At 38.3% G+C, this 288,358-nt stretch overlaps 1 protein-coding gene across 1 annotated transcript; it reads right to left on the bottom strand.

The window, feature by feature from the left end:
* Window positions 1-46,907: 46,907 nt before the first annotated feature.
* On the bottom strand, window positions 46,908-231,686 carry LOC124170918. The gene is made up of 6 exons (XM_046549972.1): window positions 231,466-231,686; window positions 76,308-76,443; window positions 65,611-65,753; window positions 63,905-64,133; window positions 50,950-51,064; window positions 46,908-47,612 (listed from the first exon to the last, which is right to left on the bottom strand). Exons 1-6 carry the CDS (start codon window positions 231,512-231,514, stop codon window positions 47,478-47,480), a joined length of 807 nt encoding a protein of 268 aa, XP_046405928.1. The 5' UTR covers window positions 231,515-231,686; the 3' UTR covers window positions 46,908-47,477.
* Window positions 231,687-288,358: the final 56,672 nt, after the last annotated feature.

Here is a 288,358-nt window from a genome sequence, read left to right as displayed (position 1 = left end):
TTTTCATCGCAATACAACCCATACGTGCGGAAAGGCACTTAAATTGTCAAATATGGGATGTCAATGAAAAATTAGAAATACAATGAAAATGTATTTTATTTTGGATATTGTACCGAAATTCATGGACAGAGTGAAAATAAATTGATCTCTTGGATTGGAAGTATTGTTATGGCAATTAAATTCTTTCTAAGGTAATCACATTTCTTCAGAGGCTAGATCTTGCCAGTGTGAGCAAAGTTTTTGCCGTGGGAGGGGAGGGGGTTGAGGGGAGGTCTGTAGTAAGTGCTGCGGGCCGTAGGTACCTCAGCGGTGCTGCGGTGCGGGGTGGCGCCCTGGGGGGGAATTGCATTACGACGGACGATATCTCCTAAACGCTTAGACATAGGTAAAAACAAACAGAAAATTGGCCCTAAAGGGCTTTACTTTTACGTTTTACATAGAAATGGCACTTTTTTGACCTCAAAAATCTCAATTTAGAGTCCTTAGTACTTAGGGCCCTTGGGGCACGGGTTGCCGTTATTTTAAAGTAACCAAATTTTAACACGTGAATATAAACCTCATTTGGATCATTTTGAGACCAGGAAAACATAACTTTTCGCAATTACGAAAAATAAGGGCCGGCCTACTGCTCATGCACGGATTTTGCAGCTATCACTGAGGGCAATAGAACTTCCAGCAAAAGGAAGTTACGCGGCGCAATGCTAAAAAATCAAGAAATCAATGCGTGGTGCATTACGAAATTTCTAGAAGGAAATGCTCGGCGGATTTCTTGTAGAAAATCCTTCATCTTTTTGGTCGCTTGCGAAAGAGCAGCTGTGAAAATCTTCAACTCTAGTTTCGTTATTGGATAAATATTGAGAAATAAGTCACCGATAATATTGAGTGAGTTAGCACGTTTAGCTCCCGTTTCGAAAGTGTATACAAACTCCTGAAGACACAGCAAGGTACGATCTTGATATTCCATTTATTGAGGAACCGTTGTAGAAATCATCATTCAGCATGGTGGGATAAGTAAACAACTACGTTCGATAAAAAGTAGCAAATCTCCAGGTCCGGAGGGAATTCCCCGCGCGTTCTGAAGGAGTTGGCATCGCAGATAGCATCGTTCTCACAATTTGAGATAATACTCAATAAGTCGTCGTCTGAATGAAAGAAACGTGGGACTGAGAGACCGCAAACGTTACTCTGATATTCAAAATGGAAAACAGGCAATACCCTGGAAATTATTTATCAATATATAACGTGTCGTTTTTAGCATTATTTTGACTTTCCTGGACAGTCAAAATTTCTAGCATTTCCTTGGTTATCGGCACGGCTTCGAGAAGGGTATATCTTACGAAAAACAGCTGAAGTTCTTTCTTCACGACATTCTCAAATCAGGCGAATTGATAAAACAAGTTGACACCTTATTCCTTAGATTCTAGATACCATTTTTCATAGTACCTCATAAAATAACTTCTATGCAAAATAAAATAATGCATAAAAACCGTGAATTGGAAAATTAGATTGCACCTTGGATATGATGAGAGCTTATGTTATCCAACGCAGAAATATTTAATTCGTAATCTTAATAAAATACCAAGGAAAGCTGCGCGATTCGTCAAAAATGCTACGAGCGAACAGAGATCGTAACACAGATTTCACTCAAATTACGGTGAGAGTCGCTATAGATTTGAAGGATACGTGTTAGGCTTACAATTAGATTACTTGGGTTATTAAGAACAAATATCTTTTGGAGTGATTGGAGAACATTATCTTAGAACCTGCATGTTTCTAGGTCCGTCAGAAGCAATGAAATAAGAGTATAAATCAAAACAGCAGAACAACTTTATTTTGTTAGCAGAAGGGACTGAAATAGGGATTCGTTTATCCACCGAGCAATTAAGGACATAAATAAATGCTATGGGGTTCGGCTTAGTAGCCCGATATCTTCAACGCTCACCATTTCTTTTTTCATAAAATTCGAAGATGGACGATGCTGGAATTTTTCCATGCTGAAAAATTATTTGCAATTTTCCACGATTATAAACTTTATTACGACCTAGGTTTCAATGATGTAGTAACATCGAAACCTATGTCATAATAAAGGGCATAGCTGAATAAGAGGGTGAAAAGTTCCCCCTCCGGGATTTTTGCCGGACTTGGGTCATAGGATTTGGGATAAAAAAGGACTAACCTCCCTACCCTTATAGCCCGCCAGAGGCAAGTAGCCTGTTCGAGTTACCGGTTCGCAGCTTAAAAAGAAAAACTATCAACCCTTGAGTCACTGAGCCAACATCCGAATTTCTCATCGACGTTAACATACTGCGTAAGTCAAGAACTTGTTCCCATGAAAAACCTGTAAAAGATCGCAGACGCTCCTCTGGAAAATGGAAGTCGCCAAGTTGTGCCATCAAGCGGTGACTAAAACGGCGGGAGATTCAAACATGTCGAATCACTATACCGCACTTCCTCTACATAATAAAAGATGTGGATTTTGAATTCAATCTACTCGGCGCTAGGAAAAAGTGAAATTTTGAATTTTGGACGGCGATTTTGGTGAAGGAATCGCTAACTTCAGTGTGTTCAAGGGTGCTCAAACGGTTCTAAAATCACAATTAACGCGTGAGGGCGCCAGGGTGGGTATGAATTTTCCGTAAAATGCTACTTTCTTTACCACGTTTTGAAGGAGTGGGGGAAGGGGTTTGAGGGTCTGAAATTTATTAAAGTTTGAAATAGCTTACTCGGAGGTTTTCGAGGGTCCTGAAGCCATTTTCGGCACCAGTATCCACCAAATTCTATCCCTTGTGGCTGAAATTACGATCGGTATGAGTTTGAGCGTTAGTGAGAGGACTAAATACGAGCAAGATGGTATATATGGGGGCAAAGGTTTTGGAAAAAACAGCAAAAAATGGCCAAAATAGCATATTTTATTTTTTTGTCGCAGTGTTCACCACCTAAATATTCTTTTTTCATCAAATTAGCCGAAAGGTATTTAAATACTCCTTCGAAACACATTTTTTCTTTGTGGCCGTCTCAAAAATATTTTATGAAAACTAACGATAGAATTTTTCAAATCGACGCCATTTCTCCTTATGCCACTGAAAAGTTGTGAAAAAATGGGCATCTGCTCCATTACGAAAGCCCTCAAATGCCGCAAACTGCATTGAAAAACATGATTTTTTCCCGAGATATTAAAAAACAGTGGAAATGGAATTTTCGAGCTAGCCGGCCCTGGTGGGCCTCTGGCGGGCTGTAAGTGTGGGGAGGTTAGTCCTTTTTGATCCCAAATCCTATGCCCCAAGTCCGTGAAAAATCCCGGAGAGGGAACTTTTCACCCTCTTATTCGGCTATGCCCTTTTATCAATGTGGAAAATTGCAAGCATTTACTTCAATATTTTCTTTTTATGGATGGTGCCCTGACACCCCGTGCCACTCGTCTATTGAGGCGGCTTGCAGAGTATTATGAAGAAATTGATGAATTCAATCATATTATAATTAACCATTCACCTTGTTTCAAGACAGTTATCCACAATGTTTCAATTATACCACATCCATTGGTTGGTTTGAACGGGTGGGAGTAGAGCTCACCCATGGCTAAGACAAATGCGTGTGAACAATACACATTCAGAGTATTTATATTTTATTTCTCACCACCGAAAACTGTACTGCATTACATTAGGTTTTTGTAGCAAGCTAACAATAGACACTCATGATTACCCATGCCCTCCCAAGCAGCAGACGATATCCATTGGATATCTAAATAAGGTTGATATATCCAAAACACGTTGTTATCACACGATGGATATTTTGACAACGCTTAATAGATATCTTAATTGTAACATCCACGACAAGTTGTAAAAATAACGCCACATAAATATCCTATTTGTTACACCTACGACAAGTTGTAAAAATAATGCTACAAAGGCATCCAAGTTGTAATATTCGTGATGTTCTTGATTGACATTAAATGGATATGGTCCATACGCATTAAACTAATAAAAGGAAGGAGAAGACTAAGTGTAAATACAATAAGGGTAACTAAAAAAATTGATTGTGAAAAAAGTTAATGTCTTTTTTATCACCTTTACCATCAATTAAAGAAGTTTCACTTATTTCCTTAAAAATTTTATTCCAAACGATATCCGGGTTTTGAATTCGGTACCTACCCTTCCCATTCCAAGCGCACAACCTACCAGCCTACCCCACTCCCTTAATTATACCTAATGTATCAAATATTTAAGCGGATGAATCAAAGACAGATTCCACTAAGGGGGAGGGAGGGAGCACCCAGGCCCCCCCTGGATACGTGCCTCTGCCTTCGCTTGAGTTACTTCTTTCTCAATAGAATTCAAGTCGCGCGTCTACGATTGATACGAAGGGTGATGTGAGACATAAGTGCCATGGCTGTCGTAGCGGTAAGTAATGGCCGATGCGAAGTATGAGCTCCGGAGTGGAAGACAACTGACGGATGTGTTGCCCCCTTCTAAGGCTTCTTCTCCATCTAGCGGAGGGGGTGGGGGTTGTTACTCACTTTTCCATTTTCAAGCCTCTCCTTCGTATTCCTCGCGCGTTGCCGCACGTCAAATTTAGAAATATTGTGGGAGTTATTGGAGCGTGCGAGACGAGACGAGAGGCAGTGATGTTGCAGTTTAGTGAGTGGCACAAGATAGAGATATGTCCTTAACGCGGTTAATGCCGCTGGTAAATGTTGAATTTATTCGAAGTTGGGTCGTTGTGGAAGGAAATATAGTCTGGGTATACTTCAGTCGTGGATGGGTCGTGTACTTTGTCACATTGCCATTCACCAGTATTCATGGCGCTGCTCAATCCCATAGGGCAGCGGTTTCCAACCTTTTTTCCTCCCGCACCTCTTCATATGTACATAACTAATATAGTACCCCCAAAAATGTAGCGTTCACATTTCATTACATAATTTCACTACTGGTAGGTGACACTTTTAGCTATAAATAATTGTATATGTAGAAAATTTGTTTTAAATACCCCATATAATTTGTATACACATTTCTTGGTTAAGGGATATATAGTTCCTGGCGTCCACCATTACCGATTATTTTCGGCGTACCCCCGACTGGTTCGTTGCGTACCCCCTAGGGGGTACGCGTACCACCGGTTGGGAACCGCTGCCATAGGGTAATAAGTGCCACAGGTAAAAACGATGTACTAACGACTTAATATATCAGCACGGAAACTGTATCTATGCCAGCGACGAGTATGTAACAATGCCTATAGCAAACATATAGTCGTTCAATGTCCATTAGTTGTTTTTATTTTATAAATGTCTGTCAAAACACCAATTGATTCCTCTCGGTAAACTCCTTGAAGCAGAGTGACGTGACTCCTAGTCTTGAGAGATGGAAATATGTAGCCAGTATACTTTGCTCTGGCATCCGTATCGAAATTAAAGTAAATAACATGTACTCGATCATGGTTGCACGAAAGATAGCAATTTGCAGGGGAATTGCCTCATTCTGCCCTGAAAATAGTTCCAAGGCTAAATCCGTACTTGGAACACAGCGATATTTGATGAAGGCTAACTGTAAGAAAAAAGCATGCACTAACCAGAGGAAAGCCTATATAGAGTAAACCGCAAGTGCATACAAGGTGGGAAATTCAAACGGGGGAAAATTCAACCTCCTTCCCCTGGAATCAAACCGGGGTCCCCCTAATTCGTACCGAGTACTCTAATCACGTGCGGAGGATATTTCAATAAAAATATATTTTTCTGTCAGTTCTAAGTTCAAATAACTGTGAACGTTGATAATATGACATTGAAATAAGAGTTTTTAAAATTGTCAGTTTTATATCTTCCGTAACTCTATAACCACAACGCCTACATTAAAAGTCATAACTACCTTTTTGATAAAATAAATTATCTTGCTCAAAGTTGTTTTCTTACATTTTTTCGCTAGAGGTCACGGTTCTCGAGTTATTGAAGCAAAATGTAAGAAAGTCACATTTACGGGGGATTTACATTTCTCATTTAAACCCCTGACCCTCCCTCATTCCCAAGGGATCAGAGTTCTAGCTCGTTGGGCTCGAGGGCTACAGCACTTTGCAAAATTTGCAACGATAAGACACGAAAAAGCATTCATTGCCTAGATTATTACTCTTTCCCTTGATATGGCCCTCCTACTTATTGGATTCTTATTTGGCTCCACGGTGTCCTTTCTTCTCCTTCTCTTCTCCTTCTCTTCTCCTTCTTCTGTACAGCTCTATGCTTTTCATTTTATTGCTCCATCTGACCTACATCCTTCTGGTTTTTCCATGCTCAACCACTATAGGAAATTAATATATCCAATACCTTATTGTACGATTAGATCGTGGAGTGTGTATTCTCTACTAGACATGAGGGACAAAATGTATGGCAGTGCATAGCATTCTTCCCCTCGAACCCTGCCTCATCGATTATGAATTCGACCCTTACTCATGCTTTTTTATTTTGACTGGTCAGTTTATGGCGAATTATTAGCAATTAAAGGCAATGCAGGTTAATCCCGGCCCCAGCTTCGCCGCATGAATGTCAATGTGTTTCGTTTCCATGCGTGGATGGCCCGAAAGTCATATGGAGACGGTTTTACATTGAGGAGTTGACCCTGAAGTTCGTGCTACTGGAGTTAGATAAGGTTGAATATATGCTGATGTCGTCCAGGATGAGGAGACGAGTGATAACAACGGCGTCTTCAGGGCGATGGGAATCTGACGCACCAGTGTGACACTCATGCTGGACGGGAAATAAAACCCAAGCAGCAATAAATATCACAAAAAAATTCAAACAACATTGTCGGCGTTAAAATATGACATCCGTGCGATATCTATATCAATCCAGTTAATGCTGTATGGAAATGTGACGAATACCCAATGGATCCTCCAAACAAAGTTGCAGTGATGTCCAACAGTGGGTATGGAGGTCCACATTACAACGTCACTTAGATAATTTCCAGGGATGCCGACTTACAAAAAAATATTTGGGGGGCCCAAACCCCCGGGAAATTTTATAAGTAGTGAGTTTTTTTAAGCATTTTAGAAGAGTCATATGATCAACATTAGAACCCTGATAACTTGAATCTCGATATCTGGACACTCCGGGGAAAATCAACAAGCCTGACACATTTTTTCTTCACACCCATAACGAATTTTTGAGGGGGCTCGAGCTCCCTCAGGCCCCATGGAGTCGGTGCCACTGATACATTCACGACATCGAATGAGTAATGGATAACGAATGCAATTATGATGGTTTTTAGTAATCCTTAGACGTACAAACAAAATATTTTTGCTCTTCAATTCTATGCCGAAAATATGCCACCTATGGATAGGGTTGACCGGGGAGAGATGCCGAAACTGCGCATCCCCCTTAGTTTCGGCGTTTACTGACGTATTGCGGGCATATACGCAATGCAGGGGCAGAGTAGACGCAAGGGAATAAGTGAGGTCTGGTATTTTACCTTAAAAAATTATCCTCGCCTTGCACTAAATTAGTATCGGACGTTGAACTTCTGTTTTATTTCGATTGTTTGAGATTTGAAACTACAGTAAGTTCTGCTCGGAATGTTTTCAGTCTAGTTACGCCATACTGGCCTTACAGGCCATAGAGCCGCGAGGTGCGGCGTCTTACCCCTAGAAAAAGGGAGAGATGCCGCACTGAACTTCGGCACTTTAATTAAGGCCCTGTAGGCGCCTCAGACACGGCTATCCGACGTTGCCAGAACCTGAACTTTTTTATTATTATGTTTTATCTCACCATTTCGCACATAAGACCACTAGCTTTTAAATCGGATCATTTAAAAAAAAAAATAAGCTCCGGCCTAATGCCGCATTCTCTCATGCCGAATATACGCCGCACGGAATGAAAAATGATTTCATATGAATTATAACAAGTTTTTAGCAACGTTATGACTGTTTTAGTGTGTGTACTAAAACTAGAAATTGTTTTTGTGTTGTGTAGTATTTAATTCTTTGTTCGCATATGTTGAGCATTACTATGCAAAGTTTGTAGGCAACAGCAAGTTTTGACTTGAGCAAGGATGTATTTTAATTAATTGCCCTAATTTATTTTTCAACTTGTGGGATTCTTCTCTGAACATCATGGCACATTATTTTCTTCTCTATGTACAAGTTTTTAATGATTAACTTGCCAAAAAGTTCCTTTTAGGTTCTTGAAAAGCATTCATAAAATACGCAATTAAGTAGTTTGCTACGAAAAATAGCATTTGACTTGACTGGGATTCCCATTTCTCCCCATTTTCGAGATGTTCTTTCCCTGCTGTTTATATTCTAAGACTTGTGCGCGTGATTAACTATTGTCATGTTTATATGGATTCCCCGTAGTCATTCTGTAGTTCATTCCGAAAATATTGAAATGCTCTCTAAGGAACTCCTTGGAATTAATTTGAGATTAAAAATCAGAAATATTTATTTTCCTTTGACGTATTTTTGTAGATATTACGTCCCAGTAAACCATGTTCTTGGATTTCTTACAGAATCCTTATGGTAGCCTTTTTTAATTATGACATTTTCTTTGTTATTTTATTGGGTTATTGTAAAATTTCGGTCGATTATGAGATGGATTTTTGAACAGTTTGTCATGATTAAAATAAAAAATATGAAATGATCGAAAAAACAAAACGAAAAATAAAGTTACTGAAGGGTCATTGTTCTTTAACAATTCCTTGCAAGTATTTAAGATAATCTTACCGAAGTAGAACGATGACTCTTTTCAGGTTCCGCTAGTTGAATGAAAATTACATTGCATAAATCTAGCGCTAACCGTAGAATGGAGATTTTATGGATTGTAAAGACTCGAGGTCGTACGGAAGTTAAATGTTAGATATTATACGTGAATTATAAAAAGGTAATTAGTTTGAACTTAAGGGAGTACCAGAGAGCAAATATGAATGTGATGCACTTCGTTTCTCAACCGTCTTTGGGTCTCACGAAAAATGCCAGCGTGGAAGGCAGAAGAACACCGTCTCGAATAATCAAAGGGCCCGTAATTTTTTATGCAAATTGATGAAGGTGTCTATGGCCGCTAGCATTATAGGAGTGAATACTTCTTTAGACTCTCCTAGTCCATTCTAAATCTGGTAAAAAAGTGAGTTCGCTTTACGTGGGAAAGCCGCGACGCGATCTGAAGAAAAGCCGTCATGTTGAAACTTAGTGTTCTGATTCAACAGCGCACAGCCTATGCAACTCGATAGGACCATGAAACGTTGATCAGATATATGCGATGCTGAGTATTGGCGCGATCTAAAACTGTATTTTTGCATTAAAAACGGGGTAGTTTTTATGGTTTTAAAGGATATCACTGTCTAAAAAATATTCTGTTAAACTCACATAAATATGTTGTAAATATTACTTTTTTAATCAGAAAGCTCAGTTTTGAAGCCCTTTTTTCAAATCCGAGTTTTTATATAGTATTTAATATTTGGCAATCAGAAGTATGGAATAAGGAACCAGTAGTAGAATTAGTAGGGTGTGAAAAAGTTACCCGAAAAGAGTTAATTGCAACAGCTGTTATATTGGTGGATTTAAAGATAACATTTGTTGATAATGGTGTTTCTTATCTTAGTGACAACATTAGATTTCTTGTGGGAGCATTTACAGACGAAAGAGATGCAACTGACAATAGTTTTGAAAGTGAGAGGCACAAAGAAAGAGGATGCTAAGGGAGTAAGCACATCCGGAGTATATTGTGCATATGTATTAGCTTCATTCCGTCGGAGAGAATTGATTTTGATTTACCTCAAATGTACGAGTGAAGATTGTGTGGTCGGGAGATCGACAGAAGCCGAAAACAATTGATAATGAGGTTGGAGATGGCTTACGGAATACTTAATTCTTAAGTATTGTGACTATAATAAGGATGAAACTAAACGACTTTGCTATAAATTAGGGTCTTAATGACTTTTTATGTATTTAGCGTTGGCCTTACTGCTATTGAGCCAAAATTTACAGTGGGGATTTATAAATTTTTCTCCTTCAGAAATAACGGTATAAACTAATCAATCGAGGGAAAATTTTGCCAGCTCATACTGATGCGTTTCCCCCAAATAACTTAATTAGACTCGAACAAAATTTTACTAACATTGAAATGGAATATTTCTTTATCTGCAGAGGAATTTACATTGAAACCCTCTAACGCCTCCTAATTGAGTTATTTCAGGATGGTTATTGCATTTTGACTACTGAGTTAGATATATGTTGAAAGCCAAGTTTGAGAGACTGCAACTTCTTAAAGGGAGTGGACCTGGACCTCAATGCAGAAAATGTATCTTATAGACTCTTTAATCGTAAGCTTAGTCCAAAATGTTAGTCTACTGGGCGTATAAAATCGTATCAGGCTTGGTTTTGTGGTATTCTGCTATATCCATGATAAAAACACAAATGGTAATTTCCACAATATTTAATTCACCACTAAACGACCGACGATGGTTTCGACACTTTGTGTAATTTTCAAGGTAATCCAACCAACTCTCTCTCGGTATATATGCCAAGGCCAAGGTATTCCCCCACCTCTACTGTGCATATAATTAATTTATCAATGAAAATGTTCAATTTTTCCTATATTAACGGAGTTTTCGCGCATTAGCAATTGCTCTTCCGTGAATTTTCGTTGTATCAACGTATGTCTTTTATATTAAAGGTTTTTTTTTTTGGTTTTAGCTTAATGATTACTTATCCGCAAAAATACCTCAAGTTTCTGTAAAAAAATTGCGTTTCACCAGCTTCAAAAAATATCTCGGGATTTATGTGGGAATGTTTTTAACTTAATTACATCATTATAATGAAATTTACCCGAATTTTCTGCTTTGAGAGAAATTAAAGTTCCTTTTTGCGGACATTTCACCCAGTCTTAGCATGTTGGAGGGGGAATGAGGGACTCGCCTGGTAACCATTAGGACCACTAGTGGCGCATAAGAATAAGGCCTGCCATCCCAAAATTCAAGAATCCTAGTCTAAGTAATTTTCTATCTCGTCCAAAAATAACTTTCGCAGGCAATCGCTGTGCAAACAGTCTAGGATCTAATAGCAGAAAGTGGAAAATAATGAGTAATAGTGGAATGCTCCCTCAAAGTATTCAATGCCATCATCGTGAGCGGCCTGTTCCTGAAATTTTGTGAATAGTTTGTAGTACTTTCAGCATGAATTTTTAATTTGTAATCGTCAAAGGTTGAAAATTTGAAGGAGCGGCTGTAAAGAGGTCACCATTAAGTAAGTACACTTCCCGTCTTTTTTTCGCTTTGTTGTTGGAGTAGTTAATTAACGGGTTCAGAAGGTCGCTTAACTTGTGTAGCAGTAGAATTGGATTATTCAAAATCTGGTTGTCCTTTTTCTTTTCTGAGCTATGCTTGGTGAAAATTCGTTTGAAATATTCGGACGCGTGAGGTATTTCCTCCCAGGTTTGCAATCAGGCTAACACGTTGTATTTAGCGGCTGTAGAAGATTTGCGGTGCATGAGTCGATATTTGCTTGCTACGAGTTCACACACACAAGTATCCTGTGTATTTTAGTATGCACAGTAGTGTATGCTGATAAAAATTCACTCATTTCGAAATTACCTTGTCGTAGTTTGTAGCTCATCATATAGATTTTTTTATCGGAATGTGATATTTTCCAATCGGAATATTTTGGGTAGCAATTACAATGCCTATCTTCCCGTAACTGGAGGCGCTATTATTTAGTCAACTCCAGTTGTCGATAGTTGCGTTAGAGTTAGTGATGGGTAAAGTCTGTCCAAAAATTTCTCCGCTCTTGAGGAATCATGAATACTTACACAGGATACTTGGCTTAATGTTATCTCCTAGCAAGAATATATCGTCTCATCCTCCGCATAGCTTCTACATCCGCCAAAAACAACATGTTAGCCTGATCGCAAAGCTGGGATGGAATTTCTTAATTTCCGTACATTCCGAACGAATTTTTACCAAGCATAGGCCAAAAAGGAAAAAGGAAAACAGTATTTTTAAGAATCCAAGTACGTATTTCTGTAACTAGAGGCACAACTATTAAATCGAATCCAATTGCCAGTTGTTGCTGAATTGGAGATAGTGATGGGTAAATTATGTCCAAAAATTTCTCCGCTCTTGAGGAATCGTGAATATTTTCCCCTTTAGTGGTCTACGCGCCAAAATTGCTCGAGAATATTGTCCTCTCTCCAAATTCTTAGTATCTTAGTCAGTTTCCTACTGTTGTTGAGTTAGAGTTAGTGATGGGCTAAGTCAAAATCAGTAAACAAATTCAAGCTGGGTGAGTCTGTCCAAAAAAAATTCCGCTCCCAAGGAATCATGAATACTTTCCCCCAGAGTGGTGCATGCGATAAAATTCCTCGAGAATATTGACCTCTCTCAAAATTCTTAGTACCTCGGAAACCTTTCACCTTCTCCGAAATGAAGTGTCGCAGGCGAATGTACACAGTCTGGCTCACGCCGAGAGCACAGTTGAATGAATGACGTCCGTGGTGGAATTCAAAGCGGTCATATATCATGCACGGTGGTGGGAGGGAGGGTCATTCTTTCGCTGAGTGAGGCTAGCACCCCGGGAGTCTCCTCCCTTCAGAGCGCTCGAGGCGCGTTCACGTTTTGACGCCATTTTGGCATCAAAAACACGCGAATATAGGCGTATTATTAGGGTCGAAGCGGGAAAACCAGCGCGACTACGGCATTTTAGCCAAGGGCTATTGTTTAGAACCGTTTTATACGAAATAGTGTATAATGCTGACACTGCGGATTACAATGAATGAAAGCCATTGAGTAGCAATAACATACTTGCAATGAAGTGAAATTATTCCGGAAAAAAGTAGGAATGCGTAAGACTCGACGTATCCTGAGTTCATGCAGCCCTCATAACACCCATAATGGGACGCATCGGACGTACTCGACCGGCCTTTTTTCCTGGGGTAATACTTATTCAAATTTACGGAATCATATTAAAAATCGATTTCGAATTATACTTTGATATAATGAATAAAGTGAAGCTATCATCTTGAAGTTTTGAGGGCAAATAGTGTAGACCTACGTCTCAAATTGAAAAATTATACCTCAACATTTTCCAGATGCTAAACTTCTATAGTTTAGACGCTGGTAAATATTGAAAAGGGTTTAATCTATATAATCTGAACATTTCAGGAGGATAGCCTAACTTTTCATCAGGTAATGCGCCAAGTAAAAATACGAAATACGTGTGGGAGAGACGTGTGTTATTAAAGTCAGTGCTAGGGATGGCTTCCTCTGGGTGGACTTGCTCTTTTGGATCGTATCTGATCTAGGAGCGAATCCAGCTACGGGTACAGTCCCATATAAATAAGTTTTGCCGCGGATACAAGAACTTACGAGTTGGTATCGAATGCATATAAAATATTTTCATATCAATTCATTTTTACTGAAAGCATGTCGTTTAAGGGTGAATCGCTAGCAATATACAGGGTGTCCCATTTATCTTGACCACCCGAAATAACTTTTTGTCCAGTTGCAAATTACAAAATGTGTCAAGAAAATGTTCATTAGCCGTCAGGGGGACATTAATCAGCATGATTGTCTTCCTTGTAGCTTTGTTATTTACAAAGATATGAACAGGAGGAGTTATAGGAGAGGAAATGCATTGCCGAATAAAAAATATAGGGTGCCATTTAAAGAAGACATACCGCTGTTCATATCTTTGTAAATAACAAAGCTACAAGGAAGAATATCATGCTGATTAATGTCCCCCTGACGGCTAATGAACATTTCCTTGACACATTTTTGAATTTGCATCTGCACAAAAAGTTATTTCGGGTGGTCAAGATAAATGGGACACCCTGTACAAAAGTATTGGAAAAAAATAAAACTTTTATTGCACAAAACCATGCCTAAAATTTCAGGCGATTAATATTTTTGACAGATCGCTGATTATGTTCAAAATTTCGCTACCGATGCAAATTTGTTGCGATAAAACCCATATGATGTATCCGATATGGATATAATCATTCGAGGTTTCCTTTCTCTATATCATACTCATTTGTTTTCATCATGTAAGCAAGTTAATAGCATGAAGATAAGTAAAATTAGAGAAATAAACCTATTTAGTGTGAAAAATATTATTAGTCAATGATGAATGTGATGTTTAAAATAGGTGTGACATATATTCAAATAATAATTTTAGATCACTCGTTTATAGCTGTAATTACTGTCTTGAAACCATCACAAAGTGAAGACTAGGTTTACTCCTCCTGAATGTCAACCTTAAAAATTTTACAGGTACGAAAATATTGAGTTGAAATTTTGAAATTTGAGACATAGTCAAATGTTGACAAGGGACTATCCTACATGCAATGAAAATTTCAAGATAATTTCGAGATGCTTGTCCTTTTTCGCTTATGGCCGGTGAAAATTCATCTGGAATTTTCGGAAACATGAGGAATTTCTTCCCATATTTGCAATCAGGCTAACATGTTGTATTTAGCGGCTGTAGTAGCTATGCGGTGCATGAGCCGATACATGCTTGTTAGGAATTCACATAAAGCCAAGTAACCTAAGCATTTGCGCATGTACAGTAATGTATGCTCATGAATATTCACCCATTTCGAAATTTCCTTGTCATGGGTTGCTGCTCGCTATGTGGATTTGTCCCTCCGAAGGTTTAATTTTCCAATCGAAATATTTTGGGTGGAAATTGCAATGCATATGTTCCTGTAGCTAGAAGCAGTGGCGCAGCGAGGGGGGTTTTGGGGGTTAAAACCCCCCCAGAACTCAGAGAAATGCTTAAGTTTAATCCATTTTACTTAATATTATTGATATTACTAATAGAATAGTGTAAGGATTAACAAAAATATCCCCCAGAAAGCTCACCATTTTGAACCATTTATCTTAAAATTCCGCAATTTATTAATCTCGCACCTACCGCTTATCCTGGTGGGTATTCCACACCCCCACACACCCCGGTATTTGTTGCACCTAAAACCCCCCCCCCCCAGCATTAATTCCTGGCTGCACCCCTGGCTAGAAGCGCTACTTATGTACTACTACGCTAGTTTTAAATGAGGAAATCTTCACTGAGAACGACCAGTGGATCGTGAGTGTTGCGTTCTCTTAAACCTTTTGCTGGTTTGGCCTGTACAAGACCCACGGTCTCAATTTCAATATATACATGGCTGTAGAAATTTCCGTGCGATTAAGCCGAGCACGCTTTTGCACCTGGAGCTCCTTCTCCCCCCCTTCCACTTTGGCCCTTCCTCGTACCCTCATCTCGTCTTGTTGCGTATTCCGCGAGGCGGGTGCGCAATCCATCGCCTGCCCGCGCCTTCTCTCCCATTTGCCCGAAACCCTTTTCGCATCTCCCCAATTCCCTGACCAAGCCAAGGGTACCGTCCGAGGAATTTGTTGGCTCTCGAGGTCAATTGAAGGAATCAAAAATTTAGGTTCCTGAGTGCAGTTGTAATTGGCCGTACTCTGCCCTCCTGGCCCGGTAGATTATGTGAGCGCTGGATAACTCGTTGGTTTATTATTAGCGTTGCTATTCTGGGATATATTTTAGAAGACGTATCACTCCTAATAGACTGGTCATTTTTCGTGGCATATTTATCGTTTTAAACAAAAAAAATATATTGTAATTTTATGGATGTTTAAAGGTGATCTTTGTCAAATTTGACTGTATCTAGAAATTTGAAAATTTTGCCACCGTATTGTCTGAGATGCGAACTATGTGTGCTTGATACGCGGAAAAATGTAGACAACACTGAATTTTACATATATTCTGAATATTTCAAAATGCTAACGCGAGTGTTAAACGAGTAATGTGTCACTAGAGAAGAAGACAGAATTCAACCTGTCAAGAGGGGGGAGTCGAGAGGATAGGTTGAACTGATTCAGGCGTGATATAGTAGAAGTTCGACTTATTGAAATGAATGGTAGTTGCAATTTTCCACAATAATGAATTTCGTTTCATGTTCCCATCCGTAAAATCTTATCACCTGACCGAAGATGGCCGATGTATCCTCCCGGCTAGTCCCCGCCCGGAGATCCGAATGGAGAACTAGTTAACCTTCTGAATATTTTTATGGGGAGAATGCCCTCATGTCTTTTATAAAATAAATAATGGATGGAGAAGCTGCGACTCCTCGGGATAGTAATTTGGTGATTTCCCCTTGCCTTCCACATCGCACTACTACAGCAGTTAAGGCAAATCTTACCACGCTTGCACTGATATGAGTTCCGCTGTACTAACTGCTAAGGTCTAAAAGAGCGCGATACGAAATAAAAGGATTTTGAATGGGAGAGGTAAACAATGGAGGATTGTATTGAGAAATCGTATCACTCCCTCTCGACAGATTGAAATTAAAGGTAGTTGCAATTTTCTACATAATTCATTATTGTGGAAAATTGCAACTACCTTTCATTTCAATCTGTCGAGAGGGAGTGATACGATTTCTCAATACAATCCTCCATTGTTTACCTCTCCCATTCAAAATCCTTTTATTTCGTATCGCGCTCTTTTAGACCTTAGCAGTTAGTACAGCGGAACTCATATCAGTGCAAGCGTGGTAAGATTTGCCTTAACTGCTGTAGTAGTGCGATGTGGAAGGCAAGGGGAAATCACCAAATTACTATCCCGAGGAGTCGCAGCTTCTCCATCCATTATTTATTTTATAAAAGACATGAGGGCATTCTCCCCATAAAAATATTCAGAAGGTTAACTAGTTCTCCATTCGGATCTCCGGGCAGGGACTAGCCGGGAGGATACATCGGCCATCTTCGGTCAGGTGATAAGATTTTACGGATGGGAACATGAAACGTGAGATCACTTTAAACTCTTGGAAGACTGGAAAACCTGAAAGTGGAATTGAGAAGAATGAACCTGGACTTTGCCCGAATCAGCGAAATGAAATGGCCGGAAGAGAGAGACTTTTGGAGTTGAAGCTACAGGATTATACACGCTGGATCTGTAAATGCCAACGTGGAAGTCGGGATAACGATTAGAAAGAACGCCGGAGAGCTGCGTCAAACCAATCTTCGGATGAGTGGTTACCATAACTGGAACAAAGCCTCAGGGATTGAGGATAGTGTGGTTGTTGTAGCTAGAGTTTACCATTCATCCAGATCCTGCCAAATAAGGAGATAGGGTTAGCCTGCTTGGGTGCTGCGTAGAGGGCACTTGGGCTCAAATTTCTCAAGGCGTCGGTCACCTCCTCCGAACACCATGCCAACTTCTTCGAGAACAACAACGAGACATGTAACATCATGGGAACAGTAGGAAAGATTCATCGCTTATCTCCTCCGGCTTCATCTAATTTTATTTTTCTTACAGGTACTGGGTGACATTTACTTGTAATTTATTGTGTTTGTAGATAGGTTTACATTAGCTCTCTCAGTAGGTTTTCGCAGGTTTTTCACGACCCCCTTCTTGTGTGGGCGTTTTCCTGCAGTGGGTTTTTTCCAATAAGGACGACAGCCTATGTCCTTAGGTTTTTCCTACGTTTGCTAACATCTTTGCACACTTGGTAAATGGTAACTTTTTTAACTTATAATTTTATTTGTTGATTGAAAATGGAACTTCTTTGTCTCTTTTATATAATTTCTTCATATAATTTTTTGTAAATTTCATCCCTGCATGTAATTTCGTGAGCAACTTCATTATGTATTTAAATGCATATATCTCATGTTTGACGATGGGTTAGATGGAGTCTACTTTCTAGTTCCAATCTCGCCCAATAAAAACGTTTCATTATTATTATTATTATTACCACGGCTCACAAATTTGACAGGCCACTAATTGTAAGACTCTTTGATTACCATAAAGCTTATTACTACTCAAGTTAAAGAATTCCGGTTTTAAGTGGAATCACGTGCCAAGCTGTGATTGTAATGGGTCCCGTGCCAATAAACGTGGGTAAATGTGGAAATTAATGCATTAAGTACCTACTTTATGAATGCAAAGTATTTTATAAATTTTACGTATTTTATAAATGCTAAATAATCTCGTCTCTTATGTTTTGAAGCGGATGGAAATTTTCTACAAAAGACCGACAGTCTATAAATGTGCTATATAGTACAGCTGGGATTGGGCTTGTGAGGTAACGGATAAAATAATGGTGACATTAATTCCTAAAGTAGAAACTATTTTTTGGACTGCTGCTCGTTCCTAGCTAGCGCTGCAGATTTTTTTACTTTAGCACGAGATAAAAAATAGTGCACGGCCACGTAAATGCAGCGATATAAGCCGCCATACGGAAGAAATGATGCCATGATACCCCCTTTAAAATTGTTAAACTTTCTCATGACGCAATGAATTTCCACCTTATATGCGAATGCAATCACATGTTAGGAGGAAATATCTCGTAGAATAACGTTAATGTGAGGACTGAGAAGGCAAAATGCTGTTGAAGTTAATGCAAAGAATGAGGGGGAAAATCATTTATTAGCAAATAACTATAAAAATTAGAGTACCGATGAATTATCTTAATGGAAGCCACGGTAGCATAAACTGGTATGAGTCACTAAGAATTGGTCTTAATATATCACAGTCATGACGTGTTGGAGGATGCTTGAGATTATTTCTGCATTCATTCTCCTTCTTGACAGGGGGTCATAGATCAACCCTCTGCCGGGCCCAGTGATGTTCAACGTCGGTGACGGACTGGACGTATGTTTTTTGGCTGCTCTGCTGGAATGAAATGGTCATAGAAGCGTCAACGTGTTGTTGCCGTGGCGTCAACCTCGTGATGGCGACCTTACTGAGGTGGGAGGGCGCTGCCCAACGCCTTGGGCGTCACCCGTCGTACGCCGTGAAAGCAGTTGATGGTTTGGCACGCCATTAATCACTATACTATTGTTTCATTTAAAATAATACTTGTGCTTTCCCGGTGCAATAGTGAAAGATTTAAAAAACCTAGAGTTTAGCAACCACTAATGCCTGTAATCTTTAAGCTTATCGCGATAATTTCCATGCTACAGACGGACTCTAAAAAAATCATTACTCCTAGTCCATTCATGATTTTTCATAAATATAGGTGAAGCATGACCTCGACTGCATCCTAATCCTACATTTGCACATTTTGAAATTTTTTTTATCATCATATAATGCATTTGAAATTCAAATTTTTAAGTCAGTACGGAATATAATCTTATAAGCTCTCAGGGTATATACCGTGCTAGTTTCTCCGTGGGGGAGCATGATGATTGTCCGGTGCTATTCTCTTTGGTGGGGGCACGTGACAGCCCAGTGGATAGAGCCTATGTATTGGCTTCCAACCGGACCGCTGTTAATGTAACGGGTTTATGGTAATTTTTAGTCATTGAGGTGATAATTATAGCATGAACATATATGTAACGGTATCTAACTGAATTATGATTATCATAGTAGCAGCTCTCCAGTGATGCTGATTGAATTATGAAAAATATAAAACATCTAGCATTCTAACGGTGAGCCTTTTTCAAACTTGTTATCAGGAGGAGCTTGATTTGAAGTATATAAGGTAGATTGCACGTCTCGTGAGTGTGATTGCTGTTGGGTTTGTTAGCAGTACAAATTTGTGGGTTGCTAAAAATGATGAATATTATTCTCTGTGAGTGTAAACTGGTCTGACATCTTTCATGAAGGTGATGATTATTCCTCCTGTAAACAGAGCGGATTCAGCGATTGGAGGCTTTATGGAATGGATGTAAGAGACGTATAGTGACTCTATTAATAGTAGAGTAGTGCCGAACCTGAAGCAGCTGAGGCTCAAATAACTTATCCCTCGAGCATGTTGCGTCATGAATGGCCGGACCCCAAGAGTGGATGTTATTTCTCTGCTTTCGTATTCCTCTCCTCCCAGCGTGTCTTCCTGTATTCATTAAACCTGGATTCTGGGCGAAGTCGTTCCCCAAGGCTTAGAGCGCTTAGTTTCGGACCTTGGGGATTGGAGACTTAATAACCCGTGATGTTTCTTTCCTCCAACTCAGAGCAGACCTGAGCATTTACCTCCATGTATCAAACAATATGCAAATATTATGGGCAAAGAAACTGCTCGGGTAACTGAGAAATATGAGGAGCGAAGGTCGTGACGAATCCGGATGCTCAGATCACTTCGAGTTATTTGATTCTGAGTGCTTAACCCATTAGTGAATAGCGTCCGATATATCGGACGCGCGTATTTAATTTTTTTCTGGGCTCCAGTTGACTTGTGCTACATTTTGATACTATATTACGTTTAAATGGATGTCTGTCTTCACCGCCCTGCTAATATTTTAGTTGACTCCTTGAATTTATCGACTTGAGAAGCATTAATGTGAGACATGGCATTGAAAGAATTTTCAACCACCCGCACGGGGTAAGTAAATTATTCTTTACTGTAGTATTTTGCTAAATACGTTGATAAATTTTATCTCATTTTTCTTCTAAAGGATGCTTTTTTATTTTCTATATTATCAAGTTTTTCTGTACTTTTTTGAATCTGTAATCAACACTGAAAACTGACCGTCCGATATATCAGACGCAGAGCCCAGGAAGACTATTATTTAAACTATTGATTGTAAACATTTAAAAATTGCAGAGGTAAGTTAAAATGAACCTTATTAGCCAGAATAATTACTTTCTAATTGAAATTCAACAAAAATAACTTTATGCACTAATGGGTTAATACGATAATTTACATAATGTTTCCTCAGTGATAGGTGAAAAAAGCTGGAGTGAAAGTCTCTCTCTGGTACTACATTTTGATAAGTCCATGAAATAGAATGTAGGAAACAGATTATTGTACAAAAATTGCACTTGGTAAGTATTTACTTCATTCTGGCATTTTCTTCCTAACCTTAATATAACTATTGGGTGTGGGAAGTGCTATAAGGCTTCGTATTCAAGAGGCGGAAGGAAGATCTCTTTAACACTTATGATTGTTCTATCTTTACCGTATTCACTCGAACAACTGCATCTACGTTTGAAATGCCCTTCTTTATGATTGTTGGCATTTCTATGATATAGTCACCAGTTATTAGTATTTTAGTAGCAGTTATTTTGAAATGCTACGATGGGAAGGGAGTATAAGTTGCATTATTACCACCTTAAATGGAGTAACAACTATGTAGCGTTCATTTCTCCCACGCAGTTCGGCGCTATCGCTGTCCAGTCTGTCTCTTCATTTTCATTCCTTTAGGAATATTTGGTTGCCTAACTTACTGAAGATAAGCCAATGTATTTCTGAGTAATTTTTTGTAAAGATGAATGCTAATAACTTAAATGGCTTAACATTTTCATTCTAGTCCTATCTAACGCGACTTTAAAGCCGAATACCAGTTGCGCTGGATCTAAATGATAATGGTGGAGAATGTATAATTTAATACATCACATTCAGCATAGTTGGATTGAAGCAGAATTTATTTGAAAGGAAGGATTCAAACAAATTATAATGGAATGACGATTTGGATTCAATGAAAAATCTTGCCTTTTATACTAGATTGATAATGTACCACGGGAAAAAGTCCCTTTCTCCTTACCGCAGGAGTCACCAACAGCTTTTGATGACTCCATTACGTGCATTTTTGCGCCAACGCTAAGGGCTGTACAATTTTTTCCCATGCAGACTCGAAAGTTCTTCGCTTGGATATTGGGGCCCCGCCAAGGAAATACCGTGTTAAGGTTGCCGCACGTATCTTCTCAGTAAGTGGATACATCACCCCAAAGAGAGATTTAGAGGAGAAGAATGCCTGGTGACCTAAATGTTAACAATTATGAAAATGTGAGGGGAATTTGTAGGTTCGTTAGGTATGTCGGAAGTAAGAATTGCACTTCGTAATTGTTCATTGACTTGATTAATATTTTACGACTTGGGTTTCAATGTATAGTGACATGTTCAGGTGATATGATATGAAACCCGAGTTGTAAAAAAATAAATCAATTTAGTGAACTATTGCCAGGTGTAATTCCAATTCGTCATAAAATATAAATAACAAATGGCAATTTCCACAATTCAACAGGTAACTCCGCAACCGATCATGGCTTCAAGAAAATTTTCAAGGTAATTAAGGAAAAATCACCTTGAAAATGACAGGAGTATAAAAACTATGAATGAAGAATAAGTATATAAACCATAGTCGCAGTGGAGTAATGTATTAAAGATTGGGAGATTACCATTCATTGCAACATATTTTATCATGGATATATATCGCATTTCCACCACGTCAAACCTGAAATGATTTCATACGTTCGTAATTTCTATTTCCGATATGAAGGGGTTCTACTTAGATAATTTTGAAGAAATTTACGATAAGTAATTACTTCAAGCCTTCCTTTGCTGCATTTATGGCGGAAGCGTGCTCGCTACACGCATTCATGCTCCTTCACTTCGTCCGCTTGATGGAATATTTGGGATTACCGATATCTTTTTCATAAAAAGCCTTGAAAAAATAATAGCATTTATTATTATTTTTCGATGCAATAATTTATTTGATTGAAGAATTATTTGATGTATTAATATGAAGTAACAGCTTTAAAAACGATATTTCCATCAGAAAAACAAGCGCATTGTTGGTGTTGTTCCCAAATAAGAGTTATTAAGTGTGGTAAAAGTTCTGCATTTATGTGTAGTTACATAAAGATATATTTATTCCTATGTTTGAATGAAAATAATCACACGATTATCATACTTTGGTCTAAATAAAGGCGTAATAGGTATTTAAATAATATTTCCACTGTCTTGATATTTCTACAAACGAGAGGAAAGTATTAATAGAGTAATAGTTGCTGACAATTTTCCATTAATTTTTCAACTTCAATTCACGACCGGTTTCGATAAGTTTTTTAAATCTTTAGGTTCATCATGCTGAAATCGGCCGTGAAGTTAAATTAACATATTTGTGAGAAATGCCAGTAATTTTTTATCATATTAATATATTATAATTCCCCCTGATTTAGCCTGTAACAACTCTCTACATGAGGGATGAAATTTCATGGATGATACGATTTTTCGTATGAGCTATTAAAGGCTAGTGGTTTTTTTTCTATGGAGTACTTTGAATTAATTTTTATATCCCAAAATCTTTTTCTTCTATGCATAAAAGAACGAATGATTCGTATCTAGAGGTCCTCTACTAGGATTCCATCAATTTATTTGAATTTCTTGTACTCCGCGTCTTATTTTGCTCGGATGACATTATGTTTTAAGAATCAGTCCCACGACATGTTGTGATTTATTAACTTTGTGGCTAGTAATATACCTTTCCATTTAAATTATCTAAACTTGATCAAGCATTACTGACATTACTGCTTCACTCAGGGTCTTTTAGTATAGGGGGATTTGCAGGTCACTCTCTAGGAGAGCCTTTGGGTTTCGTATTCCTAATCCCGTTTGCGGGTTTTAGTGTCATCCGCGCGGCGTCACGTTGTACGAAGCCGAAACGAGACAGAGAGGAATTTCCGGGCAATCAAAACTCCTTTCCAGCCGAGGACAAACCTTAGTTTGACCCATTTCTTCTGAGTTGAAAAAAAGGTGGGAGTCCCTAGCTCTCTACGGTAACACGACTCACCTTCTCATGATGGCGTCGGCGCGTCATATCCCGCTCTACCCCCTCCACGGTCCCCTTCCCACCCCCCTCTACTCCTCCGAGCACCTTCCTTGTGTGCTTACATATTACATTAGTGACGATCTCTGCGTGGCCCAGGAAATTCAATTAGACATCTCTCTCCTAGAAATTAAAACCATAATTCCAATTTTTTCCCGTCAAAACGGGCGCGACTGAATTGAGTTTTTATTTACCTCGATTAATCTGTTAGGGAAGTAGGTAATTTCAATTTAATGCAGTCCTTGGCGCAGGTTTTTACTCAGTTCACAACTCGCATTAATATAATGAATTTCTGGCGCACCAGGTTTTTTTTATGGAATCGTAATTGGGAATAAAACCAACCTAAAGTGATGATACCTTGCCAGGGGCTTATGAGATTATTTTCCGTACTCGGTCATAATTTTGAGTTTCAAATGCATTGCATGATGATAAAAAAAATACGTGTAAAATGTACAAATGTAGGATTAGGATACATTCAGGTTCACATTTTACAAGTATTTATATTAAAAATCATGCATTGAGTAGGAATAATGATGTTTTGTGAGCGACCGGCTCTAGCATGGAAATTATCGCGATAAACTTAACATAACAGACAATCGTGATTGATAAATTGAATTTTTTGAAATGATTTTTTCAATAACAAAATTGTTAAAAGTGCACTCAAAATATCTTTTCATCTAAAAGACAAAAAAATACAAAAGCTTGCATAGAACTATGTATTTCACCACTGTTTCTCAAAGAAATTATTTATCTTAATAGCATTTGGTCTCGCGAAATATTCTGATAGAAGAGATAGAAATTAAGTTTAAGAGACTTAAGTTTTTTGTGCATGATCTGAATGCACAGGATTTTATTTTTCCTCTTCTGACTGTATTTCCACCAGGTAGGGGAACAGGGGGCAGAGTAATCAATAGAACAAATAATCGAAATTTAGTTGTAAATCCAATTTCCAAATCCAAATCAAATTTTATTCATTCCAATGACGTTTTTATTCATAGGATAATTAGATTTCTATTTGCCCATTGTAGAACACAAATTTCATAGCTGAGAAATATTTTCTAGTATCTGTAATTATTATTTGAAATCAACCGTGCATTTGTTTCATTGTGCCCCACGTGTGGGGTACACTGAAACGGGTGATGGGGCACAGTGATACACACATTTGTAACATGTCAACATAAATCATTCATCAGGTTTTTAACAAAAATGCATTATAAAAATATTTTTTGGGCATTATGACTTGAAGAACTACTTTCTTAGTGCCGAAATGATATTAGCTAATTAGGATTTATAAGTAAAAACTTGAATTTTTCACTATAGTAGAATAAGAATGTCCACAGCTACCAAATAAATATTGCTCTTCAATAACTTTGAGGGAATGTTTATAGAGTTTTATCCCATATTTTTAGAAGAAAAGTCAATTCCAAATAATGTATGTAGATCCTGAGTCATTTTGTTTGTCCACACTGAACTGGTTTTCGGAGAATCATTTTTATTTGGCTATGCTGCATTGATGCTATGTCTTCAGGTGGTGGCTTTAGAAATGAATTATCCTTTTTTGTGATCCTTTAAAAATTACATATCTTACTACATAGTCTTCTTCAGAGTCTTTTTCTTTGGTTACAACGCCAAAATAATATTTCCTCCTGCCGGAGGTTTCAAATCACACCAAGACATAATCATCTACTTTTGGATCCCTCTCCAGCCTCTCAAACTCATCGGGCTTTAATTATGACATTAGTTCTTCATGCGTTTTTCATCTTTGTCAAAGTCATCCAGAATAATAGCATCGTCGATGCCATTGCTAGAAATCTAAACATGCAGTTTTCTCTTTGCAAAAAATGTCCCCTCAACTTACAATGTTTCCTTTTTGGGCAGTAAATGTTCTTTTCGAGCAGTAAATGTTCTTTTCGAGCTCTCATTTCTGGTGAGATGGTCATAGCAATGATACTTTTGCCCTTTCTGCGCCTACGTCTTTCTTTTTTCCTTTTACTAGCCTTGGGACATGCACGGATATCTTCGAGAGAATATTTGAACACTTGCAAATTTTCCGTAGATGAGGTGGGTTCATTTGCACATGAAGCCTCTGGTTCGGGATTTTTTTCCATCAACAATGGCTCCTGTTCTACCAAAGCTTCAGAAGGACGGTCTGTGACGTAGCTAATCAGGAAGTCTTATTCTGTAAAAAAAAACTCAGATCTTTCTTATTCTGTAAATACATCTCTATCAAAAGGAATAATTCCTGTTTTGCGAAGGTGTCATTGCCTTCTGGTGAGCTATATTCACGCAGCTCGCAACGTTATAAATTAAGAATGTTTGACCAGGGTGTTCTATAAGCCAAATGTCAACAGCAGCATTATAATTTGCCTTAAATGGCTTAAAAATACCAACTAACTTAAAAATACCATTTCCACCTCTTAAAAAAACATTTTTAGCATCAAAGGTCTTAGCAAGGACATGGATATACTTTAACGAGTTAAAATGACTAAAAATATATAAATTTTGCAAAAATACTGCATTTTTAAATTCTATGGGGCAGAGTGAAACGTTTAACTGTGCCCCAATTATTTATGTTTCAATGTGCCCCTCATAGTAGAGTCGCAAAAATCAAGTTTTCACAAAAAAACTAACTGATGAATGCTAATGTCACTCACCTGCGTCTATACTCCAGACAATGTTGTTTTAAAAAATATAGCACATTACTCCGTAAACACAGGTAAAATTTTGCAATACCGATCATTACAAATCGTCGAAAATTTAGTTTCTACCATGAAAAACAAACATTCTGATATACTGTGACTCTATACAATTGTTGCCAGTTTGAAACTAAATCAACAGCAGGTAGTGTACTCACACTTAACTCACTAAAAGCGCCACAGGTCAGATTCAAATCATTTGCGAGAAAACTAGTTTGTTTCACTGTGCCCCATGTTTCACTGTACCCCATGTTCCCCTACTCATAGTAAAATTCGTGTTCAGAAGTGAATGGCTGTGAAATAAGAACGGTTTTTCGCCTGCATGGCAAGAAATCACCTCTTATGCCACATTTATCACAATATTCAAATCAGCAATTTTCTCGTAAGTTCGACGTAATAGAGTCCCTCCATTTTCATGTCCTCATACGATTGAATTTGAAAAATAAATTGTAATACTTATCAATTTTTCGACTAGTTGTCTACTTCTCAAGTTATCTACAACGAAAAAGTAAAGTTCTTAGCCCGATCAGTAACTACTACCGCCCAATAACCATGCCACCACCCTAATAATCCTTTTCCCTCGATTTTCCGGAAGCGAATATACATTCTAGTGAAGGCACGTAATTTTTCGAATTTTCATTCATTACGTATGAGTAAATGAATGGATGTAAACGAAAATTTTCCGCCAAAATCTATTGTTTCATCAATGTATTGGCTTCATTGATCAAATCAAAATTTCAAGTCATATTAAAATTGATTGTTTGGCGATTTTGTGGAACCATGCATTTGAAAAGGAAATATTGCTTATGGCAAATAAATTTCACGCTTAGAATCATTCTAAACGACCATAGTCCATGATTTTAACATGAAATTTAATCATCAACATTTTTGATAATTTCTTCCTTTTTTATTATTACTTATTAAGTCGAAACGACGGTCACTATGATTTAAGTTTCAGCATGGATTAAAATATTCAATTTACATTTCAAGCACCATTTCTTCCCTTTTTGGAATCCTTTCTTGTATTTCCTTTCAGTGATTCCATCGCATATTTATTATATATAAGTTAAAAATATTTTATCTGTTGCTTTTTTTTTACTTTTTGATATATTTCCATACCAATTGTGATAAATACGAGTTTGAATTCGTGGATAGCATTCTTTGATATTGATTAATTTTACGGTATTTTAGTACTCAAAGGTCCGGAAATATCATGGTTGTTATAAAATTTAACTCGGGCCAAAAGAACACACCGCAGCTTTCATAAAAAGAATATTAAAAAATGACCGTCAAGCCCAATTGTTTTCTTTAGCTAAAGATAAGCGATATGCAATTAATGAATACGTTAAATGTTTATATTTATACATTATCCTATATTTCAATTGTATCACTACCGAAATATTTCATTTTATAACAGATATTTTTTCACATACCATCGTATAATTTTACGGTGGATTCAATCACTAATCAGCAGTATTCAATTTTTTATATTGCTTTAAGTTAATTAATATTCTTCAGTGGATGCTTTCTGCTGATTTCGAAAATGAACTTCAAATTTCTGTATAATGCCAGTTTTTTTCACTTATCAGGACATAGCTAAAAGTAAAAAGAAATCATTCTATGCCATTTTACCGCTGTATTTATTACTAGTTAAACCCTAACTAAAGATTCTCATAAATGTTCTGAAAATATTCAAGAACTCATTAGCATAGTTGCAAAACTAAATTAAAAAAAAATTTTTTTCATCTCATCGGAAACTAGACAAGAATGAGGGAATCCTGCCCATCAATTTTACATGCTGTCGTAAAATTGAGCGGACTTTACGATATCTTTCACCAAAATTTAGAAATTTACGCTTATAATCCTATATTTCGCAATATATTTTTTCATAAATCATGGTAGCGTGTACGTTAACAGTAAAATTGATTGAATATGGCATATGCTATAAAGAATGTACCTAAGTACTAAGATAAGAAATAAAAATTCACGTAGATAAAATGACATCGTTTCTTTTAAAATCTCTGTATCGATTTCACCTAATCCTTCTACATTACTTATTTCCATAGAGAGGACATTTATGCATAAATTCAATCTATACTACTTAATGTAATAAATTTTAGGCAATGTATATTAAAGCTTGCGTGGAATTGCAGAGAAAAAATGGCTAATTATCTAATTTTGTCATTTTCTTAGTTAATAAAAAGATAATTTCCTAAAAAAACAACATATTTTTTTTTAATTTCCCTGCTCGGTAAATAACTACAGATTTGTATAAATAACTGTTTAATTTTAAAATAACTGGATGTATTTGAGTCATCGCTTAAAATTCAACTGTGGAATTATTTATAATGGCGGGTTATTTTAATATTTCACTCGTGGGTAAATATTTAACGTTTTATTATTTCTTCTCTCTCGGTTTCCTGTCATCATTTCACCACCATCGTCAGGACTACAGTGTGATGTTGGCCTTAGCTCTCTTTCTGATTTGCATCAATTTCGATCTTCTCCTTCCATATCGTGACCGCCATTGCCTTCACTTCACGTCCTGTAGCCATCTCTTCCATGGTTTAACTCCCTCAAGGGCCCCTTCCATCTTATTGCTAAGAATTAGTAAGGGTTTAATTGCTATTATTTTCACCTGACCAAAGCATGCCAGCCGTAATGCTCAGGAGAGTGATGCCAGAATCATCATTTCCCTATACTTATAAAAGAAACGTATTTAGAACCTACGGTTTCCATCTTTTTGCGTGGGTGTTTAAAGAACTGATTATTTACCATAAACTGCCGCACTCATTATTTTACCGATTTCATCAATATTTTACAGCTATTTCATGTCACTTGGAGTACTAATATTCGTTGTAATACTCGTTTCACTTTGTTCGTAGAGGTAAGCAGAATGAGGTATAGAATAGAGAGGTATGAATAGCGGTTTGTTGCCAGGATAAGATAGCTAATTGAATAGTTTCACGTTTAATAATGAAGTGATGCGGTAAAAGTTCACTAATGTGAATGATCAAAAAAAATCTGAGGAGGAAATCTATGAAGTGGTGAAAACAGTTCCAGGTTACTTAACAGCTCTCCATCCTAGTTGCCACAATATGAAAAAGAAAATACTCTGCCATCATGGTCGTATATCGAGAAATTTTACAGTTGCCGTATTTTTAACACTTCTCATCAGTTTGATTATCGACCGAAAATTTTCTGTGACTATAATCCCATGAAAGAAGGAGCAACGATGACTAGAGATCTTAAATCACTTCGTTTCAGTCTAACATTTCTCAAAATTATCTATATTCTCGCATATTAAGGGAATTTAATGTTTCTTTGCCAACGTGTGAGAGCTCAGGGGAGCCCTTCAAGGATACAACGCACCGGGGCCGGGAACCAAGCCCGTGGCTTATACGCCCAGACACCCGGGGAGGGGAAGGAAGGGAAGGAAAAAGGATAGAGGCGCCGCCGCGATGGGAGCCCGCCGACGCCTCTGGGAAGGGATAGGTACGGAAGGGACGGGACGAGGGAAAAACACCCCAACGCTATAGAAGCGAAGGGGGCCCTACTATTAGCGAAACCAAGCATTAGCAATTAATGTTCTAGCGATCCTAGTGGATTTTCCTATGAGGAAGAAAAATCCATCGATCGAATCGCTAGATTTGTTTCTTTGCCAATTTGAAGGAATTTGGTACGTTAGCTATTACTCTCTTATATTTTTTAAATCACATATATATCTTATTTTTTGTGCCCGATTTCTCGGCCATTAACAGAAATACTCACTTTTGTAATGTTTTAGTGTTTAGAACTTGACACATCTAAATTTTCATTGATTTCGTTGGTTTTATAAATTTCCTTAGTTATTTGGCTAAATGAAGGGGATTTTGGCCTTCACGTAAATTATGAATTTGGTTTTCATATCAACTGTTCACTATGATAATTCGCTAAACTACTTGGATGTGTTCGCAAATAGCATTATGACTTTAACCTTTGGTTTTCTTTTCTATGGCGAAGAACCTTCTCTCTGAAATTATTCAACATAATTTTTATTAATATAATTAATATATTATGTAATAATCCCTCTTAACTTTATCCAAGGCTCTAATGAGAGATGCTATGCATGTTAGTGCCGTCTCCTATTTTTTGTATCATTCAAGGCAAGGAATCGATGTCTTTTCCGAATTGCCTATTTTTTTGCTACTTTTGTTTTTAAAGATTGCAACGGTGTGTTTGGCTAAATTCGACAGTTATCCGCTCCCTATTCAGATTATGAAAGAATAATTTCTCGTCGATTAATTCGTATGCAATTAAAAGCAAGTAAACTATTTAAGGATTCAATAGTGGAAGAATTTCTCTGACATTTACCAGAAAGTTTTTTTTAACCTTGTTTTGAAGTTTATAATTTAGGTGTAAAAATTTAATTAGAATTTTGAATGAAAACTCTTCTAAACGACTTATGAATATTAAAAACATTGTATGTATTGTAGTATCCTGTAAATCAAAACATTAGTATTTAAAATGGATATACCATGGGAGAAGATGGCATTTAACTAATAAGGAAAATGCATTGGAGCAAAGAAATAAATTAGAAAATTTTCTTTGGTATTTCATTTTGAGAGATGAAAGCGAAGTCCATCTCTTTCATTTTAAAAATGGGTTAAAGAGAGAGAGAAAGTAAGAAAATATACTCTCTATAAGGATTTACAAGATGAAAAAAATCAGCGCCGTCTGAGCTAAGCAAATTAAGGGAAACCAGGAAAAAGGTGGGATATGGACCCGATCCTCGAAGTGCGTGAAAGATTTTTTCCGTTAATGTAGCTTGGGCGCTTGATAAAATTTCTAATCTAGGGGCATCCACTGATTTTCTACGTAATCAACAATTCGTATGCAATTAAAAGCAAGTAAACCATCTAAGGATTCAATAGTGGAAGAATTTCTCTGACATTTACCAGAAAGTGAAGTTTATAATTTAGGTGTAAAACTTTAATTAGAATTTTGAATGAAACCTCTTCTAAACTACTTATGAATATTAAAAAACATTATTATATGTATTGTAGTGACCTGAAAATCAACAAATATAGTATGCTGGGACATAACTCGTACATCACGGTTTTTTCACACCTGTTTAAAAACTTATTCGTTCCCTTTCCCTTTCGGTATAACTAGCATTGTTTAACCATAGTTATTCAATGCAAAAATTGATAACCTTAAGTAACCTTAATTCACATCAAAGGCATCATATTTTTCATTATAATATGCATTGAATTCGTTGTTGCAATATGCTACACTTACCATCCATTTCCGTGTTGTGTTTACATAACCTGACATTGCATGATTGCCTGTATATCTGGTTTGATAATCCCGTAAATTTGCCTTTAAAGCATCTTGTGATGCATTTTCCCACTAATTTGGTAAGGAGCCTTAATTTGAATGGTGAGATATACCGAAAACCTAACTCTGATCATCGATACCGAATGTTATCTCAAGATTTTCGTCTTTTGTACATATCTATCACAATAACTTGAGAATTCTATTTGGGCACAGAAAGACTGAGTCAAATTGTTCGGGAAGTTAAAAAGATAATTTCCAGATCATATTGAAATGAATTATGGAGCGATATGCTCTTCACTGCTTGACACATGTGTTGATTTCCATTTTAATGCACGTAAGTGAAATTATTAGGCACTCTGTAAGAACGGCAGCTGGTGGGACAGCTTGATTGTTTTGCTAGTACACTCGAGAAAAATAGTAACGTGGCATAGATAATTATGGAATCACTGCGGCATATGAGACGTTTCTCTATAAAGAGAACTGGAGACGATTACTTGTTTTATAAGCTTTTATAAGTTTTATAAACGGGAGTTTGATAGCTTTGTTTTAAAGTTTATTTATTATAATAATTAGTGGATAATAATAATTAGAGAAATAACAAAAGGAAAGACATGCTTAGATGGAACCGAATCCCGATACAGTGTGAACAGCTCGTTCCTTGAAAGGTCGGATGATAAGCTGTAGACAAGTGCGAAATGCATCGAATGATTCCGGCAACAAATGGAATCCTGGGATTTCCTGATGCACACAATACATTAATTCGCTACGAATTCACAGCCGGATGGGGAGTTAATGAATCAGAGAATGCTATGAGAATAAATCAGAGGATGACTACTATGTCATCGAAACTTCTGGTGGACAAGCACATCCTTGTCTAGCTCCTCCTCTTATCCGTTCCTCTCGCTGCTACGACCCCATTCAATCATGAAAACTTGGCTTTTATATAAATTTTTGATAATTCTTCATTAATTATGAAATACTCCAATTCATTTCAGGATTTCGAAATTCGCATTCCAATCCAGGTTTTCTGAATTGGAAAACAACTACAATACTTTTATTTCGAAAAAAAAACTTTGTTTTTGCTCCTATAACTGATAAAAGGAATATATAATGAACATTTCATGGCTGTAATCCATCAAAAGCCTTTTTTAAGTCCACAAAAGCGATGAATTTAGGTTTTCTCTGCGAGCATCCTATGGGCTAGTATTCATTCCCTAGTGCCCTCGTTATACTTAAATCTGAAATGGTCTTCATCCAAAAACTACTGCTTTCCGTTATCCTGTAGATGATTCTAGCTTGTTGCATCGGCGCATTTGTCGTTGGGCTAATAGTCCTATCATCTTCACCTTTCTCCGCTCTCTTGGTTTTGGGAACAGTAATGACGGTGTTCTCCACGGAGTCCCTTGGTATGTTCTATGTGCGTGTCGCAGTTTGTTTTGTAGATCTGAGAGAATGTCTTTTCCCTTCAATTTCTAATAAGCTCTGCAGAAATATGTTCAATGCCAGTTGCTTTATTCCTTCATGTGTCCTATATTGTGGCATGCTAACAAGGTTATGTCCGTTGCATGGTTCTTCCAGGTGTTCTCTCCATCTCTTCAATTTATCTTCATTTCAATCAAAATATCTCCGTTACTGCTGTTACTGGCAATGTTTCTGGCGCTCTGCTCCTTGAAGTGGTTCCCAACTAACCTATTGGCAGCTCCTATCTTTCCACATGAGAAGTTGTTCTGAACATCTTCGAAGATATTCCTCTAGCTTTTCTCTATTTGCGTCTTATTTCGTTTCTTATTTTATTTTAGTTCAATTGCCATTCTTCAGTTGTGTATTATTTTACTATCTTCTGTCTCCTATGAGTTGTGAGGCGTCATCCGTGATCCATGGATCTTTCTTGACGGTTTTTCTTTTTTCAACAAAACAACGTTTTTAGTAAATCAAAACGAGATTTTAAGGTAATGCACCGGAAAGGATCGTGGAGAATAAACGAAAGCCGACTTCAAAGAAACGACATCAAGACTTCTTTGAAAGGGAAAAACGCAACTGATACGGGGATCCGCGGTAACCTCATCGGTTGAATGACAGATATGGTTAAGATTGTCCTAAAATGGTCCGCCGTGTAATTTGGAGAAAAAAACGCGTGTCCTAAGATTTTAAGATGATAATATGCGAAAGGCGACCAAGATAAGAGCTAATAAGGGATTAATGATTTAGAAACAAAAAATTAAGCATTCTCATGTACTCAGCAAAGTTTTTAGAAATGGTTTGTAGAGCAATATGTCAATCACCCATGTGTGGCTAACATAATGTTTGCCTTGACGGCTTTATTTTTTGCGCAAAATGCGATGGTTCTTCAGGTCTTTATTTAGTTCTTTTTCAACTATGTTCTACTGCTTTAATTTAGCTGAAAATTCTTTCATAGACGCATAAATGTTAAGCGGAAAGCGGCTATTGTTCTTAAACTCTCGCAGGGCGAAGTTTTTTCAAAATTTCAAGGCCATTCTTAATGTTGTAAGGATAAAAACATTATAAAAATACCTCATAACTCTCAAAATGAAGGTCTACCATTAAAATGCTAATTTCTCCTTTTTTATCACAAGAAGAAGAGTACGAAAATCACGTTTTCGTGCATAACTTCAAAAGTATCGTGAATATGGGCTAAATATTTGGCATGGCTCAATGAAAATGAATCTTTCTATTAGGCCAAAAATCTTTGAAATATCTCTCGAGGTCGATTCACCATTTTTATCCTGCCACGTCCGTAAATACCCACATATTCGCATATCTCTGAGAGAGGTTACCAACGGAAGGGAAGACATTACGGCTTGTGAAAGGCTTCTAGGCCTCTTTACTAACCTTAGGTAGAACTTTATTAAACTGTTCCATTTATAGTATCATGTAGTCTGACCGAAAGACATCATATGCGGCGAAACAGGATTCTCATACACTTTCTAGTCAGTATTTAGGGTTTACCATTTTAAAGGCTGACTTTAACCAGATATTATTATAACAGGATATATGGATCAGATTAGTGCAGTGGTTTGAACGATGGCATTTCATATGGAGGGCCTGGTTTCTAATCCAAGAGGGTTCAATTTCTACAAGAAACAGTTTAAAGGAGCCCTCCTTCTTCGGTGCCTAAAGGATAGACCTTTAGTACTGAACTCTATATATCGAATTGGAGGTCAAATAGAGACCCTCATGCTGTCTTTCGTGGAAAGAAGCGTAATACAAGCGGGCACTTCACTACATATTACCAAATAGCCTTCAACTTTAATATTAGTCCAATACTCCATTCACGAGGCTCCGTGGATTACAAGTACATACTTTTATACTCGCTTCACCATACTTATCCTGCCATGTCCATATATGCCCACATATTCGCACATATGTTGAGCGAGGTTACAAATGAAAGTGGGAAAAAGCGTGGTTTATTGGCTTATGAAAGGTTGCTAAGCATCCAAACCTAGGGTTTAACTTAATAAAACTGTCATTTATGGCATCAAAGCAATACCATAGCATACCAAGGAGTATTCAGCACAATAGTATTTAGCCGTGGAAAAATAATGCATTCACAGATTCATTTCAAAAATATGGCCGGAGGGTGGAAGCACCTTATATTTGGGCGCCTTATGGTATTAACATAAAGGCAACAGACGAAGTGAAGTTGCGATAACTTCGACATCTCGTGGGGAACACGCAAAGAATATTTGCGGCATAGCCCTGAAGAAGTTTAGAATTCGTCAAGCGTATTGTGGGAAGCTCTTCGGACGAGAAAGTAAAAGAACGATATCATTTCGCACTCGTTCGACCACACCTTGAATATGCAGCGAGCATATGGGATCCGGTGCATTAAGACTCACTCCGTGGCGTGAATAAAATACGTAGGAAAGCTGCGCGATACGTGAAAAACTACTGCTACGGGCGTACAGTCAGCGTTACCCAAATGCGAAGCAATTTAGGCTGGGAGCCGCTAGACAGTCGGAGGCTGCGCGGTACAGGGGCGCAGATAGGAATTAAGGCTGGGGGGGTTTTGGTGCAACTAATACCGGGGTGTGTGGGAGTATGGAATACCCACCAGGATAAGCGGTAGGTGAGAGATTAATAACTTGCGAAATTTTAAGATAAACGGTTCAAAATGGTGAGTTTTTACTGCTTTCTGAGGGATATTTCATTAATCCTTACACTATTCTATTAGTAATATCAATCCAATTATGTAAAATGGATTAAACTTAAACATTTCTGTGAGCTATGGGGGGGGGGGGGGGTTAACCCCCAAAACCCCTCCTCGCTGCGCCACTGGCGCGGTAGACTTGGATTACTTGAACAATGAAGAATAGATTAATTTAGGAGCGACATGGAAAACTTCATCTTAGAGCCCCACTAAATTTCCAATTCCAATAGGGGCAATAAATTAAGAGAGACATTATGCCGAACGGATGGATATGGGAATTAGTTTTTTCCCTGAATCATAAAGAACTTTAATAAATGATAGTCGTAATATTGTTGGAGTATTTGCTATTTATATGTAGACGGCTGGTGTCCTAACACCCCCTGCCACATGCCTTTATAGGCGGCTGGCAGGGTAGATGTAGATATTTAGTTCGATGGCGGATGACGAAGGTACCAGAACGTATAAGTATTGGTTTGCTGAGAGGGAAATTTAAGGAGGAATTGTGTTGATTTAGACAGAAGCGGCACCGGAAGGAGACGTTTCCTCTCTTTATCGTTGTCGATTTCTGTTTCGAAGATGCTGGAGGCTCGAATGGATTTGAGGACGATAGGGTTACTAATTTTGTTTCGCACGCGAAAAAAGGGTGTTTACTCTATTCATAGGTTATGGGAGGATAGGGCTTAATCAGTTTCCTGGATTGTATCTGATTTATTCTTTACAACTCAGCATATTTCGCTCTTGGCCAAGTGGATTTTCCAACTGCTTTCCAATCTGTGATCTACAGTCATTATGTAAATTTTCATCTCATTCTGCTCTTTGCTTTTGTAAATTTCATCGATAGCAGCCATTGCTACTTTCAAGGGTAGTCTCCAGTGTTGCAATGTGCACCCTCCTCGCTTCTCATTTGAAGTACTTGTTATGTTGCAGTAATTCTTCAAATCAATTACGCACGCTCTTCTTAATTACCATATGAGGAGCGTATTTCATGAACCTCACATTCTTTCTCCTCAATTCCACCTTTTTGACCCCAAACTCCATACATCAATGCTATAACTCAATACAATCCTAAGCTCCTTTGATCAGGGTCTATGATATTTCTCTGGTTAAATATATGATCCGGTCTCTTGTTATAGTTTCACTGCTCTAAAATTCATCAATTAGTATAGCACTGGGAACTAGTACCTCTGTATAAAGAGCAGTCTTACTGCCATACAGATCGCAACACTTTTTTTTTCAATGAATATTAAATACATACATATTGATTTAATGTGACGGTGTAATTTTTATCGGAGAAATGTGTAATTTCATCCCTAATTGAGTGCGGGTTTTTCGTTATAATATGTAGTGATATTTCAGTTGCAATCCATAGATTTGAATCAGTATATTACTTTTCGAATAAAAAAAATGCATCGCGTTGCTACCTCTATGCTATTAATTTTTCCTAAGCTCCTTTGATCAGTGCCCATGATCTGTTTCTTGTTATTTCTGTATTTTAACTGATTTCAAATTAACTATATCTTTCAGAGCTGGGAAACGGCACTTCTGCATAAAGTGCCGGTTTGTCGTGATAATTTGTTTGTAGTTATATTTCAGTTTTGATCCATAGATTTTGATCAGTAGGTTGCTTTTCGAATCAGAAGAATGCATCGCGCTGTTATCTGTATGTTATATATTATTCCTAAGCTCATTTGACTAGGGTCCATGATAAGTTTCCGGTTATTGCTATAGTTTCACTGATCTCAAATTGTTTGTTTGTTGTTGTTATTGGTAGTGATATTTCAGCTATGATTAATAGATTTGAATCAGTAAGTTGATTTTCAAACAAGAAATATCGCATAGCTTATAGTTTATCATCGCATATCGCATATAGTTTAGCATCGCATATCGCATAGTTTATTTATTATGACTACATACTATTTATTATGGCACCAAATGGACGGCTGTTTTTGAGGCTCGCATATTCTCAGCGTGCAATTTCCTTCGCCGTTCTTCAACCTGAGTGGCGGAGAGCGCGTGCTCTCATTTTCTCGCCTCTTTAATTCCGTCCCGTTTCTTCATTCTTTCCCTTTTTACTCATTTCGGGGAAAATCCTTCGGCAAATCCCTTTCCCTGAAATCCTTCAAGTCACTCAGCTGCCCGCGAAATAATTAAATTTCGAGTTTGGCCGTCTTTGCGGCCTGCTATTTAGTCGTACTCTCCTCCCTCCAAACGGTCTCCACCCGCGTATTAAATATAGAAAAGGGACGGAGTTCCTAACCCTCTATTTCTCTCTGCTCTGTTTCTTGAAAATTCAGCGGCATTCGGTCCAGGTGTGAAAATAGTATCCAATCATATAGCATCGACTTAACTTGTCGGATGGCCCAGATGAAAGGTTATAATTTTGCGTTGCAAATGTTTAGGGAATATAAATAATATTTAATGCGGAGGTAGTAATAAGGTGAAATTAATAGAAAAAATTATGCCCGTAAAAGCACAGTGACTTCTCTTTTTTAATAGCAGTATCTATGGTGATTTAATTGCCTGCATCTAAATAACACTTATGCAACTGTGCCTTAGCGGCAGACGTACTCATATCCTAAGATTATTGCGTAAAGTTTGCTTCAAATTAATTGAAGCGCAACGGAGAAAGTAAATCACCTTCACGGAATAATAGACACGAGAAAAATTTATAAGTCAGTGGTTTTGAGGAAAAATTTAAATGATTCATTGCACCCCTGATACTCCATAAAAATAAAGTGGCAACGTTCTGATATATTTTTACTATTTACTCTGAATTTTTGCTTCAAATTAATTGAAGCGCAACAAAGAAAGTAAATCACCTTCACGGAATAATAGACACGAGAAAAATTTATTATTCAGTGGTTTTGAGGAAAAATTTAAATGATTTATTGCACCCCTGATACTCCATAAAAATAAAGTGGCAACGATCTGATATATTTTTACTATCTCTGAATTCCAGCTTCCCGTTGATAAAGTCTTCACGGGAAATCAGCCGGGTAAGGATGGGCATTGCTGCCACCGTTTCAATGGCCTTCTCTGCCATCGTCTTCAGGGTGAATTCGCCCTGATTGAGGAATGATTTGCCCTGAAGACGATGGCAGAGAAGGCCATTGAAACATTAGTAGCAATGTCCATCCTTACCCGGCTGATTTCCCGTGAAGACTTTATCAACAGCATTCGCCGGGAAAGCACCATATCCTTCTTCAGCTTCCCGTGTTCGGCGTCATGGAACAGTCGACGGAGCAAACGGATTATTAGGACTGTGTGGTTGGATTAGCGGTGACGGACCGCCGTTTGGTTCCCAGAAAATCGAAGAAAGTCGACACTGATAAAAAAAATAATAGTAACATTGAGAGGAAGGAGTGGGAAGGAATCTTCACCGTACTATAAGCTGGCTTAGTCACACAATGAAGTTCGGTAGAATAAACATGAGTGAAGAGGGTATCGGCTTAAAAGGTGGTGATGCAAAAAGGAGGGAGAAGGGTTGTAGTCTGCGCGTAGAGGAAATCTTCGTCTAGTGACGATTAAGCGTATAAAATGACTGCGAATCGTATTGAATTAGGAACATGAGATTAATTGGGTGGATTATTATCAGGTGCGGTGTGGTTTTGGCAACACAAAAAATTGGTAACTCGAGAAGTAAGTAGGCAAAGAGAATAGGCCCGTTGCTCTAGTAAGATAGTTTAATTTCCAACCTTGGGACTCAGGTTCGAATCTCATCACCCACTAAAAATTTTCAGATTGATCTTGGAAGACTGCACAAGGGATGTCCAGTAAAGGATTCTATTAACTGGCTGGGAAGTTGAACCATGGTACCGTTGGCGCCTTGAGAGTAGGCTGACACCGGCACCAGGTTTTTATCGCCTCATTCCTCCTTAGTTACTGAACAATTTTATAGTGAAATGGTCTTCTGACGCTGCACAGAGGCCTGGGGGCGATTTTTTCGGTTATGCGCTCGTTTTCGAAGTAATTGAGGTTTAACTAACTTTTGTAACATGAAGGACCATCTTTTGCTCAAGCTTACCTCTCTTAGCGAATTAAAAATGACACATATGCACTTTTCTTGCCAAAATAAGGCTAATTCCGGAAGGTCTTCTAAAAGGGTATGAACTTTTCATTAAAAGGTTAAAGAAAAATAGGTTTGTATGAAAATAAGTTGAGTGATTTCTTACCTGCCTCGGTGTATTTTATAGAGTACACTTCTGCAGTCGGTATAATACCCATCATATGTTTCATCCCAAGACGTAATTTTCCATGAATGAAGATTTGAATAAACAAAACGATTCAAAATCTACCAAAATCCCGCTCTACTTTCATCAGGTTTCGCGCTAAACGTTTCTATGAACGCCGACATTGACCAATCGATGTTGGAATGTCACACTAAGTCCTCCCTATGGATATTTATGGCTAATGTCTCTATGATCCGTCCAGTTCGCTGCATAGCTTGCCTATAAGATAGCCATTGCCGATGTGTTTTCGTGTTTCCGTTCACCATCTGAACTTCCGAGAGAAATCAAGTTTTCCAAAGGCTCCCAATAAAAGGGATTAATTGTCATCCTTTTTGTTCTTACAATACTGGGTAAATACATCAGAAATGAATCACTGACAACAATTTAGGTCACATTAACTTTGCTGCAATTTCATTTATCTAGCGGATACAATCATTACAAGGAGAACAATTTGGAACACTATCGAATAAACAAGATCGGTCTGGTAGTTACATCCAATAAAGCAAAAATAAAAGTTATCGGTACAAATTGATGCTACATTGGGCGTGAAAAAAATGCCGCCAAAAATAAAATACATGAAAATAATAATTAAGGAATAACTCTCAACTATCTTGACAGTAGCTTGGAGGTTAACATGCATACAAAAAAGAAAAGGAAACGATTCTGAATATCATTTTTTGGCGAAATTCTGTCTGTTTCTTAAAGTGGACTTTAGACGAACGAAATTTATCTCCATGATTCGGTGAGATATTTTGCGAAATTTGCTCTAAATACGCTACATAGTAAAATAAATACTATAAATATGATAAATTCAATTTTGGCCTTGTCATCTTTACAATTACTCATTCAAACACAGATACAGTTTGCTCTCTAAAGAAATCAAAAGAGAAGAGACTTATTTTCAGTATTTACACAAATTGTTGAAAATATTTTGAAAAAAACCCGAATTATATTTTTTGATTAAGAAATATTTTGCAGGTTTTTGCAAAAAAATAGTTAAAAATTCAAATGAAAATTTAGACTGAGAAAACTCCATTATCTTAATGATAAATTGTGCTATTTCAATCCAACGTCTACATTATCTCAAATTATCTCACTGATAGACTGAATATGAAAACACTATGCAATTCCCACTGATAGATCATTTTGAAATAGAAATTATTTAAAGCTCTCCGCAAATACTTCAACAGTCTCTTTTCCCCAGAATATTTTTGAGTTATCCAAAGAGCAAATTGTAACCGTAACATAATGAAAAATTGAAAAGATGAATAGGTCAAAAATAGAATTTAACACTTTTTAAGTATATATTTCACTTTTCAAAAGTATTATTTCGAGCCAATGTGCAAAGTATATCACCGAATTGCGAATATTTATTTTCGTACCTCTTCCGTCTTGATTCAAAGGAGCAGACAATACTTTACCTATAAATAGCGTTTGAAGTTCTTTTTTTAAATCTTTTTTATTACTTGAAGCAATCATTAAAGGCAATCATTCATTATATGAAAGTATTTAAATCTTTAGTAGAATTTGTGATGCACAAGTTGTTCGTGGTGGTATTAACGTGGTCATGAGCGGGGACATTGTGAACATAAATGAAACGCTTTCAATGAAATCAATATCCGCTTCCGGAATTATCTTGTCGCGACTGAAAGAGCGGTGAGTTCGTCATTAATTTGTCGATTCGGTGGTGATAGGTCACGGCAGCCTGTGACTGCTTTGAAATAACATAATGTCGAGCGTGAGCTAATAAGTGGCGTAATGCAATTAAAATATTAGCGTTTATTAGAATGTCAAGGGCTTACGTACGGAACAAAGTGAAATAATTGGTGGGGTGGGGAACTACTACACAAGGGAGTGCCATTAATAAATTAGTCTTCTTTCAAAAGATTGTATTTCGTTGGTAAGAGGATCGTGGAATCCATTTTTCTTTTCCATCGATTATCCATCCCTCAGTTTTTACGCAGTGGAATTTCTTTGTCTTTGCTATTTTTAGTTAGAGGATAGAAATGATCCTCCGATCTATTATTATTTTATTAGTTAGGTGACTAATCTGCATGGTTACTAGATTCGATCCTCATTTTTGAACTTCTTGATGACGAAATTGCAGGTTATTTGGGGTAGAAATGATGGACTTCAGTTTTATGAGAGGCTGCAGAAGGGTAAAGTGACACATAGTATGATAATATATGATGAAGTATTCTGTTTTTTAAGTTCTTGGCATTCGTATGGGTGTAATTTCGGTGGACAGGAGGGGCATAATTTATATACAATGGAATTTGAATGGACATAATCCTTAAGAGAAGCATTTTGTTCTCCACATCCCTTACTAACTATAATTTGCTACAGAAGATCACCAAGTTTAATAATTGGGTTTCTGTGAAAGGGGCTAAGTACTTTCAGACAAGCTCTTTCATACAATTAAGAAAGTCTAGGAATATATTATTCGAATATACTCGGTGGAAATAAATGTATCCAGATCGAGAAGTAAACCACGGATCTTTTGGATTGCCGTGGCTTTGTGCAGGGCACTACGCTATCTTAGATTCCTTACTGCTTTTCCGTGCAGCATAAGGCGTTATAAACGTGGAAGTATCGGGAAAATCTTTTGTGATTTAATTATTATGATTTCATAGCCATTAACATGGCGGGCACCAACATAGCTTCAAGGAATAGTCCTTTAAATCACCACTCCTTTCCACTACGTATTTTTATCATCATTCAAGTTCCATCAAATAGACGAGGATCTTTCTTAAAACAGTCAATTATGATTCTGATTACCAATGAAAAATTTCTATCACTGCCTGAGATTTGAATTCAGGCCTCCGCGTCTGGATTAATTCAATTAAGTGCAGCTTTAAGATAATTTGTAAATGTTCATGAAAAATCGAGGGGGGGACGTTTCTCTAAAAGCTCACACAAAGTTGACCCAATTTTATTGTTAACGTCCAAACGTAGACAAAATAAATGTGCCATATAATGAGAAAATTATTTGAGAATTTTCTTGCGAAGTTTCATCTTCCTGGCTGCAAAAATGTATTACAGGTAATTGGTCAGCTTTTTTTTCGATGTCAGCCCACTGTCCCGGGGCTGTGAAGTCCCGATTGGCATGATAAGCCAACGGTACCAATCCAAACCCTTGCTGTAATCCTCGAAATTGAACTCAGTACTCATTCGAGATGGGAATGTTGGGAACTATGTCATCCAATCACGAGGTGCTTGATGCTGCATACCCTTATCCGTGGTCATCTATTAATGTCGGTCGTTTCCGTAGCATGTCCACTTCACCCTCCCCTAACATAACAGCGGCGGATTTGCAGGTAAATTTTGGGGTAGGCGTGACCTGTCGTGCAGGACGACGTATAGTTCTGAGTTGCCAACGCTGCGGAATCTCTGAAACTCACCGTCTTCTTACATATTTGATACATTACGGGTTTGTTTAGGATATAACAGCGGCATAAAAAACACTTTCCTCATTATTTGCATCAGGCAAACGAATGCATGAAATTTACAATCATTTTATTTATATACTCACATTTAGATTTAAGGCTCCCGTTTCTCTTTCGCATTCTTCCGTCAATATCACTCATTATCACATCTTATATGATGATTTTCTCACATACAGTCACAGTATGCTTCTTCTGACGTGAATTTGATGGTCTACCGGGCACGCGTACAACGCGTTTGCAACTCGGAACTCATTCTTTCACGGCGAACTTGTGCGCTTGAAAGCCAGAGTTTTTTTTACATTGCGCGAGAAAACTGGATACCTAGGGGCATGCATATTTGATAAATTTCTAAAATAACCTACAAACATTTATTAGCTTCATGTGGCATAATTATACGCCTTCATGTTGGTTTTCAGTTTAAGAATCATACGGCGTTCAACATGTAGCACGCACCTTATGTACCATTTTTTCTGAGACTCATGGTCCGCTAATATCCGATAAATATATGCTGTGCACTCAGATTAAGGCTTATTTAATTTTCTATTAATTTTTTACAGCAAGTCTAGTCCTAGGGCAGATAATTTTGCGAAAATTCAGTTATGACCATGATCACCGCAGAAAAATGTCAATTGTTCCTAAAATACTGCCAATTTTTAATGGCTGTATCTCGGGAATTTTAACCATATATAGTTCATTTTCCCTTATAGATATACAATAATGTAATCTTTTTCAAATTCAGTGATCCAAACTTTTCACGAAACAGATAGTTTGAGATGAATTTAAAACAAGCCAATCAATGCGTGTAATTGCGAGTTTTTTCCCTTTCCACCCTGGGGTCGCACAAGTCTATCGGAGTTGCAAAATTGAGATCACACATGAATACATGTTACACGGTGTATGCTCACAGAAAAAGATGGGGTTGGCGTCCTTATGCCATTATGGACAGCTTGTGATGTAATTAGCAGGGTTGATACTCAGAGCTGTTTGCAGATTGAGAGACAACCCACCACATGGTAATATGGCATTGAGTGAATTAAGGCAGACCGCAAATATTCGGAAAATACTGAGTCCTACAAGGATCCCACGGATGCGTGGACCAATGTGCTCTTTTGCGCGAATATAACGGGTTCCTGAACCACTAATGTTACTCACGAGAGAACAGGAGCAAAATATTATGACCAATTATAGCGTGATTGTATATTCAACCGATAAGGGATATTGGAGTACCAATTGGCATTGGACCGAAGTGCTTTGCTATTGCTGCGAATATGTTCTCATGCACTTGATGCTTAATAAGTCCGTTTAGAGCATCTGTACGTCACAATGTAAGGAAAAATACTTTTGCTTACTTTGATTCAACTAATTTTCAGTTTTTAATTCGAGACCAGTGGATTTACCTCGGAGAATTTTGTTTAATCCATAATTGTTTTACAGAAAATTCTTAAAATTTAACTAAATTTGGAGCTATAATGGCGATTGCATTGGAAATAATGATATAATTATGCATTTGACAACCAGCTTAGCTTTCTCAATCCCCTCGTCTATAAATCAAGATACCTTAAGCCTTACCTTTCTCTTTTAATATCTATCGATGAACATCGTGTTCATAGAATTTAACGTTGCACAGTATTTTGGAACATTTTTGTACGTGTGTTTTCAAACTATAGAAATGGGGCTAAGAGTATTTTTGACTGCTTGAAAAATCAGTATGTGTGGATTTAGAGAACATAGTTTCCACAGACTCAGGAAATATGCCTATCAGAGGAGTAAATGGCTAATATATGGTCTCGGAAGTGGCTACTTTGGATGAAGTCAACCCACTCTATGAATATATTATTACCAAACTCTCCGTACACTTACTCGTGGACTGACGGGTGTTGGCTTGTATCCAGAGCATGGGCGCTTTGTGTATCTGGTCCTGCTCATTTGTCAGGATTGTATTGTATTGACCCGCTGGCCATATATTCCCCACCGGCTCATTTCACGCGGCGAATAGGCGTGCCGTTTAGTTGACAGAATCATGCGCACTGCCGATCCTAGTCCGACCCGCTTCAATTAAGATCGATCTATCACCGATTAGCAATGTGAAGAACAAAGGATATAAATTAGATCCGACAATTTTGAAAGTGATGGATGCTAATTACTGCTCTTGGTTACTTACCGTACATACCTACCATTTCTGCCGTTAGTTATGCGTGGATGTCGGGTCCAATTAGATTTTTTGTGCGTGTTGAAAGGGAAATAAAATCTGTGGAAGCTATTCAGCTTTTACTTTTTGCATGGAAAGTATGGTTTTGCGTCCTATTAGTTGGGGATAACCCATCACTATCCAGTGAAGAATTTTGTTTATGAGAAGAAAATGAATAATTGGGATCAACAAAAATTAAAATTCTGAGCATATAATGAATTTCGGGAAAAATGCAGAGCGTTGTAATTTCCTGGGCTCGTAAATTTTTTATACTGATGCATTAAACATAATAATGGATGATAATATCGATTTATTTATTTAACTTCCTTAGGAGGAATGAGGTCTTCTGAAAGCTGTTAGTTCAGTTAATTTATGATAAATTTGAAGCTTAAATTATGTTCAGAATATTTCTTCACCATGCCATACGTTGAATCTTGGCCAAGGAAGGCACCGCAGCGCTCTGGTTCACTGATACTCCTCTTAGCACCTGTGAGTGTCCATCAATTTATACTTTGTGTCTTGCTCGTTATCTGTTGCTTTAGTCTCACTTGTCAATAACTTAGGCTTGTGTGTGATTCGCTGCAGTGGTGCAGCGAGGGGAAGTTTTGGGGGATTAAACCCCCCCCCAGAGGTGAGAGAAACTTTTAGGATTAATCAATTTTACTTAATTTGATAAATATACTTATAGAATAGTGTAAGGATTAATAAAATATCCCTCAGAAAGCAATAAAACTCGCCATTTTGAACCATTTATCTTAACAATTTTCTGGGGGAGGGCCCCCGCATCCCCCCGCTTATCCTGGCGGGTATAGCACACAGCTGAGGTCTAGTTGCGCCTAAAACCCCCGTAGTCTTAATTCCTAGCTGCGCCCCTGATTCGCTGAGCTGTCTTCAATTGAGCTGAAAATATTGTTCTATTCATAGAAGTTAGATCTCGCAGGGTTGAGATATGTCCAGGAAACACTCATCATACAAGTGAATGTGCAAGGAGTGCTGCAATAAATCCCAATCATTCCACCCAGAGATTCACCCTTTCAGTAACATATTTTTTCTCCCCGTTGGTATAAATTATATGTTTGCTATTTCAATTAATATAAAAATGTTGACAACGCTGTTGACTCTAAAAACCCCAAATTTTATAAATTTACAGCGTTAGTTTTAAACGAGTAGTACATGATCGAGCGGTAGTCATACCTTCTCTCATGAGAGTGCTCGGTCTGAGGAATGAGATTGTGTGCAGTCATTATTTCCATTCTTTCGTGTGCTCCCCACTTCACGGCGGGAAGAAGTAATTTTGCACTAACTCGGTGAAAACTTGAGGGTGATTAAGGTTGCGAAATGTGTGCATCATCAGTAGTGAAAAAAATATAACATTTATTATAGTAATGGGCATATTCATACACATAACAAAGTTACTAAATAAATTTGAACTTCTCTCTCACAGAGTATAAACATCTTTACATCTTTCATATGGCGACAACTGATGTAGCACGCAGACTCATTACCATCACCTTATAATATTATCCTGAAGCTACTCATCTTAAAACTCATGAAACGTAACTAAAGCAAAGGGAAAGACGATAACTGGGATCTAGCGAATAAACGTCAAAAAGTCTCTAGGCACTTCATAAGTACACGGCCGGGAAACGAAACGAACACTTCCGGCCACAGCGCCAGTCCACTCGGCGGGCGGAAGTGGGGGGAGCCACGCGCCGAGGCTTCAATGACTGCGCCCCTGCTCTAACATGTCCCAACTTGTTCCCTGCACCACTCGGATTCTTTCGTGTCCAGTCAAAAAGTTCCGTGGGAAATAAGGAAAACGGAGGCAGGGGGGAGAGGGGGAGTGATAAACCAGGATGGAGCGAGGCGTGTGGGCCCGCGGGGCCCTTGTGCGTGGCGACGGCGTGTCACTCGCGGGCCGCACTCAGGTGGAGGTGGCGCGCAGGGCGGCCGCCAGTGAGAGCAGCAGCGCGAGGGCCGAGCTCGCCGGCCACGAGGATGAGTTGCCCAGCAGCTCGGCGCAGTTGTCCGAGCCGACGTAGTGATCTTTGCAGTGACTCTGAAGGAAAAATATGCCAATATTATTATTGCTAATAGTAATAATAATTTTTTTTAAATTATCAATAATTTATTATTGTTTATAAACACATTACAATACATTAAAAATACATATCTCAAATTTTAAAATACATATAATACATTAAAAACATTCCCTTTACAAATTCTTAACACGCTTTTCACTATATAACCAACACATATTCTGGCTTATTGGGCAAGAAAAGATAAAAGAGAAAAACCCTGATATTACAAAATTTTAGGATAAAAAAATATTTTTACAATTAGGAGACCTTCTGAGCCAAAACAGGCTCATCAGCAGGTTCTCCATAATTCATTTACAAGAAGTTAAAAACATAATAATAATATAACATAATAATAATAATAATGATAATAATAGTTGATGAAATAAATATCATTGTTGCAACTGCTATTGCAACAGTAAATATTGCTGTTGTTATTGTTAATAACAATTAAATTGTCATTTTCATTTATGGATTCGTTGAAATTGGAGTTATTTTATTTATTTAGAGTGTTAAAGTCTCACTTGTTCGCTGTTATTGAAAATTTATACTGTTATTTCTGCAACTTTTGTCAATTTAACTTGTTCCTGAATTTATTGTTTTTTTTTCATTTATAACAACATTATTTATAGGAGTCCATAGTAGTTGCTGTTGTATCTAACCCTAAAAAATGTCTAAATGTCCTTATTGTTGGTAAATGTTTTTACATTTATTATTTTTAGAAATTGTTTGTTAATACCCATCAATATAATGATAAGTGGCATTGTTGGATGCTTTATACTAGAAATATTGTTTATTTCGGGTTTGTTTATGTAATTGTTGTAACAATTGTTGTTAATGATAGTGATAATAAATTTTGTTTTTTTTTCTCACTTTCTGCAATTGCAATCTTTACTCTAATACTTGTTATTTTCGTGATTGTTACTGTAACTACTGTGATAATTGTTACTATTCATGATTTTAGATTATTATTATTATTAAAAATATCATAATAATAATAATAGTAATAATAAAATTAATACACGCCTTTATTCGGGCAAGGTTGAGACTAAAAAGTCCCCTCTTCTACCTAATCGTATTATTGTACCAATGTATCCACCTTATCGTAGGTGATGGGTCTTCTCTCGACCAATGTTGGTAACTAATCGAGTAAAAGTACTCGGATTACTTATAACGATTAATTTTGCAGTAATTTGCACTTGTGACAATTACTTTTTACGACGCGTAATTTTTATTTGTAGTTTACTCCTTACGGTGAAAGGGTTTCTTCCGTTGCAATCATTACTTGCTCGTAATATACGATTATTTTACTGATTTTACTGATATACCCAGGCCTACAGATAACTTCGAGTCCCTGAGTACCATAATTGGCTTGTTTAGGTTTATCCACCCTTATATTGTAGCCTACTTATGATAGCTGCAAAATATGACATCCCTTGTGTTGTCATGTTATCTTTTGTGTGCATCAATATATACCACCTGTCATACAATCATTGGGAGCCTTTAGAAATAAATAACTACACTAGATTCCTAGCGCTTGAGAATCAGTGAGTCATGATCAGAATTAATTCACAAAAAGAAGTGAGAATTCCAGAAGGCTCTACACCCAACTCCTTCTCTTCATCCTCCTCCACCAATCAAAGGAGGTAAGTATATAATGACGCAAAGCAAAGGCAACAGGTCATTAGTCCTGATGAAGCCCCGAGAAGGGAGAGGAAACGTTGGCATTTTAAAGCTGGTTCTCTCAAATAATAGCACCTGGTAATTATTATTTTGAGTATTAAACTGATTATTATAGATTCAATAATCATGATGATGATGCTAAGGAACGTGGCGGGGCCACCGAAAATCCAGCGTTATTCTTTACGTTTGTCTATGTTCCAGCATGAGTGCTGTTCCTTTTAAACATGGCCTCATCGAGACTTAGAAGGTATTATTATGTTTTAATTATATTTACATATTATAGTTTAAAAGTTGTGATATGCACCATGATGCACTGAATTTGTTGAGGCCTTAACCTTGTATAATTCCCTACGCGTCCAATGCGTCCAATTTTATTTTTTTATAAAGATCGCCGAAAACTTAAAAGGACCGTGAACTCATGCACAGATAATCCGCAACCCGGATAAACCGCAGCCGGATAATCGGGAGTCTGCTGTCTATGCCGAAACTTGAGTCGGATGAAATAAATAAGTGTGGAAAGAAATAGACAAGTACTTTCATTATGTTGAATATCAAAGATTTCCTCCGAATTACGCCGGAAACTGTATCTTTTTAATATTTGAATTGTAGAAAGCAAGTTATGTATTTAATACATTTCATAGGTTACTTTCCTTAACCTATGACATTCATTAGATACACAATATCCGACCCCGGTGGTGGAGTGATGAAGTCCTCGTCTGCTTATCGTGGGGAGATTTTACCACCCGGGGCATGGGTGAATGCATAGTTCTGTCTCGATCCCTTGAAAGTCTTATCACAGGGTTAGTCTATTAGGATTCCAGGGGTGAACGTTCCAACAGCTTCCGCCAGAAGCAAAAACAAAGAAGGAAGAAATATGCGAGCTCACTTTCGCGAGGTATTCGTCAAAGAGACGAAGTATGCGGGCAATGCGAATTGACCTGCCCTTGGACGGCCAATTAATTACTTCGAGACGATGATAAAAGTACTCCAGACCGAGGGATGGCTGAGTTAATCGGTGGGCCGAAAATTGACTCGGCTTTCAAAACGTGAAGTCATCGCCCTGGCAGTGTGAATTGCTGGCATAACTTCGCAACTTTTCCCACCCCATGTTTTAAAATAGGCTTATCTATTACGCACGATTCCCTCACTCTGGCATAAAGAATAAAAAATTACTCGGATTTTTTAATGCTTTGCCAACTTTTAGGAAAATTTAAAATTTACTAAATTGATTTCATTTCAGCGAGAGCTTTATCAAGAATCTATCATATGAATTGAATACAGTGGGTTTGCTTTGTTCTTGGGGTAGGTGCATTGCGAAATCAGGGGAAACCTTGACAAAAAAATTTAAATTTTGAAATATTATCGAATACTTTATTTTGTCCCGTGTCAAAATATTCCGCAAAGGAGTGCTAAGTACGCGGAGCCTAGAAACATTACCTTCAGTGTCTCAGCTTTCAAGGAACATTTCCTGTAAAAACTTAGTTTCAAAGGTAAGTCAAGTCACGTACACAAGCATTTCATTTGGTAAAGAATTTTGAGCGTAGTCCCTCAAAATATTGGGCCTCGTCTGTGACTACTTCCGATAACGTTGGGACTTGAGTAACCCCGTAGTTTTAAGTGCAAGGGAACACTCACCTCAATGAGGGGTAGTGCCATTTTGTCGAGGTATCCTTCCGTGAATTTCGCTGCCTCGCTGTCACACGTGTCCAGAACCGATTCCTTTGAGCACTGTAGATATCCTTGGAAGGAGCTGAAATAAAATTGAAATTATTTACAATGTTTTTAATGTAATGAAAAATACCATCGAAAGGTTTTTAGCGCTGTTGTTGCGCAAAGACAGTTAGATTAACCAATATGTAATACATAGGCGGTGCATCGCGTGAAACAAAAGTTCTTTTTATCATTAAAGAAGAATGGGGTGCATCCAACGTCCAGGAGTCCTAGAAGACCTGGGCCATGTTCAAATGAGGACCTATTTGGGAGTTTGGGACCAAATGCGGGAGTTATTTAATAATTATTAATGAAATTTCGGTCGATTGAACATGTTAAATATCTCCGATATACCAAGTTAATCTTCGATTATTGACAATACTACTCTCAGAATGCTTATTATAATTTGTTCGTCATTTGTTTCTCAAGAGTGATGTCATCTAATTGAAAGGAAAATAGGCGTTAAAGGATCTTAAGTAAATGACACGCACCTTATACCATTTTTTCTGAGACTCATGGTTCGCAAATACCCGACCATTGCTATGCACTCAGATTAAGATTTATTTAATTTTCTATTAATTTTTTTACAGCAAATCTAGTCCTAGGGCAAGTAATTTTGCGAAACTTCAGTTATGACCATGATCACCGCAGAAAAATGTCAATTGTTCCTAAAATACTACCAATTTTTAATGACTGTATCTCGGCCATTTTAAGCATATATAGTTCATTTTCCCTTCTAGCTATAAAATATAATCTTTTTCAAATTCAGTGATCCAAACTTATCTCACGAAACTGACAGTTTGAGATGAATTTGAAACAAACCTATCAATGCGTGAAATTGCGAGTTTTTTCCCTTTGCACCCTGGGGTCGGACAAGTCTATCGGAGTTGAAAATCTGAATTCAATGGCATGAATAAACGGATTGTCTCATTTAATTTCCGACTGGCATATGATAGTTAACAGTACAAAAAATGAAATATAAAATAAATTAGAAGCGTTTTTTTCAGTGAATTGTGAACATTTTCATCAACTACAGTTCTGAAGTGTGAGTGAATATTCCATGCTCGTTAATGTGCTGTTTTCATCGAGTCCCCACCAAACGTTTTGTTAGCGACATGAATCCTTAAAGAGACTGTATCCTCATCTGGTGTTCGATGTTTTGGCGCTTGACGCCGGCTACACCGAAATAATTAATTGGCTCACAGAAGCTTAAGCCTTCGTGGATGGGAACGCGGACCTCGGCTCGGCACGGAGCGTTTTCTGAGTGCAAATAGAAGATGGGCAATTTTGCCAGCATTTAGATATGAGAGAGACAGTGATCAAACGAAAGAAGTAATTGTGCGGGCTGCAGCAAGTTCATTTCATTCCATAAAGAAAATAGACAGTTTAATGCTCTTATAATTTTCATTTGAAGACGGGTAAGGAATCATTCTATTATGTGACGCATTAAAGATTTTTGTAGCGATTATTAGAGGCTTTTAAGTGATGCACATAATTTTATTTAAGATTTTTAATTATTTAAACTAATACACAATGCAACTGAGTATTATGTATCAGTTTATTAGCAGATTATATACCATGGCGTTGGTGGATCCCAAAGTTAAGATGCGAAGGACGACACTCGTTTTCTAAAAGCTCATATCCTTTTCCACTAGCGATACCAAATTAACTGACAAAACCCATTAACTATACATGTATTGATCTATTTGATAGATTGCTGAAATAGGAAGGTGTTAATATCATTCATGGATTTTATAGGTTAAGGCAATAGGTTCAATGAAAATCTTTCTGTTCACCATGCCTTGAAACAGAAATTCATTAAGTTTCAGCGTTTAACAGCGTAAATCAGCGTTTTAACTTCAAGATAAGTTTGATCGGTTTGAATAAAGCTCGCACATGTAAAGTCCACAGCTCTCGGAATTTCTGCTTTGAGGATAGGCGGCTCCGATTCCGCTGACAGTGGGGGGTATACTTCCAGGGCGTAAAGTGTCAATGCATACTTTAACGATGTCCCTTTCCATAATAAAACGTTGGCGCTGGTGCTCCTTAAGTTTGCAGTGCATTCCACGGTTTAGATGAACTCGTGCAGTAATTACGAGTCGTTGTTCACTTCAGAGTTAATACCTAGGAAAACAAAATTGAAGCAAACGGTTTTTCTGTTTTTCAAAATGTCATGTTTGCAAGCAGTTTTTGGCCGTAAAAAGAAGGATTTCACATAGTTACTGCAAATAGTTGCCTTTCAAGTATCTTCGCACAGAAACCGTGTGCGACGTTGTATCTACGAGGGTAAAGCTACAGTATGAAATAAATGTTTAAAATGTTAGGTTTTTCCACTAACATGTCCACGCCGTCAGTGAAAAATAACTTGAAACATGCGTTCGTATATTCTACACCATCTATCAACATTATAAATACTGCAGCATTACGTAGTGATTTCCTATAATAAGGCCTCCTAGATTTGAATCCTGCCTGCAGAATGGATAACCTAACCTCGTCGAAAGAAAAGAAATTCTTCATTGAGGACAATGAGGAGAAAATTTTCTCGCAGTTTTCCGTATATTTCGTCTTTATTCGGTTTTCTATTGAGGAGACCGATATCTTGCGAAAATGGTATAATGAAGGAAGGAATGGAAGAGAAAATCTCGCCATCAGCGTCTGACCGCTTTCAAGAATGGAGACCATGACTGTGTGGGATACACTCCCAGGGCGTAAAGTGTCACAGCAGACCATCAATGTTGTCCTTTTTCATAGCTTATTGTAGGCGATGGTGCTATTAAATTTTTCATTATTTACCAAGGTTTCGAGGAATCAGTGCAGTAATTACGATTCATTGTAGCGATGATATCAAGGAAAACAAAATTAAATCTTACCTTTTTTCTGTTTTTCAAAATGCCATGATTTTATGCAGTTTTTGGCCATAAAAAGAAAAATGTCACATTGTGGCTGCAGACAGTGGTACATTATCCCTGTATAGAAAGAGTGTGCAATGTTGCATTTGTAAGGGTAAAGCTACAGTATGAAATACATGTTTCCAATGTCGAGTTTTTCCACAAACATGTCCGCGCCGTCAAGGAAAAAACTTGAAATATGCGTTCGTATATTTTATACCGTCTAATAATATTATAAATTCTGCAGCATTGCGTAGTGTTTTCCTACAATGAGGCCGCCTAGATTTGAATCCTCCCTGCATAATGGATAGCTTACACCTGCCGTCACATCGTCCTGAACTCTTTAAACTCCTTGATCCTCTTCCCAGCTCTTCTTGCATTTGTTCACGAGGGCAACCTAAAATTGGATATCGCTCACATTTCCTCTGTGGTTGAAATAGTTAATTGAGGATTCGTTTAATTTTAGTCGTTGCTCCATTTTGTGTGCATCGCTGTGAAAATATCGGCCCTAGGCGGATAGAATGTGAACGATAACCGATGCAGCTCAGGATTCCCTATAGCGAAAGCATCAACATTCAAAAGAGCAAGAAGTCAGTTATTCAATCTGAAACGTTTGAAAATGACCGTTTGAAAAATATGACCAATTAGAACGCACCACACCGCACCGTGATGAAAACTTGACCTAATTAGACGCAATGTTAAACCTAAGCTAGAAGTTTTCACCTGAAGACACCGTCTAAAAAACCGGCGAAAAGTTCGTGAAATGTGAATCGATGAGGAGGATATCCCGAAAAATGAGCTTCGTATAACGTTCCGTTCCATGGAAGCATTCATCCATTCCGCAGTCCCTATTCTACGACTTGCTGGGTGTTAAAAGGCGGTAAAATTGCGGAAAAATGGCTTATCATGCTCTATCCTCCGATCAATAATTCTCCGCACTTCAAGGTTTTTTGTAAGACCATTAAATCAGCCGTAGATATAATATACATGGCCGTTGATATAATGGAACATGAGAGTCAGTAGCTCAATGGGACAGGCTCAATGGACAGGCAAAGTATGACGTCAAGACAACCGGTTGCCATGGAGATCGGCATCTGTTTTCCCAAACGATACGAGTTACAGTAGTTTCTGCTGCAAGTAATTTTAACAGTGAATTTATGATTACTACGGTAAATTTAAGCCATCTCACCAAAACTGAAAGTTACTATAGAGTGTCCGCAACTAACCTAATTTTTATTCTGAGCCAGGTGTTAACTGTCCACATATAAAACGCCTTTTACGAGCGGAGTAGACGACATTGGTGTACGTAAGCCACTGCCATTGTCTAATAATTACCCATATTGGCTCGTGTTGACTTGGAAATGAAAATAGGGGCTGCATGTATTATCACTGTGCTTGTAAACAAAATATGAAAACGTAGTGATCTTTTTATGTGACACGAAGTCTACTCACTGGTGTTCTGGAGACGAATTTTAGATCTGTTACACCAAATACTACGTTTATTGGCACAGCGTAATCTCTTCAAATAAAATATTTATGTTATGAATCGTAAATTATGAGTAAATACGTGCAATTTCACTTTCATCCTAATTTTGCCCAAAAACTGAACGTGTGGCAGACCAGGTGTTTTGACAGCCGTGTAGTTCGCTAGTTTCTCGTGGGTTGAGTGGCAAGCACTTAATTTATCTTCTATTGAAAAGCAAAGATAAGAAGCCCCAGATTGGATACTGCAAACACGAAAATCTATTGTTAGATTTATTGAATGATTTTAGAACTTTTTATGTCTCGCTAGATAGCTGAAGATGCAGATACAATATACCTTTGCGATAGTGGCCGCTCTGCGGGAGTTTAATTATTTTAAAGCTAAATTTAGGATTCAATATTGAATGATAATGCGATATGAGTACAGAAATAATTAATTACAAATCCAATGATAAAATTTCAACTAACAATAATGCTATGAAATCCGCGGGCGAGATAAGACAAATGATTAAAGTATCACTCAATGATTGGAAACATGCCGTAAAGATTTGTTCGGAAAATAAAAAGACCACTAGCGATTTGTGACGTCACGACTTTACGAACCCACTGTCAATGAGGTTAAGACAGGTTGGAATAAGATAGAGCAACAAGGTCGGGGTAAGTGACTGTTGACACGTTAAATTGGTTTAGCGATGCACTTCTTAATTTTATGAATTAAATGGACAATTGTGTATCAAGTCTTGCACGAGCACTTTCCTTACGATGCCTTTCACCTCAGAGCAATTGTTTGGCTTGCAGGAAAATATGGGAATTTATGGGAACCAAACCCCAATAAAATGTTACAATTTGAAACAATGGTTATTAAGCAAAATTACAACTACCCGATTGCAATAGTGAGTCGGGACGTTCATTTTCATCAAAACAATGTTTTATTACGGTTGAATCGAAATTATCAGGAAATAAAATTCGCTTGTCGTGTCGTCGTCATTGTTTACGCTAGGTTCTTTTTGCCCATTTGAAAAATATTAGCTTGAAACCTTGTGTCGTCAAGTTTAAAAAAGGTGTTAAATAGTGAACAAATGATGACAGCTCCTCACTTATGTCTACCAAAAGAGAAATTAAACTTTGCTCCTAAGTTCAATCCCGTCACATATTGGTCAGGAATCCTTATTGACAGCTTTCAGCTATTTCTGCGCCCATGATATCTCACCGCCACCAGCGCGATTTTTATCCAGACCGTCATTAGACTCTTCAACAACGATATTTGCCCGCTGCTTTGTCTTGAAAAAAGAAACAAATGGTGCTTCGGCTAGAACGACTCAAACAGACGATATTCTGCAAGTGACAATATCGCTAGGTTGCAGTTTCCTCGCTCCACTGCTTCTTCCAGTCGAGTCGTAGGGATGCGCTAAGTGGGTTCGATGGGCATATTATCAAGGCGAAGAACACTTGGAATATGGAATTGTTGCACAAGTAGCAATGCTCCGAGGTTTTTGATGCACGATAAGGTAAAATTTTTCCCGCTAATGGGAAACTAAGATTGTCCGGGTATAGTTTCATCAAGCACACAAATATAATCATAATTTTCGTTTGAAAGGATACATTTTACATCAACTATAAAATCAGTCAGCCACTTGAAAGATTTTCGTTCGAGATAATTACACAATGCCATTTAACCTATTTCGGTAATTTTTTGTCATGAATTCTACGGTATGGAAGGAGAATATTCCTTCATCGGGCCATTTGTTACAGACATATAGAAAAAAATGGCGAATGAGTGTTGCATGCTGCCAAACGAACGCATAGATTACTTCGGAGGCAGAGTATTAGGTCATCTAATCGAAGAAAAATGGGCATAAAATGCAAATATTTCTAATGTATGACCTCTTTCCGCTTTGAAATATGGCCACTCAGGTCAAGAATGTTATATGAAAAATTTTCTGTCCCTAAATTTTTAATATCCGAGGAAATTAATCTCACAGAGAATATTTACATATTTTGGGAGTCACATTGATGATACTGATGCAGATATTTTCCCGGCGATGCAATTATCTCTGGGAAATCATTGGAAAAACAATGCATCCTAGTGATCATGTTCATGAAATTCAGTCGACTACTACGACCTTTATTCATATTAAACTTAAGTCTCTAACATACGTTAAATATAATTTGTATGAGTTATACATATGTCATGAACATTTGTGGATCCCCAATTGGAAGCGTTTAGCCGGAAAAAACAGCCACAGCGACCTCAGTTTGAATTCATTTGTTTGGAGAGTGACCCCCTGTAGGATGCTCTCCCGACAAAGTCGATGAGTATTTTCGTCTCAAACCTATAATTTACCTGTACTTGTATTTTTGTATGTACCCCATGTTTGAATCGATGGTAACATTGGAAAATCTCAACCGGTAGAAGATCAGAGAAGAATTAACGCATGGCATCGTGTGCATTTTGTATCCAGAGACAATTGATCGCCAAGAATATGACCATAGGTTTAAATATGGTCTCTATAATCTTAGGCATTTTACCGACCAGAGTAGGGACCTGGATAATTTTGGTAATCACTCTGGTCTTTTCCCAAACCTATAGTGAATTTCCATATTAATTTTCAATATAAACGCCGTTGATCGTGATAACCAGGTAAATCTACTCCCGTATTAAATCGTTTTAGGATTGACGTGGTGGAAATGCGATGTATCCATGAAAACAACAAATAGTAATTTCCACACTTTAATGCATAACTCCACTACCGACCATGGTTTCGACACTATCATTTTTAAGGCCTATCTATGCCATTTTCAAGTCACATAGTGTCGAAACTATGGTCGGTAGTGGAATTATACATCAAAGTATTGATATTACCATTTTTTGTTTATGTTTCACCATGGATAAATCTCTTCCCGTTGCCGCGGTGATTGCAAAACTTTCACAATCGCACCAGTTTGTTCACGCTCACTATAAAAGCCAAAGTGAAACAGACCGTCAATGTCGAATTCCGCCGATTAAACTCGCTCCCCTATTCATAGTTTGAGGTGGGCCGTGTTCGCCTCTATTGCCAACGAGTCTAGGCTTCTTCCTCGGACACGGGACGAGCGCGCGCCCGGCCGCCTCCGTTCCGCTGGCGGGAGATTCGCGGTCTCACAAAACCCCTCGCAAGGGGTTGGAGGGGACAGTGGTAGGGGATGCGAAGGCGTGTCTTATCTCCTTATATTGTCACCCTAGTCGCATTCTGCATTCGCCGGCGTATCTCCAGAGGGAAATATGCAAGTCTAATTATTTGAAATTAACACGGAGGTAGCAGTCTCCCCTTTTGTGATCCTGTCTCGGGATATTCTATTAGCGAAAACAAAGGGAATCGGGCGCGGTGGGGCCGCAGCGAGTAATTAAATGAAGGGGTGGGCGGGGGAGGGGAGGGGCCGATAAACGCGGCCGGGGGCGCTAAGGAGGAGTGTGGGGGGGGGGGGGTGGGAATCGGGACGTGTTGAGCTCGGGCGGCTGTGATTGGGTGGCGGAGACGATGGCGGAAAGTGGGGAGTTAGGCGCTCAAGGTGCAGATGTATCGTCTGAATGTTTTTTGCCGGCACTTATTTTTTGAAAGTGTACAGATGAATATTTTATGAAAAGATAATTTTAATCTGCTTGCGTATTTATGTTTGTCATCCATACAAAATTATAGTTTTGATCTAAAAGAGCTGAAGACATCTTTCCCTCTTATACTCTTCTCTCTATTTCGTTCACTTTCTTCTTCACGTTATCCCATCTCCTTCCCCTACTGCCTCTTCGCACTTTCCCCAACTCCAGATAAAAATTGTATAAAATGAATGCTCTACACACCATTTGTGCCTTGAAGATGATGTAATATCGTTGAAACCTAAGTATTAATAAATTTTATAATCGTGAAAAAATGCAAATATTTATTTCAATATTTCAATATATTTTAATCACTATCAATTGAGATATTATTAACAGGCTTTAGGTTAGATGAAGAAAATGGTAAGGTTTTCTCTTCTATTATTCGCCTTCAATCATTTACTAAGATTTTCAAAATGCTGCTTTTGAGACCAATATCTCTCATTCTTATCTGAAGCTCAGCACGATATGATAAGTTGGAAATACGGGATTATATTTATTAATGGGAACTCGTATTAACATAAAATTTTCGCTATTGGATTCTGATGATTTGTAATCATGTAATGCTTTGTAAAGAGAATAACGAGTTATATGTACAAATGGAATTTGAAGTGATGGAATATCGTGGTAACTTGCGGAAATAGAGATCCGGGATGGATGGTGGGAGGATTGGTGCAGGATTCCTGTGCTGATGATTTGGGTTCCAATCCCCGTGGTGGTCAGATTACGTGGAGAAACATGTTCGGGTGCTATCCTGCACTCCGCTGCACCTTCGCTACAGGCTAGTGCGAAGACGTGACGCAGTTTCTCGATATCCTTTCTTCTTACTCTGGCGCCTTTATATTTTTACAGTGAGCGCTTTGAAGAATCTTGGCGTGTAAATTTTTATGTAAGATTGAAGGACAAGGCAGATAACTTTTCTATTCCTCATTGCGTCGTGTAATTTTCTTTCCAGTTTTACAATTTGGCTCTTCATTCACTTTCACCTTATATAGATACAATTGTTATTTTGAATTATTTGCACATTGCGTAGCGTTAAAACTGAAGAATGCCTTGAATAAACCCACTTTTAATATTTAATGTTTTTATAAAATTGAATGCTTGAAGTCGAACGGAAAGCTTGGATAAATTCGACTCTCTCCGTTTAGCACACCGATGAAGGGGCTCAGTTGCCGAATACACCTCCAGAAGTTACACTTAAAATTAATATTTTCTGATGTAGAAGAAGAAATATGTCTTGTACTCCGTATTAGGACTTGAATTGGCCATTCACTATCCGAATTGTGGTCATAAAACGAAGATTGCGTGTCAGAGGTTCGCGCAAGAGTTGGTAATCGGACGTTGGCAATTATTCCTTTTCATGCAGATGTCGTGTGGTGAGATTTTAAGGACATGATCGAATGCGTGCTTGAAATTAAGGTATCGTTGCGAATTTTATGGTGACGAATGCCTTTTGGGAAAATAATTGTCCTCTCAAAATTCTATATCCACCCTTTTGGTAGTGTTATTGAGGAACAAGTACAGATAAATTCTCGGTTTTGATTGTAAAAATCTTTTGTGTAGTAAGAACATCTTATTAAGTATAAGAATAATAGTGCATAGGTAATTCATAACCGGTTTATCTTTTGAGCTTCAATTTGGATGAACCTTGTTGCTTGTTTTTTTATCAAAATACGGCAATATACATAACTTTATTTGGAAAATCAATCTGACTATGCACATTTCCAACTTTATCACTGAAAACTTAGCGATAAACTTCCACTACGTTGCCGATATAATGGAAACATTTTTATAATTTACCAAAAACTGAGACATATCGGGGATAACAAAGTCTTATCTTTGTGAAAATTCATTTTGGTGATCAAAATTACTGTATTATATTTTCAGATTTTAAGTTATCGCCCAGTTGTAATTCTACGTCCGATTCAGCTATTCGGTTAATACCCGTCGGACTGATACTTTCCAGAAAGAATGCCACGGAAATGTTCATATCTTGCTGAGAAAGTCTATTAACCCTAGGACAGAAATTGATTCATACCTTAGTGGAATCGTTGGGGGTTAAATTTCACCATGATTTCCTACAGTGCCCTAATAAGCAAAGCACTGCATGAAACAAATAACATTGGACGCAATCGCGCGCACTAGTGCAAATATGAATACACTAAGGATGAAGTTCGCCTTGAAAAAATATTTGGCTTAGCCGGGATTCGACCCCGAATCTCCCGATTACTGGCCAGGCGTACTAGCTAAATACACCATCATAGCATCTCCTCAGAGCCAACTTCGGGGTGGGTTTTACCAAACAACCCATCCTGAAGTTAACTCAAAGAATATAGTTGACTAGCACGCCGGCGACCGGGAGATCCGGGTTCGAATCCCGGCTAAGCCAAATACTTTTTCAAAGAGGACGTTATCTATTGGTGCATATATCCTTAGAAGCATTGGATTGTTATGAAGTCAATGCATAAAACATCTTGAAATAGAAAAATTAACTTGAAAAAGAAAAAAAAGCAACTTGATTTTGGCATTTTCGATTTAGTCTTTTTGAATAATAGTTTCCTATAGTGAGTTTCGATGGGTGCGGAGACTGTAAAAATTAGATGCCGGAGGTGTAGGGACGTTTTGTTTGCGGTGTGTGTAGCCCGCTGGCGTCCACGTCAATGATCTCTACAACGCTAGAGCGCATTGTATACGCTACAGCGCCATACCCTAAGCATACTATTGTGCCCGCTACTTTTGGCCCAGGAATACATATTAGTAAATTGAAAATTACTGGAAAATTTCCAAAAAAAGTATTTCCAAATGTGTTTGAGAAAAATTGCCAGTTACTTTTAATAGACTAATATGTTAGAATCTCACCAGATTCAGCTAGAAACAACTCTCTTTATTTTGCGTGATAGCTTTCGATTTTAACATGTGACGTGATTAACCAGGCCCGGAACTAGTGCGGGGCATAGGAGCCACGTGCCCTGGGAGGCACATTGCAGGGAGCGACAAAATTTAAAAAGTTTAAAAGAAAAATTTATTTAATTTTTCTTATTAAATTATTTACCAATTGTTATTAAATTATATACTATTAAACATTAATATTAATAAGGATTATTGATAGCACACATACGGCGTGGAATTTAAATCTAACATCTACCGCATCTGAAGAAAAAATAGCTCACGGATGTATCATATTTTGGTGGTAGGGTGAGGGGGAGGGAGGGAGCGCGGGAGGATCAAGGATAGGGGCGGTAAGCTGATCTTTGCCCACCTAACAAAACTCCTACTTCCCGCCCTCTGATTACCTTCTGTTTCAACGAGGAGTGCAATGGTTGGGTAAGGGGTGTTCATTAATTACGTGAGGTGATTTTGGCGATTTTTGGACCCCCCTCATCCCTTAGTGAGATATCATGAGATTTGGCTCGACCCCCTCCAGGGGCGGATCCAGGACTTCTTTCTGGGAGGGGTGCACAAGCAAGGCCGTATCCAGGATTTTGTTCTGGGGGGCACAAGGATACCTCGTAATACAAAAGGAACGCAATGATAATGGGACCGTATTAAAAATCTTGCATATTTTTTAAGGGTCTGGGGGGGAACGTGCCCCCCTGCCCCCCTCTAGATCCGCCTATGACCCCCTCCCCCCTCTAATCTCACGTGAGATTGTTCAAAATGCATATTTTCAGGCTAAATGAGGCGTTTATCTATGCTTCATTGCGTCGGATTTATTAAAAAAAAACAATTTGTTTAATTATATATATTTAAGATTAGTTAAGAATAGTATTAAATATTAGATTGAAGAAGTTCGTAGTCTAGAGTCTCGTTTTACACTGTTTCTTGAGGAAAAAATTACGTGGTTATTGCCAGATCCCCCACGTGAGATTAGGTGAGAATCGGCTTGACCCCCTTCCCCCCTTAAACGCCTCACGTAATTATTTGGATGTCACCATAGTGACTCACCATTGGCATTGGCTACCCAGAGCGGGCCCGCAACGGTTGCACTCGTGAGGGTCGGAAACTAAGTCCAAGACTTTTACGACCCCGCTTCCTCAGGAGGAGAAAGACAGAGGAAGGTTATTGAAACGATGGATCAATGACGTGAAATTGAAATTCGTTTCATAGGCAAAGGTAAAGATCGCTTATTGTAAAAGATGTACAGAGTCATGGCATAAGGGTTTTTCAACTAGGGTTACGGATGTGGGTAAGGTTTAGGGTGCATTTAGGGTATCGATATTAGGGTTCTCTTCGAGGTTCGTATTCCCAGAGATGACTTAACAGAGGATTATTTGTGGCAGCAACTGATTTTTGAAATGTTTGCAGCGCATTTTTCACTTATATTAAGTTGATGGATTGAACTGAGTGGAGAGATGCGTCAAAACAATCCTAGGATTGTTGACCAGTGATGATGATGATGATTAAGTTGAGGGTTGTTGCTAGATCTTTCCGCATGTTCCCGATGTTTACGAAAAAAGCTAAACAAAGCATCGTTGTTTTTAGATGCACGAAAGAATATTCTATAATTAACAATACTCCACAGGCTTTTCCGTAGGTAGTTAAGTGACTCACCAACGTATGAGAGCTCAAGGGAACCCTTAGAGGATACAACGCACCGGGGCCGGGAACCAAGGCAGTGGCTTATACGCCCGATCACCCGGGGAGGGGCTGGAGAGGAAGGGAAAAGGAAAGAGGCGCCGCCGCGATAGGAGCCCGACGACGTCTCTGGGAGAGGAAAGGTGCGGAAGGGACGGGAAGGGGAAAACACTTCAACGCTATAGAAACGAAGAAGGCCTACTGAATAGCGAAACCAAGCATAAGCAATTAATGTTCTAACGATTTTGGAGGATTATTCTATGAGGAAGAATAATCCAACGATCATATCGTTGAAGTGACTCACCAGCAAACCCTTCTCATGTACTCTTGATTTTCTTCAGGGGTCATGGTCCTTTTGGGGATGTCGAATCCGGTCATCATTGCGTCGTCGCCGTGGTCCCCTCCGCCGGAAGCCGCCAACCGTGGGGAGCCACCCACGAGCCCCGCCGTCTGGATCCTCTCCTGGAAGTCCTTTGCGCAGCTTTCGTGGTGCTTTTGGACTTCAGCCACGCAAGGCTGATGCCGGAGGAAGTCTGCAAGGGGAGAATGATTCCGCTTCAACCAATGCACAGCAGCGAAGTGCTCCTGGGCCATGGAGCAACATTTATTTGGAAGATGAATTTGATGATGCGCAATTACAACTTTATCGCTATAAACTTCGTTATACTCCGCCAGATTTTCTTTTTTCCGAAATTTTGCCGACTTTAAGGATGCAGTTTCATAATTTAACAAAAGTTGTGACTTATTGGGATAAAAAAAGCCCTGTTTTTGTGAAAATTGTTTATGTTGGTCAAAATTACTGTATCATGTTTTCTTATTATAAATTTACCGCCCAGTTGCAATGCTAAGTCCTAATAATTGAAGCCGACAAAAATGCCTCGCGCAATGCGCTTATGATAAGTTGCGTCCTTAAAATTGGCATGTCAAGGCAATGGATGGGGAACCCTCTGGTATAATATTTCAGGCATTAATATGGCTCTCCTGCCACGGTATATGTAGGCGTCGTTTACGTATTGCAGGGTTTGAAATGCCTAGTTTACCTCATCTCCAGGAATAATTATGATGCACCAGCGGTTATATCATATTCCTCACCTTTATTTTTTTATAATTTGTTGGAAATTGCAGCAGAATCTTCTCCTGAGTACTGGTGAATAACATATTTCTTGGTGTGATGGCATGGTACCTTTTACTCATTACTTATTCTCATCAAACTCTACAGCAAGGCGAGCTTCACCTGATATTATTTGACACGCCATGGAATCCGAATTTTCCATCACAAAAAATTGAAAGTACTAGCATAGGTATTTAGAATTCCCTTCCATTGTAGCAGTAAAATCCACGCGGTGCATGATTTCAGAGTATTCTATATTAAATATGAACCTGAAATGCAAACAGGACTAAACATTGATTGTAGATTAAAAAAACGCTTTCTTTGCCAAGCTAAAGTGTACAGTATAAGTTATAAAAAGACAAAGATGATAAAGAAAAGGTAGCGTTAGGCTACATTAATATGAGGGCCTATATCCCTCCCTTCCTCATTTTATCCAACTGAACAAGATATCAAAGCACTGCAGGAACAAGTGACTTTGTACGCAGTCACGCGCACGGGTGCAAAGTTAAATACACGATAGGATGAAGTTCGCCATGAAAAAATATTTGACTTAGCCGGGATTCGAACCCGGATCTCCCGAATTTTTTCCCGTACTTTTTCATGGCGAACGTCATCCTTTGAACAAGATATGTTTCTACAGCAGTTATGTGTCCATTATGCACCTACCGCATATGGTGTGATAGTAAAAAAGCTTGAAGATAGTTTGATTTAAATTTATAAAATGTTGACAGCCAACTGAGAAATTGGCTGCTACATTTTACAAAAGTATTAGAATCTCTTTTAGTTCCTACGACAGCTACAGATTACTTTAAATAAAATGAAGTCGTTTAGTCGCGTATGCTGAAGAAAATAACTTCGTCATCACTGTGAAAACTAAATTAAATCCCTCTTAGTCTCACCTCTCTTGTAGGTTTCGTTCGTACAGAGATTTGTGAGTACTGAATGAGTTCCAGAGTAGAGTTTGTGGAAAGAATCTCTTTGCAGCGTCTTCATACATCGTTGAGTGAAGTCATCTATGCATTTCAATCCTTCCATGAGCTGCCTGTGAACGAAAGAGAAAATATTCAGTGTCAAAACATGGTTAAATATTATGCAATAATATACACGTCATATTTTGGTACTGCTTCGGTAATTCTACGGAAGTCCAGGCTTCTTTAGGAATGAACTAATGAGCAGGTATAATACGAATGTGAAATTCATGAATATTAATTTTTTCTGACGTCTAGCTATTAACGATTTCCTTTGAATACTTCAAAGAAACAACAAGACCATTTTCACTAGGGTAAAGTATAACTTATTGGTAAATATTAATTCGCACCTATAAAAACAGACCCTTGTTATTAATTTTGTGGCCCAAAACGGCTGCGGTAAACAACCTTATTGACCTAAACTCCCAAAGGTGCCGTGATACCTTGAGACGAATTTCTGAGTCCCATGCAAATGTATGTATGCCTATTCGTATGAGCATGTAGCTTGATCTAACCAATGTATTTTAAGCTCAGTATTAAGGCACTTAAGATTAAGTTAGAGCACGTGATTAGTTTGCGTAAATATCTTTTAAAATAACTAGGCCGCCGAGCAGTGGCGTAACTCGGACATTGTTATGGGGAGGGATGGGATAGCCTGGGGTGGCGATCCTCTCCCCTCGTTGGGAAAAAAGATTTTTGTAAAATAACATGCCTGGAAATACATTTCACATCACTTTCGCACTAAAACATTAACTTTAAGCAGACGCAGTTATTAAATGTCAAAACTAGACAATAGTTTCAAATATTGTTTTTATTACTCGGAGGCTTTGGGGGTGGGGAACTATCCCCCTCCATAGTTACGCCACTGCTGCCGAAGCTACTGACTGATACAGAATCACAGAGAAGCATGCAACTCGATTATAAGGATTGATTCAAAATCGGAATACTAACCTAACGCCTGTTTCTGATTTGATCGGGAGTCTAAATTTTGCAATATTAAAAATTGAAAATACTCGAATCTTTTGAAACTTTTCAAATCGCAGCATCAAGACGGATAATAATATACATAGGAGCCGCAGGCGCGCTCGAAGTTGCTCTGGTGAACTCTGACTCACCCCGACCGGCGAATTTACAAAGAAAAGTTACATTTTGGCGCATATGTTTGTGTTGTTAGTATAGTGTTTAAGGGAACATTGAAACTTAAATCTGTACATATATGACATTTGCAAAGAATAACAAGATTGTACACCATCAAAATCCAAAAATGCTGATGATCTTGCGTGGATAGATATCACAGATAGATTTAAAGAGCCGCGCTATCTATCAAGAAAAGATCACAGGCATAAAATAGATCCTCCAAAACTGCTTTCAAATTCTGCGAAATATTCTTGGCTGCATCGGAGGATAGGGGATTGGAACGGTCTACCAAAAGTAGTTTTTGACCATTCCCGCATAACCTAAAGACCTTCATGAGAAGATTATATAATATTAACTTGTAAGGATCTTTCTCATTTTTTTATGTTTACTATGTTTATGGTTAAGTTCATATGGTTTTATTGTTTATGCGTTTCTCCATGTACATATTTTTCATTGCAACGACATGTACTTGGGTAAATCGAATCTATGTTACCACCCGACCGAATGGCCGACTTGTTACTTTATTTTTTAATTAAAATATGTAAAGTCAGCTGGGGAAATGTGAATTTTTCGTGCCTAAGATTTAATTTACCAGATTTAAAAGATGCTTTATAATCATAATATGAATTGATGCTTGCATTGGAAACATTTTTTAAGGTTAATCTCGTCCAAACTATCAGTCTGCCTATATCCGTCTTCCAGCATTTTCGTTTTCAGCGAGTTCAACATACCTGTTTCGTTTTGAGTATGAACCATAAGTTTTCCATGAATAGCAGGAAAAATGTAGCGAGTAAATCAGGATCAATGGGAAAAAGGGTTCCAATTAGCAAATAAGAATACCATTTTGTGACGTGTCATGACCATTCCGTGTGGAAATTTGAATCGGTAAAAACGGTAGGTCAGATTTCACAAAATGAGTTCACTTCCACCTTCAAGTTAGTAATGAGATATAAAAAAACAAAGTTGATATTGATAAACTATAATATGTTCACCACGGAGGTGGTGCTTCAATTGCAGTCCGCTGTCATAAAATGATGGCTCAAAAGTCAAAAGCAATTCAAAAGTTTCAAAATTGGCTATTAACTAAGTCTCATCAATAACACTAAAACTGTTTAAAAATATCCATACTTGAGTTAGGTGCGGGTGAGGCCAGACTAATGAGTAGCTCGATGGAAAAAAATTCTGGTACAAACACACATGTGGTAAGTTCTTGCATTCGGTAACATTCCATCAATATCCGTAATAGAGTTCTCCACAGTTATAGTTATCGAGTTAATTTGTGCCGCCCAGACGACCAACCGTGTTAGTCTCCATTAATGCTTCGTGACATTTCTGAAAATTACTGTTTTTAGAACAACACGCAATAGTTGACGTTTCATTTTTCATCGCTACTTCACCGACTGATTCCACCAATTATTCCATAATTATTAAAAATTAATTATCTCATCATCTGAAATACATAACCCGCTTGGAAGAATAGACTATATTTGTTTTTATTTTAATCATGGTATAATTCTGTAATCTGCTACTGCCTCTATCCGTGATTTTTTGCTCGAATAATCAATTAGAAAAACAAAAAATACTTCATGCACTGAATTGTAAAGGCTTTCACGTTGTAGAAATCCATCTTACTGATTTGTGAATGAAAAACTTTGCTGTTTCTACAATTTGGAATTTTATTTTCGAAACTAGTCAGGAAAATAAAGTTCCAAATTGTAGAAACGGCAAAGTTTTTCATTCACAAATCAGAAAAAAATACTTATATATATATATTTCCTTTATTGATAACAAATCAGCGGGCTAATTACTTCCAGCGCACGTCTATGCATAGGCTTAGACCAGTTTCCAAGATTAGTTATAATTCTGTAGAGGGAATGGTAGCCATTTCCAAAGTATTCATACATACCCTGGCCAATTTTAAAGGCTAATGTTGGAAATACCGGGAAATGAATGAGATAATTAGTTATTGCCGCGTTTTGGTGAAATTATTTCATCAGCAGAGTTAATCGAAACAGAATCACTGGCTGCTACGTCAATAGCAACGCATTGATGAGCTCATCAATGCCACAGGCAATGATGTAATTCGCGGAGAAGGATTAATTATTCTTGGCAGTGATGCAAACCCGAATATTCATTTTCTGGCGGGGAGTTTTAGTGAATTTTGGCACCAAGAGCTCGGTAATGAAATAGATTGAATTATTGATTCAACTACATGTAGCTCGGTCCCTTTTACTGCGCTAATAGTCACCGTGTTTGTCGAATGGCGAAAGGAATTTCACGAATGCCCAAAAGTCGGCCACCAACCGCTTCAAGCGACCTATATCTACCTTTAGCCGCTCTCTTCATCAGTCCTACGCTATCTCTTACTCCTAGTTTACTGATGTTACTTTATACCTAACTTCAAGATTAAATTCATCAGTGCAGTATATTCAGAAGTTATTAGCCTCAATATGAAAGAATTAATTTTAACAGCTTGCTTGTATTGTATGCATATTTTTTACTTGATGTTGTTCATTGCGTAATCCCAGATTTTATTCTCAGCGACTACCTATAACCTAAAAATAAGATATGTTTCGTCATTAATACGCGGCAAACAATCACAACAATACGAATTTTAGAGTAGTATGCGGTAAATTTATTGTTCCTCTATTCCGGTATGATGCATCTAGTGGTTACACACCTGTTGAGTTAATAAAAAACTATAAACCGTTTGGTATTAGACTCGACAACTCATTGCAGATTTTTTAGCTGTTCTCTTCCATTTGAAAAATATTTAACATGGGAATCAGCAAGGAAAATAAATCACATAACTGAACGATTTTAAAATTATTCTTACATTGAGGGTTACGGGATATCTGTTCTATTGTAAAATATGTTTTTATCCTCAATATGTTTAAATGTGGAAATCTAATCGTGATGTGACTACGTAGGTTTCCGCAGTGTCGAGGTGCAATGTGTCCATTCTTCCGGTGATACCGCGTCGGTTGTTGGTTTAAGACAACAGTTTCGCTGACACTGCTACCAGCTTCTTCAGGTCGAAGATGCCGGTCCACGATTCTCGTCCTCCTTAAATACGGGCTCAGTCCCGCCAGTCCATAACGAAAATTGGTGACTTACTGCCAACAGCCAATGATAAAATCCAGCAAGACCTTCATGAAGGTGTGTACAAGGTCCCTCTTTCGGGAAAATGTCCATTGGTGAGACTTGTCGTCCACTGAAGGTACGAATACAAGAGCACCGAAGGGCCACGAACAATAGGAAATTCCAGCTGTCGGCCACATCCGAACATGCCTCCCAGTGGGGAAAAGTTTGTTCAATACAAATGCAAAGAATATTCTCAAGTGCAGCATCTTTAGTGCAAAGAATATTCTTCGTGAACGTCCAACTAACAATCGCACCGGCGCACTATTCGAGTTCAAAGTACATTCTCCTGAAGTAGTGCAAAGGATGCTCATAGGATATTCATTTTGCTCTACCATTGCCCGCATCGTGCTGTAAGATGGTTCAAAGTTTATTCATAGGATGTGCATGGAGCTTCATCAGACGTGGTATTTTGGATATTCTTTGGATATGCATCGTGCACTACGCAACGATCTTTATTGAGTATCAACTTGGAGCGATCATAATAATTATTCTACAATTCCAGAATGATATAAAAAAACTATTGAAAGAATTACCACACTCATAATCGTCGTCCGTCATTTATTTATCTCCCACATAATCGGGTCAGACCACAGAGTGCGAATTAGTCTATCGCGTGAACCGAGCGTTTTAGGATTTTGTATTAAAACTTAAGAGCTATATTTAGCAATCACTAATGAGTATTACAGCAAACACTGCAACTGAAGAAAAATGTCAACTGGGTCCCGGTGGACCCCGGGACATGACATTAAATTTGACGAAGCCAGGATAATAGTAAAAGAAGGCAGATATTATCCCAGCCTTATCCGAGAATCAAATGAGATGGCCCGGACGGACAATTTTAATAGAGACGATGGCTACCACTTGGATGCCAATTGGGGGAGACTGATTAAACGGGCCAATGAGAGAGCAGCAGCCACAAATGGCGGGAATGACCCCGTATATCATGGGGAAGAGAATTGTGTTTCAAAACATGATTTTTTTAAAATAAGCAGAAAGGGAAAATTTAGCAGAGAAAGTAAGTATTTTTAGAGTGACAGTCAAGATGAATATTTGACATTTCCTTAGTAGGATATCGGCGCGTTTGATATTATTCTTCCCAGCGCTTATCCAAGGATATAATTGGAACTTTCAGCCATTGCGTTTATTTGACAGGAAATGCTCGTCAAACTGATTTCCATGAGCAGAATCTCTAAAGGGCCATGCTCGCTAAACAGCAGAGAGCATAACCAGTTTGAATTTGTATGTATTTTCATTCATAAACTTAAACACCATTACAATATGCATTCAAAGTTGCTATCTTTGATCCACAGTTTCCTCAGTTCACGTCACCAACGTGTGTTGATTGACGGCATCTCATCCCCTTCTTTACCAGTTAAATCCGGTGTACCTCAGGGAAGTGTCCTCAGTCCCCTCCTGTTCGGACTCTTCATCGATAATATTTCCAATGGCATAAGCCTTCTTGGCCTTGATATTATACTTTACGCGGACGATTGCAAAATTTTCAGAAATGTGGATTGCCCCTCCGACTCAGATTAGCTTCAGTCCGCTCATAATTTAGTCTCCGAGTGGTGTTCTACTTGGCTACTGCGAGTAAACCCCTCAAAATCGGCGCTGATGACATTTGCATTAAAAAACAATCCCCTGAATCATTCATTCAACTTTGCAAACAAATCTATCCCATTTAATATAAGACACGGTCTCAGGCGTTATTTTGTGGAATTGCTTCATTATAGAATAAAATAAAATAAATTTGTTTTATTCAACACTTTATTTTAAATAGCACGAACCGGGTTTCAACATCTAGTGTTATCATAAGGATGATAACACCTGATGTCCTGATAGCCTGATGATAACACTAGATGTTGAAACCCGGGTCGTGCTATTTAAAATAAAGTGTGGAATAAAACAAAGTCATTTTATTTTATTCTACACATCTATCCCTCCTGTCCCTCCAAATCTATCACTGCGACTTAGGAGTGATATTTGATAATAAACTAAAATTTTAGGATCACATTTCGATGATCGTGAGGAGAGCAATGACCATTGTTGGTATGATCTATTGACTAAATGACTTTCACGACCCTACCGCTCTAGCAACAGAATTTTTCGCTTGTATTCTCTCCTTACTGGAGTGCTGCTCATCAGTTTGGTCTACTACCTGCTCCACTACTCTACTCTTGCTCAATCGCCCTGTCAGCTTTTTTCTTGCTGTAGCCCACCACCGGATCCCAAAGCTCGGATATTATGCCCGTGAAGCGATCCTTTCCTCCCTCAGGATTTCTAACATAACTAACCGCCGTGTCTTATCTTATCTGATGTTTCTGCATAGAATCTTTAGCGTTTCTCTCCGGACCAACGAAATTCTCCCTCTTTTCTGTTTTAATGTTCCTCCTCGCCCCTTGCACAATAACTCTCTGCTTCACATTCCACGATTCTGTATTTCCATGTCTCAACGATCTCTTTTCGACCGAATCCCCTGCTTTTTTAACTCCCTGACTTCAAAATTTTTTTCACTGGACCCCTTTTCCTCTACCACTAGTTACAAACCCTTCTTTCAACCACTATTTTCAAATCGTAACTAAAATGCCACCCGATCAATTAACCTTAGTCTAATCCATAATGCCTCTTCTCATGTTCAAACATTTTGTTTTCTGTTTGTTTCCTATTTATTGTGATATGTTTAAGCTGCTATTTGAATCATGGATGGAGAAAAACCAATGTCAAAGTCTTTGTGCTATTATTGGTGGTAAAATAAATAAATTAAACTGTGATAAACGCAAAGTTTGTTTAGCCCCATTCCACCAAGAAAAATGTCTCTTTGCGATTTTGAAGGTAATTAGGTGTTTTGCTCCTCTGGTCATCTGTTATCCTGTGGAAATATTTTGGTGATGCATTCATTATACAGTTTTCTCTGGATGACGGGTGGCCGCTAAGTGGTAACTTGTCAAAATCTTATGGGATCCACTTTCTATCAGCATAAACACGGTTCAAATATTCAGGGAAAGCAATTTTGGACGAAGGACCGTTAAAATAATCATTTCGTTGACTTTCTATTTTTAATTCTCTTACACTTGTAGCTTATTTACAAACAGTGGGCGTCCATATCGAAATTCCGATCTGAACCAGACTCTTTCAACGAGTGGGATTATCTCACCAGCTTCAAAATTAATATAATATATTATCATATGATATAATATAATATGATATAATATAATATACGGATTAGGTTACTGAAACATTAAGCAGAATATTTGTAACAATATGAAGAAAATAATGCGCCGTTTTTCAACAAGAGCTTCTTATGCTTAGAATTGTGGGGTGTATCCATATGGCTACGGTGGGCGGAAATGAGTTTATTTCCTTAATTTTATCATTATTCTGAATAAATATTAATGACGATGAGAGAAAACAAGTACTCCTTTCTCATAAACCTTCATTTCTTCAAGATTTGGATTGTGAGATTGCTTTTTTGTTTCCGTCGCATTGGAAAATAATGATGCATTGATCACGCTCGGTTGAAATTACTCCATCAATTTTGCGAGAACTAACGAGGCCTTGCTTTGTATAATTCTGAGGGCGAGTGAGTTGTCACAACGGGCAAATCACCGCTAAGTTCTCTGCGGCGTTGATGCTTGGCTGCCTCTTAATTCTTTCCACTCGTCACCTTGACTCTGCTATGCCGACAGAAATTTTCCGTGAACAGTCGCTTCATCAACCTGAAGGCGCTGGGTGGCGCTAAGAAACTCTTATCAACTCATACAACAAAAGCGGTGAAAACTCGAATCACTGGAGGGTAAATAACCGCTCCTTATCAATTCAACGAGCTGTGAGGCGAAGCGACGCGCCACCATTGGCGCCTGAACACCTGATTATACAGTGATGATAATTTAGAATTAGACTATGAAAATGAAAAGTTTCGGATATGATCAGCGGATAGAGCACCTAATTTCCGACTGCCAAGGGAGTAGCCAGAGAAAGTTTTTTGAGAAGGATAACTTAATAATTTGGTATGAGGAGGGTGTGGAGGTTGTGTTGAAGAGGGTACGCTAATGCTGGCTACAACCTTGCTGACTGTCCTAGTTCAGATGGAGTTGACGTCTTTTTGATTACTCCTGCAGTAGTCCTGGTAGTGCAACTCTCTGGAAACCAAGTAGAGCTTGTCTCGTTTGACTTGTGTTTTTTAACAAGCTTATATCCCAAAAATAGTTTTATATTTAATCCCACAACCCCAGAATTGCTGGAGCTGTGGTGTTCTAAACAATCAAGATTTGAGTTATATATGAATGACATTACCACCTCTCTTCAGTTTCTTTTCGAACTGTTTAAGGTATCATATCCAGATGGTAATTTCTTTGATGGGCAGGCACTGTTGGTCTGTTAAAATTTTAATATTTGTTCTCCTCTTCAATTTAACAGCATTAATTAATCTTTTGACCATCATTTCCTCGAAGTACATTCTGTTTCACTAAGCTTATTGTTGAGACACAATTTTCCTGATATTTCTGGCTACTCACCATAAGCGAGTTATGGACTTCGATTACCCTGGTAATTCATTAAAACGCTATTGTCAATCACTGGAAATTGACCGGGTGTTGCACATCTACCACCTGCTTTTTGTCTAATATTTTTTGCATTCGCATGTTCACTCTCAAATTTTCAATTCGGCGGTTTACTTTGTTAGTCAAGGGAATAGGAAAGTAGTATGTAATACTCTTGCTCAATTGAATCTTCACTATCCCTACTCACTGAGTCAGTTTGAAACGGTAGCGCGCAGCCATTTACTTACCTATATTGTGTTTAGCGTATCCTTACCCACACTATGCTACAGAAAAGTTTATCTATGGGATATATAAGGGGTTTTAATTCCCTCCATTCTGAATTTAACCCTGAAGAATAGTTGTATACTTCAAGGATGAAGTTCGCTGTGAAAAATAATTTGACTTAGCCGGGATTCGAACCTAAATCGCCCGATTGCCGGTCAGGCGTGCTAGCCAATTACACCACCGAGCCATCTTCTCAGAGAGAACTTGAGGGTGAGTTTTACTGAACAAAATTCACTCGTTTCATGCAGGGCTTTGAAATTCGTCGTCGCATAATAACGACAAAGTAAGGTTTATTTCTCCGACAGTGGCTTAGTAAGGACGACCTCCGCTCCATGTGCCACAGAGTGGAATTGTGACATCAAAACCTTGTTCAGTGAACCCCACCCTTAAGTTCGCTCAGAGGATATGTCTTGGCTGTGTAATTGGTTAGTACACATGACAGGCAGTCAGCCTTGCTGCGTCCAAAGTCACAAGTTACATACACTGCCTAGAAGATAATTTCAAGTTCGTCTACATTTCTTTTCATGCATGAGCATTACAGGTCTCTTCATTTTCTCCATTTCCTTTATTGCCCGGTGAATGAGTGTTGCTAATACCAAATTTCTGATAATGATTCGCGTGAATTGGGAGACTTGAAGCAATGCATTGGTTCAAGTCTCCCAATGGATCATTGAAATGATGGGACTTCATTTGAATGAAATTTGTTGCTTGCTATTTGCTCAAGTACTTAACTAACCCCGTGTCGAAGTAAACTTCCTAGGCATGAATTCTACAGAAACGCAGATGTGAAGAGAATACAAAAACGTGTACGAAGTAGCACATCGAACGGTGCAGGGTTTAGTGTGAAAATTTTCCATTATGCTAATACATAAATAAAACTTGCGAAATTCGTTGAATTTTAATTATGTGGGAAGTAGTTTCCCCATCTATTTGCATTCGCTGAACTTCTTTTCACTCTCAAGATTAAAAATAATGTCAGGAACGCACTCCAATTTTGCCTAAGGAGTGAAGAATTGTGGAGCTTCATTTCAAAAACAGATAAATATTGGGTATAAAAGAAGTGAAATTCAAAGCTCAAAATTTGAGCAATATTTCTCTTCGTTGCCGTTTTTCAAGATAATAAGCGCTCAGATGGTTATCTCTTGGTCTTAACTGGTATCTTAAAATATCAACGAGTTAAATTGTACTCAAACCTTGTCGATGAAGGTCACATTCAATGGTAACCTAGGCTGATTCATATTTTTTCTGGAAACGCTTCTCAAAAATTTAGCGAATGTTCACATATACTTACATGTAATCCTTAGGCTGCATACCTTGAAGATTATAGCTCAGCCATATTTGGCCACGTTATCAAGATTTGGCCTTTCTTGGCCACCTTCGTGCTTTTAAAGAGCAAAAATAATTGAGCAATGAGTTTAGTATTATACCATTATCTTGGATCTTTATTTTACCCCTGGGTTGGATTCGCAATGAATTGTTCCCTAAATGGCAGCATTCCGGTTTAAGATAAATATTAAGACTTACGGGCATAGCTTATCAAGAGCTTTTTGATCGGTGAAGAAGGCCAATTCCTTGTTCTCGGAGAACAATTTCGTCGGGTCCGTGCATTGCATTAATTGCTCCTGCTTACAGCTCTCCGTAAATGCTTCTGGGCATACACCTGAAACGATGAAAAACGAAGGTTATTTTTCGGTCACACAACGGATGATAGGTAGGTATTTATAAGTTGCAATTACTGTACATTGAGAATTATTCTGTATCAAGACATAATATTTATATGTAAACCTTATAAGCTGGAAATTAGATTTATTTGTGAATAAATAAGGTGCGATGACTGTAAGCATATAAATCGTTAGCGTCATTATCACTGATAACCGAGACACTGCGAGGAATATTATTGTACTTGATATATTTTGTCGGTACTGTACATTCTGATTTGTGTAGGCCAGTGGCGTGTCACGATGATTGGTTGATCATTATAGCATCTTGCCTTTGACCATTCAAGTAATTATTGTTGAAGTATTAATACTACCGACACTTCCATAATTCAAGGTTTTACTTAATTTGCTGTACATGGATCAGTATTTAGATTAACAATTATTACATACTGATTAGGAAAAATTGTCCATAATAAATAGTACACGACTTCATGACGTTTAAAATAAAAAAGAGGAATGTTCATGACTAACTTTTATTTAGTTGGTGAAAAATGATTCCAAATGAATTAATTACACAACCCACACTTATACTATTGAATGTAAATCATTGAAACATTCTTGTTATCCTTTCATCTTCTTCATAAGCCAACAATCCTACTATCAGTTTATCATTATTTTGTTCATAATTCAAACGTTGAGATTTATGTATTAACTGCTTAATGCGTTTAGCTTAATAAATTTCCTCATCTTCCCTTTCCGTATATATTCTCTCACTAATTATCAGCTTCTTATTATTCGGTGAATGAAATGCATCATTTCTTTACATATACCTGGATATATCAATTGATGATGTTTATGCTATGTACATTCTTCAATGGAGCAGCATTACTGTCGTATGTCCAAAACTAAAAATCTACCTGATATATCCTCATGATAATTATGATTTGACAAGTTTTGCTTCGTTTTGATGACTTTGGTTTTATACTGTACCAACTATTTTGTTTTGTAATTATTAAATGAGACAGTTTTTCTCATTTTTTTATTGACATTACCATGTATTGTCACATTACGGAGTCCAACTGTGTAAATGTATACTTAATATGTTCTCGAGGATATTATCGTAGGAAAATGAATTTATTATTATTGGTTTGACGCAAGTCTTCACTCCGGTCTCCAGTCTGATAGCTTTTCCATAATGCCGCATTTATCCACTTTTCCATCCCTAATTATCAGTCCTGTGTAATTCATATTCGGGGCCGTTCCTTGCCCTTTTTCCCTTTCCACGTGTAATTCTACAATTTTGAATGTTGTAATCCGTTAGGATAACTAAAACTAAATCTCAGTTGAGGGCGAATACATTTTTCTCTTTGAGAACATTGGCACGTATTAACCGTATGCTTTGCTGCATTTAGTGCCATGAAAGTGATATGCTACAAACATTTAGGCAAATACAGCATGGCTTAAAGTTACTTTTTATCTAGTACTAGAGGCTAAATATCAAATGCAATGGTGGAGGGGTTGCAAGTCCCATTCAAAGTGGGGCTACAGTGCCTCATCCGCCTGACCAATGAACATGGTTTTCATTCATCTGATTGTGAGCACAACATTGGCAAAAATACGATGACACGGAACATGGAAGGAGTCGAAGGAATGCGTACTGGCGGGAATCCTTAAGGAGCATGGCGAATAGTTTTCAGACATTTCTTTGATAACACGTTGCGTATGGATGGTGAGAATTCTCGTCATTTTTTCCCGAACGTTCCGGACGGATGACGAAGATTCTCGTCATTTAGGCGCGTCAACCTAAACAATTTTCAAGCGTACAATACGTATTCGTTAGTACGTTTTGAGTTGTTGTTAGTTATTCATAATGAATTGATGCATCATAACGTTTGATTGGGTAAAGTTATATACTAAACATTAGCTTACCCCGGTACGCAACGTGATAGCAACGGTGTTTTCATCTATTCATCATCACAGACCAAACAGACTGACACACCAAATGCAACTTAAATCACATGCAAAATTGACGGTGAAAAAAATTATTCGCCAGGATTCCAATCTTGGTTACTCGACAATAACTTTTCAACCTTCGTCATCCACACATTTCTTATGCGGCCGGAAGCCGTTGAAGTTTGCGAGCTTCGAATTCGATGGTATGATTCAGAAACTTGACGTAGTGGAGCCGATCAAGATTTGATCCCAAAATACCCGACGTGTCTTTCTCGGATCCGTGCTCGAGAAGAGGATAGTCCTCGTGTTACGGGGTGGATAGTGGGAAGCTAGTGCAAAAACTTGACCAGCAGGTCGCTCGTATTAGAAATTCAACTGAGACGGAGTTCCATGTTTGATTTAGTCACCGCAAGTTTTCGGGCGGGAGGAGGGTGGGGAGGGGGACACGGTGAAGAAACCGTCAGGCTCCATTATTTAAACCAATCGAACCAAGTCTGTTGGTCTGGCGTCGATACAGGGAGCACTCCTCCGAGACAGTCTTTCCCACACTCCATCACTTAAGCAAATCCTGCATGGCCTGACTCCCTCTAGCATCCATCTTCGGAAAAAAACACGGGGATACCATCCATCCTCAGCCTCACCTCAGTCTGCGACATTCAATCCCTTCGGATAAAATCGAAAATAACACCTTTAAATTACGAGGGGGGGAGGGAAATTTATAGACTTCCGCTCATCGGAGCGGGGTAATGTTGGGGTGACTTTCTCACTTTCGGAGACGGCCTACGACCTATCCATATTCCTCTAACGCCGCTATGGGGAGCCTAAAGGCCGTTTTACACGGTACACGGAATTGCGCAATCTGACGTACGTGCGAAGGCGCAATCAAAATTGCGTCGTGTAAAGCGGTGAATTGCTAGAACACATGTGAGAATGCGTGGATGCGAGACGGCAAAATAGCCCCTGTTCTAATTTCGTTCATGCATTCGCGCAATTCCACGCCATTTTAGAAATTAATGCAGCTCTAACCTGCGCAATTCCGTGCCCCATGTAAAACGGCCTTCAGCCATAGCGTGGATTACCGTGGAGTAGAATACCCATGTGTGCCTTTAAAGAGCCTTGCATTTTTAATTCTCGCCCGCTCATTGTCAATCGTACTGTGTTTACTATGAATTTATGTAGGACAGCTTTCAGCATGCCATGCTGAATTATAGCTATTGTTACTATAGTTGCTACCGTGTCAATTGCAAGTGCCATACAATATCTCTCCACATTGGTCCCACAAAGCATATTTGTCATACCTCAACTCTATTAAGCCATTGATTACAACAAGACTACTGTAAAAATTGGATCGATGATTTGAAAATTAACTGGTATGATTTTGAAGCTCTCATTTCTCCTGAAAATAATTCGTATTTTATCGAAGCTTAGGAATCAAAAGTATTTTGATAGCTCTAACTACGGAAACGGATATTAAGCATCATTAGTTTTAAATCTCACTTCCTGATGGTTGATTCTTCGAAAGTAATCAGTTGCATTACTCAAATACCAACTTCTTAAATGACACACTCCATATGAGTAGTTCTTTCCCGGTCCGGGGCGCGGGTTAAGCGGCTTCTGATGCACGAGATCTGGAATCCACGGATTGCCTACAAACCAGATCCCTGAGCATCAGGGAAAATGAACAGAGTTGTTTATGTGGTTTTTATACTCTCTTTTTGCCTGTACTAAAATGTTTTGCCGTGAATATTGGTTGATTGTCGTACTTTCCAAGGATGAGCGTTACATATATTCGTCACCACCTGCGCTTATCCACTCATCCATCACTGATGACTTCTGGCTTCACAGGAATATTACCCTCGCCGACATGAATTATTTAATTTGAAGTGATTCCCGACGACATAATGTAGGAAATGGAACCGAAAAGAGACTTTTATCAGCAGGTTATACCTCTATCCCTACTATTCGCAATCCTCGTGCGTAGGCAGGTAGCCTTGATTTTTATGGGCACTTGATCACCTTCTCCTATTTCGTAACGCTGATTTAACTACATGAGCTAGATTTCACGACATTAAAGCAGAAAAATAACAACCACTGATTTATACAATGTTACTGGATGTTTTGTGGCAGAATTTTACAGTATTTATTGGCAGCTGAAATCCCTAAGAGGGACATTAAATGTTTTCAATTCGTTCGAAAGAATTACGTACCAACTTATATACTTTTTTACCGTTACCATGTGATAAAATCTGATAGTCTCTCGCGATTTCATGGATAGTACTCCCACTTCATCAGAAGGTGTTTCGCTGTCAAGGATGAATCGTACTTGACACATCGGGGGTCTAATTCTTTGAATTACTACGAGGATGAAAGAGTTGGCGACGCCATTATGTCCAGTCCGTATACGTGCCATAAACTTTCCTCTTCCTCGTGCGACTCTCATTGGTCATCATCTTGGGAAGTCAGCTGTTACCTGCTATCAGAAATATCGCTAAATTTTATCCTAATTAACATCCACCCATACAGTAATAACTGAAATTTCTGGCTTTGCATGAACATCACCGTCGCGGAATTGAAGCGCGAAATCTGATATGATAAATTAATGCGCTGAGACATGTGATGCGAGTTTCAGGACATAATTTTCACTGGGCACGAATTCCTGTAGCTATAATGTTACTTACTTGCCTAATGGACAAGACTGAGTCACAAAACTCTACCTTAACTGTGCAAGAATGATGCATGATAGCGGGATAGACGAGAAATCTTATCTCCGGGGGAAAAATGGCTGCCTATCATCTGATTGTATTTTATTTTTACGCATGAATATGTAGATGAGATAAGTGCCCAGTATTCAATTCATGTCTCAGATTTTAAGTCAAGTTATCAGCACGCGTGAGTAATTATCATGCTTAAGGCTCGCACCTAGGCGTAAATGTAATGCAAATTAAAGGACCATATCCATCGCGACCTCTCTCCACTTGGGAACGGTGATGGCGTTCGAAGTTTTTTCTTCATGGAGTTAAATCGTGTTATGCGGTAGGAAAATACTGTCATGTGCGTTATTATAACTACTGGTTGATGGGCTGTGAGATCGGTGATTATTTTTTCTTGTCTGCATCTAAATTATACCCTTCGGCCCCCCTCAAGGTTGTTTCGCACGGGGTGGTTAACCAATAAGGTAAACGACACTCTTAGCCATCACAAAAATCCCTGAAACGTGCAAATGCATGCGGGTGGTAAACTCTTCTACAAAGCATGCATCGATTCAATCAACGCGTTATTCTACGGGAACAATACACTTCTATGTGAAGGTAAAACATATTCCCGATGTTGACAATGAAAGTAATTTCATATATTAGTTTCCATTGATAATTAATTTCATATGCAACTGATTCTCATGATCAAGGACCAGCAGAAGCTTTGAGAGATGACGTAAAGTCAATGAATGCTGACATTACATGGGATTGACGATTTAAAAAATAGATATTAAAGATAATCGCTAAAAAGGCGAAAGATCGCTAGTTGTCCAGAATAAATACTTCCTGTGGAAAATATGTGCCTGAAAATAAATAATGAGGGTCAAGAGCAGTAGAGAAGAGAAGCCTCATGAAAACCTTGATAAGAAGACGGAACAACCTTATAGACCATTTTTTGAGGCATGATGGCCTGATGAAGGCAATCGTCGAGGAACAGGTAGATGACCAGAACGAGAAAGGAAGATCTCGAATGAAATATACGGAACAGGCAATGAAGGATGTGAAAGAGAAGTACGAAGGAGTGAAAAGATTAGCTGATAAGAGAATTAGGTGAATAGCTGCGTAAAACCAATCTTGGGATTGTTGTCCAGTGCAGGGGCGCAGCAAGGAAATAAGGCTGGGGAGGGTTTAAGGGCAATTAATACCGGGGTGTTTGGGGTATGGAATACCCACCAGGATAAACAGTAGGTGCGAGATTAATAAATTGCGGAATTTTAGGATAAACGGTTCAAAATGGTGAGTTTAACGGCTTTCTGAGGGATATTTTATTAATCCTTACACTATTCTATTAGTAATATCAATCCAATTAAGTAAAATGGATTAAACTTAATAATTTCTCTGAGCTCTTGGGGGGGGGGGGGGTTTAACCCCCAAAACCCCCCCTCGCTGCGCCACTGGTCCAGTGACGACAATGATGATGATGATGATGAGGGTGAAGAAGTAGCCCACGCTTAAAAGTACCAGAATTAAGGAAAAACTACCTAAAATGAAATAAAAAAGTAGCAGAGTCTAAGTGGACATTTTTTTAAATTTTAATTTAATACGATACTTCTTAGCCAAATTAATTTTGGCCAAATATTTTTGGAGATAAAACTCAATCAATTAACTTTTGTTAACTTTCCTTTAGCGCCTAACGATTATGTATCACTGAATTGTTGAGGCTCTAGCTCTCAAGAAAATCCCATTTTAAATTTGGAAAAATAACAACTTTTCTTTCCACAACCTAACTTTTAATGCCGGCCTCGGTGGCGGTGGGGTAAAGTCCTCGCCTGCCAAACCGTAGGTCGTCAGTTGGAATCCCGCCTGGGTAGGTGATCCCTATCCAGGGCATGGATATTTGTGTAGTACTTTGTTAATATTGGAAACCCTCGTTGCAAAAGGCCGTCATGTGCTGTTTACGGGGAATTTGATGATAAATAAATAAATACTATCACCGCAAAAAAGGTAGTGCGCTGAACTTTAAGTATTAGCACGAAATCCTGCCGAAGCTCCGTAGAGTCGTGTCATATATCTTTTTACTCATTCATGACAAAAAGAAGAACACAATGGTAATTTCCACACTTTTAATGTCACAACTCAGCAACCGACCATGGTTTCAACACGTAAGTGTCATTTTCAAGTTGAAAAATCCAGTACTCTCTCGGTATATATACCCAGGCCAAGGTAGGAGGTGGGGGCATATGGAATTAGGTGTGGGGGAGTGGGAGGGGAAACGGTTTTGGTGAACAAGTGAGTGAAGGACGAAAACATACATCGAGTGGATCGGAGTGAAGGTCAGGGTTTTGACGTCATGGGGATGCATTTTAACAAAGGAGAGTCAGTACAAAATAAAACACCATTACAAATTCCATCCGGGCTATTGGTTATTTCGAATTTTTCCATAAAGTCTAGTTTAAGCCCTTTGTCAATACAATGTAAAATATGTATGTCAAAATTGCTAAAATGGTTACAGAGGCATAAATGATTAGCGAAACAAGATTTCCCATCATTGTATATAAAACTCCTTCTATGTTCCTTCACTCTGTCTTCGAACCTTCTTCCAGTCTGACCAACATAACAAATTCCACAATCGTCACATTTTAATTTATGTACTCCAATTTTGTCCATTTGATTATATTTGTCCTTAGAATTAAATAAAATCTTGTCAAGTGTCATAGGGTTATAAAATGATACATTGCAATTATTTTTAGGGAAGACATTCTGGAGTTTATAGGAAATGTTTATAATGAAATTTTATACGTTTTATTCAATGTTTATTCGGCTACAACAATGAATCATTAAACATTGTTTAGTTTTTACGGTCGAAGTAGTGAAAAAAGAACACGCGAAAAACTATTGAAACGGCGAAACGGTCGTTTTCTTCATCTCGTTACTGGCAAAATATTTGAATGGCGCATTTCTTTATATTTTTTATAGAGGAAACAACATCTCCGCATTACAAAGAGCTTTTAAAAATCAAACTTTACCGATTCCTTGATTTTTAAAATGGCCGAAAGGAAGATTTCAATTTCCGAGGCGAGGAAGAGACCGTGAATATTGAAGTTAAGTATGCTATATGAAAAATTTATTTCTAAACTTTTCGTGTTAGGAAATGCTTATATTGTTCCTCTTACTTAAAAAAAACCAAAAAGGGGATGAAAGCCCTGCGGCAATGCACTCGACCAAAACTACGACAACCAGTGGCGCCGACTCCATAGGACCTGATTGGTCAGGATCTTTGAAGACCCTTTTCCACGCGCTGGCGAGATTGTAGCCGTCCACCTCCACAAAAAAGGCGGCAAACGGTGTGTATATAAGATGAACAACTTTCTGCATCAACACTGCAGTAGACCTGAGGAAGCCAACTGGAACGTTGGCGAAATATTGTCCTACAAAATGGATAAACGCGGAAGAATACCCGGAAAAAAATCACCAGATATCATCATAATCTCCGCGGAAGCCTACTTGGAAACTTTAGGATCTTCTAAAATGCTTAAAAAACTTAAAACTCACTACTTATAAAATTTTCCAGGGCAAATCCCCGGTTTGGGCCCCCCAATATTTTTTGCAAGTCGGCATCCCTGACGACAACAAACTGTATTATTTTTCAAGACTAGTGGTATAACGCATCACGCGGATGCTTAGGAATCACGCCTGGGGCGCTTCCTAACCAGAAGCTCGATGATCGTCCAGACTCTCCCGCTACTCGTTCGCTAATCGAATGCCGCGAGTGCCCAGGCGGAGGCGTTCCGACTCCCTCCCCTCATTACCCCCCCCACCTATGCGACCACCCCCCACGCCCACCCCTCTTTCTCACCCCACTTGTCACCGCCGCCCACTCCCTCAGACGCTCATTTTGGCTCACGCCCGCAGACGCTGTATTTCGGGACTTGTGCCACCCCCTCGCGCACATCCCCATCGCTCGCTCCCATTGTCGCGGATATTTGCCACCACGAAGAGTGGACGAGATGATTCACAGCGATTGGAACACTTTGAGTCGATGCCGTACTTACTTGTCCATTTTCTGTTTATTGTGCAACCCCTTGGTTACGACGATCTGCCTCATTCTGATCGACTTGTGCCCAGCCTTGGTGGCCGCGACGTGTTTCCAGCTAGATAGGTTAGAGCCGTTCCTTTTCATGTATTCATTCTGTAAAGCCAATCACTTGGAGGAGAATCGTCTTCGTCACAAAAGCTCGCCTTCGTCTGTTCGCATGCATCCAGGGGCGGATCCAGGATTTCTTTCTGGGGGGGGGGGGGGGGCACAAGCAAGGCCGTATCCAAGATTTTGTTCTGGGGGCACAAGGATACCTCGTAATACAAAACGAACACAATGATAACGGGACCGTATTAAAAATCTTGCATACTTTTTTTAGGGTCTGGGGGGGCACGTGCCCCCGTGCCTCCTCCCTAGTTCCGCCTATGCATGCATCTATCCGTCGCACTCAATACTAGCATAAATTTTCTGGGATTCTGAAGAGATTTAACCATGCTGTTCTTTGGTTCGTGGCATTTGATGCATGTTTTGATGTTTTGTAGGAATAGTGAGTTTGTGAAGATCACAGAAAGCATTTATTCCAGAAGGAAGTGAAATTAGAGAAATAGAATAATTAAATTGAGATAGAATTTATGAAGGCCTTGAAGATACATTTTATTTACAACCATTAAACTCAACTGCATTAAAAGATAGGGAATACCTCATATTAATCCCAAGCCAAACGTTTGCTAGTGCTCCGGTGGCAGCAACTTCCAATCGAACTCTAGTAATCGTTCAATCACTAAGAATTCGACCATTTTCCACGATTATTACTGACCACCCATTAAATTTCTGGACGAACAAACGGTTGGTACTCCTCATTTTTATAGGAGCGACACATTAAGATTCATAAGCTTCCTCAAAATTCGCCTAACAACTAAGTCCTTTTGTAAGTCCTTTTAATATCATAACGTTGAGTGCAGTGGCTGCATATAGCTTGAAGCAACCTCAAATGGATAATTTGTTTTCGAGGTCAGCATTGCAATCTGGCTCCAGCGTTTCAAATACTTCATTACTATCAAGGGTTTAATTATGAAGATCTTTATCCACCTGTTGCAATCAATTTTAGTACTTATTTATTGAAATTCTTCATTTCATCAACCATTTCCTCCAATAACCTATGTTTTCGCTTTCACTATTTATATAGCTTGAATGTTTATTCAACTTTTAAAGAAGTCCTGTTATGCCCAAGTTTCGCTGAAGTACAATTAAGGCCATTATTATGAAGTGTGGTTTCACATCGCTGTAATCTCAAGATTGCCACACTACAGCCCTCCACTTCTCTCTTTCCCAAGCTAGTTTCTTCAAATACCCAATAAAATGTAGTAGTCACATAGGATTTGAATCAACCTCTGATGCGCTTCATATGCGAGCTTTAATTTGAAGTGGATCTACCATTGGAAATTCACCGAATCTTGAATGACTCTGAGTAACAATTATCAGTCAGGGTTCGATTGTTGGAAAAAATGAGGTATCAATATGCCACTCTTTTGGTTTAAATTTCAAACGGTTTTAAAGGGTTTGTCTTAAGTTTAAGAAAAGTGAGCAGCGATAACGTTGTTAGTAAAAAACATTTAGATTTTTTGATCTTTCCAAATAATAGCGCTACAACGAGTTTCCAGCTAGAGACGCTGGAGCTGTTCGTTTTTATGCCTTTTTTCTGGACAGCCAATCACTTTGAGGAAAGTCGTCTTCGTCATAGCAGCTCGCCTTCATTTCTGATATTTGCATGTTCGCACGCATCAATCCGTTGCACTCAACACTTATGTACATTTTCCGGAGTTCTGAACTGCTTTTGCCATGTCGTTCCAATAATGTACATGATTTTGCTTCGAAAATCTAACCTAATCTCTAATCGAAAGAGCCGGATTGATTCATCCCATTTTTCTCCCTGAATTTTCACCCGGATTTGAACCCAGAATCCTCCGATCTGTAGCATTCCGTCCAGTTGTCCAACCCGCTTGGCTACGACGCCCTCATCAAAACTACATATTACAGTAAAACCTCTATGTAGTGAACCTCTTTACATCATAAACCTACATACTTCATACCTTCCCTACGTTCCCGTCAGATTTACATGTAAATTTATAGGCAAACGTCTTTGTAGTGTACCTCTTTATCTCATAAAACCTCCACTTATCATAGCAAGGAGACACCCCCGAGATGGCCAAACTACCTCCGCAAATCGTACCGGGAAAACTAGAGACCATTAATGCAGCCACGATTATGTGCATGGAATGACATATTCAGCGATAAATGTTTCACGCTTATTTTTTTCTTATACACCTTTAATATGCTGTCATTTTCACGTTAACCATTAGTTATGGCAATTTTATTCCATATGAGAGCATAACAGTAAATTAGAAAAAAAGGTATACCACTATCCTAATAATTTTAAGTGACAGTTGAATTAAGAGAGCTCACATTGTTTTCTCTCCAATAATGGTAAAAATCACGCGAGAGCGCTCGCTTCCTGTTATTATTAAATAATAAATATATGCTAATAAATAATACTAATGCACGCAAGTTTGTTAAAACACATAAATAAAATGGTTTAAAAGATAGTAATACCTTTCATTTCCAAAGAATATAAAAATGGTGCCTATCACGAAAACCTCTCCATAGTGAACCTCCATACATCAAATTGCCCAAATTTTGGTCCCCACCATTACGATGTTAAAAGGTTTTACTGTATTAAAGTAATTCTGTCGATTAGGAACGTGGCGGCGGGGCAAAGTCCTCACCTGCCTCGCCAAGATGTCGCGGGTTCGAAACCCGCCTGAGTAGGCTTCCCCCATCCAGAGCATGACTGCTCGTGCACGTAAAATGGTTACCTTTTTGAAAACCCTGAATTAATATGCCAATATGTATTCGGTGTCATGGGAATAAATAAATAAACAAAATATATATTATTACAAAGAGGTCTTTTTCAGTCATTTCGTATATGCTCCGTTGATACTGCACCTATAATCATAAATGAGGTATTATTTTAAACGCTGAATCACCAGCTTCTGACGAAAAATACATTTTCAATCTCAAATTTGACTATTTGCCCGTTAATTTGACTTAAAAGCTTCGATTTTTCCATGTCGATTACTCGCTCGAGGTATATCGAATCTACAGAATTTTATAAATTTTAAACTTTGAAAAAAGGTTTAAAAATCTATTGAGTCCATAACAAAACCAAAGAAACGTAAATATAATAAGCAGGCAAAAATATTAAAAATAAAATCTAAGAGGTATGAAGAATATTTAACGTTCTCTAAAAGGCACATCGTGATTAAGGGACTTAAAAAATAGCGTGTATCACGAAAAAAAGTTTCGTGTTGAAAGTATTCAAGAATTATTATCAACGGGAATTTACAACAAAAAATGAAAATAGTACGAAATGCACATAGTGACTGTAAATAGGGGAAGGGTATAAGAGTGTCATGTATAAGAGTGAGAGTTTATTATATTACTGTTTTAAGAATTCCCTGATAGCGTGAAAGTGAGAAATTTTCGCACGGATTACCTAGTTTACCCTATAATTCCGGTCCTGTTTAACTTCTCCCTCCTTTCTTTAATATGAAATGAGACTTATTCCCATTCATTTTGTCCCATGCGAACTATTACAGTCATAATTTAACGAGATGACGGGTTATTTACTTTTAAGCGATGCTATTTCCACACTTATGCAACTGTGTGTGAACAAATTATTACATACTTTTATATCGTGGAGTTTTTAGGGTGATCATGCTTTATATTTGTTAATGAAATTTTTTAAAATATGCAGGATGTAAAAGTAATTTAATATAATAGTTATGAAGAGCGGCATTTGTTTCTACTCAGCGCTAAGTAGTGGCTTGGAAACAGTTCTCATTGCTTCGTATCATATACTTTTACCACGTTTGCTGATTTTTTTAATGTGTGAAGTTCATTATTTATCGCCTACTCGTAAAAAGAATTGCTTAGTATAGATTTTAGTCTGTTTTTTTGTGTGGGTTACCGATCAGTTTTTATCATAATAATTTAAGAGCTTAGATTAAAAAGTTATTTACACTATTCTCTCCCCCTTCGTCACTAACCACACATTCTTCCCTCTCACACAATTTTCAAGCATCCCATTCTTCCCATTGGTAATTACACCATCCAAGCCCTCCGACTCGTCATGGCTTCTAGAAGTTTGCTCTCCTCCCCACCATGTGTAGCACTTCCTCGTTCCTTTCCCTCTACGCCAATCGTCTTACTTCTCCATATCAACATCTCGAACGCCTCCGGTCTCTTCTCTTCCTCCTTCCTCAGCGACTACGTATCCGTGCGGACAGACTCTTCAACAGTATTGTCTTTTCTCTCGCGCCCGGACAACCCTCTCACCATCTCTTTAATATTCACAGTGGATTGCGTTTGAAGGAACCAACGCTCCCTCTCAACAGGTCATACTCTGTGCTATTTGGTTAACATAGGTATTACTTGCGTGAGTCTTGCGCTGTCATCATGAAATTTCAGGATATAGAAAGTAAACCTTTTCTACATTTATTTGTATCTAAATTAATTTAAACATTAGACATAGGATAATACTGGGGATAAATTTTCAAATTTGGCACACAATTAAATTTCCACCTGGATCTACTCTACACAACCGGAATATTTAAATATTAGGTTATGGCTTAATATATATTTTAGTTTTATATGATCCTAATTATGATAAAAAATGCCATTAAATTCTGCTTTTAATTACCAAAAATCGTCCTAAAGACACCGGCTCCAAATCACCAGCCCCTGGTTCCTGTTCCTGGTAATTTAAGTGCGCTAAATTTGAAATTTCTTGGGTTGACTTGCTAATGAGATTTTCACTTGAATGTAATTGATGTTATCGTAAGCAAGATTAACATTCAGGCAACCAAATCGTCTTTAACAATCATAGGCGGATTTAGGGGGGAACGGGGGCACGTGCCGCCCCCAGACGCTCAAAAAAAGACAAGATGTTCAATACGGTTATCATTACGTTCGTTTACGCTTCGTGTATTACGGAGCCTCAATCATTTAATTTAGTATTAATAACTTTCATATTAAAATAAAGAGAATATTTTTTACAGTAATTGTTGTGTGTTGTTTTTAATCTCAAATATGAGGATTACCCTTGCCAGACCCTTGTGCCCTCCCCTGAAAAAATCCTTGATCCGCTCTGGAAAAATAATGCTTATTTATATCGTATCAATGAGGTAAATGCAATACGTCGCGAAAATAGATCGGGAAAGAAGCGCTTCTTATGAGTAACTAGCAAGCCACCCGACTTCGCTTGGGAAGGAGAGTACCCAGAGAAAGGGGAAACTTGGAGTTCATGGTCACATGGTAGGATGTCTAGGTAAAGTACCAAAGCAGGTATGATGATGTAAAATATACGTATCAGCAAACAATGGAAAAAACGATTTTTGTAAACCGCACACAAGATCAGCTTATACCCCCCTCCACAGCATTGATCATTACGTGTCCGTACATGCGTAGACCGAAAACGTCATGTGAACGCATAAACAAAAAAATGGTTTGCACCGAAAGGATTAATAGTTAATTGTAGATTCCTTAGTGTTATACTCTTCGAGTGTGTTTCGCAGTCCACCTGCCCGGCAGGATATCCAACCACAGAAGTTGTAAGACGATACGTAACAAAGGGCAATGAGAAAACAACACGAAGAAGGACATAACCAGAAGTAGCACTATAGGTTTTGGGAGCACGAGATTCACATACATACTAACTTCGGCCATAATGCGTGCAGCCGTATGGAAATGCATAGCGGACAGACGAACAGTTATCCTCATTTATAAATATAGATTTCTCACGGTTTCTTTGCTCTTTCTGCCACTGTTTCCTTGTTCAAACTTTATGGATCCTTCGCCCCGCGTGTGTCATCTGTTCACCTCTCCACTTCCTGTCCCCCCTCCCCTCCTTCCGCATCTCTCTCTTGCTCGCGACCTCGTCGTCACAGCCGGGTGGCGTTCCTTTGGCACGAGAGTCCTATTTAATCACGGGACGCTTCGCCTCCGACGCGCCAGTCGATATCAAAGGGAAGGAAAAATGTTGGATCAGTTTCCCTGCTTTGTGAACAATTAGCGAGGTAATATAAGGGAACAAATATAGACGTCAAGCTATGAAACTCGTGAGCAACTTGTGGCGGGCGCGGCAGTTGGCAAGGGTGATTTGGAGTGCCGACTTACGTCTCCGTGCTCAGGTTTTGGAGCTCTCTGCATGCGAAAACATTCCTCAACCTCGCCAAACATTCCTCAATTCGTGGATCAACTGCTTCATGCTAAATAGGAAGTTAATACGCTTGCGTGTACGCTTGGTGCAGCGGCTAACGTAATTTCTCACAGTGCAGCGGCATAAAAAAATTAATTTATCCTGTAGGAATAGGGTAATATAATACAAGTGAAAGTTTAGTATATCAATTCGTAAATTATCGAGTCGTATCTCGTTTAAAAAGGTGGCATTCCCTGAATCCTAGCTTTTTACTTCTTCCACCTAACAGTTTGCTAGAAGGTAGGTCAAATAATGTAATAGCAATTGGTGACACAGTTTTTAATGATAAGATTTAATCTTTATCACGAAGCGCAGAAGAGCACCTGGATAAGGGCCAATATGGGTTCAGTGAAAGAAAAGCAACAGAAGAAGCAATTTTGGTCCTCAAGCTGGTTGTATACAAGACGATGGAGAAAAAGAAGCTCACGTTCGCTGTATTTTTGGACTTAGAAAAGGCATTTGTCTACATGAATTGAGGATCAACGCTTAGAATCCAGTAAAAATTGGAGTTTTCTATAGTGAAATTTTACATTCCAAAGATACCAAAAAACCAAATAGCGGTGATTAAATCAGGACCCAGCTTTGAAGAAGCAATAGTTAGAAAAGGAGTAAGAGTTGTGCTTTGTCACCCGTAATTTTCAATGTATACATAGAGGAAGCCATTGTGGAAATCTAAGATAAAGGGTGAGGAGTTAATATTCATGGAGAAAAAATGGAGTAGGATAATGAGCAGATATCAGCTGAAAGTAAGCACAGGGGAAACTAAGGTATTATTCATGTATTAGAAGAGAAGAGGACAAGACAAACATTAAAATATGGAAACAAAAACTGGAAGAGGTGAATGAATTCTGTAATGTGGGAAGGGGACAACTAGTGGTGGGAGAAGCAAGAAAAGAATGATGAGCAGAATAACCACAGGGGAAGAGGCTATTCCCCAAAAAGGAAGACCCATTTTCAGCGAGAAATTTAAGCATCGAAGTAAGGAAACAATTTATGAGAACATGATATGCTTCTTTATGGAAGAAAGGCATGGACAATGACAGCAGAGGAGAAAACATGGGTGGAGGAATTCGAAATGTGGTGCCACAGATATGGATCAAATGGATCGACTGAGCAAGAAATGAGGAAATCCTAAGAAGAGCAGGAAAGAAGAGAAGCCTCGTGAAGACCTTGATGAGAAGGCGGAACAACGTTAGCGGCCATTACTTGAGACATGATGGCCTAATGAAGTAATCGTCGATAGAAAAATAGACAGCAGGAATGGTAAAGGAAGACCTCGAACAAAATATATGGAACAGGCAAAGAAGGATGCGAACGAAAAGAAGTACGTAGACGAGAAAAGATGACTAACAGGAGAATAGAGCGGAGAGATGCGTCAAACCAATTTTAGGATTGCTGAGCAGCGATGATGATGACTGTGAATGTATGAGCGCGGAAATACACCGTGTAACCGCCTAATTTATGCATGAACGTAAAATAGAACCTGTTCTAATTTAGTTAATGCCTTCGTACATGTTCCCTTCCGGTCCACCAAATCGTTCATGCATTCACTCATTAGTACGTGTTAATGTATCGCGTCACCTGGCCTTTAGAAACAATCCAATGCATTCATTCTAATTATCAATGCAACTCATAACTGTAAAATACATTGTCGACGGAAACTTAGCGATTTTATCGTATAAAGCGGTTTCTGGGGGTTTACTTCCTCTCGAACTCGACTAAAATTTCCTTAAATAAATAAATTCCTTGAATAGAAGCCTCACTGATCGAATTTAAGGTGATGTATGACACAGTCGAAGCTTGACGACATTCTGTAGATATGCGTGACTGAGAGATTATACATGAAATGGTGGACGCAACCATATGCGTACTCAGCGACGGGCAGGGGGGGCAGCTACCTCCCCTAGAAGCAAAAATTGCAAAAGCCTTTAAGAAAAATCAGTACTGCATTGAAACGAAAGTATTCAACAAATTTTCTTGAAACCCACGAAAAATGATATGTATTAGTATAAGATATGTAACTAAAATAATTTTTTCAAGGAAATTATCTCATAAACTAGTGTCACAACTTGGCTTGCCCCCCCCCTTGATCCTGGGTACGCCCTTGGACGTAACTATCACTTTGTTGGAATAGATCACAAATCAATTTAGAAAAGTTAGTAATTAAAGACACTAAACAAACAAATGTATATGTAAGTCTGAACACCAAGTATCACTTTTTCTGCAAGGGGTGCCGGGTAGATCAGTAGACCAGAGTAAATAGTTTCGAACATTGTTAAAAACAAGATGAATGTATTATGTGTACAGAGCCTTTTTCGAATGAAGGTTAGAAATAGCTCGTGGATTACCTTCGGTGAGACGAGGTGTCGAGCCGTTAGCGCCTCAATTATCGGCCTCATGTCATACCACCGAGCAATCTTCCCCTTCGACAAAAGCTGCGACCGCTTCGTCAGACCGCAAGTGAACCCCCGCATGCTATATCTAAGTCCTTCAGTGGACAGCAAACAAGGAAAAATAGGCGTGCATTCAGCCAATCTTACTATTTGCGCGAAGCAAAGAACGTTACTATAAATGAAATCGGATGATTCAAGGGTGATGGAGTGGAATTTTTCCATATTGATCGTACGTGATGGTGCCGCAACCCCGCGAGAACGATTCAATAATTGTAATAAAAAATAAAGTATGTAACTGGACGTATTATCAAGAATCCACGCAATCCACGTTTGTAGGATATACTTTTAAAAGCTATAGTGATTACACTTCTACTAGCGTGAATATATCAATTGTTTAACTATGAAAAAAGAAAATCATTTATGTGATACGTTTCGATTCTCAAAATCATTTTTGAGTGCAGCACTTATTTTTCGACCTTGAACTGCTTCATGATTTTCCTTCTTAATCCATTAAAGCTCAGTTCCATTTTTATTGGATAGGTTTATTTTAATGATACATAGAATGTTTTAATAGCTTAAATAGCTGAAATACGATACTTAAAGTCTAAATATTGTATGCTGGTTACGTTTTCGTGATTAAGTCGCACTACAATGTACAGATGCTAGCTCATGAATTCCGCCATTTAAGTCTCATTTTCACTAGAGAACTAGCATGTGACGTGAAAGCTTCTGGACAGGGCCTCTCACTCAGTCAGTGCTTCACACCACACGTAGATTAAGATGGCTGTGGCAGAGTTCATCTCATCTTTTTATTTAGGGGTGTCCGAATGCTTCACGCTTTTGAAGGCTAGATCTGAAGCCGTTAAAAAGTAATTAAAGTTTATGATTACAATAGCAAAAATTAAAGTTAATGATTGCAATTAACCTTCAATCGATCTGTCTCTATTTTTTACATTTAATTTCCGATACCAACATATAATTCTTAGTTTTTCTTTTCAACCCAATATTGTTAGTTCGCCTTTCATACAAATAGCGCTAAAGAATGGATTCACCGCGCTAGCTACAATAGAGGTCTGTTATGATCGCAACACAGCAGCTCATGTTCTACGACGCTACTTCAATTTAATGCATGGCAGTGCGTTTATGAATTTCTGTGAAACTTTGCGGTATTTCACAGCCCAAAAAATTATCTAATGTAAGAACTGCACTTGCTTCGACCCTCGGCATCTGATCAACATGTCTAATCACCATGGCTACCAAGGCTATTTAAATCGCCCGCTGCCCACTGCACCGTCGAGATCCGCCGCAGAGCACGTGACCCATCCCTCCTTCACTTCCATGACGTCCGTCCCCTCATTCAAGGTCTGCAGGACACTGGGAATCTTTTTATTCGCGGCGAAACAAAAGCAATATCTTTCCTCGGGAGGGTGATTCCTTTTGTACGCGCCTTAATTAACCGTGTCGGAGTGGCGTCTGCTGCGGCATCGCTGCTGGCTGGCAAAGGCGTCCCCGTGGAAGGAACTGGCGAGGAATGAAAGGGCCGGTGTGGGACGGGGGTGAAGGGTCGCCTATTGGCGGAGGTGTGTGCGGGGAGGCTCGTCAATTAAGAAAAGACGAGAGGAGAGGTGACACTAACCACTCCGCTGTTGGGTCACCCCAATTAGCGCCACTGATTAGTTTGGGCAGGGCATCCTCCTCCCAACGAGGGAACCCGGAGAAAAAGGATGTCGGATCTGATCGGAGGACATTCATCCACACGATAAATCCTGCCATCCCCAGTCGAGGAAGGTAAGTTACGGCGAGGCTGGATTGGGTTTAGTAATGTTTATTTCTGTGGAACTCGCTACTTCGAGCAAGATTAAATTCATCTTGCTGGCGTCCAATTTGGGGAATGAAGAGGATCTCAAGGTGCCCAGCTATCTTGGAACCTCGTGGCTAGCTTACTATTACTTTTTTCGTTCAGAAGTATTTGCTCTGTTGCAATAATGCTCTTATTGCAAATTTATTGCTCTTTAAATGTCTTGTTGTATTGCAAAAATTGGTCAGTGAATTGGTATGTGCAGCCCAAGGAAATAATAGGTTTGTATATCCATAATTTTTTTTATGAAAATACATAAATAATTTACTATCCACAGATATTTTCGTACAATTACCTAGACTCAATTCACAGGGTTAATAATATTTTTCGAAGTAAATGCGTGCAAAAATATTTTTAAAGTTCCAAACCTTATTTTCTATGGTGGCATCAGGAAATATCTTATGTATTCATTCCGAAATCACGTCAATAATAAATAAGCTGACGATCCACTATTTCACTAAGCTTGAATTAGGGAATTTTCCCTTTTACATTTATGAATGCATTTAGGTTTCTTCAATTCATGAAACAATCTATGTCTGATAATGAAATTTGTACCATTCTTCAGAGTATCTGTCATCGTAAAATGCTGAGAAATAAATTTAGAGGAATGGTGCAAAGTTTATTTTTTGTATGGGAAAACTTTTTTCATGTTATTCTTTCTCAAAATTATCCTTTAGAGATAGAAATATTTATTATCCAAATAGATATTATTACAGAGGCGGTTTACATCAAAATGGAGTACGATAAAACTAAATCAATCCTGTTTCGCTATAATGGAAGAAAGCGTTAGTATCAGTCTTTATTGAGCGCACAGAAAAATTAATCTTTCAAATCTGCCAACCATAAAGGCTGTGGTCGACATGGTGGGTGATGGAGGAAAATTGTTGATGAGCTAAAGGGAACACGGGCTAAAGATTGGAGGATTGAGGGTATCCACATTATCTGGTTCAGAGAAAAAATATATTAGGTACACGTGCAGGGGATAGGAGAGAGTAATATGCTTTTCAGATTTGAAATTATTTTCATAATCGTATGCCTCCATGAAACAGTCAATAATATTAATTTTTATATGTATTCTAACCCCACCGAAAGCAGCGATATTTGGCCTTTATATCGTGGTTGTCAATAATACCTAAAAATTATACCCACACGAGCATCCATACCATGGATAGGGGCATCCCAGGCCGGACTCGAACCCGCAACCTTCGGTTTGGCAAGTGAGGACTTGACCCGTCGCCACCAAGGCCGGCGATACAAGAGTATTTCACCTAATTTGGCGCGGCTGCATATATCATAATCCGGGCAGGTTGTCGGGCACACCTTAAATAGTGATTACCCCGTAAATATCCTCTTACGTTTTGTATTTCCCTTTGTCCACGTGATCTAGTCCACCACAATTGTAGGATAATGGTAATTCACATTTCCCCTTAAAAAGAAGGCATCAATTTGAAATCTGCCTGAATTACGGACCAAAACCTGCACCTCTCTCTTTTTTAAGTCTGATGCAATCCAATGACCAAATATGCTTATGGCTTTAACTTTACGACTCCCGCGGCTCACATCGTTGCGGAGCACTCAAGGAGCGGGCAATTTATGCCGCTCTCCAGTCCCAAGCCTTAACCCATTAAAGCACCAACTTTCGCACTCGTCATCGGCTGTCAGTCAATTATTTCGCGCCAGTATCGATCGATCTGTATCCCTGCAGCACACAGACAAGCAACATGCCCATAATCGCGCCTCCAATCAACAGACTACTTGGTCCCCCTTCCCCCTCGTGCTTGCACAGCGGCCACCAAATGCGAGTCCAGTTTCCAACGGTCGTCCCTCCCGCACGCCATGGATTAACCAGGGCGAAGATATCACCGACTCTCACCCACCTGCCAACCCGTTTCATATTGCAATCGTTGCCTTAGCCGGCCACAGGCAGTGCATGCCATTCAAAATGCGCTACCAAATAACTCCCTCCGTTTCGCCGTCAAATTGGTTCCCTAGGGCCGGCTGTACCCAGCATCAATTTCCACAGCATTCTGGATGGTGCTGGATTGTGGAGGCCACTCCAGTTTGGACGATTTTGTCTGTACAGCCTAAATGAAGGTTGATCTCGGTCACCTTTCGGCCATGCCTATTGGAAGCTTTTTATTAATCCCGATGGATTGTAGATTATCTATCAGTGATTTCGTGATTTTTATTTCGACAATGCGGCGGAAAATTTTGTTAATAAGCTAGTGATTAAAAGTATGCAACGCAATTCAATTATACCTTAACTAGCAACGGTGATAACTTTACGGAGTCACCCGCAATGCACACATTTCGGGAAAATTCCTCAGAGAAAAAAAATCATTCACAAATTACACAAAAAAATCATACAAATTACCCAAAAAAATCATACAAATTACACAAAACAATTATACGAAATTCCATGGACGTAAATGACGCCTCAGTACCTAGACCGGCGAAAGCACTCGTCCGGAAATCGAGGAATCTGGATTCGTGTCCCGGTCTTGGCGAAAAAATTTTTCTCTGTGGAATTTTTGCAACAGTATGTAAAGGTTTTTGGTGGCTTATATTTTCAAAAGGCATTTAGTTCAACGAAAATTAAGTTGTCCAAATAAAGTCTTTTCTACCCTGCTAGCCAATGAAAGCTCTCCCAGTGCTACTACCTATTTACTATTTTGAATTTGAAACTTAGCTAATAAAATTTGATATATTTTCACTGTGGAGTTTGCGAGATGAAGCCGCTGAGAGAGGGCACTTCACAAAAAACGCAGGCCATTAGCACGCAATTTAGTGCGTCTAAAAAAAAAAAAAAGCGTTTCACCCACTGACATTTTCGTTGGAAACTGGTGGGATAGATTACGGTGCATAAGTTTTATTTTCTCACTGAAAAACGGGCGTGATTGCAAGAATCGTCGGGTTTTAAGATGGTGATCCAGCGAAGAAATTATTGAAAACTATTCTCTAATGAGTAAATTTTGTAAAGCCTTAGTTCTTTAAAATGGCGTCTGAATGCAAGCCGTAATAAAGCGTTATAGCATGCTCGCCAAGTGTTTTTTCGTTCTGAGGTGATTGAGAGAATGAAAAACATTAACTTTTCTGTACTTTATTCTTTTCAGGCAACATTGAAGTATACAATTTGAACATTGAAATACATATTTATCTGGTTAATTGTATATTACTATTAGCAGCTATCAATAGTTTCTCATGATTTCCACAATCAATCACTCAATCATATTGGTCTGTCAAGGTTTCCATGATATTGAGGCAATGACAGCAGAACCAATCTGTTTTTCATAGCCACTTGTACTGTACTTAGGCGGAGGAATTTAAGAAAATTACTCATCACAGCAGTGTTACTCTTGATGGCAACCTGAATTTGTCATTTTCCTCACCATTTCTATATACTTGTTTGAAATTTTAATTGATAGCTATTTGACGCACACGAAGCTCAAATAAAAAAAAATTGCGATACATACAATTAAAGATTGAACTGATTCATGCATTAAAGTTGCTGATGAACGATTTAACTCAGCTGGTGGATGCCCTGATTTTACAAGCGTTCATGCGGAACAGAATTGGAGTTAAATCTTTTGACGCTGTAAAAAGTTAAAAATTCTAACCCAAATACAACGAAAGACAGTAAGAGACCTCCGGCCCAAATTTCAAAGCATCTGATAAAAAGCGTCAGTGGGAATGGTCCAAAACGTTTGGGTTCCTGATGGTCGACTTCAACTTTGAACGGTTGTTCGGTTTGTTGTGCATGTACTCTGAAAATAGCACGGATCCACAATTCAGGGAGGCCTGAGGCTTGTAAAGAATGCAGAATATCATTGAAACTATTCACTAGAACCCTGTTTTGAACTGCCCACGCATGTCCAGCCACTGAAATTCTGTCTTTTACGACTCTAATTTTACCCCTAATACAAGGTTGTATTTCGTACCAATGATTCACTCCCCAACGCAATTCCGAATCTTCACCCATGAGAGCAATTTTCGATTTATCTTCCCATGATTTCATTAGGACTTTATAGCACACATCCTGGTTCTTTTGTAGCTTAATTTTCCTCGCCAACGTTTGGTATGAAGGGTCGGATGATTTCTTAAAAGAGGAAAAATAAAACATGTAATTATCCTTAGCTATTATTTCATAGTTTTGTGCAAGCAGATCTTCCAAAGTCGACGGCTCTTGAACTGAAGCAGGCTTTATCAACGAGGACTCTAATTTGCTCTGGTAAACTGATGAAATTATGAGGGATAAAAGACCCCACAAAAGTACCAAATATCTTGTCACCCTATTCCGCATAAGACGCGAAGGACCTCGGGTACCCTGCGCCAAAAGTGCACCTGTAACCCACACAATCACGCCATAGCTGTCCCATTGCCCACTTTTAGTCACAACCAAGAGCAAAGCTGCAAATGTCAGCCAAGATCCAGCCAAGCAGATCCAAACTGTGGTTGAAAACGGACCGATCAGCCCAGTTGCGGCTGCTGGTCTACGTAAGTGAACAAAATTTACTGGCTCGAGGCGAGGCACGTCCGTAAAATGAACGTATTTATAACGTCCCTGGGAAACTGACAAAGCTGCTATCGCTATATCGCATTTGTTCGCTGTAACTTGCCTCAGCAGAGTGTCAAACATCCCTTCGCCGGCAATCCAATAATTACTTTCATTCCAACTGGTGAAATCAACGGTTCGGGTGGTGAAGTTTCGTCTTTGGCCTATCAGGCTAAAACCAAGCCCTTCAGTCCCGGTAAGCCACAAGGTGCACAATCTCTCCGTGCCATTTCCCTCCAGCCTCGCCGTTTCCTCTGCTCGCAGGCACCACACGTAGGGTGGCGAATTCACGACGAGTACTCTAAATTGGTGACCATTAAAATCTTTGAAATTATCGCGGAATATGCTTGAAAAGTAATTTGTTTGGTTCTTTTCGTTACCTTGTATGTCTTGCCAAATACCCATATGACGAAGGCTTCCTGTCTGATCCCCACAATAATAGCAAGTATCATGGACTTCAACACCCACTTCGGTTGGTATAATAAACACTGTATTTGTGAACCTAGACAAATAAACCCTCTGTTTCCAGAAAGCTTTGTCCTTTAATGAACTCTCTTTCTGGAAGTATTCTGAGGAAAATACAAACAGAGCTTTATCTTTGTGAGTAGTGCTTCCGGCCTTATCCAAAAAACGGTGAATCTTATAAGGATGCCTCAAAAAAACGATATTTATGCATTCAAATTCTATGGATCGGTGAAAGGAAGCGTCATAACTGGAATAGTCTATTACCATCGTATCAAAAGCATCCCTAGATGAGAACAGTTTAGGGTACATATCATTGTAGTCAATGAAACTCTTCCAAGTCTCCAAGGGTTTCCGGTCGAAATGGAAAATGAATCGCTTATTCCGATGTGAAGCAAATGACATCAATCCCCTCAGAAACTTTTCCAAATTAGTTTGGTTTGCTTTATACTTAGACGTAGATATTTTGTCTCGAACTAATAATGAGTTTGCACCAGCAACTAGAAATAGAGAAAGTATAAAAAAATTGATGTGTACCACGACCATGGCTGATGAGATATGCTTCTCGTCTTTTATCTTGAGGTAGTGGCTTTACTATGGATAGAGAATAAAATATAATCACATCTAATTATAATTCCGCAGAGTAAATGTAATGCCATTGCAGAAATCCAGGAAATAATTTTTCTCGCAAATTATACTCAATAATTAAACTCACCGCGATATTATGAGCTTATACATGAGACTTCTTGCTCTATTGGATGTAGTAGTGAGGGATCACAATCATGATCTCTTGGACAAATTGTAAAGAGGGTATGAAGCTACGTTAAAAATTTCTCTCCTGTAATAAGATAAAAGAAATGAACTCAAAGAATATGACTGCAGGATTCTCTGCAAATAAACGCACAATAAAAAGGTTTTAGTTACAATAATTGCGTTAAAATTTCCTCTTAATTTTATTCTGACCATCCAGTACTCAATATTTTACCCAGATTCATCGTGCAATTACCACATTGTTTCACTTCCCTACTACTACTTAATTAAACGTTGAAAGACCAACTTACCATTTCTATTGAAGCATTTTCCTTAGTGAGAGACCGATTTCCTTAGACTGCTGTATTAATCTGCGTGTCCTCAAACTTCAAGGTACAAATAAGTCTTTCAAAGGATAAGGAATCACATCTATCCACTTCTTGTCAAGAGTTAACTCTGATAAAGACTGAAGGATAAAACAAGAGAAATGAGCAGCTCGCTCAAGGAATGAACGAAGGCTTAGGAGGGATTGAACGGTGAGGATGGCTACAATTAGTGATCCTTACTTCGTGAAATGTCATTTTGGCTGAAGTACCTTCGGTAGCCAACGTATGATTATTCGGCCCTGATTACTGACCACAGCGCATTTCACTCTGGAGGCTATGTGAGACAACAATAGGGGACTCAATGGTGCTCGCTAAAGTATCGACCATTGACTGCCGTCCGCCACATCATTTGGAGGGCTGTCATTTAATTTTCTCCTGGGTGCAAGTGGTGTCACAACGAACCCTCGCTAGTATCTTCGTAGCTGGCTGAAGAGAAGATAGAATTCGACCATTAAATTGCACTTCGGAGGAGGGGAGAAGGGACAAGGGAAAGACGGACACCCGTCATCAGTGGCCACTAATCCCTCGTCACGAATCTCTTCACAAATTGTCGCCCCTCTTTTACTTAAAGCCATTTCTGCCTCTTGAGGAACGCTTGGCCGGGGGTGTTGTCTTTTTTCGCTACGAATTTCTCATTTAAATTACCCCTATCGTCTCAGGCCCAACTTTGTTGAAGATCATCTTATCGTTAATTGAATGAAAAACGACTAGTTACGACGCAGCGGCGTCATCCTAATGTACTATCATAATGTTCCCGAGGATGAGCCCGCTGCGTCGAAACCAGTCGTACTTAAAGGTGACTTTACACTGAGTAACTTGATACATAAACAAGCTACATACAACATGTTTTACGAAAAATTCCCAAATTCGTGTAAAATGTTACACGGATTCGTGACTTTTTCGTAAAACATGTTCTATAAAACTTGTTTTATATAACATGTAACACAGTGTAAACGCACCTTCACAATAAATTGATGGAATGCAACAAAGTTTTTCATTTCATTAACGATTCTCATTCGCTATCGCCTATTGACGCTATCGTCTCTACATTTTCTGTTTATGTAAAGTGATTCATTTCCAACATTTTAATGTGTCTCAAGAATAAAAATTACGCATAAAAATACCGAGGCAAAATTTTAGCAAAATAAATTTTTGAAAATTTTGGCAATAGTAGACAGCATACTACCGGAAAACATTAAGATTATGGGTTGATTTATAAACAAGAAATATGTCATGAAAACGACGTGTGGAGTGGGAGTTTCGGCCTCTTGAATTCCATGTCGCTCATATACCCGCTATTTTCCAACCCATTCCTCCCCTCTTCACCCACACCGACTCACTCCATTCACATTTTCTCTCGCACTCCTCTAATGCCAACTAATACACTCATACCCTGCAAACACGACATCTGAACCACTTGAAAATGATGCAAAGACATCCAAACAAAAACAATTCGCATTTCAAATGGATATGTTTCACCAAACCAGTCCATCACTGTGGTCATAATAGACGTCGAACCACATCCACGAGAATTGACAGCTGTAGGCTTGCTCGATGAGCAATATTCGCCTTCGACATTTGAAAACCAATGGGCATCGATGGAGTCCAATGCGATTACTTGAACTATTTCCTAGCAAATGAATGGAGGGAGATCATAATAAATGGATTTGAATTTTCCATGCTGAAAAATTTAACTAAGTATATGATTTCGTGTTTTATTTCAAACCTACCGTGTATACGGTGGTGAAAATCACATGAATTTTCAAGAGATAATTATCCTGGACTAGGAATCGAACCTCGGACGTTTGGCATACCAAGCCACATAGCAGACCACTACGCTATCAAAGTTTTTTCTGATGATAATTATAGTAAGCATAATATTTTCATAGTTATAAAAGTTTCCTTATAATATCTAACAAAAGCGTGTTACATTTCTCACGGGAAGAAGTTTAATGTACCATTCCGACTATCGGTATATTTGAGAAAGTTTCATAGCAAAGCTGTAATTTTTCTCTATATTTTATAAGCTTAGTTCATTGGGTAAATTCAGAGAATAATGGAACCAATGAGATGAAAATATAGAACGGAAAAATATTTTTGGACTGGTTTTTGTTGATCGGCCGCATGATATCAGGTAGACTTAAGTTTTAAAATAATTTGAACTTGTATCCATATCCTCTGGAATCTATCTGTCACAGGATAAATGGATAATTTTGCTCAAAAATTTTAGGCCAATTAATGTCCGTTATGCTGCGAGTTATCTGGCGAAGGAAAAAAATTCGATAGTACTCCGTATTAACTCATGATTCCACTCAAAATTCCTCCGATTACAAAAGTACCGAGTAGGGATTAGTTTGTGATCTTAAAGCAAACACATTGTTGACTGATGTAAATGAGAACTGAGAAAATTATAAGCAATAGTGAAAATAGTTATGACGCTCTATAAATCATTACGTAAAATGTATCAAAGTTCCGTGCCTCAGCGTCATTATTAAGTTCATTGTTCAAAAATAATGTTGGAATTTACAACATTTTTTGACTTTGAATATTATCGGATGTTGTTACGTTGAATACCTTATTTTAGTTATCGATTGATTATCATTTGCGTCACATCTTACCAGTATCGCAGAATCCATTTGAATTTGTGAAAGTACGAATTAACCTACGGTTAATATCAGAATTTTTTCGCGCTATCATAATTTTTCCTGGATTTGTCAACCTCATTGAATGGGTTGACATTAAATAAGAATGTTTCTTTTTCGGCCTCACGTTGACCATTCCACTCGCAAGATATCAATTGCTTTACAAACACGTATACTATCATTTGGCTTGTGAGCACGCGCGTGAGATACTTGCCGAGAAGCCGCTCACTATGTGTATCATACGCTTCCTCACCATTTCCCGTGACATAAATGGTTGAAAAATACTGATATCAAACGATGGAATAATTATGAGAAAATTGACGCGCAAATGAGTGCGTTGTGAATGCGAGAGTAACTTGGCAAGTCTGTTTCTATCACCACGGCTAGAAAGGAGGTGGAAAGTTGCCATAAGCATTCCATTTTTATCCTCCTTCAACCTTTACATCCTCGGCCTCACGCATAGAAATACGAAGTGACAATAGCCATAGGTAACCTTTTACTAATCAATTATAAGACCAGAAAATTAAGAAGTCGTTCTGTCCTACTCCACAAAGTTTTCGCTATGGGAAATTCCTTTGGAGTATGTTTCGTCGGGCTATAAAATATCACTTAAAGTGGCCAGAACAAAGTTTTTCCTGCCCTTGTTTGGAATACGCTAGAGTTCGGTTCTTTCTTTCCGTTACAATACTTGAACAGTGAACTATCATTCCACGAAATAAGTGTACGGAATACATATATATCGTATACAAGTTCAATTAGAATCGATACAACTTTTGGTTACGTTAATTAAAACGGCTGCTGGTAAAACTTTCATGACACTTGTTCAACACAAGAATTTAAAAAAATAAATTAGTTTAAAAAGTATTAATCATTGCTCCTGAAATAAAAAACGGGCCTAAAAGATGCCGTAATTATAATGTTAACAATAACTTGCAGGTCTACCGTAAATTGTGTACATGCAAGTCCTGTCTTTATTTCCATTGCGTATAATTCATGAGCGTAAACGAAACCTTCACATCAAAACTCGGGCAAGATTGAGGTACTCTGAAATGGAGCAGAAAAATTGGTTCGTTAATAAAAATCGCTTGTAATAATATTACAATAGTCTTGTTGGATGCTTATTAATTGAAAGGTACTTTCAATAAGAGCGAATACTTTTTCCACATTCCATCTTTTTTTCGAAATGAAAAGTGCTAGAAAAATTAATCCGTCCCCATAATAACGTGCCTCGGAATAAATCCTCATCGTTTCAAAGGTATTTCGATTCAAGGCCCGCGGTTCACTTCGTTCATTTTCAACATATCTTTGGCCGCTCAAATTCATCAAGTTCTTGACAGTTTGTTAAGAACCGAATTGAAGCGGGATAATAGCGTCATTTCTTTCCATCCGGTAAACTGAACTCCCCGATCGCCTAGTATGAAACATGCTAATCTTATGCTTACATAGGAGAAGAGTATAAAAGATTTGGATTGTGATTTCGGCGATGCTATCATGTGGCTGATTACCGAAAAATCAACTAACTCAGGAATCGCGGTGGAAGGTGGAAAATGTCACTTTCACTATTGTACGCATCATTGGGATTCATCCGAGATTTTAGGTTCATAAAGCCCTCTTTTAACTTCCATTATCTTCCGCGCAAAGTTGAGAAAGTCAGCAAAAAAGTTTAATTGCAATGCAAATAAAAATAATAAAAAATAAAAGTGAACTCGGATATATAAGCTAAACTGTACCATCTCAATGATTCAAAAATGGTTCATTTCTAGTGTTAGCGATTTCCTGATTTTCATTCTGTCACCATCGTTGATGGGCAAGAGTACGGCGACAGCGATCAACAATTACCTCCCTGGTTTAGACATGACACAATTAAAACGGGCACACACCGGGCACAGGCCCAGCTGCCGGTGTGAAAATTTCCACCTATTCGGCGGAATATGGTTGTGCATCAAAATACGCGAAGGGAACAATTGGCACAAACAATTGTAAGGGCGCCAGTGTTACCTTTTCAGTGTAAGTGAAGGAGAAGATGAACGAAATGCTTCTCAGTGAGCGCGTGCTGTGCACTCTATCTCTAGGAAGAACTAAACCTAACCGACAAATGACACCGGAAAGAGCCCGAATGCAAAGAAACAATTTATTCGGGGTATATTTGTCCCTTGATTTTTTCAATATAATTTTTTAGTATCAAATAGCTTTTTATTTTTTTGTTAATTTTTCCTCTTTTGTATATTTTCTCTCTGCTTTACAATGTCTTTAATTTTTTTCCTTTTGAAATTTTATATTTTTTGTTGTAAAATTTCTTTTCTTTATTTTTAATGCCATCAGTGGCTGAGGGCCAGCTGTGAAGACAATACCACATATACATTTTGAACAATATGAAACTTTTTAAACCAAAGAAGTATGAATGAATTTCGTCCTAACGAATTAAAATTTATTTAAAGATATGTAGCTTTTGAAGCGTTCATTATAAACCGGGTAATCCCATAATTATTCTTTGTGTTGCGTGGAAGGGAACTTTGAAGGCGCAAAGCTTGCGTCTTGATAAGCTCGCGAATACTGCGTACTATGTGAGCGCGTCTTGTTTCTTTCATCGAATGAGTGTGCGTTGGTGAGATCGGCAGCGCTAAGTTTTATTTTGGAATGTTTTTAAGCATTTGATGCTAGTAGGGGGAGTACTGCCGAATCCTTCGCACCCATATGGAAGCCGAGATCGAATGTGGCACTTACACGGAATCATCTTTTCCTATCGTGAAATATGCGACTTGCTATTCAGCATTGAACTAAGCGAAATTTGCGTCTTAATAGGGGCTTTAATGTCTTTATTTACATGCACGGTACAGAGTAACTTGGTGTCAAAGTGTAACCCTAAGAATTTGTGATTAATACCCATTGGTATTTTGGAGGTGTTTAAGGTTAGATAATTGGAGACAGATTTTCTATTTCCCGCGAAAGCAGCTAGCTTGCTTTTGGCAGCGTCGGGTGTTACCTTCGACCAGAGCGTCCTTTTTTCTTGAAGAGAGAGATGGTTTTATACTTTGTGCAGATCGTAATTGTCGTCTCAGCACTGTGCCGTAATTGCAGAGTCATTGGCAAACATGAAAATTTGAGTTTGTGGAGAAGAAGGAAGGTCATTGACATATAGATTGAAGACAATGTAATGCCATATTTATCAATTTAAATAGTGCCCACACAATAATAATCACTCACAGCTGAGTTATTTGTTCTTGATCACTCAACTCATAATTTCTGCATCTCTTGTTTACAAGACAGAGGTAGTTTCGTTAGCATTAGATGGTATGTAGGGGTGGCGATTCTAGAGATGACGCCGGGGTTTTGAAACGCGTCGAAACCGTGTGAAATTTAAATCGACTAGCATTCTTTACGCGTACTGAATAGAAATGGCAATCTGAATTTAATGAAAAATTACGAATAGTATTATACCTACGTATTTGTCAGTACAATGGCGGATAACTGTAACCATGAGAATCGAAAATTTTATTTGATTAAAAATAGACTCAAATATATTCGTTTATAACGTATGACTCCCTTTTTGTCACATTTTCCGGTTCCATAAACAATGTGAGAATCAAGACCTCTGTGTCAGCCGGAAACTCACTTAGTAAGAAGTTGTCTGGTGTTATCAGAGCGGCTTTCGATAATACCTGTCGGGTTCCAAACCGGTCTCGTAGATATCTATGTGACGCTGTATTTTTAAATTTAGCAGGTGGTAACTCGGCTGTCCTCCGAACAACAAACTCCACTCATTAGATACGTCCTGGTTGAGTCTTAGCTATTTTCTGAAAAGTCAGCATGATGGCCAACTACTGGAGATATATTGAACGTTTCTCATCTCTCCGGCCGGAGATTTGAGACTTATTTTTACCGGTCTAATTAGTTCATATACTTTATTTATACTTTAAATCAGCTTTTCCACATCCCATTGTTTTAAAGAGAGTATCGTAGGAGCTTGCAGGCCGTCTCTTAGGCAGCTCTGCGTTCAAGGTAATATCCATTTTTACCTAAATTCATGGTAATACTTATTTATATCCTGAACATGATACTATATTCGAGTATTGAAATGTCGGCCAATGTGGAAATCACCCCCTTATGCATAATTCTAGGTTTTGACATATATCTTCGAATGACAATTATGGAATTCTTATTAGTTGCTTGCTTTTTTGCGTATCACGAAAAAAAATTAATATCGGAGCTGTGGATTAATGTTCTAAAATTGACACCTAGGCGGAGAAATATGCTCAAAGGCTTACCCTCAGTGCCTCAAAGTTTTTAATTCCAAAGTGACTGCAAAGATGCCATTAACCTGTCCTTGGCAGACAAGGGAAAATTGTATTATCTTTGTGCTTCCCACTGAACGTTTTATGCGAATATTATGCTCGAGTGCTTCAAAAGCTCTATTTCGTCCTCAATCTCTCTTAATTGGGGCGGATTCGGCGAAGTTCAATGAAATAGTTGAAAAGTGAGGCGAAGATGGCCTTCTACGAAAAGAAGAATCTTCTCACAGCTGAGAATACAAGCATAGAATTAAGGAAACAATTCTTCAGATGCTACATATGGACTCTCTTCCCCCCCCCTTTTTTGGTATATAACCCACAGCAACGCTACTTGTACTGCTAGTCCTATGAATATTATACAGTGCATCGAAACTAGTCAGGAAAATAAAGTTCCAAATGGTAGAAACAGCAAAGTTTTCATTCGCAAATCAGCTGCATATGGAGTATGTTTCTCTATGGAAGTGAGGCTTGGACATTGACAGCAGCAGAAAAGTCAGGAGTAGGAGCATTCAAAATGTGGCGCTACCGAAGAGTGATGAAGATAAAATAAATTAACCAAGTAAGTAATGAGAAAGTGATGAGAGGAGTGGGAGAAAAGAGAAGTCTTACAAAATCCTTAGAGAAGACGGGGCAGCTTAGTAAGCCACATTATGAGGTGTGATAGCCTGATGAAAACATTCATAGAAAAACAAGTGGAAGGGAAGAAGGGCGAGGAAAGGCCCCGAATGAGCTACATAGGACAGGTTGTAAAGGATTTAAAAGAGATGAAATACTATGAAAAGGGTAGCGGATAGGAGAGACGAATGAAAAGCTGCGTCAAAACAATCTTAGGATTGCTGACTAATTATAATGATTTTAAATGGATTTAAAGTGTGTCCCAAAAAAGGTTGATGGATCCCCTACATTCTGGTGGGCCCAAAAATTCTCTTCATCAAAGTTAAAAACATATCAAATATATATCACAGCATATTTATATACTAGGAATGCAACTAACTTGCATGACAACGAATTTAAGCCAAATCGAAATATTCTTTTAGAGAAACCCGCATTTTCATGGCTATCTCAAACGGGAGATGACCCTAATTCCATTAGCAAAGCAACTAACCTGATTGAAAACTAATTTGGGGCATATTGAAATAATATTTTAAAGAAACGCACATTTTCATGGCTATTTCAAACGAGAGGTTGAGATCTCGTTACCACCCATCGTATCTACATGGTTGTGGGTCACTCAGACGAAACAATTTCGTGTATAACGAAAATATTTTATTGGATTACACAAGGCGACCATAGGCAACCTTCCAATCGCAATATGTCCAAAATCAATCGACATGTCCATTTCCATTAGGAACGCCACTAACTTAAATAACAACAAATTTAAGCCAAATCGAAATATTTTTCTAAAGAAACTCGCTTTTTTCATGGCCATTTCAAATGAAACATAAACTACTTCCATTAGGAATGGAACTAACCAAAATGACAACAAATTTTAGGAAAATTTGCACGTACTTTTAAAGAAACTCGCATTTTCACGGCTATCTCAAATGAGAGATGGTCCTCACTCCGCCGGTTTTAAAGCCGCGCGGAAGGGCGGGAGGAGGACGCCCCTCTGCGGGGGAGGGGCGGTCCGGAGAGGGTCGGGCCGTGGCCCGCGGCGGCGCGTCTATTGACACGGGACATGAGTCATTAGGGTGATAAGGAGGGGGACGGGCGGCAGAACTCTGCGGTCGCGAATGCTGCGCGAAAATAGACCCGTGTGCCGGCGCTTCTTTACATGAATGAGGCGGACGAGATGTAAGGAGGGTCGAGAGAGGGTGACTTTATGGGCGGGCTTCTTACTACTACTGTGGGCACCGCTCGAAGAGTATCGCTTCTGTACCCATGATCACTTAACATTGGCAATTGGCAAAGAAATTAAATTGATAGCAACTAGCAAATAATTCAGGTGTACCGCATTCTTAAGCGCTTAAAGATCATATAATTGAAACTTTATTTTTGAGTTCTACGTCCGCTTTCCGTCCATGTCTCAATCCATGACTTAGCACTTTTCTGCATATTTCAGAAAAGAAATGAGTCATTTACCAAATAAACTAACATGAATGCAATTAACTTCTTCGTCTTGAGGTTGGTGATATTAAATTTACTTAGTTTCCTTAGACATTTCGGTAGATCATTAATGCTAATACAAAGTAGTTTTGGAAATTCCATTCCAAATTATTGCCGACTGCTTGGAATGTAAAATGCACAACCAAAAGCGAGTGTTCTTAAACATTCCTGTTTAAGAGTTTGATCCTAGTTATGAAAGTAAATACTGAGGACGATAGGAAAAAGAAATACTTGAGGCAGCTAAGGCAATCAGTCCCAATGTTTGGATCAAGGCAGCAAAAGGCTAGAGTCCGAAGGGTCAATCCAATGCTCCAATGTTCTTCAAAAAAAACAACTCATTCACTATCAAAAAATGCAACGAAACCATTATAACCCTAAGCTCATATTTTTTCTGAGAAAGTGCTTGAAATTTGTTCAATACTATTTTAGGAAATAACTGCGGACTAGACTGGGGTAAATATATATGCCCTCACCTACAAAGATTGAGGCAATTGAGCAAATCATATATTCTGTATTTATGTGCTGCATTCTCTATATGTACTCCTCACCGGGCATTTCACACGTTCAAAGGTCTCTATAATTCAATGTTCTCTAACCTGTGGAAGCGCATGGGCATGTGTGTTATGCCAACCCGTTTTCATTGACTGGACTCGTGACGAAGAGGAACAAAATAACTTAGTATAAAATTGCTTTTTAATTTTTTTGTTAACATTTCTTCTTTTGTATATTTTCTTTCTGTTTTGCAATGTTTTTCATTTTTTTCCTTTTGAAATTTTACATTTTTTGTTTTAACATTCCTTACCTTTATTTTTAATGCCATCTGTGGCTGAGGGCCAGCTGTGAAGAAGATAACACAGTAAACATTTCGAACAATATGAAATTTTTCAAACCAAAGAAGTATGAATGAATTTCGTCCTACCGAATTAAAATTTATTTAAAGATATGTAGCTTTTAAAGCGTTCATGATAAACCGAGTAATCCCATAATTTTTCTTTGTGTTGCGTGGAAGCATTTTTACACTGATTCACTTTTGGGAGATGGATTTGGCTGCCCCCGCGTCCTGAAGTAGTCGAGCAACCTTGCTTTAAAATTTCCCAGATCAGCACCCATAGTATTGCTCGATGGAATTTTTCTTCCATATTTCCTTGCGTAATGAATCCACGTAATTTTTCTTACATATATTGTCACCAAATATCTGTAAGGATGGTACCGATCATAATGCATACTAGTTCTAAAATAAATTTACAAATATTAAGAAAAAATTTCAAATTTAGTCGTAAATTAAAGAAAACAGTCGTCCTCCATCTTAACCCTCTACTTTTAAGCGTTACAAATTTAAGTTGGCTGCTGCATATTTGTCCGTAAGCCATAATGCATAACAGTTCTAAAATAAATGGATAAATATTAAGAAACAATTTTAAATTCAGTCGTAAATAAAAAAAACAGTCGTCCTCCATCTTAACCCTCTACTTTTAACCGTTGCAAACTTAATTTGGATGCATTTGTCCATATCTCCGTAAGCCATACCATATCTTTGACCTCCCAATTGTTTATTTTCCCTGTATCCATCCTGAATTGCCATAAGTTGCGTGATCTTCCTTGGGATACCTCTCCCTCGACTTTTCCCTCCATTACGTGCCCCACGAGATTGTCGCATCTAATAAGCAGCCTCTTAGACCGGTTGAAATCGCGCGCGGGGCGCTCTGAATAGAAGCCGCGCTCTTGCAGGGGTCGGCCTTGTCGCGGGAGAGACGGGACCCCCTTAACCCTTGACACGGGGCCAGCCCCCGACGGGAGGTCATCAGCTGGGCGGCACTTGCTCCGAGGCGGGTGGGCCGACGGATGCCGGACGAGTGGTCGGCCTGCAGAGAGTGACCGCGAGAGGTCATTCCATGCAGATGGGATGATGGGCCGGGGGTTGGACTTCTCCCACAGCCTCTCAGACGTATTCCAGCTTTTTTTCGTGATTTATTTTATTTGCGCACTCGTATATGCTTCGTATATGACAGTTATACAAAACAAGGCTCTAAGGACTATCACGGGCGCCCCCTGGTTCGTCCGCAATCACTACTTACACGAAAATCTCAAAATTAAAACAATTACACAATGTCTACACGAAATAGCCAAACCTTTTGAACACTCTCGGAACAGAACACACAACACGCTACTAACACCATTGTGGAATTATGATAACAACCCACGCTTTAAATACAACAGACCAAAAAGAGCCATCACACACCCAACACGTTGATACACAATTTACAAAATTAACCACATAATCCATTAACGCTAAATAACATAAACACCAAAACACCAATTACTAGCCGGAGCTGAACATCGAGAAATAACTGTTCACAGCTGCAAAAACAGCGTAGCGTACAGTCGTATATGCTTCGGAGTATGTAGCTCTGTACAGTGTGAAGAAAAATTGTGTCATGAAATTCTAACCCTGGATAGATGATGCCAGTAGGAAAATCACTAATGATGTTTAGGTCGAAAACGCACCATTTTTAAAATACAGAAACATTAAGCCATGGGCTCCGATTGGCCGCAAGTTTGCCCTGTTGTCGGATACCTAGGATAAATCGCGATCTCCATCAGGCAAAGCATTCGAAGTCTAGAGCTGTTTAAAGCCGTTTAACACGGGGCATGTCATTGCGCAATCTGCCGTATGTACGAAGGCGCAATCAAAATTGCGTCGTGTAAAGCGGTGAATTGCTGGAAAAAATGTGAGAATGCGTGGATGCGAGACGGCAAAATAGCCCATTGCTCTAATTCCGAGCTCACATTCTCGCAATTTCAGCAATTTTTTCCGATAGATGTCGCAGTGGTAACCATGAATATTATGAGGATTATTCAAAATATTTTCGTGAACTAAGCAAAAATGCCCTTAATTTCTACTTATAAATATGTATCGGATGTAAAAATGGCAAGTTGTGTGAGAATAAATGTCTAAGTAGCTATATGAAATATTTGGTTAGCTAACTTTGAATGATTGGCCGATGGGGTCTTGAATAATGTCCCGCGATTCTCCAGGGGTAGATAAATAAAAACTAGGAAATATCATTAGAATAACGTTTTTTCGCGGATTGATGTATATGTGTTACATTAAGTATTGAGCTATAGTAAGGTTTGCGACGCATAAGTTTTCTTGTTCTGCCATACCGGTTTAATGAGTGAATGATTCATCGATTCATCTCGAGTGTTCACTCCCTTACATTTGCGAGAGGTATGAGATTCACCATGTACATATGTGTTACAATATTCTAGAGGATTCCATGAATTTAAGAGACGTGAAAAATTTGTAATTTTCGATTATGGTTTCCGTCTCATTCCGATTAGTGTGCGTCACGGAAGAGTATAAATTCTATGTAGTGGCAAAAGCAATCTAAACTAATCGTGGGGTCTTCGTCTCACTTTTCACTGCTTTACCCTACTAATTGTAGGTACGCATATTATCGCGTGCTTAAGTCTCTCAGGATACTCGCATTTGTGTCAGTGCACTTACACGAAACAGACCTGTATGTCAACCTTAAAGTATATAGTTCAATATTGTAATTGATTTAATGACTGTTTGATGTCAACAGCGCTGCGCACTGAATTTTGTTTGTTCTTTGTTTTAACAATTAGCTCGCTACGCGCGCACTCAATAGACGACGAAATTTCGTGAATTAAAGCTTGATTGCGAGAAAAGTTTAAAGCGGTAACACATTCTTCTGCGCAATAATTATTGCGCGCAAGATTGAGAACAGGATGCAGTGCTAACCTGCGCAATGACGTGCTTCGCGTTTAACGGCCTTTAGAGCATCCGAGAAAAGGGAAACTCGCGGGAAACCGGAGCGATTGGTTCAAAGTTTCTGTAGCTAAAAAAATAGTTACTTGGGAATTGAAGAAAAGTAGGTGTTTTGGGATGGCGACGAGAGTTAACGTAATTTGCAAGTAGGGAAGGGTAGAGAAGGAATGGGAAGAGAAAATGGAGTCAATATTAGTTAGATCTTAACGAAGGGACCCAGAGCTTAATGCCTCATCAGAAGGACGGAGTGCAGAAGTGAAGTGCGGGTCTCACAAAAACCATTTAGAAATATTAATTTAATCATTTTTCCTTAAATAATTCAAGCAATTACATATCATAGATAAAAAAGCCAATTCTGGAGCTTTAAGCGACCACAGAGACTGCTTGTTGGAGGTATCACCTTCAGAAATACAAGGGTGCTGCAGAAATACTGTGCATATTGTTGCAAAGGAAAAAATGTCTCCCAGATTAAATTTTGTTACATAAGTAATATACAATAAAGATACACTGAAGAAAAAACAATGGAATTGAAATTAAATTAACAAATTTAAAAAAGGAGTTTCGTTTGAAAATACTTATACGATATATCCCCTATAATACTTTTGTTGCAAAATAGCCAGTTTCACATGCATCAGGAAGATATGTATGTTGTTAGTTTCTTCGATTGTTTTTGGAAAACAGTTTTACATTTTTGGTCCCAGGAAACGAAAGCTTTGTTAAAAAATTAACATTTGGTTTGGGTTATACATATGATGCCTTTGTTCGTAGATAACATAAATCCAAAGCACTTATCCAAAACGTTTGGGTTACCACCACTACGATGGTAGAAATAACCTTAGAACCTTGTAGATGTATAAGGGCCTCAAAGGGGGTATCTGCGCCATATAAGCCACAATTTCGATATATTCAGAAAATTTCATCGGTGTATCACCTTTAGTTACCTTTATTATTGGTACCTTCATTTAGTTACCTTCATTGGTGCATACCTGCAGTTATCTTTAAATGGGATTAACTACAATTTGGCAAGAACGCAAAAAATATTTCTCGAAAAAATCCGTTCATAATGTTTGTGTACATCACATAAGGATTGTTAGGGCGTCGAAAATTTCATTTCTGTATCGCCAGTAGTTTGCTTTTCCGTGGTTCAGTGCAGTTAAAATTTAATGGGGTATAAGCCACAGCAAATTATTACTACCTAAAAATCCTTTAACACGCCTGTTGATCACTCTGGGGATATATTCTGAATATATCTTATCTAAATTACTTATAGTTTACTTTTCCGTGCATTTAATTAGTACTTTAATGGGATGAAATAGATAAAATAATTTTCTCGCATAAATACATCAGTAGTGCCAAAGACGGATTTAGGGAGAGGGAGCACGGGGGAACGTGCCCCCCAAAACGCTTAAAAATACATAAGATTTTTAAAACGGTCCCGTTATCATTACGTTCGTTTTCTTTTGTGTAATCAGCTATCGAGTTAAATGTAGAGGGTACTTGAATAGCCTTTCTTTCGGTCGTAAATTCAGGTATCAAAAGTGATATCTCTAGTAAAATAAAAAAGAAGGATAAAAAAGAAGAAAAATCATTAAGGCGACAGAGAGCATGCTATGCAAAGATGAAAATAATCCGTACTGATTTATCAGCTATTAATCGCGAGTTAAAAATAAACAAATATAAGCCGTTTAAGGAAACAAAAGAAAACTGCCATTATTATATGCGTAACATATAAATAGTTTCTTATAAATAACTTTTATATTCAAATAAATAGTATGTTTAGAAAAGTATTTTTTCATGTTGCTCTTACTCCCATACATGTGAATACCGTTTGCTTGTAAGAACCTTGTGCCCCCACCTCAGAAAAATCCTAGATCCGCCCTTGAGTAGTGCTCTGATAAACAATTAATGGAATGCATTCTAAAAATTTCATATCTTTATCGTTAGTAGTTTTTCCTTGCGTTGATGAGGGAATGAATCAGTTTATGAGGACATCCCGTTTTATTTAAGTGATAACCTTTCAAAATTCACAAATTTTAATAACTGCAGTACAATTAGTTTTAATGCGTATGCTTTCGTATGAGGTAAAACTCTATCTCTTACTTAGGAAAAATATTCATTATTAGGTCTTAATACTTTTCTGTTTACCACCATACCACTTGTTTTTTTTAGCAGGGTGCATTTGGGAGAGTTAAATTCGTTGGCTCTTAACAAGTAAAATTCAACAGTACATTGCCGCAAAAGACTTGGAAAATTTTGGAAAGAGCTGATTTAATTTACATTCTGAAGCTAATAATCTATTTACTAAGAAATTATTCCCGTAATTGTCCACTGATAGGTTGCGGATCCTGAGCATGCCTGAAGTTGCTACTTAACTCACGATTTACAAGGAATATACTAAAAAATTTAATTCTTTTGCAATGGAGATGACCTGGTTGTTTGCATCGCTATAGTTCTTTCATTTTAAGTAGGTATGAACATTAATATTAAGAAATATAAAAAAATGCCGCGCTTGCAAGCGGCGGTAGACCTCTCGAAATGAATATTACGTATGAATGCAATACTTCGTTGCTATAGTACCTTAATTTGTAGATATAAATTAAATGAATTGATGAAATGTCTCCGTAAAAATGAATGATCATCATTTTTGATAACAGATATGATATCAATAGCTATAAATTTGTGAGACGCTTCACTTTTTGATAAGGAAGCAAAATCAAAGTGTTTCGATTTTTCCCAGCATTATCTACATCATTACTCTCCATCGTGTGGAGAAGAACAGTCTTGATATAGAAATGGCAGCTAACTAGCCAAAATCCATGAACAGAGATAGGGATTTTTTATAAAACGCGATCGCTCAAAAATGCTCTATTTATGCTTATTTCACGTTACTGCTAATTTGAGATTTTTGTAACTACCCACGTAATTATTGACTCAATCTTAGAAAAAAATGTCATAGCATGAAATTTTGTATTGGTTTTGCATGCATTTCAACCATTCACCACTGATTATTTCAAGTATAAATTCCCTATATTGCCACATCTTCCTTTTCTATTCTCTTTAATGAGTAAAAAATATAAATCACTTGTTCAAGGCATACCATGAGAATATATAAACTTTCCCTCAAGTCTTAAGCAATTTATTTGAAGCTTCGAAATTATAAACCGAAATGATCAGTTTTCGTGACAAAATTTTCAGTTTTCATTCACCGTGAATATTTCCCTGTTCCAATGAGCCTTCAAACCGGTGAGCCAAGCGACCGTTGGAGGATCGAGAAGCTGATACGGAACCGGAAGACTACGGAGTTGTGCAGTGCGAGAAATCTCAGCTAAGATCAAAGCGTTGGTTGTAGCGAGTAATTTAACAGTTTCCTTTCGCTTGGAGAATGATCTGATTCGCTAATGACTCTTGAAGTAAGTTAAAGAAGTTTTGAGGCCATGGGCTTCCGTTTCCACTTCCTTATGGCACGATTTTGAGGGTTTTGCTCGGCACCATAAAAGAATCCGCGTTATGGCTTTAAACATTATAGTGACAAAGATCTGGTCTACTGACCATGTGTTTGAATTACTAAGAAATTGTGGATTATAATCACCTTGAAAAATAGCTAACCTGTATCATCTTCTTGGATTTGCGTCCAAATAGTATGAGAATATAACTTATCATTTGACTCAGTAGCATGTGTATGCTTCATTAAAAATTTATTCTAACTACTGCAGACTTGTCTAAATGGATATCTCTTTGGGATTTATATCGCTTGGTTTTGGAGCTCACAGTTTCGTTTGCTCTTCTGTCCACGTATTTCGGACTAAGATGTGGGCAGTAGAGTCAGCTAACCCTCTATCACCCAAGAAACACGAATGTGGGAGCAACCCGACAAATGAAGGAATTTTTCGTGAGCCCCACAGAAGCGTTTGATCTGATGCCTCAATTGCCGCTCCACTCACCCCATGATAGGATTTGAAGTTGAAGGACTTATATATACATCCAGTTGACAGGTAACTATGCATGTTGCGGTCTTACGTGTCCATTTAGATCTCAGTCAATGAAATAATATCCATAGTGACACACAAGCATTTTATGACTGTTAATTTTTTATTTGAAGGAACCAAGTTTTAAAAATGAAATTTATGACTATTGAAAAAGACTATTTTATTTTTCTTTTCTTTTAAATTACTAATTTTATTATTGACTCTATCTTTGAAAAAATTCTCATAGCATGAACTCTTGTGGTGGTTTTGCATGACTTTTAACCATTCACCACCGAACATTCAAGTATCAATTCTTTATCTTAACACATTTTCCTCTCTTATTTACTTTTATTAATTAAAAATATTAATGGCCGTTCAAAAGTGAACCGCGTGATTTCGCGGAAACCCGTCAGTTCTTCTGCTGTACCGGCAAATATTCATGGTAATCCATAATAGAACTATACGCTTACCTGTTATCCTCGTCAATGAGCAACGTTCCTTGCTCAATTGACTGAATTGGTCCAAATCATACCATGACCCTGAGAGTTGTTCGCATATCGAGCGAAACTTACTCGCCCTAGCATATGCTTCGCATAGTTCAAAACTTACTGCATCTCCGACAATGGAACGACTTGAAGAATTCCAAATATGTGAAGCGGGTCCTAGCCTTCCGCTTTTTAACTTCAATGACTCAGGCTTCGTCTGAATTGACGCGACTTGTAGACCGAGATGACCTTCAAACTGCGACTAATACATTGAGGCGCCCTAGAAGACCAAGACTAACATCACTAAACAGACGGATCTGGGTCATCAACCTCTTACCCTCCATTGCAGTTCATTTGATTGGCAATTCCCTCCATCCATAGGGAAACACAGAGAACTTGAATATATTCGCTGTTATACGCACCATAAATTCGAAGAAGAACGTAAGGCAGGCTGAGCAGTCATACGGAGTTATTGATTTTAAATTTCAAGTAAGGAATTCGAAAAAATACGAATTCCAAAATGTATTAAATTTAAAATAATTACACTGCTAAACGGATTTAGCGTCATATGCTTATTATTTGAAGCCCATGGGTAAACAAAACATGCGTTTCTGTGACATGTTCCCCATAAAATTGGTGTGCCATGCTGAGGTCTTTTTGCAAAACATTGAATTAATAGCGCTTTTTCCACTGGAAAATGTGGGCGAAGTGTTAGGTAAATAGAACTTTCCTACAACTGTAACGGATCTTTTCGTTTCACTCATGCCTCCACTACAATCGAGAGAGACGGCAATAAATGAAGAGAAAGTTTGTTCTGTTTTTACGCACTTTAAATTCGAAAAGAAAGGAAATATTTAAAAAAATGATCATAATTATAAAAAGGCCACATGTAAATAGTGAATTGAACAGATAATAGTACGGAAAGGTGCCATGTTCGCCTGTAAACTTTGAAAATTCAAAAATATTTTTTATAATTGCCGTCAACCAATGCATCGGAAAAAAGCTGCTCCAGCCAGCTTAAAGGCTTTGTGAACATAATCCTATTTTTCATAGGTAACTCATTCATAGCCCTAGAATATCGGCTTTGAACAAATGAATAGCATGTTCCTATTAAATCTGTCAGCCATAAGGCACACGGCTTTGACTTTATTACTTTTTTATTCTGTAAAAATTAAGCTCATTCATCTACATTGTAAATCAATTAATTCAATAAATTAATCTTCTGACGAAGGGCATGTATATAACTGAATATGACAAGCGGTAATCAAGCCTGTCTTGAGGTGAAAATATAATGTGTTTGTAAATAATCTTATCTGCTCGTTGACAAGAGTAGTGCAGCTCTAATATTTTATATTAATTCCGATCTATAGATTTACAGAAATTCGCAACAGCAGAGCAAAGGACACCAGGATAAAGCCATCAAGACATCACTTGACTTCTTCTACAACATCAACATCATCATCCATAACACGGCAGTCCACGTTTTGCCGGTTTCTCTCAGTCTCGGACGAATTCCGGACTAATAGCCATACCGGAAGAAGAGAGATACATATTTATATAATAATATATTTTCCAATTGCTGCCACAAGCTCTGAAGAGAAAATTTCCTAAACAGGCTTCATGCTGTTTATGTGCCTAAAATTACAGAATACTATGTAAATATCCATTGTACACTGGCAGCAATCCGCACACGCACTGGATTAGGCTACCTTGACATGCCTCCCGTTTTCGAATAATAGTTTATATTTTTAGAGTACTTTGTTTACACTTATGGAGGACTTTTTAATTTGTAAGGTGTTTCGCCATTTTAAAACAATTTAGGTGTTATTTTTTCTTTACTCCTCTAAATATTTATACTAAATGTTATCATAGTTGAAGGCTATTATTCCAGTTTTGATCGTATTAACATTTTTGAAATCAATATTTAGTCATAATCTTCTTTCCATCTCGTTGACGAAAAATGTTTTCGCACTAAAAAATACGGTCACCATATACGCGCTAAACACAGTTGAATAACCTGTATGCTGTTTTTTTTATTTTTTCAACTTCATATTTACATCATGCCGTTATATCTCAAGATATTCTTCCAGAATATGCTTGCAACTCATTTTCTAAACGATCCTTTCAACAGAGGTTAGATTTTATTGGCTACGGAAATAAATAAAAATTTATCTCATTTGTTCCGTATCTGTTTGTTAATGTTACCAGGTGGGTATAATTACGGCCATCATTTCGTTATTCACGGAAAAAATGGTGAAATTTATCAGAAAACCTTTCTATTCTTCCTTTTGAATGAGAAATTGGAATTGGGGGAATCCTTGGAGAAAAAATTATCGAATTTCGGAGCTCAAATAAAAGAGTCGTTTTACGACACCGCGGAATAGAGTAAAGAAGTAAAGTACTGGAAGAAAGAACTAAATGCTCTTGAATTCATTTGTATTATAAATATTTAAATTGGGAGTTAATATTAACACGTTGACATTATGTTTACATGATAACACTGACTTCGTGGACGACTATGTCACACCAATCTCAAGGCTTTAGAACGATGATGAAGATGAATAAATGTTGAATTATGCAGGATATACGCAACAATTGTTCATTGCATATTAAGTTCTGCAAGTGACTCCCGAAGTGAATTGCAGAAATCAGAAATTAACGTGACATCTGCATTAGCAAGCGTATTTTTTGTTACTAAACTAACTTCCGAAATATTTTCCGTTAGTTTCTACTCCAGAGTCAATCCAGCCATGTTATTGTTAAAATTTTAAAGTATTCTTTTGAGAGCGGATTACTCCCACTCAGATGGCCTTTTTGGTTAAGTGCGATTAGATTTACATTCATCCTATCGTTTTGACATTTACAGGGCCTTGTCACCATTTGTCGACATCTCAAATATGAAAACCTTGTATCGATATTTTATAGAGGGCAATGCAATTAAGTTTGAGATACAGACAGATATTTGCTAGGCGCTTCTCACGAATATTACAAAAGAGGATCCTCAAGTCGGCTTCTACATGTTTTTTCACTCCCCGCGCATTTAAATGGGTTTACAAAAGTCGCCACTCGTGTCGCTGACGGACAAATCGATCCGAGTTTCACGGGGAAATAAGGTATTATTAGGGTTATTAAACAAAATTTACACGCATGTTGATGTGATCTATCGAATAAATCACTTTTCCACGTGCTCCTCGCAATATCAAACATTATACTGCAATATATTGAAAAAACGTGGATCGCATTGCACTCATCACCGCGCCGCGGACATTTTTGAAAACAGATTAAAGTGCGACGGAAGGGGCAATAGAAATCACCCTTCAATTGGGCCTCCTCCATGCAGTTTCCTTTGGTCTACTGTAGAAATGCCCGAAATTTTCAAGGTGATAACTCTGAACGAGTTGTATGACACCAACAAGACAAAACACGAGCGGTCTAGAGTGAATTGGGTAGTTTCCTTCATCAAAGAAAACGAAATGCATTGATTGCGATTCCTTACCCACCATTAGTGTATTCATAATATTCAAATTATTTGGCTTTAGAAATCCCAGTTTAGACGAATGGGAATGGTCAATTTTAACCTCAGGTGAAAAAGGCCAGATTGGCGCCCATGCGATTCCACTCCACGTGACGTCACAGGGACCTAGTTTCTATACGAGTAGATAGGAGTTATACATCGTCTGAGGTTACCAATGCATGCATGAGTCACAGAGCTCAGGGAAACTTCTTTTAATAATCACCTATTAAAATTACCTAAGGTCGGAAAGTTTCCTTCGTTTGATAGGGCTTCGTTTAATAATCCTTATTTAAGCCAAGCGCTACCTGCTAACAGGGTACTCAGCTACCTGCTAGCAACCTGCGCCGTATCAGCGCTCAAGCCTCGCCCCAAGGCCACCTCACACGCCGACAGCTGGAACCAGAAATACGTCACACGGACTTTTCCCAGCATTCCTACTTAGCCGTCGCGTTTTCGCGCGCTTTAAAGTTTTCACTTTTCGTTTAATCGCGAAAAATAGATATCGTCATTCGAAAATCTAAGAGCGTGAAATGCGTACTCTAGGAGAAATAATCTTTCGATTTAGGCAATAAAAAATAATAGGAAACCCAGCCATCCTCTTACGTTCACCATTTCAAATCCTGCAGCATTTTTATTCTCATCTTGGATGCCGGACATGAGTACGTTTCCTACCGACAGCACCCCCTTCCAGTTGACATGTGATCCCGTGGCATCTGCTATCTATCCGCCCGCTCGTTTAAGTCTATTCGTTAATGAGTCATTCTTGAGCGACAGAGATCTATTGCGCACTGCCCGCGGATGGAATGGTGAACACACTCAGGGGCTGCTGTGGCTCCGTGAGCTGGATACGGTCCCAGTGCCTAAGAGTCAGACATATCGTGATGAGGTTCATGGAAGCAAAGTGGTGAACTTGATGAGCAAATCAGAGGGCAGATGATGGGTCAGTGATAAACAATTATCGCGGTACCGATGGCAATCATAAGAGCTATTTGTTGTCGCCTCAATCCGCGGGCATTGGATTAGATGGGCCTCGTACCATGAAATAGTGGCTAATAGGGTCTCAATGCTACAATCGAGTAGCTACTCAGTCTCGGCGTGTTATATTGGTCAAGTATCCCTACCATTAAGCAGCGATGGAGAAGAATGAATGTTGAATTTACCGCACTTCAAATGAACCGGACCATAGCATTTTCAATCGAATATTTTGCAATCTAATGTAACCATCATTTCCGATGAAAACATGTTGATTTTGAAAGCGATAGTAAGAGAAAATGATGTGAACACTACGAACTAAGAGGGTACTGTTGGTATTAATTTTCGGTAGTTGATTCGCTATATTTTCCCTTGAGTCATATTTATATACTTATATATATCTGTAGCATTAATAACTTTTCCTAATCATATTCAAATCCTACCCGCCACAAAAGAGTAGTATGTCAGCATTTAGATCAAAAGTGAAAGTTAACCATAAGCCCATCACTTCACTTCGTAGAATTTAATTACATACAAGTTTGAATAATATTCGTTCCCTTCTGCGAAAAGTTTACATTGCATTTGACGCATTTGAAAAACAAATATGAAAACCTGAAGATTCCACAAGATAAAGAGCCGTGATAGTTTTATTTAGCATAGTTGAAGGATACAAATGTAGTGCATGGGTACAATAACAATTTAACTTAGAATGTAATTCAGACAGTGAAACTGAGATGACCTAGCATGAATGATACTTCCTATGCGAAGACTGAACACTCGATGCAATCGAAATCAAATCTCCTTCCGATCATTCTTGCGAAACCCTCGTCTGCGGCCTTGTGTTATTAATCCACTACCGCCAATATCACTCACGCAGATATAAGCGCTGTCCAAGTATCAATTTGGGCAAGAAGGCCTCCGTCAGCGGACTGTGCGTGAATCAAGTTCGAGCGCTCCTCCGACCCAGGGTCGCCTCGTCGCCGCACGGTGCAATTAAGGATGAGACCCGCCACGAATATGTCCACCGAGAGGAAATGAAGGTCGTGGGAGGGGCAGCCCCCGTGTGAGGGGGGGGGGGGTCTCTGAGGCCATATGCAAGGGCGGGAGGACATATGCAAGGGGGTGAGGAGGCCGTTTTTGTGTTTGCAGACGAGGCGGGTGCTCCAGGAGCTTCATTCGCCACCGTGCAAACAGGGACAACGGTGTGTATCCATACCTCTTCCCTCCGAGAAAAGCTACTAAGGCCTGTCGAGGTTCATAGCGGAGGCTGAAGAGCGGGGGCGGGCGCTGAGTCGGGGGCGTGGCGGCGGGGATCGACGGACAAGAGTCGGCCCCAACTTTGATTACCATGCGGGGGAAACCGGCGGAGACGTCGTCAGGGGCTCACGATAAAATTGCAAATCGGTCAGCGGGCGGCTACCTCTCCGGTGTTGTCGGGGGCCTTAAGAAGGCTCGTGGAGACTTGGCTGTCGAGCAGACCCAGGGGGAGCTTCCGTAGTGATGAGGTGCCGGGGGTATTGTGCATTTTTTTCTCGGAAGAAATAATCTAAGAAGCAGTTTTATATTGTTTATGTGTTGGGGAGGTCACGGAATACGACTCATTTTGAAATAAAAAAAATATTTTCGCCATTCATTTAATTTTAAATTTGATTTTTTACGTTCAATTTTTAAATTAGCCTTAGAACCGAAAAACAAAATATTATAAATTAATGGTATTTCCAAAATATTACAAATAGCATCGGCCCCTTCGAAAAAGTTAATCGCACATGGTTTTTTGCACAAAAACTCCCTCTTGAGACGTGATAATGTACAAATTTATTACTACGGCATTCAAAGCGGCGTTTTTCCTAAAGCCACGCAAAAATTAAATGAAAACCAACCCAAGCAATAGGGGCGGTCATCAAACAACTTTTTTCGAAAGTCAAAGTTCGACATATTACAAAATGTAGCCCGACGTACCAAATGAACGGAGAAAAAATTTTGTTCATGTAGGTTGACATCCTACGGTTGCACCAGGGCCCTTTATGTTAAGCTTAGGCAACCCGCAACACATTCCCTCTTTTTACGCTATTTCGGCGATAGATGTCGTGATTTTAATGATTTTTTCAGCCGATTCTGCACCAGTCATGTACGAAATAGTCAAGGTAAGCAACATAGGTCGAATAATAACGTTTATTATACAATCACTGGTATTAAAATGCAAAGAAACATAAAAAACTTTGAAATTTTCTTAACTAATGGTATATATTTTAATTTGGTGTACTCGTATGGGCATGATCGCACTAATCTGACCCTACCGTTTATATACAACAACATTTTTCCCCTCTCCCATCCTAGAGTAAGGATCTCCTCGTCTCCCTACGGCCTATGAACCCTATGAACTAATGTCAACGCACTGCTCAGGCTACATCGTCTACGAAAATGACTCCGTGTTCCAAATTTTGCAGTTCTTCACCCACCATGAGAACAGGTGCCACTCTGGCTCTCTGGGAGACGCAGAACTCGCCGCGTGGAGGGCGCTCCAACTCGAGCTTCTCCCATTACTACCCACCCTTCAAGTCTTATGACGTACCAGTTAAGATGCAATATTTTTTGTATCCAAAATTGGTGGAGATAAATGGTAATTAAACAGATTGGAAGGAAGTGAGCTGCTGAAGGCTATTTAAATACAAATTAAAACAAAGTAACATTTGCCGGTATCCTCTCCTTTTCCTCCATTTCCCCTCTATTCTCCTTTACTATATACATATTCCCTGTACGCTATTGATGAATTGTCTTGTACATGTGGATGGCCTTTCGCAAGGTTTTGTGAGGCAAGGATTTCGTGCCGAAGTGATTTTTTTTAATGGAGAAGCAGCTAAAATAAACAATGAATGTATTGACACGCTCTTCAGTTGAGAGTCATCTCTTTGGCGCTCCTCGACAGATGTTTGGGAGATATCTTCCCACACATGAAGATATTATGAAGTATTACTAATGGGTGAAGATGGAAAAGATGCAAGAAAGATGAGAATTTGATCAATCGGTCCAGGAGATTGCCCATGTTGTCGCCGACAGAGTGGACCAAGTGTAGAACGACGCGTCTGGACCTTTAATGTCGAACCGCGGCATCCTCATGGCAGTTTAGAGATACAACACGAAATGTAAAAAAATTATGAAGAGCATAAAGAAGAAAAATTCCTCTGCTGCCCATCGAGACTTTATTAATTTAAGGAAGATGTTAAAATATTGTTTTATTTTCCTCAATGTGTCTTCCAAAATTGGCCTAGTGTATTTGTAAGCCGAAGACGTAAATTAAAAATGAAGAAGTATCATTCCTTTTAGACCAAAGATCAACCGGAGAACTAGTGATTGGGACCATTGATTGGAAAACCACAAAAAACATAGGAAGAAGGCTACCAAAGAAAAAAAATGATAAAAACGGACGAATCATTTGAAAATAGGGCATCATTTGCCCAGAAAATTGGTTCTAAATTCAAGTCTTAGTGCTCTAAAGTTCAAAATGACTCGCCACCTGTGCTCGGCGACGAATGGCAACCATCCTCCCGCCCATCCTATAATAGCTCTGCGCGCAACATCCTGAAGCTGCCTGTGACCTGCCAATCGGTGAAAAGGCACAACGTAGCCAGCGGTTTGCAGCAACCCTCGTGACTGGAGCGTTTGAAGACGTCGGCCAGGTCACACCTGAAAATGCATCGATGATTGTCGACCGGAAGAAAATTGCGTGACAAAGGAAGAAAGACAGAGAGCTTGCGACTTCAGAGGATATGGAAAAGCTTAGAGATCAACCGAGGATAGCATTGTTCTTTGAGGGAAGAAAAGAGAAGACGAAAATCAGGGAATTGTGCAGCAACAATGAAGTGCGCATCACGACATAACCGAAGAGCATGCAGTCATCCTTGCAGAACCCGGCGGGGTTCATTTGGGACATGCATAAACTGAAACAGGAGAAACAGAATGGCTCGAAAAACTCTATCCTCGAATTAGTTGAAGCTGCTATAATTGACACGTCTTCCATACGGTGCATCGGTTGTGATGGGTCACATTCGAACACCGCGACCGGCTGGAAGGGAGGCGCTATATGTTTTATCGACGTGCGTCTCGGGCGTGCCTTATAGATTTAAGTGCCTTCTGCATTCAGATGAACTTCCTCTTCGACTTAAATTGGAGAAATTTGATCGGCCAACGACGGGACCAAATATCTACATTGGGTCAGTTGGTCGCCAACTAAAGACCTGTGCGCAGCTACCTCTAATGAAATTTCAGACGATTGATCTTGGTCTACCTGATCCTGAACTAAATTCATCTTTCATCAGCAAATACCAAAATTATTCGCTGGACATGGCTCGTGGTATTTCCAGGGGATACATCCCACAAGAGTTGGCTTATCGCGATAATGGGGAAATGAATAACAGCAGATGGGGAATGACGGCCAACAGAGTGATCCGCGTTTACATAGAAACAAGACGACCAACAGTGGCTTTGAATTCAATAACCGAGACTACGATGAAACTCTATATTCCTATGGGGTTCACAATAAAGAAAAATTGGAAGATTACAGAAGCAGAACATATCTGGGAAATGCTTAAGAGAATAAGACAATTTCGTAAAAAGTAGAGTTCTTGAGAAATTCATCCAGAGCAAAGCGTTCTTCGCTCATCCAGAAAACAACCTCATTGGTGAATGATGAAAGGGTCGAAGCGCGAAGAGTAGCCTTCCAAAGGATATTGCAGGCAAGAAAGACCTATTCGCCAGATGAAGGCATCAAGGCTCTTCACATCCCTGACCAGTGTATTTATATCAGTTCATAGGCGGGCCGTAGGGAGATGAGGAGATCCTTACTCTAGGATGAGAGAGGGGAAAAATGTTGTTGTATATAAACAGTAGGGTCAGATTAGTGCGATCATTCCCATACGAGTACACCAAATTAAAATATATACCATTAGTTAAGAAAATTTCAAAGTTTTTTATGTTTCTTTGCATTTTAATACCGGTGATTGTATAATAAACGTTATTATTCGACCTATGTTGCTTACCTCGACTATTTCATACATGACTGGTGCAGAATCGGCTGAAAAAATCATTAAAATCACGACATTTATCGCCGAAACAGCGTAAAAAGAGGGAATGTGTTGCGGGTTGCCTAAGCTTAACATAAACGGCCCTGGTGCAACCGTAGGATGTCAACCTACATGAACAAAATTTTTTCTCTGTTCATTTGGTACGTCGGGCTACATTTTATAATATGTCGAACTTTGACTTTCGAAAAAAGTTGTTTGATGACCGCCCCTACCAAGCAATCTTAATCACATGATTTTTCCGAAACACACCAAGTAGGCCATGGATGGGCGCTGTAGGTTCAATAGTTTTTGCAAAATTATACCCCTTCATCTCGCGAAGGATAAAACCTTGTACAGTCGGCACTTTTTAATATGATCTAATCCCAAATTGAAGTTCGAGACCTTACTTAATAATATATGGTATAGAAAATCAATCTATTAAAGACATTGGTCATAAACGAATAGAATATTTTTTATATTTAACGTTAAAACTTTTCAATTCAGTCGTTTGAGCTTAGAAATTCATTCACAGCAATCCAACTAGCCGCGTTGATCTCGGATGAAAGAATACATTTATAGGACCTACAAGTTATTATTTACGTCGTGAAATTGCAAACATAATCTTGTAAATACTTTTCCAATATTCCTCCCTATTTCAAGGCAGTTAAAGGGTTTAGTGGCGTTGCTAAATAGGAGATTTCCTGGTTTCATAACCGCTCCGTGTGATTTTGAGATGCTAAGGATTAAATTGAATTTTAGGAATCGGAATCAGTAGAAAGTTAACAACAACGATGAGTGAACAGTTTTGAACTGCGGCGGTGATTAGGTGATTAACATAAAATCGTAGAAAGAGATGGGTAAAACAATAAACACACTTTGAAATTGTTACGAATAAGATATTAACCCCTTTTAATAATATATAATAATTTTCTTTTCGACCAAGTCCTTGAACTACTTTACTTCCTTTCGGTTCTTTTCTCCGAGGTACTTCTAACTCGCCCCGAGGGTTCGTCTCATGGTACTCGTCATGGGAATTCTCCTTCGCTTCGATTTTTTTCTTCCTACTCCTCATGTACCTCTCTGACGTCTGGTGCTCCACAGCGACCTTCCTTCTACTACAACTCCTCCGCGCCTTGTGTGTCTCGTTGTGTGGCCATTTGGTCATGAACATCTTCAGCCACAGCTTTAAGGCTTCCGCTCTCATCTATCAGCTTGACCAAAGGGCTTTGTCCTCCAAACCGTGACATGTCACAGCTCACGTGAATACATTAAGTACTTTTTCTTATTTATATTCATGCTAACGAATATTCCAGCCTCAAAAACTACAGCTAAATCTCAACAGGAAATTGATCTTAACTATGGCATTGGTTTCAACAAATTTCTCCCACAATCAAGGGCATGGCAATAATTTTCGTAAACCTGGGTCACTCGAATAAAATTTATTGTGAACGTTATAAGCTTGCTTTTGTGACTATCATTCCAAAATTGAAACCTCAAAAAGACCTATTCCGCCGTCTAATGCCCTCATGTTACACTGCCGCAACGCAATCAGATGCCATGTAGTGGATGATCTGAGCTGCTCAGTGTTCGAGGTGCGCTTAGGGATATTTCTTTAACTGTTGCAGGGTATTAAAGATTCATAATGGGGAAATGATTCACGTGGTAATATTTTTACCTGTTGAAATTTATTGTATGCCCAACTGATTTTGACGCCAACCATCATTCCTTAGAAGTGTTCAATTTAATTTTCAATTGGAAAGTTGTGAAAGAATGGACAACCCAACCATCTCTTTGTCCCGGAAACATCATAAATTTATTCCATCCCCATTTTTCTAGAGGATTGGCGCTACTATAACCATATGTCGAAATGAAAATCAGAAACACTTTGCAAGGTCTAATTTTACTTACTGCAGTTGCACAGCCTTTTTTCAACAAATTTTAGCCATCATATCGTAACTTTTAAATTATTATTTTAATAGGATTCTGTGTCTATACAAAGCATTACAACAGTTGCGAGGTTGCCTAACTCCTGGGCAATTGGCAAATTAAATCAGGATTAGGATGTGATACAGAGTTGGCAGTTAACTGCGAAATATACGTGCCATCATACAAAGCCTGAAGCGGGATCTCTTCAGATTATTTGTGCAGGTCTTACTTTGCCTGTTCATTTCTTAATATAATTCACCAGGTACAGAAATTTTACCCAAAGAAATGGGAGTTTGATTCTGATTGGATGAAGTTTTTCCGCGAGCAAAACTTTAAGCATTAATTTCAAAATCCCACTCATTGAAGTGACTTCAGGGTTTCTAGAAATACAACCTGAATATAGCCTGTGATTGTACATACCTAGCCGAACTACCAATGTGAGTTACTCAAATTAATGTCGACCAGTGGGACAAAGAAGTAAATCTTTAGGGAAAGAGTAAAGTAGCCAAAGCCAGTATGTAGTAGGATAGATATGTAATAAACTTATTTTCGGGTACATAGGTTCAATTTCATTACGATAATTGTAAAAAGTATCATAAGAGGATATAGTGTACACATATTTGCTATAAATAATAGCTCTAGCCCCCAATTTGGTTTTGGCTTACTTAGCTTACGAGAGTGGAAGATTCTTTCGGCCATCGCATAAGTTATACAATAAAGAGCGTGCACCTTGAAATATTTTCTGGAAAGCGGTAAATTCTCTCGATGTGAGCGTAAGAGTGTAACTAAACATCAATGAAGAGGCTACAATCAAGGTGATGTGAGAATGATGAAGGAAAAAATCCTAGTTAGAGCTTTATGCATTGAAAAATAGAAAGAAAATCTATCAAGTAAATGGAAATACAAAGTAAGTAGTATTCGCAAGAGGTCACCCAAATTCACTAAGCGGTCAAAGTACTTATCAGTCTAGTGTGATGAGATGAGATAAACGGAAGTCTGTTGTCACGAGAGAATCCTGCGTAGATTCCACCTGCGTCAAGCTTGCATGCGAAGGATCTCTCGGACGAGGTATATATTTAGAAGTGGCACTTATATGGCAGTGAAGCCTGTGCCACAACTGCTTGCAAGCAACGATAATGGGAAGCAAAGGAAGTGTAGTGCGATGGGGAAATTATTGAGATCGAGCGGGTGACGAGAGTCAACTGCGCAGAAGTTTCGCGGTCAAGTTAAAGAGGGAAGATATTTCTGAAAAGCAGCTCTCTTGGCAGAAAAAAACGAACTATATAGTGCAGATGTATAGGAAAAACGAAGTTCAAACGAGAAGTAACCGTGAAGAAAATTGGCTATACTAAATCCACATGGAATGTAATGGTACTAAAGCAGTAGCCTGACAGCGAAATACAGACAGTCCAAATTCGGATTGAAAAGTTTTACTGGTGATAGCACCCTTTCGGAAGTAGATGCAGGTTATTTTATGTACTCTGAAGTGATAAAAAGCATTTGTACTCCGGCATGCATAACTGGCTTAGGCTACGCTGTTAAAATATACGATGATCCGTACGAAGGTACTATGGAAACTAATATGTTTTCTCTCAAACCTCACTTCGTGAGCGGTGCGCATTACGCGGGAAAACTCCGGAGAAAGATCTAAACACCTATTTAGTACCGACAAAAAGGATCCCCGAATATCCACCAAATGCCTCAATTAATCTAGTTGTCACGTATTCTTCTCCCCTTTCACATTCGAGGGCTCTGCTTCGAGCCCAAGTCAAAACGACGACTTTTTATCTGTGGGACTTAAGGCGCGCTTAGGGGTCGCCGCTGGTCCATCAACGATCTCCTCTGAAATCGCACCTTTCTTATGTTAATGGTAAGAGCAAGATCGTGAAATGACATCGAGTAAACACCGGCAATAGCTGTGGACAAACTTAAAAAATCCTCAGGGGTAAAATATCCTCGCTTGGACCGGGATCCGACGATCGGCCATGTGGAATTTTTGTACCGTGTGTGCACTTACGGGTGACTCCGTAAAGATGTGCTGTTTGTTATTCCGCAGATATTACGTTTTATATCAAAACACATAGATTATTGCTTATTAACCATTGATATAAAACCGAAGTCAAGCCCTACGTTTCTTCATGTGAAGCACGCTAAAAGCTTGTTAAATCATAATTCAACCACAACTGCTCATTGCACATCCTGCTTTTGAGGAGCTCAAGATAAAATAATTAACATCCTGCCAGTGCTGCCTACGGAAATGCACTCCATCGGGAAAAAGTTAGGAGGACGTGTAGGGTAATTATGGCCGCGGGACCAATCAGCTGATCGTGAATATGCCCTGCGGGCACCCTGCGTGACGCATAGGGTCGAGCGCATAGCCGCATTCCCGACTAAAACATGTGTCTCATGGTCAGAAGTTGATAGAACGTAAAAACGAAGTGAAATTTGGTCCGATAGAGCTTTAAAATTAGTTTACCCCCCAAGGAAATGAAATCTATTTTCTATTTGAAAAATATAATCGTTAGTAATGCACACTAAAATATTTTTCATATGGAAAGCTGTAGATAGAAAGTAAAAACGAAATGAATATTGGTCCCATTAGAACTTCAAAAATTCGTTGTACCCCTATTAACCCATTATAACCCAATATTGCTTCTAAGCAACATCAAAAATGTATAAATGATCTGATCTATTCAGGAAATATCTAAACTACGCATTATTTTGTGGTTTTAATTGTAATGACTAATAATTTAGCTACCACGATATTTATGATTGTGTGCAAAATTTTCAAGTTTTCATAATGAAAAATCTTTAAATTTGAATTCTCCCAAAAGCAGCTCTGGGTTAGAAAGGGTTAAATGCACTCGTCTATTTGAAAAATTAATTTTTATTGCAATAAGTGCTCTTGATCAACCTTTTAATGCTTAAAAATCGACCTCATTTCTCTGTCGTATCGCTTTTACTCCCCACAGCACGCATTAAGGGGTTGAAATCGAAAATCCGAGAAAAATAAAAAAGTAAGCCACACCCAAGGGAAGCAATGTTTTCCGTCCTGGTGTCTCCTCTCTCCTTCTCGGCGTAGTAGCACAGTGTTTGTGTCAAACTTAATTTAGCACATTTAACGGCATAATGGGAATAATTTCCGAGGCGAAGGGGAGCTATGGCGTCCGAGAGAACCGTTGGACATTTCTATGGCTGCCGAGGCAGGGTGCAGAGGATGAAATGCAAAGACCGGTCACGCTCACTCCGTTACAGCATCGCTTCTCAACCTTTGACCTGCTCGGTTATTAATTTTCTGGATTGCCCTAGAAAAGTTTTACACTTTCGAGTGACGGACTTTTTTAACGATGCCATTTTTATGAATTTTAATGAAGGGAAAAATTTTCATCCAGTCCACACAATTTCAAATCTGTGCTGTGACGCATTGTATATTTTTAACATAATGATGGGAATTCTTTTTTGAGCCTTAATGGAATTTAGCTCCCTGTCATTGTGCATGAAAGGGGGTCGATATTCACCCCCCTTGCATACTACGGATATCTGGGGGATATGATGTGGGCTTTGAGCTATCTCTTAAATGAACTTCCATTACGAGAAAAATAAGGCGCCATTGACTGCTACATGATATGGTTCCATAATGGCAAAAAGGTAACCAGCATTTTGTTAGTTTCTTCGACTTCGTCAGTGAACAGCAAAGGTTTGGATCTAATTGTAAGGACGAGTTACGGATCTGAAAATGACAACCTTTCTATTTCGCGTTCATCGATGTACCTATATGCTTAGTGAATTCGTAAAATCCATTGCCATTCTTAATTGAGTGTGCTAAAAAATCGGGTTATATTATGCTCACTATTAGCATCGTATCCTTATTTATTCTGCGAAATTAAATTGATTTCTTTTTTTCATCGGTATTAATGTCTATTTTTTTAACTGTACCAATTTGTAAAATGAGTTCAAGTTTCTTCTGTAAGTTCTAAGATGCGAAATAGAAAAATCAACATTTTATATATCTTCTTAAAAAGCAAATACATTTATTTATTTATAATATATTTATCCTCAAGCGAGGAGGTCATATTATTCACGCCGATAAACGAATCGGACGACACCAATTTTAATTTATCTATTGTATTTACAACGTGTTTCAATGTATACGTTAGTCATTGACGCAAAAAATGTGAGGTGCGAACACTTACTTAAATAATATTGATTTGTGAACAGCAGATTCATGCTGCCAAATTTTTCGTCACCCTTAAGGCAACGAGATGTAATGAAACGCAATAGATGGTTGTTATACGAGTTTATTTAGGCATTAAGTTGCGACCACTTCACCAGAAAATGACTGCGTGGAAAATCTTGAAATCTATCTACCATGTACTACCAACCACCGATAAATCAAGCAATAGTGAATGGTCAATACTTATTTATCCATCCCTTGGTGAATCTCATGGTGTACACAAATCACCTAAAAGTTTGAAAATGGTGAATATTGTGTTCTCCTACTAGCTAGAAAAATATTAAAATGTATGTAAGATAACCATCGATTATAAATCCGGCCACCTAAATCTTAAATGCATCAAGATGCGAATCCTATGATGAACGGAAAACAAAATAACCCGATCGATTGTCTACGAGTTTACTTCAGGAAATTCATTGTAAAAAGATAGAAGCAGCAGTAGTAATTCTCCACTCTTACTTATTACATAGACCGGTTTCAACTTTTCAAAGTAAAAAAAACTGAAGAAGAACCTCCAGCTGAACATTCTATCACATTTCAAGTAAAGAACATAGCAACTTTTCTCTACGGAAACGATCACCATCTTGGTCTCATTGAATGCAATAACTCTCCCGGTTAAAAAAATTTGGTCACTTAATATCTGCAATAGGTATCTTCAATCACTTGAGCCAACCACTGTGATGAGAATTTTACTCTTCGAAACTATTTACAGGGCATGGAATGTCGGGAGATAGAGAACAGATATTCGATAAAGAAAACAGCTAATGTGAAAATGATCGATTTTTGTAGTCATCAATTTGTGGATTATTTCCTTCAAAAAGATCGTTACGACATTAATTAAGGGATAAGGTTTGAAATAATGCTTGATTTTCCGCAAGTTCGGCTTTCCAATGGAAAAATACGATGTGACTGCATACGCTGCCTGGCTTTATATGGGTATCTGGGTAGCCTAAAATAAAAATTCGTTGATTATTTTCACGCATCCAAAAGCCATAGAATTCTTCAAACAAAATTTAAATTTTATATATGTAACGCTGAGAGTTCTACCCACCATTAGGTATCAACGAAATGGCCTTACTTACAATGAGTTCTCTTTCACAGATGTTTGTTTCCAAATTCCGACTTAATTTTCGAAAACTGTTTAAACAATAAGGTTTTGGCGGCAATGGTTAGTATTATCTGATTTTGAAGACCCTTTTTTGAGACAGTGGGAACGAAACCCTTAGGACGGGCTCGCTGGATACACTCCTGGAGCAGGGACTATAAGCGATCAGCTTTTTTCCTCTGCCACCAGAAGGGGAAGGACGGGAAGGAACAAGGAAAGGAGGCGCCGCCGCGATGGGAGCCCGACGACGCCCCCAGGGGAAGGACGGGGAAGAAAGGGAGGGGACGAGGAATCCTGCACCGTCACAAGGCGGGCAGGTCCTACCATCAGCGAAACCAAGCTTACGCAATTAATATGCTACCAATTGTAGTAGATTTTCCTATGAGGAAGAAAAATCTATCGATCAAATCGGTAGACCTTTTTTGAGACAGTCATATTAGTCGACAACTGTCTTCGTATAAGAGATATTTAATCCCGAAAAAATCCATTTATCGGCCCACCGTAACGTTGAGCTCCCATCTTATGGTCGGCGGTGTCTCATTGAGAAAACGCATGGTCGTGGCTTACTTATTCTCATTCTTCCAACTACATCTATGAGCGAGAGAAGGGCAGGAACTGCACCCGATTCAGGCTCCATCCCACTTTCAAAGATACCAGCTCTTGGTTTTCCACACTCGGATGCATCAGAATATTAGCATGTCTCCGAGCCCGAGGCCATACGAAACTCTCCTTAGTTGTCATCCTTTGGCGGATGCCCTGAATTCCTTCGCTCTACACGTGGAGTGGAGCATTTCAGTGTATAACTACTTGAGTGTGACACATTAGTCGTGCCAGTGCCCTCAGTTCATTGCTTTAATAATTGCACCGGAAGAGCGTTGAAAGACGTTATTTTCGGGCTATATTTCGACCCGTTCCCGTTATGAACTTTCATTGGATAGAGACAGTTCCTGACCTTGCATACCTAAATAATAAACGCAAAACAATAAAGAATAAAAGAATTATGATACAAAATGTCCACTCTTAGGAGAACTTTTGATTATGGGTCAGGAAAATTCATAAGTCCAACGTGGACCAAGTCATGAAATCTCACCTTTCGACAACAGCCACCAGTTATTGTATAACACTGTAGTTCTCTCCTAAGATTTTCCTACACAATTTCCAACCACAGTAATAAAATTTATACATGTCAATGTGAAATTTCTATATTTCACTGGGCTTGAAAGTGAATTGATGGCCAAAAACAACGACTGTTCCGATCGAATTGTATGCGACACTTACTTCATTATTAATACTCGAACATGGCATGGCCATATTTTACAATATATACCGGGCCTCCGTACTTATTTTTTCATGTATCATGAGTCCCATTTGTCATGTAATGATTAAACCCTTGACGCTCTACTTCGACAAAGCTTAATCGTTTTAACATTTTGAAGGCTTTTTCAGACTTATTTTTATCTTGGATAAGGTCAATTCAAATGATGTTACAATTCAAATTAGCTGACGTACCATTCATTACTTTCTATATAATGTGTTTTGTTTATCCTTTACGCAGAATAAATTACAGCCATATCCGTGACGAAGCTTAATTATTCATTAAAAAATAAAAATAAAATTTTATACCAAAAGTTTTAGCAAATGACGGCAATTTCCATCAGATTGATACCTAACGACGATTACCTGCTTCAACTGCAAATGTTTTTACCTTGTGAGGCGTAGTTGGTGACGAAATCTCAGGGTGTTTTCTCCTCCGGGAGTCAAGAGAGATGATGTTAAGCATTGAAACTGTTAATTAAAGGTTTCATGAATGTTCAGAGATATTCCCTCGTGATTTTCTTTGTCCGAGTGCTTCCACTAAAAATGGTCACTCTGTTGTTGGTACCACTTTTCGTCGAGTAAGAATCGTGCCAATTTGAGAATTTAGATGCATAATTCAAAGGTGACGTGCCGACATAACATTTGCTAGTCCCGAGTACACACGTGAGAACTCGATATTTAGATGCTCTACGTTCCCGTTGGTATTTCAGTAACGCTCTCGCTGTCTCGAGGAATTTTATGTAAATTCACGCACCATCAATGAAAACGAAAGTTTGATAAGTAAAACAACTGTTGAGCTGGAACGCCTGTACCTCACCTAAAGAGGTAATGGATCGAAAATCACGAATGTTGCCCGCGCATCGGTATACGCTTCTTCATGATAAAAACTACAAATGGTAATTCCCACACTTTAATGTAAAAATTCACTACCGACCATGGTTTGGACATTATATGTCATTTGGGAGATATAGGTTTGAATATTAACATTGGTAGTTTTTATCATGGACGTATCGCATTTCCACCAATTTAAGCTTGAAACGATTTTATACATTCGCTTCTTCGTCAATTGTCAGAGCAACTTCAGGGCCTTATTCCAGAACTGGACTAAATAATGAGTCCGTGGTTGTCCTTCTACCTCAGTGGTTCAGATCTTAACTCAAGTAAAGTTTGAATCCGTATTTTAGAAACTAACTTCGACTCAACTCAATAGAACTTGATTAATTGTGGTATAATTTACAAAATAATGCATTTACTCAAACTATTTTAATTCATGATCACTTGCTCATCAGAAATAAGCATGACTGGAGGACAATATCACACGTGGAATTATTTTTACGAGAGAGATTTCATTTTAAAAACGTGAGGCGATGGCGGTGGACATCTTGGAACTAAGCGACTTAATTCGAGTTGTGATTAGCATGGCTCCTCGTAATGACAACGTGGCAATCGAGCCGAGTTTGAGTCGGGATAACGACTTGAGTCACGACCTGGAAAAATCCCCACAGCGTCATTGGCCGGCTCCCTGACCGGCAATCGAGAGATCCCAGCTCGAATTTTTACGGCGAATTTCATCCTCGATGTATATAACTCAGTACTAGAAGTATTACCTTCAGCACTGAAAATTGATTGGTTTTTATAGATTCGTATCTGTACGCCTGTTGCTCGATACAATGACACTGAAGTGTAATTATACAGATAATGCAAAATATAAATTTAATTCTACATGAGATAGGAAGGTGAATGTTTATAAAAGATAATCGGTACATGTAGAGGAGGATGGTTTAATTTCCTTCGATTGGTCTTGATAGTTCTCTTATCTAATTAATTTTAATACTTCCATAGATACTTCTCTTTCCGCCCTGGCCAATACTTAAGAATCTACGTTCTATGTATACTATTTGAAGGAGGCGACCAAGAGTGAAACCATTTGCTCCATGGGGAGGTTGGGAGGGAAGGGGGGGAGATAGGATGGACCCGGTGTCGGCATCACCCTACTCTCAACGAAAGGCCCCAAGGGGACCACTACTCAACGTCCCGTTAGACAGTCAGAGTTCTGTAATTGAAGTGCCCTCCACATAGCACTCGATCAAGGATAAGAGAGTGCTTGAAAAAACTCCGCCACCGTTGGGATTTGAACCAGAGCTCACAGGGTGGGAAGCCAACACTCTAGCTACTACTCAACCCTTTCCCATCTACGTACTTGCTCAAAAAGATAAAATTGTAATGGTCAGGAAATAGTAAGCATCAATTTTTTATCTGATTTTTTTTCGGATGCCATTGAAATCATAAGCTTGATTTATGAGACCTTACTACAACCTCGAACAATGTATTTCTTATACGAAAAAGGTCAATAAGGAAGATTTACGGTTCACACTTGATAGAGCATCGTGAACACCTAATCACTCAATTGGGTTTTACGACTATTTGGTCAATCCAAAATACGCAAAGATAGTGGTCACTTGAAAGAAATCGTAGCTCCTTATATATCTGTGTAGTTCGGAATTCCCCATCGTAAACGTGTATGAAGTTGTAGCAGGGATACATAATTTGCTATTTAGTATTTCGTAACTTATTGCAATCAGGTCAATTCGTGTTGTGCCGCTTTGAAATGCATCGCTTTCTTTAGGAGTCGCTTTCAATTACCCCAGTTTCAATTTCCGCGCAGTCACTCTTTGCACAGATTAATTGTAATTAGTGACGGGAACCGACAACTGGAGCCGCAATTCTTCAATTGGAGACAATTGGAGAATTCCAAAGCAGTTTAAGCCCATCCAAGAAAAGTTTAGAGGCAAACCACTTTCTCTGTACATCTTCAAAGTTACTTAGGCCATCACTTCACAATGAATAAATGTACAATCCATTCATAGAAAAAAATGGAATCTGCTGATTTAGTCGTCAAAGATAAAAATACTTGCTCGAACGAAATCCATGCAGTGTGGATTTGCGCATTTTTGAAATAGCAGCTTCAATTTACGTCTCTTGCCCATTAGCTCCACTTCGTTCGTAGATATATAGCCAAAGATATAGATGCGTCAGAAATTGTTGCTTTCAACAATAACAGACCTAATATTGACGAGTAAATTTATCATTAATGAAAGCATGTTCCACAGCATCTCGCTTTCCGCACTATAGTTCACTCAGACCCATAATCGCAATTCATGCAAAGATTTCGGTAGATGAAAGGAAATCAAGTTACGACGAAAAATGTACCAATTCAAGTAGTCTATTACAATTATCAAACAAAAAAGAAAAATTTGCCACCCGCTGTTTATTAGTTGGTGACATAATTCGAGTTTCGGCTCATTTACTCGTTCAGAGAGAACCGCTCATCGAGAGCAGGAATCGTTCACAAGAGTGAAAACAACAACGAACCCCGCGAGATAGATGCGCGAGGCGAAGGAGTAGCTGAGACGTGGTGACCAGCTCGCCAGGAGTGCGTGACATCATCAACTTATCTGAGAAAGGGTTATAGCGTCAATTTTTTCACCGCAAATAGTCGAGAATTGGCCGACTGACAGAATAAAGGAAAAATACGGACGTTTTTATTACTTCAATAAAATCGAAGGCAATAAGAAAGTTGGCGAAAGAGCTCTTTCATGAGCTCATCCATATTGCTCCAAAAACAACACTCCAAAAACTATGATTAAAAAGTAACAATTCTTATATATTCTACATAAGAATTGTCAATTTTTTTGTTTCTTCGTTTCCAACATTAGTAGTAGAAATCTTGTTTAAAGGGTGCGTTCGTTTAATTGCTTAAACTTATTTTGTTACAAAATTTATTATAATTTCATTTCATGTTAATTTTCCTATTACTGTATTCTAATCGTATTTTGTATGTTTTCAAGATTGTATACATGCACATGGACAAATGTTTCTATGAAGGACTCATAGAAGAGCCACTTTTGTTTAAAAGTTATTATAAAATGTACTGCCGAGCATTGCCTTATTTGTATGTAATGGCAACCCCTAATCAAGACTCGTCTTAAGGGGTGTCTAATTTCACTGTTAATGTATGCATATGTTGTAATATTTTGGGGCAGTGAAATAAATATCTTTATCTTTATATCTGAGGTCATTTTGCACCACGCTTCCAATATTGTTCCAGACTAATTAGGTTAGCGTTTGCGTAATTAATTTGGGATAAAAACGTTTCTGTGAAGGAATATATACGGAATACTAATAATATCAGCGTTACTGTTCCCAATCGCATTGATGCGGGATACGTTTCTCTCGGTGGCATTTTTAATGTTCCGCTTCCTTGTTGCAGAGGTCGCGTCAAGCGGCGGTCCAGGCATGTGAGGAGGTCACCCCCGGAGGCGACTCTTCTGGCTGTGGGCGTGCATGGCGGGTCAAAGTCAAGCGTGCCAGAGTGTGCGAGAGGCGAAAAGGAGGAAGGCAATCAGATATGCAAATGATCGTTTAGGCTGCGTCGCATGGGAGGGGTGAAAGGGTGGGACGGGAGCGAGTTCGGCGAAGATTGGAGTAAGAGGGTGAAAGGATAAATAGCAGGGACTGAGGGGCGGGTTGGGAGGACTTAGGTAAACAGATGGCGGAGTTTGGGGGATTCGCGGAGGGATGTGGGAGGGGGGGGGGGGCGGTGTTGGGTTCAGAGGGAGGGGGAAGAGATAAGGCAAAGATTTAGAGTGAGAAGTGTAAATTGAATAATAATGGCTGAGCGAGATACATAGAATTAAGTGCATACACTCTGTAGAGCCGAATATTTTTCCTCTATGGCTCTGAAACAAATTTAAGCATTCATATATTCGTCGATAAGGTCCTTAGGATCTTCTATATCGAGGTGGTGAAAATAATTCACAACGAGTGCATACCCTCCGTCGTTATAACATTGTTGATGTAGGAACAGAAATCTTGAAGCAAAGTTTCCAATTCCTGGAACCCAAAATACATTGTGCGTAGCCTAAATTTGTAACTGATGCAAAGAAATATAGGTGTTGTACAAGTACAAGATATTGGTTGTTTACCTTTAATGATGTATCTAATTTGATAATATAATGTATGGAATGAGGTAGATCAGTGCAATATCTAATGTCCTAGTTTAGTGCTTCCATATATTCTACATTCATGTGAAAATTCACATTTTTTTGTTCAACTAGTGGATTTCTCTTGTAACCGATACACTTCCAATTGATGCAATTTTGCTCAAATTTGTAGCAGCACATCCAAAACATTCCAAATGTGTCGTTAACCCCAAAACGGATTCTTAATTGGAATGGTGTACCAATGTTCCGAAATACATATGTACCACTAAAATTGTAATTTTGTCTGGAATAAACTTCATTATTATTATTATATAAGACATGCTAATGTTATGAGTACATAGTTCAATCAAATTATGGGGACTGAGTTGACATCATGGAGAGAATGTGCCTCTCCAGAATCTCAGAAGTGGAGGGGGTTATTAAAAGGAATTATATTTCTGTTTGGTCTTGTGATGAGGTTATTCAAGAGGGTTTCTCTCCACCCTTCCAATACCGAATCACACCAGTGAACCAAGAGGCCGGTTGCTTCTTCCTAACACTATACCATAAGAGTAATATCCAAGAGAAAGACCTATGGACAAATACGTAAGTAAAACAAATAAATATAGAGATGGTGTTACTCACTCCAAATACCATAGCATAATCGGAGGTAGGAGGAACGTGTAGAAATATTTCCCGTGAGAATAGAATTGTGAGGAGGATAGAGATGGTTCAATCCTAGAGACTATGTTTCAAGGGAAGCATTTCACTGGAGGGACGAAAAGGAACGAATCCGGCAGCGAGAATAAGAAATTAGAGTTAGCATTAACTATTCAATCGTTTCAACTCACTCTTGTTTTCCCTTTGCAAACATTTGAAGTGTGACTGCAACAGAAGGTATGCCATTTGTACAATTTCATCGTGAGTTTCCTTGCTATATCATATCATAATGTAGAAGAAGATGAATAAATTTTCAAAGTATGTAATTAAGTTTTTGGACATCCTAGTTTTCGGACTGTTGCTTTTTTGCCAGATCTCAAAGTAGATGAAGTTTTTCGCTACCGATGTAAATATTACCAAGAATATCAAGCTGATAGGTATGTCAAGTGTACACATAATCCAGAGAATTTCCCTTACTCAGTTAAAATAAAAGTTCCCAGTGCATAAATCTATTAGTATCATGTTTAGGGACTGTAGTTAAATCATCGATAGCAACTCCAGAAGTTAACAAGAAATGTCATCCATTTCTGGGTGATACAGTATGCTTTAAAGAATGTTTTGGAATGTAAATTTAAACTTACTTTCAACTAACCACAAACACTTACTCACCTGACCGTTTTAAATATATTTCGTATTAAAACCCATAGCGTGAATAAAATAGTTGGTGGATAATTTCTCGAGTGTTTTAATTTACAATGTGTCAGTATTCTACCAGATCCAAGTATAAATACAATCTCTAGATTTCAGTAATTTCCCTGATATTCGAATCACATGAAGTTCAGGCTAATTCATCTGTTCAGAAAATAGTAATTACAGAAGTCAGTATTCCGCATTTACAACGGAATTGAAAACGTAGCATCTGGAAGAGAAGCGAATAAACTCGTTCAGCTTGGTACACTCGCGTCGAGATAACATCTAGTCCGCCCAATGAATGGCACCGCCAAACCCTGTTAGAAAAAGATCCGAGAACCAAGCCCCCACAACTCTCAAATATAACACGGTGTTTACATGATGAGCGTTGTGTTGTGATGCTTTCACTAATGGGAGCGAGTCTGAAGAAATGAGATCGTGGGAAAGATCCGTTTCGGCTTTGCTGGGACAGAGCTCGCTTGAAGGAGCACCCTCCGCGTCTTCCCTTACCTCGGTGGTGGCCTGACAAGCAATGAAAGATATGAAGGGAAAGACGTAGCCACCACGACGGAATAGGGTAGTTTCCTTCATCAAAGAAAACGAAAGACATTGATTGCAATTCGTTACCCAGCATTAGTGTACTCATAACATACGAATTATTTGGTTTTAGAAATCCCAGTTTAGACGAATGCTAATGGTCAATTTTAACTTCATTTGAAAAAGGCAAGATTGGCGCCCATGCGATGCCACTCCACGTGACGTCACAGGGACCTAGATTCTACACGAGTAGGTAGGAGTTTCACATCGTCTGAGATTACCAATGCATACATGAGGCACAGAGCTGAGAGAAACATTTCTTAATAAATACCTATTAAAATTGCCTATGATCGGAAAATTCCCTTCGTTTGATTGGGTATTAATAATCCGTATTTAAGCCAAGTGATACTGCTGGCAGGGTGTTCTACGCTACCACCATGCTCGGCAGCAAGCAGCCTGAATCGTAGCGGCGTACATAGCCTCGCACCCAGGTGACCTCACACAGCAGGAGCCAGACGTTACACGGGCTTTTCCCAGCATTCATACTTAGCCGTTGCGTTTTCGCCGCTTGAAATTTTCAGTTTTCATTTAATTGCGAAAAATAGTTATCGTCATCTATCGTCAAAAATCTAAAAGCGTGAAATGTTTACTCCAGGAGTAATAATATTTCGATATGGGCAATAAAAAAATTGGAAGTGGAAGGATCTCCTCATTACTGTGGAAGCATCTCCTCACCGTTTGGGCACAAATTGAAACTAGTCTTGAGCTGCTTATAATATAGGTTGCATGTACTTGCTCGGCATTTTCTCTCTCTTCCATCGTTTCCACAACTTTAATTCAGCTGATAGGAACGGATGAATTGGTGATAATACTGATATCATTCTCTCGGTTGATAAATGATTTCATGCTAAATTTTGCTGCATCCTGCGGTCGTCTTCAATTTAGTACATATACTAGTTCCTCTAGTTATGAAACACACCTATGAAGGAAATGGAGTTTGCCATTTTGGCGTGCTAATAATGTGACACCTTTTTTCATGTTCTTATTTAGGACTGGTTCTAGTGATTTTTACTTTGTGTTCTATTGAGCAACATCCAAGATGTCAGTGGAGATAGCAGATGGGCTCTTATATTTTTGGGGTGCTTAAATGCTTGTGTCAAGACTAATTTTATCCTGAATAATGATTGCGTTGTATGCACAAACACAAACTTAATATTGATGAAGGTTTCATCCTTTAATCCCTGCAAGTACCGCATACTAATAAACGAAGGGTAACATTATCCACCGAAGAATATTTTCTTTGCTTTTAGAAGGAATTTTACCCATTACTAAGAACTATTTTTCAAAGAGTGTCGTCAATATCTTCTACACAAACCATTATCAGGGTATGACGGTAACGATATTTTGAAAACTACGATTAGCGAAGTGAGTCAATTTTAACCAATCCGTGTACGGCAAATTTTATCACGAATTGATTCATTAATGTTAATATTGAAGCTATCGCAAATTTTACTATGGCGAGTTAAGTTGAAAGGCGATTCTTATATATTTTCATCAATCTTATCTCAATATCATCAATCTTAGTCGGATAAAATACTAAGCGCCAGTAAAATCGGCAGATCATTTTTTTCCGAAAATATAACATCCCTAAGTATGCTGGAGAAGTAGTATCATTTTTCGTTGACAGAGTGGTGAATGGGCGGACTGGATGATTTAGTACGGAGTTTCCACGGCTGGAATAGCGTGCGGCGTCGCGCCCCTGGGCCACTCCTCAGGCACTTAAGTGTCCCTTCGATTAAAGGTCCCTAGCGACACCATGCGTGCAAATCGAGGGATGATTAAGACGATATCTCAGGCACTGGAGACAAAGTGCAACTTTTTCAGACTATGATTCCATCATTATGAGGGTTGAAGATCTTTTGTTGCCACTCCTCTGGCGGGTCGCACAATCCTTGAAACTAAATTTGCCTCTCGACGGGCGATCAACTCACCACCATGCATTCGTCCTCGGCGCTTCTCAGTGTATCATTATGGCCGTTAACGTCCTCACTGCTTTCATAGTCTCATCCCATCATGTCTTTATTTGAGCTATCAAGAGAGCTGCTACAGCTAATATCTTAGTTTGGTGGGACGGCTGTGAGTACACCCTCTGTTATACAGCTTGGGTTGCCGACATTCATTACTGTAAGTCATACGAACAGTTTTATTCCAATGGGGCTAAATTTTTTCTCACTAGCGAATAGATAATTCTAACGAAAACATGAAAGTATTCTTAAAATTCAATGCTTCGAAAATGATACACTGATACAAAAGCATTGGATTCGATGCAAGGGTCCATTGATTTACTGCTTGAAATAATTTTACTCGTAGTATTCGGCTGCAATCTTTTTTTAGCTTGTCCGAGCATTTCATTTCCAGCTTCCATCATTTAGCTCCGACCGCGAAAAATCACCATTCTTCTCTAGTTACCCCTTAGACACACTTAATTGGTAATTACGACCATGAACGATAGTAATTATGCCTATGAGAAAATATAATTGAGAAATTCGTAGGTATTGCCGGTCCATAAATGATGCGTTATTGGGTAATATCAAGTTGGTAAATTACTAATTTTTATACGAATTAGATTTTCAGCATTGGTTACGAAGCGCTTTAAAGTGTCTTCGATCCAAGGTTGTCAGTCACTGAAAGCGCACTTTTGATAATGGAAGTGCATGAGAATGGGAAGTCCCGCACTATTCTATCAATTGTGCAGGTTATTTGAGAAAATGGTAAGGTGTTTTTGGGAATGATGCAAGCCACTTAAAAAAGGACTTACTTAATTCAAACCTTGATAGGACATCAAAGAATACCATTTCTCCCACTTAATAATGCGGAAGTTTATGGCACTAATATTACTTATCATGGCCTTAACTTTGCAATACTCTGATTTATCAGGCTACACAAGCTTCAGCGCCGAGTACTATTTTCAAGCCTCAAGCCTTGAGTTCGCTTGCTTTTACCTGCTTCATGTCTTCAGTATATTAATACTAGGGAACCCTTGAACTATGTCCTGGAATTAGCAGACGACGCTGAAATTAAGGTAAGCTAAGAGTAACACAGTTTATAAGTGATTAATTGAAGTAATATTTTCCATATATTGAGACCCTTCTAAGCCTGTCATTCTCAATAGAAAATGGTTTAATATATTCTCGCTAGGTATTCATTTTCAGTACCAATAAATAATTACTACCTTCAATGAACACCCGTTGAATAATTTTAACCTTGTCAGAGTGGAATTGCTAGATCTTTATCAATTTCTAAATTAGCTATTGAAGGTTATAACCATGGTAACTTTATCGGGGAACTTGGTAAAATAAATAGCTTTTATCGTGAATACAGAATTCGCTTCAGCAATGTGAGGCTATAGTGCTTATTTAGAAACCTTACCTAATGACCACCTCATAACGCTAAAATGGACAATCATGGACTTGGATATATTCTGGATTCTCACTGGCATTTATACCTCACCTGGAAAGAACAAAGAGAAAAAAATAGTATTAGGCATTTTAACTGGAAGATTATTACGGAAAGTGTGAAAAAACGAACAAGTTGGATCGAAAATATGTTCACAAAAATACTTTCGTGAATGTAAATAGGAATTAAAAAAACAGCATCTTTACTTATCACTGGAACCAGAAATATATAACCAAACTCCTCGTTGCTCACAACATTTAAACCGGAATTTGAGGGAGCTATATCGATTCGAGTTCGTCATGGGTGATGCCATAAACATGAAATTTTAAGATCATTAAAAGTATGTAGGGGAGGGTGGTGTACCTAGGGCATAGTGCACCTAGGAACACTTGAAACTACCGGCAAGTGCTGCGATCTAGGGGCTTTAAAGTAAAATATTACGTGAAAGAGGCACTTGAGTGTGGCATAGGTCAATTTGAGTTCATTTGGATTATGTTAACAAAGAAGACGCTAGAAGTTGGTGGTTTGAGGCGTCACTTTGTGGAATTCACTCGTGATGAATGAAAATGAACTTCGTTTTTCCACATAAATATTTATTTTATCACGACCGCGGTTTCGACGCCTTGCATAATCCTCAGGCGAGGAGTAGGTACAATGAAAGATCGTCTTATATACCTGACCATATAAACCAGAAGTAGTGGGGGTATCGTCAGGTATATAAGACGATCTTTCATTGCACTCCTCGCCTGAGGATGACGCAGTGCGTCGAAACCGCGGTCGTGATTAAATAAATAGTTATGTGGAAAAACAAAGTTCATTTTCATTCACCAAGAAGACGCTAGTTTGGAGTTTTTGACGCTGAAAAGTAAAACTTTGTGGTTGCATATCGAAGTCTTTTACCAAAAATTGATCACACCAACAGTGGCTATCGTATCATAGGTGAAATCGACATATACAGGTGATTAGTATTAGCTACTTATTAGGCATTTTAGACGTAATATTAAACAGTAAATTCAGCCGATATTAAAAATGGCTGCCTCTTGTACCAAGGAACACAAGCCTATGATGTACTTAGGAACATGTCACTGTGTTTGTGATTTTTGTAGTCAGGCGTAATTTATGGTCTAATATTCAATAATTTGCTAGTTTGTGTGAAATTCATTACACAATTGGACTTTAAAGAATGCTCTTAATTTAGGAGGGTTTAACCTAAGTTTATTTTTACTTGGAAGGAGTTATATTTTAAAATTGAGTTTTTACCTAAGCTACGTTAATTTTCTTAATAAGACACGATAATATATTTTGAAATATAATAAACAATCAGATTTATTTCACTTTTAAATTACTGTTCCCACCAATATAACTTGTGTTCCTTGGTACAATAGAATGTGTTCCTAGGTATGTACATGAACCTGATGTATCGAGGAAAATGTTTAACCACTTTTAAAAGTTTAAATTAGATACATTAACAGTAAAGGTGCAAGTCTTAAACTTAAAACTTTTGTTAAGTCACCCTAATGGATTGAATTTTTACCATTAGACTGCATCTTCGGTAAATATACTTTGCTTTACATAAAAAATATGAAAAAGTGTTCCGTGGTACAACTCTTCCCTACTTGTCAATATTTGCCGAAGCCTGAAATATAAAAGACGTACATCGGAGAAAAAAAACAAGCTAAAGTTTCAAATTTGAGATGCAGACAAAAGTTGGCAAGAGCATGCTTAAAATACCCTCGAAGAAAAATTATTTTATAAAAAATTTCGAGTTGATTGATATAATTTTAAACGAGTGATACGATTCGAAAAAAACACTGGTTGATTGTTAGTGATTCGCAGCGCCGCCGTCACAGCACCGGCGCTGATGCACATAAAATTTTCAGCAGGTATATTAAGAGGAAACGCTGACGTGAAGCATAAAAATGCTTCAAATTAAAGTTTTTTTCCGTTTCCGAGCATAATTTACTAAAGAGTTTCCCCGAAATAAATTTTGTCACCCAACACTTGCAAATATTGGTCCTTAAACCTCGTTAGGAAACAGCAGAAAAATTTTTTTGGATCAATTTTTATGAAAATATCGCAACAGTTTGGAGTTTGCGAATGCATATTTCAAAAGATGCACTGTGTATTTCATAGTGTATAATTATATTTTAAATGCAGTTTTACATGGTGTTAAATCTGCCTATATAGATCACCAATCGCTGCTTTTAACTTTTCAAACGTCACAAATTCCAGCGAGGCAGTGTGTCGATTAATGAAAATCGTCAGCAGAAGGGTAATATTGCGAATATTATATAAAAATGAGTAATAAAATGGTGTATTTTTTCTTTTTTAGGTGCTGAGCGACCGTTTCATAACTAATAATCGCTCACTGATTGCTGTTGCGCAAAGAGTCCTGCTGCCCGTTGTCGTCAAGAATTGCCGATCAACAGTTGCACCATGCCGTGACCAGAGTTACCAGATTAGGTGCTTTTAAAAAATATGGGTACCTATTGATTCAATTACAATCCAGTAACTATAACAGCTTCTTAAGGCAAATACCGAAAGACGACGTGGCGTCGCTAAAACGTTCCCTAATCTATGTATAGCACATAGTGTACGACAAAGGTATAAACTTATAAGGAAAATATAGTCGCAATATATTCTGCAGAAATAATTTTAAAATGCAATAGGATAGACATCTCCACGAAGTTAAATAATTTTCTTCAGCGAGTAACATTCAAAATTAATGGGGATAATCTACCACAGATTGTTTTCACTGCAAAGAAAGCACCTCTCTTTTAATATTTCATCCAAAAATCTTCCTACACTACGCTTAACGAATCCTAGCTTCTCCATGGCTCTGCCATAAATATTTCATATCAGTGTTCCCTACGATAGGCTTGAAGTTTCTTAACTCCGAGATACTTCACTTCATATACCGCCTTAATATTATAGGATATTACATCACCATGAGGATATTACATCAGGACCGTTGGACGACCATTACAAGATAGGTATCGTCGTGCATTTTCTCAGATTAAGTTCGAGTCCCTACTCTTCACTATGCTACTCATAATGAGCGTATTATCATATTTTCCCGGTCCGGTGACCAGTTTTTTGGTCGTGCGTTTATGCTTCACCAATGAACCTACCGAGTCGTGGCAGTTATGCGTATCACCAACTCGCTTCCAATGCCTGTTCGTCTAAAGAAGTGTTCAGTTGAAGGATGGTTGCAGCCGCGTGGCGACCAACGCCTCATCCGTAGACGTGGTCAGGGCTTCCTCACGAACTCATGTGCTTCCTCCTCGCCTGGCGAACGGAAATTGAAATGCAGCCCTTCTCACTCTAACACCCTTCTCCAACCTCGAAAGCCTTCATGCTTTGTAAATACCGTTGCTACTCTCGCAACGAAGCTCTATACATGATCAAATGTTTTGCATTTACTTTTTGTAACTCCACTTTAAATTACGTCATCATCATCACTGGTCAACGATCCTAAGATTGATTTGACGCAGCTCTCCACTCAGTTCTTAAAGAGTAAAAGCCTCGTCACGCAATTCATTACCACGTACTTTCGTGTGAATGCAGGAATGATTTTGGTGAACCGGAACGAAACATGTACGAATGGATGAACCAAATTAGAATAGATTCTATTTTATGTTAATGCATTCGCAAAAATTAGGCGGTCACACGGTGTATTTCCGTGTTCATAAATTCGCCATTATCACCAACAGTGGTCGAAATTCCTAAGATTGGTTTGACGCAGCTCTCCACTCAGATCTCCGATCAGTTCATCTCTAAACACCTACGTATTTCTCCTCTTTCACAATCTTCTTTACTTCTTCCATACATTTTATTCCAGCTCTTTATTCCTTTTCTTTTCTTGCCATCTACTTGTCCCTCGACGATTGTCATCATCCGGCTATCACGTCTCAAGATATGACCTATAAGGCTGTTTCTAACGATCATATCCTCATCACCATTTTGTAGCACCATATTTTGTAAGACTCTAACCTTGATTGCTCCACGGCTGTCATTGTCCATGCCTCACTTCCATAGAAAAGCAAACTCAAAATGTAAGTGCTAATAAACAGCTTCCTTACTTCTATGTTTAAATTTCACGCTGTAAGTAGATCTTTTTTAGTGGAATGCTCTATTCGCTATGGCTATTCTGCTGATAATTTCTTCCTTACTTCACCCATCGCTAGTGATCCTGCTTCCCAAATAAAAGAATTTATCAAACTTTTTGTTTACCTATTTTTATGTTAGTCCTGACTTATTCTTTCTGCTGCATACTAATATCGTGGTTTTCTTTGTGCTTATTTTCAGCTGACATTTACCCACTACCATACCCATACTAACCGGAATTAATAAAATTAATCACCAACTTGCATCCATTGCAGAGGCTTCATCCGTGAAAGTGGTCTTGGATTCCTCACGAAGTCATGTGCTTCCTCCTCGACTGGCGAGTTAAGAAAATTACTTATAATCAGTAAAATCCGCGAATTTTTTCGTGTGTATTGCTTTACGGAGTAATTCGGTAATATATGCAACTTGCGAACATTCCATAGGGAAAAAATCATTTGCCACGACCAGAATTTCCATTACGAAAACTTCAAAGTGTCCAAATTTGGCTTTTATGTGGCTGGGGTGAATCGATTTCATGGAGTGGACCGAGAGAATTTCAATTAAAATTTTCAAAGGGAGTACAACATTTCGTGCTACCATGTCAGTCCTTCAAATCAGGACTTCAAATTAATCAAAAAGAAAATTTTTACACTTTTTTAACTGAACATTTTATAACTATAGGATTCTGTTCCTGCTAAAGATAAGTAAAAATGCAGAATGGGAACTGGCTCTGGCATAAGGTGTGCCTCAGCAAATTTTCCTCGTTCCCAAGGGCTACTCGTGTTGAAGTCTGGCGGTTGTTTTAGCTAATTCGCCGTTATAATTCCAGCCAATCAGTGAAGACCTCAAATAGCGGTTGGATAAAGTGAAGTGAGGTACCAGAGGAACCCTCATGAAAGAAATATGGCAGCTTATGTTAATATTAGGGGATTGTATCAACATTGTTAAGTTTTCGAGGGCTTATTGAGGATTTGGGAATATTTTGTCATTACTATTATGCATTGAATATAGAGGAAAGAATTTGGAAAACTTCTTACATATGTGTATGACTGATTTTAAATAGTGATTTACATACAACGCGGAAACCGGCCTCTGGAATGAGATCCGAAATATAGGTTGATTAAAATAGTTCGATATATAAGATGGAAAGAAAATTTATGTTATACGATTAACAAAACTTCCCTATTTATTCATTCTATCGCAAGTTTTATATAAGAAAACGAAAATTTTTCCCAAGATGTCATTAGTTAGTGACATCATTTAAGGACTGCTTCTTTTACTCGTTCTGAGACAACATTGAACTGAGGGAAGGATTCGTTCACAATAGTTCGTACAACAAAGAGCCACGCAAGGCATATGCACAAGGATTAGGTGTGGCTGAGAAGCGGGTACTCGCTTGGCATGAGCTCGTGACGCCATCAAATTATCTCCGAAGGGATTGTGGCCGTGATTTTTTCCCCTCGAAGAACTCGAGAAGTAGGCAAAGGATCAAGAAACGGAATCATGCTCGTTTCTTTATTTTTCAAACTTGATCTCATCGGACAGCAAAATAAATTTGGTGAATGAACCTATTATGCGTACGCATTGAAGAGAGTCATTCCACCAATTCCTAGACTGGAATGTGAGTGGCGAATGAACTATGGGTTACAAGAACTAGTCGCAGAAGAAGCAACTCACGGAATAGACGCTTTTGGGTGGTAAGTTGAGAAGTAGTACCCAATCATCCTATGAGCTATAGTGGAGAGTGTACTGGACCGTAAAATGATTTGCTACGGCATGTGTGGTAACGATACTTTTAGCGACTATTGGACGTATGTACGGCCATGTAGAAGGCTAGCAATATCTCTGCATAGAAAATTTGTATCGTCAAAGTATACATTCTCATTCAAACTGGGCCTTCCGAAATATTTTGAAACTTATAGTACCCAGTTCTATCACCTTCCGACCGTTTCCAATTGATAGATGACGTGAAAAAGGAATTGCATTACGAGATTATAAAACCGTGAGAAAGGATAGAAAGGTGCGTTATACCAACTCCGGGGTTGACAACCTACGTTTGTGATAAGGATTATCTACCCTCTTCCTTGTACTTGGTTACAATGGATTCTAGTCGCGAAAAGATTTCCTTTCAGTAACCCATGACAAGAAAAAGACACCATTGGTTTATCAACTCGTGGTGGTAAAAGATATATAGGTTTGTGAGAAATTATTTTCTTTTCTATCCATAGCGAGTAGGCATATTATACATAAGTCCCTTTAGGCCACACGCGACCCCCGAACTATTTAAATGCTCACTTTTCGGCCATAATTATTTCAACACTACCTGAAGATGATGATTACACTTCTGGTGAGAGCGTATTTATTATATTGAGTGAATCATATCTTTATTGAAAAAAATTTTTTGAATTCTGGTATTTGTCAACCATGTAGTTTTGGGAATTCGAAAATGCGGCCTGCTTTACACCATTTTAGACTATTTAAAAATGCGTAATTAATGAATGATAAGTTATGAAATTTTTTACCGAACGCATGGAAAGAAAATATTATAATTTTCCTAATTAGTCGTCGGAAGTTTTCTGGATTTATGGTAGTTGTAATACAAGGCTAGAAAAATTTCTGACACTTATCTTCTTTCTAAGGGATGATTGGAGCATGTTAAAGACCTTATTTTACTTTTTACTCATCACATAATCTTTAAGTCCAAAGAAAATAACTAACATTTGAGGTTTCTCTCAATTTCCAGCCATTACAGGAGAAATTAACTTAATTATCCCTTGAAATAAACTGACATCAACGGATTTATCGACGCATGTATGTTGCTATCCATTGGATCGGAAACCCATTAAAAATGCTAAATTTAGAAGTTGAGGCTTTCCCCCTTCTGGCGACTGGTTAACTTGAGTGGAGATTAAGAGAGATTTAAAGGGTGGAAACTATGAGAGTATATCGCGTTTATACCGCTGCATTATAGACGCGGAAATATTATCGAGGCCATTGTATACTCTACGTAGGCGTATCCCATAAGATCGACGTCTATCCTCGAATGCTAATCGCTAAAATCAATCAATTAACTTACAAATCGCTATAATGTATGAAAAATTGAATACAAAATCGATATTCGTCCGCATTCAATGACTCTCTGCGCTGTGTACCATCGGATAAAGCCGGACAAAATTACAAAATGGCTTCCTTTTGAGTTATAAATTTGAAATTTGGCATGTTAACTAGAAAGCGGTTAAAATTTGTGGAAATTTAACAGATTTTACATGATTCTTACCCGCAACTGAGATACAGAGGCTCAAACATGAGCAAATTTCCATAAAAATGCCCGTCTTCAATTTTCTCTGAAAATCTTCCAAATTTAGTAGACGGTGATGTTAAAAGTGGATTCTTACGGAATTAAAAAACTAAATAAACTGTTATTGTGTTATTTTTTCTTTTAACTTCCGTAGTCTTAACGAATATCTTCGATAAATTCTTGTCATGCAGTTACAAAATGGCGTTTACTGTTTTTCGACAAAAGTTTACATTTAGTAATAGTTTCAAATTAGTTTTCGGCAAAGCCACGTGAAGTTACTTAAATGAGAGCATTATTTGAAAAACTATGGAGTTGCATACGCAGTTTACTTTGAAATAAGCTTACGAATCCGGAAATTAAATTCATTTTTCGATCGCGCGGCAGGGTTCGTCTCCGCGCGACGTGGGCTGGATTCGCCGCGACGCGGTAAAGTTATTGAAACTGTACGGATTTTAACGCTCAGAATTCACCGTTTTTAAGCTGTATTTCACGACACCGTTCCTCAGAAGATCTATGGTGAAGACAACAGAAGATTTTCAGCCGACGTAAGTGCACGCTTCATTGAGGATAATTTAGTTTTCTTTGTATACGATAGGGGACCATGCTTTAAGTAAAAGCGTTCAAACTCGGAAAGAGTGAATTATTTTCCTGAGACTAAAACACAAAGACCTCCCAGTAAGATACCAGCTGAGATTCGTATACCTTCTCTGCCCTCTGATCCCTAACCCCCAGGATTCTAATGCGTAAACGGTCGTTTTATGACACCACGGACCCGGAGCCTTTGACGGTTTTCAACGGGATATTTCCTGTCTATCTAAAAGTTCTACCATACACTTGCTTACATTTCGGCTGGCGGAGTAGAAGCGAAAATTTCTTGCTGAATTCATGTTATTATTAGGATGAAAAACAGGGAACTTAAACCATTAAGTGAAACAAAGTGACGACTTTACAAAAAATTGAATAAGATAAAAAATAATTTTTATCAAAAGGTATAATGTACAATAAAAGATCTCTAATAACATCGTTAGAGTAATAGACTAGTTGGAACGGATGGTAAATTCCAAGGTCACGATAACCAGTTGCCATGAATACAGCCATCTTTTTTTCTAACTAATTCGAATTACAGCAGTTTCTGCCATAACGAATTTTTAAATAGTGAATTAATGATTGAAATAGTACCTTTAAACCATTTCATCCTTCATACAAGTTAATGTAGGTTGCGAGCAACTCGCATAAGATTTATTCTGAGCCTGGTGTAAACTGTCGAAATATAATACGCATTTTTACGACGGCAGTACACGACAGTGGCATACATAAGGCATCTTCAAGGTCTCATGATTATCCAATGGATATCGCGTGCTCACTCTCGGTGCGATATCCCGAGAACCAATGGGCAGAAATGAAAGATATTTGAGGTGATACAATATACATGTCTAACGAGTCGTTGTAAAAAACAGAAAGGTGTTAGAATAATCCGATAGGGACATTATCTTAAGTTATGTCCGAAAAACACCCAAAAAACACAAAATTTCTAAACTTTAAGTGCGATGCGGCACGTTTTTCCGGCATCCGATTGCAAAAATAATTTACACGATTTATTTTCTCACCAAATGGAACAACACTGGGGGGTGTCCCAAAAGAAATTCTAAAAATTTAAAAATAAGGATCACCCTATTATCCATATTGGCACAATCTGACTTGATAAATGAAAATCGGGCCGCATGTATTATTATTATTGCGCTTAAAAAATGGAACACTTAGCGCTTTATTTAAATGACACAAAGACTACGAACCAGTGCTCTCGAGACGAATTTTGCTATGTTGTACCAAGTAATTTGAACATCAGGCCATCTCTATCGCTTCAAATGCACGGATTATGTTTTTTATAACCAATTATGTTTTTTATAACCAAGTAAATTTACTTCCATTCTACTTTTTGTCCAAAAATGTGAACGCGGTTCAGGAAAGGAGTTGTGACAGCCTTGTAGTTCGCCCGTTTCTCGTAGGTGGCACGGCAAACGCTAAATTTATCTTCTGTTTTATAAAGTTAAAAAGCCCAAGAACGGATATTGTAATCACAAAATCTATTATTAGATTCATGAAATAATTTTAGAAAATTTAATATCACTAATTAGCTGAAAGTACCGCTATAACCAAATTACCGTGAGAAAACATGTCACCCCGCGGAAGTGTCATTATTTGAAAGCTAAATTACGGGTTCAATATTATCAAAAAGGGCTAGATGAGTACAGAAATTATTAATTTCAAATCTAATGATACTATTTCTGCAAGCTTTATTGATATGAACGCTGCTGGCAAAATGGAAAAATGACAAAGCTTTCACTTAATACTTTGATAGACCGAAAATATTTGTCCTGAAAAACAAACATAAGACTAGTTATCTGTGATGTCATGACTTTAACCTCAATGCCCTACGTTCACAATATAAGCTGAGAAAAAATTCAATGCATTTGCCCCGCATTTTAACGGAGCGCAATGCTCGATGGTACTCCTCACTATGGCCGAATGCGCATTTATGGCATCACCCTGAGATGGGATATAGCCATTACATTGCATAGAATTCAGTGTCACTTACGCGCCGTAAACTACTGAGGGAAAGGGATTATTATCGATATTTGCGGTTGCTTTTTCATCGCTTGGTTTCATCATTCAGGCACATCATGTAGACTTCACCTAGTCCGCGTTATGATGGCGCTGATAGGTCGAGATAAAATGGACTATGTCAAATTTTGACTAAGTCCGCATGTCAAAGTTTTACTCAAGAATTGTATGGTTTCACGATGGGTGAGAATTATGAACAAATACGGAGCATATGTAACCAGCGTTCCACCAAAAATGCCCGACTGGGTTGACGCGCGCTCACTCTCGGTGCGATATCCCGGGAACCAAAGGGTAGAAATGAAAGATATTTGAGGTGATACACTGCAAATGTCTAACGAGTCGTTGTAGTTGTAAGACAAAAAGTGATAGAATAATCCGAGAGTGACATGATCTCCAGTTATGTCCGAAAAACACTCAAAAACAAAAAAATGTCAAAACTTTAAGCGCGATGCGGCACGTTTTCCCGGTATCTGATTGCAAAAATAATTCGCACGATTTATTTTCTCGCCAAATGGAACAAAAATTGGGGGCTTCCCAAAACAAAATTCGAAAGATTTAAAAATAAGGACCACCCTAATGTCAAAAAGTGGGCATCTGAAAGTAAAGCTCTAAACTGCAATATCCACATTTCCATATATCCATGCCATAGTCATACCATGGCGATCACTACTTCGGCAATGTGGCATGTAAAACATCCATTTTATGTACTTCAATAGTCTCCATTAGAAAGCAATAATTTGTTCCCAGACCACCAAAGTTCCCTAAGGAACGGTCGCTAGGACATTAAGACATTCGCAAGACGTTAGGAATCAAAGGCTGACATACGGCGCTGGGTTTCTTTTGTTTTTTCTCCGCATGAATAAAGACTTAAATAATTGCTAGGCGTAATTTCGTTAAGACGCTTTTACTTGGCACAATATGACGTGTGTATGAAGGCGCAGTCAAAATTGCGTCGTATAAAGCGGTGAAATGCTAGAAAGCATGACCGTGTCCAATACATGAACGTGTGATGGCATTATGTTACGTTCTAATTTCGTTCGCGTATTCGCGCCATTGCACGTCATAATGAGAAATTAATGAAGTCCTAACCTGCGAATTGCGTAAAGCGGCTTTTAAAGCATTTCCTTTCACGCGAAAACGGCTCGTGTCCCGACATCCTCCGCCACACGCCTATTTAGGCTGCTTGGCCATGCACGTCCTCTCCGTACCGCCCCACCACCGATTCAAAGCTAACGAATATGGTTGGTCTTTCGTCAATAAGTTTTCTTTCTTTCACTTTTATAATCAGTAAATAATCTAGCTATATTACTTCGTACGTTTTTTTCGCTGGATGTAGATATTGATGTAATTTTTTTTACAGCGAATTCAATCAAATTTTCTCTTTCCATCATGATTTCATGCATTTGATACGAAAGACCAACATTAATATTCGTGAGCCCTTGACTCGCCGGTGGGGCGGTACGGAGGGGCTATGTATGCCACCCCCCCCGTTTCGCACCCCTCTTACTGAAAAGGCATGCCGTGGGATTTGAACGTATCTCGGTCCATGTCGACAATTCTGCCTGCCCGTCGCCGGCTATGCCTCTCCCCTCCCATGCCATTTCGGAGGCGGATTGAAAGACAATTTAATTACGGATTTCAGTGCATGACGGGGCTCACTCGAACTCGAGTGTATAAAAATAATATATCTTCAAGGTATGCTATATGGAGACAACCCGTCATCATTTGTCGTTTACCTGAATTCGTTACGCCGTGCGACATGCTTTCCGTTGATTGTATCCGAGGCTTATTTTTTCGAAAGCTTTCATCTGCCATACAGCCCTGCTCTAATCTCCACGGAAATTAATTGACACGGAAGTTCCTTGGAGTATAATCGATTGGTTTTCTTTCTTTTGCTTTTGTAACTAGTGAAAAATCTAGCTTTATTACTTCGTACGTTTTTTCACTAGAGAGGCAAGAATTTAGCTTTCAAATAACGGAGCCTAGGAAATATTTTTGATGATACCAATTAGAAATACGTTACTGATCAAGGAGAGGGAATATATTACGGTATCCAATCCCTCAAAATAAAATTGACTTTGGTTGTTCTGAAACGGTCTCACCTATTCAAAACGTGCGCATTGCGTTTCCAGCAGCGATTGCTCATTCCATTATTATTCACGCATACGTTACCGGAAGTTGAACTCATGCATCTAGAAACATTATCTTCCTCTATTAAACTATCAACATTATTAGCCTCTCAAATATACTTACTGCTACATTGTTTAACTTATACTGGCACTGATTGCGGAATAATACTCCAGCGATATGTTTTAACGGTTCGCAAACATCGTCCTCGATATATAACAAAACCAGTAAAGGAAATGGTCACCAAAGAAATGTCCTATGTGAATTTATTTGCGGTGCAAAGCTAACGGTACCACGTTCCCTCTGTGAGTAGTCAACCAATTTCTATTTACAGAAAATATGCATGCAAAAGTAAAAAAAAACTTGCCAGTATAACGTTTGTGGAGTGAAATGCGGAATCTTTTCTATGAAAAATATTAAAACCTAAAATACGATATATAAGTGACAGGATTCAATGTGGGCGTTGCTTTCCACATTTAACCCTTTCTAACCCAGAGGTGCTTCTAGGAGAAATCAAATTTCAAGATTTTCCATTTGAAAAACTTGAACATTTTGCTCTCAATCATAATTACCGTGGCAACTAAATATTTCGTCATTACAATTTACACCACAAAATAATGCGTGGTTTAGATATTTCCAACATGGAGCAGAAAATTTAAACATTTTTGATGTTGCTTAGAAGCAACATTGGGTTATAATGTGTTAAACGAAGTGGGAACTCTACAAGGCTCAGACGAATACTGAGGCAACCATGTTAAATAAAGACGTTCAACGATTCTCATAGGACCGTCTGGAATTGCTTTCACCTTGGCATTTTGAACGACAAAGTGATCCTTGCGGATTGTCGTCACGAGCTGATGCAGCTGAGGTAATTCCAGGAGCGTAAATCCTGCCAGCCATTAATGATGACAATCAATCAGCCGGTCAATCGAATTCCCGCACCCTCCGACCGCACCCTCCCCCGCTCCCTCTCCGCCTCCCGCCTCCACAAACACTCCACCACGCCTTCTCCTTCCCAATCCTGTTGTCGTGTCTCTTCTCTTTTCATAAGGCATCCCCCTCGACCTGCTATTTCCCAACGCGGCCCCGGCAATTGATCCCAAGCATGCTTTCCCCGCTTTATATCGCTCTCCATCTACCCCGTAAAACTCTCCGCCTCACCTTATCTCACCACGGGATGAAGAAGCATCCTTATTAAGGGAGGACACAGCCTGCCTGCACTCAAGAGAAGATGCTCGCGGAATTTGTGGGAAGGTGTGTAGGCATTTTCGGAATGGTATAGTTTACCCCCGCGGCGTGTGACAATGGCGAAAGTGTTGCTTCGATGGGGGGGAGCTGGGATGCTGGGGTTCCAGGGAAATATGCTCCTCATCGCACTACGCCTTCCATATTGACCAATTTAAGGGTGGATGGTGATGAACTGAATATTTGACGGAATTGCGTAACAGGAAACATAATCAAAGATCCACTAATATCGTTCGTTTCACAAATTTTTAATGGTCTGACCAAGGTTTCGACACTGTACACTGTATCATTCTAAAAAGTGAAAAGCTGACGCTAGAAACGCCAGGATTTAGCTTTTGACGGGACCAACTAAAGATTTTCAACGTTACTCATTAGAAATTCACAAGGTTTAATGGCATCACGCAATTTACTACTGCACACACACTACTGCGTAACACATTTGCGAGCTTATTTCTACAGTTTTTCTACCTTCCAAAAAGGTAAAAATAAGCTCGCTAAATGTGTTTTTCACGTCTGAGAATGACATAGTGTATAGCGTCGAAACCTGGGTCAGTTCATCAAATATTTTGTGAAACATGCAATATTTGTGCATCTGTGATTATAGTTCCTATTCCTCAATGAATCGGACGTAGCTAACCAACAGACAAGGGAGCTACATAGAGGAGGCCCAAGTCTGTCTTCTGGTAGCTTGATATATGCTGCCATGTCGTGCGCTTCTAAATCAGTTTTCAAAAATATCCTCAGCGCGGTGATCAGCACAGAGCTATCCATTAATTCGCAACCTTTGCAATATACTCTTAGGACTTTCATGGAAAAGTTATAAATTGAATTGGTTATAAAAATCACGCGTATAAATGTCGGTTAACAGGCCTAATCATAGAATATTGCGCTGCGAAATTCAGATCGCTCTACCGCCATCGACGCGTGTGGCGAACTTTGGTAAACCTATTTACACGCGCGATGCCTGGTAACATATCCAGGCTCACTGAAGAGTCCTACATAGTATTGTAAGTGAAAGTTGTGAACTGCAAGCTCGACCCTGAATTCCCTCTTCTATCACATTCTATTTGTCATTACCAGCCTTAAAGAAGGAGCGAACGTCCACTGAAATACGCAATTTCGAACTTTTCCACACTCGAGCTATCCGCTAGTCTCGAATCCAACTCGCTTGAGTTAACCGATCGAGCGTCTCCCACGCTCTAGCCCAATCTGCCTCGTCGATGGTTGAGTTCGAGCGTGCTTTTTGTCTCATTCTCATCCAGTTCCTTTCCGTTCGCCTGGCTCAAAGTAATCATCATCATCATTAGTCAACAATCGTGAGATTATAAAATCGTTTCCGGCTTAATTTGGTGGAATAATGATATATCCATGATTAAAGCACAAATGGTAATATCCACCCGATTTTCTTCATCACTTAACCGACCATTTATACCTGAACAACCATTTTAGCAATTTTGATATGGACATTTTACATCGTATTGAAAAAGGGCTTAAATTAGGTTTTTTGGAAAAAATTGAAATTGCCAACAGCCTGGATGGACTTTGTAATGATGTTTTATTTTGTACGGACTCATCTTTGTTAAAGTTAAGCTTCCCCATGACGCCAAAACCCTGACCTTCACGCTCCTCTTGTTGTATGTCTTCTGGTTTCGGTCCTCACTCATTTGTTCACCTAAACTGTTGCCCCTCCCACTCCCCTTACTCCAATTCCATATGCTGTATATTCCATATATTACCATTTGTGCTTTGATCATGAATCGTGAGATTAGTTTGACATTGCTCTCCAATCCACTCTCTTATCTTACAGTTAGGCGTTAACTCAACTTTATATTAGTTCTTGTATTCTGTGCTTACTTCCCTATTTTCACGCCTTCTGCTTCTTATTGCGATTTTAAGACCACCGTATTCCCGATTTCGGACATAAGAAACTTGCTGGATTCATCTTTGTACTACTGATGAGAGACCAATTAGACTAAGTGCATAAACCCTTAAGGTGAAGGACTCAGGCGTAGCAGACTGTTAAACATAATGCAGACCTTCGATATTAAAGATTCGGAAGTGATATGAATCGATGCCACTCCAATGGAACGATATCTATCTCAAGACCCATTTTTTCATCAAATATATCATTCATTAGTCCAATTTTCATTCGATATGGGCATAAAGTCATACGGTCGGGTTATCAGGGAGTAAGACTTCATCGAAAGGTTCTTTTTACCCAATCTAATGTATTTCGCTAAGTAGTCAGGGGATCGTTTTCTCATCATTAACGTGCATGGAGCATCACACCTCCGATTTTAACTTGCGGAAGAAAACCTTAAATCCATTGATCAGTAGTGATTTTATTATTTCTCTCGAAAACCCCTCTTTCTATTCGTCTAGGAATATAATGAAAAATCTAGGAAAAGGAGATGAAAAACCTACCATTTGAAAGCAGTTTATGCATTGAATTATAAAGAAATAAAAAATAAAATACGATCCATAGCTAATAAAATGCCGCAATAGTATTCCTTTCGTCTCCCATAACGCACTCCTGCTTCACTACTTTCTGTCGGCTGAATGAATCCTCTCCGACGATCCTATTAGCAACAGGCTACACGGATGTTCAGTAATATGCACCAGTCGCTGCTGTACCGATGTGATGATGGTGGTGATCAGTCACGTAAAGCCCCAGGAATACGCTTGTGAATATGGAACTGTTTAAATGGTTGGCATTTTTTTAAAGCTGCCTCGATTACTTGAAAATATCATAAGCAGCTTTCAAAAATTGTGTTTTGAAACGAAAATATTTTGCCTACTTTTTAATAAATATTAATCTACATAGAACCAAAATTAAATTATTTTATGCGAGAAACTTATAGAGATAATAAAATAGTCGTTAGAAAAAATAGCACTTTGATTTTATGAAAATAATGGGTTAGTTAAACATTCCAAGGTACGGTGGAGAACATTGTTGCGTGAGAGGAACAAAGAGAAATAATGGAGTTTCATTCCCCTTCGAATACATCTTCATGCTTATCTAGAACAATTAATCGCAATTATATATTAATAAGGAAGTAATCATCAATTGTTTGTTGGTTACCTTCATCTTCACTGATTTTTAGGGGAAAGATCTTAGCTCAATTCACTATGAGATTCCTTTATTTTCATTATGGTACAGTCTTCTTTCCAAATATGGTACCTCACTAAAGGCCTTTTAGAGAGGAGGCTCCCTTCAATTTATGAGAAAAGTCGGATAAATTAAGCTATGCTGCGACCTTCTCGGAGATACTTAATATTCCACTATCAATATCCATACCGTAGCCTCGTGACCCAGGACAGGATATTACAGCACAGTTATGAAAAATATAATTTGATGCATTCATCTTCCACGATTATTTTAGAAATGAGTACCTGCTAATCAAAGCTATAAGCTACCTTTGTCTGAATCCCTATCTGTCAATGATGGTGACATCTGGCTCAATTACAAATGCAATTTTTAAAATTTGACTGACCAGGTATATTGGTGCAATTGAGGACTCAAATATTTATCAAAATTGATTATTAATCACTGTTATAAATTAAGGCTGAATCCTCAGAATACTGTTTTGGCTCTACTTATATGATGACCTTATTTTTTCCCTTTTTACTTGAATATACGGCTAAAAGGGTAATATATTTTCAACATTTTCCTTCCCAGTCGATGTTCATGGCTTGAACTTGATACGTTTCAAATCGTCAATGCTCTATCAAACTGACTGCACCATTTCCTTAATAAGTTAATGTCTGACGTAGAAAATAATGTTACACAGATCCTTTTCTCGTGGATTAACGTTCAGCCCGAGCAACCCTTAAAGAAATCAAACGTACATGAGGAAACTAATGAAGTGATTGTACCACTACAATTATTGTTGCGTATCATTTGTTACCAATTTGAAGGATTCCTCACTTTTTGACCGTGTTAATGTATTCTCAACCAGCAATATTATAGCAAGCAAGCCTCCTTAAATTTGCATGAAAATGACTGTGTACTTAAATAAGGGACTGAGGTTGAAATGGAAATATCCGGTGCAAAGTCATCCACCCCACCCACCGTTCCGTGTCCGGGAAGATCGCTAATTGGTTGATTCCGTCGCAACCTTTAGTTGTCCTGGTAATCATTTCAATTGAAAACTTAATTTCCAATCAATTTAACTCTGCAAGGATAAAAGGTATCAGTATTTTAATGAAATGTTTTAAATTTATATCTAAACATTTAAAACACTATGCCTTGCATTTGATATGATTAAAATCGTCAATGCTCTAAACTGACTATGTCATTTCCTTATAAAGCTAATTTTCTGCCGCAGAAAATAATGTTACATGTACGTATTTAGGCCTTATGCATTGTAACTACTTATACTATGCATTATGAAATTGAAGTTGGCTGTTTAAAGTAATCCTCAGGTTTTGGATACTTCGCAAGCCACTTTGAACACTCCGGTTTATATTTACCCTAAGGCATTGAGATCTACAAACGATGTGTCATGACGCGCTTGAGTGTACTTGAATAGAACGAGTCTAAGAATTCCTTTTCAGCCTATGTCCACCAATTTGAGCAATCCAAAATCCTCCCCTCTCTCCTACACCCCTCAAATATCTCCTTCAGTGAAATTATTGGTATTGGAAGCATGGAAAAGGAAACGCTCCCGCGATGAGGAGGATTAGGTCAAATGAAACGCTGTCCGCTCGGAACGTGGGCCGGTTGTGGAAAGAGGACGGACCGTCGATGAAAGGATCTCCTTTCTGCTGTCGGCGACTCCCGAGGTGAGGACGAACTAATGTAGGCGACTCGTGTTCGACATCCACGAAGGTCATCGAATGACCGGTTCAAAGGGGTCATCGATCGGGGGGAGGGGTGCGTGGGAGGGATGGTGGTGGTCAACTGTGGTGAGGGCCGGACGCAAAATGTGGAGGTTTTCCATATACTCCCCAAATTTCACGACATCTTACTACTTCTGAGTGAATACAAAAATATAAACAAAGGTCCTCAAGGTGGTTGGGCAGTAGTATAAAGCTGAGACCAACATTGTAACCATGAGCGTCAAAAGATCTTTCTACAAAGGCGGAAGTTAGAAAATGAAATACTTGTAAATAGGTAAATGAAATACTCGTGCAGGCGTCCACAGACTGTCACCCTAAAACTAAATGAATGCACCGTGGAATAAAGCCCAGAAGACTTGCATTTTATTCATAAATAGGTTCAATTACAATACATACACCCTTTCTTCCCGAGTGTAAAATTTAGACGAAATAAAATTTGCAATAGTAATGAGAATTAAAAATGATATCAGCAAAATAACCCCATCTCATTACGGGACACGAGGTGGTGGACATGAGGTTTGACTGAAAATATTATAGTAGAGATTCCTTGAGCACCAATGTTTCGAAAGTTTCATTTCTTCAGCGTACCACTCAAATAGAAAATCCTTGCTTAAAAATTTCTCTCGCTTTCGCGGAAGATAAGCACAAATTAGATTTTCAGAATAAGAGGTTTCAGACATTAGGCGTAAATGTTGTACATAAACAGGAAGAAACACTGAACACAGAGGGAATGAAGCACACAATCATGTCATGGGCTACGTACTTTCGAAGTCGTAAGAAATGAAATTCTGTTGCAATAAAATTTATTGAATATTCCAATCGACTTTCATGCCATCATGTGGTGGTCACCAGTATAATTATTCCTTGATAATGATTCTTACCCCTTTCATCGATTTTTATGATAAAACTAAGCTTTTTTCAATGTCGCAATTCCACTTTTTTCGAATTTCATTGAATTTGTACACCTACCATAATATTTAATTGGGGAGGGGGCTAGAAACGAGAATGCTTCAAAAGTTATCTTGAGTTATCGGAACACAAAGTTGTTTTAATAAGACTCTTCCTAGATGCATGACAGCAGAGAAATTCTAAGGGGCCTTGCGGCTTTCTAGTCCGTGATGTTTTCGTGGAACGTTTATAATTACACATTTGTTGACAAGATAGAAAACAAGAGGATGGGGCGAATAATTTGAGGGAGATGTGGTACATAAGGGTAAAGTGAGATGCAGTATGACAAGTAATTCTGACTACCTCTTACCGGGGTTGCTGGTGTGTAGAATTTATTATTGGACCATAATTATAAAAAAATACCATGGATATTGAAATGAAGGCAGTACATCATTGAACATAAATGAAATTATCTGAACGATGTGAGCGTGGACTTTCGTAATCATCGTTATGACCTTTATGATAACTTTGGTACTTTCAAAAAGTAGCTACTCATATTTCATTGGTATTTTTAGATGCTCGACGATAGTGAGAAATACTGTATGGCAGCCATCGGCTTGAAAATTAAAATCGCATCTTCAACGGCTAACATTATCGGTGATTTTTCTATCAATGAAATATTACTATTTTGTAAAATGTAATGTGTAGTATTTGTTACGTTGATGTCATTTTGGTTGCACAGTAGCAACCACCGTAAGCTTAAAAAACCATGAGATTGATTATTCAGCATCTATCTGAGAAGAAGTCCGAATGAAGGAAAGTACCTTGGGTCGGCTAAAATAGAGAAGAAACGAGGGGAACTTGAACTGAAGTTCACTGCCACAAAGCTACTGAAACGTCGTCACACTGAAAGGACTCTATGCGGCAGAACTTCCCAGGAAGCTCAACTACATTTGTACACCCTCGCTTCGATGACCTCCCGGAGATGTTTCGATTAATCGAACCATCGAGCCTGGGCACTAGAGCAATGCGATTCCGGGTAAGCGGACGTGATGTAAATGGGGTGCGATAAATATGGCGCCGTAGGATGCTGAGGCGATCTCTGCGAAGGCAGGACGGTGGGATAAAGGGGAGGGTCAAGGAGGGTTGATTGGCATGCGGGCCGCGACTCACCGTTGCTTTTCGGGAAACGCTTTCGAATTCGATAGTGGGGGCTGGGCGCTTTTAAGTCATCCAGCACCCATCGAGCGGAAAAGAAGGATCCGGACCAAGATCGCAGCCCTCCCCACGGGGGTGCGGAGGAAAAGGTCCAATTGTGGGGGACGGCTCGATAGGGGTGTGAACTGTATGTGTGAGGGGGATGGAGAATTCGCCCGTGTCAAAGGCGACCGTTTTTGAGAGGCGCCAGGGTGAGGAAGAGATATTTTTCCCGGCACGTCTTTGTGGACGCGTTTCGTTGACGTTTTACGATGCGTACAATGGTAAGTCGTCGCCGGAAGTGTTGAATGGTACACGTGATTCTCACACCACGACTGCTACTCGCTTAGTTAACGAGGATGGCCTTACAGCGCTGATACCAGTTTACCGTTTTACAGTTTTACCGTTTACAGTTTTTGAGTCCTAAAAATCGAGTTTCCTACATCAAAATCACTAAATTTTCCGGGGAACACCCTTCTGCCCGAGTGTTTTCCATACACCCCGGAAGAAGCCTGAAATCTCCGGTAACTCCCCCCCTCCAAATTTAAAAATCTTGGCTACTCTACTGGCTGATATCACGAATATTAACACATTCGGTGCGGACATTCAGGACACGACTTTACGTCGGACCGGGAATCTTTTTCTTTTGATTACCAACCGTTGCTTTACATAAACAAATTTTACGCCAATATTTTCGCTGAATTTCATTTTTTAACCGTTAATTTTTTAAACATTATCTCCGCCGCCTATCGGCGGCTGCCCGATCGGCGAGATTGTTTTCAAAAATAGATGTTAGCGCATATCTTTCTATTTCCTACTATTTGTTTCGTATAATATTTCGGTAATGTAATGATTATCTATGACCAATTTATTAATATTGACGACAATTTTACCAACAATTTTTCAGGTCATTACCATGCCGCCTATCGGAAGTGAACCGCTCTCCGTGATGTTTCCTATTCTGCTAATGTCGGCAAGCAAGCTCTTTCCTCGCATAGCAGTGTTATTTATTGGTCTCACGATTAGACTAATGCAAGCCAGAGTAGCAAAAACTTTAAACATAAAATTTTATTTAAGTATACTAAAAAAATGTGTATTTCAAAATAATTACACGCTATTTTGTTTCAAAACTTCATCTAAAATATATTTCTTCTTTGAATACAATTCACACTTTTATTATTAATTCAAACATTAATTGGATAAACATTGCAACAATTGTAATTGGAATTTGCAACATATTTACCGATTAATAGTTATGGAACACTCTAAAACAGGGTTCAAGACATAGTCCTGGTTCACCATCACACATCGGGCAGTACGTGACGACGTCTCTTCTTACTCCTGTCGTTGAGCAGTTACGACATCTTTTTCTTTGCGCTCTTGAACCCTTTTCACTTTGTATTTGTACTGGCAAATGGATCTTTTGCTTTCGCTGGATTGGCGCTGGAATTTCTGCCGGCTTGTTTTTGAAAATAAGACTGGCGATTACACTTTCACGAAAATTCTGAAGACTCATGTGTTGGCTACTAAATTTATTATGTAGTATTTGCGAGTTGTTTAGAAGTATTTGAAACATGTGTATCCCTAATTTTAAATACCATCTCAGGCTTCTTCTCTCCACTGGATAATAAGAAATAATCTGGTCCGCCCTATCTATTCCCCCCATAAATTTATTGTATTCGGCTACAACGCTTGGTTTTTTAGAAATTTTACCCCTTCTGTTTGCTACTTCTATCATCTCTCCACAATGCTCCGAGGAAATCATTAAAACTTCTCTTCTATCCTTCCATTTGCATATGAAAATTCCTTCTTTCGTATACTGGCCCACTACTTCTCCTTTTGCCAATTTTTTATTTACAACATTATGAGGGTTGCCTTTCCTAGTGTTTCTGAGAGTTCCCGTGGAATATATTTTCTTTCCCAGCAGTTCTCGCGACAATTTATAGCTGTTATAGAAGTTGTCCATGTACACAGCATGACCAACATTAGTATAATCAGATAGAAGCGAATGTACAACTTTTTCTGAGTGACCAACTCCCCCAACATTTGGATCCTTGGAACCTGTGTAAACCAAGCAATTCAAAACAAGCCCATTTGGTTCCGTTAGCATGTACAATTTAATACCATATTTATGCCTCTTGTTTTTTATGTACTGCCGGAAATATAGTCTTCCCCTCCAAAGTACCATCGATTCATCTAAGCTAAGTTGTTTCTGAGGATAGTACACTTTTTTCATATTGGTCTGGATAAGATTCAAAAGAGGGCGGATTTTGTAGAGTGGATCACTTGGCTTAGGGTGGCCATCAGGAGCGTTACGACCAAAATGTAGGCACCGCAAAATGATCATGAACCTGTCTCTTGGCATGGCCTTTGAAAATGTGGGAAATTCATAAAGCCCATCTTTTCGCCAATAATATTGAATTTTATTTATTCTGATAAGCCCCATATGAAAAAGTAGCCCTAAAAATATTTCAAACTCCCCTCTAGTCAAGTCTTTCCATGGTTTCATTTTAGATTTATCAGCTACTGATTTATTCTGCAATTTTTGGGCATAAATATTTGTTTCAGAAATTATGTGGTTGAAAAATTCATCGTTTGCCAAGAGCATGAAGAATCCTATTGGATCTAAAACATGAGGCCGTATTTTGAGTCCAGAATTTCCAGTAAAAGCAATAGGAGTGATAACTGGCCGTTCAGTTTGCCATCCTGCCGGGGATATGCGTTTACCTGAATCACTTGAGGCCTGACAATCGCCATTTGCACCACTGTCATCCTCGGAGCTCTCGTCGGTTTCCTCATCTTCAGAGGAGACATCAAAATCCGAATCTGTTGCACTTCCATCCGAAATTTCTTCTTCCCTCTCAAAGAACCGAGCGATGTCTTCGTCGGAGATAGACACAGGGTGACGAAGTGCGCTCCTTGTCCGCTTTCTTGATGAATTCGGTTTATTCTCCATGAAGTCTTCTTAGAGTAAAATAAAGAAAAAGGTTAAATTATTTCTCAATATTGCTGTAAACATTGAAATCAAACATTTCAAATAAAGTCGTACATACCAATTGAGCTGGTTCTAAGTTTTATCTAAAGTATACTTGAAGGTATTTTACGTCATTCGAAGCGAATGGTATTTATGAAGCAACTTCTTATTTATCCTGCGGAAAACAACGAGACCATAATCATTATCGGGATAGCAGCAACAAATAGAAATTCATTTTTTATGAATAAATAGTAAATACTATTGTTGAATTCTAAAGATAATCAATAAATAGAATAATTATATTTATTTTTAAAATTGTACTTACCTTATGTATGCTCCGTCTTTCCAGTAATGTCCTGTTTTGTAAGCTTCAAAAATCCTCAAACTGGAGTGTGAAAACAGTGATGAATTAAAAGCGGTCGTAATACGTGTAACCCATTGAAAACGACGAGTAATTATGCGGACGAGATTGCCGTTTCCCCTTTATATATATGCCTTGAATAACAATGTCGCGAAAGCAAAAATAAAATAGGTACATTGTACGAAGCACACAGCCAAAAAGTGTCTCCAAAAGGCAAACTGATGGTTTGCTACATAGGAAGTGTTATCTTGACTTCTTTGAAGATAGCGACTTGCAAGATTGTAAAAATGTAATTGTGGAAACATGATACACGGAAAAAGGGTAAAAAACGCGTCAGGAATACACGGAATCAAATGACATAGTGAATGAAAAATAAGAAGGCTTCATTGTATTTCCGAAGCATGACATTTGAGAACGGGGGGCAGATTTTAGAATGTAGTTCTATGTAAAGACCGGGTAAAATTCAGGAGACAGCTGTGACGAGCGGGCGACAAAAAAATTTCATTTTGGATCACCAGTGTTTCAAGACGCCGAAAGGCGGCGGCCGATCCTTGGGAAAACACGGCACGCCGCCTATCGGCGGGGCCCGACGCGAATGTGTTAAAATCGAGGATCCTCAAGATGGCCACTAAATTTCAGGTCCGACAAAAGCGATAAATTTAGAGAGATATTTTGCCGAACGGATAGATATGGGAATTCGTTTTCCCCCAGGCCATAAAAGACGTTAATAATTCCTAGTCGTAATTTTGTTCGAGCATTTGCTTTTCATATTAAAGGGTCCAAACACTCCCTGCCACACGCCTTTTTGGGTAACTTGCGGGGTAGTATGTAAATGGGTTTACAAAAGTCGCCACTCGCGTCTCTGACAGACCGAGTGATCCGAGTTTCATGGGGAAAGAAGGAAAAATTGGAGGTGTTAACCGAAATTTGTACTCATAATGATTTGATCTATCCAATTCGTTAATTTTCTGTGGTATTACTCGCAATGACAAACATTTTACTGTAAAATATTGGAAATAAGTGGATCGCATTGCACTCATCACTACTCCGCGGACATTTTTGAAAATCGATTGAAATGCGACCTAAGTGGCAACAGAAATCAGCCTACATGGGATGGAATGGGGCCTCCCCTATGCACTCCCCTTGGCTGATACATTGATTGCGATCTCACCATTTTACAGACATGGCGTGGTGGCCCAAGGGGTCAAGCTCACGTTTACTTTTCATCGTTAATATTCACGATTAATTTTGAGTGAATATTTTGCGGCACACGCAACATTCGACAAGTCGTCGCCAGAAGTGTTTAATGCTACATTCGGTCCTGAAACCGTGAGTGTAACTCTTCCAGAGAAACGGGTCATAATTTATCTTATATTTTCTGTACCATGGTATTGGATACGTTTTTTACATCTATTTTGTTGGCTGCCAACATTTTGTTGAAATTTTAGGTCTCATTGTTTCTGAATATTTCTGGAAATTTTGAATTTGAAGCCTCGTCATTTCTGAAAATTTACGTCTCATGGACAGCCCAGGGAGAGTGATGACTAAACAACGAATATATCTTTGTTAGCTCGGAGGCCGAAGCGTAATGTCAAGCCTTTTACAACTTGATATTTTTCCAGGATTACTGTGGACAAATTTCTGTGCTAATTAACGGTGAATAACATGCTTATAAAGAGTTCCCGGCATTGTGGAAAGCTACAAGTAATACTTCAACCAAAAGTTTAACCATGTAGAGACCATTATGCTTCTGCATTTTTAAACCCTTGAAATTGGAAAATCAATATAATGAGAATCCTTCTTCCCACTTTATTTTGTTTATGCAGCTCATACGAACATAATACCTTAGTTACTGTGATTTTCTGAGTATGCCATATTCTCATGTAGTCCCAAAAAACCCATTTTATCTCGCTATAGTATTCCTGTTTACTACTACACAAGTCTTTAGTGTTTATCATACAGATTCATTGATGTCATGTTTCCTTCCTCATGTCATCAGGAGGTTCCTCAATCTAAATGAGATGTTCGCTCTTCCTTCTTTCCCTCGAGTGGCCTTCGGGAAGTCTTTGCGTTGGACAGGTTGGATGTCATGCCAAAAAATTACCTCTCTACGGGGGAGGAAGTAGGATGGTGACAAAAGGAAGGCTGCAAGGATTTCCGATTCTGCGGTTACCTGGCTACTTGCGCAACTCAATTTAAGTGAACAATCAGCATCCTCGGATGTGGTTTGCGGATGTATTTGAAAACGGTTTTTTTCATGCGGTGCTCACGGTGTGTTGCGCGGCATCCTGAATCATGTCTGTGGCCGCTCCTTCGTGCGTAACAAGCGTAACATGGGTGACCACAGAGTACGTCACTGGGTGCTACATGTCAGCTGGACGCCAATGCTAGCGGGCTTCATTCAATTCCATCTTTCCATTGATTTAAGATGACGTGCCTGCCTAACAATTGAATTTTCAATCACAAACAATGACATGTAAAAAACTTTATAATTCCACATAAATTACATAGTGATCAAAAATTCCTGGAGTATTGGTCATATAATGCAAAAAGTTTTTTTTGCCAACGTTTCGGTTAATTTTAAAACCTTCCTCAGGGCTATGAATTAAAAAATGTGAGTACAATTATATAGAATATTGATACATAAATAAAGGTTACAAAACAGTTTTTATACAATAGTATAATAAAAAAATGAGAAGGGAATACACTAGAATTTTGACATACCTATGTTTTGCACATATTTGTTTATTGATAGTAGGTAACTAAGCTATTTCCTAACTTAGTTCCTATTAATGTCTGTTTTTTTATTACAGCTATTAATTGACCTAGGTATGTGAACCATTTCTTTGAATAGTCTTTTTCTTCCTTCTAAACCTCATGATCTAAAATTTCAGCGTTGTCAAAATCGAAAACATAGCCATTTTTTAATGCTATGGCTAGCTCCTCATTTTTTAAATTATATTAATATAAAAAACCGTTAACCTTTATTTATGTATCAATATTTTATATTATTGTACTCTCATTTTTTTATTCATAGCCCTGAGGAAGGTTTTAAAATAAACCGAAACGTTGGCAAAAAACGTTTTGCATTATATGACCTATACTCCAGGAATTTTTGATCATTAATTAAAAGAGGTCAAGGCAAGAGAAAAAAAATTACATACTGTACGGTCTAGGTTTCAACGTGGTACGTCATTATCTGGTCCACCAGATTAAATTATTCGTAGCCGTACAGTATTACATTTATGTGGAATATAAAGTTTTTTTACATTTCATTATGTTCAGTCCTTTCCATGAAGTCACACCCGAGACAACCAATTATTCAATCATACTTATTTGCTGTGTGACACAGCTTCATTCCTCCTTAGCATTGCACTATGAAATACTTTATTTGCTCATTGTGGTCGAAATTTTATAGAGGAGGATTTACAAGAAAGGTGATTATGAAACACAATTCATATTAATGTACTATAAAAAATAAAAACGCTTTCTCTATCTAAAATATCTCATATTTTACTTGATGGTATAATTCTACATGGATTCTGAAAAGGATTTGGTGATTACATTTCAACTTGAGTGCAGCTGTATCTACGAAAGAAATAATTTGATGGAAACCCTGAAAGATGACAGGTTGGTCAACAATTAACTAATGAGCCTTTCTATGAATTCATTGATCGTTCATAGCATGTGATTAGTTAGGTTGTCGAAGAAGGTATCTGATCTCTGAAATTATATCTCTAAAATAATTATTCTCTATTCTATTCCTGAGGCCCAATTAAGATCATAGGTTTGTGGCCAGGTTCAATCGTAAATTGAGACTCAATATTAAGAATCTGCATGTACCGGTAACAGGGTTTTACTCACAAATGAATGCCACAAACGCGAGCACTAAATCTTAGTTATACCTCTCTGTTTCCAGCCAGATTAATGACCGCATGAGTCTAGTGCAAGCAAAGATGCGCAGCAAAAGGGTAGTGAAGCAAAGGGAAGGAGGAGTTAGATAGGTACGCACATCGCTCTGTGGTTGTCCGTTATGGGAACAGGTTTGACCATACGACTGCTGTAATAGGTAACTATCGCGTACTGAGTGGGAGTTGGCGATCAAAATATTGCTCATTTATTATTAAGTACCAACGTAGTTAGATTTCTTACTTCAGTCAAAGTATTCCAGCCAAATAACTAGCTATGCACAAGAGAACCATCACCCTACCTTAAATGTGAATGTTATGTAATGCCTGATACATCATCCGCCAGAGTAGCTCCTTCTTATCACAATAATCTTCAAATTGTAAACCACGTCGTTTCAGTATTAGTAAAATCATTGATGGGTAGCTGGAATAGCCTCGAATACGATCTTAGTTAATCTCTAATAAAGCAATCTCCATACACAGCGATGGTGTTGATACTAGTGGTCTTGAATCGGTTCGTAGCGGGTACTTCATTTGGCGGCGATACGGAACCTCACCGACTTTCCCCGATGAAGTCTCGAACTTAAATGCCAGGGAGGTAGCCGACTTGAGTGACGCACGGATTGCAGAAAACGGATTGACGTTGAATGGCAAGGCTCCACCCGGGCAGCGCGCCATTGCCTCCTCGGTGAATGACGTCGCGAACGAATTGCTCGCTGAGGGACTAGCAGCGCGCATTTGCTTTCTGGCCGCTAAAAATGTAGAGGGACGAGGAGAGAAGTATTGGACTTAATTAAATGAATAACAGGTTTCCCTTTTGTCGATCCCCTCCCAGTTATTTTAGTTAATGGACAAATAAATCCTATAAATCACCACTATTTCCTTTTTGCTATATCCCGTTGATATTTCCACGGAAAAGCATTAAAGTGGAGAAGTAAGAATTTCGTATGTATCGAGAGAATCTATTTATTTCACTGCCATTACAATAGTTAATTTATATTTATCCCAAACTTCTTCTGACAGCGCAAATTAATACTGTTTCAACCAATCACGGTCTCGAATGGGAGCATGTCATATCAGAGACATAACCTGATCTTTACGTTATGACTCGCTTAATTGTCACCATGACCGTCTAAATCAGCATCCCATTTTTGGCCTCGTTACACAGTGAACCCAATACGAAACTTTGAACTCCTTCCACTAGTCTTGAATCGGGTTATTTAAATGTATAGAAATAAGGATTATTTTCTATCCATAGTAGAAATACATTTTCTGCAAGCGATCATCAGCAAAAATTCGAATCCGTTCACGATTTTATCCTTGATTACATTTTAGTTCGCTCTCATCTGTATTACTTTGGTCCATTCCTGCACTATTTTTGTATTTGTTGATTTAAAAGTTTATGGCTGGGAAAATGAAACTGCATCCAACTCCATTCAATTGCTAACTCCGAGGGAACGAATAGTAAAATTATCAGAGAAAGAAATAACCAACTACGTAGTTGTATTGAGGAAAGTTATTTTTCCATTAAAATATTTTATATAAATAGTAGGCTATTAAGGGTAGGCTATTAAGAGGCTATACAGGCTATATAGGCTATTAAGAGGGTATTTCTACACATTTTTTGCCTAAGGAAATTCACTTGCTTTGATCGTCTTTAGCTCGAAAGATCACCGAAGCGACTTTGAGCCAGACGCAAGTTCTTCATTCCTGCGTTCGAAAAGTCAACGCCTTGTTCCCACGCTATGTTACGTTGGCACAATAAGAAGTGACTCAATGAAGTTACGCTCCCCAATCAATGTCCATCATTAAACATTTCCCACTCCTCTCTATTTACCCACAATAACCCATTATAATATTTCGGTCAGAGGCCATTTCACACTTATCATGATTATTTCCCCTTCCTCATACTCAATAGAGGCTACTATGGCGAGAATGTGCCTTAAGAATCGAAGAATCGGAAAACAGCTTATATTTAGCGCCCGACGGTGAAGTCATAGCCGAAACCTATTGTGCATTTTAACATAACTTGTGTAAGACGCAATAGGGTTTTTGGTAGAAAAATCAGTTCGAAACTCTGTAGAAACCACGTCTAGCAACTCCTTACTCGATGTAAATACATATTTTGGGTGTACCATAAAAACGCTTAAGGTGTCATTGAACCTGCTCTAACAATTAAGTCAATATACTTCCCGCGCGAGAACCATGTTTTGATGGCTAATTTTTGCCTTCGACTTTCAATAGTTTATAGAAGGACTCGAGTTAGTAGGATATTCACGCAATGGGGGAGACCGAAAAATAATTTGAAAGTAATTTCGCTAGCGCTCCACACGCATTTGTGTTCGAATCTTACCTTTGAGAAGTAAATACATTAATAATAATTAATGATACATCATGGTATTGGTGAAGCACATATTCCTTAGTTACATCGTAGAATATCCCGGAATTATTATCAGAACCATTATAAATGATCTTATTTTACTCAGCTATTCACTACACATCAAATAATTAATATTAATGAATTAAACAACAAAAAAATAATTTAATGAGATGTGTGGGGAGTAACTCAATATTAAATTTTATCGAATGATTTTAATAAATGTCAACAGTTGAATCCGGAATAAATGTCACTTATGAATGTTAACGCACTCAAACCGCAGCAATTCTCGCCTCAATATTTTTAAATCCGAAAATGTGGAGTCAGAGGATATTCGTTTGCCTGTATCGTTCGATGAACTTAAATTATTCATACCCGGCCGGAATAATTCTCTAGGCCTTTTTTGAACTCCAAGGGCCGCATGCGTTGGATTCACTCCGCCGAAAAGTCGAGGTTTACTTAGCTATTAGGTCAATTAAGGTTGGATAGTTTCCGATCAAACTGATTCATAGTCTGTATCTACAAGTGCCATCCGCGCTTAATCATAACGAATTGACTCTTAAAGTTGTGGAATGCTCTGTGTAAACTCACCTCATGCCGTACTCATAGTAAATATCAAAATTAATAAATAACAGAACCGTCGAGGTGGCTGCGGAATAGGTAAAAGCTGAAAATTAAGCCCATGCTGTTTCCGAAAAATGTCAACACTGTTTTGAAAATTATAGAGACTCAAGCTTTGAAGAACATTGAAGCATCACACACATATAAATATATTTATATCAAATTTACCTAACTTTAATGGGAAAAATATTTTCACTCGAAATAAAAATAGCATTGCTTCAATTCAAACAACTACATAACAAAATCAGCGCATCATCAAACTTATCATAGGTCAGAGGGAGGCGGTAGTTATCCTGTGCATTCCGAGATATCTCTTTTAGTCGTGGTGGAGTGCGCCGAAGCCAAATATCCTATCCTTAAGCCTCGTTTACACATCGATGTTGACTGCAATAGTAGAACCTCTAAAACGAAGACCCCTATTACGAGTCATGATGGAAGAGGTAGAGAAACAAGAAAAAAGGGGGCGAAGGAGAAATATTATCTTCTCTTAATTGTGAAACATATTAATTTTGTAAACCGATTGATCCATCTATAGTGATATGTTGAAAGAACGTTAGTTGTAACTATATCCTTTACTTGCGTAGTTTTATTATCGCTACCCCTTGCGATATATCTATTACTATCGATTCTGCTGCGTTCCAAGTTTAACTTCTTCAATCAATATCGAACACGTTCTCACTCGACTCGTACATTGTTCGCAGTGATTCGTGGTCACTAAGCACAGGCACTAATCGAACATTAAAAGCTGACTGCTTAAGCAGTCCACTTCGATGTGCAAACTAGACTTTACTCACATACGTACTTGATTCACATCTTTTTATACCTGGTAAATGTAACTTTATTCAATTAGTATTTTTTGTTTTTTAAAGCATACTTCTAAGTCTATTTTGTTATAATTTGACTGCTTTTAATTTCAAGAGTAACTTGACAATGCATTCCTCAATATTCAATGTATGACGAGGGGTTAGATAGAAGGTGGGACTTTCTAGTCCCAATCTCATCCAATAAAGACGAATTATTATTATAATTATTATCACCCAGAGAAGCCATTGCGGGTGGTTCCGATGAATCGAAAAAGCCAAGAAGCATTCCCGGTTTCGGTGTGTCGAACCCGGCAGTTCTGGCCGCGCAGGGGAACTGATGAAGGATTGGGGGGTGTGGCGTGGTATATCGAGGCAGCGGGAAGGAGGATTGCGAGGTTATGGCTACGACCTGGGTCCAGATATATGTTCCGACGCCATGGATCTATCGGTTTTGTAAATAGGATGAAATCATCGTAGCGATAGCTACACGAAATTAACCAAATGCATCAAATCTCTGAAAAAAGTTTTATTCCTTCTGTTGAAAGTTAGTTATATGGAAAAGGAACTCCTTGAATTAAAATTAGTACCCCCTAAAAAGGTCAAGTGAAATAAACGATCACTTTAAAAAGGTCAGCAACTCTCTGGGAGGTAAGAGTGCCCTCTTGGATCGAGTGGCCCCGAATTTCCTCTTCTGGGGGTGTCTCCCAAAATTCTCTTACTCTCTCCATATTGCTTTAACTTAGACGTCTTGGTGGGATGCGCCTATTTCTTTTATTAATCCATTAATCCGTCATAATCCATTTTGGGCGAGATTTAAGTCACAATTTTACTACGTCAACATTCGTCAAATTACAGCAGGTAAAATTAACTGAAGATATCAATTATGCGACAACATATGTTGTCAACGATTTAAATTTTTGTTTCTTGAAAGCAAATATTAAATGAATACTTAGGCTTCTACATTATTAACGATTAATTTTGAAGCATTACATTTTGGTGGACAGCCCTTTATTTCATGAACTTTGATGAAGGGGAGCTTCGTGCTCCTGCTAAAATCAACCACGAAGTTATGGATGTAAGTAGTATTTTCTGGAATCGACTGAGACCTTAGGTCATTTGTCCGTTGATGGAAGGGAAGGAGGGGGAGATTGGACATAACCCGGCGTTGGAATTAGCTTGCTATGAGAACTATAGCTTTAAGTACCATCCGACGGACGTAGTACTATACTTGAAATGCTCTCCGCACATCATTACTTCACATAGAATGCATCAAATTTGACAAAACCCACAAGTCACCGTGTTTACAATTTGAGCTCAGGGAAATGGAAATGTAAATGAACAGGAAAATCGAAGCGCCAATGAAAGTTGGAAAAAATAAATATCTCCAGCTGTCCAGCGTTATTATTACGAAGAAGAGGTGAGTGTAGTTGAAGTTCAATTTCTTTATACAAGAGTGAATTATATTTTGTTCCTCTTTTGGAAAGAAGTTGGAAGTGATGATCCCTAACACATTAATGATAGACGACCATTGTGTAATTTGACTGCGATACCATGCCTTCCAAATACGCCATAGCTTGTAACAACTAGCGATCGGTACGTAACTCTGCGAGACGACGGGCATTACTCCTGTAAGCATCATGCCATGGTTGAAATCGCATGTCGGATGGGGTAAGGTAGAACCAAAACAAATGATGGCATTATATTAAGTAGACATCAACTTCATCAGCGGTACTCTATGAATATCATGTTCTTGAAACAATGAGAATGCTAAGAACCTCGATCGCCGCACAAATAGAGGTGAAATACCTTAGGTTCATAACCAACCCACAATCATATTCTTTACGAATAGTCCCGTTGAAATAACCGCCTAATTCTCAAACTATTATGCATGAATTTCTCTAAATTACGATTTTTTAAATAATTACGCAAATCATGAAAACCTATCATCCAAAATATTTCCATCTAAATATAAATCACGTGAGTTATCTAATTTTCAAATTCATCAGAAAACAAATAACCTAGTACCACAGATTTTTGATATTTATAGCTAAGGTGTTTGCATAAACAGTTTCTACATCCCACGCATAGGCACGTAGTCGAAGTTGGACTTAGAGGCTGCGTAAAACATTATATTTGGAATCAAGTTTGAAGGACTTTCCCACGGTCCGTTGACAGTCTATAATCTGTTCTGTTCGCAGTGACGATGCGTCCAAATTGTAGTAGTGGAGGGGTTGATATGCCGCTTGAGAGTGCATTAATCTGTGAATGACACTTGGCTTCCGATGCCTGAGGTTTAGAGTGTTGGCTACCAAAGAAGACTCCGGTCATTCAGAAGTACGACCAAGTGTTGAATTCAATTGCCTAATTTCAACTGGTGTTTTTTGGAGTAGAAAGGTAGCTTGCATAGTTTTATGTCCTTTGGGTGGAAGCAAAGGCTTGTATAGTTTTATGTCCTTTGGTTGGAAGGAAAGAGGTATTTTGACTCAAATGATTTTTAACATGTTCAAAAGCATTGCTCGCAATACACTTTTATTAATGGATATTTAATCAATAACTATTTTGATAAATGCTACAAATTTTCTTTTAAGTTTTTTTGTACATGTTGGAGCGTTTAAGATAGAGAACTTTTGTGCTTCGAACGACACATGGGATCGGAATATGGAACGCGAATATGATATTAATTCATGTCATTATTTTTAGGTTTAAAATAGTTGTACATTATAAAAGCTCGTAATCTAATTCAGCACCGTTATTTAATTGATGAGAATTATTGCACTTTTTTTCCAATGGAATTGAAGTGCATCTTTTAGTTTTGCGCTCAGATGGATAACTTCCCTGATTCTTGAACTTAAAAAAATTATGCCAGATCATTGTAAAATTCAACCTCAAATTTTTTTCCTGTACGATTTCCTATACTTACGTAAATGGTACGTTTTAATTTATATGAACTACGAATAAATTGTTCACGAATATCTAGTATTTACATTAAATTCACGAAATCAAAATATTTCTTTACATTGAAAAATTCATTACTTCTGAGCATTGGCAAATAACTTGGCAAATAAATTTTTCTGTTTAGTTCGTTATCTTCGCGCCTTAAACAGCTCTGTCGTGAAATTAAGCTTTAGATTTTGTATAATAGGTTCTATAATCAGTCGCCTTAATCAATTTGCGGAATTATAGGTACATCGTAATATGCTTAGGAATCTCACTATCGTACAATATCTCATTGCAATACAACTCATTGCCAATGAGATTTGCATTCATGAATCCGTCATAAAATAAAGCTAAAAACCTATTCCATTAACCCAATATCAGCCGGAATTCAACATCTCCAACATATCTACATACATGATAGCTTGCAGAGCATCATAAAGTTCGGACTGAGACTCTGAATGAGCAGAAAAATGCAATAACTACCGTCTCCAATGGTGATTTTAACAATTCCTTCTGCGTTGACTGTGATGAATACCGCGCCAGCTTCGATCAAAAGGTCCTTTTCCATTGAATCCATTTTCATTTCACTTAGGGAGCATGATTTGGTCGCGAGACAATTCGCACGAGAGCGGCATACGAAGCCATTATTTCCTTTTTAATCACGATCTTCCTTTCTTAGAGAGTGAAATAGGGTATTTCGCGACGGGATCATTAGTTAATGAATTACGACATCTATTTTCACGATTTGACTACTGCAAAAGAATACGGTGGAAATTGCGGCGGGATCTTCGCTATGAAAATATGCTCTGATGGTAGCTTGGGGTGAACTAATAGTGCCCCGAGGCCACTTGTTTAGGACATTGAACAAAAGCGGTTGGACTGGCGGGAGTGAGTAGCACACATAAGACAGGCAAGGAAGGGATTCATCACTGGCAAGTTAACGAAAACCACATGGTCCCCAATTGCCCTAGAATGCATTTGGAAGGCGTCAGAGGCGATGATCGTATCAACAGGAAAAGTTAAATAGTTCTCAAAGGCAGTGTACATTGGTATACGTGATTCCAAAAAAAAATTCTTCTCAAGTATAGCTCCCGTAATACCGTGTTTTCTTTATAAATACTCCAAACGATTTATTTGCGAATTAGTACACCTATAATCAAAATAATTTTGCGGATTTCAATATAATCAGTTAGATGAGATTATAACATGAATGACCTAAGAATGATGAATCCACCAATTTCCTAGAAATTTATGTAGACTCATAGGATCATTATTTGGTTGATTTCATATACAGCATGCCTCTCCATAATGACTTACTAAGGCACTCATAAAAAACAATATCAAAAAGGTGTTAAAAGTGGCTTTTGAAAATGACTCTGGGTAGTTCAAGAAAAAAACTTGAGAGCTTAAACGTGAGATACTTATGGTGAACTTTGCCATGAATGAACCATTTGTCTTAAAATGAATTCGAACCGGGATGTCCTAATTGATGGTCAGTTTTGCTGTTAGATCTTAAAGCCATCTTCTTCAAACTCGAATTTTTGCGAAACTGCATGAAACTAGTTGTTGTTTACCTATTTTAGTAACGCACACTGGCGCAACCAGAACCCAGTGACAAATATCTCCAAGTTATATTTCATGCGATAGAAAAGGATATCGCACAAGTAAACCTTTCATATGTATATGCATCACAGAATATTAATTAAACTGTATGTAAAACATTTCAGTTCATAAAATTGAAACTACACGGTTTTTACACTCCCTTTCAATTATTGACCGGGCTATTGTAGGTCTGTGGGACTCTAATCCTAATACATCCCGAGAAGACCACAGGTTGAATTGTTTCCAGTTGATGCATTGCAGCGCGAACTAACAATGAGTCGTGAAAAATACTTTATGGGTTAATTGAAACCTTGTTGAATGGATATTGAGACGTGCCGGCTTAGCCTTGAATGGTAATATTAAAGTGATATCAAAAGAGGTCGTTAGTAATACCCCCAGTCCAGTGCAGCATAAAGCACTTGTTATTGGGGCGTCACCGTGTCTGGCTCACTTCAATAGCATAGCAAGTGCTGTCGATATACATGAGCGACAGCAGTGAGAGGTGCTGCCTGTGTTTATAATATTGTCAACTTTCGTAGCAAATACTTTTATAATAATGGTAAAATAGGATTTCCGAACATATAAAATCGTTTCAGGCTAGATTTTGTGGAAGTTCGCTACATCTACGATGAAAAACACAAATGGTTATTTCCACACTTTTTAATTGAACACTCTACAACTTGTTGTTGTTGTGAGTTGTTGAGTGTTGAATTAAAAAGCGTGAAAATTACCATATGTGTTATTCATCATGGATATAGGATTTTCGTTCTCTGTCGAGAAAATATTTAATATGAATTGGTTTTTTATTGTATCAGTTATAGAAGTTGGAGTATTATTTATTTGTATGTTGTAGGTAGAGAGAGATGGAAATGAGCCTTCAACCATTTACGTAAACGATTTTGCCCCTTTGTATTCTTAATCATTGAGGCAGATGGTTGCAACATAAACCCTAGCCACTGTCGTCCCTCCCTTTATATTTCCACCTGGGGAGCCCATTCATGGAATTTGTTTCAGCTCATCTTTTGGGATTGTGCACGCGCAGCGCAGTTTGTGATGTATTAGACACTAGCGATCCAGGTCGAGCTCCTGATGTCTGCCAATGAACAATTTTTGATGCTGGGGCTAATATTTTACCATAGAAACGCAAATCCTGTTAATATGGATCGAATGAATCAACAGTAAATTACGTGACAGTTGTGGACGAATATCCAGAGCCACCTGGAGACGGTAATAGGGTAGTTTCCTTCATCAAAGAAAACGAAAGACATTGATTGCGATTCGTTACCCACCATTAGTGTATTCATAATATACTAATTATTTGGGATTAGAAATCCCAGTTTAGACGAATGGCAATGGTCAATTTTATTCTCATTTGTGAAAAAGGCCAGATTGGCGCCCATGCGATGCCACTCCACGTGACGTCACAGGGACCTAATTTCTATACGAGTAGATAGGAGTTTTACATCGCCTGAGATTACCAATGCATGCATGAGGCCCAGAGCTCAGGGAAACATGTCTTAATAATCACCTATTAAAACTGCCTAAGGTCGGAAAGTTTCCTTCGTTTGATAAGGTATTAATAATCCTTATTTAAGCCAAGGGCTACCTGCTAGCAGGGTACTCTGCTACCTGCTCGCATCCTGCGTTGTATCAGTGATCTAAGCCTCGCCCCAAGGTCACCTCACTTGCGGCAGCGGGAACTAGAACGACGTCACACGGCGTTTTCCCAGCATTCATACTTAGCCGTCGCGTTTTCGCGCGCTTGAAAAAATTCACTTTTAATTTAATCGGGAAAAATAGATATCGCCATAAAAAATCTACAAGCGTGAAATAGGTACTCTAGGAGTAATAATCTTTCGATTTACGCAATAAAAAAATAATAGGAAACCACCCAATTCTAAAAGCGCCATCACGTGGCAACAAGCCCTTCCAGGTAGTTCGTTTGGCGTGAAGTCATCCGCCCTCTTTTGATATTGCTGCCCATTGCGTGGAACGGGCATAGCAGCAAAAACAAAATTATCCATCGTGCGGAATGGGTGAATGTGCGGGGTATGGCGCTTGGGGTGGGAGAAATATATGGGCAGGAATTTAGGGAACCGCCCCGGTTGGTCTCGAGGCGCTACCCCGGGCTTCCGTGCACACAGCTGGGAAAGTTACCATAAGCTCAAGCTATTACATATTACCTTCCTATATAACTAGTTACCTTCCTAAAAAAAGTAACGGTAAATGCTAAAATAAATAAAAGGTACGCCGAAATTTACTTTATTGGCATGGATGGCACTGATTTATTAAATTATAGTACGTTGCGAAATTTTTGTGCCCATTCCAGTCGATTCCACTTTTGCTGGGTGTTCTCGGCTAGGGCTTATTAACTGCATAATACGGAATATAGTTATCTACCCTTTGGATGTTGCGGAGGCTGTGTTCCAAAATTTGGTCGACATGATCTAAATTTCAAGGAATAACTTTAACGACTTAATATTTAACGTTAGCACTTATAACATATAACGATTGAATAAGCTGGTTTGAATTATTTTTAACGATGTAATGTACTAATAACTCACATTCGGGTGTATGCCGCGTGTCGTAGTGGAGATTGCCCCGACATTTCGCGACCGACTGCTGGTCACTTTTTCAAGGGAATAATGGTCACCATCATTCCCTTGAAAAAGTGACCAGCAGTCGGTCGCGAAACGTCGGGGCAATCTCCACTACGACACGCGGCATACACCCGAATGTGAGTTATTTTTAATCATCATGAGCCGCGAAAGCTTCAATCAAGAGATGTAATGTACTTGTTATTTGTTTTTTAGCCGTGAGCAAGTGAAATACCTACCAACGCTTGGATTGAATCTCTGGAAGATCGAGGGCAACAGGAAGAATTCCAGGAAGAGTATTGCGTTAGGACGGGAAGTGCACAAAAAAAACGTAAAAAATTGTAAACATGTTTTGAATTTAGCTAAGTCATGAATACTGACTAATGATAATGTTGAAAGTTTCTTTTGATTTCATAAGATATTTTTCTCTCTTTGCAAAAAATTAATCTTTGTTTTGTAGGTACACTCTTATCAGTTAAGTTTCAGATGAAAATGGTTATTGTTTATTATTGTTACCCTTTTATGAAACTTCCACTTTCTACTACTAGACTTTTGTACAAAGAATAGAAACGTTAGCGATGAATATGCTACAATGAAGGTTGTTTCAACACACGTTTTAGGCAACCCAGCTCTCTTATTCTCCTATTGTAAACATCCTGCATTTTGTATTGAATTGAAAGGAATAAAATTTACTTGCTTAAATAAACGTCGTTGTGAACTGAAGAGGGAAGTTCCACGTGCAAGGGGGACAGGCTACGGCGTTTCGTAATATATTCCATGGAATTTCGTAATATTCCATGGAAACCTGCATGAACCGATCCCTTCAATAGTAATAATCCCATAGTGGGCATATTGGAAGGCTACTCGGGTTTCCTACTAGGCCAGTGATGATACGCCAGGAAAACACCAGAGAATACCTCAATGGGGCCGTGTCATTTGCACTCCGGCAATTTTGCGAGGCGAGTCCCACTGCGGCTCCCCACGCACCCCTCAATCCTGGCTGACCCAATCGCAACTCCCCTTCTTCGGGTGCAGTGCTTTTTAAGTGGATTGCGATGGCACCTTTTAATTGACCTCACATATCCCAGCTTGCAAGTCAGTAATGATTTCTCTTTAATTGACTCTGCCCTCCTTTTTTCCTTCTTCGATCTGATTCAGGAAGGTGGGCATTTGTGGGGTTGCATTTCCACGCATCTGCTTGAGCATTTCCAGCTGCCTTTAATTGAAGCTGCATGAACGTTTATAACAGAAGGCGCGGGTGAAGTGAGAACAATAATAATAACTTGCGGTGGTTTTCTCCTCTCCTCATGAGAGGTTTATTGACTGAAATTCGTCTAAAATAAGTTCTCGCGGCACTTCCATGGATTCATATTATTCGGATGTTCTTGCAGCATTTCGGCTGCAATCTTAGGGCGAAAGAAATGGGCAGGAATGGCTAAGTCACATTTTTATTTCAATACATCTCTAAGTCCCGGAAATTAAAAACGATTTCGAATCGTTCATACATTTAATCCTGCTCTTATGTGATAAGAAACTTTTTATACATAAAGAAAGCTTGTCACCCAAACAAAACCACTATTATTACTAAAACCGCTAAATATCTTAAAATTAATTAAGTTTAAGGGTAGGGTGAGAATAAATTATTTTTGGCATTGTGACGAAACATTTTCCATTGAAAAAATAAGAATTAAGTTTGGCTGGTTTAGTTTCGCTCGTAACGTCCCGACCTCCAGAAGTAATTTCTCCATTTTTTCCCTCTAGATTACATACATATGCTATGAAAATATTAAACAAAATGCATGTATTTTATAATAATAGAGTAAGAAACAGTAAAGTACTTAACAAATGCACTTTCGAGATGACGTTGACGTGAAGTTATAGATGAATTGACACGGTAACAGCTGGGATACAACATGTCGGCGGAAGTAGACAAGTATATTCAGTAAGTATGAGAAGGATAACTTCAAATATATAGATAAGAGCTCAATGAGGAACTCAAATTATGAATTGCTAAGGCTCTTCAAGCACCAAGTAGGGTTTAAACCGTTTATAATTTGATTTGTTTGGTTACTTTTGGAAAAAGGTCGATTTTCGATCGTGCGATGCTATGGGCTATTCCCTAAAATCGTACCTAAATATTATCGATTTCAATAAAATGCACTAAAAATATGCCAATGACAAATGTCTTTCTTTGCATCATTGTGTATAGTGTTTATAAAAGATCAAGTTGTACTTCTATAAGTCTCTGCTATGAGGTTTAGGTATTAGGTGTTTTGCCGTACAATTGGATTTAAGCATTGGCTACAATGGATTGACCGGATGCGACGGATAGTATATTACAGATATGACTGCATTCTGACCTCAGACATTGGAATCCTCGAGTGGTATTCCATGGAACCACTCCCCTCGCTATCTCTCGCCTGATACCTCTACATCCGCTTGGGGAGTTTAACGAATTCGGCTCCTCGTCCTTGAGGGAGGTCGTTCACCAGCAGAGAGTCCAGTGTGCATGGCAATCGCAAGGTATAATCCATTAATTGTAATTCTACGCTAATACCGTTCGATTACGTGGAAGAGAAAGTTGCGGAGTGGCCATGAGATTCACTGTGAGTGAACCGATGTAATCACCCGCGAATTTAGGTTTTGTTTCCCTTATTCGAGATGCTAATCATTAAATTTGATCTTTCAAAAATTTTGAATTTTTACGGGTCAAGCTAGTCTCACGGAGTAAATGGAGTCTCATCTGGCCATCTGAGACGTATATTCGATAGATGTGAGGGAAAATGATTTTATGAACATAAATCTGCATCTTGTAGCCATTCATAAATAACTTACGGATTGTATTACACATTCGAAACTATAGTGACGTAATCAAGAAGGAGAGGAGTGGGGAGGAAAGGGATTGCCCGTGCTGATTGGGAGCAGTGAGTGACGACCACTACATCCTCCGCACCTTTCTTTCGATGATACTCTGTCGATAACTTAAGCTCAACCCGCTATTAACACCGTTGATTTTATAATCTTCATTTTTCAAACTCTAACAGATGCAATAAAATGGTTTTGTGAAAGAAGCATGATACCAACACTGTTACCATGCAAGATGTATAGGATATGTTAATGTGGAAGCGGTGTTGAGTTAACTCTGGGCAGTCTAATATGGATATAGAAAACGTGAAAAGAGACGTCGATAAGATTTGTCTTTCTTTTCTTGCGGGTAGATAGCTTTTCCTCTCCTGCACTATTCATACTAACACCTCTAACCTCAAGCTTTGTAGCTATAACTACAGATCTGGGGCTGGATTTAGATTTCCCCCAGTTGTAAATATAAACAATGGTATATCATTCAAGTGCACATACAACCTACTAAGATTGTTGAATTGCACATACTCCTACTAAGATGTTGCGCATGGCGCATATACTCCTACATAGCGCACACACTCCTACTAAGAAGGTGAATTCGTATGGCAAACTGGAGAAACAAGACCTGCGAATTCAATCGCAAACGGACCATTACTTCACCATACTGCTCAAATCTTATGCTCGAAAATGTATCCTTCCATGATAATTTTCGAATGATATTTGCATAAGACCCACCAATATGTATAGCTTTATAGCCCCTTGCAGGAGCTGCCTATTATCACTCAAACCGGCAAGGGAGGTACGTGGCAATTCGCGTTTGCAGTCGTGGCCGCTGGCACTGATCACTTTCACTTTCGAGCAAACTTTTTTACGAAAGGAGTTGCCAGTTCTTTTGAGGCGGAACTTAAGTTTCCAAATCTGCCCGATAACTTTCACGGAGCACAGGTTGGACTCGGTTAATTAGCGTGCCCTTGGAGTGTAATCAGTAACACCGATCGCCATTTCAGGTAATTATGCGAACACTCAACAACTGCTCAGTTATTATATCTCCCCTGTGACCAGAAGCCATCCGTGATCTAAAGTAGGACAAATGCTTGTAATGGCAAGGCGACGTGTGCAGAATGGAGAACGCGATCCAAGTCAGAAAGTAAACGAGTTCTCCTCCGTTGAGGTAATCATAACGGCGCAGATATCAAGGCTGTTAGCTTGTCATGAAACTTAGCCCGTGAAATTCCAAACGGCTAAGTTTATAATCAGCTTGGCCCCATAAAAACGAAACATTTTCTATATTTTTTATTCAAAATGAAATATTTCGTTTCAAACAAACCTTGCTTATAAACTTTCGTACTTACACTCAACGTGTATAAAGAAATCAATCTAAGCGTATGACACTTAAGGTAATAACGGGGAGTTACGAAGCTAGGATGATGGGTCGATGCTTCCTTGCATCCAAGATGTTGGGTTCATCGACCATATTCACCGATGGTTTGTACGAGTTGAGCCAGCAGTATAGCTTTACGGTGTCAATTCCCGAGCACCCGTATGTCATAAATTCCGGGGACTTAAAATTTCATTTATTTGCAATTTGTATCGACCGAGATGTGAACTTAAATCCCTGCTAAGTGCTTTAACCCCTTCACAAACAGCCCCTGAGAAGGGTTTCTAGGGTACTCTTTATCTAAGCCGCAAATTTCGATGGCAGGTACTGCATTTGGAGGAGTCGACCGACAGCCGAGGTCATTTTTGCCATGAGGGAAGGTTAGGTAAGGAAGGATCGAGAGAAATCCGGCGTCGGCATCATCCTGCTATAAACGTAAGGCGCCAAGGGGACAACGGCTTAACGTCCCATCCGACGGACGGAGTGTTGCACTTGAAAAGTCCTCCACACATTATTCAAGTAGGGTTCGGACAGTCTCTGAAAAATCTCTGCTACCGCCGGGATTTGAACCCAAACCCCAAGGGGTGGGGAAATTTCGAGATGATTGAAGTTTTCAAAGAGTAATAAGTCGCGAAAAAGGATTGGTTTTGCGGAAATGATGCATCTCCCCCCCCTGCAGTTTTCCTCCCTTCAATGCCCCCTCAAATCTGCCAATTTTTCTTCACATTTTCCCGATTATCACTCCCTCCTTTGCTAGTCTATCGCCAGTTATATACTGAAACCTATCAACACTGCCCATTAGATGAAGACAGAGCATCGACGCGAGGTAACGGGGGGAAATGAAATGAAATTTTGTGAGGGATTACGCCTCTGTCTTCCATTATCGAAGACAATTGATGAAAAATACTTTCATACACATTGACATGATCGCATCTGATACTCTTTACTATTTATTACCAGAAAAATACATGATAAATTTCACCTTTATCCAATTTTTAGAGAGACCGATAAGTCAACTTTTCCCGAAGAGATATCGCGGAACAGCAAATCGAATGATAAGCAAAGATATCGTACCGCCCACTAATTTTATTCAACAGCTTAAAACACGTGTTTCCATTGCCTTGATGATAATTTCAAGGCAATCGAAACACGTGTTGTGAACTGTGAAAAAAAATAAGTGGGCAGTACGATATATTTGCTTATCCTATGTAATCGAGGATATTTTGTCGTCAATCAGGTTGTATTGTTATCTGATATGAGATGTGTGATGTTAAAATTTTTGAAGATCACGCATCTTCCTCGCTCCTAAAGGCTGTTGCATCAGGCTCTCCTCTTCACTGCGGGAGCATTGAAATCTCCAACATTGAAGGGATACACTATCCGGGCTGGAGTCATTGCTGCGAACCCATCATCTTGCAGAACAAATATTCCTTTTCTTACCTAAGAGTGGGTCTTAGGGCACTCAAAGTTTTCTGTATATTCTTAGGAAAGGATAGGATCCTTGAGGTCATGACCATATGGTTCATTTCAACGGCAATATCAGCGTTTTAATGCTTCTCAATTTTTAACTATGCAATACGTGACCCGAGGTAGAAAGATATGCGTGAAACTACAAAAATGTTTCCTTGATATCCCTTTGAAAGCAGTGTGCAATACCGAATTCATAAATATAAAGTTACATCATCGAATGCATGAGAGCATGTTCGAATTTTTTCCCCATGTTTCCACGAAGTTAGTAAAAAATTTTGAAACGTGCGTTCGAATATTTAAGTACATTACAAATTCAATTTTGTTTAGCGCTTTTACATAAAGAGCGTCAATTTTCCAGTGCTCCGTTTTCCATCCAGGTAATTTGCTCCCTTAATGCATTTCATCCGTATTGTTAAAAATGATGCAAGTTATTTTTTTTTCCAGGTCTAATTTTAATATGAAATTATTCTTACGTGGGCTTCCTTTGATTTTGGCCGTTTCATTGAAATTGAGATTCAAAGTCACAGGTTAACCGATCGTTTATTGCACAGAGATATCCAATCAATTTTGTACGAAATGTTATTCATCAGTTGCTCAACACTTTCATTAAGTCCGTAAGAGCAACAATAAAACCCTTGTTTCACTTCTTAATGACCAAAGTATACTTTTTGATAGAAAATGTATTTTTCTGAGTTGCATTCCACCACACATATTTTGAGTAGTGCATTCGAGTAGATTTCGTTGCGGATCATCGTATTAAAATCATAACATTGGTTAAACATAAAATCATATTCAACATTCTGTACTCTAGTTCTTTTTCCATGAGAATGGTTGAAGAATGGTAATCTCGACACCTTCTTGTGATTGATAAATATTCGAAGGAAAAAAATTATTATTTACTTCCTTCTCTACATTTTTTATAGTGTAAAATTTTAATTGGAGAGAAAATCAATATCCGATACAAATACAGACTCCGTGGGACAAGGATTACAAGATGCCTCAAATATAGGCTTTATCTGTTAACCTTTCCATTAAAGATATAGTATCAATATTAATAATTGTTTCCCTCATATCAAGGAAACTTTTTCGCAGTTTTACGGATATCTTTCTACCTTGAGTCACATACAGCGTAATAATGCGAGTGCGAATGCGGTAATTCATTACATTTATCTGTTTTTGATTTGCCTGTTTTATATTGTAAGTTACCAAATGTATTCCTCGAATTTCCTCCGGATCACCTGCAACGATGTTTTGAATGCAGTGATTATTGAAATGTCAACACCGGCCAAAAGGCTAAGGTAGCTGAAACTGCGGGGAATAAAAATGTTTAGTAATTTAATTTTAACGTCATGGAAAATCCAGATTCTTCACTCATGAAAATGTAACTGCTGAGTCACCTATAATTTGAAAATCACCTCAGAGGTATGTGAAACCTTGAGAAAGCCTGTTTTCCTGCAAGCAATTAAAAAGCACAGCCTTCCTCAGAGCCACGCTTGTTTTTCTTCGAGTGACAAGATCTTGTAACATTTAGCGCAATCATTACGCAACTGAATGGCACGAACCATTCAGTGAGTAAAAGCATTCCTCCTTGGTAATTTTGAATCTTTTCTCATTCCTTAATTGGTACAGCTTCATCTCAGAAGAAGGCCCTTCAGGTTAAAAATGCACCACTTACTTTTCCATACATTTATATGCGAGACATACATAAGAATAAACAGCTTGGAAAAAAATGTTTGTAACTGTGAAAATTAAGAAACGACAAATTCCATAGAAATTCAATACAAATAGAAATTTACATTTATTACCCTGGGAAAAATTTCGATAGACGGGAAATCGAACCAAGGACTTTTTATCTTTCCGGGCCACTGCGATGATCACTACGCTATCCAGATTACTAGTTTTTTAAACCTTTTTTTTCATACCATTCAAATACGATTATCTAAAATGTGCAAATTTCACATCTTCTGTAACTCGAAAGCTACGACTCTACAGAAACTATGAAGTAGACGTTTTGATAGTGAATTTTATATAGTTTAATTTCAAATTCTTGCATTGTTTCGCTGTAGGTCACGATTTTCGAGTTATTCACGAAAAACATTAATAAGTCACATATATGGGGGTAGGGGACTGACCCGCTCTCAACTCTAGGAATCTGGGGCTCATGAGGCTTGACCCTAACACTGTTTAATACACGATTTTTCCTCCAAAAACATGCGTTGGCTGGACCAATACCCCTCTTTGTAGTTTAACGTTCGCTCATGTGAATTTAAAGTTTTCAGTATATTTGAAGGATATTTATAATATATATCTGTATCGTATTGAATATATCCGTGCATATATTTCAATTCACTTTTCAGCTACGGTGGCATAGGATAAAAACTAAAACTAACGAAACTTTAGTTTTCGAACATCATTTCACGAAGTTTCTGACCCCAAAAAGAATAGTATCCCGTATTAGCTACAAATATTGGCCCTTGATCTTAGTCTGGGAACAGCATAATTTATTATATGCATGAATATTAAGCGATATCATGGAAAATAAGAGCACATTTTCCGAGTGCTTTACTACTGCTACCGCGGCATATGTGAAAACAAATCTTGAGATACGCGTTTCTATACTCTATGATACTTATTTATGACATAAATAAATCCTTTTTATTCTAAATACAGAAATTATAATACACATAAAGTGCTCATGTTATAAATACAGAACTGAAGTTATAAATACTACATTTATCTTGTAAATACAACATTGCCAGTGCTCTCTTCCGGCGGCGCTTGGCTTCACATTGCGTACACCGCGGCCTCTTATCATCATGGGAAATAATGGAAAAAACTCCCCGCCGTCGCAGACGACAGCTGATACCTCGGTGGAAATGGATTTTCATGACTGGGTGTCGAGACGTCGCTGTGACTAAGAGAGGCAGTGATGTCATTGGATGCGGGGTCGGGGGAGAAGCGTTAATTGGGCAGCGGTTCGGCCATCTCCTTCCGTGTCGGGCGGCACTGAGACACTAAAATCCCGGCGTAAGAGTGGTTCTCGGGTGTACGTTTACCCAACGCCAGCCTCAACTGTTCCCTTCTCACTGCGTCCATGCGATTGCTATCGCTGGAAATGATTCGATCCCTTTTACGAACACGGGTGCACTACCACGGCGGAAAATGTAACAATCTTCAAGTAGTCGTAAGGATTATTCCCATTTATTTGCCAAAAATACTAAGTAAAAGTTTATTTTATTACACGAATACAGAGTATAGAATATAGCAATGAATATTTTCAGTTTTTTTCTCTAGCGCTGAGAATGTGTTAGTGAAAATACTCTAAACAGGCTTTTGATTTATTCCTTACAGTAGATTTATATCCCTGAATGCATACTTCTAACAGAGATACAAGACCGAACCTTGTAGCAGTTACGTTGTATCTTTTGTTTATGATAAAAAAAAAGACAAGATTTCGCTGGAGCATTATTAAAAACTCTTGTTGAAAGTATTTATTTCTTCTACGCCGAAATGAAAATGAAAAATTGGCACAAATATATGTTTAACAGGGAAAAAATTGAAACATTTAAAAGCGTCGACGTCAACGATGAGCTACGCAAGGAGAAATTAGGATAGCAAGCAAAGAGGCTCCTGCAGGGGTAGTTAGACTCCTTCCTTCAATGACCCAAAGCCGCAGTTTCCTTGCGATGGGCTTTCAGACTTCTCGCCAATTAAAACCTTTCCCATAATTTTTTGATACTGCTGCCATCCCTTACTGATTCGTTAACATTCCGCTGCCGTCCAACAGAAAAGTCTGTTTCTTACTTGAAAGATTGATCCGTTGAAATTTTGGAAGGACTGACACGATTTTACTGATACATCAATATAATAACATGGCTTTGGCTCCGCCTAATCCTGATGGGTTTTCAGAGATGAGATTCAAAACTATTCTTTCCTTTTTTAACTTAAACACATTATAGTATTTTTGGGTCGGTGGTAAAATGATGGATCACATTTTCCCATTCTCACCATCTGACGGAAATCGCAAATCCTCTCACGCTGCGATCATACGGCACCTTTCTTTATCCTGAAAGTATTGCCTTTCTATGTCTTACTAATTCCATGCATTAATGGCCCTGACGGCGGACTCTAACGGCCGTATTCATAGTTTCCTTAGTAAGCTACTAACGCCTAAGTAGCGTTCTAAGTAGTAGCATACTAGCAAAGTGGTATTCATAGATCGTTAGTAGGGCTACTAAGCTTAGTATGCTACTATCTTAGTAGCCGGTTCTTAGTCGCCCTCCGGCCTTGTCTAAGAGAGCTAATAAATATGGCGGGCCATTGTGGATGATCGAACTCCGGTATTATTTGTATACTGTGATGGATTTTTTACGTATTTGTGCCAAAATGGAATACGATAATCCGTTCTTCAAGTAAGGCAGGCAACGTACGTAGAGTAGTTGTTGACAGGAATTGAAAGTTTTTTGTAGCTGCGAGGAAGCTACGACTTGCAGTGAACGTGTGCCTCTAGTGTAAGTGAACACAATTTGTGCATTCAGTGCGCCCCTAAGTGAATTGATTGCATATAGACGATGAAGTAAAGATTGAAGCGACAAGTGAAGTGATTTGTGAGTGTATGAGCTTCGACAAAATTATTTATTTCTTTCATACTGGTTTAATCATTTCGATCAAAGGTATCTACTAGCTGTTGCGAAGGGATATGTTTCATATTTGAAGCAATTGTTCTTTAGGGATACAGCAGTCGCTTATAAATTTTAATTCGTTTGTACGCTTATAAATTGTGTTTGATTGTATTACTTATTCTAGTCACTTCATCGTGAGCTTTCGCCAGTGTTTACATTTCGAGCATTTCGTTGCGCTGTTGTTTTTGTTTTGGTTACGGTACGAGTGATCGTGGGTGATAGTGGAGAGCGAGAATGGAAGTTTGTTGATGTTACAATTTCCGGTTTAGAAATTTGTTTAAGCCTTTTCATTTCATTGTCTACGTTATGGTAATGTGAAATAACATCAACTTATTCTAAAACATTAGTGGCGAGTGGGAAGTGAGATGTGAAGATTTCTTTCGAACGTCAACGAGTGCAAATTCTTTTGGTGTGTGCAGAGTGATTGGAAAACTGATTATCATGCTTTACTATAGTTACGTTATAGTGTTTTAAATTAAGGATGAGTCAAGTTTTTCATTGAACCAGTTGATTCGGAATGTACGGATTATAAGTGCCATAAAGACAGCTCGTGAAATGTGAAGTAAAATGTTGTGTGCGTTGTAGTGCTATTTGTGATATGATCAGCAATAAATAAGTAAAACAAGTTACGTTAATTATGCTTTGTTTTTTACATTAACCACCTCTAGTAAACTATATGCCGTATATTTCCGCACGCTGTCAATGTTTGAAATATTTAAATGTAGCGAGGCAGATTGTTGTTTCCTTGACTAACATTTTAGGAGTTGCAAACATACGTTACTAATTGCTCGCGCGTACGTGTTTGTAACGTAATAAATGTGTATCATTCACACATTTACCTTAACGTTATTTTCTTAACGATTCATTTCTGCATAGCAAAATTTTTCGTTTCTACTCCGACGTAAAGGTGTATCTCTGCTTTCCGAATACAAATGAGTTTAATACTGACGAATTTTTCCATACTAATCACGCATACACTAATGGAAACAAATACCGGAATTGCAAAAAAATATGCAATGTATATGGTCAATGAATGCACGGCCGTTTGTAAAGCAATAACTGCATCTTAAACATACAAATGCTTCGGTAGTACTAATAAAATTACCCTTTCCCGATGGTATTGCATAATTGTTGTGTAAAGCAATCAAAAATATGTCTGCGATGCGATATCACATCGAATTATCCATGATGAAGTAAAAATTTCAATACATTTTGCTGAATCAATTTCTTTTGTTCGATAGTTTTACGAATTTTCCGCGCCGCGGAGGAGTCAGATGCAGTGTTGTCAAGCGTAGCCTAGCGGGTTGAACCCAAATCGCTACCGAGTATCGGCTGCCGAGCTGGCTAGTAGCATACTAAGTTAGTAGCTCTGAATAGCTCACTTAATAGAATCCATGAATACCATATCTTAGTAGGCGACTAAAAGGTCTTAGTAGCCGACTAAGTTAGTCGCCCTACTGGCGTGTTTTAGCGGAAATCTATGAATACGGCCGTAAAATTCCTTTTTAAAGCTTTTGTAGCGTCAATTTTACCACGTTTTATTTTACTAGCTTTCTTGCTTGTCCTTCCGGGCAAAATCTTGAAACTTAAATTTCGACCACTTTCTGATTAGCTAGAGCACTAAAATATTCAGGATAGCTCAGAACTGTATGGCAATGCAATATTCTTGCACTTATACCACGATCGGAACAGTATCTCGAGTAAAATACAGAAATAAATATTAAATATGGAGTTTCAAAAATAACCACTAAAATCCAACGGAGGCGCTGCAATAGATCCAATAAAGTATTTGTTTGAAAAGCGTAAAGTACCTGTATATTTTTTCTGTAGTTTACACTTAACAGAAGCCTGCGATTTACCATTCCTTTTATGACTAGATGTAAAAATTTTACATTGCTAAGTGGAATTTTCGACATATCATATTGCTTACATCAGATTTATCTCCTATCGAAAGAAAATGTTATTTTACGAGCACACCACGGTTTTCGTTTTTGATATCCGAAATGCTCTTCTAAAGTTTCTTTTACTTTCTCATCAATCATATTTGAAATTTTCGATAATTAAAGGGGCCGTTGGCAGTTTATATCTTATTTTTAACAAAACATGGTTTTTATAAAACCTTTATTTTTATACTTTAGTATTATTTACACTGAAATTACTAAGTAGGTAATTCAATTAATTTCACAGTTAAAAATGTATACTTTTTTAAAAGGATCAAGTTTTTCATTCCAATAAGTAGGTATATCTAATCAATTAATTTTTCAAGTACCGAAATACATTCTTAACTTTGTGCCATAACACCTAAGTTACATATAAAGTAAATCTTGTTTAATGTACACAGTTTACTGGTGTTAGTGGCATATGTATGCATTGATTTTTCGCACAGTTTCTTCGGAAATCAGTGGAAAAATCGTTCATCCCATCAGTCGTCCAAATATAAACCCATTCGTTTGTCAGTATACAAAAACCCATAATGACGGTTATATTGTTTCGATGATTGGGATATATTCTTGTTTTAGTCCAAGAAATTTTTATGCTTCCCCAATTTCGTTCAGAATACCTTATCTCTACGTGAATTCGTCTTCATTTATCTTATTTTTATTTACATTACTTCTTACACGCTCTCTTCCCGTTCATATTCCTATTGTTTCGTCTTTATGAATTTTCCAACACTTCGATTCTTTTTGCAAATTCTGCCCGGGATTTATGTGATAATAACCCTATTTACTTTTCTAAAAACTCGTGGCTTAAATTTTCTTAGGTTGTGCGGCGGCACCTGCTGTTTTTGGCCGGAAAAACCTTGCCCCGTGACTTCCCTGCGGAAATATCATTCGGCCATCGTGATCATTAAATATGAAGATGGAAGAGATAGCCGAATGTTTTCATATGGCGTGACAATTAAAGAAAATCCTGAGGTGAACTATTCAGTTTGATTCCGCTAGCATTTTAAGGCGTGATCCAAGTCTAAATTGGTAACGCAATTGTCTCTATAATGACGATAAATGAAATTATGGGTACATGTGATACACGTTCAAAATAAACACGACTTTTCCCAGAAGGGGGAAATATAATTAAAATCTATTTCAAAATTCACAAAACTTTGTGAAAATGCTAGCATAAAATTAACTTTAATCATACATTCATGAAGAGCGCATCAACATTAAGAAACAGAAACCAAAAACCTCGTAAAATTTCGTGGCTTATATAGTGTATCCGATTTGAGGATAAATAATTGTAAACACTTCATTCGGTGATGCACGCCTTCAATTTCTTACCTCACAGTTAGAAATATTCCCCAAATGTTACCATAGTGAATGAAAACTACTTGTCATGATCACCTCACCACGAAGTTCTTACGAGATTTCTACTGGCTAAGATACTGTTCGTGCGCGTGGCAAATAACCTCGTGGAAATTTACAATCCTCAATGCTTTGTGAAAATGCAAATATGTGTAAATGCCAACATATAATATACTTAAATCATGCATTCACGATGAAAACATCGAAATTAAGAAACAGAAACCACAACAGTAACAAAAACGTCGTCAAATTTCGTGCCCATTTTAAAGAAATGTCCTTTCGGTATCGAAAATCGAACCGGAACAAAATGTAGCGGTTTTAATTCCAAAAATATATGATGCTGGGGAACTTGAAACATGTGAGACTTTCGAGTGCCGATGAGTGCGCTGAGAATATCCGCAGGTGGCAGGAAATGATTGGAACCATTGTGAGAAGGACGGCCCATCCAGGAAATACAGTTGATCGCGGGAAAATTGAATGAAAGACAGGGGCTGCACGAGGTGGATAGATGAGTGTTTTACAAGCACGATCGAGTTGGGAAAAGGCACTCAATGCGCTTCAAATACTTCCAGAGGACAAGCACCCGAACAAAAGAATAGGGGGAAAAAAGAGTTTATTGAGCGTATTCCATCTTTTATGAACTCACGTATCTAATAATTCCAAGTGGCGTCCAGAAAACTCAGCTGATCTCTAAACTGCATTGTGGCTACGAACTCGATGGCATCTTTATTTATAACGGTGAGTGACGCCAAAACTTGAATCTAAAAATGGAAACATGTCGCGTAATATGAAGGCCGCACACACGCTCTCCATCGTTCAAGTATCCTTGTGTCCTCGATCTTCTTTCGATTTTTTCTACATCAATACTCGCTCAAGCCAAAGGGAATCACACAAAAAACTTATACGCTCCAGAAGAACGCTCACGGGATTTGAATCGTTAGAATGGGACGTTGACCTGACTTTATACATCTTATGTCTAGTTCGCGAAATAAATCACTTAGTGTTCCATAAAAACTTTTATTGCTCCGAAGAAACAATATCTTGATTTAAAAAAAGCACCTTGATAATGACTATATCCTAGTCGAAACCCAGGGTCGAAGCAATAAAAGTTTTTGTAGAACATTGCTAAAAGCCGGTATACACGGTGAATTATCATGCAAATGATCATGCTGAATGATCACGTGATCATTCACAGGATCATGCGAGCAAAATAGAACATGTTCTAATTTTCACTGAATGACCATGCGCTTGAAGGCTCATTCGCGAATTGTTCCGTTATACACGGTGAATGATCATGCGCATGATCATGCTGAATGATCATGCGAATGAAATCATTCGCCGTGTATAACGGCCTATAGATATGCGGTTCAACCGACTTGATACATATTATACATAAAAATTATCCCTGCACATTTTGAAATGTATTGCATATTAATCTCTATCCTTCTGTGCGGACGATGATAAATTTTCATTGTAAATGTGCCGACTGGCTCTCAAAAGTATTTTTATTAAGGCTACAAAATTGAAATGGGTAAAGCCCTTGAGCTGGGTATTAGAGGCTTACGAAAAAAAGATGTTACCTAAATCACATCAAGTCAACTATGGTGAGCATCCTCTTTTGTATATTTGATTACATTGAGGGCTCACTGGGGATGTTTCCACGAGGGCGCGAAGTAATGATTTCGATTGAATTATTCTAAAGGTTCCTCTTAAGAACTCTGCTGAGAAAAAGGCTTCCGAAAAGTATTTAACTATCCCTGAAACCATGCCAATGGATAAAATACTCTCACCTTACGAATGCAGACCTTGAATTCAACAGTCACTGATTTACTCCGTGAGGGCTTCATGCTAAAGAGCAGCTAAATTTATTATTGTATCCTATCACCGGTTATGGATGGATGTAATTTTTTTAAATAGATAAAGTTAGAAAACGTGATCATGAAATTGACGAGCCGTTGACCTATCAGTATTGATTTTGGTATTAGATAGCATTGTTGCAGCTAAGGCATGGCCACCGGTCTATATATGGTAACGGAGGGCAAGAGAACGCACCTAATGGATTATCTGTCATATCTTGTGATTCAATAAATAAAATTCAATAAAGAACCCAAAATTTCGTTACTGGACTCTTTAATTATGGTATACTAGCTACAGAAATTTTGGCAAGTTTAAATAGAATGGTTTTCTTGTCATGTAAAAATAATAAAAAAAGTCATTTGCGTACTCTTAGGCGCCATGGGGTCTAAGAGTACGCCTATTAGTAGGCTAAGAGTACGCACCAGAAATTACTCAACAATGGTTACAAATGAGAGATCCGTTGCCTTCCTATGCCGAGCAGGCTTCATGCCACCATTACTTACAAAGGACCCTGTTGTCATTAAAGGATTTTCCACGTACTGGGCATACCGTTTCTTCGTCTTCCTAATATTTTTCAAGCAGTGGCGCCGACTCCATGGGGCCAGAGGGGGCCCTAGCCCCCTCAAAAATTCGCTATGGGTGTGAGGAAAAAATGTGTCAGGCTTGTCAATTTTCCCCGGAGTGCCCAGATATCGAGATTCGAGTTATCAGGAGTCTAATGTTGATCATAGGACTCTTCTAAAATAAGTTTTCCTGGATATCAGACAATTACTTATACCACTTATTTTTTATCAGAGCGCGACCCGGGTTTCAACGAATTATCATCATCTTCAGGGGCTAATTAGGATTTGTTTACGGGCTAATATCCTTCCTTATAGGTCTCTGTCAAGTACTTAAAGATCACGTTAATTAGTTCAGCATCGCTACCATCTTAATCGTGAAATTAAGTTGAGGTAATCCGCTAGTTGTAAATATACCCTGCGTATGTAAATAGAGGGTGGCTATTCGTAATAGCGGTAAAGTAATCGTGATTTTATACTTTTTTATAAGGACCCCACACGTTCCCTCTCGCTACGTTACTGATGCAGGGGAGAGGCGTCGAAATCAGTTCTCCGAGTTAGTGAACCCACCCGCATGTTCCCGCACCATCAGATCTCGGCATCGCAAGAGTCTGTGACGCTCAGGGGATTTCGTCCCCGTATTGTGTCACCGATGCACTCAATGAGAGGCCGATGCCTCATCGACGAACGCTCCTGTGCAGTGTGTTGACGGCAGGGCGAATCCACTAAAATTGAATACAATGGGACGACGATATCCCCCCGAAGCCAAGAAATCGCATCTCGTCATGTAGAAATGGACCTCTGAGCATCGCCCTTCATTATAATGCATGGGAAATTAATGCGAGTTATATTTTCCTTGATTCATATAATTCTGAACGGGCATCCATGCGTAGATCCAATCGAAGCTGCGAATTCCAAAACATTGCAATTCCATTCAGCAAAGTTTTGAGATAAACAACTTAACATGCGCGTCTTAAAATATACCGAGGCTATCACCTGAAATTTTCCCCATGAATGGTTATTTTGCACGAATCAACATCCAGTTATAGAAAATAAATCGAAGCAACAGCTACATTATCTCAAACGATATCCATACGATTTTCAAAGGTAGGTCCTGTTAAGTGGACTTGTGCTGTTTTAGATATCATGGATTCAGTTACTGAGATTCTTTACGACGGTGAAACTCCACAAAAAGAAATCCAGAAAACGGATCTCATTCAAATTTTTCCAAATCCCTCGTCTACATTAGGCAGGCTCCTCCCCGTGCGTGGCGGCCTGCGATCGTCATTTCATTGTGCCGAGTCGAGTGAGTGACGTGGGAGGCGTGGTGAGAGACCATTGCGCGGGAAAGACTGGAGCGAGCGGCATGGCGCCCGCGAGTTTGTCCTTCGGCTGTTCGCAGTTGAAGGGTTAATATGATGAGGTCAGAAGGACGAGCATCCGATTGCCATTGACGCCATATTCACCGTCCGTGAAACGGTCTCCTAGCCACCGCCTACGCTCTCCACCGTCGGCAGACTTATCAAATCGTGTAAAACCTCGGGGGTGAAAGCTTGCATCAGTCATGGCGAAATTCTTTTTCGCCCAACAGACTACCACTGCAGTGGAGGTTTTATTTTAGTGGCAGAGGGAGGGAGTGACGGGGGATCAGGGGATCAAAACTAATCTTTGCCCCCCTGACAAAACTCCTTGTTCCGGCCCTGGGCTAGCATCACGCCTGTTGTGGGTGATTGTAACTCTAAGATGGATAGAGCCATAACTGTGCGCCTAATGTGTACCATTAATGCATTCTAGGTACTACTATTACTATAAGTATTCTATCTAACGAGTTCAGTGTAAAATGAAGGTGCGAAATGTAAATCAAACCCTTTTTTAAAAAAATAGGCCAAATATCATACAAAGCGATTTTCATGTGGACGGACGCACTATACTTGCGGCAATGGATGTGCTACAGGAATATGCTACATTTTTAGGGTAATCATCAATTTTGAAAACAAAGAATGTCAAAGATGGATTATCTAGCATTAAATAAAGACCCCACTCAATATATTTATTCCAATATTCTTCATTATAAACACATCGCAGGATTTTACCTTTAAACATGTCGCTGATTTTATTGAGTAAGTAAGTGATATGGAAAATAAAAAAATAATACAACAATTAATAAATAATATTTCATTACCTATTAAAACGCCCTGTGTATCCATAACTCCAATATTTGTTAACAGGCAACTTTTCAACGAGTACAGTAGAATAAAATACCGTTTAAATAATTCATAATGTAGGGAATAGATCTTCATCATTATGTATTTTTGATAGGCTTATCGATAGAAATTGTTGCCCATCGTAATTCATTGATAACTCATTACTTTGGTTGCTCTTCAGGCAAAAAAAATTTCTTTCCGATTTAAATGCACTACCTTTTACGGCTTCAGCTGCCACAGCCGTCGGAAAATAGGTGTTATTCCATTTCGAGGAGTGTGAGAGAAATCGCGAAGAAAAGCTGGAAGTGTTGTATGGGGAGAAGGGGAGAAAACCTTGAATGCCACGGGGCAGAGGGAATGCCAAATTGTGGATATCGCAGGCCGAATAATTTTACTGACAATGAGTATAAAATTCATGCTATAAATGCAATAAATTATTTTACAGCGACAAATTCAATTACGCATCCTTAATTAGCTTTCCTTAAAAGTGTACTCTCATGACGGTCTTTCATTAGTAGGTACTTTTGGCCATGAAGTTGGGTTCCCTTCTGAATCACAGGTAGTCTTTGTCCAAAGTTGCCACAAAGGAGACGCAAGCATCGGGGGAGTTATAAAGGTCGTGATTTTCTCGTTATATCTACGGAGTTAAATACGAATTTTACGCCACCAGTGTCTAAGACCCCGCTGATAGTTTTCACCTTTTGTTCCCGGAAAGGAGGTTATGTTTACTCACATTTGAGGAAAAATTAATATGATATAGCTAAAAAGAGTTCTCAAATAGACTGATAAGTAACGTTGAAAAGGATTTTTTAACGTTCGTATTTGTATTTATCAACCGACGACGTATGAAGCGCACATAATGGTCAGTGGTTAACAACCATTAACTCAGTGATGTCAGCAGGGATCAAGTAAAACAACCGGATGAAGGTCACTGTATTGAGTTCAGACTAGTTAAATATCAGATGAGTAAATGAAATACATGAAAACGATGTTATATCAGTATCGCTGAATAAATTCTTCATTCTGCTGGTAGTATGAACGTTTAGTTGTTGGATACGATGGACGGTTAGTAGAAACGTAACATGAATCGTAAAAGAAACAAATGTTTTTAAGCTTTATGCTTTATATCCCATGATCAACATACTCTACCTCAGTCTTATTAATGTGAAGAAGGAATCTCGCTGAAAGCTCCCTTTTTTTTACTGGGATTGGCTTATAAAATACTGAATATTATGTCCTGCACATAAAAAATGTATTCTTTGACACTCTCCCTCAATATTGCACTACATCAGTAGAAACAAAACATAGCGCTTTTCGGAATGCCCCGCTAAAGTGATGAATTTAAATCCTTCTTTTATTCACATTGATTGACTTCATTTACTCAACCGTGCTTTGCATGTAATTTATTCAAGTATTTTTCGACACATAATTCAATATTACTATCTGATATGATAGAGCTGTAGCTAAAATTTCGTTTAATGATTTCATGGAGGCTTAATGGATTTGAGTGTGAGTTTGGGGATCTCTATTAAGATGACTCGAGTACTACTTACGTAATACTCCACAGAAATTATCTTGAATATACTGTAATGTAGTGTACTATAATGTTGAATTCGTTCCGACCGCCGATCTATACCAGGACTAGCGCGAATTAGGTCCATAATGCCAGATTTTCAACTCTTCACAGAATAGCATTCACGGTTTGTGCTCTGGATAATTTTCCTAGCGTGTTCAGCAAAGAATTGTGGTCTACTTATTTTAATCTTTACTCCATCCTGTCCCTGCAATCAAACTACGCTCATCTTATTCCGGAATAAATAAGCCTTCCTTAATGCGATATAGATAACCACTGGCCAAAATAAAATTAAAGAAATTATTAACATCATGGTATTCACCCATATCACAGGAAAGGCTATCAGAATTGTTAAATTTCTTTGTCTTGAAAATTTCCAGCATGTAGAGTAAATATTTCTGATAAAAGAGAGAATTCTCTTAAAAATTTCAAAAATAAAGATTTAGATCTTACAGGCAGCCATCATGATCATTATATGATGATGATTTTGAAATCTAAAGGGTAAAGCTTAAAAACTTTAATTTCCTTCAGAATTAGCATGACGTTTCTACTACTCGTTCACCGTCTCCAATACCCAAAATTTCACATGACCCGCAGCGAGTACCATTTATCAGCGACACCGATGTAATATCCTATGAATGTATTTCATTTAGTTTTACTTATCTATTATTTAGCCAGTCTAAACCCGATACAGTTACCAGCATCCGGTTGTTTTGCATGCTTCCTGCTGACGACGTCATTGAGTTAGCGGTCTGTAACCATAAACAATTATGTGCACTGTATGCGTCGTCGGTAGATAAATTAATAAATTTTATGCAAATGATATCGTAAAAAAATTTCAACGCTACTTATCAATGAGTTTATAAACTCTAGATTTGTTCCAGCTATTTCATGAGATCTAAAAAATCTCGTTCGATACTTTAAATTTTCGAGCTAACAAGTATACCTCTATCAACAAGACCCAAGATCTGTAGAAAGATAATTTTGGCCCTAAATGTAGCCAATCGAATCTCATTCACAGAACATCATTCTTATGAGCTATGGGCAACGATGAACCCGAAGGTGTTGTGTTTACATAAATCAGGGTCAGTCATTCTTATGCTAAGCCGAGCGTCTCGTGACCTCGTGTATCTGACTCTCTTAATCAGTGGTTTCCGAAACGGCATTCCCTGTAAATAAATCCCTGAGCTCGAAAGGACGAGGAAATAGTGCCCGAGCATGCCTCAGAGATGTGTAATTATCGCTGGGAGGCGTTGACGTTTGATGCCGGATGTCCAAATCGCGCTGGCGAGAGAGATATGGAAGGTAAAGCACACACTGGTTTGGGAAGAGCGCTTAAAAATTAATGTTTCTTGTGAGCATGGGTAGGAAAATGTATCTCATTGGGAGATGAAGTGATCAAACCGGTGCGATGGTGCTGCCACGTTTCTCTTCCCGCTCATGGTTCTCAAGTTTGGTAATTTTAATAGAGAGGGAATCGGAATTAAGTGCTTCTCTCGAACCAGCCACTGTTATTGATGAACATCAGAATCACTCCCTTCACAGTTATTCCGTAGTTCAATGCTTATTTCCTAGAGTAGAATGGGCATCAGTTTGGGATCCGTAACGCAAACTATTGCTACAAAATACGTTTTATTATACCTGTCAAGGCTTGTTTTCGGCCCTAGTGTGGGTACTGAACAATCGGAACGTTGGTAATGAAATGCTTTGTTTTTCACCGAAAATAATAGCCATTAAATGGCTTCGGTGAAGACTTGTAACTAGAAGACCTGTAACTTAATTAATGACTTGGGAAGGTGGTAGTTGACTATTAGGATGGTGACGCTAGGTGAGAACAGATTCTCTCAGTTACGAGCAGCCCTATAGTCAACTCTTAAAGCATATCTCTATTGATGGAAAATAGGTTTCGTAAATGAAAATCGAGACTGTAATCAAAGTTAACTGCCCTTATCTTTGGTAAACAGAATTGGCTGCAACAACTTTTGAGTGAAGACATAGCATAAATAGGTCAGGGTTATACTCACTTTTCGGATTACATATTAATATCCTGAACACTCCCTCATTTAAGCCATTTTTTGAGGAAATGTATTTGCTAAAATTCTATTCCAAATAATTATGGGCGGGAATGCCTCGAACTTATGAAATTTTGATATCTTTGGATATTTTTGCAAATATTAGGTAATATCAAAATCTTCAGGCTTCCAATTCGAGGAGTCCAGTTAACTTCCTTCTTTGTGTATGCTAAAAATAAGGTATATTGATATAATATTTTTAGCAGCCTCAGAAAACATAAGCAAAATATGGCTATTTCTTCTAATGGGTTGATGATTGACGATGGTCATACATATGATCAAATATCGAAGCCTTTTCAATTTTGTGTGAAAGCTATTAATAATTAAAATGTCGGGTTGGTACTTACAGCGCTGAAACACTGACCCATGAACAGCTATTCCTGATAGGCTCTATCTTTGATGCATCGATTCGACCACTCCGAAGTTATATACAAGAAAAAAAATGATTTCAACCGATCCAGAAATTCTACAGAGAGATTTGAATTTTAGTGTCGAGGTAGCCCAAAGGTACAGATCCAAGTACATTATGTCCATGATGGATTAAACGGACCTCATCCAATTTTATATCTACTATTTAGCTGATAATGCATTCTCTTTGGGTGTGATACTGCTCTTCTGGTCAGTATATGAGTACGTAGTGTCTTTGATATCGATTAAGGAGGGACTCATAGGTTTCTCCCGATAGGCAGCATCACTGTTTAATAAAGGGGTTTAACCTTGCTGTTACATGTCGTAGGAATGAGTATATTTTCATTGTAAATAGTAATTTAATGCATTTCATTTGTGAAAGGATTTAATTAAATAATTTGTTTAAGTACCATTCATATTAAACTGTGGACTGTTGAGTGGACGATGAATTGTAGTGATATACTGAGGAAATAGAGTTTTAGAGGTACCATTTAAAAAACGGATAAACTCATCGTAAAGCAAATTATGCGTTGACTATTTCGCACCTCCGAAAAAAGGTCTCTTAATTGTGAATGGAGGAAAAACTGAGCCACTATAGTCCCGCGATTAATAATGCAGAGGGCTGAATAATGGATGCCGACATTTAGAACGAACGACACAACTTGGCCCATTGATTTATGGAAAATTCGTTGCGTGCATAAGGTATCGTGGGCGTCAATGTTTATTAACCTTCCTAAAGTTCCAAGTGTTCCCTCAGTTCCACCGGAAAGGGTAAAATTACACGCTTCGCAGTATTACCTTGTCCGTGATCGTTTCTCACCTGTGCACGCAAGGGTTTTGGTAGGACCGAGCTTCAGGCCTCCTGGTACACGAACTGCAGACCCCTGATTTGGATGCCGTTAGGGTAAGTACTTTTGTTTGGTGGACAGATTTGCCCTCAAATTTCGATAGTTGAATACAATCAATTGATTGTGATACTTTTGGTCCATACTGCCGTATGAGCTGCCTCTATTGGCATTATCATTCGTTTGAAATACTATTAGATTTAAATTGCCTTAAAGACCTCAGCCTGCCGTGAGGACGCCTACAGCACAGTAAGTGAATCGCCACCATCAAAATGACAACGAGGACGGAATCCGGAAATCTACCCTACAGAGAAACTCAGCGGCGCGAAAAAACTTACATCAGGAACCACAAGATAAGAATGTGTAATATTTTAAATCCTTCCGCGTTAACGGCGGTGAAATATACATGAATTGCCATGAGAAAAATTTCCCTGGACCGGGAATGGAACTACGGACCTTTGGCTTTCCGGGCCAATGCTCAATTCAAATCGGCACAATTGCCATGGGAATCAAGGAACTAGGATAGCGTAGTGATCTGCGCAGTGGTCCAGAAAGCCAAAGGTCCGTGGTTCGATTTCCGGTCCACGGGAATTTTTTCTCATGGAAGTTCACGCATATAAGATTAGAAGCTCAGGATGTCTCATTAAAATTCATGATCCACAAATTTATGTGTGCCACGCCCCCACCGCGAGAAATCTTGGAAAATCGTGCTTGAAGATTTGTGGGTGAAATGGCGTAAGCGACCGACCAGAGGTAGCATTCTCGGTGAAGGATGGGAAAAGGGCGAGCCAGTGTCAATTTTTCGCCCTTCTCCTAATCCTGGGTACTTAAGGATTGCAATGCCGGAGAGTTTATGCAATCCTAGGATAATGCGATAGCAATTTTCTCAATTCCAGGATTGATGAAAAGTGACATATGATGGTGTTTAGAAATATAATATATCTCCCGCCTATATGTTTTTGAAAAAAAAAACAGAAATCGAATAGTTATCACTTGTAGTTGTGAATTCATCTATTATTAATACCACGTAAACGACAAAACATATTATTTAAAAATTATTCGTCGATCTTGAGTAACGGCGATCCTGTCGTTGAAAGCCAGGCCATGTATTTTTTAATTTTGTTTACGAATCTGCTTTATGTTTTATATTCGGTATTGTATAGGAAAAAAATTCCTCGATGATACTTAATGATCTTACTTATGGTGACCACAAAAAATATCAATTTCTTACAAGGTAAATAAAAGATAAAGCGACCGATTGATACCGATACCGTGGAAATGTGAACTTATATTTACTTCTGATAAACTACAATAAATTCTACACTCTAGAAAAAGAACAGAAGTGAAGAAGAATTAAAAATTTGGAAAACATAACTTGAAATCAAAAATTATATATTATATCTTTTCACTAAATTCTAACTAGAATTTATTGCATAACATACCGCTGAAGAAAAGCACATCCTGCATTCAACTTTAATGCGATAAGAAGCTTGTAACTGGTAGTAAATAAAATGCACATTTCTAGTCTTCATCCATTTAATTAGAATTACCATGTCGATTGTCTGATTCATACGAATCACAACTACGAGATGATTTTTGGGGGAGTTGGGCATGGAATACGTTCCTTTTAAGGCGCCATCTGACTGGGTAGAGGTGAATTCCAATCCTGAAAGTCTTAAATTCATATGTTCTCAAACCAAGAGCTGTCTTGATATACTCGGGGTTGAGGGATTTTTCATTTTTTATTTTATCCTCAATCTGTGACAATCACCACGGCGGTCAACAAACATTAATAAACGCATCGGCACGTCTTTCTCGAGGCATCATGTGTGAAATTAAAGCGATCCATATTTTGAATGACTAATTTGATGAAATTTACGAAATTTAAATAGAAATCCTCAGAAAAATGGTATTTAATCAGCAGAAGGTTGTAAGCTACTGAAATTCGCATTAAATAGTAAAACTTCTTCTGGTTGAAGTTTGATAAATTACATTTCAATGTGTTCTATCAAATAAAATACCAATGTGTTCAGTTTTTCGTGATTTGAATATTTTTTTCGTCAATATTATTCGTAATTTATTGAAATATGAAATGGAATGAAGTTTGCTCCAGAACTCGTCGTCATTCAGTGCTTTATAAATAGTCTCTTAAATAACTTGATAGAGTTGTAATCTATGGCTGAAATCACATGGTCGTTAGAGTGACTGGGCAAAATAAATGAATGAAATTATTCAATTGATAGTTTAAATGATGAATACTTCAGTCTATTTGCCAAGTATTTGGAGCCTTAGAACGGAAGAGGCTCAGAATCATAGTCTTTTACCAAGTCATTGCAAAGAGGATAAACTGAAAAAACATTTTTGCGCTGCTAATGAATACATTTAATTCTGGAGAAGAGAGGGTCAAGTGAAGGAGAAACAAATATCCTGAAGAGAATGTTTAATTCACGTTTTGGGTTATGTCATGCTGGAAGAGCTATTAAATTAACTATCCTCAGCACCCGAGTAAAAAAAATCATGAATTCGCCCAGCGAATGTTCTTTTTAAACGACTTTGATCTTTAGTTTTAATCCCATGACGCAAGTTGCCTCAAGGCACAAACGTGAGCATTATTAGGTCATTACGTAAAAAAAAGTTTCAGGTGTTTTGTCGGCGTATTGTCCGTGCGTAAATAAAAGGCTGGTTGAAATCCCCAAGGCCGTTAGCAAAGGTTCCGAGAAAATACCCGTAATCGAAGGTGGCGTACACAGACTGTAAGTACTTATTGTGAGAGGATTTAATGTGTTTTTGAAAGAAAATTTTCCGGGCAGTATCAAATAGGGGGGTATTAGGTAGCAAGAGGTCATCGAAACTTCAGTCCCTGGCCGGATTGGGATTAAGCACGGGGGTAAAAATGAGAGCAGGTATTAGCTGAGTCTGGAGTAAAAAAAATACATCTGAGTCTGTACTCTAAAATTGAAGTGACAGGGAATCAGTTTTCATAAAGGGATGGGTCAGAGCAAAGGCTAATAATCTACGTGTCAGCAATAGGATGATCTGCCTTGATATAAAGTCACGGATAGAACATGAGGGAATCGGAGTAGGCCTGCGCTACTAGGCTTACATTTAATGAAATGCACGTTGCTACACTCAGCTGAGAAGGCTTGAGAATTCCTATACCGATGAAATGGCAGTAGGGGGATTTCATCTCAAATCAGGCAGAGGGGTGTCAGGTGACCATCACCGATTTCTCTGAAATTTATATATGTGAAAGCAGTATCCTTGTGATGAATAACGATGACTTTATCTCTGCTCAGAACTGAACCGTCATAAAGTTACCGCCCCTTGAACATTGCAGTGTCAGGCCTCAGAGTAAAAAATTAAAAATCACATAAATGCTGATTACTAAGGAACCATGGCCCATAAAGCAGTGATTATTGTTTTATTGTAAAGAGAATTCATTTATGCACATTTTTGCATAACTTGCAAGTCATTTGAAGCAATAATAAACAAATAGGACTTGTTTAAACAATAAAAATTAGCTATTATTTAACAATTTATTACTAAAAAAGGCCACCTTTTATTTTCTTTAAAATTTCTCAACAAGTAGTTTAAATGTTCTGCTTTCAATAAAAAAAATAAAAAAAGGTAGTATTTTTATACTTTTTGTTTTAAGGCATGTCAAAGTTAGGCATGTTTACGACTATTTTACACCAAGATTGCATACCTTCAAGGGGGAAAAAAATGCGGTTTCCTTCTACTTAGCATTCATAACAGTGAAAAGTTCATATCTGAATGATTGGTTACATCTATTGACTGAAAGCAAGTCCAATCTTGTTTACTTCCATGGCATCCAATGTATGCAAACACCCACTGCTACTGGCTGGAAACGGTGAATGAGTCGCAATTTGCACAGAGTATTTTCCAATGGCAGTTCACATAAGTCTTTCTTCTACTTTGGGCCATGTGGAACATTTCGATGGACCATGTGGATGCATAAATGAGACACTAATGTCATTCTCTTCTAAAGACACTGCAGTGATTTTTGAAATCAGGTTTGACCAGGTTTTTCGGAAACACACAATGAAGTCATTCATGGTGAGATTTTGAGTACTGTACGTCATTACATATATCTGAATTTGTAAGTGTCACAGCCTGTTTGATTATGTGGATTACAGAGCGAGCTTTAGTTGTCCCGTGTCTGTTAACTACCAAGACATGAAACTGTTGACGCCATGTACAGGTGCTACTTTCACCTAATTATTTTTTTGTTTAAATTGAGCTTGTTAACATATGTAAAATGCAAGTTTCATACTAGGCAAGAATTTACTAACTTAACGAAAGTGATAAATGTCAAATATGTACTTCATGGTAAAATAATGTCTCAGCAGTTTTTGAAGAAGCGAGAGTGAAATGTCTATGAGTGACCATGTTCAAATTTTATCATTCTTTTCCACAAGTTAATCTAAACAACATAAATTGGTTGCTTTTCCAGTTTCAACCAAACATACGATTGACATATCATGCAGAACTAAAAAAAACCTCGGAATTTGGGGCAATGCTGATGTATACTGCTGGAATCCTCTTCCTCATAGTGCTCAATTTTACATTGTGCTTTCATTTTACTTGGATGATGATAAAGATTGTTCTTGTGTAACTCCTAATCAGCAATATGTGTTCACTGCCATTGAGAATCATTCAGACAAAGCATTCATTCAGAGAAATTCATTGCCGAAGTTTAGGATTGAACCAAGAAAAGTGTTTATCATCACCATATTTGGAAAAAAGAAAGGGAAGCTATTCAAAAAGAGAAGTTGGTAACACTAATTGGTGTGGAGTTGGCTTCATTTCAACTTTTCCGAGAATTGGAGTGTGATTCTTCCAGATTAAGTACAACCGTATGCCTGGCAAAAAGTACAGATATCAATATTAACCTGTGTGGAATATAATAACTAAGGTATGCAGGCACTTCAGATGATTTCTCTCAGGACACTGCACATGCTTTTCTTAGGATGAATCAATAGAAGAACAATAGAGTAAAAAGATATCATATGGAGAAATAAATCATATATTTTAGAAAAGTCAGCCGCTAATTAAAAAAAACATTTCAGATATTTGACTTGGAGAAAAGTCTTAAACAGGAAGAAAGTCATTGGTGGTTGTTCAATGCAACAGGACATGAATAGGGTCCTTCTGATAGAGTTGCAAGAATTGGTCAAAAATTATGACACAAACTGAAACCTGAGATATTTCAATTGTGGCAAGTAAATTCAAACAAGTCCTTTGTACAACATGTGAGTATATCCTTGCCTAATATCAAACTTTTGCATTTTACACATGTTAAACTAGCCAAATAGGGCTCATTCCTTTCATTTTCCTTCATCAAAGAAAACGAAAGGCATTGATTGCGATTGGTTACCCACCTTCATTGTATTCATAATATACAAATTATTTGATTTATAGAAATCCCTGTTTAGACGAATTTTAATGGTCAATTTTAACCTCATTTGAAAAAGGATAGATTGGCACTGATGCGATGCCACTCCACATGACGTCACAGAGACCTAGATGCTATACGAGTGGATATGAGTTTTACATCATCTGAGATTACCAATGTATACATGAGGCACAGAGCTGCGGGAAACATCCCTTAACAATCCCCTCTTAAAATTGCCTTTGGTCGGAGAATTTTCTTTGTTTGATAGGGTATTAATAATCCTTTTTTAAACCAAGCACTACCTGCTAGCAAGGAACTCTACGCTACCGCCATGCTCGGCAGCAAGCAGCCAGAGGTCACACGGTCATAGGAAACCACCCTATGTAGACAAAAAAATTATTGGGTGAAAGGTGCACCTATACATGGTATCAACAGTTTCATGTCTTGGTAGTTAACAGACACGGGACAACTAAAGCTCGCTCTGTAATCCACATAATCAAACAGGCTGTGACACTTACAAATTCAGATATATGTAATGACGTACAGTACTCAAAATCTCACCATGAATGACTTCATTGTGTGTTTCCGAAAAACCTGGTCAAACCTGATTTCAAAAATCACTGCAGTGTCTTTAGAAGAGAATGACATTAGTGTCTCATTTATGCATCCACATGGTCCATCGAAATGTTCCACATGGCCCAAAGTAGAAGAAAGACTTATGTGAACTGCCATTGGAAAATACTCTGTGCAAATTGCGACTCATTCACCGTTTCCAGCCAGTAGCAGTGGGTGTTTGCATACATTGGATGCCATGGAAGTAAACAAGATTGGACTTGCTTTCAGTCAATAGATGTAACCAATCATTCAGATATGAACTTTTCACTGTTATGAATGCTAAGTAGAAGGAAACCGCATTTTTTTCCCCCTTGAAGGTATGCAATCTTGGTGTAAAATAGTCGTAAACATGCCTAACTTTGACATGCCTTAAAACAAAAAGTATAAAAATACTACCTTTTTTTATTTTTTTTATTGAAAGCAGAACATTTAAACTACTTGTTGAGAAATTTTAAAGAAAATAAAAGGTGGCCTTTTTTAGTAATAAATTGTTAAATAATAGCTAATTTTTATTGTTTAAACAAGTCCTATTTGTTTATTATTGCTTCAAATGACTTGCAAGTTATGCAAAAATGTGCATAAATGAATTCTCTTTACAATAAAACAATAATCACTGCTTTATGGGCCATGGTTCCTTAGTAATCAGCATTTATGTGATTTTTAATTTTTTACTCTGAGGCCTGACACTGCAATGTTCAAGGGGCGGTAACTTTATGACGGTTCAGTTCTGAGCAGAGATAAAGTCATCGTTATTCATCACAAGGATACTGCTTTCACATATATAAATTTCAGAGAAATCGGTGATGGTCACCTGACATGATTTTGCACTATCTGCCTGATTTGAGATGAAATGGCCCAGTAGTTCAATATTGGAGTAACTCTTGGCTTCACCATGCTTATGACATAGCTATATATAACGATAATTATGGCCTATTTTATCTGCAACTATTGACTGTATTTCACTCAGAAATAGTAAATTGGGTAGAATTCTAAAATAAAATCTGCTCATTGCTTTCAAAGATACTGATAATCAGGAATTTCTGAACAACAATTCAATTTAAAACTGTTTTTGGCCTTTTGGCACTTATGGCATCGAATGATTAGTATATGCTGTATATCAGGAAGTAAAATTGTGGAATTAATTGGTAACTGAAGGAGAATTAACATTTTCAAATATATACCATTTTTGAACCGTACTGAAAAAAAGAAAACTTCTGCCACTTGAAGCCGATGGCTTTTTCTGCGTCCTAATAATTGAAATAATAGTTTTAAAATCAAACTAATTAAAGCCTATGAAATGTTACAGTACAATTAAGAACACGCGCACTTTCAATAGAGCTGAAAACGTAGCTTTTTTCCTATTTTTGAGTGGCATACATAAAATCATCTTTACGATACCTTTTCTTTCGTTCCTTATAGGACTAGAGAACAATCCTATTTCTGTGCACCAATAGAAAGTATATTACTTGAACTTTCCCAGCGCATAAAGTACAAAAGCGTCAAATAGGCGACATCCGAAATAACTGGTGACAATCGCTTGTCTGGATTTTGGTATTTATTTTTGTCGGTGGCGTGATATATTTATTAGGAATAACGCAGACTATTATCGCTGGCAAAGAGCCCTTGAGGTGAGGTATGAGTGGTTAACTAATGCACGTTAGAGGTGGTGGCGTCAGAGTCAGGTGAGGATCGAAAATAAAGTCACGTGGAGAAGTTTAATCCCGCGATTGTTCACTCGGACACGTTAAGCTCGCCTACTGAGAGAATAGAGAGGGGAAGGAATAGGAAAGGGCATATTATTCTCAATCAACAGGGTTTATCATGTTATTTGGTACATAATGCCGTAAAGAAATGAAAATTATCTGCCTCATAAGAATTCTCTGCTTCTCCCGGGATTCGACTGCGGAACCCTTGGGTTAGAAGCCTATGGCTCTAAACTACAGGCTAATACACTCCCCTTTGACTTCGTAGATTTAATTGCATTTGGGGATTTTAGAGAGAAAGGTTTCCGGACATAAATTCGCACTACTAATTGAATATGCCCGTCATGATACCATCCATACATGATTCTTGTAACAGGAAGGCCTTTCTCGAACTTCAAAAAAAAAAGCAGGCTAAAATAAAGGGCTTAGCCTTTTTATGTAAATTACTGCTCAGTGTTTGTGGAAATTATTATGCTTTTTCCAATGGAATTTAATTTCCTATATATATTGTACACCTTGCATTTGTGAAATTTTAAATAACTATTCGTCAGCTACTAAAATATTTCCATAATCTCTAATATCAGAACCTTTACAAGTAAGTAAAAGTAATTCTTAATCTGTTTAAAAAAGCGAATACGTCCAATACAAGCATATATAAAAATTTCATATGGCCGAGTCGGACATCGAAACGTAGGTGGTTAAGCAGTTCCTGACCTGGTGGCGATCCCGAGAACATTTTACGAAGTCTATTCGCCGGGAAACCACTAAATCTTTCTTCATATATAGCAATCGTTATAATCACAGTGCCAGATTTAACAAATATTAAAGCCGGATAAAAAAGAACTTTTAGCATAATGAAATCACTTAGTCTTATTTCCACACTTTTTATTTCGACCGACCTAGGTTTTAGCACATAATACCATTTCTTTACCTTGAAAATGGCATTATGTGCTGAAACCTAGGACGGTCGAAATAAAAGAGAAAATAAATTAGACGAAGTGATTTCATTAAGTTAAATATTAACAATATGCAAAGAAATATTCGCTGGAAACTGTAACCTCTACACAACATTTTATAAAAATTGTAGAACCTATAGCGAACATGGCCCACATTTTATCCTGCTTGAGTTTTTCTGGAATTTTTGTGCAGTCAATGCAATGACAAAGAGAATAATTTTCAATTTTTCATAAAAAAAAGTTTATTTCTTCATCGTTCACGATTTAGCATGTCAAAAATTGTAGGAATTTTAATCAAACATAAAACCTATTCCCATTAATTAGAACAATGGCATGTAAACCAATTTCTGTTTCCCGGCGACGGTTAATTTTTAAAGTATACAGGAAAACTTTATTTTCAGTTTTCACCCCCCCTGGCTGGTTCTGTTGACGCTGGAAATATTTTCCGAACATCAGGATGAGAGTCTTCCTATATCCTTTTCCACAACATGTTGATGCCATTAAATCGCAACTAAGAATCCTTTCAGTTGTTACTTGTTTAAAGTAAATTCCCAGTCTACCTGCAATTACGAGGCACATCGCTGTTCCACGGCTGTCCTCTTGATGGCGGCGGCGCGTGCTAAATGCATCAGGGGCTCGGCCTGCCGTTGGAGAGCGGTTAGGCGCACGTCGGTTAGGTGGAAGATATTGCGGAGAGGTCGGCCGCGCCGCGCCGGCTGCTGGCTGAGGGCTCTCACTTCAGATCGGACGCACTCGCTGACCAGTGGCCTGCTCACTGACTGATTGCCCTCCGCGGCCGTCGCGCCATCGCCACTGCGGCCGGGATTCGTATCGCGTGCCGACAGTGCTCACTGAATGCGTCGAGACGTGATGCTTACGAGATCATCTTGAACTCGCACAAAAAAATTCTCTGGGGCGTTACGGGAAACAGTTTTTTTTTACCTATCTGATGATTAGACTGATTTTTTAAGTACGCATGTGCCTCCCGTAAGGCGTTGAATTTTTAGCCAATAAAATTACTTAAACCCTTCCAATTCGATTTATTTTCCGAATACCGTGCTCCTTTTCTCTAATTTTTATCTGGTATTTATGGTAGGTAATGAAATGATATTTTGTACTTTATAATATACGTAGAGCCGTGAAATAAAACGTGATAATTAAACATGAAGAACACAGCTATCGCTACTCGAATAAAATCATTTTAATCCTGCCGATGCATCATGTTACATGAAATGTGAATTATTTATGCATACTATGTATGTTTTAACATTTATAAGCCTTCAAAATAATTATATTGTTCCTCTAAATAGTTCTAAAATTATGAAAATCCGATGACGAGATACACTCGTCATTGCGCGGTTTGGCGTCGAAAGTTCATGACGAACTAGACTCGTCATTACTGCGTAAAGGGTTAAATTTGGACTAGGTATGGTATGGTATTTGGAGGAGGCGACCAAAAGCTGTGGTCGTTTGCGCTACGAGGAAATGATTTGGAATGAAGGATAGAGAGAAACTCGGCGTGCTCTTAACCCGGTAACGCCTGAATTAAAAGGTTTCTGAGCTTTTCGTGGTAATCATGCATCGAAATGTCTACGAAATTCTGAGTCATTTGGTGCAAAAATTTATAAAGGAATAATTAAACAATAAAGCCTTTTTATTAACAGTACATAAGGCGTAAGTAAAGAAAATCGAAATGCTTATTCTAAAAATTCCGTTTTTTTGGGCTACTTGATAATTCTCAAATTTCAAACGGCTGAAAATGTCTTAATTACAGCTTTAAAATAGCAAAATTTTCGTAAAATGTCACTAAAAATATTCTTATCAATTTAAAACTATCAAAAATCCTATTAAATTACGGTAAATGACAAAAAAGTTACGTTTAGCACTGCACTACCAGCTGGTACCATTTGGTACCGCTAGGCGTAAACGGGTTCACGAAAGGCGCCAAGGGGGAGCACGCCTCAACGTCCCATCCTACGGGATTGTTGTGATGGGAAAAAGGGATCGGACAGTCTCTGAAAACTCTCTTCCCATTCCGGGGTGGTTCTGCTGAAATAAGTTCACGAAAAATCGTGTCTCCAAACATTTTGGGGGAGAGCAGAGGTTTGAACCACCAGACCCCCCTGCTCGTTACGGCCTCGTTAGCAACGGAAAAACTCCCAATAAAGCCGCTAAAATGGATATTTCTGAGACGTTTTGCTCTTGAGCATTTTGAGTGAAACATGTTCACTCGATAATTAAATATAATATGCAAAGTATTTCATTCCATGAAACGGCCCACCGCGGACTTATCAAATCGAAATGGACTTATCGAAAATCTTTACAAACATATTTTCACTTATGATGTAAGCTCAACAGTTCTACTACCTTTTTCCTAGAATAAAATGCCACGAACATATCAATAGCTATTATGCCAGTTCAGTGGCGTAACTAGGAATATCCCTTGGGGGGAGGATGAGAGGGGATGGGGAAGGGCGACCTCCAACATAATTTTTAGCAAATTTGGGTTTCATTAAAAGGTTACGTTAAAATTTACCATAAGTCAAAACTTGACAATAGTTTTGAATATTATTTTTATTTCTCTGAGGCTTTGGGGGGGGGGGATCTATCCCCCTCACCCCCCAATAGTTACGCAACTGTGCCAGTTCATACTCACACACTGATTCAACCGCCAAAGCTGGTCTGAATGGGTGAGAGCAGAGCTCACACAGGAAAAATCCACAGAGGTACGAATTTCTCACATTCTGGTTAGATGGGGCCAGTTTCTGTGCCACCTTCCCACTTCAAGAATTTATGACAAGGGATATCCGAACGCTTCATCTAGGATTTTAACACGACACTCTAGTTTGAAGAACTGTTCTCAACCAATCTATCTACTAAAAAGTTTAACCTTTTCCATCACTATGAAAAGTGCGGAATTAAAGAGATAAAAAATTGCCAATTAGGAAATTCGCACTACTAATCCCCTTAAATGGTGAACTTGAGACGGAAGTTTGCACATTTTATTTAAAAAATTCCGTTACTGACACTTTTTTCTCATCATGAAGACTCTCATAAAAATTATGCTTTAAACGTACGTCAAGAAGCAATTTTAGTTGCGTATTATTTTAGCATTACGGTCCACTATGGCCACTTTAATTCTGCAGTACTCATCCTGACGTCTTAGCTCATACTTTAATCCTTTCTTAGCATCGAAAAATACAAGCACGCAATGCCTATTAAAATATGTCGCAATTTTAGAAGTCGTCGGAAGTTAGAGTGGTGAAAGTGTCATTATTCATGAAAGCATGACCTTAGTTCTGATCCCTCTGATATAATTTCCTCAAACTATTAATTTTTGTCTCCATTTATAGTTCGGTAATCTTCGATATTATTTCGAGAATCTTACATATCTATCAGTCATTATTTTTCCAAGGGCTATGATCTCTATCGGGTGAGGTTAAGTTCATCGGAGAACTCACCAGGGAGTTAATACCAATTGATTTAATTTCGTTTTTAACCTAACTGAACGATCAGCTTCTTGTATAGTATGTATACTCAGAATGGGTATAAATTGAGACCAAGAGAATTGCTAGTTCAGCGAATTTTTTAGAATAATTGGTTAACCGGGCTCGTGTCTATATAGTTCCTGTAAACATCCTTCAAACATGACTTTCAAATGCATTGATAACAGATAACAGGTAGTATGGAAGGAGGGTTTCTCAGTATTGCTCGTTTATATTTTATATGCCTTGTCTCTCGGTTAGACTAAGTATTTTGCGGGTCGTTTCACGATAATCCCTATCGTCTTGATTTTATTATCCCCCACGGTGCGATGCCTATTTGAGCAAGCACTCTGTTGAACGAACGCACGAAGGGGATAACCGTAGTATCTTATATCCTGAGAGACTTATGAAGGAAGGGAAAGTTATCAGTGTTTGTTTTCCAAAAACAACCTCAAGAGGCTCTGCATTCACTATCTCCTTCGCTTAACCTTGAGGAAGAGTTCGGAAGAATTCCGGAACGTCTGAGGAAAAAGGCATGGCCGAGAAGCGACGAATGCTGGGAAGGTGAAATATTCTGCGCCGGCGGGAACTCACGAAACGCCATAGCCTTCAAGACGAGCGCGTCAAGAGCGTAACATAATCAACACTACTCCTCAAATTGCATTTGTGCTTACATTCTCACGACCACTTACGGCATCAGCTTTCAGCTACGTGGAAGCTGGGATAAGAACTAAATTGAGTGGGTTGAATTTGAAGGGAGAGGATATTGAAGGAATTTACAGCAGCAATCTTTAGACTTGCGTTTACCGTGATCCTCTTTATTCTCTGCCATGGTACCCCATGAATGCAACAGTCGATTATCCCTCACACGGTACCGATTCGCAATGAATTGCCTAAATTCTATGCATGTGGACTTCCCTCACTAATTCCGCATATTCATTGTTACTTACTCAACTAATGAAACTTGGCAGTACAGATATTTACCAACTTATATGAGTATACACGCATTAATATTTATAATTTAAAGATGAATTATACATGCTTTGTATTTTATTATTTTCATGCATTCAAACGACTTTGTGATGAGGATGATAAACGGCAGTCATAATGTTCTGCTTCTCTCAAAAGAGTACAAACTATCCCAAATATTATTAATTTGTAGTAAAACCGGTCCAAAAAGGACTTTTTGTGAGGTATTTTTTTCCGGTTCACCGCAGAGTCATAAAGAAATAAAATATCTTGAACCTTAATGAATGCATTACATACGCACCAAATAGCCTCAGTCTTTTTTAGCTCACTACTTCAAGAAAAATACTTTTACAAAGGGCTTATTACGTTTGCACAAATAGTAACGCTCAAAAATTAACTGTTGAATTTGGTTTTCTAACAATTCACACTGTGTCATACGAAAATCAAGGATGCATCTTTGCAGCTATTACCTGATATTTTTGGGTCAAAAACTGCTTGAAAGCATGTTGAAAAACGGGAAATGAGTTTTTTCCTCGACGTCAGCACAGAAATAAATATTGCATTGTATGAAGCACACAAACCCATCCTCTCCTTAAGACGAATTACAAAATTTAAGCACACAATCGTTATTGATAAGGAACGAAAGGGACGATGGTTAGCAGCGAACTTAAAACCATTATTGTGCAGAAAAGCATCATACATCGGTGGGAATTCCTCAAGTTTTGTTGCATTTGCTACAAACCTAATATTAGGTTTTCAATTGTTGTGAAAGTTTAAATTAAGGAATTATTATGTCACATAGAAAATAGGACCATTTCTGCCTCGTGGAATGAGTCGTAGCATAGTAAACATTATATAATTTACGAAACATCAGGTTTATATCGCCTTACTTCACGTTGAATTACTTTACTTAACACTAAGGAATATATATTAACGTTAAAATGTAGTATATTAATCATTATAATATATCATACGCAATCGTTCCCCGCAATACCTTACTTAACTTTTAATTACATCAAATTAGTTACATACTTATTGCTACATATATTAAATTGCAATAGATTTAGTTATTCTCGGGAAAAATCCAGCTTGATTTTACAAAGTTATGGCGCGCCGTCGCTCGCTATGACCCCGCTAGCATCGCGGCGGAAAATCGCAGGTGGGTCGAGAATCTACGACTGGGTTCCAAGGCCACGGCCCGTGGAGGCTGGCGGAATTTTTCGCGGCGTCCGGCGAGGCGCGCGGAGGCCGTGGGTGCCGCATAATGGACGCGTTGTGACGCTAACCTTTCAAACGATTCTTCGACCGCTCCGAGTGCCCAAAGTGAGAGGCATCCATTATATTGTTATTGTTCGCAGCCGCCTCCGCCATGCCTCTGGACTGAGGCCCCCTGAATGAAAGCATCCATAGTGGCTGAGAAAAAACGCTTCGCTAAATGAATAAATAAACACATGGCTCCTTAGATCCTTCCCATTCAAGCATGTGTCGAATAGTTGTAACTCATGTATACGCTCCATTCCTCGTGTATCTGTCCGTGTGGACTAGCGCCTGGTCCCATAGCGACACAAATTGAATGCAGATTAAAACTTCGACATGCGTCAACTTGTGCCGATGAATGGAGATGCACTCTTAATCATTTTGTGAGGGACGCAAATCATCCTCGTTGTACTTATTCAGTTTTGAAAGGGAATTTAAAACTCGCTTTTGAGTGTTCTACGCTTTCATGCCAAGCGAACGGAAAGGCATTGCTCCCACGTCCTCTGGCGAGTTATCAGGCGACGGGGAAATACCCGACGTGGGAAAGGACTGGATTCCAATTCATTCATTGTCCAAAGGGAAACTCCCGCGGGTCGGCAGTGTTTTCATGTTACTTTGGTGTCTTAGAACCAAGGAAGCGGTAAAATTATGGTGAAATAAGTGACTTTACGAGATCTAGGACTTGGTGTAACTGCTCACGGCTGGAATGTGCAGATTTCCTTGTGAACAAAGATTCCCCTTCAAGGTGTTTATAGCGTCTAAGCATGTATTATTACATGAAATGATTTAATAGAATGTATGAAACATTTTCCAGTGAGGAGCTCTAATTCAGACTCAGGCGTTTTCTATCCTTGAAAGTTCACTGATTCTCAACGTAGCCCGAGGAAAGTGTGCTTTGAATAATAAACTGTGTTTTCGAAAATAAGGAAAATATTCAGCATTCCAACTGTTCCAGTTAAACTGTTCAGCATTGAATCTGCTATTCAACATTCCAGCAATTCAAACAGAAACGTAAAATCTCGCAGATGTTTTGATATTCCTGAAAATTAAATTATTAATGCTCTTACTATGATTCACCTGATTATAATTTTTCCTTTCTCAATTTCTGTTTTTCATTTATTTTCCATTTTCCGCTCATGCACAAATAATATTTCTGCAACTAACTATGCGTCAGAATAGCGCGCTTAGTTTGGTAATTCTTTACGCATTACGCGAAGCGGAATGACTCGAGTATGCGTGCGTGCAAGACGAATCAACCAGGACGCGTATAGGACACGCGGCGTGAATAGGATTACGGAGTTATCGCCATTCCAGTTTATAGGTCTTCAAATTGGATATCGATTTATTTTTCTTTCAATATAATTTCGTTCCTATAAATATTGCGATAACAATGCTCATAACATTTCATCTCGCTCTCTCTTTGAACTCGAAGTACTGGCAACCATGTAATGCATAAAGCTAAAAAATAATACAAAATTTTCTAAAGAACGTCTTCAGTCAACTTCCTTGCCGTAATTTTAATTTAATAGTGGATTTTCGTGTAACAAGAATGTGCAGGTTAGGCTTTGGTTGGTAAAAGAAAAGAAGTTATTGCCAAACAAACTTCGGTTATTACGAGGTATGTGAAGTATTTCGTCGTATCCTCAGTTTGAGTGGCGTCATTTCACAGGGAGAGGAAAATGAGTTTTTTCATTGGCAACCGAAAGGCTCTTCAAATTTAAGAGGCCATTTTTCGTCGGAGAAAAAGACGCAATACCGTATAAGGAGTGAGTGACAACTTCCAGTGTTAAGGCCGGAGCGGGAACGCCAAAACAGAAAAATAAATACCAATGCCTAATGATTCAATAAAAGAAAATCTAGCCTTTGAGGTACAGGGATAACCTAATCGACTCAATTAATAGTAAGTATAATAAAAAGTGCTACTGACTTTAAATTACTTGCAAAAGAAGGCAAAATTGGTGCTTTTAAAATAATAAAAATGGTGGAAAATTGAGTAATTTGTAGCGCCCGAACTACATTTTTGGATTTGATAATCGGAAGCTATAAATTCCCATACTGGGAGGGTAATAATAATAGTTATATAAAAACACATCATACCAGTTTTTATATCTGCCACAGGTGTAGTGCCTCACTCAATGCATTAAGGTATCAAAGATATCAGACTACCGAAAAACTTGTTCCTTACCGTATAAAAAGCAGCAATTTAAAATACATGTTGAATTGTGGGATTTTTTTCAGAATTAAAATGAAATCAACTGATTTTGGCGTGGCTTGGTGGAACAAGGAGATATTTATGGTAGAGCAAAAAAGCCCAGTATAGTTCCACAAACTTTATGGAGCTGTCAACTAGTTTCGACTGCTAGTTAGACATTCTCAAGACAAACAACCTTTTTCTACCGAATAAAAAGATGAGAGTGCTCGGTGTAAACCGTAAATCGCACAAAACCAGCAAAATGAGAGTGTAAACATTATTAAAAAAATAATAATAACAGGAAAATAAATAATGCAACCTCCTTTTTCTCCTCGATTCATCGGATGAGCCTTGGCAAGGGATTACCCCAGTGGCAGAGTTAGGCCCCGCGATTTTCGATTGAGGCGCCAGCATTCCAAAGAACACGTATCTCTCCCACCCCCCTACGCCCCACATTAACTTGCACCCGAGTTAGTCTCGTGCCGGCGCGCTCCACGAGTTTAAGTGCGTGCTTCACGCACCAATAGTACAAATAGTTTCCTCGAAGGCGATTTCTTTCTTTCGAAATGAGGAGTCGGCTCGGGGGCGGGAGTTGAAGAAGTGTGCGAGGTGGGGTTTCGACGTATTCCGCTCCTCTAGGCCCTGGCACCTCAAGACACGGCAACACATAACGCTCCCTCCCCTCACCCTCCGTCCCGGCCATTCGTCTACCTGGGTCCCTTTCCCGACTACCCTTCTCACAAGGGCTCATCCCGGCGGAAAGACCCTCACACCCTCCTGATCAGCCCTTCTTCTGTCCCCCCCTTCCCCTAATTCATGGCGTATTTCTTCCAAATAGAGACAAATCAATCTAGGGCAGCGGTTCTCAATTGTTAGTGTCGGAACGCCTTAGGGATCACGGCCCAATTCAAGATTGAAGATAATAACAAATTCTGTTACGAATCAAAATTTTTGTTTATTTGATAGCGTTTAGTGTGTAAAGGCCTGGATACACGGTGCATTAACACGTACAGGTTAATGTATGAAATCGTGATGCATGAATGTTTTTTGTGGACCGGAAAAGAACATGTACAAATGCATGGAATTAGAACAGGTTCTTTTATCAGTTAATGCGTTCGCACAAATTGGGTGATTACATGGTGGATTTTCGTGTTCATTCATGCGTTAATACATTTAGACATAAACTTGTGCGTGTTAATGTATCGTGTAACCAGGCCTTAAAATTTCATGGTGAACGTCAAAGTGCCATTACTTTTTCCTTCGAATATTCGAACGTTTTTTAAATTTATGACTGTTTTTGAAAATTTTGGAGTTTTACCTAATTTTCTTGCAATCGTTGTTGTTCAAAGTTTTCACCATAAAATCGCAATAATGTGAAATACATTCATGAAAACGATGTTCCACCTGTAGTGATATAAATCCGGAAGATATATCGACTTATTAAGGATGATGATTTCATGACTCTGATTTGCATGGATATTTTTCTCTAAATGTGTTCTTTTGGTTTGCGAATACAATTTATCTATGGTTAGAAGCTTGTGCCTTTTAACGTAAGATGTCTACATTCAGAAGTGTTAAATTACTAGAAGGCCATTTTACCATATAAATGAATACCTATTAAACTGTACCTTAATCGGTGAAGCAGGAATTGCTATCCTTCACCAAGGGTTGACAAAAAACTACCAGCGTTGCCATCATCCGCATTAAAAATTAAGCAATGAACACAAAATATACGATAAAATTAGTCAAATTTTAATGTGTTATGCAGTAGCAATGCAAACTTTAAAACTAAACTCCAATTTTAAACCCGATCCAATTTTTATATCTATTTCAAAATTTTAAACTTATTCCGATGCTGTTAGTTTGTAGCCTTTTTAGGCCTCCGATTAAGACGTCGTTATTTCCCGATTCAAAGAACACCTATCACTCCCCTGACACTAAGATATTTTGAGTTAGATCACGTGTTTAAGTGAAAAAATCATATCTCACGCCTTATTAGTGCCTTACTTATTCATACGTACTTCAGTTTTTGTGCATTAGGTAATAGGTGTTACAGTATTTAAGCGGGACACATGACATTCATCCCTCGCGGCTGAACAAAGCGCGGATTGGGGCTTGCTGGAGGCGGTGCCACGACGACTGCGGGAGTGCGTGCGACCGGTTTTCGGGGCCAATGGGTCGGCCGGTGTTTTGGCGAGGGAGTGCCCGGGACACGGTCGGTTGAGCCCTCCACCGAGGCCACTGTTCCACGAGTGAACTCCTTCGCGGCGTCGGCTGCGAACTGGGGCCAGGGATTCCCACACGGTGACGGCGCATTCCACTAAAAACTAACAATCAACACCCCGGCCGTGCGAACAGCTACAATTCTAGATAAAATCTTGGGGGGTAGATCATTATGAATTTGGTTCTCTCATTCAAAAATAGGGCGCTCAATGAAACTTTCTGGAAAAAACAAGCAAATGGCACCCATTCTACATTTATTTAAGAGGTGGTTTTCCACATTAATAGGGTCAGTTAAAGGGAGAAGTTAACCACCATCCATTTTATGCCTGCATTACATATCTTATAACTCAACAAACTCATCTAATCTCACGGAACAACCTTATAGGCCACATATTGAGACATGATGGCCTGATGAAGACAATCGTCGAGGGACAAGTGGAAGGCAAGAACGGAAATGGAAGACCTTGAACAAAATATTTGGAACAAGTAAAGAAGGATGCGAAAGAGAAGAAATACATAGGTGTGAAAAGATTAGCTGATAGGAGAACTGAGTGGAGAGCTGCGTCAAACCATTCCTAGGATTGTTGACCAGTGATGATGATTACATATCTACATAATGTTCATTCATACAATCTTCTTCTAAAAAAATCCTGCCTTTATTTCTCATGCTTATTATTTGCCTTCTCTCTCCGTATCTTGCGTTACTGTACGTGCCCCGTATCATGGATTTTGGGAATCCCAGGTCCATTAAGGGGGAGTGGTTGGGGTGAGAATTATTACGAGAAAGGTCTTTAAACAACAATCGAAATATTAATTCAAAATTCACTTAAAATACGTTAGCGGTAAATATCAATAAAAAATTTGTTGAAACGCATCTGAAGTCAGGCTCGTTCATAGCTAGAGCGCTGATGTCCACTGAAGGATATAAATGAATGAAGCAATTATCAACTGACTTATATAATATGACCTGAACTCAGAAAAAACTGACGAAAAGAAGTTGAGGTAGAAGTAAACGAAGTGCTTACTAACTTAAAAGTATATATTACACCTGAATTTTAAATACTGTCGGCATAAATATAATGAAATATAGTTTAAATCGCTTCCGTATGTCCTAGAATGAATGTTTACGCTCGATCACCAATATACATTTCAATTTTTGAAATGGGAGAAAAATTGATGACGTTGGAGCTATCAATACTGCAATCATAAGAAAAGTAAGCGTTCTGCAAAATTGAACAAAATAAAAAATACGGAATCACTTTTTACTAGCAATGGTTCAAGTTTAAATCCTTCACTTCGAATGGTAATAATATAGATGAGCAAAATAAAAACGGTTTGAACAAAACTCAATGCTTTTATTATGGGCTAAAAGAGTTAGCACTAATGGGGTGAGAACTATCCCGCAAACTGTTACTCAACAATATCCTCTCTCATTGCGTCTATACACTACCCATTGAATATATCCTAAAGATTTCATGGCTGTATCTTAATTAGTTTCGGCTGAGCGTTGATGAGAGTCGGAATCAGTCAGTCAGGACAAGCTGCTTCATGTTATTGAATACATACGAATAATGGCGGAGTATCACTGCATGCATAGCCATGCCCTCGCGCATGATTCGTTTAACTCATTCAGGCTACTTGGATAAATGTTTCTTTTCTCATCGCGATGAAGGGGGAGGGGGCAGTGGAAGAGAGGGGGCGGGCCCCTTTTGATCTACTGACTGAGTCTAAATTTTGATAACGTATCAAACTGGAGACTTGTTTCACTGCAAGACCCAATTGTACATTCATTTACCGTAATCAACTTCCGGCTAGAACTTAAGTTGTTGTAAAAGGGTGAACATTTTTAAGTTAAATGAAAGTTTATTAAAGTTTTCCTAAAAGCGCGACTTCCACCAACTAGTATTTGGATCCATCACTACAATAATCGTAAGAAAAATAAGCGTTTTTAAAAATTGAACAAAATAATAAAATACGGAATTGATTTATCAGCGCAATTGTTTAAATTTCCATCCTACAATTCGATTGAAAATAATGCAAATTGACTAGTGCAAAACGGTTAACGCCGAATGCTATGTGTTATTTTTGTGGGCGACCCATTGTTTTAAGTAGTGCTGCCTGAAACCATCATCTCATACAATGGTCGCCGACGTATTTAAGTGCGATTGGCCGCATATGATTTTTTGGCGATGGCAAGGGAAAGTTTCGCGTCATCCGCCATGGCTTCCCGCGTTCTACCTGAGCTCCCGCCCAACTGGTCCCGGCGGCGACCTCGGCCGTCGCTGACAGTTTCTCCGGCTCGCATCCACGCATTTTACGGACAACTTTCACCTCATAGCTGCTAAAATAAAGAGTGCGAAGTAATACACTCCGCGTGAATTCAAATGCGTGGAGATTTGAGCCAGAATATTGTATGACAGTGGGCTAAAATGTTTTCTCAAGTTTTTTCGAGCGCCCATCTAAGACACCCGTGCAATGACAGCTCATATAAATTCAGCGTTACATCAAATTATTAGGGAGGCTTCCGCGGTACATACATAAATATCACAGCAGACAGGAATAAAAATAGCGTTGCAAAAGTTTATTGAATAATTCCTAATGCAAACAAATTATGAACTTGACATTTTCAATAGGAGTATCAACAATTCCTATGGTGTTCGTAACGAGCGACCGAATATGTATCAAAAAAACATGCATCTTTTCCCTCAATGCGGCGATATATTACGCAACGTGCCTACTCCAGAAAAAAATTTCACTCCTCAATATCGGTTAACGACGCACACTGATAATTCTAGAGCCATCAAAATCTATAGCCATCACCCATAAAACTTTTTACCACGGCTGAGTCACGATATAGGGAAGTCTAAACGCATGTGAGATATAACCAGAAAATAATTCAACTCGTTAATATCCACTTGTTCATTCCACAATAAATAGTTTTGAAGTCACGCGGTGCCTCAATTGTACTAGAATAAAAAGTTGGCGTTAACGTGCCATGCCCTTCACTGGGTATCCGTATGCTCCACAACATCTCGCGTTCAATTGCTGAACATATCTACGCAATAGGTCTCCCGATCTGGAGCACACGGGATATTACGAAGTATTTCAAAGCGAGGGATGGCGCCAAATACGCCGCACGACGCCCCGTCGAGCGCCCCCGGCTCCGACAGCCGGCTCGCCCGCCGACGACATCCGCCGCTCGGCACACAATTGGTTGGACCACAGTCGTACGATCCCTCCACTCCGCCAAGGACACTTCACGTCGCGTCGCTTCGTCGAGAAAAGGCCGCGCTCGGGAGTAGGCCTTCCCAGACACCCAACCGTGTCAAAAGCTTTTCGGCAGGTCCCTCTGAGTGTGGCTCACCTGTGAGCACGAGGACGAGGACGAGCAGTTGCAGGGAGTGTTGCATCATGGGGCGGCGGGCTCCCCTCGCGTGGCGGACGGGTGTGACGAGGGTGCGCGTGCTCCTGCCTCCTGGGATAAGCGAGCGTTGTCTCCCGCGAAGGCCGGAGGTGAGAACTGGCGGACGGCGCGCGGAGAGCGCGTTCAAAGCGGGCGCGACGCCAGCGCACCTCCCGGGGCATCCGGCGTACTACTGGCGGGCGGGGGAGGGGGATCCCCACGAAGACTTCGTCGCCAGTTCTATCTTTTACCTTCTGTGCCTTGCGTGTGTGAATGCTTGTTTCGTCGTCGCCTGCGAAAACCCGTGTGCGCGCACCCATTTTACCTCGATTTATTTCCTTCAGGATACGCCGGCGCCCATATGAAGGGAATCATTTCAAATAGGTGTATTTCACTAAATAAAAATAGTAGAAACATATGTGCGCACTTTATTGTGCCGTAGTATTATACATCTCTCAATAAAAGAGAAAACATTTTTGCCGCGCTTTGTGCGAATGGATTATTATTGCGATCCTAAAAAGGACCTGAATGATTGTGATCCTGAGGTTGAGGTGAAAAATTTATTCCATATTGAATGAAATATATGACATGGAGCGTCCCCGAGGAACGCTCCCCCCCCCCCCCCGGATATATACCTACTTATGGGTTTGTGTATGTCCATACACCAGGGCTTTCCAGCCCCCATATGATGGTGTCGCATTCCTCTGCATAACTGAATGTGCACCGTTTCTATTGTCATAAACTTTCACAAGAATACAGTGTTGATAGCGTGTCCAACCAGGGACCTGATTTTTTCACTTACAGCTAGCCTTAAAAAATAATATATATCCCTGTAAATGATTAATTCTGTTTTAAATTGTGACTATTTCATCATTTTAGTTTCCAAATTTCTCCAAATGATTCGATGCATCCAAAATAATCTCATTGTTGCAAATTGCACCGTGCACATTCCCTATGAACGGCATATGTCCAGTATCATTACTCAGAAGATTTACTTGGCAAGGTTTTCCGTAGCCTTTGAAATGGCTGCCTCTTCCTCCATGCAAGGAAAAATACCTATCCTATCCTAAAGTATCCTACGGTCAATCGCAAAAACACGCCATATTAATTCTTAATTGATTAGTTGATAGCCTTTTACTTGTTGCCCTAAAATCGATCTCCTGGAATTATTTCTTGTTTCGCAATGAGCGGACGGATACATGTGTGTGTTTAGTAAATATTTACCGCAACACCTAGACTACTGAACTGTGGCAACGCAAACACACAACATTTTATTGGTTGCACTTTGCAGTTACCATGAAAATGGTTTTTCTTGAGTATCCAGCATTTACGACATTTTATTTAATTCTCTGAAATTTTAAGGACATATAATTATTAACGTTGGACGAAAATGTGCTATTATAATTGTCTGAAACAATTGACCTCAAAATGGGGGAAACTGCGCAATCGTTTTGTAGATAGTAGTTTCCTTAAATTCGTTTAATTAAACTCAACTTTTTCAGACAGTTAGAATCGCACATTTTCCTTAATTGTGTTTAAAATAATTTCCCTCTTTTGTCCAACCTTAATTATTTAATATCCTAAAAACTCCATAGTATTGAATAAAATGTCGTAAAGGCTGAATACTCAAGAAAAACCGTTTCCGTAGTAAATTTAAAGTGCATCAAAAAATATGTCGTTGCTCAGTGACTAAAGAGTTATGACCCCGTGTTTATTCGACAAAAAAAGTTTGGAATTGTGTCCCCTACCACCTCCTGAAGTATTGCAGATTCCATCTGAAACACCTAATATATTTTCACACCATAAACTGTTTCTATGGTGAAAATGATTGAGAGAGTTAGAAAAATTTAGCAGCAGACGATAACAGGTATATACGTGGACACTCTCCTATGTATATTACATGTTCGGAACTTAGATTCGGAGCAAATAATGCATAAGCCGCACTGTATCTAAATCACTTGAAATTTTCATTAAATATTATTTATTTTACGCTTATGTGCGAGCGTAAATTAATGTGACTCCGGATTGCGGTTTTGTGTCCACATTCCAAGTAAGAATAACCACGCAAATATCAAACACTTTTTACCGCGTTTAATTTTTCGAAAACTAATTCATATAAAGTCACTATCCTTAACTTAATGTATCAAGAAATTCATCGTCAAGTCATCCCTGCCCCGCATTTCAACCTCAGCTTTCAGGTTCGCTAAAAATGTTGCTCTTAGACTGATGAGTCCTCCAATTTGGCGGTCTCCCTGCGTTATCTTGATGACAGAAGGATTTAAATTGAAAATAGCGGCAACGACTCTAAAGTGTAGTAAACATTGGATCTCCGAAAAACTATGAAGGGGATGTTAGCTCACGCAAAAGAATTAATTCACTGGCGGTTCATAATGTACACAGGGCAGACACAAAAATAACGCAGCACCTTTCCGAACTCCACCCAGGTGCTGGCTGCACATTATTTGTATACAACACAAAACTCATTTTGTTAATGCATTATACGCCAACACCTCCCCTCGGGATTCTCCTCACCATTTGGACATATATGTAAAATGAGATCAGGATATTATGATTCTCCTCTGCCTCATACCATCATAACATAAAAACTTGAATTAATCCTTCTTATATACACAACTTCGTAAACACAGCAAGGTATTTGTGAATCCTTGAAAGGAAAGAAAAAATATAGAACATATCAAAATGCATCTTTGGTACAAAATAATAATTTGAAATAGAAATCTCTTAGCAATCCTTAAGGTTTGACATATTACAAAATTCCTTTGTCTTTGTTCCCGAGAGTGGTTTTGCAAGCATACCAGCGACATTATCATTTGAGCTTACAAACTGGAAGGAATTCTCACCTATTTTTATTATCTACGATATACTTTATACTTGTGTGTTTGCTTCTGCCTTTGATTAAGTTTCCCAGAGACGGTAGATATACTTTAGCTCTACCTTCATAACCTATCATGATATAAATCCTCACTCTCCAAATTTTTCATCCCTCAGGTCTTCTGCTGTCTTTGCCCATGCCTCGCATCCATAGGTACGCAAATGCTCGAAATCCTGCCTCTTAAAATCTCGCCCCTACCATACTTCCAATGTGGTCTTGCACTCCAATGGATATGACGGGTATCTGTTAATGATGTAGCGAGCTACTGCAACTGCCTCTACCCAGAATGATGTCGGTACTCCAGATTCCACTAGCATGCATCGGGAAATATTTTGTAATGATCGATTAAATCGTTCCGAGATACCATTCTGATGGGGTATCCTAGGGACTGACTTGAGGTTAATTACACCCCTGCTGGATACGTATAGTCTAATTGATACTCTCCACCTTGGTAACTTTGGAACTCCTTGATCTGTTTTCTCTTCTATAGTTCCACTCTTGCCTGGTACTTATTGAGTTCTTGAATTACGTCACCATTGTGTTTGATAGGAACCGTTGTGATGTAATTAGGGTATCCGCAAGTGACAGCAAACTTACATCCCCTGAGTGATTGAGGAGAGATGGGCCCCATAACATCGCAGTGCACCCTTTGCAGCAGCTGGGTAGCCTTCTTCCCGTTACCCATCGGGAAGAGATACCGCTTTATCTTCCCAATGATTCAAGTGCTTCAGTCATCCTTCTGCCAGCCTCCCATTTCCTTAATCTCTTTCAGAATAGCAATATTTTTCATAATTTGCATGTTCAGGTATGTTAAACGACTGTATCATGTTTGACAGGAAATTCTGGAAGCCTTCTTGCCCATATTGCTATATTATTTACTGATATCCTGTATAGGAGCTAATGTCTCACACAGTCGACACATAGTAGAGTCGAGCGTCTCTTACTGCCCTGAGAATTGGGTTCTCCTAAGATAGATGTTTGCTATACCGTGGAAGGTCTCTACTTTGCATCCTTTCCCCTCTATTTTTCCTTGCTAAATCAGATGGTCTTTTGGTGCTCGCATGTACTGAATTTCCTTTAGTTCCACATTTTCCCCTTCGCATTGTTACGATATGTTCAGTATCACTCTTCCATTTGCTTCAATTCCTAAAGAGGCTCCGTGACTAAACTCTACTTCCCCTTCCATTGGTTAATGGTGGTAAATTAGTTCTATTCGCGGTTACATGTGATCTGACGACTCTCCCTGGCCGTTAGGTACTTGCCTCTTCGCGCAGAGCGACACGAATTCCCTGCCCACAATGGCTATCGAGTCATTCTTCTGTTCTTCTACTTTTTACCCTTTCATGTTTCCTCTTCCTAGGACAATTCTTTTGAAAAATTAATTTAAGAAATTTCTACTCGAAATCGGCTAAAAACCTATGCGGAGATCTTAGCATCGCATGAGTATGGAAAAAACTAGTGAACACCTAAAACTTTCCGTGACAAAAGCTTGACTTAAGATGCCATATCTGCAGTGGATTACCTGAGAGGCTGACTCTGATTTATTTTTATTTTAAAAATTTATGGTTTCTATTTACTCTATTGGGTTCAAATTTACTAAGTGGGCGCAATTTATACCTCATTTTTCGGAATGCTCGCTTCAACCCGGAATCATACCAATATGGAGTAAAAATTTTACGCGAAAAAAATCATCAATGCGTTTACTATGAATTTTTAGAGAGTTTTGAAAAATGATAAATCTAAAGTATTATGATAAGAGCACAACTACGGTTAGTTTTCTGCGACAGGTTTCCAATATGACAGACTTAATTTTATGGTGTTGGAAACTATCAATGGAGGTATCTGATAGTTTCCGTAAGAAAATATTCAGCATGCACGGATACCTTATGGAAAAATTTTTTAAATAGAGAAATTTAAGACTTTGCTAATGCCCCAAAAATTTGCTCACGAATTTAGACACTTAGGTATGCTGTGCCCTAATAGGATCGTATTATTGAGTTGCTGCTTATATTGTTTGAATAATTTTGACTCTGAGACGAAATAGCTTCATTTTGAAGCATCTAATGAATGAGAACTCAATTAAAAACCGTGACCAAATCATTACAAATTTCATGACAATACAGCCTCAGAAACTGTCAGGTAAAACCCATTAGGGTCAACTAAAATGGAATTTTGGTCCTTTCTGGTTTCATGTTAGGATGATACTATTTTCAAGGGAGAATATGGAATAACGATGTCCAGTATTTGTATCAACATGGCCATGAATGGAGAATATGAGAGGTTGAAGAACTTTTCAATTACACTTCTTATGCTACTGAGCAGAATGCAAAATTAATTGCATGACTGTAATGAAGAGGATCTACCGATTTGATCGATAGATTTTTCTTCCTCATAGGAAAATCTACTAAAATTGGTAGCATATTAATTGCGTAAGCTTGGTTTCGCTAATAGTAGGGCCCGCCCGCCTTGTGACGGTGCGGGACTCCTCGTCCCTTCCCTTCCTTCCCTATCCACACCCAGGAGGCGTCGTCGGGCTCTCATCGCGGCGGCGCCTCCTTCCTTGTTCCTTCCCGTCCTTCCCCTTCTGGGTGCAGAGGAGAAAAGCTCGCGCTTATAGTCCCTGCCCTAGGAGTGTATCCCCGCGAACCCGCCCTAGGGTTTCGTTCCTATTGTAATGAAGAGGATGGGATTCCATGAAGACAGTTATGAGTAAAGCGTATCCAGCATTGTAAAGAATGTCAAGCAGTGTATGGGTCAGCAGATTGTGTTTCCAGCCGCTATCGAATAAAAGAGGATGTTTAACAATTGCAATAGGTCCTGTGGTAGATGTCAATGACTATTGAAGACAATGGATACTGCACCCATAGGGAAATTGAATTCCAAAATACTGATGGGAAGAAAATGTGGCATGGTATTCATAGAAATGAGGCGTTTAATGTTGTGATGGCAGTATTCCTTTGATGCTTCCGATTAGAGACTAAAGAAATGGGCTTGGGAAAGGAGAGAAGCCGGTTTGCTTGCGGGAGAGAGGGTAGCCGCTCTGCGGTTTGCACGCGTAATTAATATCCTCGTAGTTAAGAAAGAGGACCAAACCGAGAGGCGGCTGGTCTTTTTGGATCTATGAATGCCAATCAAAGTTTCCAATAAGGATATTTTGAGCGAATTTTTACGGTTGCTATTTAAATACGCATTAAACAGTATTTATTGGAACCTTAACACTAGTACAACATGCATGCGCAAAGAAAAGAAAAAAATGCGAAGAATTCAAACAGATGAATAGCGATTGCTAAGTTTCGTTGCTCTAGATGGAGCCTACGGCCAACATAATTTTATACGTTGGCACATAAAAGACTTTTTTTTAATATTGAATTATAATTGCGTCGTTATATGAAGAAAGATGATGATAGTAATGAAGTGGTCAGCGCAAAAATTAAAAGAAATGAAATGTTTACGCGTCTCCAGTTTCCTCTCGATGTGGTAGTTCACCACCCCTATCATTGCACTGGGTTTCCCCATTTAATAGTTCATTGTAAATTGATCATGTAACTGTAAAAGGATAGGCACTGTTTTTTAATACAATTCCACCACTTTGTCATTGTGGGAGAACTCATTACTTACTTTTTTGCGTGTGTGCGATTCTTTTCCGAGGATTAGGCTGTGTTAAGGCCAAAAATACGAGTTCCTTTCAAGATGAAAGTGGTATTTATTATTATTATCATCATTTTATGATTACAGTTAGTTATGAAAACGGTTCTATGATATTATTCAGTGTAGTATGAGCAACGAGTTCGGGATTATTTATTCAATAGTGTTTGTCTTCAATTTACGGACCCATTTACGGACCTAAATTCAATCATCATCGATTGCTATCCATTGGTTTCGACCGGGTATGGGAATTTGTTTCCATATTCGATTTTTATTCGGTTTCCAGTAAATATTGCAAAAATAATGATAAAGACTTCATTTGAAAGTGATAATCTGTAACATTAGTTATTACCAATTCCATCTCTCCTGTGTAAAACTGGTTAAACAGTAAAAAAAATTTTCGGTGGCGGCGAGGTAAAGTCCTCGCCTGCCAAACAGGAGGTGACGGGTTCGAGTCCAGCCTAGGTAAGTTACCCCTATCCAGGACATGGTGTTTTGTGTACGTAAAATTGTTAACATGTTAATAAACCCGATCTAAAAGGCCGTATAGAGCCGCTTTAGTTGATATGGAAATTAAAAAAAATAAAAAACACATTAGGTAAAATGGCCCATGCTCTTCAAAGAGATGCCACAATGCTGTACAATGGCTGTATTGATACAAATTTTGATTTTTGGTGAAGGGCTTTATGTAATTAAAACTACTGAAAACTATTACCTTCATGGAAATAACTGGATGTAAAAATGTGCTTCAGGTTGAGAACTTCATAGCTTTAATAAAACAATTGCTCATGAGAAACGTTTCTATGAGTTGATGTCACCAATTTTTGTTTTTTTCCTTTAAAGTCATAAATTAAAAATAAAATTTTATTTTTTAAATATCAAGGCAAGGATTTAAAGCAATTTTGCGGTGTTTCATGGTTTTTAAGTGAGTATATTGAAGATTAAAAAGCGTTTTAATGTTAACGTTTGTAATAAAATAGTGATTTAGGTACGTACAGAGGCTAATTATTTATTTCATGAAGTCACTTTGTTTCTAGTATGTTGCAATGAACTCTTCATTCACTCTCATCATGCGAAGTGAATAAGTTGAAAGTGTTATCTATTTAGACCGATTCACGGTGAAGATAGGAAAGTAGAGCAGCTATGATCTTGTCTATTATTACTACTCGTGCGAGCGAGTGATGACGTCCTAGTCATCGCCTTGGCAATGTGTCTTTCCTACTCATACCACAAGTTAATCATTTTCATCTTGTCTCATAAGAAATCGCTTAATCCGCTTATCTGTCAAACGAGAGGGCCCATAATTTGAGTAAAACGTGCTTGAAGATGACGCAAACTAAAATGTTCATTCTGATTCTCAAATCGAAATAAATAAATAAATTTATATCCCAGTCAAATTGGAAAAGGCAAGTAGACTTATTCTTTAGATCCTTTTAATCGGCTTATTATTAATCTCCTGAATACATAATTTTATTAATAATTGATGTTAATGCGTATTTCAAATGTTTTTACCGGCCTCCAAAAAATTAGCCTATGAGTGCAGATGAAAATTATTCCTTTTCTGTTTCCTTCAAATGGTCATGATGTGAAAGTCGGTGATTTAAATTCTGGTCAACTTGAATGCTAAACGGATAGTCAATACATTTCAACATTGACTTCATGGAATAACAACCTCTTGTTTAGTTCACAGCAAGACGCCACACGAACAGTACCGTGCTTGATTTAAAGTTTTCAATGGCCACGAGTGTATTCCTGCTTATTCTAATTATCTCACTTATATTTTTTCACCTCGATATCTTAAATAAATGTCCAATTTTCTCAAACTGTGCTTTTATTACCCAAAATTACATGGCCTTAACTGGAATTTGTTGAAATGCATTGTTCATACGGCTCCTTTGAGACGTGCAGTCCAAAGCACATTCCAGTATTATAGTTCACCGACAAAATCCTTGAATAAATTCGCGCTCGTATGCGCCTTCTCCGTACCTATATCCCCTCTGGAATGCTTGCAGCTTTCTAATTATCCAAGGATTCATGGAATTTGCTTAAAGCCCGCATCATTGAAGGCAAGCGGTAGTATTTCGCCCCACAACTCTCTCAAGTAAAATGCCAAAAGACATCTTGGCGTGACCCTAGGAACCAAAGGCTATTTATTTGTCAGGGTTAATTTTACTTCCAAGCCACATTTCTATTGATATGTTTAACATATATTTAAATTATTTCACTAGATATACATTTATACCTTAATCTTTGATTTCCGCTTATTTCTCCATCAAATTAGATGGAAGAATATTAGTTTTACATTACTTCACACATGAGAGTGCTGTCAAGTACATAAGTATCAAAGCTTTATTACTCGAACTTGGGTATTACCAAGTTTCAATAGAATTTCATTATCAAGTCGCCTATGCTATACCACCATGCATTCTTCATACTAAAAAGAGTATTTCCGCTGAGTTTGCTGCTCCCTGAAAGAAGGTATTATGTTTTTAGCATCTGAGGAAGATAAGCAATAAGGAAACTTCCTCTAAATTCAGGCCTATCGCAACTTTGTGCTTTAATGATAGTGCGGAAGAGGATTGCTCACTCTTGAGTAAACCATTGTCTATTTACACCGACAAAAATGTTTTCCGTGAATTTCTCCATCCCCACTTTGAACAAATTTTATTCCAAATTTTTAGGAATAACTCACTGAGGGCACAGATGATGAGTTAAAATGTTCACTACTGGTTTTATGCGGCTCTTTCCCCTCTCTTTATTACTATCTGAATTCTCGATCTAGCCAAGGGAATTGAACCTTTGGAATAGATGACTATGAGATTAATATTTGCTCCACTCTGCATAAAATTTCATTATCGAATAATGAAAAAGAAATTAATATTTTGTTATCACTAGTTCTGCTTGTAAATTGTCTAATCTTCAATTCAAGTTAATTTCATAATGGGTTATTTCTATGTATTTAATGTTCTCCTGTTACTTGCTAGCTTCTGTTCCAACTCAACAATTAATAACGTCAGCAATTGATGTGTCTAAATATTATCTCGATAAAATTTCATTTATTTCCAATTAAAAAAGAAAAAATATCACGAGTTAAACTTACTTTATCTTATTGCCCTTACTTGATTTCCCCTAATTCCTATGGAAACACTCATGGGGATTCTATTTTCCCTCTCGTCCTCAATCTGAACCCTACCAAACGGTATGAGTAATGCACGTGTTGAAAACAATTTCTAAATAGTTGACCGAGCCGAGCCTTAAGAAATTACTAATGTTAATGTTGACTCTTATATCACTGCTTCCGAGCTGTAATACTCGCTATCGTCGCCGGATAAAACTTCTTTACCCTCCAATAATTTATTTTTATTTATTTTATTTATATCAACACCACCGTTTACAGTGCCTTTATGCCGGCGTTTTAGATAATAAAAAACAATCAAACTCACAAAAATAGCCAATCCCTGGAAAAGGGCAACTAACAGGCGGGACTCGATCCCGCGACCTTTGGTGTGTCAGGCGAGGACTTTAACCCGCCGCCACTGAGGCCGTAGAGATTTTGATAAATGTGATAGCGAAAAATATTAAGTATTATGAATATTTATATCTATGAGTGTTTATTTCAATAATAAGAGTAATTATTATCAGCATTTTTCTAGCCCGAATCTTTTTTAACCAGAGAGTTCATCTTCACATGGCTAAGCGTGGCGATGCAGACGACTATGACAGCGTTCACCGAAAAAAATGTCATGCTCAAAATCGACTGAGTTCCACAGAAATACACATCTCCGTTGATCTGTCCACGCTCCACGCTAATAGTTATCTAGGAACACCTCTGTGGACCTTTGCTCACTGGCATCTCACGTTAAGCTCATGGCATATTGATCAGTTCTTTATTTTATGCCAGCCTATGAAAAGCGGTAATCAAATATATGCCGGTTTTAGTCCAAAATTGTATGGTGATTTTTTTGTAGTTTCTGTTAAGTATATTTCACTCACGGCCATAATTGTTTCATTTGCTATTACTGATTATTTTCTCTAGACTTACCTAATATTTTATTTATTTTATGGAGTAATATTGAAATGATGGTATTTGTTACTAAAGTACGTTTTACGGCTAGGAAAACTGAAATTTGAGAATCAAACGTTTGTTTAAAATGTAAATTACTTCTCCGCATAATACGGAGAGATCTGCCTGTTGGCAGGTCACCGTCATAAAATAATGACAATTTTGAAAATAAAGCCATAGTTTTTATTGCTAGTACCACATAGAAATCGGCCCGAAATCAATGTTTTGTTAATCGCCGGATTAATAAATCAAGTAGTTGCGATTCTAAAGACATTCACTGATTGAGGATATACCCAGTATGCAAAAAAACCGTAATTTATTTGAAAAACGAAATATTTTGATGGTAAAGATGACTTTTTCGTTGCTTGCGAGGAGCGCAAATGTCTATACAAAGTGCATCAGAAATTTATCCGAAGGTAAGAGAATTAAGTCTGGAGTGATTGAATTGTACGAGTAATTGATTCTTGTCAATATTAAAAATGTGAAATCTTAGTTTTGGGAGTAATTGATGACCACTATTTGACAATCTCTCCGTGGTGTGGCTCAAGATGTACGGTAGCTGACAGATCATGCGCAACAATGGTTGGGAGATTAAAAACTGCCGTACTAGTAGCAGGTGGAGAAATTATGCAAGGCGGTGCGGTGTTTTTATTTTGAGAGACGGTATTTTTTAAATGCTTCAACTGGTTAGCCGATTGCTGTCTTCAAGCTTAAGCTCTGGCATTGAGATCAATATTAATCATGAGTTCATTGCATTTCTTGAACTAGAACTCGAAAGCATATGGTAAATGTCCTGTTCTTTCCCAAGTAAATGGCAAATCGCAGCTGCGTGATTCATGATGAGCTACCTTCGGTGAATGCAGTAACATCCGGAAATTTGTAGTGTGTAACCGTATAGGGTATAGCCACTTAGATAGCAACATTATGTCCTTTTAGGATGAAATTCAGTTAACATGACAAAGAAGAAAAGTTTTAATGGAGAGCATTAAATTGCTCTTCTATAAATATGAAATAGAACTACAAGGAGGTTAAATCACTCATCATCACTGGTCCACAATCCTAAAATTGATTCGACGCAGCCCTCCCCTCAATTATCCTATCATCTAATCTTTTCACACCTACATATTGCTTCTCTTTCACATCCTTCTTTACCTGTTCCATATATTTTGTTCGAGGTTTTTCTTTTCCATTCTTGCCATCTACTACTATCCTTCGACGATTGTCTTCATCAGGCAATCAAGTCTCAAGATACGGCCTACAAGGCTGTTCCGTCTTCTTATGAAGGTTTTCATGAGGCTTCTCTTCTCTCAAGTCATTACCGATGGGTAATTTACAAAGAGTATTATTATGCAATTTTATCCTCTACTGTTTTGAGGCCGAAAATGAAGCGATTGCTTCGTAAGTTGCCTATGCTATTGATGGAACGATTTTCGTGAACTCTGGTGTGCTTTAAGCTGTTTACGTGGAGTGTTGGAAAAGGGGTGTACGAGAAAATGGAGACAAAGACAAAAGGATGGGAAGTGATAAGAAGTGTGAGAGGGTTCACAAACACCTTTTCAGCGAGGAAAAAGTTTGAGGATTTGGAAAAAAGTGGGGACGGGTTAGAAAGGTGGCGCGACCCGCCTTACAGGCGTCTCCACTCCTCCCGTCGTTAAACTCTCACCCCTGAAAGCCCTCTGCTCCGCTATCGGCATTTTCGATCCAACTTGTCAGTCTTACTTGTCACCATACCTACCGGTCAAACAAAGCCCTTCAAAGTTTTTCATTGCCCCTTTGATGTCCCGTGCGAAGGGTCGATGAAAAAGCAGGTGTCCTCGAAGTTCACTCATTTAAATGCGAATAAGGATTCGGGCACTTGGAAGTTTGGAGATGCTGCTGGATAAAGTGAGTGGCTTAAGAGGTTAATAGGTGCATTTCGTTTCGCAATTTTTAACAACTGATATTCAGCAATAACGCATGTTTAAACAATATTGCCATTTTCCAGTATCATTTAAGGATCTGCAGTTTAATTACAGGATTAAACGATTATTCATGTGAATATTTTACATGAACTGCCACCAAATACCAATATTTTGAATGCATGTAGGGACATGGAGGCTTGTTTTCAAATGTTTAAAAAAGAATATTTATAATATTGAACCTTAACTTCAAGCATTTGGAACAAATAATTTGAAAAATAATCTAGCAAGAAGTTGTGGCCTTTTCATGTTCATCGTTCTGACGCCTGCAATTTCTCACTTGCTCTGATATCAACATGACATGAGACTGTCTTTGCTACTCTTCTCTTAAATCAATGACAAATCTATATTACCCCATTAGTAATAATGTTTTTCTGCTTAGTGCTGCATGCTTTTCAGACTTGTCACCTAGGTGATTTGTCGGAGGTAGTGTCAGTACTATAGAAATTCAGCCGTTGGGAGGAAGCGTCGAAGTAATTTCTTTTATTGATTGATTTTCCCGGATAAATGTTAGCTTAGCTCTCTGCCACTACGTGAGCTTTTTGTACTCGGCAGAAATACCATCGCTCGCGAGGTTGCTATTGACATGGCATCTATGACAAGGTGATTGCTCCGTTGAGATAATTGATACAGGATAGATTTCAGGCTGGGGATTTTCAGATTTCAGATGGGAGTGGAACTGTGTTTGGCAGAGGGTCATGCGTTTAGCTTAGTGCTACTGATCCAAGGCCTTAAAGTTCAATATCAGGTGAATCCTTTGGACTTAAACAAACATCCTCGTGACATAAATTACAAGGAAAGTGACATACCCCATCACCTTCACTTTGTGGAATTCAAATATCCGTGGCTTATTGTTAGTCTGTGGTGAGCTCCACCCTTACATATCCAAACGAAATTTCGCGCTTAAAAACTGAGTGATTGAGATATCAGGAAAAAATATGTTTCAGTGGTGGCATTTTAGCTTCTTAGCGAGTCCGGAGAACTGCAGCAGTCCAAGTATGCCTATTCATGAAACGGAAGAGGAAGAACTCCTTGAAGAAACTCGACTTTATTAACCTGTGAATTATTTTTGTTTTTGCATTCCAAATCTCTTTAACTCTTGGCTGCGTTACTTGTATATTTCCTAAGCGCTAAATGAAAACCCTCCACTCCATCCACTAGGGTATGCAATACCCAGACTCAATCCAAGTTCCACGTATCTAGCTACGAATTTCATTAATACAGAAATGTGCATTGACACTTACTAATGAATACAGCGTACGCTTTAATGAAGTAACAAAATTTTTATTTAAAAAATAATGAGGTTTGCTTATGGAAATGAAGCTTCTTGGGCTGTCTACCTATTTTTATCTTGTCTGAACAAACAAAAATTTAAGGTGCTAGTGATTTAAATGCCTTGGTACTTGTGAACATTTCAAAGATAGCGCTTTTCTCGGACGAAGAAGTGACATGAGGAACTTTTCAGTACATTACATGTGCATGCAGTACACATTTATCCAATTTTAACAGGTCTAAAGTGTAATTTGTGATGAAAACCGCAGAATTATGTGAATTTAATTGACGTTGGTTTTTTTGGTTTTCGCAATTGCATCATCGCGCTGTGGTCAGAGGTACACGTTTTTCTGAAAAAATTAAGATATTTTTGAAATTATTAATGGGAAAAGAATGTTAAAGTGATTTTGAAACATTACATTATCATAAACATAGATTATTTTAAAAAATTCTGTTGCTTTATATGAATGGACGCATTTTTTTAAAGGAAGTATTGCGGATGAAATATTTATAGATTTTGAGTCCTTATTCCTTTTAAAACATAGAATAGAGCACTATTTGGTTGTCTTCCGAGGATAAAGCGATTAGAATTGGTTCTTAGTGATATATTTATTTCCGTTTTCTCCGTGATTTGGAAATCCTGCCTCTCAATGAAACTTTTTATTCTGCAGTTCAGCGAAGAATTTTTGTGTAGCGAAGAACTGTCGATTAATTGAGATAAAAATGTCTATCATGGCGTTTCGTGCGATAGAATGGGGAAAAAAATACCGCTAAGCATCTTTGCAATGATGACTAATTTTTCACAAGTGAATCAAAATTTGTTACTATGTAGCCTGGCTACCGAAACACTCTATCTCGACGAGTATTTCTTGTTGATGTGAACCCTTCCAACAGTGTCAATTGCCGACAAAATTAATTTGAACGTCCAGTAAATCTGCCGACGCGATTTCGAAATAGCTAGTACAAAGTTTCGACCGTACGATGAACCGCAAATTATCTTTTCACCAGCAGATCTTGTCTTATTTTTTTGCTAATTGAAAATCAGGTGCATCAAGTTTCACTAGGGTGACGAGCGATTGGGAATATTTCAAAATTTTACGGAAGATACCGTACGAAAATCATAGTTTTCCATTTCACTATGAGTACATAAGCATTTTATAATACCTTCTCTTGTATTAAACAGAAAATAGATTTGTGAGGAAAAACCTCTAAGGATTTTGTAAATACCAAACTTTTCTCTTTGCATCTGTTTCATTTTTGAAGAAAAACTGCAGGACCTCAAAAATACTGAAATGATCATTTACCGAAAAATTAATACCACTTGCTAAAATATGCACATTTTTCGCTTCATCTGTGAAGATTATTGAAGCTTATATCTATGTAATATGTTCATTTATTTCAAAATTTTACTATTATTGACTTCTTGCGTTCAATACAATTTGGCATTGACTATTGACAAGATTCTAAAACATTTCGTGGCAATATAATGACTTTACTGGACATTCAAAACTTCTTTATAATGAATATGATGAATGAAAAGTAAAGAAAACTTTGTAATTCCACATGCATTTATACCTCAAGTACAAAAAACAAAAAAGTATTTGGAATAACAAAGTTTTCTTTACTATTCATTATGTCAAGCAGATTCCATAAAGTCACTCCTAAAACAACTCAGAATATGATGAATTTTTAAACCATCTTAAATTCATTGCATGCGTTATATTATTTATGCATAAATTTATATTTATTTATATAAATTTATCATATAAGAGGAAGCAGAGTAATTTTGAAGCTTTTGGGGTCGAATAACAAACATGGAGGACTGTAAATAATAAAAGTATTGCATATGCTTAAAAGGAAGCTCAATTGCCTTTGTCTCAATAAAAATGCATGCACCAATGGATATAGCAGGTATTTCCCTCTTGAAGTCCTTATTATCAGTTGAAAGCTCAGAAATCCAATGGTGGAGAACACATGTGAGTAATGATAAAATGGCATTTCTAGCCTCCCTTACAAAGTTATGAAAATGACGCAGTTTAATATAATTACGCTAGTAACTGGTCTTTGATAAACTAATGTGGCTCCAGGCTGTTTTTTCATCCATTTTAAGAGGATCCAGATTATGTTCCGCGGCCTATGTACTTCACTCTACATCGGATCTGCAATATCCTCGGAGAAAATTTACAGTGTTCCCCGTTTTTGAGTTTTAAATGATCCTCCACGCTTTTGAAAATACCTGAACACGTTCTTTGGACGATTCATTTTGATGAGGTTTCATGACTTTAGGAGCCTTCTGAAAATGCGAGGAAAATGTAAAGTGCAAAAAACTCACCCTGATGGGTTAATGGCTTTTTACTTGATGGCCATTTGTGTCTCTCTAAGGATTTAGCACAGTTCAAACCTTTATGAACTCAACTTTTATCGCTTGCTTATTTGTGTGTAGAAACGTCTTGGTCCTGTGCGACTTTTCCTCCGCAACGTGTCTCTACACGAGCGATACCTCGGAATACTTAGCTGTCTTTTTGTCTGAATGTAAATTATCGATTATTTAAGTAAAGATTATTATAAATTCGATAATATATTCCATGATGAGGGTAGCAGTGATCAGAGATGGGCAAAATACATGTCAAATGTATTTTAGATACAAAATACAAATTACTTTTAAAATCCGTATTTCAAATACAAAATACAAATTACTTCTAAAAATTGTATTTTCGATACTAAATACAAATGTAATTTCAAAATACTCTATTAAAATATGAAATACATGCCTTCACCGAAGTTCTTAGCTAATAAAAATTTTCAATCAATTCAAATATGAGCTATTTTTAGAATGAGAGGCTCAAACATTCTTACAACGTATTTATAGGAAACTGGCAATTAGACTATTATCCATGGCGAAATGTGTTAAATAAAATGGAGAAAAATGTCTCCTGCACCTTTGGGAGCAGCGTCAGATTCTACAAGTCCCCTCCACAAATTACTCAATGCACAACTTCGTTTCGCAAAATACTGCACACGCGACTACGTTTTGCAAGTACACAAGTGCCTACGGGTGTTACAGAAGTAAATTAAGGGGAAATTTATGGTCCCATAGATGGACGGCTAATACAGGTTCATTCGGGATCCCTGCCATCTCGTCGCGCGCTCTTTCTACTTATGCACAAAAACATTACATGTATTTTGATTTTGAATGTATTTAAAAAATACAAACTACTCTTTAGATGTATTTTCATTACAAAATACAAAATACTCTCAGAAAATGTATTTCCGATACAAATTACAAACCACAAAAGTATCGAAAATATGTATTCCAAATACAAGTATTTTCGATACTGCCCATATCTGGCAGTAATAAACTCTACTTTGAAATGGAATAGAGGTAGTGACAAATAGGCAGAAGTTTTGTGAGACTAAGTTCAGAATGGTTATCCCTTGTATCACACATTGATATTATGTTGCAGTGATATCACATTTTATAATAGTGATAGCGTATATTTAAGTATCTCATTTTTTATGCTTAACCCTATAATGTGTGTGCATACATTGTGACTTACTGCACCCTAAAACTTACATGTGATCATAAATGATATTGAGCTACCTACATTGCCATGAAGCTACCTACTTTGCTTTTCTTTTCATTCATCGTTGCTGAAATGATAATGGTGATAAGTTCACCGATCTCGTAAAAGACCCCACAGGGACTTTAAAACTAAGTTTACGTACATAGATATTCACATTAACAATATATTGTAATCTCTTCCCACATGTTGATCATCAATTATCTATTGTTTTCTTACTTATCTTGCCATTAATTCCTAATTATTTCGTTCTATCAGGAATACATTTTTTTAGTCCTAATTAGTTTATTTTCGTTGAATATCGATATTTTATCCATCATTTTGTAATTTACTTACATTATTTCAAATGTAAAGTGCTATAAAAACTTTTCTCCTTCAAAATACTTTTCATCCATGATAAAAATGGAAATCCCCAGCCCAGTTGCAGTTCTCTCATTTGAGCTCAATTCTCAAAGACTGGAGTCGAGGCTTCATTGGGAGCTCAACTCAAAAAATATATGATAATGTATGGTGAATATACAATGAGGTGTTTTTCGTATTTCCTTTGTTTCAATTAATTTTGCTTAGCACGGTTTGTTTACTTCATGAATTATAAATTGTCATTTGTTTATTTGAAAGTTAACCAAGCCGAGACCGGAATGATGTGATGAGAGATTTTATTCTCGTTGAATGGTGAAGGTCTCGGTCTTTAGTTATCATACCTTGTGACTGCTTCATTATCGTCTAATTGACCCTGCCTTTGAAAGGTACAAAGTGCTGAGTACATGAGAAAGTTCTGGAAAATGGAAGGAGAATTTGAGCTACTCGGAAAAATATTCGTAGATTATTGCGAAACACACTCCTTTATTTTCTACGCTCAAGATACGCGCTCGTTTTGAAAGGTGTGATATCTTTTCAAAAGCGTTATACCTCTCTGCTTTCGTATTTAATCTTTGTTTTTGAATATGGAAAATTCGAGTTGAATTCCTCCAGGTGAAGTTGCTTTCAATTATTTTTCTGTTTACCCGCATTTTTAATTTGTGGAACCCAAAGTAGTAGTGTCCACCCAACCTGGTACCAGCATTACAGTAAGTGAATAAAATGCTGAGATATTAGGCCACCTTTACGTTATTATAACGGTTTTTCAACTTCCAGTCTATCGAAAGCTGATTTGATAAATGAGGGTAGAGTTCATTTTATTTTATATTATTATTATTTTAGTTACTTACAGGCCAATGAGGTATAAGTCTCACACAATTAAGCCAGAAGGGTAATGCCATCTCTTGGGTTACCTGCGATTTCCTCGAAATACTAACTGAGAGAGCATGTCACCGCGAGTATTCGATACTATCAAGGGTGAACAAGGGCCTCTTTCACATTTCAACTCGGGATCATACAGTTTGTGCCCCGGAAAATCACCTTGTATCAAGAGTGATCATATAATTTCCAGTATCTGGCGCATTTTAAACTTTAAGAAAAACTACCATGTTTTTGAAAGAAGGCAAGAAAGAGAGGGAGGGGATGGTTATACGATTTGATTCATTGTAGATATTCTTGTTCGCGGCTTTTAATTAGCACTTTTATCTTCTTCGCTGCCGGACGGTGTGAAAAACTGAAAATATGCAATTACGCAATCTCCTTGACATTTCGTTTCCTCGTCCAGCGCAGTTCCTCACCTTTCCTGATGCTTGGCTTGAGTATACAAATGTCGACTGCGGAGCTATTTCATTTTTCTCGAGAAAATCATTCAGTCATTCACAGAACTTAGCAGATATGCAGAAACTATAAAATTTTAGACTTTTATTGAAAGATCTCTTATCCATTTTTATATTACTTTACCCCGGATCTGGATAGGAAGGGGCCGTGGTCTTAAAAATTAAAGTCTTGACTAATAATTCGTATACGACGCTCTGTAAATGGGTTGCAAAAATTGCGAAATTATTTCGGTTGCTTGTGGCATTGAAATTTGCCTCCATTCATCCTTTTTCCTAGGTAAATTTACTAAAAAATCTCCGATTACAGTTAAAACCTAAGTAGTTTACTTGTAAAGTTCGTTTTCTGTAGAAGTAGTTGGTTGTGGTTACAGGTAAAAATTTTAGCTTACACGTTTTTGGTAATGTTTCATTTACATCAGGTAGGGCTTCAGCCTCGTTGAAGCAACCATGAAACGAATATAACCCTTTTCAAGATCAGTCCCCTTTCCCATCACTGTCTAGGTCTACGGTTTCGGCGATATGAAATATGATTTGGTTTGACGCACAAAATTTAGTTTTTGGTTTGAAAATTTTAATGATAATCGATTCGAAGTAAAAAGAGCGTGTACCATATTATCTTTGTCTCTCATTGCGGATTTAAAGTAGTCATCTGCCTTAATACTCACCACTTATTCCGTGAAAAGGTATTTTTCCGGACCCGTAAAGCTGGAGCATGAACCCGTCTGTCTTTCCAAAAGGCTCGACTTTAATTCCCGAATGTGCGGCGGAATGCTAAGGGGTTTTTCACCCTTTTCATCGCCAAAGCAAAGCTTAACAAACTCGCGGTGCCCCTGCCTTTGTGCCATGATGTGGCCAAATATAAAAGTGCGCTTTAAAAAATAATTGCTCCAGGGAGCATTCCCAACCAGTACGATAAGACGTTAATACAGCACACAATTTTGAGGCTCAGCTAGTAGACAGGAAAAAAAATAGATGTGAGCGTTTCTCAAGAAAGTCATTAAGCTGAAGAAATAAAGAGAAAACAAGGCGATCAAAGATGATCTGGGACTCCATTGAGTTTTATCTACAGACGTAATTGTCGGACGCTTCCTTGCGGAAAGCGCGAAAAAATGAAATGATTGTGCACAATCGCGTCTACGGTTCAGTGTGCTCAAGTTGGCATCCCGTACCGCTCACCTCCTCCCTGCTTAGCGTGGAGATTGGAATGGGTCGGGAAACGATTTACAAATCAAATTTTAGTGGACCCGCCGAACTGTGAAATAGTGTTTCGACTCCGTGTTTTGCTTGCTTATTAAGGCGTGAAATAATTGCAAATTTGATTCAACGCTCCATAGAGTTAGGTACGGATGGGGTTGACTGGGGAAGGTGAGGCTGAAAGCGTCTGCTCCCAAAAAGCCAAATGCCGTTATTTTCAATGCTCCGCTCGCGATCCATGCGAAAATTAACAAATCCCATTTCATATATTTCATTACAGAGCCCTTGCCGGTGTGCAGACGGGCCAAATCGGATTTCTATGAATGAAATGAGCAGCGGACTGGCAGATATGAAAGAGGAATGAGGCAAACAATTTGGTAGGCTTGTCGTCTTGCCTTTTCCAGGACGGTTGCAAGTGAACGACCGATTGAACTCATCTGTTGGGCGTTTATACATTCTAAGGGATAACTGTCTTGTTTCGTTCTGATTGTGTGAACTTAGTTCCAACCCCTTCCTAGTCCATCTCCTTCAATGAGAATATTATTCCATTTGCTTGGAATGAATTAATTTTCACCTCCAAGGGCTGTTTAAATTTAAAAATTTTAGGCCAAAACTCAATTTCAACAAAACAACTCTTACTACCGCAGGGAGGAAGTGAACGAGAAATAAATGATTAGTATTTGATGTCGATCTTTTAAAAGCCAAAAAATTATGTATACATACATAGTTATCAAATCCTTTAGTTATCAAATTATATTATTTCTATGAGCCTTGTCCAAATAGTTGTCCTATTTGGAATATTAAAATGACGCATCATTCTCGCTCGATCGGTCTTTTTTAATGACGTATTTCTCGTTCGAAGCTTACTTTGTCATCCTTAAATTCTCATGGCATTTAAGATAGGCAGGCCATGGTCAATATTTTAGCCCACCTCGAATTTGAAAATAGTAACTCGATATTTTATCAGACGTAATCTTTTTAAATTTGTTGTGAGGAGAAATGCTGACCAGAGAATATAATCAATCTAATAATTCTACCCTAAGAATCGCTAGACGATAGCGTAAGTTAAGAGTATAACTTAAACAAAAAGGCCAAATACCGGTTGAGAGGGGAAAATGGTAAGCCATTTAGCCTCTTAAGCCATTTAGTACACTTGTAAATATGGTGAGAGCCGATGGTAAATTAATTTTCGCTGGTCTAGTCGGTATAAAACAAAGTATGTACGGTATAAGTCGGTAGATAATATAGTCGGTATGAAACTATACATGCTAATTGTCTATTGATGCTGATTAGGAGTATTTTCATTGTCACTATAGTATGCGGTCATGATAATGATTCCATTTGAGGGCCCTTGCCAGGAATATTTATGGCTTCCTCTCAAATATTGTCAGGCATGATAAAATATTCTATAAAAGTCTAGAAAGGCTTTCAACTGCTGGAAGTGAGATTAGTGAAGCTATTCATTGATTCATTCATGCCGGGAAAGCAGCGAATACAGTAGGAAAACACGTATTATTCTTCACGTTAAGCTACAGTATAAGAAACCTGGTAAATGATGCTTTTTGGCACTAAAGCTAGTATTTCATCCTTTAACGGCTCTATATAGCTCATAGACATCGAGCACAATTTCAGATCTTACCTTCACGTGGTCGCAAAATCCAATAAATGGGGTATCATTGTAGGCCACTGTTCACTTAAACTGATCCGTGTTAGGAAAAAAGTAATTCTGATGAACAGACAAGACTTGAGAAGGGTTGATCATATGTATTTTTTTCGTAAGCCGTGAAGTAATGACGACCGCATATTAGGGAGCGTGATCTAGAATCATCATCCCAACTTTGTAACGCTGTTTTTAAAGTCAAACACCTGTTAGTGTCATATGAATTAGCTGCCACTCTTATGGAAAAAGGAATACTATAGCGAACTGAGCAGGAAAAGCGAAGAAGCTTTGCTAGTTAATTCTAAAGGAGCAGAGTTTAGAAGACTACTTCTACAATTTTTACGTAAATAAATCTTACCACTACCGAGACCAATACCACAACTTAGCGGCGTCATTGGAAGTAATGATGTTTCAGTGGAGTGAAAATATTCGAAATTAAATTAATTTTGAAGCATTAAGAGTGAAATTATTTTTTCTCATATTACGTAAAAAAGGTTTTCATGATTTATTGAAGAAATGCATCCAATTACCTCGCACCTTATCTATGGGATATTACTATGGGATATTACTATGGGATAGAACTACGGGCAGGAAGCATGATGCGTAGCAGAAAAACAATGCCCGTAAAAATAAACACGTTGAGAACTTCAGACCGGTGTTTGCACACTTTAACAGACTTGATGAAGCTTCTTACGTATACTGTACTCACTATTTATGCTATTATGAGCCTTCTTGTTTCCAGTAAGTCGTGCGTTAGGGTTAAAACAATATTGGTTTAGAAAATCCTAGCTACTTTTCTTAGTGACGATGAGAGAGCGGGTAATATCGAGCTTCTTCATTCGCAGCGTGGCGGAGCTATCGAGTGGAAGGGTTTTAAACTTGAGATTTCTTTTATCGCGATGGCTTCCATGGTGTTTGACCTCGCTCGGAGGCAGGGGCAATTCAGTCATAAAAGTTTCGAGCATTGTCCATTGGGTTTTTTGCTCCCTTCGGTGCAAAACTTAATGAATTCGAAAAATTACGTTCCCCAATGAATTTGAGTGGACTTGATTCAAAGGATTATCATTGCGTTTTAACGGTGCTGAACTAATGAACTGCATGGAAAACTAAATATACACGTGAAGGAGTTGCGACAGTGGCATACAGTAGAAAGCTTGCGTTTTATTGTGAATTGCATTTTTCCTTTCCTTCAGCTATGGTTTTTCGGTTAAACAATGAGAATGTGCCGACATTTTGCTAATGAGCAAAGCTACTCTGCTTGGAACAATTGGAAACCTTTGATTAAATGATAATCAATCACAGCGCGTAAGCTTCTGGGTTTTCAATTTAGACACCTATGATTCCATGTACCATCAGCCATCTACTTTCATCAATCAGAACAATCTTTGTGTAGAGCATTCGAATACCACATAATAGGGTAGTTTCCTTCATCGAAGAAAACGAAAGGCATTGGTTGCGATTCGTTACCCACCATTAGTGTATTCATAATACACAAATTATTTGGTTTTAGAAATACCGGTTTAGACGAATGGCAAGGGCCAAATTTTATCCTCATTTGAAAAAGGCCAGATTGGCGCCCATGCGATGCTACTCCACGTGACGTCACAGGGACCTAGTTTCTACACGAGAGGATAGGAGTTATACATCGCCTGAGGTTACCAATGCATGCATGAGGCACAGAGCTCAGGGGAACATGTCTTAATAATAACCTATTAAAACTGGCTAAGGTTGGAAAGTTTTCTTCGTTTGATAAGGTATTAATAAACCTTTTTTAAGCCAAGCGCTACCAGATAGCATGGTACTCAGCTACCCTCTAGCATCCTGCGTCGTATCAGCGCTCAGAGCCTCTCCAAGGTCACCTCACAAGGCGGGAGGGGGAATCAGAAATGCGTCACACGGACTTTTTTCCCATCATTCCTACTTACGCGTCGCGTTTTCGCGCGCTTGAAAATTTTCACTTTTCATTTAATCGCGAAAAATAGATATCGTCATTTAAAAATCTAAAAGCGTGAAATACGTACTCCACGAGTAATAATCTTTCGATTTAGGCAATAAAAAAATAATAGGAAACCACCCTATTGAGAGTTCCCGTTCAAGGCAAATGAAATTTTCTTGTGAGGTTCTTCTTTTGGAATTTATAACTTGTACAAAAAAAAATATATGAAGCTCATCCCATTTGTCTTTCTAGTCATTTTCTGAAATAAAAATTGGCTTTCATGTAGAATTTGAGTTTTTCCCGGCGTATAGTCTGAAGGAATAATTTTCGGGCTCCCCATCGGGTGTGGTTATGGGTAACTGGTTTGAACGTTTCACAGGCTGAGCCTATCAACCCGAGAATTATTCCTTCAGTTGTCATTCATAATCGAAAAATAGAAAATCTGAAAGAACAGATTATACCTACCCGTAATCATACCATTGACCTCCATATTCCAAAACATCACACGCCTGATATGAACAAATCATACATAGTAACCGCCTCACGAATATGGAACTCTCTCCCAGCCCAAATAAGAAGCAGTACAAGAATCAATAGGTTTAAACATAGCACATATGGGTTTCTGGAGAATGACTCCTTAGCATCAAGTTGAATTTCTTTTGTTTATATTCATGTTTAGCCTAAATTTTATTATTATTATTATTATTGTTATTTTTATTGATACACATGTGAATAAATGGTCAACTAAATTTAGAATTGTGCTAAATCACAGTGATATCCTAATGTTATGGTTTCTTTATAAAAATGTTTGTTTGACATAATTGTCATGACATATTATTACCTTAAATTCTTGTAATTAGTATTTTATATCTAAGTTCGATTATTTAATTTTTGTTGAAAATATTGTAATTTTTTTCATGCTCTTGGCGATCTGCACTGGTTGCATTTGTCTGTAATTATATTTCTTTACTTTTTACTTCTATTTATTAACCAAGTTGGAAATGTAGAAAGCTGTACGTTTATTTCCTCATGGGCCCCAGTGTCTACGAAATTAAACGACATTATTCTTATTATTATTATTATAATCGTGCCCACCAAGAGCTAGATCCTGTCGGAGATGCGTTTGGTTTTGTGCAATATCCTTGAACGTTGCAGTATGAATTTCTAGTGAAATTCAGGAAAGAAATATCACCGCTTTCGAAACACTCATGTGATGGATTTATGATCGCTATGACGTAGATTTTGCCTTAAATTTTTGCTATTATAGTAATTTTAGCTCCTAAATTGCACTTAGGGGTTGAAGACCTCATTATAATTCTTCCGGCATTGCCATTTAGGATAATCAGGTCAGTTTATCAACATTAATGATTTTTTTCATCCCTTTCAGGGTAATTGTACCTCACGGATATTTTGCTACAAATGTGATTAGAAATGTCTCATTTGTTAATCAAATCCGCGGAATTAAATGCACTTTACTTTTTTAAATAAGGTCAGGGGGTTCTAAAAGTTTTCATTTTCTAATTGTGCTGGTGTTAGGTTTAGGTGAAGGATTATAATTCTCCATTTATCGTGATTGAACTTCATTTGCCTGTTTAAATTACGACCGAATCAATCGATTCTAATTTTTGGTTACCGCTTCCCATTCGTAGCTTTCAACTTTGGCAATTTTTTTACGTTGAAATTAACGAGTTTCTAATTGAAGTGACGTTATTTACTTGGAGCAAAATAATCCAAAACGAAGCTTTGAGGTCCTCGAGTCCTCAATTGACCCGTGTGATGTTCAGACGCTGGGATAATTCTCCGCTGAAATTTGCCTGGGTGAATTCAATCAAGGTGGAAACTATCACCGCTGTAGTGCTCATTATTTTTTGCGATGGAGGAAGATGAACGCTGAATGTATAATTCCAAACCGTCTCTTGTTACTTTACAAACTTTTAATCAGTCTTTTTTCTTTAACAGCTATTTCCATTCAATCGTTTTTGCTTTTCGTCAATGTTCCTATCTTTTCATGTAATCCCCGCCGCGTACGCTTAAAATTGGAAATATGTTTAGTGGTCCATTGAAGTTATTATGAACACAAGTTATTTTAAACTTGCAAGTTAGCAATAATTTTATAGTTTCACTGTAATAATTATTGTATTGCACATTCTCTGAAGCAGAGTACGATAACTGATTTTGAACAGATGAAGTTTGGTGTATTTCTTAATTTCATTTAGAACAGGCATTGAAATTTATTTTTGCCAAAAAACCTGTGTATACCTTCGGTCGATCTATTTAATTAGATCTTAATATTTACAATAATGTTTGTTTGGCGACTTTAGATCATTCTTTGGTAATAAAACGCTGTCAAACAATGTAATTTTGAAATTTCTCTCGGATTTACTTAAAGTTGCTGAATGCATGTCTATGTTAATAACTTATTCGTGATAAGGATAGACTGTTCCTTATTATAACAGTTAATTTCTTTCTAAATTAAACTTTTTTATTTAAACCCTGTTGCGTCTTTAATCACGCCTAGTGCTCTCTTTTTCGGCTATGAAGCTTGTTTTTTTTTGTCATTTCTGAGAATGAATTACTAAATGAAGTGCCTTTCAGTCTGCCGCTCTGATTTAAAATTGAAAAGGGTGCTTCAAAGGGTTTTGAAATTTCGTCTTCTCAAAATTATCGCAACTCAATTTGGAATCTTGTATTCTGCCGCTATATTTAGCGGACCATTTTCCGTGTGAAACTACCTTAACCCATATTTCTCTTCCTTTACCGCTACTAGTGATATTACATACTGTTAATCCAATGAGGTTTCATTTGTTGATTTAAAATATTTGAACTCAAGGACTGGAGATAAATAATGCGCATCATGAATTACGCCAATTATATTAGTGAGGAGTTCAGTCATAAAATCATCTTTTTGGCTTGAATAAAATTATAAAATGAAAAATCATGAATTTAAATCTTGGTAATGAGTTATACTTTGCGCAATAGAGTGCAACGTATTATTTTCGCATTCGATTTTGGAATGAAAGTACTCCTTCTAGAGAGGGTAACGGATTGAAGTATATTTATTGCTCATTCCTTGTAGTAGAGTACCTACAATCGATGTATTTGAATGGGTGAGGTTTGGTGAATTTGTTAATTAAATTTAGAATAGACACTTTATTTTGTTTTTTCCACAAAGCCTATGTAAACTTGAGCTACTTAATTGAGTTGTAATGAGCAACTTAATTGAATCTTAATCTTTCTATTATGCTAAGAATTCCAACCTGCCACTTCTACCTAGCAACACATCTAATCCACAACGATCTAATCATGATCTAATCCACAATGTTTCCCCATCTGACAGATACTTTACCCTGAAAAAGAGACATTTATACTGGCAGTTTGCTCGAGTCATATCAGATATAATTTCATACCTATGCCGTCTTGATGATGTCCGCACTATGCTCGTGAGTCTTTGCATCGGGATAAGCTTTTTGAAGACGACTGAAAGCTATTCCGTAAAGAATAAGCGATGATATTAGACGTTGCGCTTTATTTTTATGGCTAAAATTCAAAATTTCTAGTTACAGGGGATCGTGGTAGCTATTTTGTAATCAAGTATGTATTACCTTATGAGCACTTTGTGAGACATCTTTTCCAAAAGCGTTTCCATATTGGATTTTTTAAAGAATGGAGATAGTAATTAATTTTTATGCTGCTCTATTCGAGCCAAATAATTCTAAATGCATGTTGCTGTAATTGGTAGAATTCCTTTAGTAGCTATTGTATGATGTACAGCCATAACAGCATTAAGCGCTACCGGAAATAATGATTTTTGAGAGTAGATATAGTGTCCGATTATTTTCATATGGATTTTCATTTTTCACATCAGCGTGCATCAATTTAATTAGCTTTCTTTTTGTCGGTCTTTCCTTTCGAATCTCTTTTATTATGAAATCAATGTGGGATGTGACTTTTTGGAAATTAATTGTACCCCGAATGAGTTTTGAAGACAAAAATTATATTTAATTTTTGTTGATGTTAAATAAGCATTTCAGGCAGTAGTCAGTCGTGTCGTTGTAACGATGTAATTTCTCCTTTTGTGATCTTTCTTGTGGGGATCAGCTTTAATGAAAGATATTACCACATAATTCCTCTTCCATTTTGGAATTTAGTTTTCGATACGTTTTTTTTGCAATTGGGTTGTCATTTTGGTGGAATATATCTTTCTAATTGGTTTCCTTTGCCGCTACATGGCTCTAAACAAATTATTTTCCCCTCCTTTTATTGCTCATTAAAAAACATTACTTTTATGGGACTTCTTCCCATTTGTAAAACCAAAAAACGAGGTACCATTGAAATTACTTGTAGTGGAGAGTAGTGAGTTGACAATTTATGTTTTCTTCAATTTTTAACGAAACTGTGGCGCTATTTTAATTTGAGTATAATACATGAATACTGTTATTTTCTATCAAAACTTTGATTTACTCGTAAATAATAAGCGTGCGGAGTAGCCTAAATATTTTTTCTATACCATTTTATCTAAACGCACCTTTTTGTAATTTTTTCTCGAAAAAATATTTTTTTATCACTCACGTTTCCGCTACGCAGGAGTAAATATTTGATCAAAACGTGAAAAATTTCGGATTTCCCATGGAATTTGAAAATATGGCGTCCACAGCGCGTTATTGCATGGCGGGCGGATTACCATCCGGAAATATTTTTTTTTTAATTTTCGCTTAATCTACATCAACTCCGCGTCCCGCTGGGAACTCCTGAACAGGTGTCCCCCGCAACATTGGACGGGACGCGGAGGCACCTTTCAGACTCCGTATAAAGATTGAGAGATTTACCTCATTCCACGCACACCTCTCCATTACATCTCCCTGTCCCACAAAACTTTGTCGTCACACCTCCCGTACGATCCCGGGTCTTCTGCCCGCACATCCTCTCCTCAAACCCGCCGTTCCGCTTCCAACTCCGCACCGCTGTCGGCCGCTTTTTTTCCCCCCGCACGAACCAACGAATTGATCTAATTTCCACGGGCATGCTTTCTATCGCCCTGTAATTCCCGTGTCTCTCTCTCTCTCTCCATCTCACAACTCCTCTTCTTTCAACTTCTTCGAAAACTTTTTTAACCTCTTCCTTTTCATCGAATGTCTTCCATTTTTTTCAGCCTGAACTTCTGCTTCCACGGCTAACAAGTGATTTTCATTATTCTTGTAGAGGATGCGAATGCCAAGGGGGAAAGTTTTGTTGTGGGGAATGCGCCAGGCGAGACAAAAGGATGAGTCCAAGGTTCATTAGGCAAGCGGTGTTCCAACCCCCCCATCCTCCCCACTGGTGTTACCATCTCACCTCAGTACATTCCCCACGACCCCTTTCCTTTCTCCCGAAAAACAGCCCCTTCATCCCCCGCCAACCACTCTAACCCTCCCATTTCGAAGAAATCACTCGAGAAGGGTAAACGCTTTGATTTTCCCCGAAAGAGGTTTTCCCCCTCGCAGTCGGCCCACGTAACGCGAGAACCGCGCGGGACTCGGATATGACCGACCGGCGTGCACTGCGCTGAAGGGGCTTTATTATTATTATGGTATTCCTCCGTTTAAGGCAGGTTTCAATGGAGTACGTAAGAAGTAATCTGGGAGCCACCCCTACCTTCAAGCACTTCCCTCTTCAATACACTATAAGGTCTAGTCCCTTTCATTCTGTCTAAAATTCCTATTCTCTGCTTTCATCTCCCTCGTATACTTAACCTTTTGAGTGCCAACCGAGTTTCTAAGTACTATGCCAAAAGTGCCGAGGTATTTTTGCTGATTTTGTAGTAGGTTAGGGAAAGAAATTAGGTCTCAAAAACAAGTAAAGGTATATGTTCAAAACTTTAGAAAATCTTTATTATATGCGGTTTCACCTATATTATTTGATGAATTTTTGGTAATGTGGTAATATAATTTTTATAATTTGAAGAAAATAGTTGATGTTAAAATGAAATGAATATTGACAATTGTATGATTAGTTAATTATCAGCATCTAAGAGTGACATCTAAGAGCTGTTGCGCTCCCGGCACTTTTCGCGACAGATAGGAGGAGCTCGATAGCGCTCCCTGACACTCTAGGGGTTAACTTTCGACCCTCTAACACTGTCTTTAACGTCCCCTCCCCGCTAAGTACTCGCTCCATCCATACTGTCTGTCTCCTGTGTATTTTATCTAAAAGCTGCCTCTCCTCATCCACCATTGCGTCGCACTACGTCGTTTCTCCTCCTCTCCGTCCACTTCACCATTCTTCGCCACACCCACTCATCGAAAGCCTCCAGTCTTCTCTCGACCTTTTTCCTTAGTGTCCACGTTTTGAATGCGGTTATGAACTAAAATTTATGTCGTAAAATAATTGTGTTTTTGTGTTAGCTTATGGTAAGGGGAGTAATAAAAACTCAAAATGTAGCGTATAAAATAACCCATTTAGTCACTGTTATCCACTAAAAATATGATTATCTGTGGAAAACTCTTCAGCGCCGCGGAACCTTTTTTCATTGGGCAGAAGACTGATGACATCACAGGTCATATCTTGGCAACTTTATCGCTAGAGCCACTGCACACAACCCATGTTTTGTCGGCAAACGCTGTAACACACTGGATTTTTACTGAGTTCACGAGAGATATATATACCTTCAGAATTAATCACGAAAATTTTGTCAAAGGTAATTACTATAATCTACCTGCATAAGACATTTTTACCCTTCACGATTTTTTAAAAAGAGGCAATAGATTCAACGTCTACGAGGTTCGAGGAAGGATAATGAAGATATTAAGTTCGTTCATCATCGGCGAATATGTTATTATTTTGTGCCTTGTACGAGCTGCAAAAATGATTTGTGTTATGCAAAGAGGATTAATACAGATTAATATTTCAATGTAGCCTTATATTGTAATATTAGTTTCCTAAATCACCTACCTACAGATAACTCAGGAGAGCTATAGCGATTGAGCCGTAGGGTATGTGGAAGTGAAACCGGAGGGAAATAACAGCATAGCTGATGCCCCGAGCACTAAATTTGGAGTAATTCCCCCGCATCGATAACATTAGGGAACGATGTTTTACTTATTTTCTGTTGACTTCAAGTTTTGAGCTGGTTTGAGGTAAAATAGGCGTGCTGATTTCAAAGCTGTAGTTATTTTTCTTCAACCACTTCAGTTTTTTCGCCATTCCTTGAGTCATTCTGACCACTATCAGCTAGATTGAGCGTAGATAACAGGAGGCATCGTTGCTCTCCAATTGGCAGATACCTAATCCTAGTGGCGCTGGGTTATTGACGCCGTAGGATACCAGTGACACGTACACTCCTGGAATAGCAGTCTAGTTATTCAGGAAATACCATAGTGAGATATCAGGTGATATACGGGTTGAATACACCATGTTGTTGTAAATTTGCAGGCATTGACAGAAACAGAAATCGGAAACTTATATTAAAGCGGCTATCTAATTTGTATATAACCTTTGCATACATTAAATCATTCTGTATGGATGGTATGAAAGATAAATTTCCTATTAAATTCCTTTATATGCTAATTTTTTGTGACGCATGTATAAAATGAGGGTATCCTGTACCTTAAAAAGTTGACGTGAATGATAAAAACCGAGGTTTTTTCTTATCCAGAGGCCAAAAGTTGATCAAAAACAAGTCACATATCTACGACATCGAAATGGCTGTTCCACAGTGTAATCTTTCGAGGGATGAATGAGACTTTGAAATGACTCTCTGGCTTTGTCCAACGCATGCTCTGCGGGCGCTGTCGTTCATGTGTTCATTAATTACCCCTTTCAGCACTCCCTCGAGGGGCTTAGAGTTGAACGTGCGTTTTCTTCGTCGTAATGAGTCCTGTTTGATGGAAACAAAGGGAGGCGCTTCAACGAAGGCGATTTAACTTGCGATCCCGTAAGCTTTGGATAATTTTATCGCATTCAGGTTGAATACCATACTTGATTGACATTTTTCACTCGGTAAATACGCATTGGTTCATCAAATTCGCATGCATATTAAGCTATTTTATCTATATAATCTAAGTTTTAATCGCATTTCCTTTGGTTAGAATGTTGTTGCATGTACTTGTAAAGTGCGTCTTCCAGTGATACAACTGGCCTAGTTGGAGTCGATGGCTAACAAGCGTAGTGAATGCATCATGTCGCAAATCCTACACATTTAGAAAATTTTCCAAGTGAATTATAAACATCTCGAGTGAATTTTATTGGCGTAATTTTTTTAGAGTGTGAATAAAAACCAAAAATGTCTGCATAGGCCGTTATTACCAGCATTAAGAAAACAAAACAATAGAAATTGTTTCAACTTGTTTTTTGATAGTACAGCTATAAACATAAATGTATTTTATCTTTTTCTCAGCCGTTCATCATCCCAACACCTTTCATGATCATGTGACGCTAATGTTTTAAAGTTGTCTAATTGGATTGGCTACTATTTTACTTAGAATACTCGAGACGAATCAGATTCCAGACTTTTTTTTAATGGGAGTCAGTTGATTTTCCCTTGCATGAATTGCCAATTTTATCTTCTCTATCATTCTGATCAGTCGTGTCGTGGTGCCAGAACGGTCCGGAACGCCGTTCCGACATTGGATAAGAAAAGGCATAATAGTTAAGTAACGCTTTTATTGATTTTGGTGCCTCAAAATTTCTTACATGTACCATCGCAAGCAAAAAAGAATGATTTTAAAATATGCTGACGTAACTTGTAATAAAAAAGACACAAAGAGTAATATTTTACGAGTAAAAAGTGAAGGAATGTGCGTTTTGGCACTGCTAATTTTGCCATGACACCACTGCTTCTAATGGTTTCTTTCATACTTTTGACAACGAGAAACAGTAACAGGAGTTCCTGTTGCTCGAAGAAAAGTATTTTTGTACTAATTCGAACTCCTGATTAATTGTTTTTGCTGCATTTGGAAGTTCCATATTTTCCTCAAAAGATCATACATTTTTACTTTTATTCAGCTCCTATATCCATACTTTGTCTTTGGTGGGACCTTTCCATGGCATTTTATGCGCCCTACCTCCATCATCACTCCAAGAACGAGAAGTTGTTCTCTTATTTAGCCTTCTCACCTGAGATTTTGCCTAATTCCATCCATCGTTCCCTTAATTCCGTGTACCATCACAATAAAGGGAGTGAAAGCTTTGTCAGACTCCTTTCATTCATCTTCCTTGGTCGAAGCACTGTCTCGAGAGCACTACAAACAGTAATTAATATCGGTGAGAAATAATGACCCCACTTAATTCAATACACTCTTCATGCGAATTTAAGGTGAATGAATTTCTGGAAGAAGAACAACTCCCTACAACGTAGCTATATGATTCGGGGTACCCAATTAGAGACTGTTGAATCCGTGAAATATCTAGGAGTTAGACTCAGTAATGATCTATCGTGGAATAAACATATTCGAGAAATAACCGGTCAAGCTAATCGTAAAATGGGTTTTGTTAAAAGAATATTAGGAAAGTGCGACGACAAAGTGAGAGAAATAAGCTACTTTTCCCTCGTTAGACCACATTTGGAATACGCTGCCAGTGTTTGGGACCCTCATGAAAAAGGCTTAATAACAGAGTTAGAACGCGTGCAAAGAAGAGCTGCCAGGTATATGAAAGTTCGTTACGATAGTCTTGTTAGTGTAACTGACCTCTTAGATAAACTCCGATGGGAATCTCTGTCGATTGAAAATTAGACTAAACCTTTTAGAAAAATTCAACAGCAGTCTCTTTTCTGACAAAGTTAACCATATCTTACGGACGCCAATATACTACGGAAGATCAGATCATATAAATAAAATAAGAGAGATAGACTGTAGAACAGGCAGATTCCGAATGTCATTTTATCCACGATCAATAAGAGATTATAACGGCAGCATTAGAACTCGTAAATAGATTGCATGACTTGTAGTGTAGCCTACTAACCTATGTAAAAATTAATGCATGTTTCTTAATTCAATTATTATTATTAACAGCATATAGTAGTATAGTTTGTTAGTATACGGGACGTTTTTTGGACGGTGTGGTGTGCATGTAGGAGTCCAAATGCATGCTGCATGCTGGTGATTGATCACCCCCTGCCAAACACCCTAGAGGTAGCTCGCAGGGTATTACGTAGATTTAGATGTAGATGTAAGGTGACTAATTTGGCTGGAATTACAATTTTTTCTTTTTATTATTTATTTTAAATTCATGTGAATTTAAGGTCATGTAGTCACTCAACAATTGACGAGAGGGGTAGTAAAAACATCCATGAAATCCAAATATAGACTTCCGAGGAATGCCATAATTAAACAACCGTATTTGTTGATGCGTAGTTTTCCGCGGCGTTGTCTAGATGATGTCTCCAAGTTCCTGGGTTTCACCGCGTGGATTTCTTTCTGACGACAGTTTCGCCGGTATTCCAACCGGCGTCTTCAGGTCGATGTCGGGATTCAATTTTTGGTGACTTATATAGTTCATTTTTGGCGCCAATTTTTCATGCTGGATGCTGATTGGTCCACCTTCTTTTCTCTCGTATGACCCTCTTCCACGAGCTGTGGAGATGGTAGCCGTCTTCTCTATTCATGTTTTCCGGTGTCTTGAATATTTCGATAGCCTCCTTTATTAGCCTGGGATAATATCTATTTTCTTTTGCAACAAATGATGCTTCGTCAAACAATATCTGGTGTCCGGGCTCGCTCCAAGCATGCTCCGCAATGGCGGAGAGCTGAAATTGCTTATTTCTTGTGGCTCTTCTGTGTTCCTGGATGCGCACTTTCATTGATCTACACGTCTCTCCTATGTAGTCTTTGCCGCATGAACATGGCACCTTATAGACCCCTTCTTGAATATCGTGCGGCAAAACGTCTTTTGGACCCGGTAGCACATCGCCAGTCTTGGTGGCACAAATAAATCTTGTTACGACGTTGTGCTGTCGTAAAATCCTAGCAATCTTCTCTGAGGTGCCAGACACAAACGGAATTACTGCGTGTGCCCTTGCTTCCGTCTGATCCTCCTTCTCATTGGTGTTGTGATTAGATGTTAAAATGTCTTCGTTTAACTCCTTCTTTCTTCGATGTTCCGCTTCAGCGGCCCTTTTCAGGACCAGTTGTCCACTGTAGCCATTTTGTCTCAGTGTTTTTATGAGTAGATTTTTCTCCGACGATATGGACTCGGCGTCGGAGATATCGTAGGCTCGTCGCATTAGTGAGGAAATCACTGAGTGTTTCTGAGCTGGATGATGATGGGAGGCTGCGTGAAGATAGCGATGAGTGTGCGTCTTCTTCCTAAAGACAGCGTGTCCCAGTTTTCCGTTTTTCTTCTTTTTGACTAGGACGTCCAAAAATGGGAGCTGGTTGTTGTCCTCTACTTCCATCGTAAACTTGATAGCAGGATGTTGGGCGTTTGGATGTCGGAGGTAGTCTTGTAGGCATTTCTCTCCATGCGGCCAAATAACGAAGGTGTCATCCACATATCTTAGCCACAGTTTAGGTTTCTTACTGTAGCTGTCCATGGCTTCCGCTTCAAATTTCTCCATAAATAAATTAGCCACCACTGGTGATAGTGGAGAACCCATGCTCGCCCCCTCCGCTTGTTCGTATATTTGTCCGTTCCAGGTGAAGTAAGTTTTCCTTAGGCAGAACTCCACTAAGTTCGTGGAAGAGGGTCATACGAGAGAAAAGAAGGTGGACCAATCAGCATCCAGCATGAAAAATTGGTGACAAAAATGAACTATATAAGTCACCAAAAATTGAATCCCGACATCGACCTGAAGACGCCGGTTGGAATACCGGAGAAACTGTCGTCACAAAGAAAAATCCACGCGGTGAAACCCAGAAACATGGAGATATCAACCGTATTTGTTATATTACGTACATTTATTTTCTGAGACAACAATTTCACTGTTTTTGGCTAGATTTTCCAGAGCGGTGAAGTAAAGATGGACAATTTTTGGCTAACTTATATACATGACCCGTTGGGGTACACCTGTTATTCAATGCCGATGTAGCGAATTTGAGTGCAAAAGGCGCGGCTATTACTTTGTAAGGGGGTAGTTGTCTTCCCTGTTGAACTTCATCTACATCAGCACACTACACCGTAAGCCGCCTCAATAGACGTGTGGCGCGCGGTGTTCGGACACCAGCTGTTCACAAATAAAAATTAAATGCTCTAATGAAGTTCCGCCAAAATTTAATTCAGTTCGTTTATTGCTCGGGAGAAAACGAATTCCCATACCTATCCCTTCGGCAATTAAAATATCTGTCTTCATGTATCGTTTCTGTCAGACCTGGAAATAGAGGACGGTTCTAATATGATGTTTTAAGTGTCACTCTAAAAGGTAAAGCGCTCAAGTAATCTAAGCCTAGCGCACAGCGACATCTTTACAGCGACAGCGTTACTCAGATGTTAAGTGAATTAGGCTGGGAGCCGCTTGAGACTCGGAGGCTGTGCGCTAGGACTAGATTGCTTGAACAATTGAGAAAGGATATCTTAAACAGCGACACAGAGAACATAATATTAGAGCCACACTATATTTCCAGGTCCGATAGAAGCGACAAATTAAGAGAGATGTTTTGCCGAACGGCTAAATATGGGAATTCGTTTTTCCCCCGAACCATAAAGGACTTTAATAAACGCTAGTCCCGACTTCGTTAGACCACTTCATTTTTTATTAGTAAACGGCTCGTGTCCTAACACCCCCTGCCACACGCCTTTTAGGCGGCTTGCGTGGTATTATGTAGATCTTGTTTATCTACATCTATATAATACCCCGCAAGCCGCCTAAAAGGCGTGTGGCAGGGGGTGATAGGACACCAGCCGTTTACGAGGTGGGGTCTTAACCTCTCCGCCGCTGAAACCGCCGACTTTCCTATCTACTTTCTTTTTTGACGAAAATCTGGAGGGAGTTTACCCTGTGAGATGCGTTTTTCCACTCATATGGCTGTGAAAACGAAAAAAGACTTCTCAACGCCCATTATTCCACGAATTGGAAAACGCAGAAAAATTCATAGCTGCGTGCGTAACAAAGCGATACGTTAATTATAGTGCCACCATGTGCTACTCACATCAGCAGCATGTTTCCATACAGCGACACGTGTGTGAAAAACGCCCGCGTAGCCATAGCCGAGGGGTATGGCATAAATGTTTACAGTTATTCTTTTTAAAAGGCGGCTTTTGCTTCACTTTTTGTCTGTATCAGTTTTATCGAAGCTTTATCACGCTGAAATATGATGATGACAGCGTGTATTCTGTTTTGATTTATTCGTTATTTTAGAAGCGTTAAGTCGTTTGAATTCAGCCCGGTCTCCATTCTGCTCCTAGCAAACTGAGTATGCGGTCAACCTCCTTCTCCCAGCTGTTCCCAAATGTTTCCAATCCACATCAACTGATTTTATTTCCATTTTATGGTAAGCCGGCGTAATCCCGAAAGCTTGCCTTCTGTAAGAAGATAATTAATACCATATTATTTTCTATAGGCATCAAACTCTACGTACCACTTTCTCTCAGCAACCATTAGCTGTCATGCTTTTGAATGAATAATGATGACATCACTAGGTAGTCGTAAACTATTAAATTCATAAAAATACGTTTTAACTCAGTTTTTTCATTTAATACACTGCACTACCGGATATTTCGCTGGATGAAGCCGAAATTACTCGATGATTACAGCTGAAATGGGCATTGATACCCTATATTCGACGCATATCTATAACCATCCAATCATATCTACTTTTCACTTTATTTTGGCTCTCTTTAGCACTTATGCTTTAATAAATCACATGTGAATACATTGATAAGTATAGCCTTCATCTTATTTTTTGGACATACGGTCTTCATGTGGTAAGAGCAGCAAAGGTTTTCCGTTACCTCATGAGACGCGAATTTCTCAGGGGATCGAGTTCTGCATTTCCCTATACTTAGCTATGATATCTCCAGCAAACTGAGAATTGGGATGGTTTCCCGTCGGATTATTTACTATTCCTATAAACATGACATCATCGTTTGAGCGGCTGTTCATCCCAGATCTCTGAGGCGTAGATGCCGCGTGAGCTCATGACGACTATGCCTTCGCCCATATGGTGCAAGGAGGTGGCCAGCTGGCATAGTTTAGGTCAGGTCTTCCCCTAAATGCGCGGCGTTATCAATTTCCGATGGTCCCAGTCGTCGAATACAATACGTGCTGAATACACCTGAAAACATTTCCCAACTGGAAATTTCCGTATCCTCCATTGAAGGTCCTTGTCAAGAAACATAGAAGCCAGGATTACAGTAGAATTTTTCCCCAGACGCAAAATAAATTATGATTTTGGGACTTTTTGGAATAATTTCATGCCACCAAGTGATGTTTACTTCCTTATTCATTTTTTATTTCTATATCTCTAAGCTGGTGCTGCAAATAAGTTGGCAAATAATGTTTTAATCCCGAGTAAAAATTCCGAATGGCGACATGTAAAATGTATCGTGTGCTGTGAATCTATGCAGCCTGCGAGAGAAAATTCGGTTTTTCATCGATTTCTCCTTAATATGCAGAAAAATTGGCGATCTCCTGCAGTTAGAGATTTTTACTACCCTTGTTTCGTTGTGAGATAAAAAAAAAACCATAATTCTAGATACAGTCGACTCCGTTTAATGGGTCCACCGGTTACTTGGGGCAGCCGCTTAATCGGGGCAGATCTTGAAGAACAGAACACAATAGCGGAGTATCCCAGGGTATTCTCCGCTTAATTGGGACAGAATGTCGCTTTATTGGGCCATGAGTAGGTGACATAGACTCTATACTCGCGACGAAATTAATTTTTTTTGTTTTCAGAATACTATTTTTTTACATTTTCCTCCTTTGATTTACTCTTATTTTTCACAAATGTTCCTATTCTTGCCCTATTTTGAAAGCTCTTGTTGTTATACTATCCGCAAGAGGATAGGACTTTTCTTTAATAGGACTTAGTGAAAGACATTCATTCAGCGTCGCCCGAGTCTATGAAAAATATTTTTCACTAAATTGTTATAATTCTTAAAAATGATAATAAATTAACTAAACTCACTGATTTATTAATCAAAATAATAGCTTGATAAACTTATGTTGCATTATAAACATTCTTTAGTCGTCTTTCTATCATTTTAACGTTTGTTTACGCCCATGTATAGGATAGTTCGCCTAATTGGGGCAGCCGCTTAATTGGGGCAAAGTGCATAAGTCCCAATATGTCCCAATTAACCGGAAGCTACTGTAGCAACTTTATGATAAATTGGAAATATGCTGCAATGACTTTAGTTCTATCGGATTATTTCCATTCATATTGCCGATTTTTTCCGTCATCCGATTCCATTGCATTCATTTTGTATTCTCCAGGAGTGAAGATCCTTTAAAATATATTTCTACGAGCCTAAAGAGCGAATTTTACTTCGTCATTGCTCCTTGTCTAACCCCGCAAAAAACGGTGTGATTTTAGGTGGGATGTTTGTTTGACAACTTTTCCTTGGAAACACATCCACTGCTCTCATTATCGAAGTTGATGCAGCCTATTGTCATAAACTTACTGATTACGTCGATAGATACAAGGTAATCTGATACGGACCCATCTCTCATTTCTTATCCTATTCAGTTTTATCCTTGCTTAGTTTACTATCGCCACGAGAATTCTTGCTGTGGTCAACATTTCTTATACGTTTTCAAAACAGGTTTGTGATTTTTTCAGAGAGTCATTGGAATCAATGTTTATTCTACCATAGTATCTCAGCAGGTGCGCAAATTATTATTTAGAAACTCTCATTTGAATTTATATGTTATCATAAGCGCCTTAGCGTCTATCTGCTACTGAAAGTTAAGTCACGGATTTAACCGTGTATTGCATGCCTGCATGCATACCCTTGTTGCAATTTAACGTTTGCATAAATAGTAAAATTGAGGCAATTTATTGGACCTCAGGCTGTGATGAATTATTTCTTGCCAGTGATACCAAGGCCATTAAATCACTTATACATAAGTGTTTATTCTCAATGCTTTCCTCTTATATGCTGAATGCTGATGATTGATCACCCCCTGCCAAACACCGTAGAGGTGGCTCGCATTGTATTGTGTAGATGTGGAATATTCCTGAAAGATATTGGTTATTTTCCTTTTCAAGACGCCTTCAGCTCGGCCAATGATTGTGAGGTTGTCTACTTGTTTGGTTTCCATTCCTTTTCTTCTTTCTTCAGAGGAAAATAGCCCACATCCATCGCGAACATAGGCCTATATCCCCAAATTTGTGTTTTTTTATCTCCCTTGAATATCATATTACAATTTTAGATACTGTGACTACTAAAAGTGTGATTTATCATTTAGCTGACGGAATTATTGATAGGATATAAGGAAATGCAGTGAGAGAAATTTCAGTGAATTTGCAACTCTAAAGTAAATTTTGCTTTCATAAAGAATGAGTAATAATACCTCTTATGGGAAATAAACACTCCTCAGAATTCATAATTTTCGACAGCAACATAAGCTTCAGGTGACTGCCTTTCTATAAACATGATAACTGCGTACTTTTCGTCTGCACTTCACGCATGGTAGTGCATTAGATACGTCACAATGAGTATGAATTTTTGCATTTAATGTTTTTAGCAGTTGTATTTTGTTCTGAAACAATACCTATAAGAGCCGGGTGATCGGGAACGCACAATACAATATTTGAGCTTATTGACGACGATAATCAATATCAGACTTACAATCATATGTTACCCAATATAAATAAAGAAGCAATTTTTTGGGTAAATACTTAAGGCTGATAAATGGACGCTAAATTTTGATGATATTGACGCGTTATTGCAAAGGGTTTGGAATTTTGTGTTTTATGTTTGATTCAATGTGTGTTGTTCATTCTACATTATTGTTCATAGTCAATATTATTATTATTTATAGTATTATTATTCATAAATCATTATTATTCATAGTATAGTCAATACAATTTTGAAAATTGTTATGCATACAAAATTCCTTTTATGTATTCCTATTCGCTTTGGAGAGTTTTTGAAGTTAGCCAAACAACAGGCTTTTTGTCTTTTGGCTACCTTACTTCCATGAATGTAAATAATGTATATGCACGTGTTTGGAAGAAAAATATATATTGTTATTATGTTTAAGAAGCCTTAAGTTATTATTGTATACAAATATGTGTGCAAAAGTTCAGGCAAAAATATCTGACAAACTGGAATCTCAGGCTTTCCGATCGGATGATGAACCTAAAGAACAATAAAACCGGTGAATTGGAGAGATTCTTCGCGATATGTACTCTATTTAAGTGGGAATATAATTTTAAGTGTTAAATTAAGATATTTCATGTGATTAGAAATAACTTCACAGAATTTACTTCTGCGGGAAAATTCATGTTTTCATTATCTTAATATATAGTCATATATATTGCGTCCTTTTTTCCGTAATATGAAGAAATGAAATTTTTGGGTTACGCAGCTGAAGTTAAAAATTCCATCTTATTCTTTACCCATATGCCGTCTTATTGTTTCGTTTTAACACAGATTTTTACGAAACTACCTGTTGTTTCAACAGAAAACCTGTATGAACCGGCGATTCCCATTCGCCGAAGGTTTTCATGCCCAGATTATCTATTATCTTGGTCCGAATAAAATCATTTTAAAAAAATCTGCACCCTGGGAGGATAATGTGGTCGTATACTGCCGAACGACAGATTTTTAATTAAAAATATTTTCTAACTACTTTGCTCAAATTCTGTCATCATCATCATCATTATGCTCACATGCAGGGAATTAAGATAGGTTGGTATGAGCAAATTTTTTCTGGCGGAATGTGAGGCACACGGATAACCGAGGTCAAAATACCATTGGGCGGAAAATGGACGTTCTTATCTACCATAGCAGGTTAAATGTGCGGCATACGGATGAGCCGGAAATTAGCGTGCTCTCGACCAAAGCCGTCTAGGGGATCATGACGGACGGATCATCCGACGGATTGGGTTTTGCACGGAAGACTATGTGCTGCAGTCCATAGTACCACTCAATCCGACGTAGGGATCGGAAGACCTCTGATAACTACGGTACCTCCAGGATTTTGAACCCGGACCCGCAAGATGTGAAGGTAATCCTCAAGCCATCATGCCAATCTGATACCCTATTAGAAGCTTCAAGAAGGGGTTATTGTTTAAACTAGTCATTTTCCTAAGCTTATTTTTTCCGTCCCTAGCTGTCAAAGTATAATGTCTAGAACAGTGTTTCCCAAACTTTTTCGAGCCCCCTTGGATCCATAAACCTATACTCAACGCCTCCCTATTCTGTTACTTTAAAATAATAATCAGAATTCTATACTAATTAACCAAACGAGGAGCATTGAAATAATTAAATTAAAAACAACGACTGACTTAATGACTTATAAATAATTAAGTTCTCTGTGTCGTGAAGTTGTACCAACGACAGACCAAATGAAACTAAACCCCTTCAAACGTTTCCCTTATGCAAGAAAGTCTTGGAAATATTTTTCAACAGTTCATACTTTAAAATGTAAGAAAACACATGGTTTAAATTACTTCCATATGCGGGAAACAAAGTTAACTTTAGAAACGAAGACAAAAGGAAGGTTACGGAACCTTCGCATTTGTCACATTGTCAGGACCCTCCGGCGCCCCCCACCCAGCCTTGGCACTTTTCGCTCCCATAGACTACAACAACGCCCCCCAGGGGCCGGTAGCGCCCACTTTGGGAACCACTGGTCTAGAATGTCTCTGTTTTTGAGTGGACTGTGAAGCATTTCAGCAGGAGATTGGGGGAGAGTTTGGACCTTTCACAGGTTTGGAGTCTTTCACACAACACTCAGTCTGCAGTAGGGATCGGACCACCTCCGACAACACCTCTACCTCCAAGATTTGAACCCGGGCCCGCAAGACGTAAAGGTAAACCTCAAGACACCATGCCAGCCAGATACCCCATTGCAAACGTCAAGGGAATCACGACGGACGGACCATCCGACGTTGTTGTTTTCAAGTTGTTGACAAGTGTTGTTTTCCACACAACAATCAGTCCGTACCAGGGATCGGGCGACCCCTAAAAACTGCGTAGTCTCCAAGATTTGAACCTGCGCCCTAGAAATGTGTAGGTCACCATGCCATCCCGATATCTTTTTAGGCTATCATCCAGTTGAAGTTATCATTATTTCCTCGTTTCTATTATTTTGTACCCTTACTGTCGAAGTATAATTTCCAGAATGTTTCTGTTCTTAAGTGGAGTGTAGATTCTTTTCTACTAAATATTGGGTGAGGAGTTGAGGCTGAGTGACAGATCGCTGAAAACTCCGCTACTTTCAGGATTTGAACCCGGGTCCGCAAGATGTGATGATAAAACTCGAGACACCGTGCCAGCCTGATACCCATTCAAAACTATCATCGAGTCGTAGTAGTTATTATTTTAACTATTCATTTTCCCGTTTCTATTACTTTAGTCCCTGGCCGTCAATTCCTAGAATGTCTCTGTTTTTAGTGGGGTATTTCAGCTGGAGATTGGGGGAGTGGTTGGAGCTTGGTGACCGCTCTCTGGAGACGAGGCGGCCACGCCACGTGGCACCGGATGAGAGGAGGCGGAAGAAGCGAGGAAATGGGAAGAGATTTGACGAGGAGTGTTCGCTTTGATGGAATGGAGGGGGGTCAAGGGAAGAAGAGAGGCCTGGAGTTGGCTGAGGGGAAGCGAGTCATGAATTTTTGGTCATGGAGTGAGGGTTTTTTTGATGGGTTATTGGCTAGGGAGGAAATGGCATTTCATCTCTCATCTCCTGAAACAGTGCATAAGCCCTTTGTGCCTCACATTTGTGCCGAAGGCGACCAATTCTGACGAGCGAGGAGCAGAGTTCGCCACGGGAAATTGTAATCGGTAGTCCTTGAAAGAAAGCCTCCTTCATTTCGCGAACATATCGTCTTGAATACCCAGGACATATCGCACGCTGAAACGTAGGATTTTTTGGTTGTTGTTTTATGTTTTGTAGGATTTGTTGGTTTCTGTTATCCTTCCATGACTCTTTGCTCACTTCGGTCTTTTTGGACCACCAACTTTTGGAAATGCAATGCAGGCGGCACAGGTGCACATGCACCGGGATATTTGCACTGGTAAAAGCCCCGCGGCTTCCTTTCGTGCAGTCCCGGCTCCGATGATTATTTCCTGGGAGTCGTGTTTTTTTTTTATCTCGCATTCAAGCGCAGATTCAGATTGGACCGTGAGGGATAGATTTTGAGGTAGAAATGCTCTGTGAATTTAAAACAAAATTCAATAGTTGAAGCGGGTGATATTCTCATAGAACGCGTGGTTGATAAATTGAAATTGACTGAAAAATATACGTAGCCATTGATCAATAACACAGGGAATTTAATCACCACAGGTCATCGACCGAGACAGTGTTTTCTGTATTTTTCGCTCTAGATACTGCTGTAGGCTTATCTGCTAAGGCATGCTTAATTTATTCTTTTCAATATTTTCATTGCAGACGGCCTCCGCTTATTAGTTAAATACTATGCTCGAAAAATATAGTAAAAGATAGAACAAAGAAGAGCAACTATCTTTCCCCTAACGTAATATGTGAAATCTAGGAAAATGGCAAAGTAAGCTTATTTGCTTAAGTAAACACATTTTCATCTGAAATAACTGAATGTTTTGCAACATAATATGAAGTGCTCAGCCTACTAGATAAGTAACAATTAATTTCAATGATGATATCTACTTAAGTGCTGCATTATAAGTTGCTGCATTGTTGACGTTGGTAATTATGGTGCTACCTTGGATGACATTATCTCAATCATACGTAAACGACATGTGACTGAGACGACGAAAAATGGGGAGCGAGTGTATTTAATCCCTGGACCTCATCCAAGCAGGTAATCTGTTAAAACAATTTCTTCGATTATTACCTTCAATATGGCCGACTTTTTTTAAATGTGCATAATTTTTTCCTTTCGCCATTAAAATTCTCGCGACAATCCTGCGTTCTTATACTTGTCTCCTCAGCACCTCCTTGCTGATTACTAGATCGATTCACTCGCTGCTTCATATTGTCTTTTAGTATTTCATTTTACTCCGATGCGTTTCATTCTTATGTACTTATAATTCATGTCTTAAAAGATTATTAAATGTACTTCAGGCGTATATGCTAATAATTGGCACGTGTACTATTAGACATGATTCTTTGTAAGGCAGTTCATTACATTTGCATAAAATGCCCTATTTTTCATACTAATTGAAGTCAACGCGAGAAATAATTATTTGCAAGGTTACCTTAAGCGCTCGCGAGAAATAAGCAAAGAGGATTCTTTCAATAGCACTTGTAATTGTACATATTTGGCCGTAACTACATTCACAGAAACGTATTGCGGCATTAACTAATTTTCACACTAATCACGTTGGAATACTTATTACGCGAATTATAATTTACACATACCAAAAGCTTCTTATACTAGTCACCATTCGATTAATTCCGACCATAATGTTTCCATGTAATAAGACAGTATTGTCTTGGCTTTTCCTATTATTCCTTGCTAATACCGTCCTTTGGTCACCAAAAATGCAGATTTTGAATTTTGTTCCCCAGCATAATTTTTGAAAAAATTATGAGAAAACTATCTCATTAGAAAAATAGCGAAAATGAAGTCCTCATGAGCTGTCTTGGAAAATTTATTTCTCGATCTTTTTGGGAATAGGAATAATAACTATGTGCCTAAAATTAATTTTAAGTCAAAGACTATCAGAATCACGTTATTGAGACAGTAATTTAACCGCAATTGAGGCAATTGTTCTATTTCTACTGATATTTGATAATAAATCTAAGTCCAGTCAAAATTTGAATACCAGCCCAAGCAATTTAATGTTCACCCCCAGTACAGCTAACATTTCCAGTTCCGTAAAATGTTTAATTTGTACATGTTTGAGACATTGTTGACTGTAGGCGGTCACTTGCGTTCGATGTCCCTGTATCTCACTTCAAAGCCAGAAACTTTTATAACAGTATTATTAATGATTAATTAATGATAATTATTGTTTCTGTGAGATAATTTATTTACATGTATTAATGGAGTAAATACAGATATAAATTCATTAAGTAATGAAAAATCTACGTATGCAGACTTTTCACGTATTTATCTCAACTGCGCGATAAAAAACGGGGAAAAATTAGCGAAGCAGAAGATTGAAACTGTATGAACATGTATGATCTGGGAGGCATCTCTCTGACATTGTACCACTCTTGGATACTTTTCTAATTACTAATTTAGCTGTTGCTTACTCCATGGTATTTCCTCTCGATATTTTACCGGTTTTCGTTTTGTTTCTTTTCAAGTCTTACTTTTAAAATCCCATTCCTGGCAGGGGCGCAGCTAGAAATCAATGCTAGGGTGGATTTCAGGCGCAACTAATACTGGGGTGCCTGGGGTGTGGTATACCCGCCAGGGTAATCGGGAGGTGAGGGGGCCCTCTGCCAGAAAAAAAAGTTAAGATAAATGGTTCAAAATGTTGTTTTACGGCCTTCTGAGGGATATTTTGTTAATACTTACACTATTCTATAAGCAATATTAATCCAATTAAGTAAAATAGATTAAATTAAAAAATTTCCTTGCTGAGCTGTGGGGGGGGGGGTTATACCCAAAACCCCCCTCGCAGTGCCACTGATTCCTGGTTAATATAGGGTCATTTTAAGTTCCCCAGTATTTTCTTACGACATTTCTTAGGAGCAACAGTTTACTACTTGTCTATAAACGCTAACCTAAAACTTTTGCGTTGGCTTCATTTATCTCGTGCAACGTGGATATGTTGAATTTCGAGGGAAGGTATACATCCTGCCTGATACGACCTTTGAATAATTTTTAAAAATATGAAGAATGCGTGCTGGAGAGTTGAAATTCATGTGACATGAGCGTATCGTAATGTGGATTGTGAATTTAAAAAAAACTGGACGAAAATCGGCCTAGTAGGAGGGGACAAAAATGAGAAGTGATGTTTTGAGGTGTGGCCCTCTCTTTACTCTTACTATCTCAAGATTTGAGCTTTGATCCCTTAATGTATGAATGAGTGCTCATATGGTTTGAAATTATTTTCGAAATACTATTTCAAATGAGTTCTCTTAAGCTAAAGTTTTCCTGAACTGGGACCAAGTCATTACCTCCTTTACTTCCATACTTTTCGGTAAACCTTCCCAGTTTCTATCAAATGAGTCTCAGGATCTTATGGAGAGAATTGACGCCTTTCTACTTACTATCTCTTCTTCCTAGGAATGCCTTGTGATTTTGTGAGTTTAATATCTCTCCTTATGTATGCATAAAAATTTGTTTTGGTTAATTATTTGATGTATTGTGGTTTTATCCCCTACTTTGTCATCGATAGCATGGGAATTGTGACCTTTCCCATTTGTATGAATGCATACATTTTTTTGGAAACAGCCAAGCTCATTTACTGAACATTATATGGGATACAAAATATCACAATTGCAGGTACGAGCTCATAGGTCGCATGCTATCTTATTTATGTTGCCAATGATGCCTTTTAGAAAAATCCACGTTAAATACTATAAATTACACCTAAAAAGAGAACTTGGACTCTTTGGCGTTCTCATTAATAAGAAAATTCAGCATTTTTAAAGAAACTGGTGTAACCTTGTCAATGTAAAATTTTCTTATGCTTGCAATGCTGCTTATTCTTCCAAACGTAGTATTAAAGTTTGAATTGAAATGTTTTTAACCGTAGAAACGAGTCCTTGTCATTTTTTCATTTGCCGCTTATCAGTTGCGCTATGAGTCCAGAAGTTATTACAGTGGTGAATGCTATTCTATGATTTTTAAAGCGAATGAGGTTGCACCATTTTACATTACCTTCCAAAGATCACACCGTTTTCTCTATCAAAAACATTTTGTGGTAGTTTATCAATTGCTGATGAATGAGACATTCATTCAATTTTTCTCTTAGATGCGCGGAGATCATGCAATTCATTCTTTCATGCAAAACTGCAACAGCTGTGTTTCGCCATTGGATTTTGATTGCTCGAAGCAATGATTGGGAAGTTAGTGACACCGTCTGAGTTTGACCGCGTTTATTTATGTTCATGCTGCTCTTTTTGCATCCTGTCATTCAAGTTTTGACTGTTGCTGCCCTATATTTCGAGTCATATTCAGATTTGTTTCGGAAAAGCTGTACTTCATTTGTGAGCTCAATCTGCGCCCTGCCTGCGTCAGTATTGACGGCATTTTCCGTTAAAGAAAACAAGCTTCCCTATTTTCAATTGCTTTATTATTTCAGGCATTACTTTGGCCTCTCCTAAATTTCCTCTGATGCAATCAATGGAATTGCCATTTTGGCGTGATGAGCCACTTTCCAAAGAGTTTTGATGGCAATTTCAGAAATTTATTCCACGAAAATTAGCGTGACTTCAAGATAGTTTATTGCTCAAATCGTGGCTTGATTTGCGTACGATGGAAGTTTTCGAAAGACAGCGTAACATTGGCGAAAATTAATGGGGTAATGTTTGTGTTGCAGAATCAAAGTAGGAAATTTTTCATTGTTATTTTTCAGATTCATTCATTCATGAATCTGAAACCTATATGTAAAAGAAGCTATTTTCCGAGGTTTTTAGGAAGCATGTAACCTGGTGCGTAACAAATATTATGAGAGCCAAATTAAGAAATGTCAAAGCTATAATTGTGAGCTGATCGCAATTTCCAGCTATTGCTTATTTATTATAAAAAGCTGTACCATATGCGCTCACGTAGGTAAGATTGATAATTATTTTAATTTCAAATATCCTCTCTCAAATAGCCACATGGGAAGCAATCAAATAGAATGATTTTCATCATACGAAGACGGAGCAATTTGTAAATTTCCGAGCATCTTCGGAGCAATCTCCGCAAAGGGAATTTCATCAACTGATTCAAATCAGGCCTAAGTTAATAATTATAATAATAATGCGGGGTTGACTTGATAATGTATTTTATTTCTCTCCACATATAGATAAATTAGTTAAAGAATAATGGCAGCATATAAAAGTGAAATCGCTCGAATTTCTAAAGCATGAAATTATTCAAGCCACGCAGACGGTTACGAGATCGTGTTCATAGCACCGCCAACTCAAGTTCAACGATGATTTTTTCCTTGTCAAACTGCTAGTCAAAGGCCACATCAAGCTAGTTAATGATCACGAAACTCATATCAAAGGGTAAAATTCTGGTGTAAATAAACAGCGGCTCTTGTATCCATTAGTCGGTAACATGTGCCTAGGATTCTGCTCGCATTGATTTGGAATCTGTACGTGAATGAAACTCAATGATACGTTGGTCTACAATTACAGTATGCCCACGCATTGCGTTCTAAGAAACTGCGATCTATGGCCCTCCAATCAGCAGCCCTCTAGTTGTTCGCGTATGTGGGCAAAATGTGCAATATTCATGGATCAATCCGATATCCTGCCTCAAATAGCCACCAGGGAAGCAATCAATTAGTATGATTTTCATCATACAAAGACATAGTTACACTAAGTTGACTTTTGTGGTGCTGTGATGGCATTAGGAAAATGGTGATTTGGGCTCCATTTAATCATGCCGTGACTTTTTCTTTGTTTTAGAAAAAATATCATCGCATTTAAATGCATGGAAACATGGCATTGTTTTGCTGGCACTTATGATGCGGGTGATGCTATGCAATGCGATGCAATGAACCATTTGCTACAGAAATCGGTTTTCATTTCAGGATTAATATCATTTTAGTATTAAAAGCCATGAAAAATTATCCTATTACTAACCAAAATTTTAATCTGCCATTCGAACCTCTCGAATACTGCTCTACTATTTCTACCTTTCCATTAAATTTTCATTGTTTTTAATAATATGCATTTCCCAAAAAGTGGACTGATGTATTTACGTTTCAGAAATTCTGTTTCATATCAGTCAGGAAAAGCTGACTATACCACTTTTTCAGATTGAATATCGTTAGTAGGTATTAAAATCAAAAAAAAATATTTCCCCCGAATCATAAGAGGGGCTATGGGAATCATCAAAATAACAAATATGTTCAACGGGGAAGATGGGAAAGAATTGTTGCAAATGGTAAAGAATGACTCCGCCAAAGTTATTGTTGATTGGCCGAAGAAAATTCCTTGTATTGGCGCCTTAAATTCCCAAAGAGGACTACGTAGCTTCTTGTCGTCGAGTGTAATGCGTGATTACGTATTGGGCGATTATTTTTGGTGTAAATTTCGCAATCAGCTCTGGATAAAGCATGAAAAATACCATTATACATCTGGTGTTACTTGAAATCTTAAAAAAAATTAATTTTCAAGCAGTCATATAATGCATTGAGGATTCCAGCGAGGTAGTTGGCGAAACTGTCATGAATCTTTAGCCTACGTTTCGAGCTCCGACTCGGGCTCATCCTCAGGGCTGCTGAATATCGCTTTATTTGTTCATGGTTGCTAAGTCTCATTGCTGCTATAATTTTACTTTATTAAACTATAACAAAAACATTATTCGACCGGAAAACATCGTATCATAATTCAGGTAACTGAATCGTTTATAATAATCGGTAACAGAATCGTTTTAAGATAAGAAATATCTATATGTTATAAGTTATTGAAAAAAGTGGCCGTATCCTTTCATATCTGTGGCTAATGGGTTGACCATATTGAATTATAGATACATTTTAAGTTGTCATAAATATTGCCTCGGTTCGTAAGTAAGCCACATTTAATTTGCAAAAACAGTGAGAAAGTTGAAGTGGTAAATATCGTCAGTTTATCCTTTGTGAATGGGAGTATCCATTCAAACAAAACAACCGACATACTCGTGCAAGTAATCACGCTGCAGCACTTGAAGTTACGTCATACCAGTAGAAAAACTCACCGTTTCACGTTATCAACGGTTATTTGAACCATTTAATTAACACATTTGGCCTGCTATTTTACGGGAAATGAGAGACTTGTAATTACGCAGTAATTGCGTTTGAATACCTCTCCTCCACGGAATAGACGGAAATGGGGTTATATCTGATGTTTCAGCTGTATTCTGTATTCTTCAGTTACCTTATTCATTGCAGTTGTTAGAGCCACAAGATTGCGTGTTATATGCTGTGATGAAGAGACCATCGCAGCAAAAATGGACTTTTCTCTTACCCAATTCAACTCGTACATCTATTTTTAGCGAGGTAAAACTTGCGAAACAATCGTTATAAACCGATGGAATTACTAGTTTGAATATTTTTCGTGCCATCACATCGTTTGGGAATTTTCTGGAAGATACAACGATTATTTTTTGTGTAAATTTCGCAATCAGCTCTGGATGAGGCATGAAACTGTCACTATACAAGTGTTGTTACTTGTAATATTTACTTAATTTTTTGTGGTCATATTTTCCATAGAATACTGGATTCCCTTAAAATACCGAAATCGGAGTTCACCTTATTTTATATCATTACTTTCGCGCGCATTATTGTTGAAAATTGAATGCGTGTTGAACAGATGAGGTGGTTCCCTATTTAATTCCCACTACATGCCCTGAAAAAAGTTTGCATTTGCCTGGTGCTAATTAGTGCCAGTAATCTTCAGGGTACATGGTACTTTTATTTTTTGGGCTTCTCTTTCACCAAAGAAACATGTCTGAACGTCTATCAAGGTACAAAAAATCCCCATAACTTGCTTAAGGCCACTGGAATTTTCTCCACGCACAAAAATTATGAGCGGCCAAGTGAGAATCTCAAAGTACTTTGTTTTAACACATTGGGAAGCTTGATGCTTAAAGCGCAGTTTTTTTACCTTCCGTATTTTTTCCATCCTCACTAGACTTCTGGCCACTTATGGCATCATTTTTGTGCATGAGGTCCATAAATGAGGCAGGATTGCAGCGTAACGAATTACATCCTTCATACTTTTTATTGAATTACGAAGATCTATGATGCCACTCTAATCCATGCTGGTAACATAAGAGAGAGTATGGCTCAACAAAAAATAATTATAATAAAAATTATACTTTATAACAAGAATGCATTTTCTGCTCCAAATCAAGCATTTTTGTTGCGATCGCAGCGTATTTATTGAGCATTTCAGCCTGCCGCAGGATGTGATGCCGAAAAATTTTGATGATGAGACCTTACCATAGGTACTTGATTCAGTGCTTTATAAAATAATTAAGGGCGAATTAATGTGTAAATGATGATAAAAAAATTCAATATATATATATACATATATATATAAAAATAGGAACATATTTTTTATATTAAATAAATTATTATTAAATTAAATAAATTAAAACACAACAAGTACAATTTGTGTCATGAGAGGAATGATTTTCTTGCTTAAGTCATTTTTTAAAAGTTTTATTACGCAACCTCAGGAAATAAAATATTAAATATATAAAAACATAGTAATACCTATGCAATACATAATAGTTTTGGCACGAACATTTATCAACTAGCTGTACCCCACTGGAGGAGAATTTGGGTTATCTACCCATTATAGTAATATGTTTCCGAAATGGACCTCAACCGAGACTGGTCTCAAGTATTAACCTTGTATATATCCTTGCGTTAGGTATTTTTGGATTTTATTTGCTGGTGACATGTTACATATAACTACTTGATTTTAGTGCATGCGTATTATTGATTGGAGAAATTTGTGAAAAGACGAAATTGAATTGGAGGCTGATTGCGATGAAATCTCCCATGTTTCATTTGGAAATATTATACGAACTGCATCTGCTGCGGGATTTTACCTGGTTCGCGTTTATTATTTCGATAACAGCTTTTATGAATCCAAAGTTTTTACCTAATGGCATGATGAAATGAGAATTAAGAATGTGGTTTAAATAAATGTATAGGTAACTTTGTCAATTCATCACTACTTTATTCGGTAAAACCTCGACCGGTTTCAAAACTCTCGTATCATTATCAAGAGGAAATACATTACATTTAATTCTGAACGCTGGCCAATGTGGATGTTTTCATCAGACTGCTATAGCTATTTTGGAGGTAGCGAAGGAAGGTATACAACATTAAACGTGATAAAATTGGAAACTGGAATGTGAGTGAATTGAATGAGATAGAAATGAATGAATCGAGATGGAATTGGCTTAACTATCGTGATGGGTTTGAATACAGCTTCCTTGCCTTCCACCTTTTTCATGCAGCATGGACACTAAGCCCTAAGTTAGCGGGGTCATGGCCTTCTGGAGTGCTGTAACTGTCCCCACTTTGGTGACCCAGTCAAAGGGAAACATGATTATGTGAAAAAGCCTTATCTGTTTCGAGTGAGCGCTAGCCTGTCGCATCCGGTGTGGCAAAAAGTGTGCTTATGGTTGTGTTTCGCACAATGACTCTGATTTTATCAACTCTCTCTCTCTTCCCATCGAACTCATATTTAGTGGGGAAAGCGCGGTAGAATCCGTCATCATCGCGCAACGCCGAAAATTTGGAAAATATATCCATCAGCTCGCTTCTCTATAGGAACCAAGTTGGCGTGGGCGACGTGCCCCACTCACTGATTACGCGCGGGTTTTTATGAATGCGAATTTGCGGCCGAAAAACGATCGCCGATGGCGTGAGGGCAGCCGCGAGGTTTTTCGACCACTCCAATCGCCAGCGCAACTGAATGCCTACGTGAAATTTTCGTTGGATATTCTCTGATGGCCCCTCCCAACGAATTACTAATCGCAATACAGCGGCATATTTAAATATTTTCGCTTTATACGCTGACTGGCTTCCCGGAAGAATGGCAATAACGAGTTATATTTTCAATATAGAAAGTGCGCAATATATATACGTGTGTGAAGGATTTTTCCGGCGATATTTCGAAAAGAGTTGGTGTATTCATTTCCTATTGATTTTATTACCATAATCTTCGGAAATAATTAAAGCCCTTTTTGGAAAATAACGTTTTCATAGGATTTGAGATTCTGATTACTCTTTCGGTTTTTGAAGGTTATATTCTGCAATGAATAATTCAATAACGCTCTGGCAAATTGATCACAATCAGTCTTACGGATGCTGTAAAAGATACAATAATTATCTCTCCCAAGCCTCAACAGAAATGATTTTTTTCATATCTTCCACTATTGTGCTGGGAATAGCGATTTAAAGAAAATATAAACCATAGCTTAATCATTGGAGCTTATGAAATATTTATCAAATTCATTGGTAAAACCACGAATATTCGCGAGAGTTTGCAAACCTAATTTACCCCTAAAGTGCTGATATTATAAGGCACGAAGAAAATCAACAAGCACCTCTCATTTAATTAAAATGGTTCCGGGGCTTATGAAGGCGCAGACGTGGTTAGGTTATGAGAAATTCTAGGACTCGATGTGGGGCTTTCTCTGCCTTTATTTTTAATAACTTCAGCTGAAGAAATTCATTTCAATTTTTGAATTGGATAGATTAAAAAATGAAGCTTCTATTTCTTTAATTCGTTTTCTGTATGAATGCTGTGTTCAATCTGTGGTGTTGGTCAGGAAATAATAACTCTTTACGGGTTTTGTACAGGTTAAATTTGGTGTATATCACCGACGTGACTTACAACGGGTGAATACAGACAAGTCATGACGATGAAAGAGTCGGCCGGTGAAACATTAGATATAAACAGCAAATTGAAGTGGTGGAGATCCCTAGATGATTTCACGCAGCTAATTCCCCAGGAAATAGTTACTTAATATTTAATAACTATTTACTGCTGAACTATGCCGGCATCTCAGTGACTTTATTTACCTTCATTACGGCCTAATACATGCCTTTTTTGCAAAACTGATTGAATTTCTGGGAACTATCCGTCATTTGAAGCGGTTTAAAATTTAAAAGTTAAATTACATACAATTAAAGAATGGATGCAACATAGTTTTAAAAAAGTGGTCGACAATAAACGAGACGATGGTATATATGGTCGTATTATAATATTCGGTTTTTTATTCGATTTTTTCCTCAATAGTTGCTTTTTAAAGCCAAATTTATTCATATTCCCTTATACATATTCCCTTACACGTGCCAATAGAATTATTTCTATGAATCCACAGAATTACATGAATGAGTACTTGTGCCATAAGTATTTAAAAATGAAGGTTTTCATTTAATGTGCCAATACTACAAAAGGTGGACTTACAAGATTTTTGCCTGGGAGACATGAAAATTAGCAGGGTTGTTCGGGCCGGAACAGCCTTATGCCTTCTTTTCTTCCATTTGAATTTCCCTCTTTTCTTCTTTTTCCCGCCTGCCTTGGTTTTTTTTGTTTTGTGCCGTACTTTTTTGCCTAAAGAGGGCTTGAGCAGCACCGGAAGAACCGGAAGAACGGTGCTGGCCTGCGGCACCGGTATTCATTCATTCGCTTGGGTCCGGGCGAAGACGACAGCATTCGTTCGCCTGAGGTCAAGGCGAAGAGCGTTTATCTCGTCGAAGCTCTGACGAGAATCAAGTGGTGGAAGGACGCATGGGGAGTTCGGGCGGAAGCCAAGGTAAGGCGGGATTCCCTTCCTTATTTTCTTCCACCCCCGTCATTTCTTCCTTTCACTTTATTTAAATTTTGGTTTCCAGTCCCTCATTTCTCTTTTCTTATTATTTTCGTCGTAAGTGTAAGGCTAGTTCCGGCCCTGCATGCATTGCATTTCGGGCGGAGCACAACGGCCCCGTGACGCGACATTTTTTGGTGCCGAAACCCGGGACAGATTTGGAAATCATTAGGCTTTATTTTATTTTATTTTAATTTATTTAGTGCGTTTAGTGCAATCATGCCAGAAAGTGAAATAACCACGAGACAGAATTTCGAATCGCGTCTATCCCTTCTGCGATTCAAACGGGACCAGTTCAAAGCCACTCTTTCGGTCGCGTATGATTTGGCACGTCAGTTGAGTGAATACCAGGGGCGAGTCAGGGAGCATCCTAATTTTGGCGTATTTTCTGCCAGGTGTTCTAGTCTTAAGGAGGTTTATCGTGGTTTTTTAGATGAAAATTTGGCAATTTTTGAGCACTGCAATAATTGCAATCGCGCGGACGTGTATAAGATAGATTCCGTTTTGGCAAAGGAGTTCGAGGAGAAGTATTATTTTATTTTGTCTGTTTCTGATGGATTGAGGGCGTCCACGAGCGATGTGGACGGGGAGGCCCCTGTGCAATCCCAAAAATGTAAACTCCCAGCCATTGATGTTCCGAAGTTTTCGGGGTTGTTTTCTGAATGGCCCGCTTTTCGCGATATATTTAAATCGGTGGTGCATTACCGGAATGATATATCCGCCATTGAAAAATTTTCTTATCTTAAATCTTCTCTCCAAGGTAAGGCATTGGCAATAATTGCCTCTGTACCTTTTGGCGAAGCTCATTATCCATCCGCCTGGAGAGAATTAAACGATTTTTATGATAATCCTCGCATTCTTGGATTTTCATTTTTGGACAAAATGTTGTCGTTTCCAGAAATTTCTAATAATCAAGCAGAGTTACAACAATTCGTGACAACGTTTGCAGAAATGTATGCGGCTTTAGGGACCCTGAATATTCCAGATTTGGGAGAATTTATTTTATTCCGCTTAGCCGCTCGAGTTTTGAATTCTGAGATATTATCCCAGTTTGAAGGATCGCTGAGTGGAAACATGTTCCCTTCTGTAACAAATCTAATTGATTTTGTAAAGAAAAGAATTAAAATTCTGCAAACATCAAGTGGATCGGTTTCTAAATTTACCTCCACGAATTCTCGAGGTAGGTTTAAATTTTCTCTGCCAGTTTCAGCCAACGAAGCCTCTTCAAGGATGTCTAATTATTCAGAGAAACGGGATAATTGCCCATTGTGTTCTTCTTTGCATCCTTTATTTAAATGTCCACGTTACATTGAAATGAGTTGTAATCAACGTTCAACCTTTGTGCGGTCAAAAGGGCTGTGTCTCAATTGCCTAAGGCCGGGTCATTGGGCTCCCAAGTGTCAAGCAAGAGGTATGCGCTGTCAAAGATGTAAACGCTATCACCACACGTCTTTACATAATTCTG

The sequence above is a fragment of the Ischnura elegans genome, chromosome X (genome assembly GCF_921293095.1).
Source record: "Ischnura elegans chromosome X, ioIscEleg1.1, whole genome shotgun sequence".
Lineage (NCBI taxonomy): Eukaryota > Metazoa > Arthropoda > Insecta > Odonata > Coenagrionidae > Ischnura > Ischnura elegans.
This window is presented reverse-complemented; position numbering and strand designations above follow the sequence as displayed.

Coding starts and splice junctions, on each gene's coding strand:
- LOC124170918 (XM_046549972.1), bottom strand. CDS start 231,514: ATGATGCAACACTCCCTGCAACTGCTCGTCCTCGTCCTCGTGCTCACA. Junction 51,065..63,904: donor TACATGAGAAGGGTTTGCTG/GTGAGTCACTTC, acceptor ATTTTATTTCAG/CTCCTTCCAAGGATATCTAC. Junction 47,613..50,949: donor TGGCACTACCCCTCATTGAG/GTGAGTGTTCCC, acceptor TTTTTCCTTCAG/AGTCACTGCAAAGATCACTA.